This window comes from Pelmatolapia mariae, linkage group LG22, assembly GCF_036321145.2.
Source record: "Pelmatolapia mariae isolate MD_Pm_ZW linkage group LG22, Pm_UMD_F_2, whole genome shotgun sequence".
Lineage (NCBI taxonomy): Eukaryota > Metazoa > Chordata > Actinopteri > Cichliformes > Cichlidae > Pelmatolapia > Pelmatolapia mariae.
Genome location: NC_086245.2, coordinates 773,487 through 1,025,974, shown reverse-complemented (window position 1 = coordinate 1,025,974; position 252,488 = coordinate 773,487). Strand labels below are relative to the sequence as shown.

Genomic DNA, 252,488 nt, shown 5'->3' with positions numbered 1-252,488 from the left:
CGAGCTAGGAGAAAAAAACATTTCCAGTCTCACATAAATCAACAGTCCTCTCTTTCACTGCTGTTTGGCGCCCTCTAGTGAGACCATTTGCAACCAGCTCAAGTCAAACCTTCCTGATAAAAATTAATTTGTTATTTATTTATACTACTTTTTAGCTTTTATCTTTACTTTCTGGTCACATGACCAAAGTGTGTGAAACCAAATGTTTGAAATGTTAAAAAGCTAAAGCAAATGGGTTCATTAGTTCAACAAAATGATGAAGAATCAAAATGTTTCAATTAACTTGAATTCAAAGTTACTTCTTTACCGGAAAAAAGGTCGGCTCAAGCCAACAGGACATCTGAGTAAACCTCACCGCACAGACAGATTCTGAGATGTGGTTTAAAGCACAGAACCTTAAGGGCTCTGCTGGAAACATCTGTTTTTGATTGACAAGTTTTTACATCTTTTTTCTTTTAAATTTAAAGCAAACAAACTGAATAGACTGCACAAGCACAGTTGCAAGTTGTGGCATGAGTAACTAAATAAATATAACACAGCTTATAGCGGTTTTTTATATTCCGAGCTTTCAAACTGCTACTACAAGCTTATAAAGGCTTCTTATAAAGTGCTTTACGCTACTTTTTTTTCTAAATATCACACACACACACACACACACACACACACACACACACACACACACACACACACACACACACACACACACACACACACACACACACACACGTATAATCTGATGGACCATTGGGGACAATTCGGGGCTCATTATTTTGCCAAAAAAGCTTCAACTTGCAGACTGGAGAAGCCATCCAGCCCTAATTATAAACGGAAGACATGATAAAGCATCCACTGTAGAAAGATATGGACAATATGACAGCTCCTCAGAAAGAAAACCAGCATCTTGCAGAAATATCATCTTACTTTGGATTTAGCATTTGCAGTGAGAGTGGCAGACAGCTTCGATATGTCTAAGGTTAGAACAGTTAAACACGGTAAAAGTAGTTCAGGGTAATTTAAAGACACAAATTCCAACCTGTTGTTAGGAGCTGTTTTTCTCTGATGCTTATACTCACCAGTCACTTTGTTAGGTACATCTGTTCAACTGCTCATTAACACAAATATCTAACTGGGGAAAAAAGGTAACTTGTGTGACTCTGAATGTTGCAGCAACCATGAAACATTCAGAGTTGACTGGCTGCTCTGAGCATTTCACAAACTGCTGATCTACACAGATTTTCCCTCGCAACCATCTTGTTATGGAGAATTGTTGGAAAAAGAGAAAATATACAGTGAATGTTTGTGTGAAAATGTTTTCACACAGGTTCACCTGAACAATAACTGAAAGCTCAAACACTTCAGGCACGTGATGGTGGGGGCGATGTTTTCATGGCACACTTTGGATCCCTTAGTAGCAGCTCAGCATTGCTTAAACACCAGAGACTACCAGAGTATTGTTTTCTGTATGTGTCCGTCCTTTATGGCCGCAGTATACACTGCTGGAAGCAGCCATCTATTGATGGCTGCTTCCAGCAGCACACAGTTTCTTTGCAAAGCAGAATGAAAATCTGGCATTTCATGTACAAAAAGGCACCTGTTACTTTGGTTACTGCCAGATTAGCTAATTTTTGTGTAATAGTTTGAGTTTGTTAAACTTGCATTGAGTGAAACTGTAGATTTTATCTTGACTTTTATGACATTTACCCACTCTTGTCTCTGGTTTTGACAGAGACAAGAGTCTCTGTCAAAACCAGAGACAAGATAAAATCACCTTTTAATAACTTTTATACATGATTTCACTTAACTTTTGTTTTTTTTACTTGCATTTGTTTCACAAACACTCGGTTATTTATACACTCATCAGTGCTACTTGATGAATGTGGGATGAATATAAAAGATTATCTTTCTTTTAACTCTACTTTGGGTCTTCACCAATTCCTGAAGGAAATATCCAGCCCTGCAGCTTCTAAATATTCCACCAGGTTTACCAGATATAATCTCTAAATTTGCCTGTCAGTTATTTTGTCCTTAGCACGTCATGCTTGGAGGGTTTTCTGTACCAGTTTCCACAGAACATTGCTATGAGAATCTGTAAGCAGAAAAAGAAAAAAAAAACAGTTAAGAGAAAAACAACATAAATCACTATAAACCTGCACAGAACCGCAGGACCGGCTCATCAGTAACAGTTTCACATGTCCTGTGATTCACAGTTTATATAAAAATATTGATTGATATTGAAAAAATGAGACTTAAACAGCAATCTTTTAAGTTTCTGGAGCAAATCTAAATAATTTTTCATGCCTAGTAATCAGCACAGCCTTTTGCTTAGAAGAAAGGAAACATTCTTTTTTAGGTATCAGCTGAGGACTCTACAGGAGAAACAAACATGCACACACAAAGAGAAAGTGAAATAACAGCTGACTTGCAGATCATAAGCACAAGCTTGGAGCAGTGCGTGATTAGCTCATTAAGCGTGTGACAGACAGTTTTGCAAACCGCCACTTTAACCCACCTTTTCTCCACACGATGGATTAGACCATCCATCTTCATCGAGCTGCAGCCTCTGCTTCGGCCAGACCGGCTAAAATCTAAGAGCTCTGCTGGCAGACGATGAGCGCGTCGTCCTTGTGTTGTCCTCTTTTACAGGAAGGGGCCTCTAATCAGCTCTGCGGAGAGGATGCTTGGATAACTGGCAGGAAACCAGGTGAGAGGAGAGGTAAATGAGATGGGATGGATGCTGCTGGCAAAGGCTGGTGTGGGCTGTGTGGGATTTTTCATTCATAATTCATTAGCCCAGTTTATTAGCTTACACTCCAAAAACTAAATTTGAAGCAGTGAGACAACAAATGTGCCTTTGTTTTGGAATGATGACAAAAAAGAGACAAAGTGTAGGTTAAAACAATACTGGCTTGTGACTGGTACAGCAGATAATTGGTGCTTGTTTTAAATTGTTATAAAACCAAAAATGATCTAAAGACACAATCTCTGTGACTTTCTATTCCCCCCAAAATCTGTTAGTGTAATGCCACTTTGCACTACAAGAAGGTGGAGAGGGTAAAACCTTTAATTAATCAGGTAAGTCATTAGGAAAAGGAAAAATGATGACCTTGTTTGTGGGACAATCTTCCAATATCTACATCAATATAGGGAGTCCTTCCTCTTCCTCATCATCGCTAAGCACTTGCTCATGGGGCATATTCAGATCACTGGGATGTCTCTCTGTTATTACCCAAGCAGCAATCTTTGGGGCTAAAAAATACATGAAGCCAGTTTGAAAGTTTAATAACGAGAGATGATTTGGAAGAATTGAACTAGATTTATTGAGACAGAGAAATTGATTTAACTCAGATGATCCACCATGACAGAAAGGAATCCCAGCAGTGATAGGACTGAGGACAGGACCCCCTGAGTCTGGAGACTGGTGATGAAGACGAAGAATGAGGTTTGGATGGAGCTCTGAGTGACTTGGGTGAGGTGGACATGGCGGAGGACGATGGAGAGCACAGATTTTAGCCATGCAGAGCGGAGGCTGATTGGCCCAAAGACAAGAAGTCAAGAAGATGATTGGACTAGATGTCAGGACTGAGACAGTGTGGGAAAGTGTTAGTGATGTAAACTAAGCACCTAGGAAAGCAGGAAGATGAGTGATTACAGATCATCCTTATTGAGCAACGCTCAAACTTCATTAACAGAAGTTCCTCAGTTGGCCACTAGAGGCTCTGTTCAAAAGGGAGTCAAGCCCCACTCACTCTCATGTTAAAATGACCAACTTTCCAGCAGAAATAAACATCTCAGCAGCCTCCTACAAAAACAGTACTGGTGTCTGTGGACAGCTTCGCCCTTCATAACAGCTTTATAGGGTTATTTATATTTTTTTCACTCTCATCCACCTTGATACTGGTGTCAGGGGTGGAGATGCATTAGCTGAAAAGTGTGCCAGCACAGGCAGTTGTGGCTGAAGACTGTGTGCTATCGGCCTCACCCCTCCTAACAGGAGGCACTAACCTGGACTTGGCCACATGTTGTGGTTTATCAGGCATATATTATGGCTTTCTGTGTGCCGCAAATGGGAGAAAGAAAGCTAATTTATTTAGCCAGATGGTGAACAACATGTGTTTCGAGCAGATAGTTAAATTTTCTGAGCCGTTTTCTGCCTCTGACGCCTGAGTGTTGAGCAAAGTGAGGAGGAGTAGAGCTGATAATTTAATATCTGCAGCTTTTATTTCAGAGTCACAGTGTCAGTCAGATGAGAGAACAGCAGGGGAGCGCTGCTCTCTGAGCTTTGCGCCACTCAGCTGCTAACAGTGTTGCAGCTACTAACAGTGATTTAGCTAAACCCAAAGAAAGAGGAAGCAATCTGAGGTATTACAGATACTGTATATACCCCAATTCATTGCTGTGCCAGAAGTACAATGACTTTGACTACAAAAAAACACCTCCTGGAGTTACTTCTTCCCTACATTTGCCTAAAACTTGTCTTTTCTAGACAGTGGTGACTATAGGAGAGTAGTAAGATACAAGATACAAGAAAGGAAATAAGCATCAAAAGCCTGAAACCTTCAAAATTCTCATTAAATACAAAATATCACTGAAAATATCTTAAATGTAATTCAGAGTATGGCACATAAAAACATGAAAAAGAATAGGTTACATAGTGAAGGCTTCAGGTGTGCTTGACTAATGGGACCTTATCCAGATGAAACCCTTGTCAGACACGGAAACAGCCGGGAATGGAGGATTCTACTTTTTTCTCCTCAGCTGGATGCTTTCGCACTTTCTTTTACATCACTTTGGTTCCCCGCTCAGCACAGAGCCGGTGAACTCGACCCTCGGGAGCCGTTTTGTTTTGGTTTCTGAAGCCTGACGAGCAGCCCAAACGCTGCTTCGGAGGCCTTTTGGCGGCAGCGGGGAGCCGAGCAGCGGGGACGACACTGTGAGCTGAAAACAAAGAGTATCGATTCTGCCGGACTCAAGTGTGGGATCAATCGTTGTGGCATTTACTGTGAGCTCTGTGAAGCCTATAACCTGCTGCTGGGCCTTGTGTGTGTGTGTGTGTGTGTGTGTGTGTGTGTGTGTGTGTGTGTGTGTGTGTGTGTTAGTATGTGACTGTGTAATCGTCATTCATATCACAGAGAATGATGCTGAGGTGTCAAGGTTGAATTAAAGCAGCAACCTTTATGGTAACTTTATAGGATGTGCAAATGCTAAAGCTACTACAGAAGCTATAATTATCTTTGTTATGAGAGGAAAAACAATAAACGGCACTGGAAATGAGCTGAAGCACCATGCTAATGTTTAAAGACTAGATCATAAATCCTGCAGCATTTAGCAGCTGGAGATCCAGAAACAGTACTCAGGACTCGAAATGAAGCTAAACTAGAGTGAATGCTGCTCATATTACCAGGACAAGTGAAAATAAAAATACTTGATAACTTAGAAACTGAGATTCTGGGTTCATCCAATTCTCCAGGACGGTGCCAGCAGGCAGAATTTGATGGTAAACATGAAATGTTTGGATTTTACTTGAACATCCTGCATTTGTGTCCCCTTCTTTGATTTGTAACTCTTTTATGATCATTTACTTGACTGTTTTAGGTGATATTTGTAAAAATAAATAAACAGAGCAAACTCATTTTGCTCTTATGAAGGGTGTGCTCTATATTTACTGCACTGCAACAGGTTTGTAAAGCCACATATTCAGCTGATGAGCCCCTCCCGCCCCGCAGAGAAAACCCCGTGTGTTCAAGCTCTGTAAGCAGTCAGGGTGAGTATTTAAGGAGTAAGTCCTCCTCTCCAGCTGCCAAGGACAGGATTACCCAGCAGACAGCCACACTGCTGCCTTCATCTAAACACATCTTCTGAAGACGAGCCGCCCCGACCTTTCCCTCGAAAACCTCTAACCTGAAGCTAATTCCCAAGCTAACCTTAGCAACTGCAAACACCAGCCAGAGGCGACTGCATGAATTCTGATCATAATAAGGCAGCCTGATGTTCTGCAAAAAACATTAATACCAAAAAGAAGGAAAAAAACCAACAGACAGAAATCTGGTTGGAGCTGAGCTACTTTTAGATAGAAAAAAAAATTACTTTTGTTACTCATATCTATTCTTTTCTTTATTTCTTCTTCCATCCAAAAGAAGTGGCTGTATTTTTATTATTATTATTATCTGTTTAGTTTTAGGTAAAAGGGAAAAAGTGCATCAATCTAATCTGAATATGTATTCATTTATTTACTTGTCTTGACTTGAATTGGTTCTGAGACTTTCATGAAGTGGGAACAAATCAAATCACATTTTTGATCAGACCTTGAACTCTTGCATATGTATATATTTGTGGTGTTTGATTAATGATCCTCATTTTGTTATTTGATTTTTACAGGTAGGATGCCGTGGAGCTGGTAGCCAGAAATAGACAGTTTGGTCTTTTGATGAAATTTGCTAAAATGGATATTTTCTCTCTGTGAGTTCTCAGTCATCCAGGTAATTTTAGTGGTTGAGTTAAAGCCAGCTGGACTTTTCCCCCCTCACTTCACATCTTTGCTCGTATGATCCCAAAGACTCACATGATGACGGGGTGGGCCATTGACCAGCTCCACGGTGACCACCTTTAAGGTGTCATGCTGCGCTCCAGGCACCTTAAAAGTCAGAATTTGCATAGTAAAGTAAGAAGCAAGGAAAAAACTGTTTTGCTTCTTAACAAGGTGGAGTAATTATCACACCACTAGCAATACAGCACAATCGTTTTTTGTGCTTAAAAAACACTGTTGCAGTACATTCATGCATATACCTGATCAGGTATATGCATGAATGTGCTTATGTTGGTTGTTGGCCTCTCAGTTGACCAAGATGCCTTTACTGGCTTTCCGGGTGAACCAGTCATAAGTTGATTTAAAGGGGGAGGAGCTACAATAGCTTGTTCTGGGCAGAGAAAACACGTGTGACATAAATGATGAGTCAGCCAATCAGAAGAGCGTTGGGTTAAAGCACGGGTCCTCAAACTGTGTCCACTTCAGAATCCCAAAACAGTTTATCCACCAACTTTTAAACAAGCAGTTGAAAATCCCCTCACCCCTAACCAGTCATGGAGGATGGTGGCCCCTCCCTGAGCCTGATTCTACTGGAGGTTTCTTCTTGTTAAAAGGGAGTTCTTCCTTCCCACTGTCGACAAATGCTTGCTCACAGGGGATCATCTGATTGTTGGGGATTTCCTATTTTAGGGTAAAGGCAGGGTGGCTGTATAAGCTCTGAAAGCTCAGTTTGATTTGAATGTTTTTTTGTACTCTTGGCATAGACAGGATATCCATATATACAGTTATTTGAGCCACACAGCACTGGCTGTGACCACAGAAGCTCCACCCACCTCCATTTGTTCATGCAAGGCAGCCAATCAGAAGAAGGCTGGCTTAAAGGGGGTGGAGCACAAACAACTCGTTTCAGACAGAGGATCAACTGAAGGGCTCCACCACAACTGAATATTTAAGTTCTGTTTATAAGGGTCAGTGACTCAGAAGAAAGTAGGGTTGAAGCACATGATCACAAAATTTGCCCCAAATTTTATTTATGACAACAAAAGGCAACAAAAGACAGAGAGTAAGAGCATTAGGTAACATGTATAATGTCCCTGGATTAAAGAGCACAGGGGAGGAGGTGCTCAGACTCAAAAAAAAGACCTGGTTTACACTCCAAATACTAATTTTTTTCTACTCCTGGCACTGCGTGATGTCACAGAGAAAAGACATTCCTAATAAGGTTATCAGATCCTGTGTTTGTTAAGGGCAGCTAATCAGAATAAAGCTGACTTAAAAGGCTAGGAGCCAATAACGGTTTGTTTCAGACATAAGACAAACTGAGCAGCAGCATAAGATGAGGACTATTTGAAAGTGCTGGAAATGAGCAGGACATTTTTATTGCTGTGAGGACATCTGGCCTGCAGGACTGGAAAAAACAGCGAAAACAAAAAACAAAAGAGCGAAAAAACAACCGGACAGCGCTTCAACACATTTCGGTCATGTGGTTTTCTTCCATTTGTTTTGGTGCTAAAAAGCAATTTAACAACTATTGTCCCCTGAAAAGCCTTTCATCACTTTCTTTTGTGCTCATACGTTCCTCACTCTCTCCCCCCCCCTCTCTCTCTCTCTCACACACACACACACACACAACCAGCTGTACAATTAAGCATCATGCAGACTCGGTAACACACTCCCAGCTATAAATAGCTAGCACTGTTTGTCTTTATGTAGACACATAACATTTCTCCTTCTTGTCAGTTCCCATTAATTTTCTGCTCCTTTTGCACCGTCACCTCACCCGTCTCTCATTTCTCCTCCTCTACCTCCTTCTTGTCTTCCCTTCTCCTCTCTCAGCCAGAATACTAATAACCCGTTTTCCTCCGTCTCTTACTTTTTTTTACCCATCTGAAGTTTTTTTTTCTATTCCTACAGAAGCTCATATTCCCCATAAATTTTCTCTGCTTGAATTCTTTCTCCTCATCTCTCAGCATGACTCAGACTTCACCCTCCTCCTCTCTTTCATCCCTCCATCACGTCACTCTCTCAGGCGAGTTTTTATTTGGAAAGCATCCACGGTTGCTTGGGTTTCACCTCCCTTTTTTGCTCTTTCTATGTTGCTTCCCTTCCATCTAATTCCCATTCATCTCTTCATTTCTACCCATGACTGTTAATAATTCTTAACAGAAAACCTCCCATATGCTCTGCATCTCTCCCCCAAAGACAACTTTCAATTTGCTGATATGAGTCAACATTTCTCCTCTGATCAGAGTAAACGGCAGCATTTACAAATATCATCAGACCACGAGTCTCCTCACCACAGTACGTGCAGCACCCAGCTGCCCGAAACCACGTTTTTACATGCAATGCTGAACTTTGGACTTGATATTTTTTATTCTTTTTAATTTTAGGGCACATCTGGCAAAGCTCAGGGCACAGACATCACTTTCCACCAGTGTCCCATTCATTTTATTTTCAGCTATAAAAACTGAAGGTAAAAGCAGAATGATTCATTCTGTGTTTGACAGTTTCAGAGTATTGTTTGACTCTGATTAGCTCCCTGTGAGTATGAGTGCTTTCAGGACCTTATACAGTACTGTGCAAAAGTCTTGAGCCACCCCTCGTTTCTTTATATTTTATTATGAAAAATGGGAAACAAGTGCAGGAATTTGTTGAAATGTGAAACATACCTGAAAACTACAGTATATGAGGTACGAGCAGAGTTCTGTACAATTCTAACAAGTTTTAAAGTGCATATTAAGTGTGAGCACCTTTAATCTTCAACAAAGTCTGAACTTCTGAGACAGGCTTTCTTTAAGTAGGGTTCTGGAATAGTTCTCCAGCTTTTTTTTAAGGAAATTCAAAGCTTTTCTTTGGATTCTCACTGGTATTTGTTCTGTTCTATGTTCAGATGATCCCTCACTGCTTCAGTAATGTTGAGTTTCGGACTCCATGACTGATCGCCAGTCTCCAATTAACCTCACCCCACTAACTGCATGTCTGTGGGAGGAAGAGAACCCACGCAAACACAGGGAGAAGATGTGAACTCCACCTGGCCAGGTGGTGGGATCAAACTCAGGACGTTTTTGCTATGAGGCAACAGTGCTAATCACCGCGCCACCATGCTGCCACTTTGTATCGCATCGTGGATCACAATCCGACTGTGTTTTTGTACTTGTCTAGTTTCCTAATGTTTTTAAAGACACTCTGCACACCATGCTAAAATATTTTTGCCTGTCAAAGTGTGTTATTGTTGGCATTTTTCACAAACTCAACTATAGAAATGGGAACAAATTATGCGTATTTTTAAGATGGGCCGTTAATAAAAAAAAAATGCCTAAAGATACAATTTAAAATTGGTTCTTTGTCTCTTCTGTGTAGACACAACACTGGTTCATCCCTTGAGCGAGGGCCCTTTTTATGCTTGAGTTATTTATTGGCCACTGACTTTAGCACTGGGTCTAAAACACATTCCTCTGAAAATGAACAAGGACAAGAACTGACATGGCATTAAAATAGGTCCAAAAGCAGCCGATGTCCAAAGAAGAACTTTGACAAATCTTCAGAAAAACCTTGAGAACTCTTTCTGAAGACCACTTTAAACATTTTTAAAGAATGTCTAGATCCTTGGAAGCAAAATACAAGGCAATGATGTACAGTACTGAATATCAGCTTTTATACTCTGCTGTCATGTTTTTGTTCAAAAGAGGATCCATCTGCAGAGAAACTAAATGAAGAAATGAAGTCAATCTTTACTCTGGCAAAGGTGATCTGTTTATAAAAGTGGTAGAAAAAACAAAAATCAAGCCTAACAGAAACCAGGATCTGACAAACACAGTCAGAGAGAGAGACGATATACAAAATGAGCTGAATGGGATACAGACATAGGTGGAAAGAATTAGGGAATTAAAGAAGACAAGAGACAGAAGACAGAGACAGGAAGTAGAGCTACTTAAGATGCAGAAAATTAAAACAGGAAGTGACTGTAAGTGAGACAGAAGAAGACATAAGGGAACGATAGAAACAAGGATAAGGAACATGAGGAATTAAAGTAGATAAATACACAGGAACCAAAACTCAAACACAACAACGTGAGAATTTAAGGACTGTCACTGTCAGTGGTTGTTGATCAATGGTCATGAGATTTTGCATAATTATGATTAAGGAACTGACCTCACAGCCCATCGTTCCTTCAGTGGGCTGGTTTCAGTCATTGTGCAAATGTACTGTTTATAAGATTGGGGAAACCTGCAGTCAGCTGAGACTGAAGAAGTCACTTGGGTGAGTGACGAAACGTTTCTCCCACAAAACGCTACGTCCAGATGAACAGAATCAACTTTTGGAGATTTACTTACCAGGATGATTGAGCATGCATCAAGACGACTGTCACTAATCACGATAACTTCACCTGTCGTTTCTTCAGGTGGTTTTAATGCTTTCATCCAGTTACATCAAGCAAAAAGACACAGGACTAATCAAAGAACAGGTCCACTCAACACAGAGGTGAAAGGCTACGAATGATGGCACAAAGCTGCAATAAAGATAAATTATCCTATAAAGCTTAAATATTTTCTTCTGATGTCTGATGATATGCATCAGTCTTAAGAGAAATGACAGAAGTGCTTGCTCAGTAGCTTCAAAATGTGAGTTTATTGTCACTGTGTAACATATTTTGAACTCTATTTTTCCAATCCTCCAGCTCGGTCAGATATCTATTGAGCGTCGAGTTCAGAGAGTCGTGTTCTGTTATCCGTCTGAAATGGAGATCTGTATTAATAGAGTCCAGAGCGCCCCGTCCTTCCTCGCCTGCTGCACTGCTTAGCTGAATCACCGCGTGTTTTCATATTCATATTGTGTGAGAGGCAGCAAGGGAGGCAGGGCAGGGATGTTTGGAGGAGGGGAACAGCTGTACTGAGTGAGACAGATGAGGGAGTGAGAGGAAAGCCCAGCCGCAGACCGAAACAGGCTGCAGCGTGATGCATGTTATATGCATGAGATGCCGCTCGTATCAACACTTGTTCACCTTTAGCCAAGTGGAATGAAAACTTCCAGACCTACCAGCAACGATGATGATGAATATTAAAGAAATGTGCATCAGATGGTTCATGGGCGGGCGTCTGGGTGCAAACGATGAGTAAGGATGTCGCTGTCAGAGCTGAGCTGACAGGTTTAATATGAATGGATTAGTAGCTGAAGGGTGCAGATGAAGCCATGAAAAGACGTACAGCTCATGGGCTGTGAGTGCAGCAAAATATGAACAGTTTTGGTGTCAGGTTCTCAAAGTTAAACACAGAGTTTTGCACTTAAGTGATCCACTCATGGAAAAAATCAGAAAAATATGTCATGTGCGTTTTCCTGACAACAGACGTGTTCAGTTGCAACAGGGAAAAATGCAACCATTGCTCTGGTCAATGGAATCATAGTTTTGTGGAGCCTGAAATGACCACATTTGCATGAGAAAGTTACATGCTTGGTTATCGAGCTGCATCCATAACCTGTACAGGTGCAATGCACATGCACACATTGCTTCTTACCACTAATTATCAGCTAACTAATTAAATACTCAAGTTTCACTCAACAGGACTGAACCACAAACTTCCTGGATGTCTGTACCACACAGCAAGATGTAATATCAGGCAGATAATTGAATCAAAAATGCTTCACGGGCACTAACAGCAAAAACACAGACGAGAGGTCCAATTCAGTGGTTCCATGTGGAAAAAGTAAGTAAGTAAAATTTATTTATAAAGCACTTTTTAAGACAGGAATTTTTTACATTGTGCTTTACAGGGAATATAAAAACAAATCAGACAAAAGAACATATTACACAAGAACATTACCCAAATGCCTCTCTAAATAGATGTGTTTTCCGCTGTTTTTTAAAAGAAGTCCAAAGGTGCGTAGAGGGGGAGGTAAACTATTCCACAGTATTGAAGCCAGGGTTTGGAAAGCACGATCCCCCTTTGTTTTCAAACGGGTCCATGGAATAGTCAGAAGATTGCTATCAGTGGATCTAAGGATCCGGTTTGGAGAGTAAGGGTGGAGAAGCTCAATGATATAAGTGGGGGCCTCTCCTTGTAAAGACATAAAAGTAAGAGTGAGGATTTTAAACCGATATCTGTATCCAATTAAAACAGGAAGTGACTGGTGAAGCCTAGCATGCTGGCAGTGATCAGTCAAAGTGGTCACCCCCTAAGTTAAGGCTCTGGAAAATAAAAGAGCTATAAAAATTACACCCACCATACAGTTGTTAAGAAGAGGGAATGTTTTAGCAGAGATCAAATGTGTGTTTCAATGCTATAAACATGTTTACTTCAACAAGGCAGTTTATCGAGATCGACTAACGTTTGAAGCCAGACTCAAGTGGCCGTTACAGGAACTGCAGTTTTTGAGCTCCGGACTGCCACAGAGGTTGATGTCAGTTTTAGTGGAATATTTTTATTTTTAATTACAGTAGAAAAATCTATCTGTGCTTTGCTGCAGGCAGACGAGACATTTCCCAGCTCACACCAACCTAGAGAGTTAAAGTCTAGTTTGTCATGTCATCAACATAAACAACAACTAAGACTGCCTGCTGCTGTAATCAGAAATAACACCATCAATTCTCTAAAACTGCTGATTATGGAGTGTAAGACATGTGAGGATATTGCAGTACAACCCCATGCTTATCATTTTACTGATCAGGTCACGTTAAAACTCTTAGCTGAATATGTTTAAACATCTTTTATTTGTCATCTTTTTCAGGTAAAGACAAACTGCTTTTTTACACCAATGCAGAAGCTCTGACAGCTAACTGAGAACTCATAGAGATTCTTAGTTTACCCGACTCCCCTAAATGTAAAACACTCATCTTTAATGTCATTAAATACTTTATGGCATTTTTTCCTTGACAGTTAAAATGTTTGCTGTGAAGAAATGTCAAAATTATTGGAGTCACAGCTTATTTACTCATCATTTTTATTTATGGATCATGTCATTTTATAGACAATGGCTTAATGACTCCACTGATAAACATTACAATATAATTATGTTTTTCACAACATACTTCAAAGCACCAAATGATTCTCACACTGAAAGGTTGTGTGGACAAAGTGAAACAGTAAAGTTTGCCAAACTTAGCACCACAGCGGCCGACAGCAAAGACTCTCGAGCCTATTCTGGGATACTTTCATTATGCAAATGTTGTTTTGGTCAGATTTGGTTCCAATGTTATGACACACTGGACATCTGGCCCTTCTAAGTTGTATCTGTAGCTGAAACTCGTCTGTGTCAACACTGTTGTGAAGAAAAACTGCACATGTGGGAATCATTTGAGCTAAATATTAATTTCTGTCTGGTGGATGGCTTTTAGATTTAAAGAAGCATATTTGCCAAAGCGAGCAGCTATTGTTCTGCTGCTGTATCAGTGCAATAAATGAAGTAACGTGTTTTTTGTGCAAGGTGACAGTAAGAGAGCCTACTTAGTTATCGTTAAAGCTCTCTGTTAAAATGACGACATTTAGACTTGTTTTTCTATTTTATGTTGAAGACTCAGGAAACCATATCCAGTGAGCTGGGCGTGTTATAATGGAAATTTGTGTTGTGGCAAAGAAAGTCCACAATGACACATTTACATTTGCAGTTTGGCTGTATTTGGACTTGCAAATAGTGAACTTGTCAAAATGGAAACTGCTGAAGGTCGGGTCAGTTTTAAAAGGGAAGCTGATGTTTGCTCTCTGTACAAATTTAATGGGCTATAGTTGAACTCACAAGTACACATGGTCATAATGGACTTCCATGGAGAGATCTAAAAATAGCAAACACACTGAAAGCAGTCTGGAGATGCAACAGGAAATGGCCTTGAAGGGGAAAAACTGTCAAATTTTAATCAGGTCTGACTTCTTTGATTTGGTAATGACTAGAATTGTTTTTAATTTCACCCTTTCTTTTGTTCCTCAGTCTGCCATTTAAAATTGGCCATAAATGTTTGTTTTTTTCAGGACATTAAGATGTCACAGTACCCCCCACAAAAAAATGGACAAACAGACAAAACACTGGGCATGGCTTCATTTGATCCTGTTAGGTATTTGTGGGAGATTTTGTCATAATTTTGTCATAATTCTTGAGTTATGGCCAAAAACATATACTGACCTTGACATTCGACCCCTAAAACTTTTCATTACACCCTGAAGCAAAAGTGAAAATTTTGGCCAAATTAAAGAAATAAAGAAAACCAATAACACCATTGCAGAGATATTTTGTTGATGAAAATCACTGAAGTAGAAGGTGCAGTTCTTTGGTTGAGTTTGGGTCTCAACATATCCAAAATATTCCGATCAGATCAGATCTGCGTCCTACTTTTAAGCTATGAGGGTGTCCCTCGTGAGTCATGCTCTGGGGTCTTTCCCGGAATGGGAGTGTTGGGAGTGTAAAATCTGGATGAAAGTTCTTTGTAACCTTTACGGAAATAAGAGCAACGAAGAAACTCCTGCTGCCCGTCCTTTACGCGTGTGCACATCCATGTTTCTGCATGACTGTGTTTGTCTTTCCATGTAAGACAATGTGTTCGCGTCCGCGTTAGTGTGTGCGTGCCAGCGACAAAGCGAGGGAGAGCGATAGAGCAACATCAGCAGTGACTGGGGGAAACCGGAGTGTGTGACGACGGTACGGCGGAGAGAGGGAGAGAGAGAGAGAGAGAGGGAGAGGAGAGATTCGGATGACACGCACATACACACCCTCTCTGCTTCTCACATACGGAGGAGAGGAGGACAGTGAAGAAGACAGAGAGGAGAACGGAGGAGAGGGGGAACGCGCAGAGAAAGAGACCCGGGGAGAAATGCCTGCTGGACGGATGGATTTTATTTTCCCCGAGCTGAACGAGCCTCTGTAAGACAACATGGGCTGCATAGGATCCCGGACAATCAGTAAGGACACGCTTCTTTATATCCCGCCATGTGGAGGGATGGATAGATGCATGCATGTGGAGAATTTTAAAGAAGAGAAATGAGATGAAACAGACACACATGTGTGATTTTCCAGGTTTACTTATCGCTAATTATCCTGCAGGAAGTTGCAGCGCTTCGGTGGTCTTCTGCTCTTTTCGTGCCCATAAAGGTGTCTGTTTTCAGGGTGTAGTGTCTGCACAGTTTACTGTAGGGATTACTATCGCATCTCAGTGTGTGTGTGTGTGTGTGTGTGTGTGTGTGTGTGTGTGTGTGTGTGTGTGTGTGTGTGTGTGTGTGTGTGTTTGAGGGGAGAGGCAGGACAGACAGGCAGCAGAGATGTGAGCGGAATAAGATGCGCTTTGACGTTTTTCGTCTCCACATGGATGACACCGGGCATGCAGACAGTGTGTGTGTGTGTGTGTGTGTGTGTGTGTGTGTGTGTGTGTGTGTGTGTGTGTGTGTGTGTGTGAGAGTGAGAGAGAGAGACCTCCGCCTTGACACAAGACTAAGGTCATTGCATGCTGGGTGTCTGACAAAAGCCCCCTCTCTTCCCTCCTCCCTTCTTCCACTTTCCCCTCTTACTCACCCCTTCTTTCCTTCCTTCCTTTCTTCCATCCCTCCCTCCCTCCATCCTCTCCTCTTGACTCTCCCTCTTCTGTGCGTCATGCTGCGACGTAATAAATTGAAGACGCAGGCAGTGGATACCGGGTTTCTCTCTCTCTCTTTCTCTCTCTCTCTCTCGCGCGCACACACACACACACACACACACACACACACACACACACACACACACACACACACACACACACACGGTGAGAGTTATGAACAGGAAGCTCTGAGATTGACTCTTGCAGGATGAGTCAGAACCGGGCTCGGCGCACTCAGGTGTGCGCCTGAGCGCTCAGCTCATGTAGGTCAATTCTGTGAAGTCAATGCTACACACACGCGCACCACACCATTGTGAGGACCCCTGTTGACCTTATGCATTGATCTTTCCCTTCCAAAGGTTTTGGTCCTAACAGCCTAAATTCACCTTTTTACATTTTTGTCCAGAAATCACAGGGGAAAAAAAGGAAAAGCATTTCTTTGCTTAGAGCGCCCCCTACACTAGTCATTCCAGAGTGCGCTACTTTTCCTTCTTGCTACTGCTAATTTTCTTGATCCAGTTTCCCACTTTTTGGACTCGTTTGTATCATTGCATCAAAATCATTTGGAATATTATCCCAGTTTCACAGTGTTGGTATCTGATGCTGTTAGCCAGGAATTGTTGCTTTGTTGTAAATTAGCGATTTTCCATTGTTCTTGAAATTAAAACAGCACAAGAGAATAACTTACCCACTTCCTTAATGGCGCTACTGTTCTTTGGGTTCAGTGGTACTTGAACCCTATAGCTGGTTATGGCCATGCGGTTAGCTACCTAGAACTTACAGCTATGCCAATGACATAACCTCCTTCTACTGGCTGAAAATGTTTTGGTGGTTTGTCTTTTTCTGCTATGTAGCCAACGCGACACTCTGGGTGAATTTTGGCTAAACCTTGAATAATCAAATTTTAAATTCAGTGTTTAAAACGTTAAAAGAAAATCCTCTTGCTCTTAAGGTCTGAAACTGGTCTACAAAGAAACAAGAGTACAAATGTGCACACTGTACATTTAAATGTTCAGTGCCAGTTGAAAACTAAATTGTAAGTCAGTCAGGAAGGAGTGCAAGGTGAAGATGTTCAGGCAGAGTGCAGCTAGATACAGGACTTTCAGCACGGCATAGACACGCAGCAGTAAATCATGAAATAGTTTTAGTCTGGTCATTTTTAGTTGTGAAAATTCCCACATGCCAGTGCCACTAAAGTCTCTCTCCACTGCAAATACCACAACCCAAGATATCCCATAAAGAAAAGTATGGTCACCTCTCTGCATGTGTATTGTCATTTCCCATTATGTGCAGCATCCAGCTGTTGTGTCCTGCCTTCACATGCTCATATCTGAGACACACACATTGTACCAGAGCCATGATCCCCTCCTTCTGTCTACACTATCACAGCCTCATCAGCTCCTTTATGAAAACAAATGGAGGGTGCTGGAGGACTTAAATAAGGGAAAATTTGACCTTTGGTTGTCATTGAGCGGAGCCGGTAAAGGATGGCGAGGGACTGGGGCAGGGATTGTAGTGGGTGAGGAATGATAAGGAAGAAGAGCAGAAGCTTGTGGTGTGAAGATCCAAAATAATATCCTGGAGTGTTTTTTTTTTGACTCATAAGTGGGTGTGTTCCCCTTTGTGGTTAGGTTTTTTTTTTCTTATCTCCTCTGGCTGAGTCTCTCTGCCTCCCTTCCTCTTCTTCTCTCTCTATTATTTGCTGTGTCAGAAGTAGATCAAAGCACATTATGCTAGCTATGTGCCGGCCACGTTATCTAACTCCAGTTGATATTTTCATTTTTGGAAATGTGTGCTCCAGACGCTGTGAGGAGTGAGGTCTGGAGCTGACTGTCTGCACACAGGGGAGACAAAGCAATAAAAAGTGGAACTGTTCGCAGAGGATAAAGGAGCCCAAAAATATCTTAGTAAAGTATCAGAGCTAAACCTACACCGACAATAACAGAGTTTTTAGAAATTTTTGCTTTCACAGTATCTCCACTTTAATGGGATTTAATTTTGTTTCCAACTATGCAGGTATTAGGTGTCTGTCTCTTAACAGGAACTAGGTTTGTGAAGTTAGCCTAAAACAAAGAGTTAAACTAGGAAAACTACAATGAGACAGACACAAAACAACTTCTGTGGATGAATATTGTGTGACCTTGATCAGGGACACAGTGGCAGCATTGTTGGGACCAGCACGCTGAAGAACTGAAGGAAAAGGTGGAGGCTCACAGCTGCTGAGTACATCAAAAAGAGAAAGAAAAGCTGCTTTTTTGCAGAATAAAAAACACTGTTATTGTTATTGCACTTCTGTGTCCTTGTCATTGTTTACCAGTGCAGAACAAGCAATAGCTCAGACTCTGACATTTTAATTTCTGCTGCTTCTTAGGTTTGGTCTTACCACCACAATACTCATGCACATGTTGCTAGATGTAAAGTTCTACTGGGGCACAATTGGCCATGACTCAGAATGCACAGTTTGCTGCACAGTTACCTAGATATTCAATTCAATTATTTTTTAATCTAGTGCCAAATCACAGCAAGCGTTGCCTCAAGGTGCTTAAAGACCCATCAACACAGAGAAAACCCCAACAATCAACAACCCTTTACAAGAAAGCACTTGGTGACAGTAGGAAGGAAAAAAGCCCTTTTAACAGGAAGAAACCAGGGAGCCAACGAAGAGAAGCTAATAAAGGAGAAATATGGTTCTTCCTGGTTCCTGTCAGTATTTTTGTTGCATCATTGCCTGATAACAGTGAATTTAAAATAGTCCAGCCAGGAAGTAATAAATGCATTATCCTACTTTTTTTTAGCATTACACTAAGAGAGGATGCATCTTATTGTAGAGATCTTGTGCAAATCCAGTAAGGCTGTTTACATATTTGTTTAAAATGCACATTGAAGAATATACCCTGGTCAAAATCGACTACAAGATTCCTCACAGTGTTACTGAAGACCAGGGTAGGTATCTGGTTAGATACTTGTATCTGATTTTTTTTTAAGGCTAAGCACAATAACCTCAGTTTTGTCTGAATTTAGAAGAAGGGAATTAGAAATCATCCAGGCCTTTATGTCTTTGAGAAATTCCAACAATTTAACTAACTAGTGTGTGACATCTGGCTTCCTACATACATAAAGCTGGATATCATCTGCACACTCCCCGAGAAAAGCATGTATACTGTAAACAGAACTGGTCCCAGCACAGAACCCTGTGGAACTCCATAATTAACCTTAGTGTGTGAAGAGTACTCCCCAAATGGAGTCTTTTAGATAAATATGATTCAAAACACTGCAGAACAGTACCTTTAATAACTATGGGATTTGCTAATCTCTCTAATAAGATATTGTGGTGAACAATATCGAATGCTGCACTGCGGTCCAGCAGAACATGTACAGAAATAAGTCCACTGTCAGAAGCCTTAAAAAATTGCGATATACAATGAACTCCCCTTCCTTTGCTCACTGTTACTATTCCATTCCATTTATATTCTGAGATCTGGATACAGTACTTTTGAATTAATTATTCAGTTGTACTTTGTCACTCAGTCAGAGTAGGGTACAGTTTTTCCCCACTCAGACAGATGGCTGAAAAATGTTACACAGGCACCAGTTCATCATCAAACTAGTCATTTTTCTAAGTGCATCACATATTTCAATAGCTTGCACAATTACTTATAGCAGCAATGGCTTGAGGTGATTGTTTTTTGTTTGACTTTCAGTCTCTTAGAACGTAGTCCACTCTTCTTTACAGCGATGCTTCGGTTTATTGAGGTGTGTAGATATTCGTTTATGAGCTCTTAAGGTCCTGCTACGGCATTTCAATGAGGTTGCAGTCTGGACTTTGACTGGGTCAGCACAACACCTTGATTCTTTACTTTTTCAGCCATTCTGTTGCATATTTTCTGCTTTGCTTGGGATCATTGTACTGTTGTATGATTTAGTTTCAGCCAAGTTTTAGCCGTCACACAGATGGCCTCACTAGAATACTCTGGTACACACAGCAGTTAATGGTTGACTCAATCACTGTGAGTTGCCCAGGTCCTGTGGCTGCAAAATAAGCACAACTGCTGACAACCTGACATGAGGTGTTTGTGCTGAATTGTGTGTTTTGTTTTTCTCCAGTTGTGGTGCTTTACATTATGACCAAACATCAGCACTTTGGTTCAGTCTCCATCTGTCCAAAGAGCTTTGTCCCAGAAATCTTGTGCTCTGTTCGGTTGAAACTTTGCAATCCTTAATTGAGTAGCATTGTTGTTTTTAGAGATAAGAGGCTTTCCCCTGACAGCCCTTTGAAACAAGCCACATTTTTTCAGTCTTTTTCTAATTCTATGGTCATGAATTTAACTAACTTTAGCCTGTGGAGTGTGAAATGTAGTTCTTGGGTTTTCTACAGTTTCTCTGAGCATTGCATGGTCTGACCTTGGATTGAATTTGCTGGGACTTTCACGTCTGAGAAGATTGTGGCATTGTGTTATCACACACCTAAATGCTTTTATAGAGGTGGTCACACTCACTGATGATCAGTTAATTTAGTGCATTTAATTAGCAGCACCAGGCTGTATAAAGTGCTCTAATGAGTTACTTTCTGAGTAGTTAATGCTATAATGTAGCTGATTAGTTTTTAATGGCAGGAATCTTGCAATGCAACAAGTTAACTTTAAAAAATAAGGTTGCCCAACAGTGCTTACCATCTAATATGTATTACAGTGTATAATTATAGTAGAATAGAATAATCCTTTAATTGTCCCACAAGGGGAAATTTGGGTGTAACAGCAGCAAGAAAGACACAAATACAAACAAACAGTAATAATAATGATGCAGCCCACAGAGGACAGCAAAAAAACAACAACAACAACAACAAAACAACAAGAACAACAAAAAACAAACGATGCATCAAAGCAGGCAAAAACAGTCTTCTAAGAGCCCCATTATGAACACCATCAGGCAGTTTTACTGTCGTATCACATTATTTATTTTCTTTAAAGGATCAGAATGCTTCTAAAAATCAGACTGGAGGGTTGAATGAAAAGTGATGGGACCTAGAAGAGACACGCTGCATGACAGAGCTTGTTAAATCGGTCAGGGTGATTGGACAGCCCTCCCCTCCCTCCAAATTATTGCCTGCAGAATATTTCCTGCTGCGTTACTTGTGAGGAACATCTATTCTTATATTAGGCCTGAGTGAGAGCGGCAGCTGCTAAAAATAGATCTGGGGTAAAAGAGGGAGGTCAATCAGAGACGGAGGGAGGGAGAGGAGGGAAAATGTTACAGTAAATATGGGTCAACAGCTTGCTCTCTGTGTTTCTTTGTGTCACATTCACTTTTCACCCTTGACTCTGAGCTTCTGTCAGGTGATCTGCAGAAAAGAAAATAAGACATGAGGCCGCAGTATCATCGTGCTTAAGCCTTTCATCACTCAGCTGTGTGTTTCCTGCAGAGTGCCATTTAACCAAAGCATCACCGCCTGTCATTACACTCAATTATCCTCCAGCGACACGAGAGCTGATGTTTAACAGTCATCACTCAGACAGCAGGACAGTCACACAGAAAGGCTCTCAGGCATACAGCAGGATCTCTATATCCACACTTTCCAATCAGGCCCAGAAAGACGTTCTGCAGAAACTCGCGCTAATAAAATCGATCTCGGATCAGAGGATCGAGGCGTCGTCTGGCTGATGCACTTCACATCCATAAATTGTCACTACAGTAGATTTAAGACCACTTTACATGGAAAACTAAATCAAAAGCAGCAAACTGGGTTAGTAGTGTAAGGCTAAATACACTGGTTTAAGGAAATGTTTTACTAAATTCTTTAATTTAAGCCTTGAAGAGAAACTTTCAGACCAAGCTTTTGCATGGCAGATGCTGGTGAAGGTGAATCAAGGCTGTGGAAAAAATCTTTAAAAGGAATAAAAATCACTTTTGTGCCGCGCCCTTATTTTCAGGGATTTTTCAAATGACAAACAAAGTTAGCTAAAAAATTAAATCAACCTCTTTAAGCATTAGACTCTAGTTTAGACCCTAAAATAGTAGTTTGGGGAAAACAGGAACAATTTTAACACAATACCTCTCCGTCTTAGATGGAAGAAAACCAATGTAAAGGAAATACGATGTTATCTTTTGTTGGGGCTCCAAAATGCTGAGCCTACTTCACATCACTGGTGCCCTCCTCAATAAAAAAATCCACTATATGCAGAGAAGGCTGCTATGAAACACAATCCAAAAGAGAAATTCAAAATAATTAGTATTTCTAACATGTTGGAGTACATTAATGCCACTACATGCAGCTAAAATCTCAGCATCAATATCATGACCTTCTTCAGCCCATGTGTCATATTTTGGACATCCACTCTAGGTTAGGTGCATCTAACAACTCTTAAGCTATTTGTTAATGCAAAGTTAATCGCATGACTGAGTGCATTTAGACACATATACATGGTCAAAATGACCTCCAGGAGTTTAAATTTAGCATCAGGATGGAGAAGACAGGTGATTTCATGTGTGACATGATTGTTGTTGTCAGGTGGGCTGATCTGAGTTTTTCAGAAACTACTGATGTACTGGAATTTTCCCACACAGCCATCTAGGTTTACAGACACTAGTCTAAAAAAGAGAAATTCAGAGGTCAGAGGAAAATGGCCAGTGCTGATAGGAAGTTGAAGCGGTTGCTATAGCAGCAGAAGAGCATATCAGATGCCTCTCCTGTTAACTAAGAACAGGAAACAGAGACTAGAGTTTGAAAAATGTTGCCTGATCTGATTAATCTCAATTTCTGCTGTGATGTTTGAATTTGGCAAGAAAAATGGGTCCATTCTGTCTTATATCAGCGGTGCAGTCTGGTGGTGGTGGTGTAATGGTTTAGAAATACTCTTAAAATAGGTAACAATGGAAGGATTAAAATGTGGTTTCTTTGAAGAGGAGGCGCTTTAAGGTATCCTTTAAAGTGCAGTTAAAAGACTTTGTCAATCAGGACATTTGTTCGAGGTAAGAGTTTGATAAACCACTTTCATCACCGCAGCATAACGCTGAATAAATGTTTACTCATACGTCTGATTTCCAGCTACAAAGAGCAGCAACTGAGTCGTGGACCCATTTTGGCGGGCAAATGCCAGTTTTTGAAGTTGCAAATGGGACTGAGTGTTGGCTGATGCTTTGACTTGTAGTTTGGGATGCATTTACAGCAAATGTGTGGATGATGTGAAAGCTGCCTCTGAGCAGCGTCAAATTACTGATATGCCTTGAAATTCAAAGTGAAACAGGCAAAAGCAGACATGTTACGTTCACCTTCTACCTTCAGAAGAGATCAAACATGTTGGTTATTTTTCGCCTTTCATTTCGTCCACCATCTGCCATCATGAGAAATTCAGAAAGCCTAAGCCTTTTTGATGGGAGGAACAGCTCGGAGCAGTTTCTTTCTTGATCCAGCAGCTCTCCACCCAAATCCAGACCAGAGGCTGACAAAAGGCAGAGCAGAACAGAGACTGTTTAAGGCTGGATGCATTTCACTGTTACTGCTTTCTTGTTTACAATGATTGCACTGATAGTGAAGTGCACTTGGAGCTGGATGCAGGAAACTGAATATCACAGGTGCTGGTCGCCATCACATTGAGGCAGATCAGGCATCTTTTGGCACTTGTTGTTTTGAGCATTGCAAAAATTTCTGATTTTATATTGGTGCTTTTCTGTCACAGTATGTATTTACAGATAAACACTTTGATGTGGGGTGTCAAAGTATCATGTCTAAAAACTCTTTAACTTTTAAAGCCGTTCTTCTTTTCACCCGTCCTGCTTTTATCTCACTGCAATAATTTTTGCTCTTACAAGCAAAAAATGGAAGCATCTGTTTTCTGCTGGAAGCTTTCCTAAACCCACTGAACAATACCTGCAAAGACAAAGCAACACTAATTTAGCATTACATTAGTCCCACTGAAAACGCTATGTCAAAATGAACAGCTTTTGGAGATTTACTTACCTGGATGATTGAGAATGCATCAAGACATCACCTGTTTTACTTTGTAGCGAATAATCAAACCACAGATATAAGACAATTTTTTTTGTTTAATAGCTCAACATTCTGGCTTCAGGAAACATCCAAAAAATGTAATTATATCAAGTAGAGGGACATGTACTGAATCACCTTGTAATATGCAAACAAGTACCAGGACAAAGCTAAATATCCAAAAAGGTCTGCAGATAAAAGAAAGTGTTTGCAGGCCTCAATGAGTGGCAGCACCTGGCTGATTGAAGGAAAGCATGGCCCCAACAAGAGGGCTGCCAGCTGAAACAATTCAAAGGATTATACAAATCTTTCAGGTAGGAAATCCATGGAAAGATTTCAGTTGTTTCTCGTAAGCTTTGTCTAAAATTTTCAACGCATGAAAACAAAGTGAGAAGGTTATAAAAGCAAAACACATGGGCAAAGAGTCTGGACATAAAATCTGAATAAATATGACCTGAAAATAGAAAATACACAGCAAAAGAAAAGGGCAGAAACAGGAATCAGAGTTTGTGACAGAACTGTAACAAACTAGCTGAAATTCAGATTCACATTCAGAAAAGCCAAATTAAAACTAACACTAATAGTTAAACAAAAAATCAAGGTTACAATGAGCTAAAGAGAACCAAGACAAGCTTGTGTACTGTGTTTGGATGAAAGTGATCTTTAATGATGAATCACAAATTAGCAAGGGGAGATGGAAATAGGAAAAAAAAAGTCCATTAATTAAACAGAATTTAGTTTGTTTGATGTTTATGAAGCCAGGATAACTATTAAAGAAAAAAAATATCCATTTTTTTATACAAAGAAAACAAGTGAGGTGATTCCACAATTTTGTGAAGGTTTTCAGAAAGCCACATAAGATTCAATCACCTGTGGCATGAAAAATAACAAAACTAAATTTGACTTAAATCTTTCACTAATCCCTTCAAGGTTTTCCCCTTGAGAAGCTCCAGACCACTCCCAGTGCTCCTGTTATTTTTCAATCTGCTAATTTGATTCATGCTGGATCTCCTCCCCCGTCACAACAGTGGCCCTTAAACTTGAACTTAATGGTACGGAGGAGGACAAAGTTCGGTTGTGAGTCATCATTGTTTTCGAACGGTGATGAAAAACATCCTGATGCACTGTCTCTTTGTGTCAGATGTCCCCTCCTCAGGTCTCAGAACAGTTTAGAAATGCTCTGAACTTTTCAAACACATCTCGTGAGTTCGAGGAGGTTGTTAAAAACTGGCCAAAGGCAGCGTGAAACCTGGGTATACTAAAGAGAGAGAGAGACAGAGCCTTAGAAAGTTTTAGATTTGCATGTTTTCCAATTAACATTTTGATGCAGCAGGATTTAAAAAAAAGTTAATGGGCAGAACTGGAAATATGTGAAAGGTGTCCTCTGTCAGTGCTGAAATGAAGTGCAGATGCATGCCAGATGATGCACTTCGAGGAGATCTATATAATCCATGGATCTGTGGTTTTCCATTATGGAGTGGCTTTGCAGTTCCCTCATACTTACTGTGAGTGTGAGCTGGTGCATGAAAGTGCCAGAGTTGGCAGCCGTAGTTTGAGGCTGAGACTGAGCTGAGACTCCACACACGGCAACACTCTTCTATCAGCATGCAGTGCCAGCTGGCTTACAGCTCGTGTGTGTGCAGTTAGTACATTTACTGTTTGTACTTCTGTTACTTGGAAGTTAGAAAAAAGGGGGAAAAATGATCATAGTCCAATATTTAAAACCCAGCTCAAGTGCAATATCTAATTTCTTTTGTTGATGTTTTTGAGCTGCATTGCTCTGAAACTGCTTTGCCTGCTTTGGTCATTCAGTCAGACTTAACAAAGGGAACAAGATCCCGAATCAGTTAAATTAGGTTCGATTTGGGAACCCATTAACTATTCCACTATCTGGAGCCAATAGCCTCCATCCGGGCCAAGATTTCTTTATCACTGTCATTGTTTCCAAAAGTGGATCGTTTTCAAAATGCTAATTATAAAAGCTAAACTGTAGCTAAAGGTTATCAGATGTTTTTTCTTTGTTGGCAGCTTGTTTTTACATTATGAGGCTAATAAAAAAAAGAGACTCGTGTTAGTGGCCCGTAAAACAGTAGGAAGAAGGCCCTGGTTGTGCAGGGCTGGACAGCACAGGATTTCATTCACATTTATGACTAAAAGCGGATGCATGCACACTATAAAATGTGGAGGTGGTACCATGACATCGAACACAGTCAAAGAAGATGTTTTTAAGAGTCAGCAACAGAAGCACAAGTTACTGTGAAAGCTTTGTCAGTAAAAAGCCAATAAGAGTCCTTTATGACACAACCACATCAGCAAGCACAAAGGTAAAGAAGAGTCTTCTTAGCTGTTGCTGTGCATTGCCGGTTTGCTCAGATTAAAGCGTGTTTTTAATGTGTCACTATCTTTAAGTTTCATAGATTTCTTGGAGACTTTGATGCACCTGTCCTCTCTCTCTTTTTCTCTCTAGCAGTGATACCTGCAGCATGCAGGGGTGAGCCTAAAGGAGGGCACAAGGTGGCTGCACTACATTTATTTCAAAGCTTTAGTTGTTTTTTAATTTGCATATTTAGATTATTGGTATAAAATTTAAATCTAATTATATTAATTATAATTATATTTTATAATTGTAAACCAGGCCTGCAGTGGTTTTTCAAATTCTTCATTCTATAAAATTCCATAGGAAAGTTTTTTTAAAGACTGTTAAGTTGGCAACGTACGCTGAATGTGAAATAAACACAAAAGTTGCATTCAGAGGGGGATGACAAATACCAAAAGAACTGGGAACTTTATAATAAATGTTTTTTTATAAACATATAGATGCTAATAATCGGTGCATGTGTAACGATGTCTGTGCAAAGTTTAGTTCAGTTTGAGGAGATAAAGGTTGACGTATATACAAACATTCTCTCATTGTAGCAAGATGAAGCCACCAATCAGTGGATAAGTTAATTAAAACTAGCTTTTATAAGGCCAAACTTGGAATCTCTCTCTCTTTTTCTTTACACGTGGACTTTTTATCTGCATGCTACCAAAGCCTGTCAAATGTGATTGGTCAACAGAACTCAGGAGTAGATAACAAAGGGTACGCTGGCTTTCATATTCATATCCACAATTAGTTCACAGAGATCAGCATTATTGGTAAAGAGTTCAATTCATTAGAAAGACTCCACTTTGCACACTTTTAATGAGCAGAGCTGTGGAAACAAAAATGTGGAGATTTCAGAGACCGAGTCACCTCTGAGTGAGCATCATGAATATTTTGCTCACGTTTCCACTGTGAAGCCCTTAATTAACAGATTTTACTGCTTCAGCATGGTCACGATGGAGCATCGGTCGGCTCAGTGAGCAGTAACATTGCAGTGTTACTGAGGTTTGCTGCGGAATTAGAAACATTTAATGGCATGTCGGTCTGGAAATTTGATAACTACCGTGGCAATCAGGGACCGCACCTCTCTGTCTTATTTTGCAGTTGTAAAGAAAGGATCCTTCGACTCTGAAGTTCAAAGGGTTCTTCTGTTATCTGTGGACCTCTTCTCCGCAAAGTTTCATGAAGTGTAGCTTGATGATTTGTGTGCAGTGATCATATAACAGATTTACCGTCACATTTCCATTGTGTATATCAATATTACAGGGACATTAATCCTGGAATCTATACATTTACAGTCTTCTGTTTGTCCACGCTGGTGCAACCTGAGATCCGTTGCTCTGCTTTCGTTTCTTTGTTTCATCTGGCAGCAAACAACGGCAGAGGAAGACGCTCTGACCGAGAGTAGAGAGCAGACTCGGTGTTTGGCAGACAGCAGCTCGATTTCCACATAAATACACCCAGGTTGGATAATGCAAGTGACATCTGATGTGACACTTGGCCTGTGCGGTCATCTGTGAATGCAGTGGGATCACAGTGAAGTCCTGCTGGTTTTATTTTTAGCTAGATCGATTCAGGCCACTAATGGAAAACGAAGGTGATGCCTCCTTCGGGCTCGTCTTTTTCTGACTCGCCCGTTTCTCAGTTTTCTCAACTAAATCTGCATCACAGTGGCTACATTCCTGCTCCAGGTCCTCAACACAGAAGCCCGAAGCTGCCATGCCAGATGAATTTTAGATGTGACGAGCAGCTTGGAAAGGAACTAAAAGCAGCACTGGGCAGTTTCACAACTTATAAATGGCATCCAGAGACAACAGCTTGAATTTCAATACCTAAAAAGGTGACGTCAGAAGACTGCGCACCACTCACGTTCACGGTCCCCCTTGTCGCTGCAGTTTTATGCACATTAAAGCAGTCAGTTTGACCTGCATTGAGAAAATATTTAATTTTATTGCAGTAGAAACATGTGATTAAAGCTCAAATGATGTAATTTAAACATAATTTATACATATCACAGAGATCCCAGCACACATGTAAAAGAGAGATCAGATTTAGCTCTGCTGCAGACTTCAGCAGCCAAAAGCGTCCTCAGACATTTCTTAATTAATTGTATCAACCCACTTACCCCTCGCCAAGGTCACAGGTTTAGGCTGGAGTCTGTCCCAGCACACATTGTCCTTTTATGCAAAAAACACCATCAAGACAAGCACTAAAGCTTATCTGTTGGCTCTCCACATACTTTGATAGCACGGAGTGGCTCCCTTGGTCATATTGTCTGGCCTGTTTATCACTTATTACCTCTGACAGGGAGGTTCAGAAGGTTTTTGTCAGCTGTGTGCTGTTAGCAGGCATCAGCCATAGACTGTATATAAATGATGGAGGTCATTCATTACTTTTGGAGCTTAAATGCCATTTAATGAAATTATCTGACAAATGATATGCTTGCTGTGTGGTACAGACAATCCAAAGATGCTTGTGCACTGATAAAGTAATCAGTCAAGTATTAGCATAGTATTCTTATGCAGATCTTGCTTATATACTTTTTGCAAAGTCAACTTATTTTAACACTACTCTCATCTGTTTTTGTAATTATTAGAGCTTCCTGATTTTTTTTTTTATACAGTGGAACCCCGACTTACGAAATTAATTCGTTCCCGAGGGTCTTTTGTAAGTCGAAAATCTTCGTAAGTCGAAGCACCCATCGCGCCTTTTGAGTGAAGGATAGGCTATAGGCTAATTGCTAACTGCAACAACAATACCTCGTTCAAGTGGAACAGCGAAGCGCAAGTACGAAAGTCAAGGGGGTTGTCACATGATTCGGAAGGCATTGTGGGCATTGTAGGCATTCTGGGCTCAGCCAATCAGAGCCAGTGGATTTCGTTACGCGGACATTTTGTCATAACACGGGCAGAAATATTGCCCTTAAGTGCCTTCATAACCTGAATTTTTCATTAAATGGGGTATTCGTAAGTCGGGGTTCCACTGCATTCCATTATTTTCTCTAAGCTAACTGTTCAGCTGTTGGCTGAAGAAGTGAAGCTGCAGTAGATTTCCTTTGTTTTTCATGACTGTCCCCTCATCAAGAAAATCCTTAGTTTTTACCATAGTTGGCTGACTCCAAACTTATATACAGTAGTTCACCTTAGGCCACGATGATAGAAAACTAGCAATATTTAGAGGAACTACAAACTATTAGAAGGTTTCTGTAGGTCTGTCATGTCTGCTGTGTGCGGCTGGTAGAAAGGACCCGAAACGCAGACTCGCAGAGGCAAAGATGAACTTAAAAAGCTCAGCTTTACTGCTGGTAGTTAGGAACACAAAATAAACTGGAACCCAGGTACCCTAACAAGGTCTGCTAATTGTATTGGCTGCCCTGTTTCCAGATCGTCAAATGACTGTCATTCCTCTTTTTGGTGTGTTTTCTGTCTGCCTCCGCTCTTCTTTATTACACTGCAACTTCCACAATCACCTGTTTTTATTTTTTTTCTTTGAATTATTCTCAAAGTTCAATGAAGTCCCCTATAAAAAGGATATTTTTAAGTTCTGTAAATATGCAGCGCTTGTTGAGTTGGTGAGTAAATGTCTTTAATTAGTCAGACTCGAGTATTAATCAAAATAAACCCAGAACTGTGTGGAAATCAGATTCTGGCTCAAACGTGAATGGTTGACCTCTGGGATTTGTTGGCAGCTAACCCGTCACAGCAGAGTGGGCTTTTTGGAAGTGGGGCGCTAAAGTGACAAGGGGTGAAGAGAGGTGATGCGCAAAGGCAAACGTGATGTGTTTTGTGGACATTAAACCTACCATTGGACCCTGAAAATAAAATTATGAACCTGTGAATGAACACAAAGAGGTCTTTAAACTGTTAAACACTCCCTTGTGTTTGTTCTTCTGTCAGGTGTGTTTGAGGTATCACCTTACACAGGAAAGCCCTCATCCCTCCCCTACACTAAAAATATTGGCTTTTTGATACCACTGTTGACAGACGGACTGACAAATGCTCTGTGCGCTAAGCAGTGTGTGTGTGTGTGTGTGTGTGTGTGTGTGTGTGCATAGAAAAACACAAATGCACACATTTGATGGATTGTATGATCTTGCTGCCGAGTCAAAGGGTGACAGATACATGGAATGAGGTGACCAGTCAATAATGTGATTGACGGATTTCCCAGGATCATCTGAGCTGTAAGGCAGAGAGAGAAAGAGAAATACATCCTGAAATTCGGACCACTTTTAGATCACATTATCTAGAAGTGATCTAAGTTATAGTGTGAATAGATCTGCTGGTATAACCGTTTCAGCCTTCCTACTGAGGTAATTTCTCAGGAAAAGAGAAAAAAATTAAAGTTTTCCAATAAAGGATAAACAAAGAACACATTTCAACACTCATTCAACACTCCGAGTAGGCACAGATGCTTAGATTGCAAGCAGGGCCTATTCACAGTGAGGTAGGTGATCAGACACAGGTGTAGCACAAAAACAATGGGTTTCAGGGTGAACATTATATTACTTCTGTAGGGTGATAGCCCCACATTTTAAGTTTCAGCTCATCCAAGCCGTTTGGACAGTTGTAGAGCGTGCCAGTTCAGTTTAAACGGTGGGGAAGCCATTTCTTTACAAACCTGGCTTTGCAGACATAGAAGTTGAAATAGGAAAGAACTTTCCAGGGTTTTTTCTTCACAGAGAAATTTCATGGAGAGTCAGGGTGAAATGTCCATATATTGTGAAGTAACAACCACATCTCCAGTTCAGGTCTGCAGGAGGGTGTTGAACCTACTCCAACTGACATAGGGTGAAAGGGGGTGTACGTCACAGGGCCAAACATTCACATCTACGACCAAGGAGTACTCTGGGTGAACTCACACAGGCACAGGAAGAACAGCTACATCCATAAAGGTTTTTGATTATGGGGATATTATTTGCATGCATGCCTCTTACACACTTTGTTGTCTAGACTCTGTCTGCCGCAGCTCTTTACATCACTGTGTACTGTGTAATCTGGTTTCTTGACCTTCATTAAGTCTAAGGAGATACCAGGACGGGTATATTTTAATGCACAAAGTCATACTGAGCAAGCTCCCTACATCTCTGTTAACAATTATAGACAACTGGCATGATTTGCAGTCTTCTTGATGATTCTGTTTTTGGGTATGCAGGATTTTTTCTGAACTTTGTAGAACAGAATTCTCATGAAATAACATTCAGAGAAGAGCACATGAGGCGCTCATGTGTAATCGGTGCATTGTAATGCAAACTCTGCACGGATGAGTCGGCACATTCACAAAAAACTAGCAGGCATGCAGAAATCTGCACAGATCCTCGAGCTCACTGTCTGATGACACGATTTTTGTCACTCTGACCTGAGTGTACCCTAGTGGCCTATTGTGTTACGTACGGTTAAATAAAGGTTAAATAAAATAAAACCTTGCTGAGAGCCACCACAGCACAAACCCTAGCTGTGAATTATTTAGTCAGACACTGTTCATTAGATGGTGAGTATGAAGTTACTCTTATCATCTTGCTGATGTGTGTAGCCATCTGCCAAAAAGAAATTCCCAATTTAGGAAAAAAAATCCTGCTTTCCTTGAAATGGCACCATTAAAGCTGGGAACACAAACAACCAACACAACTAAAACAAGTTCCCTGAGTTCTCTTCGTTACAGTTAACACCAGAAAGCACGTCTTTGTTTCATAAAACCTCCCAAACTGCTCAGCCACCAGCCTGGACCTTGAGTTGCCTTAAACTGCTTTCTTTGAAAAATTTGAGATGCTAGTTTTAAGAGTTTAAGAAAAAAAAAATCACAGTTTGCCTCGAGGAACAGTGGGCTCAACTTATGAAGACAAATTTACTCTAAGTTCATTTTCTCTCTTGTGTGTGAAATTGTCTTTAGTGGCTAAGAAGATTGTAAAAGATAAAATCGGATTGCGCTCTTGTAACTGGATGCACACTAGTGTGCTACTCACTGTGACTACATCACTGAGCATCTCACAGAGAATAATTTAAAAGCTCCAAGAGGACAGAGACCTACAATGACCTGAAATTATCACACAAGCCTTTAAAATGAGTCTCTGGCTGTAAAAACAAGGCTGCTGTCAAACACAATAACCGAACAGCTGCAGATTTATGCAGTCTACGTTTCAAGCGAGCACTGCTTACAGCAGCTGGGACACTGTTGAAATCTCATGAGGATAAAGCAATCGAAATCAAGCAAAAACATCTCAGAAGTAATAAAAGAAGAAATAAATATTTTACAATCATGAATGAAAGTCTACAAGTGCAGAATCCACAACCCTTAAAAGACACTGGAGAGCTCAGTTTAAAGCATACTCCTCACACCAAGGTGTGTACAGTACAGGTGATGCACAGGTGGCTGTGCAGGTTCTCAGTCATCGAGGTCATTGTAGTCTTAAGAACTTGAAATGGAGGCACATAAACCAAGGTGTGAATTAAGTCATGGATCATTTCTGTCACAGAGGTGGTGCCTACAACACTATCTATCATATATGGTCTTCCCAAGTGATTCATAATCTGCGTTTTCTCTAATGACCAGCAGGGGCTGACTCCACCGGACCCAGTCAGTGTTCAGAGGGATTATAAACCTGGCTATGCTTTACCTTGACTGACATGTTGGTAGCCTATGAACATGCAATGTCTCTCAGTTTCTTTCTATTGTTGTAGGCCCAAGACACTCTCTTCTTAATCTCAATAGTTTTACACTCTGGAAGAAAATGAACAAGAAATAAACAAAAACTAACCAAATCTTTAGATTTTTAGGACTCATTTTGGCAACATAGATACAGTAGCACTGTTATTAATGTGATTTATTGTCTGTTCATGCAGTAAAAACGATGGACGTAGTTTCCAGGTCAGAAAAGGAAGCCAATGTGGAAATACCTTAAACCTAAATTCTTTTAAAGCCCAGCAGGGGGCGACTCCTGTGACCGCCACTTCCACTCCTGTAGAAGTCTACGGGGAAAACATAGACTTTCCTGATGAGCGCACTTATTTAGGTTGATAGTGAATGACATTAGGTACATTTTGTAGATTTTATTTATCCATGATACACTCTCGGCTAAGAACATGTGATTGGAAAGTTATTAATAAGCATGTATCCCACGTGTTACTCGTCACATCTAGTTTAATAAAAAAAAAGAGAAGGTAATGGTGAGAATCATCAAGGCTTCATAACTTCACTAACCAATGGGTGACATCACAGTGACTATGTCTGTCCTGTATACCATCTGTGGATAACACACCTGCATCTGTCACCTGTATGCCCTTGTATCATGGATGACCTTCTAGGTTATTATGTTTTATCACCAGCTTTAAATAGAGATGAGATGTTTATGTATTTTTTCCAAGCGCTTGCATGGAGAAAATGTAAATAGAAAAAAAAGACCACAAAAAATATTTATGTCAAATGTTTTTTTAAGTCAGATATAGATGAAGCAATTTTAGTACTAAATGAAATGGAATGGTTTTTTACATGAAACAAGTACAACTAATGTGTTTTAAATGTACAGAAAATAACCACTCTGGCTGTTTTTAATACACTACGTTATATTTACTACATGTAAGGTGAGGTTTGTGAGGTTTGTCCTTATGAGAGGCATCACGTACCAAATGGAAACCTCCAGGTCCTCTGGGGAATTTGGGGTGGCCCAGACGTCTAATAAAATACTAAACATGCACGCACGCACACACGCAGTCAGACAGAAGAATGAACGGATGGATGGATGAAGGTATTACCCCGACCGACGAGCTGTAGTGAGCAGGACTCCCTCAGTGTTTGGTGTCGGCTCAGAGCGTCCGCCACTGAAGCGGAGGTGAGTCAGACTCCAGACTTCACTTCGGATCATTGTCACAGTCCGTGTGTCACCTCACACACACACACACACACACACACACACACACACATAGAGAAACACACACCCAATACCCAGAGCGATAGCAGGAGACAGGCGATGGTCTGCCAGAGAGAGCTGTCAGGACCTATTGTTGCCCGGTCTCACAATACCTACCTTCCTTAGACAGATTGTGTGTGTGTGCTAGAGTGTGTGTGTATTTGTGTTCAAGTGTAGCGTCCTCTTTTCTGCCCGGTTGGTCACCTTCACATTACTCTTACCTTTTTGTTCCCTTTCTGCCTTCTTTCCCACCCCTGACTTCCTGGTGACACTTAAGCCTGACCTTCCCTTGTTCTTCCTCCTTTTCTTTCTATTTTCCATAAATTACAGTGATTCCTTCTCTTTACTCTCTCTCATTCCACTTTAGGGATATTAGACCGATAGCTTCTGTGATTACATCAAGATTCAATGTTGCCTTTATTGTTCCAAGAGCACTTTTCAAATTTCACACGACCCAAGCCTTGCTTCCCTCCTTTCTTGCTTTCCATACTTAGATATGTAAAAACTCAATTCTATATTGGCTATTTGGGTACTTACTAGCACCATGGGCTAACTCTCATGTCAAGCGGTATGCTGTCACAGTGATTTTAATCGTCTTGTGCTTGTTTGTTTTCACTGGGCCTGAAGCACTGCTGCTGTACAGATTGAGAAGAATGCTGAACTGCTTTTAGTCTTAAAAGTCAGTATGTTGGCATTCCTACAGTCAATGTTAACCTAAGATGACATTAGATACAAGACAATATATTGTTCCCATCTCCCATGGGTATCAGTCAGAGTGGAGGCAATGTCAGACTGAGGAAGGAAACTCTGTGTATGAGTTGACAACTTTGCCTAATATCAGGCTCAAGGGGCATCCTCAGGAGGAGACTAACAGACTAGAGAACGTCAGTGTAGGCAAAAAACATCATGAAGTGAATGGATACCAAATTAAATTTATCTGAACTTTGTGACAAGTTATTAGAGAGACGGCTAGTGGGCATGAAGAAAATCCTTGACATAACACAGAGATAAATACATCAGAGAGTTCATCCACACAACCAAATGTCCTCTAATGGCCAGTTGGAAGCTACAAGGTTAAACCTGTTAAGTGACCTGTTTTATGTGTGGGTGATGCCGTGTGTGCATCCAAGTTCAAAAACATTTCTATGTGCAGGTAAGGAACACACACAGTCCTTGATGTAAAACCCTGTGCATAGTAAAGCTGCTGTGCTTTCATCATTACAGCACCTGTTAAGTGACAAGCTTGTGTAAGCTGAGGTGAAAGGCTTATAAAATGCACCCTCCATGGTTTGTTGGTCTAATTAAAGAGTCATTTATATCATAAATGTTTGCAAAGTGTTGGCCTTTTAGAGACTATTGAGAAAATCCTCCATTAAGTGATCTTTGTGTTTATTGTAACGTCTCTCGGGCTGTGCCGTGAAGTCCTACATCAGCCCTCCCCTGCTCCCACACTTTCCTCTCCCACCTGTGTCCCTGTGGTGCAATTTAGCTTCATTAGTCCTCATGGAGCAGTTAAACCACTTTGTAGCATAAATCCACCCCTTCACTCTCTTCATCCCCTCCTCCCTTGGTGGTTTTTCACCATCTCAATTTTTTTCTTCTTTTAAATGGTGACGTTAAAGCTGCACTCATTGATTTTATACACAAAGACAACCCTAAAGGACAGCAAGAACAGTATACAGTGTTTTTTCTCTAACTGATACTGGAAAAACAGAAAACAATGCTGAGTTTAGTTTAGCTGCATATCTTTGCTTTTAGGGGCTCTTTATAGCAAAGACTGGGCAACAGAATATGTTATTTTAGATCTGATGAAGAACATTTCCTTAATTGTAATAATAAAATGAACTACATCACATTTAACATTTCAGTGAGGTGTGTCAGAAGTGGGGACTCGTCTGGGATTTGAACCCAGGACCTCTCGAACCCTATGCGAAAAACACTCCTAGACCAACAAGCCCATGTGCCCATAGGGGTTCTTGGTGTCTGTTCACGCAGTTATGTTCTATGAAGTTGCTGTTTGAGCACCGTGATGCTTCCAGAGTAGCGAAACGGTTAATGGAAAACTGTCAGTCTAAGAGTCTGTGTTGTTTCCAGCCTTGAGACTAAGTACCTTTGTGCTATCAAAAGAAAACTGAGTGATATTGAATCACTTTGTCATTTGTACTCTAGACAGGAAACATAAATCTCAGCGTTTGCAGATTAAACTACTGAGGTTGTAAGTTGTCACGTACAGTAAAGAGGTGAAATAGGTTGTGTTGCTTTAGTTTTGGTTGTCTGCTATTGTTGGTTATGTGTTGATCAATAACGATGGACATATTCTGGTTCACTGCTGAGCAGAAAACACACTGACACTCAAAAACGTGCCATCAATGTTCAAATGTGCCAACACACACAATTGTATTAGGACATGACATTGATGTATGTCGCAATCAAGCAGCATACTGTTTGAATGGTACTGAAAGTGCTTTGGAGCACAAAGAGATTGAGTGCTCAAATCATCCATAGCACAAGGTCTTCAAACTCCCTCTTTCTGACGTAACACACTGTTTTTGTTCTGACAGTAACGTTAATAAACCTGATTTCTTTCTCTGTTCTTGTGTTCACGATTGCATTGAGGGGGTATTCAGCAGCTAGATTACTGGTGCCTTTGACACAGAGAGATCGAACATCTCTTTATTTGGTTCTCCACTCTTTGTTTACACTGACCATAATCCTTTTGTGTTTCACCGTTGCACATAGCAGAAATCAGAGGTTAATGTGCAGGGCTAACATTATCTACAACTCGCACATCCATCATCACAAAAAGGTCAGAGAAGCCTTGTACCAACTAGATGTGACACCACTAAGAAATCTTTGTTCCTCAATCTATTGTTGAGCTATGTTTACAGTGAGGCAGGACTCATTATCGTGCTGAAAGAGGGCACTGGCATCATATTATTGGAACGAAAGGGTCTATGTGGGCTGCACCAATGTTTAGATAGCTGGCAGATGTCAGAGAAAGCTTGGACCCAGTGTTTTCCAGCAGACCATTACCTGTAGCGATGCCTTTCCTGGCTTGGCTTCTCTTCCAAAGGCAACTGATGCACACTCACGTGGCCTTCCATGTGATATATAAGAAAAACCTGATGGTCACGTGTGCACTGCAGATGCTTTTTGGCCATGCATTGGGGGTTAATTAGCATGTTTGCTCCCCTTTCACATAAGTGAGCCTTGAGTGGCCGTGACCACCATGAGCACCACTTTCACTTTTGTGGCTTCCTTAGTCTTGTTTTAGTGAGTACTAACCAATTCATAGTATAAATGCACTTGCTTAGTTTTCCAGTCCACAGCCAGTTACCTGCTTCCAATACTTCAACTTCAAGGACTGCCTGTTTACTTGCTACCTAATATACAATATCCTGCTTTAGACATTTAGCAGGCGTCTTTGCAATGAATCACCTGCAGGTGGTTTCATTGGCACGTGTAGTTATTTGTTGGCATGTTCTTGGCATAATAGTCTCACATGGAGATATGTTAGTTAGTTCTTAGTTCTTATAGTTTGTTTTCTGCAGAGAAATTAAAGACAATTTGAATGTTTGCATGAGAAGTTACTTATGCTCTCCGTTTGTCTAGCCAAATGTGGTCACTTCTGTCTCCAGAAACTGAGATGGCAACAGGAAACATATTTCAGACTGATGGTAGCACAGAGCAGGTATTCTACCTTCTCTTGAAAATGTTTAATCAGCAGCAAATAATTCTAATATGATAACACAGCTAGTGCACTTCATTCAGCATCTAGCTGGTGAGTTGTACCTGCAGCGAGTGGCGCTGGGGTTTCCCGATCAGCTGTCTCTCCTCTTCAGTTATTTACTGCTGATTTATTGGGTATATTTCTGGATAAAATCTGTTCTGCTGCAGCTTTGAAGACTAATTAAATAAAGTGGCCTAAATATCTCTCTGCCTCCCTCTTTCACAGAGAAATATGAGCATGTTTCATTAGTTTAAAAGTTAAAAAAAAGAACAGAAATGTGCTGCCAAGACTGCAGCAGATTGACTGAAGTAAAAACTGTTCTTGGCTAAATGAAGCGTGCAGCTGCAGTAGAGCTTTTGGCAGACGGCACTTCTCTGTCATCCACTGACGTCTCCGATTCATTTCCTTGAGACCTGCTTTGTTGCCAAACAGATTAGGCACAGCAGCATCAACATCTACACCGATGCCTTTGTAATCTTCAGACTACAGAAGAATAGCCTGAGGAACATGCAGCAGGAGCTTTGTAAGGGCATCAAGATTCAGTATAAATCAACGAACAACAAACAAAAAGAGCTGCTTTGCAGGGCAGGAAATATAAGCTGTAAATGGATTGTTTTTATTCATCTGTGAATAGTTTGTTTAAAAATAACAATCTTTTAAAAGTTCAGTTTAATTGTTTTCTTCTCATCTACACGCTTATTTATTCCCCTTCTATTTGTGTTACTTGTAACAAATGCAAACGAATGAATTATATTGTTTTCCAATCCTAATTATCCACTGCTGATTATTTCCTAATTAAAACAAAACTGATTATCACAGTTAACAAAAACATGGCCTTTTCTAGATAGGAAGAACAGCAGCTATGGGGGTTCATCAATGGTGGTAGCTGCTGTAACACAAACCCATGAACGACACCGAAGGTCATGAAGAAGAAGGCGGCTCGTTTTGTATCTGATGGTCATTTGCTTTTGTTCGACTCCGCTGCAGAGTTTGGGTACGTGCACAAACAGAAACAACCTTTTCCTCAAAGGTCAGTAGCCTCACACATACTGTACCAAACCTCAGAGGCGCCGGGCTGCATGTTTCACAGGCTAACAAGCAAACATCACGCTGCAGCTCCACACAACGCTGTGTAATTCATAATCAGACTCGGAGTCAGGTTAATTACCAAGTACAATGCTCGGGAAAGATTTAGCATGCATTGCCTCGCTGTTTTAGTAAAACCAGTTACATAATTACACAAATGGATTCAACGCCTGTTTGTTGGGTGGATCTACTGCAGCACAGCGGTTAAGATTTCGAGTTTGAGCAGAATAAATTAGAATTTGGGAGCCTGATTATACGTCAGAGAGTCAACAGAAAATGAATCTGCAGTTTGATCATTCTGATGACCGGTAACAGTTTTGTAAACACTGCTTAAATTCAGCATTTCAACTCTGTGTTGCGTTTGTAAACTGAAAGTTCAGCGGGCATGCTTCACTTGTGTCTGACATTTTAATAGATCAGCTGAGTAATAGAGAAAATAAACAGCAGATTAACCAACGGCAGAAATAATCATTAGCCGCGTCCCAATAAGTTTTACATAAATGATGACAATGGGCACATGTATCAACGTCAGAGGTGCTGTTTGTTGAAACATTTTTAAAATCCATGACATCAGGAAGTGCCAGTGAGAATAATCTAATATACAGAAGAAACCTGGTAGCAGCTATCTATAAATATTAAAAAACTGCAACAAATACAGCTTAACATGCAGAATATACAGCATGACATACGAATACCAGCTTTTCAGTAAAAATAACATGCCGGCTTCGTCATTTTCTTTCAGTCGATACAACCGTGCTGAAGTCTGGATCGTTCTGCAGAGTGTCTAAGCCACGTAGCTGGTAATTCTGTAGCTTAGACAGAGAAGGGTCTATAGATTCAAATATGCCAGCGCTTTTTCTCGCAAGTGATGGCAAACCCACCAAATCCTTTGTAATGACATGTGGAGATGCTTCAAATGAATGTTACAGCTTTACACTGTTGTTATGGTGAAGAAAACAGGGTCCTGAGATAAATGACTCTTTAGTTTGCCTCTTAGTCACCAAGTAGATGATGGAAATGGGCTGGAGCAGGAAAACAATGAGCTAAAGTGGCTTTTTGTTGTCTGAGTTTCATCTAGCGTTAATATCAGTCCGGTCTCATTCAAATGTTGTGCGTTCTTGGTGGGATTTCACATCAGCATCTGCATTTATACAAGTAGTGGTCATATTTAGAGTTGGTTAAAGTCAACTTTGATGGAGAGAGACTGGAGAGTGAAGGCAAAGTCATTTCTTTTGCTTTAGTTATCCTATAGATTCAGATACATGAGGTGTTTCACAGAAAGGAGAGCCAGTGTTTGTAATGATGATACTTCACTTGACAGTTTGTTTGCGATCTAAACAAAACGGCTACCGCAGCTCCAACTCATACTTTCTCTGATTTGCCGCACTGCCTTGTTCTCTCTGTTTGATTAGAAATCGATTTCTCAGAGCCCGCTAACATCAGACCCAGAATAGCTGAGCGAGTGAGCAGCGCTGCGTGCTGCTGAAAGTTTTCTCCCCTTTTATTCACCATTTACTCTTCTAACAGTAATTTCACCACCACCATGATTCACCAGCTAGATGCTGAATGAAGTGCACTAGCTGTGTTATCATATTAGAATTATTTGCTGCTGATTAAACATTTTCAAGAGAAGATAGAATACCTGCTCTGTGCTACCATCAGTCTGAAATATGTTTCCTGTTGCCATCTCAGTTTCTGGAGACAGAAGTGACCACATTTGACTAGACAAACGGAGAGCATAAGTAACTTATCAATCACAAGGTAGCCACTGCTGGTTATTCCCTGCTTTTTCTTTTATTTTTCTCTGAATGGGTCCACAATTTATTAAAGAAACATCATGTTGTAATAAATCCAACTTGAAACCAGTGACTGGGACCACAAACATGAGACAAACATTTGTTGACAGAATAAATCAAGTGAAAACAGGCTGTTCACCCCCCCCCCATAGACTTCTATACAACGTGTCTTCTTTTTAGAGTCACAGGTGTTGCCCCCTGCTGGCCGTTAAAGGAACCTGCAGGTTTAAGCCACTTTCACTTTCCAGACTAAGAGGCTATGTTCACTCTTTTAAAACAGCACGTGCTTGTAAGGACACAGACCTTATTTCTTAAAAATGATTCAGCACTACAGATGCTAAAAAAGAAGTTGAAGTGTTAATGGTCATTAAGTCGTCTGACACTGACTGACACTAATGACTGCGATGTACGCTGCAGTCCCTCCTGGTATTGCAGGGAACTCTGGGTAAATGTCCATCAAATGGCACCAGAGTGATCACTGATACCGCCAGCTGTTCCGACTTACACATATTAGTCCAAGCAGCTGTGATTATTTCACAGTATGCCAGTGTGGGCCTTGCATTATAGTGACGGCTTTGATTTATTCCACAGATTATCTCGCAGTCTCACTTTTGTGAGTGCAGTTTTCTTTCTCACTGAAAATATAAATGTGTGCATTATTTCAATGATTGTATGTTACAGGGGATCTTTAATTTTGGTTATTCGGTATTAGACAAATAACTGTTTAGGATGAAAACTGCAGGTTCTCAGGTTTGTAAAGATGTGATGGTGTCAGTTACATTAACCTCCTCTTTCAAATAAGCCATATTGCTCAAAGGGGCACAAGTGTTGTTTCTCATTTTGTTTTTGTACTCAGGAAAAATGCTGCTGTGTTCAGACACCAAATAAAGAGTTTTGCACATCATTACTCAATTGTGACTTTATAGTGTTCTGTCGACAGTATAAAGCCCAAATAGCAAAGAGAAATTAAAAATGCATGCCATGAAGGAGTTTGGTCTTAGGAGGTTAAATACATTAAAAACAGAGATCTCTTTGTGTTTTGCCTCACAACAACCACCTGCTGACATGAAGTTTTCCCTGCTCTTCTTTCTTCCTTTCATTCCCATATTTTCCTCTGGCTCTTCTTCTGTTTACCTTTTGTCCATCTTCCCAGCAGTCCTGCTGCTGTCTCCCTACAGCCAAGTGGTAAAACATTAAATGGTTACAGCAGTCTAGTAGTTTATGTCCCTGGACACAACTAGGCACGTTTTTTCCCCCACACAACAGAAGCAACTGCCTGAACCTAACCTAAACTATTTTGAATGATAATGAATAATCAAATGTATTTATAGTGTAAATATCTTGTCCCCTCAGGGACTGTGGTCTCTGAATGAGTGGACTGATTAATGTCACAGCCTCCAACTGTTTACTGTGGATTTTTTCTGGCCTTAAAGAGAGAAAAAACTTTACTTTGTAACCACAGACATGACCAATAACTAAGTATGAGACTGGACTATTTAAAATTCCTGTCCAGAAACACAACTTAATAGATTAAATGTCATGAATATTTCAAGATCCGCAATGAGTCTGTGTTATTACCCAACATACCTAAATACCTAATCCCCTGATGTCCTGAGCTTCAAGCTTCAATCTCTCAATGTTTCCTCCTGTCAGACTTTCTGAGTCTTCAGCTTCCCTTTGTGCCTTTCTCCTCACTCTCTCCTTCCTCCACCATTTCTCCAGCAGGGAGCTCCATCAGCTCCTGAGGTCTCTGCTGTGTGTGTGTGTGAATTTGTATGTGCCTGTGTGTGTGTGGTTGTGTTGTGTGGAGTAAATGGCCTCCAGGATCCCCTGGGCTGCATCTCAAATGTACTCACAGAGAAGCAGAGTCATGACTAAGACTGCATGCCTTTCATTAACAGAGGGAGAGAGAGAGCGAACGTGTCTAACAAAGTTGAAAAAGTCAACTTATTCCTCTGGTGGAAATGTGTCTAAGACTAAGAAATGTTTTTAAGGAACAAGTTTGCATTGTGTGGGTCAGAGTACACGCGTAGGTGTGGGTCAACTTGCTGTAAAGTCAGTGTTATTTTGTTTACATAAGAAAGACGTTTTAATAAAATCTGATCACATTAATTCTGTAAACAACACAGGACTTGGTGAACTGATGTTTGATCAGCTACATTACAATGTATTGTACCTACAAAGTATTTAGATAACTTACATTTTTTACAATATTACATTTTCATCCTCTTCCAAGTTGAAACTGTGTGTGGAGCCCGTTTCTCTGTCTGCTCCTTACTGATTTCCCGCTAGTCTTGAGAGGTGATTATCTGGAATCCTACAGGGAATGAATGTGCGCACCCCATTTAGCTCTGTTTACTGGTTTAGTGGATGTGCACCACATTTCAGTGAGCTTTGATGTTTACACAACCACAGAGAATGAAACACAGTGTGTGAAGGCCTGCTGCATTAACAGCTTGATGTGTTTAAATCGGTGGTTCTAAGCTCGGGGTTGGGCATCAGTAGTTGTGCATGGAGCCACTGCAGGTGAGGTGAAGTAATACTGAATCAACATGACTTTTCTTTGTTTAAGACACAAACCTTTAGTCTTCATCTTGTTTTATCGGTAATAATTTAGAACATTATCACATTTTTATCAGTAATTATTAGTAATGCTGTTGAATGGTGAATTAGAGAGCCTGGATTCTCACCCTATGGGACTGACTCTAGCTCCAAACTTTATTAAAGAGACATTTCTAAACAAATACAGTGGTCCCTCGTTTATCGCAGGAGTTACGTTCTAAAAATAACCCGTGATAGGTGAAATTGCGAAGTAGACAACTTTATTTTTTACAATTATTATAGATGTTTTAAGGCTGTAAAACCCCTCACTACACACTTTAGACACTTTTCTCAGACAGGCATGAGCATTTTCACACTTTTCTCTCTTGTTTAAACATCCTCAAAGTTCAAACCTTCGTAGAAAAATAAGTCCAGTATTATAGAATGAAACCCTGTTTTCAGGTCAAGAACATGGGAATAGAGCAGCTGTGAGAGAATTCAACATTAATGAATCAATGGTACGGAAGTAGAGGACGCAAGAATAATGAGTTGAGTAAAGTTTGACTTATCTGACAGTTTTGTTCGCTTAATGTTCGCGCCTTATGGTCAGACAAAAAACGTAACTTCTACTTTCCTTTAGCATGTCCAGAAGTCCAACTTTTTGTGCGATGGTTAACATCTTCCTCTGCCTTTTGGGCGCTACCACAGGTGCCTTTGACGGTGCAAAACGTTTCGTCGACATTGTTGTGTTTGTTGGGGAGAAAACTTACAAACATACTGTACAGCACTTCAGAGTCACAGTGCTAGCAATCGAAGATTTATGTAAATGCTGAACGCATTCTGTACAGGAGACACGGCAAGGAGGAGATTGATTGACAATGGTCTACAGCCAATCAGGATGCAGAACACAATACGCTGTAAAAAAAAAAACCAAACTGCACACAGCGAGGCCGTGAAAGGTGAACCGCGTTATAGCGAGGGACCACTGAAAGAGATGCAGTTAGTAGGGAAGGGTTAATGGGAAACACTAAATGGCCTGCAGGTGTTAATGTGAGTGTGAATGGTTGTCTGTGTCTACGTGTTAGCCCTGCGACAGACTGGTGACCTGTCCCCCCCGCCGCCTCCAACCCTGAAAAGGATAAGTGGAAGAGAATGGATGGATAGTTTCTATGTGAGGGACAGATTGTTGTTCGCAGAGCAAACAACTTGCCAGTTACGTGTGTTAAACCATATTCTGCTTTAACATCCTTCTGGGACTGATGGAGACCACAATTCACAAAATAAACATCGTGTTTGATTCAGTAAGACATGAAACTAGAAACTGAGATCATAAAGTCATCAGGAAAGTGTTTACTAAGATCCCAATAGAAAACAGAAACAGCAACAGAAACAGCGATCATTTTCCTATGGATGTCTGCGCAACTGGAAATCTTTCTGTAACCACAGGAGTCGCCCCCTGCTGTCCGGGACAATTAATGCAGTTTTAAGGCACATCTCCACTTCCATGAAACATCTGTGTTTTGGAATAAAAATAATTAAAAACACCTTTTTCCTCCAAGTGGAGCTTGGTGAGCACTAGGGTCTTTTGTAACTGAATCAATTGCTTTTAGCACCTTCTTGTCCTTTGACATAAAGTATAACATCTGTATTGTCCACCCCTGAACAAGAGCAAAAAGCTACACCCTCCCTACACCTTTGGCCTTTGTTGGTACTCCTTGGAGAGACAACTTTGGTCTCCATTGAAGTTATGAAGGCTGAGGTATTTTTAGACACTGTCGTGCTTGGGACCAGTGAGGCGGGACCAGGGAGAGAGTTTAAAATCAATGCAGACAGCATCGGTGTGCATGTTGGGCCATATGTTTGAGCAGCGTAGCCTGATAAGTGAGTCCAATCTGCCTTATTGATTACAGTTGTTAAATCCACTTCAACCAGCCTTTCGCAAGGAGACGAGAGAGAGGTGATGTGCTAAAGGAGGATTTTGAAGGTTTAGGCAATGAACTGTTCTAATGATGAGTGTACAACGCCCAGGATTACTCCTCAGATTGATATTCAACAACTTAGGCAATTTTCTTCATAAGCACTCTCATCCTGACTTCTGCTAGCTGAAGTTGGACTAATTTCATAGCACTTGACTTGAAGTATTTTAGTCCTCCTGCAGCCCTTTGGATCAAACAGGAGTGATTTTATCTCAGTTCTTTCTACCAAAAGATATTACAGATGTAGGTTATAATCTGTGTTAACAAGGGGGAGCCCCCTCCTTTCAGTGCCACTTAATTCTAATATCCTTCAATATCCCAGGCATCACTGACTCATACAGGTCATGCCCTCCTGTGCCAAGGCACGGCGTGGATAATTAATCTAATTTTAGCGCTGGCACTCAGTGATATACTGGACAGAGATTTGCTTCTCAATCATCTTAATGCTGCAATAAAAGATGGTGCTTCCAAGAAGGAAGAAAAGAAGACTTTTCCATGCACTTCAGTTCCCTGCTTATGACTCATATCCTGTTTTTGTTTATATATTTAGGATGTGATGCTTGCTACGTGAAACATACTGCGACAAACTGACTCAGCGACTGCCACAGTGTTCACACAAGGTCATTTATTAAGGTTTAGCATAGCGCATGTATGCACATCCCTTTCACAAAATATATGATTATTTTATTTTTTATTAGCATTTTGGTTGCTGATTATATAATTAAATGTATGCACTTTTGTGCTTAAATATAAAATAAATAAATAAATGAGCTAAAAGCTTGATGCCAGCTGGTGCTGAGACAGAGAATGAGCTTAGAGACAAGCTTTTACGGTCTTCAGGGCACAGGATGACCAGGTGAACCACATTAGCTGACAGCCCTCCCAAGGCTCCTGAATCATAACAGGAGCATCAAGGACAGCTTACTGGAAAGAGCTATTCATATTCCTGTTAACATGATTTAGAGCTCAAGAAGTCTCTGTTCAGCCCTCTGTCTCTGTATCCTGGTTTTCACCGTCTGTATCACTCTTTTTTGTATCAATACAATCTGCTGAGAATAATTTGGTTTATTATATTGACCTGAAATACTGAACAGCTTTATGTTGTATTCAGGATCTAACTATTTAATTTTACTATCCAGTAACACTGGTCAACAAGCACCTGGGATTCTTTCACCTGCACCTGGAACAAATTTTACTGACTCCAAATCTGAAAACCATTTTCATCTAGAACATCCTGTTTTGTTATTTATGAAGTATTGGACAGCTATTATAGCCTGACGGAAACGTGATGTGCTTCAGCATTTAAGAAATACATTTAATTAATCAAAAATTAAGGAAGGTGTCTTTATTGGTCCTGAAATCTATGACCTGATGCTTGACAATGAACTCAAAAGGAAACTGAAGCCTACTGAACCAGCAGCTTGGAAGCATTCGTGCAGGTTGTCTGGAATTTCCTTGGCAATTATAGAATAGAGAACTGCGCCGTGTTTGTGGATAACATGCTGAGAGTACATCAGCTAATGAGCACCAGAATGCCACTGAAGATGCACTTATTCCATTCTTGTTTGACTTTTTTCCACCAAAATTTGGGCGATGTCAGCAATGCGAAAAGGTTTCATCAACATATAAAGGTGATGGAAAACCGATATCAGGGAAAATGCAATCAAGCACGATGGCTGATGAGATGGATAAGCAGTACAAGCGCAACAGGAAGTGCCTCATTTTTTACCTGGTTTTCAGTAACATGCTTTAACATTTCTCTGGCATCGTCAATATACAGTGCAACGCATTAATAAACATATTAATAAATTTGGTGGGAAAAGTCTAATTCAAGAACCAAATATGAATAAAGTCATGCAGTTTAATGTAGCAAACACTCCTCAACTTACAGAAAAATAATTCATTACTGCAGAATGTTGACACTTGGTATAATTCTGCCATTGGATGCAAATTACTGTGGCATTTTCTACTGCCTGTTTACTGTGATCTCTGAGCTGGCACACTACATGTACAACTTCAGGCACCTGCAGTACTGTGCAGAAGTCTTGAGCCACCTCTCCTTTCTTCATATTTCTTTCTTCATATTTTGCTTCCAGTTAGTCTTTGAAGCCTCAGTCCAGTCCTCGGACTTGACCATTTTCAGAGAAATGCTTTCGTTTTTTTGTTAGGCCACTTGACACTGACCTATGAGTCATTTAAGCACACAAAAAGGAATCTATCTCAAGGCATACATCAGTGTTATGTCTACAGACTTCACAAAGGAGCAAAGAAGCAATTTAAAGTTTTAGCTTTTGGCATTTTGTTATGGCAGCCTGTTAAAACAGCACAATTTCTTCCCATTTCTTTAGTTAAATATATAAAAAAAATGCCAACGATAATACAGTTTGACAAGCATAAAATAGTACGTTTGCACCAACAAGTTCATTCTCAGACAGCTGAAAACTTGGCATATCCTGGCATGGTGTGCAGTGTGTCATTAAAACTATGTGGGTAAACTGGACAACTGGAGGAGGAATTGGCAGGTCTAAAAGAAAAAAACAATCCATAGCAGGTGAAAGGTATCTGAAAGTCATGTCCTTCAAAAAAAAAAAAAAAAAAAAGAAATAGGAGAAAAATACTTAGCACAGGATCTGAAAGAGGCACTTAGCTCTTCTACTGTTCACAGAAGCATGATCAGAAATGGTCTCAATGGAAAGGTTACTGTCAAGACGTCATTCTTAAGGCTGGAGACCAGAGAGAAAAGGCCGAGGTAAACTACACAAGAACTGGGTGGAAAATCAGTGGCAGCAGGTTTTATAGAGTGATTGATCCAAATGTAAACATTCTGATTCAATTTATTGTCATTGTGAATGAAAAAAAGTGCTATCAGATTTCTTTTCTCAGATTTCCACCATTACAATCTGGAAAGCATCTGATTGGCAACAGCTTTATTTTTCAGCATGACGATGACCCCAAACACACTGCCAGTGCATTAAAAAGCAGCCAACATCCAAAACACAGCTTTGGATGTCCTTCAAGAAGCCTGGAAAATGATTCCTGAAATGACAAGAAATCATATCTAAAAGATCTTGTCTTGATGCATGCTCAATCATCCAGGTAAGGAAATCCCAGAAAGTCGATTCTGTTCATCTGGACGTTACGTTTTCAGTGGAAGAAAACGTTGAGTCCAGATGAAGAGTTCAGACTATTAATTTTCAAGCTCATAAAAACTGTCCTTTTGCCTTATGCACTGTATTCCTGTGTATGTTTGCACCTATTTCCCATTTTTACAGCAAAATTTAAGAATCAAGGGGTGGCTCAAGACATTTGCACAGTACTCCAGGGTATTAATGCTGCTCTGGTGCACAGTACATCCAGTAATGTAGCAAAAATAATGCAGGACAGCCTGTTTGTGTCTCATCATTGTTTCGTTTGTTGCTAGCTCTCACACAGAGTGCTAGCATGAGCTGCTACACTGATAGATTCATTGGATAACTTAATTTAGCATTAAGGTCATGCTCAAGGTCATCAAGGAAAGCAAGAGGGGTGGTGAGTCAGCTATCATCACAGTCTCTCTACTCTGCTCCACCAGAGAACAGTGGTCCCTGTTTTCTATTTTATTAGCACTAAATTATTAACTTTACTGGCAATAATAAGTGGGAGAATGGCTTCCACTGTTATCACCCTCAGATATTTCAGAGTCATCTCTGGCCTCCATGACTCACACTCGTTGTGCCCTCTGCGTGCCAAAGCTTGGCGTGGATAATTAATCTAATTTTAGCTCGGTGTGTTTGTGCTCGAGTGTGTGTGAGAGAGAAATACTGGACGGCGTTGTCATTCCTCCACAGTGAGCAGGCCGAAGGCGGCTTCAGTGTGACATACTGTTATCTGCTTCTCCCTCTTGCTGTCAGTGTTTCTCCCTCACTGTATCTCCCTGTCTCACATTGCTCACCTTCTCCTATCACAGACAGCTTAAACCGATTCCTGTTTTCTGCATGTGGCATCATACCTGTAACTACTGAAGCAGCTGATAATTAAATCTTAAATTCATCTCATTCTCTCTCTCTCTCTTTGCCTCTCCAGCAGCGGATGCCGTGCCGGTACGGAAAGATGGGGATCAGGTAAAGTGCTATTATCTCTTAAAAAAAAAAAAAAATTAATGCCTGCACCATTTGCTGCACACCTCAATCTATTTTTCCATTTTGCTGAAAGCCTCTGTGACAGAATGCAAAAGACACTCTGGTGCTGGCGTCCTCAGCTCTCCTGTTACATCTGAGCGCTCTCCAGCGTGAGAGTGATAGCATGAGTGTTGATTTTTGGCCCCTCAAATATTATAGAGGTGAGAAAGAAGCGCTGTTACTCATCCAGAACTGTCTCCTGTTGTTACACAGTGTAGCCCTTAGAAAGGTTAAAGACCCGCCCCCAAAGATACGTGGTGCTGTGAAAAAATGTTTGCCCTCTTCCTGATTTCTTCATTTTTGGCGTATGAGTCACACTTAAATGTTTCAGATCACACAACTTCTGATATTGGACAACAATAACCTGGATAAATGAAAAATGCAGTTTTGCAAAGTTATCCAAACTTACCCCCGAAACCTAAAAACTGGTTGTGCCAACCTTGGCAGTACGAACTGGAGTGCAGTAACTGACAATGAGTCTTTCCCATCACTCAGGATGAATACTGACACACAGTTCTTTGTAGAATTGCTTTAATTCAGCCAGACTGTGGAGTTTTAAAGCCTGTTTAAGGTCACGCCAAATCAGATTTAAGACCAGACTTTGTCTAGGCCACTTGTTGGTGTGTTTTGCATCACTGTCCTGCTGTATAACACGAGTGCCATCGAGTTTCAGGGCACAAACTCATGGCCAGACATTCTCCTTCAGATATTTCTGTTAGAGAGCAAAATTAATGGTTCCATAAATTCATCCAGGTCCTGAAAGCCGTAAAGCAGCCCCAGACCATGACACTACCGCCTCCATGTTGTTATGATGTTCTTTTTATGAAATGCTGTGTTAATCCTACACCAGATGTAACAGGACTCAAACCTTCATCAGTCCACAGAAAAGTTTACCAGAACTCTTCATGTTTTCCTTTTGGTCAGCTGTGGTTTTCTCCTCTGAACTCTCCCATGGACACTATTCATGCTCAGTTTATTTGTTAATATTGAATCATGAACTCTGACCTTAAATGAGTGAGACCTGCAGTTGTTTAGATTTTGTTCTGGTTTCTTTTGTGACCCTCTTGGAGTAAATCTGCTTGGGCAGCCTGGAAAGGTTCACTGCTGTTCCAAGTTTTCTCCGTTTGTGGATAATGGTTCTTACTGTGGTTTACTGGAGTGCTAAAGCATTAAAAACGGCTTTGTAACCCATTTGAGGATGATAGATGTCAGTTACTTAGTTTCTTTCGTGGATGTAACATGATGTGCTGCTTTTTGAGATATTAAAGTTGGGATCATATTTTCTGAGTCTTCTAGGGTCTGCTTGGGTCCCAGTGGTATAAATTTCATTAGAGAGTCAGCACCAGGGTCCGGATGGATGTCTGTATGCCTGCCTGTTTTTTGTGATGATGTGAGCTCTTGCACAGAGACTTTACGTTATGATGTCTCAACTATGCCTGCAGACATCAAATAAGTCAGGAATGGCTACTCGGCCGTTGGCCATTTCCAGCTGTTTGCGTCCCCTGCAGAGTGTAATCTTTAGCCTACTTCACTTTGTGAGACAGGTTCTATTTATGTGATTTATTGATTAAACTGGCAGTAATCAGGTCGGGGTGCACCTGGTGAAATTTAAGTCTTCTTTCTGAAAAATGTGGTTAATTGTAGTTAATTCAAGATATAACAACAGGCAGCAATTACTTTCTCACATAGGACCTGGTAGATTTGGGTAGCTTTTGCCCTAATAAATGAAATCATCATTTAAAAACTGCATTACATTTTTACTCTGGTTATCATAAATTTGTTTGATGATCTGAAACATTTAAGTGTGAGAAATACACAAACAAATAAGAAATTCAGAACGGGGCAAATACTTTCTCACAGCACTGTATTTGCAAGCCAGTGTGTGTGTGTGTGTGTGTGTGTTTGCAGTGTATTTAGTTTACAGCCATAAAGTGTTCAGACAGTCTGTTTCAGTACATGGGAATTTACCTGAGTTAAAGGGAAAGTACTCCTTTTTTGGGGCATCCTCCTCCCCCGTATTATCGAAAGTGAGAAAAGAGTTTGGTGGCACCACAGGGAGCTCTGTGAAGCCTGAAAGATATCCTCAAATGTACTGAGTTGGTGCTGAAATGTGAAAATGAATCTGTAAGAAGTGAACCTACCCCAACTCTGAAGCCTTCATCGCAGCCTGAGCCCAGAGGCTCAAAGCTTGTTAGGTGATAATAATCGACCCTGTTTCCAGTCTACTAGTTTGGATGAGGCTCATCATCTCTACCTTACAGTGCTTTCTTTTTCTTTTTTTAACACAAGCACTCCAAAAACTATTGAGGTGTTGTTTTGGCCTCTCCAGCTTTTTATCTACACTACTTACGTGTCGCTCGCCTTTAAGCTAAGTTTCTAAAAACTCAACAAACATTTGGACCTGAAAATGATGCCAGACTCAGTGAGCAGATTAGGATAAAACACCCAAATCTGTGACTCCCAGTATATACCACAAGACAAAATCAGAGCACTAAAGAAAGCTGAATAAAGCACAAAACACTCTTTTGTGTCCATGATCCTGTTTTGTGTATCGTTGTAAATAAGTGAATAAACATTTTAATTAAGAGCACAAGCCTTTTAATATGTCGGTCAGTGCATCCGGACATGAATCTTTCTAACAAACATGCACGCCTGCCAAGGATTTCTTTCATGGCCAGACAGTGGGATGGTCTCATCTGGCTGAGTCAGTAATCTGCCCTCAATTCAACTGATTATTAATTTTACTGCTAAAAAACAGAGTCAAGGCAAAAACGCCCCAGCAGTGTGTCTGCTGTGTTGGTTTGGCACCATCACTGTGAGTCACAGACTTCAGACAGTCACTGAAACATTAAAAAAGGTGGAGTGACCGAGTGGCTGAGGCACACGTGATGAATCGAACATGTCATTTAAATTGCATAATTCTGGTAATTCATCTCAGTATTTTATTATTAATTGATAAGCTTTGCTGACCTATAAACAAATGGTTCTGGGTCTGAAACCTCCGCACAGCCGAGGCTTTTCTGGGTTTCATTTTCAGTCTGACTCTGCTGGTGCTCCACCTTCCTGCCTCAGACTGTAGTTCAGATTAATTAGTGCCTCTAAATTGGCAGAGGTGTGAATAGTTGTCTGTCTCCATGTGTCACTTGTGTGACGGCCTGGCAGCTTGTCCTGGATGTGCCCCGTCTCTCACTCGGTGGTAGATGGGAAAGGCTCCAGCCACGTCGGATGAAAAGCAGGCAGAGATAGTGAGTGATGGATGGATGTCTGCTTAAGTTTGGCTTAAGGGAGCTAAGAGCCATGAACAAAATCTCACCAGAAGATGAAGCTGAATGTCTCCACCTTACTCTTACACCTGTTCTACAGCAAACAAGCAACATATACCAACACTTCTTTTACTTTTGTGAATGAAAACACACTGTAATCATTGCATACAGTGTACTGCCAAACAGCCACAGGTGTGACCAAAACTAATGGGCTTCATCACAGTGTAGTGATCCAACTCTTCACATTTCTTAGAACCAAACGAGCCGTCTGAACCTGAACCAACAACGTGCCGGGGGATTTTGACTGAGGATGTCCACTAGTCATTTAAAGACTACAGCCTTTGCTGGTCGGTGCCAGCGATAGTACTCGTTAAATGTATTACTCATATTTTATTAATGTAAAATAGCAGTTATTGGGTGTTACACAGCCGCTGACCACTACCTGAGTCTGCATCCCTGACAGATGGCTCCACCCCGGGTAGTGCCACTCACTGTCTCCATTAACGAAAGTCATAAATGAGCAGGAGGGTGGGGGTGGGGGGGGGGGGGAACACTGAAAAAAAATGGCTGTATGTCAAATATAACCAAAGCTACATGTAACCAGGTTCTGTTTCTTCTGCACCAGGATGTATGATATGGAACAAACTGCTAAAGTTGAGAAACTAATCTGACTCTCGGTGCATTGGTGACACTAAAAGCTGCACATTTCAGCGATGTTCAAAGCACGATTTGGAGAATGTGATTAACAGTTTCGTATAGCCCCTAAAATACACAAAATATTTGTTTGGACATTTTTTAACTTCATCGATTTAACATTTTTAAATGTCTTCTGAGGGTTTTTCTGTCTTTTAGACAAGCTGAGGAGTCTGTTTTCTGTTCCTTGTCTAAATGACAGGTCAATCAAACACAAGGGACACCCCAACATTTTGAGTCATCCCTAGTGTAGTCTTGAGGACTTAAAAAAGAGTAATGGGATTGCTTATGTTTTAGAAGATGTATTCTCTCATGGTAGAGGCTTCTTCAGTTCTAAAAACAAATGGTGGAGAGTCCTGGGTATTTTATTCCAAGTCGGGGTTGTCTTTGTTTAAGGTGATCCTTAATGTCAGTGACCCACTATTGATTCTGTGACTCATCACATGAGCTAAGGTGTGAAAAGAGGTGTAGGTTTAGACCATCTCCAGGGGTTAAGGGTGATGTCCACCCCATCGTGTGATGTGTTGAGGTCACCTGGGCAAAGTGTAAGTGGGTATTGAAGCGCCTTGGAAGGGATTTCAAGACTGCATTGTCAGTGGCTTATAACAGGTGTTGTAAGTCACTGCCTCTGTTCAATGATGCTCATTCACAGTGGACATAGATGACCTCCTTTAGTCCTCTTTCACACCATCTGTCTTCTCTGTCCGAAATGTGAACACTGACATCCTCAAAAGACTGTCCTTTGTCCTGTAAATGCAAGTGTTCTCCTTTTTAAGCTCTCAGGACAGAGCTGGATGAGTGAGAAGCTACACAGACGTACATCCCCAGTCTAAATGCTGTTTCAGAGACTTTGGAAAGCAGACGAAAGGAATATTAATTTCAACTCCTGCACGTGTCACAACATCATGAAAAAGGAAAAGGGATGCTCTGTTGGGAGAAAATGGTGGTGTCACTGCCTGCAGGAGCTCATATTAGTCAAACCTGTGTGTACTCCTGTGTGTACGCCGGCACTCTCGTGACTGTCTGTGTGTGACCGGGTGTGAAGGTGTGCCAGTGTTGATAGTCTCTTACCAAGGCCACAGAGCTGCTGTCCCCTGGGTTCAGGCTATTACTGAGCCATGTATCACTTCTCAGCTGTGGACCCTGGAGAGAGGGAGAGGAGCAGAAAGAGTAAGAAAGAGAGACAAAAACGGAGACGTCCGTCCTTTTTGTTGTTCCATCAGTGATTGATGCTTTATGTGTGTGCTGCTGTCACTTTGTCTTTTAAGTGCTGTTATAGTAATAGTTAGTCCAGGTAACTTTCTTAACCCTTAAAGCCTGTTCCCTGTTGCTTTCTCCCTCTTTGAAGTGATGTACACTCACAGAAGCTTTGAGCTTTTACAACGAAACATTCCCAGCATTTTCAAACTTATATAACTGAACAGTCATGGATACTATCAGCATTCTGGTATGAAACTGTCACGGGACAGTGTAGCAGGCAGGAAGTGGACCCAAATGCAGGAATCCGCAGACAAACGTGAACTCAAAGCACAGCTTCATTGGCTGGGAAATGGCAGATTTATGTAACTAGAGCATGAGGGGGGACTGCAACTAGAAAGTGAAGAAAACTAGAGGCTTAAGTACACACATGAGATAATCAGGGAGTTGGAACACACCAGGGAACACAGGTGAACTAAATCTGACTAACGGGACAGACTACTAACAAAATAAAACAGGATGTAACGCACACTGAGACTCAGACACGTGGACTTGACTGTCACAGCCGGGTTGGTCGGTGTGTTTGAGGAGCGTACCCAAAAGCAGAAACCAGAAAGACGTAGAAACAAAATGACAATGGTGAAAACTAAATTATAACCTAAACTGGGAAAGCTAAAGCTAGACATGGAAAACTCTACATACCAACATAAAACATGAACCTGAGAAAACCGAGGCTTGAGATGAGCTAAACAGATGACCTGACAATGAACAGAGCGAGACAGAGGACTTAAATACACAAAAGGATAATGAGGGATGTGGAAACACCTGGGGAAACACAGCTGACACAAATGAACATGATGCCACAAACTAAACACACTTAACATGGAACATGAGACTCTTCAAAATAAAACAGGAAACATAATGTAACATAATGAATGTGTAAACCATAAACTACTGAGCCACTATTAAAGGAAACTTACATAAGGGACATTTACGTAAAAATTCAAAGTAGTTTCCCAAATTGCTTAAAATAACTTTGCTTGTTGTTTTAAAATAAAAATCAAAAATAAAATCAAAAAAACATTATTTCCTGTTGCTGTCAACAGAACATCGAGAAGGAGCACAAAAACACTGGTTTTATGCAGGAATAGGTCAGACCACCCAACAACAACGTGATAGAAATGCATCCTGCAAGCCTGTTACATCAGCGTGTATAAATGCATGGGTTGCACCCTCCTGCCACCGTGAGAAGCACCTGGAACATTGGCATTGCAAGGCATAGTTGTTATTCGGCGGTCACGGCATCAGAAACAGAATTCAGTTTTGATCAAGTGCTGTTTGCATTGAGCTCTGATCCCGCAGCAGCCTTCGAGTTGTTTACCTCCATAAACACGACTTCTCTGTGTAATTTATTGGCCTGCACAGAGAGAGGCCAGCAGGTGGAGAGAGATGAGGAGCTCGGAGAGATGATTCAGACTCAGAAACAGCGAGCTCTTGACCAAGTGCAGTGACTGACAGAATAAATCCTATTCAACTAGATTCAAATGCAAGTAAAATAAAATAAAAAACAGAAGAATTCAGGCCGTGAAGATCGAAACATCGACAATGATCTCATGGCTTGATCTAAATAGAAATTTGGAAGTGAGCAGAACGTTCTCATTGCTTTATTTTCTGCCTCCTAGTCTCCTCTGTCCTCCTCCCTTCTGCTTCTGATCAAAAATAATCTCAGTACATCTTGAACATGTCTACATGTTCAAGGATGTCCCAATTCCTAAAATGCATCTGGAGGACAGAGGATCGAAGATACACAGGTATATTCCTTGCAGTTGTATTACCTGTAGAAGACGCATGCAAAATCTTTGGATTATCCAAACAGTGGCACTCGGAGCGATCTATGAACAGTTAGTCCTTCGCTTGATAAGATGTTTCAGTTATTTAAGGTGCATGATGAAACTTTCTGCTCTTGAACGTTTGTGTGATTAAAAAAAAAAAAATCTTTTCAGATGGCGCTGTAAATTTAATTAAAAGTGGCACTAAATATAAAAGCTGTCATGAACACTGTTACGCTCGTATGACATCAGACATCATTAAATACAAATGTAGGCTCTAACAAAGCAGAGCAGATAATGCAGCTGTGCTAAATGTCATAATTTATTGACATGGCAATAAAATGAGCTCCAAAGCAAAGCCTGTCTCCTCGGCTCCTTTCTCCTTGTAACTCCTCCCCGTCTCCTATGCCCTGCTCTGGTTGAAGGGACTAAGAGACGAGGGGAGGATGTACAAAGCGAAAAATGAGAAAAGGAACAGGCCTGCAGCAAAGCTAATGCAGAAATGTCTTCAACTTGAATTCCTTCTAGCGGTTTGCAGGGGGAGACTGCCTCTGGTTGCAATTGTATGGAAAAAATGAGCCCACATCTCATTTCACCTCACTAAACACTTCTCAGATTAATTTATGGTCTTAAACACTTCCAATTTAAAAACAAATACTTGGTACCATTTACTGTAAAACAGATGATAAAACTTGGTGTCAGTTAGAGCGTGGTGATGGACAAGTTATTAATATCGTAGCACCCTTTGATAAGCAATGACCAAAATGGCCAAAATGTTTAGTGCTTCCAAACAGTAGCCCAGAGGAGGTTTTCTGTCCATCACGTTTAATTAGTGGCACCTGAGGTAGCTGTCACTCAGGATGCTGCGGTCAGAAAAGCATTTGAAGTCCTTTTTTATAAAAGGTGCCCAACTGAACTCATAATTCTTACCCTATTAGATGAGCCAGTGGCACTGCTGATCTGATCTACTCTGTTCTTAATTATCCATCCATCATCTGCTGCTTATCTGGGTCAGGTGGCAGGGGCAGCAGAGGTGCCCACACCTCCTTCTCACCAGCCCCCTCCTTCTTCTGGGGAAATAAAGGGGTGTTTCCAAGCCAGACATTAGTGCTCACACTAAGCACTGATTCACTGTATACTGTGCTCAAACACAGTTGCCCCTCCTCTAAACTTCCCTGTACTCACACTGCTCTAACTGATCTAACTGATCTGGGCCCGAGAGTTTGTCTCAGCATCTCAGCCTCTCTCTCACACTCTCTCTTTTGAGATGTGCTCTTGCACAGTTCTCTTCACAATTGTATGCATTTTGTGACTTAATTGGGAAAGCAGTGACACACTGCCCTGTGTCACAGGTTAAAGTGATTTTCATGGAGGCAGCATTGGGGATCCATGCTGGAGTGAGTGATCACACTGTGTGATGTACCTCAGTACAACTGAGGTCCAGCTTTTCAAGCAGACCAGGGCATGATTTATTTAACTCTACCCAAGCATGGCATCTGATCACTGTAGCCAAACGAGCTGGATTTTTGGGTTCAAACATGTGCAGGCACGGCTATTACGGCACGGCTCTCCTCCCAGTTGGACATGTCTGAAATGGCAAATGGACTGGTTCTTATATAGCATATTTCTATTCTATCTTAGCACTCAAGGCTTTACGCAACTTGCCTCATTCCTTTGACCACAGGAGGAGGTTTAATGAGAATGCAATAAATCTAAGATAAAATAAATCTAAATAAAGCTCTACTCTAAGCTTCTCACCCAATCTCCGAGTGAAAGCTCAGACAGTCACTCATTTCCAGTGCATGTATCAGTGAAACCCGCAGCTTGTGGCTATAGGTGAGGTTAGGATCATAGATAAACTAAAACTTTACAGCACAAACCAGTGAACATGAAAATCAAAGGAATGAGCTCATCATGCTGGACTCACATTGCACATTAAACACAAAATTGCAGAAAACATCCCTGCAGCATTAGGCTCAGTGAAAGGCGCATTAGTTGAAACATCAGCCTGTCTGATCAATACCGAGTGCTGCGACCAGATCTCCTCCGAGGATATAAGCCTTCCAGAATCTGAGTCAGAGGATGGAAAACACAAACAGATCAGACGGAGTTTCAGCTGCAGTCACAGGACCTATTTTGTCTTCATTAGTTTGTGATTTAAAACAAGTTTCTTGAAAACTGCTGGAAGATCTGTACCGACTGTAATGTTTCCCATTGGAATTTAAAATAGAAAAAAAGCTTCTGAAACTGCATTTTCACATCATTTGAAACCAGAATTAAAGAAGATTAGCCCCTCTTTTAGAAAGATCATCCCACGGCTCTGATTTTGAAATGACACGTAGTACGAGCCCAATCTCCGGATTTAATTATGCACCATTAGGTTCTGTTTGTGACTCACTGTTTTGCACCCACTGAGCTGCTTTAACCCCTTTAACCCAAATGCCATCCAAAGTTTTAATTACATCCTCAACTGTATTATTTAAAATATTTTTTCTGTCCCTCCCAAGTAAATGCATCATAGTGAGTCATGGATCAAGTTGAATAACAAAAGGCAAATCGTTAATAGCTGAGAAGTTCAAAGGGCAGTAAAAAAAAAGAAAGAAAGAAGGACAAATGTTTTTTTTTTACTTTTGCTCCCTACATTTGACCACAAATATCAAAATATTTCTACTTTCTCTTCAAAACAGGTTCATTACTTTAGGTTTAACCCATCTGAGGGGAGTTATTAATTATGTCAAACCAGTTGGAAAGAATGATATTATACTCCGTTATCAATGCTACTGATGTAAAATGAAAGAGGCCACAAACATATCATTTATGCATCATTTATTGCACTACACTCAGGCCACTATACGCAGGCCAAGGTGTAGATGTCAATCAGTTTTGGTTGCGGTGCTTCGGCAAGTGTAAATGGTGTAACATTTTCTAAGTGGCAGGTAATTTAAAAGGCAACTTTTCAGCAAATATCAGCAAACACACAAACTGTTCCTGTGCAGTTTCTGTATTTCCCAGGGAGACAAATGAAAGGTCAGTGCGTGATAAGTTCACTCTCAGAGATGGAGAAAGATGTATTATTATATTTATACAACATGAGGTTCAGTTAGCCTCGCACACAAATAGCTGGTAGAAGTGACCTCCAAAGAACTGCCTTTTACTTTTGTACTTTGAGTATATGTCTGAACTTTTTTACTTTAATGTGAGTCAGTACTTCAGCTTTTACCAGAGTATTTTCTAACACATGTATCTGTACTTCTGCTTAAGTGATGGATGTGTGTACATCTGATTATATTTCAAGAAAGAAGAAAATAACCCCAATTTTCAAGTACCCATATCTTTGTCTGATGCAGCTCATGCCAGAATAGACTTGGACTAACTGTGACCCTGGAGGATGAATAGATGTAGAAAATTGACAGCTGGATAGGAGGTAGTTATTATTGAATAAACTGTGTCCTTCAGGGAAAAAGCCATGAGGCAGGGCTGCAGCGTAAAGCGCTGATTTACTCAACAGTTGGATGTTGAGCTGAGAATGTCAGTTTATTGAGAGACGTTCACCGTTATCGTGTTTGAAGGGATTTTAGTTTCAGCTCACACATTGCTCCAGTGTCTCCCTCCGATTCAGGGAAATGCGCTACTGAGCTAGAGCTCAGCAGAGATACAAATACAGAGTCCATTTGAATACAAAATACACACATACACACGTACTGATGTGTGATTAGACCTGACCTTTTTTGCCTTTGGTTGAACCTCCACCTTCACACACTGAGGCGTTCTTTATGACTCCAAACTCTGAAATGTCCAATAACAGAGAGACTCTGACTATTATAAATTTATAGCTCAAACTTATACTCACAGTTATTAATTAGATTTTCTGACCTTGAACCTTGAATAATTCAGAGGCTAATACTAAGAGCGCAGCTTTAAGATTTCAAGGCTCCTGCTTTCTTCAGTTACATGTGAGACATTCAGACTGAAAGTGGACCCGTTGTTGCATAGATTTAAACATCAGTCGTATTCAAATTTGAGTGAAATGTCTTAACAACAACTGGATAGATTGTTATAAAACAAAGTTAAATGCCCTCCTCAAGATGAAAACTCATCTAGCACCATCAAACATTGTGTTTAGTGTTAATTAGCAAATGTCAGCACGTCATCACACTAAATGCAGATGGTCATGGTGTGACAATTGCAACTATGCCAAGTCAGCATGTAAGTTAAGCTATGCTAACATTAGCAGTCAGTGCACAGGACTGCTCTGCCTACAAGTACAACATGCCTTTAGATCAGAAAACTACATCCTTAACACCACCTGACTGTGATTGTACAGGTGAGGCTGCGGCCTCCAGGACTGTTCTGTGCTTTCTGATGTCGAGACACCAGAATTAGATCCAGAGGATCCTCCTGTTTTGGGAATGTACGGAGAAGAGGCCTTACATGCAGATGCCTGAAGTAAAAAGTCAACAAAGTCCAAAACTTTCAGTCAAAATGACAAGGCAAAAAGAGTCAGGCAATCAGGAAGATGGAAATCGTGAGGTTAAAAAAGAAAAACAGGTTTATAAGTAATTAAAGGTTGACAGCTGGGAAACACACAATGCAGCAGAGAACAAAGGGAAATTGGGGAGAATATAGGCCGAGGTGCAGATAAGAAACTGGCTGATTAAGAAAAACTCTGAAAGAACACGAGTACAAGTAACTAAAGTGCAAGATAAAGACTTTACAAACAAGGTTCCAAACTCCCTAACCACGATAAGGTCATGTTCTCTGAGCCATTTCTGAGCTGTTTTTCCTGCTTTGGCAATCGGCTGGAATTGGAGAGGAAGGGCTGGACTGTCAAAGTAACCTACACAGTATTTCCAGGACCTAAATTTGCAGGCAGAACAACAAGATAAACAGTGTGGTCACATCACCACTCAGTACTTTGTTGGTGTTGCTCATTGGTGTAGATGCCTAGAATTGTTTGGCAAATACTGAAGATCTGTGATTTCTAACTAATAACCTTATTATTAAAGCAGTAACTTATTCAAAGGCCCAGAATTTGAGAATAAGACTTGTTGTATTTCTTTCTGTCCTGTCTGACCTCTTGAAAAGAGCTTCATTTATTTTTTATTAACACGCTACACTGCAGATCTGATGGGTAATTTTGGGTTTCTCACTTTTTGAAAAGCCATATCTACCTTATCCACGACTAAGGCTACACCCCAAACCAATAAAAGATGAGCGTAAACATTTTCTTAGCAGATATTTGTCAGCTGGTCCTACGGTCAGTAGGTCTCACTGAGTGTAAAGAACCAGTTATACCTCATATGTGTGTGTACTGATGTAGAGGTTTTGTCTGCGTGGTGACAACTAGTATTCGGTTCAATACTCAGCGAGTACTCGTGCCCTCACAGCTGGTATAAACGGTACAGAGCTGTTTGCACTGGGTATAATTGTCCCATAAGAACCCAGATGTAGTCTACAGGAAGCAGAAGCAGGATGAAGAGGGAAATAATAATTTTACAAATGAACTGTGATTCAGGAAGAATAACTAAGTGTGTTTAGCGCTGCGGGGAGGCAGATTTGGAGCAGGATGCTCAAAGATTAACCAGCAGTTTAGGCTAAAGATAAGCCTGGCTCTCATTTTTAGGAGTTACGAGTACCAGCAAATGCCATATTAAAGGATAAAGAAAGTTATAAAAGCCTAAATCCTGAAAGCATCTATGAATCGCTGATTGGCTTTAAGCTTAGAGGACAGATAATGGTGAATTATCAACGTGGGTGCAAAATCTTAAATATAGCTTGAGTTTGCATTATTGTACTAATATGGGCATGTGCTTCAGTTAAAGAGGAGATGGCTTTTTTCACAGTTGCATGATTTCCTGCAGGACACAAACAGAAGCTGACAGAGGTCATAAATGACTCAATGGGCCTTTAACACTGAATACATTAGCCGCTAACAAAACCTTTCGTAAAACAGAAGTGGTTCATGCTGCTGTTGAACGTATTCTCTCATGAGTGTTAGTCATATATTTATTAAGATTACAATTAGACGTTACCTTCTTCATTGCCTTGAATTTGTAAGCTTCTTGTTGCTGAGTGTGTTTATTACTGTTTGAGATTAAATAAAGACTTGTTCATTATGTCCACTAACATTATTTTGGGGGCTAAACTGGGTCAGCCAGTCACTAGTACTGTTTGTGTCGAGATATGGTTAAAAAGTGAAAGATAAAAAAAGACTAAAAATACTGATAAGATACTGAAAAGACTAAAATAATGATACTTATACTCAAAGTGATCATTTAGTTGGAATCCATGTAAAAACTACACAGGTGTAAAATACCAGATGATGGGTTATTTTATTTATTTCTATTTAGTGTATGACATTTAGTTGAGTTGTGAGTCCAGCAGGTGTTCAGCTGTCTTTGACTATAAACTGATTATGAGGCCCATCTATTCAGTCCACTTCCTGCTACATTTTATTTTACAAGGTTATGAAATAATAATAATATTTTCAGTCTCAGAGAGTGAAAGTGATGTCAGGTTAGTATTCACCATGGAGAGGTAGAGTTGGATCAGTGCATCCCATCACTTTATCAACTATTAACCGAATATTTCCTAAACAGAAACCACAGATATTTTGCTGTTTTCGTGTATATTCTCATTTGGCTAATACTCTAATACACTAACACAGTGATTACAGCGATATGATACCTTCTTTGTTGCCTCGGCTCTGTGAGCGACTCACTGCCGAGCGCGTTCATTAGCATTTGAGATTAAACGGAGCATTATTCAATTAGATCTGTGTAATCTGTCAGCTGTGTTGGTTTTACGCAAAGTTTTAGTGATTAACACGCCAAACTAACATGTTTGTCCAGGAAAATGAGTTTCTAATCAACAGGAAGGTTAACAAATGTAACTTATTAGCATATTTATTGCTCAGATCTAACACTGAACAAGGTGTGCTTGCATCTGAATGAGTCACCCACTAACACGACCGTCTTTGTTAAATCCCTCTGCCGTCTCAGAAGCTGCTTTGTTAGAAAGGGATTATTCTTATTCCTCATTCTCCTGTCATGAAAATAAACATCTGATGTGAATATAGATCTGCTGAGGAAGTGAAAGGAGCCAGTAGTAAGACAGAGTTAATTCTGTTTCTGCTCGCCCGTGGTTTCAATTTGCTAACCGTCGTCCGTATTTGACACCAGATGAAAAATGTTAATCAGAGCAGTAAGGGCTTAAAACCAAGTGAGAGTCACATTCACACTCATTCATGGAGATGTAGAGCTAAAGAGTTTCTGTGCGCAGCAGCTGCTGATTAAAGCATGAATAAAGTAGAGGCCGGGCGCTTTAATATTTTATTACTGCTGGTGCACTGCTTTCCATTTTTATTCCTTTTTATTGCCATCTTCAAATATGAGTGTCCACCAGCCATATTACTGACACTGGCAGGATGGCGGGTATCGTTTTCACCTTGTGAGTCTGTCTGTGTCTCGCTGTGGCAGAATACAATCCTGTTGACAACTACTGCAGCGAGAACTACTGCAGATGGTGTCTATGTTAATTTCTGTTGACAGATATTGTCAAGACAACAACGTCATAACTATCAAAGATACAGTCAGGAAGCTTAACAGGTGTGTAGTTAACCTCTTAACAGGTCATTAGTGACTTATCCAGGTTAATGACCATCCTCTTTTTTGTCATCAATGACTTGGCTGATTTTAAGATGTTAAGTTCCATGATGAGTGTAGTGTATCCTTGAATTGGTATGGAGCACTAATTCCACTGAAATTAGAGGAGAGGCACCACAATTTATTCATGGACGGGATCCAAGAAGACGTAGTAAGATGGTATTTAATAGGACTTTCAAATGATGCAAAATATCCTAAAAAATGTGTTGTTATTACATTATTACACGAGTACTGAGCAGTCAAATGTATTCATGAGTCAAAATATGTTTTATGGTATTCTTCCTTAAGAATTAAAAATAAGATTTCCAATTGTAAGAGTACCTGGACGATCTAGATGATGAGGATACATATTTACATTTCAAATATCTATATTTTTAAACTCTGTGAACATCTACGTGTATAATTTCTGTGCTGTGTGAAAATAGTACAAGCATCAGTGTGCAGCATAACCAGCTACTCTTTACATGAATCATATAAATTCTAGTTTATGTTTAATGTAAATGTTTAAAAAAAACCTGTCCGATGTGTTGATGCAGCGGCGGCTGCAGTGTGTGGAGCAGAAGATAAAGTTTGGCATTTACTTTGACATAAAGTTTAGGGCATTTTCCGTTTCACCTCTCATGCGGTCTGATATGTGGCTTTGAACGGTACAACTACGATAACAAGCTCGGAGTGCCAGTGGAGAAACTCTTCAGGGCACCGTGACAAAGAGTCTGACGTAAAAACAAATAAAAAAAAGGAAAAGAAAAAAAATCCTTTTGACAGCTGTCGACTTGAATCCTCTGGAGCAACCACAGTTTCAACGTGTTCCTCTTTCACTCTTTGTGTCTGCTGTACAGTGTGATGAATGTGCATGATTGCATCCGTGTGTGTGCATATGAGGACATGGCACTTTGGTCTGGCCACCCATCAGATTTGCTGTTGCCCCCAGCAACAGTGTCACTCCTCGGTGGGTTCCATTGGTTACCTAAACATTCAATGCAGCGTGTATAAGCGAAGAGGGCGAGTGCAGCTGATCGCATTGACAGCGCCACACTCACACGCGATTGCAGTTTCTCCTCCCGCTCGTCTACTTGTTCCTCTCTAAAGTCTGACTCAGCTGATTAAAATAAAGCCTTTTACGTCTTGTGAGATTAGACTGTTGTAGTAATGTTCACACATACACTGTATGACTCACATAAAGAGCCATGTAGTTCAGTTTGTTGGTTCCAGCGTATGTTTCACAAACACAGTCCGGACCGAGCACACTGGTTTAAGGAAAATATTCATCTGCAACAGTTCATCGTGGATTTGAGGTTAACATGAATCTGATCTTGAAAGCAAATTCAGATATTAAAGTTAAACTTTGTCAATATCTATTGTATCCAATAAGATACAGTTATCTCACTTCAGCTATTTATTTATCTTTTTGCTGCAAAATGAGACTGTCGAGCAACACTATCACTAAAATCCGCTACAAATGAGATGAAGATGAAGATCAGCCGACATTTTAATAGAGTCAAGTTGGCAATTGCATCCAATCTGTTTGTGTAATACAGCAATAAACTGTGATAAATCATAGAAAATCACCTATGTGTTACTGTCTATGTAGACAAAAATTCCCATTTAACACAAATTCACATTTAAAGATTACATTTGCACTCAGCAACCTTCCAGTTCTCTAGAAATATAGCCAGAGTACAACCATATATGGTCCTGACATCCAGAAAATAAATAACTAAAATAACCTTTTGAGCTTTAGAGCAACAAACATATATAATTTGGTGCATTTAAAATAAAATATGAAAGCCTCACATCCAAAATGTAAATGTTCAAATTCAGAATTAATAGCACTTTTTATATCTGACATCCTCCTCTTTTAATCTGCCTTTCTCCTCTTCCCTCCTTTGCTACACCTTCTTGTACTTTTCTCCCCCCTCTGTCCTCGTCTTTCCTCCGCCCTTCTCTCCCTCCTTCCCCAGCATGGCCGTGCCGAGTTTTCCTGGGAAGGAATCAATGTAAGTCTCCTTGTTTAAATCTCCTTTCTCTCCTCAAATCTCCTCTACCTGTCATTTCCCTTTCCATCACTTAACCGACTACCTGAGCTTTGACTTGGAGTACATAAGTTGACATCCCACTCGTTTATCCTTCCACCTTTTCCTGCCACTCTTTCTTACTTTCTTATCTCTCACTCCCACTGCCTCTCTCTTATGCCCCAGTTTTTATTTCCCTCCCAGTAAACTCCCCCATCCGTCTCCACTCTTAGCTCTCTGCTAATCTACTGTACTGTAAGCTTCATATACTGTATATATATATACGGAGTCACAGATAACAGGCTGTAATAAGCTTATCTTATGCACAGCTGAAGCCTTTGCACAAGTCATTTTTTCTTTTTTTAACTGAAAGCAATGGATGATAAGGTGGATCAACTGTTTATGTACCTTCAGCAGAATTTGTTTGCACCATGTGCATTTGTTCATCTTGGAGCTGACTGGAGGAAAATAATCTTGCATAGACATATTTTGGGTTTTATGCAACAACAGTCCAGAGACATTTCTGATGTAAAGTAAGCACCGACTGGTTTTAAGATGGAAGTAAGAATCCTGGATGAATCGGCAGCACAGCCGACAAAGGAGGTTTATGTTTACTGTTATTTAAAGTGATAAACTGGTGTGGTACTCTAGTATAGTGATGTAGGGAATAATAAAAGCAGCTTTTTGTAACAGCAGCAGTTATTTGAAAGTTACTTGTTAAAAGTTTGGAGTCACTAAGAAATGCCTGTGTTTTTTTTTTTTTAAACTTCCTCCATGTAAGTGTTAATTGATCTTAAATGTTGCAAATGTTAATAGCAATCATTTAGACTTTTTCATATATGTAGATATATAGCAAACAAATACATAAATCATTATTGGCTAATGAAATTTCATCGCTGTCCTCGCTGCAACATTTATGGCTGTTTCAGACCGATAAAAAACTGAAGGCTGCATACAAATGTGTAAACCCTTTGTAGAACAGTGACTTAGCTCCAACTAAATGGAAAGAGTAGTGGGAGTCCCTGCTGCATGAGAGGAGTACAAGCAATGATTAATGGGATCATTAATTAGGAATCACATGATTTTGCAAGTAATTTATATATATGTAGGCATACATATTTTCAGTACCCAACATCCTGAGTCCCAGTGGCACATTGTGTTACTTCACTTGAGTTTATTGGGAGAATGCTAACGGATCATACTTGCATACATGAAGACAACTTTGCAGAGCGAAAAGCAATTAATCTACTTAGCTGAGAGAAAAGGAGCTTTATACTGAAACTCGACTATATTTCTTTTAAGAACTGGGTGACTGGAGTGTACTACTCCCTTTAAAGAAGAACACAAACTAAATACAGTGGGAAAACACCAGTGCCAGACTGATGATGAGGAAAAATGCATCATAATCTCAGGTCTAAGGAACACATCCGTCACACATTCTCATCTGTCAGCTTCACCAATAAGGATGAAGGGAGTAATACACACCTTTGCATGAAAGCTTCAATGTTAAGCTATTTGGGAAATTGGGAATCATTATTCAGCTACTTTAGAGTACATTTTGTTTTAAGTACATTTTAAAACTCTCCAAAAAGACTAAAGTTTGTGTTTATTTTGCTATTCTGGTAACACAATGTCCAATAACAACTCTGTTCTGGTTCATGGCATATTAATAGGAAACCACATTCTGAATGTTAGTGTAGAGTGATTTTAAGATCATATAAAGGCATATTAAGAGCTCATGAAACAGGCTAATGAGGCTAGGGTCTTTTGCATATTACTGCTTTAGAAAGTTGTTTCTGCTGTTGGCAAAAAAACGTCAGTTCATACATCTTAAAGTTCGGGATCCTTTAAGCGCCTATCCTGGCTCCATACACTCTTCAATATTCCATCAGCTCCCATCTGTTGTTTGGCAGTACAGAGTGGAGTGATTGCAGTGGTTTAATCAAAGCTGTAGAGAGCAGCTGAGGTTGCCTGCTGTGAGCCTGAACAATGCAGTGAATGAAAAACTATAAGCGAAAGGAGGCGGCAAAGTTATGTAGCATATGAATATGAATATGTGACCCTTTTAACCTTACATATAAAACCAAATGCTGATTAATGCACATTAAAACACTTCTCTGCCATATTGGTTTAGCTATGGCTGTGCTTTGTTGGAAGGACTGGAGGAGGATTTTAATGGAGAACAATGGTTTTAGTTGCAAAATAGGCGTCCACCTGTGGTTTATTATATTTGAGGAGAAACAGAGTCGAGCAGATACACGACTAATGGAAGAAGATTGCTGTAATAGTTTCATCTGTATGCCTGTTAACTTTCTGGCTGCCCAACAACAACACCATATAATGTTACTGGTGCATGCAGGCAGTTTAAAGTAGGTCGAGGAGCGTGTGGATGATGCTCCACTTGCACACCACAGAGGGACCAGATCATATCAGTTTGCCTTTTTATTGTGAGTCATGCACCTTGACTCAAAATATTACATCATATCTCTCACAAAATCCTCCCGTGTAACAGAGTCCATGTGCTTCCCTATTATTTCTTACTGTAATTAGCCGCTGGGAGGGCCTCATTAAGAGCCAGGCTCAGTCTCTGAGTTCATTAATTTTTGGCTTTGTTTGCCAGGAGCACTGCTGCCGGGAAGTAACACAAGTTTACTGTACACATGAGTGTTTTTATGGAATAACTATAGCTTTGAAAACTGTTCAACATTCAGCTATTTAATTGTACAGGAGAGGAACAGCATCTAGGTTCTCATTATTAGTATGTTGTTGTTGACTTATGTTTGAAATTTCACTTTAAATTATTCTCCTTTGGGGACCTTCTGGTTGATTCATAAAAGATAAAATCATCTCACTTTAATGGACCGTTTACTCTGAAACCAAATATGCATCTTTTGTTTGTGTTGGTAGTTATCCATATCAATTGTTCTGGTCTTGATACCTGTAATTTAGCAATCCACCCTTGGCTAAGCTGAGCATTCTGCACGTCTTTTGATTGGCAGTTCAGCAGAAAGTTCCTATAACAGTGGCAGTGGTGACAAGGCTGGGGATGTTTTTCAAGTAAGTTTTGGATGTTAACAATACTACAGCTGATTTCTCTGTGAAGTTTGGATGTTCTCCGTTCTTGTGGGGATTTTTTCGAGGAGCTCTGATTCTCCCAAAATCAAAAAATAAGCCCGTTTAACTCGGCCTATCACGGCTCAGGATTCCTAATCTAAATAACTTCACTTCCTGATTAAATAAACTTGTAGTTTACATACCTGAGACAAATCTCAAATCAGCGTAAAAATATAGCGCCAACAATGTGATTTCCTCTTATATCAGAACACAAAGATATGTGAGGGTTGAGTCAAGAACACCCACAGATGAAAAGGTTACTGCAGGGGCCTCGGTTTGAGTCTGCTCTTCCCTGTTCACTCTCTCTTTGCTTCCCTGCGTGCTCTACTCTCCTGTCAATAAATGTCAAAAGAAACACTGAATGATCGTAGCTTGAAATCAACATATTATTATTTCTACACATTAGTTTATGAACTAAATACTGGAGAAATCTTAAGATGCGGCTTGTATGTGTGAATGTGGGCTATACGGCACAAAGGAGGAAAAACAAATCCTGTCCTGTGGGGCAGAATAATGAGCTGAATGAACTATTGTGTAAAAGATCAGCTCTATAAATTCTCTATAGGCTCCTCTTGTTCAGGGTGTATCTGTTTATTTCATCATTTCTATTCGTGTTATTTCTATTATATTTACATTAAATTTGGTATACAGTATGACAATGTTTAAGGGAGGACAGGCAAGAGAAAAAAATGTGTGTGTGTGAGAGGGTGAAAGAGAGAAACTGTGTGTCTCTGTGATGAAATGCACTTAAAAATGAGGGTGGGAAGTCGTAATAACAGCCCCTAAGGAGTCAGAGAAAGAGAGATGCATCCGGGAGAACCGGGCCATCGGCAGCCACCAAGAATACTGAAGACCCAAGGCCACACATCCCGGTGAAATCTGCACGCCCATCCCAGCAGGAGAAGGAGTGAGGCCTTAAGTGGGGCGCCCACGGCCAAGGTGTGGGACTCCCAAAGGACCAGAGGCAAAGGGCAGTCGAAGCCGCGAGAGGCTGGTGCAAACAGAGATCAGGGTCCCAGGGCTCCAGGCCCCCAAGAACCACCCAGTGCCTGGCTGAATCTTACCACACCTTTAACCAACGATTTGAGAGTGTGCCATTGTAGCAGCTGAGCTAGACGCCATCTTTAACATGTAGTCTTTGCTGGGTGAAAAAAAAAAACAAGCACTGTTGAGAAAACCAAAGGTTTAGTAAGGATCGGGTCTGGTTACACCTGGAAAGCGAAGACATAAAGTATATGAAAACAAAACAAATGCAAAATGCAAAGCTCCCAAAAAACACAAACCACCATTCCTCTGCTTACAAAACGTGCAACTCACTCCCTCACAGATTTTTAAACCTTAGGGAAAAAACAGTTACCGCTCAGTATTCAGGATTTCTGTAGATACAATACGACATATACGGCATCTGATATCCGACAGAGTGGTGTTTGACACTAATTGTATGACCTGATTTTGTAAATTGAGGAGCGGTTGTTGGTGTCAGTCTCACGACTTCATGTATTCACAACAAGCCTCCAATGTTTTCCTTGTAAAATGCAGAAACAGCTGAGCATATTTGGGTTGGTAACATTCACGGTGATAGACGAGACAGTGAGTAATATCCAACAATGGACTCACAGCAAAATGCGCTACAGGTAATCTTTGTAATGCGACAACACTCTGCCTTCAATATCTGTTCAATATCACATTTTTCAGGATGATTTTATGTCAAATAATAGCTGCTGAGCTCACAATAGACTGCTACCCTTTTAATTTGGTTATAAATCAACACTTTATCATTATTTTTTCCTTTGAGACAGAATATCAATAATTCTCTTCTCTTCAACGATCCCTGTAAGCCATTTACAAAGTGCTCAAATAATTAACCCTTCTATCTTATCTCCTCTGCTACAACCTCTCTTCTCTTTCTCACTCCATCAGACTGTTTTCTGAGTCTTGTATCGTCTGCCCTCTTCACCTCAATTTCTTTTATTCCCTTTTTTTTCTTTCTTGCATTTATCTCTCTCATCTGTTCTGGTTCTATTATCTCTCCTCCTCCTTCTGTCCACCCCCTGTGCTGCGCCAATACCACATTTACCTCTCCTCTCTCTTTAGTTGTCCATGGAGGACACTACTTCCATTCTGCCTCGTCTCAAGAGGAAGTCCACCAACACCTATGGGATCGGTGCCCTGGCTAAGTCCTCTCTGTCAGGTGTGTCAGGTGTGTGTCTGTGCTGCTAGATGGTAAAACAGCCCCCATGTTGCCTCCACATGCTCCACGGTGGATCAAGAGTGAAGTTGTTGTTGAGCTCTGGCAGGGGCTGCATCTCCTTTCCCTGCTGTGCAAAAGATAATTTTTGGTTTCTTCTTGCGTGTTATTCAGATGATTGGTTGGTGACACATTAGTGCAGCAGCCAAATGATCAGTGTGTGGTTTGGTTTAATGGGAATCACCAGTATAAATGAGGCTAAATGGACTGTGTAATCTCTTGTCATTTTTCTCTTCTAATTGGTAATTACTTTGGCTTAACTTTAAATCTTTGTGTTGCCCTTTATTTAAGGCAACCAAACCATTCATTCCTCTTTGCAGAGTGGGGTTTTTTTTTCCTTCTGCAAACTTTTCTCAGAGGGTGATAAAGCGGTGGCAGTCACACTGGTTTAGACAGAAGGTGCAGGGTGACCTTTCAGTTATAATAAACTACAAAATAGAAAGCGTAGTCTGGAAATCAAATCTGGAACAGCTCTGCCCATGCAATTCAACAACAAATGCAAAAATGCAAAGACCATATGTTGAAAATTGTAAAGTGAAAAGAGTCGTTTGACCGATCAAAGAACTTCTAAACAGTAAATAATTTCTTACGTCCTAATACAGTGTAGACAACCCCTCCTGAACCATCAGTGGTAGTTAGCACATGCCCCCATCAACCTGTGATTATTAAAGCTTTTTGTAAACAACACCAACACCAAAGAAGAACAGTTAGCTTACTATCCAAAATCCAAATAACTGTACTATAATATTTTTATGTGGATTTAGATTTGGTCAGTCTTCGCTTTAAGGACGTCTCCCTGTGAACATGTCAACGGCACAGCTTAATTTTGGGATTGCTTGATGGAAGTCACGCTCTGACCGTCTGCATGTGTGCATCTACAGTTTTACCACAGACCTCAAACACACAGACCAAACATCAACCCAACTTCCATGATAAGGGTCCAAACATCAAATATCAGTAGATGAGCTCATGATGTCCAAGCTCCTCAAAAATCGTCCATCAAGTTAGAAAAAACAGAAGCGTGCTCATCAACCGGGATCAGAGTTATCCTGAAAAGTTCTAAGACGATTAGTATCAAACAACCAAAACTGTGGTACATCCCATTTCCTGCCCATTCATGGTTCAGAAAGGAGTTTTTTCAGTACATTGATGTAATGAAAACCTGCCCCACTTGTCTGATTTGTTTCCACCTTAACCAAAATTCAGTTCAATTTACTTTCATTTTTTATATATAGCAACAATAGTCGTGTAAAGTGCTTTATATTGTAAAATAAATATCCTCCGATGTTATAGAAAGGACCCCAAGGGAAGAACCACTTGTGAGGGTGGTCAGAGCAAGACTTTCAAGGAGAGATCTAAAAATTATTAGCAGTGCTGGCAGCAGTCCATAGATGCACCCGGAGAAGACCTTGAAAGGGATATGGGCCAAATTGAAATCCGGTAGTTTTTAACCTTTAATGGGAAGAGGGAACATTTTTCATGGCACCTCAATAGCCTGTGAACAGAGGAGTTTAGGAGGACTTGAGGGTTAAGAAGTTGAGCTTTCATTAGACCGAATACGAAAAACACAAGAGCCTCACAAACTGAAACCACAGAACTTACAGTTACACATCTTACATGTCAAATGCTCTTTGTTAAGTTGAACCTTGGTTTAACATAACAAATGGACACATTTTTACCTCCAGAGCAGCCTCTGAGATCTGTTTGCTTGATAAAATCTCCACTCTGCTTCTTCTATCACTTGGTTTCTGCACTGCTTGCAGGCCAAAGAATCATCTGACACCCTCGAAGAAAACATGTTTAATTATCTTTTCAAATTGCCATAAACGGCAATGGATTTTGTAAATGAAACTCTGACTTAACAAACAACTTCACTCTAGAGCAGGCGAAGGAGGAGGAGGAGCTTGGAACCAACATGGCCGCCCCTGTGGGTGCCCCTTCCTATATCACTCCCTACTTTCCTCTCTCTTCCACTGATATCAACAGCAGACGTCAATGACGGGACACATTTCAGAGTCATTGATGGAAATTCAATCAGATCTTTGATTTCAAAGAAACTAAAGTAAGTAAGAATACTTACTTTAATTACTTACTGAAGCATCTCCACAGGTGTGTTGGGAAATGTAGTGTATTTGTACCGTGGCAGTGCTGCTGCTGGTGGTGGTGTTGGTGGTGTGGCCCGATATTTGTGACTCTTTTGTGCAGTGTCGTGACTACAAGTGGCCGGTGCCTCTTTCGTGCTCTCTCGTGTTCTGTGCTTCAAACTGTAGTGCTCTTTGTTGTCCGAGTGCAGCACCTCAGAGTGTTTATGTAAAAAATGTATTTTCTGTTGTGTCTGGTGCACTTTAAATACATCTGCAGCTATCTTTTAACAGTGTATAGTGTTATATTTTTGAGCCTTTGAATAGCCAAGACCCCAACACCCTCCCTCATCCTTCATTCCCATTCTTTCCACTCCTATTTCCATCCCCAATTAGGCTCTGCAGGGACTGTTTGATTTTCAAATGAGATTGGCTCGCTTTGTCTAAGAGGAAAAGTGTTTCTATTTTTAGCCCAGCCTGTAACTTGCCCCATGGACCGGGGGAGCAATTTCCAAAGTTCGCTCTTTGTTTATTCATGCCTGCTTGATTTTAATTTAATTTTTTAATCGATCAGTGTCTCCGTACCCATTTGAGTCAGTGAATATGTCCCCAGTTTGGATCCTATATTTGCATCTTAATTGGGCAGAGATTTGCCGGTGGACACTTCTCCCTGTTCTGTTTACACCGAGGGACTATTTCTTCTGCCTCTCTTCGGCTCCGTAACACATTTTTAATCACGTAAATTCTAATGAACCTCATTCATTCTGTTTACAAGAAGATGAGCAATTCCTGTAATTATTAATATGGGTTCGTCAGCATTTCACTCGACATCCTTTGTTCTTTGTTAAAATCAGCAAACTTTAACAAGCACATGGGCAACCACGATGACCTCTGACCTCATCATTCCTGCCAATCACCTGACCAAAGATTAAGCATGGTTTGCTGTGCATACAAAAGAAGATTCAGCAGTGAATAAAGATGATAGAGAATTATATGATACAAAAATGTATATTTGTTTTTATGCTAGAGTGCCAATAAACCATCTTGCAATTATTAATTTTAAAATATTTTCAATTTGTGTCACATTGATAAGCTGGCTTCTCCCATATTATCAGTCAAGTTACAACGTATTTGTGGAGTTATGGCTTTTGAGAGCCATGTTTCAGTTTTACAAAAGAGAAATAAAAAAATGGAAAAAAAATATTAGTCACTTATTTTAAAAAATAAAAGCCTGGATGTCATTTTGGTATAGTGTTTGAATGTAAATAAAAGACACGAATAATGACAATGAATAACATATCATAAGTTCAGCATCAGAAATAGCCTTTACTGACTCGTTCAACTTTTATGAAATGTGCCAGCTTGTGTGGAGAATTCAAAACACCTCATGAAGTGGACGGTGAAAACCTCCAAATATTAAATGATCTTTGATTGTTTTAGGATCTGTGAGGGCACACAGCTCTGGTTCAAATCTTCTGCTTAGATCCTGGTTGCACTGGCCTGTAGACTGGTCAGTGATTGCTTGGTAACCTCCTTCTTCTTTTGGCTGATCCCTTCACCATGGCAACCACAGGTTGAAAAATGTGTATAACCTGAACGGTTGGTGAGTTTCTCTACCACACTGAGTGTCCACACTCAATTTTTTGACCACTATGAGTACACATCTGGGTCTCCGTGGGGAGTACTCACATGCCAAACAAAGAAAGTCTCATACTAAATCAAACATCTTGTACTATCGCAGCACTTATCATTATTATCTTAAACAATTTGTCTCACGGTAGAAGCCGAGGAGTGACTGTCACGCTCGTTGTGATGATTAGTACTGGGGTAATAACCGAGGTGACACATTTAAAACGAGTTGACTGCTGACAGCTGATATCCTCAGGTCCACACACAGAAAATCAAAGGCAGCAGTGGTTTAAAGGTCAGAGTTTAATGTGGTCCACAGAGAGATAAATATTAGCATGTTCCGCTTGAGGAAGGCTAATTATAATAACAAAAAGACCCGTGCAGACTAAATGCTTCTGATGCTTCTGAAACATGGCCGCTGTGACTAGAAGCTGTCCAAAGGACTGAATATTACTGCAGTCAGCAGAGCTTCTTTGGAAATAATGAAACACCAGTTCACCCACAAATACATCCATGCTCATTCTGATGATCCTAGCATACTACTGAATGCGTTTTTATAGATTAATGAAATTAAATAGGTGCCATGTTGTTGTCATAAAATCCCATTCAATCACAAAACGACCTGAATTCATCCATACCAGTACGTTTATTACTGAGCTAACATTTCCTATCATCATCTCAGGTGTTAAACAGACCCTCACATTTCTCATTATCATTCTACTCCTACCCCCACCCCCACCCCCACATGAGCCTCAGATGGAGGTGTAGTCAACTGCAGGGGCCAGAAGTAGTTTTGACAGAGTTTTTGTGTGTGTGTGTGGTGTGTGTTGTACGTGTGTGTTGCTGGTCTGCCCCTCCTGCCGCCCTCATACCTCCTGTAGGTGTGACTCGCTCCATGAAGGACAAGGTGACCAAGCCCACCGCCATGGCCCAGGGTCGAGTGGCCCACATGATAGAGTGGCAGAGCTGGGGCAAACCATCTGCAGGGCCGCTAGGGGGAGCGGGCCATACCAACCTTCAGAGGGAAAAGGAGAGGAGGATGGAGAACGACGCTTACAGTGACCTTAGCGATGGCGAGAAGGAGGCTCGCTTTGCTGCAGGTGAGGACACAACTGAGTGCTGAATTTGCAAATATGCTACACTAATGCTTCAGTCGCATTGAGGAAACTGTGTGCAATGATTTTGCAATCTTGTCACCTTTGAAATGGTTGATTCACAGACGGACAGCGGGTCTGTGATTACTCGCAATCAGTATGTTATCAGTTTGTGATTAAATGGAGTCAAGCTCGCAATCTATTTATGATAATATTGAAAATGATTCATTAGTCCATCCATCCATTCTCTTCCATTTATCCTGTTCAGGGTCGTGGGGGGCTGGAGACTATCCCAGGTGACTTAGGGCGAGAGGCAGGATACACCCTGGACAGGTTGCCAGGCTGTCGCAGGGCTAACACATAGAGACAGACAACCATTCACACTCACATTCACACCTGTGAACATGCAAACTCCACACAGAAAAACCCCAGCCTGATGGTGGAAATGAACTCAGGACCTTCTTGCTGTGAGGCAAGGAGGAGCTTAGAAATCTTGATTTTATATAGAAATATACCCAGAATACAACCACGAGGACATTCAGCTGAGTTGAGTCCTATATTGCAAAAAGCTGCATCGTAGATGAGTTTTGCTCAGTGCAGACTGAGTTGCTGAAGTGTCTGCGTTTGCAAATCATCACTAATCTTTCTGAAAGAAACTGCAGTGAGTCCAAGTCGGACCACCGTTGTCTGGTGACAGGTTGCCTCCCGCCATGCAACCTCTGCAATTACCTTGCACTTGTGACGCGCAACCAGAGGTTGAAAGTGTTGCACACTCAACAACTGGATGACTTCTTGGCTGTCTGTTGCATGAGCAGGTTGTCATTATGTATATAAGATTAAAGGTAGACTTTTTAGTAAACATAAATAACAAATGGCAAATTGTTTTTAAAAAAAAAGTCAGTAAACAGGATATAAAGAGTCTGGAAAGTGAAGCCAACTTGCATCCTTTCCAATTTTTCCTAATTCTTTCAGAGACCACAACTGTGCGTCCATATTTTATTCACAATCAATCTATCCTACAAATTTGTTCATCTCATGCTGATTAATGGCTAGAATTACATCAATACAAAAGATTTATTAAACTTATAACAAATACTTGGCAGTCACTTTCAGAACATTGCAGCTATTTATTAAAACAAAACGAAGTCTGAAATGTTATTAGACGACCTTGTGTTGTATCAGAAAATGAAACATTGATCAGATTTTTAGGTAATATTTAGCAGAGCTGTCGCTGGTAATTGATGACTGCAGCACTTTCAGAGAAAAAACAGGGTGATGCACTTTCTTTGAAAATTAGTCTAATAACTGTGGTGTTGTTTACACACATTCAACAACACTTCAAATAAAGCCTCAGTATTCTCCTCCAATCCAACACAAACCTGCTGTTTTTTGTTTTTTTTTGTTGTTTTTTTTGTTTGACAAACCTGCTGTTTATCCATATTAATGACTGTTGTTATCGCATTTGTTTGTATCATTAATTAACATGTGTATGTGGTACCAGAGCAGGGACTGGGACTTGCTTCACGTTCATGATGTTTTAGCGAGTCGGGGGATCTTTTCATTCTTGCTACATGCATTGTTTATCTCCATCTTCAGGCATCATGCAACAGTTTGCAATTTCTGAGGCAACTCTGTTTGGTTGGAACTCGATGGACGGGGAGAGCATGGGAGCCGGCTCCAACCAGGGCAGCGTCGCCCACCTGAGTGAGGTCAACCAGGAGAGCATCACCAGCAGAGGTCAGTGGATCACCAGCCGGCCCATTTGGTGACTCGGTTTAGCTTGTATTTTGTCCCACTGTTCGGTCAGAGCAGAGTGACCAGACTGACCAGTTGCTGCTGCATCTTTCCAGAGAGGATCATATTCTGCTATTGGACAGATTACAACTCCAGTTCAACTAGAACCTACAGCAGGTCTAGAACTGGCACATGGATGTTACACCGAAAACACTAAAGCCGCAGTGTAAAACAAGGACTACTGTTGCTGTGGTCCAAGATGAAGTTTTAGTTCCTCTGCAGAAGGAGAAACTCATCGGAGAGGCAGCTATAGTCTTTATTTATTTGTAGCTGCTCGATAAATAAAAATATTTGCAGTTTTTTTTTACATTATTACACCTTTCAAATATGCACCTCGGGGTCTTATTTCAGGATTGCAGGTTCTGTATTCTACACTTATAAAGTGTTAAATTGCTGATCTGACAAGGTTCGGCACACAAAATAAGGATCTAGAGGCGCTGGAAGGTGGATCGAAATCCAACCTGGATAAAACCTGTTTTCTAAGGCAGACAAAGGATACATAGACACGCTTTAATACAGGAAGTGCAAACAGCAGTTCAAGTGAAGTTGATATTAAAAACATTAGGATTCATTTATGTCTAATGTTATCAAGATCAAGCAACAGTCCAAAGACATGTTTCAGGTTATGTGGCTAAAATGTATGGCACAGCCATTCAAACTTATAATGACTGTGAAATGAGCTGCACGTTTAGTAAAATGCAAGGTTCTGAGGGCAGATATAAAAACAGCCTTGGAGACAAGAGAAAAGAGAGCCATCAAAACTAGACACAAAGCTGAAAATGCATCAGAGGAGTAGTTGGAGGAGAATAACAAAACACAATCTGATGCTTAAACACGATAATCTGACTTATAGTTAAGTCTTAGATTTCAAGCCCGGACCTTGTAAATTCCACCCTTGCTACAATTAGAATGTAAATCTGTCGTAAACACTGGAGGTATAACAACCTTCAACCTTTAAGACTTGTGTTAGGTGCTATGGTGCTACATTTGGTGCCATCAACACAATAGAGATTAATTATGCTGATGACACAATATGTGGAACTACTGAGAGGATCTAAGAGTTAAATGTGAGACAGAAATTTGTGATAATTTAACTCACTGTGTCTAAAACCTGAACACTGTTAAAGTAAAACACAGACTCACTTTGTGCAAGAGATTCAAACAGGTCTCAAACTCACGTCTTTGGACCACACAGTGAACTCCGGGTTTTACTCGAATGTGAGTCGTAAAAAATAAAAAAGAGTCCTGTCAGTTTGTCTCCAAAGCAGTGGTAAAGGACTTTTGGAGGGCAGGCACACAGCTGCACATGTCTGCCTTTCACTCCGACCGGGCACTTACTCAATAACTTCCAAATGACAAATTCAGATGACAGCCTGCCAGTGCTGAAATACCAGAGCACATTCTGATAGGGCTTCATGTCTGTAGCCCAAAAGAGCTGCATGCATCAAAGATGGACACAGACTGGATGAAAGTTGAGAGGATTTAAATTTTGCACAAGGTTTTATTAAAGAAAAAATGTTGACAAACTCATATCCTGATTTGAGCCTCAGGTGATAAGATATTTGTTTCAAACACATTCTGGCCTCACAGGAATGGCCGTGTATCCTCATAAAAATCAAAACAAAACAAGAAATACTCCCATATTTTTCTTCCCATTCTAAGATAAAGTAAAAATAATGTGTACGCTTTAACATTTACCTGCATACAGAGTAACACTGTAAACTCTCTGTGCAGGTAAATGTTTGTTCTCGCTGGTGTTTAGTAAAACAGAGCACTGTCCAAGCCCTGAGGGAGCCTGTAGGTTAGCACAAGGACTTAGCCCCGCTCTCATTAACACCACCATATGGGCTCTGCTCAGTGCTTTATCTAGCATGCAACATCAACATACACACACGTGCAAGGGATACACACACAACAACGGTTACACAGCTACTTCATATCCACATTAGGACTGAGGGGATGTTTCTCCTCCACAGCGCTGCATCCCTCCATGGCTCTGCTCTGTAGATAAGCTAATCATACTGCTATTAAAGTTATTACCATATGTTTCTTTTGGCTGAGGTCAGGTTTAACCCTGTTTTATATCAGCCTAGATAAACACTAATGGCTGAGGTGTAATATTAGATTGCTGCACATTTCTTCTGATTTAGATTTAGTTCATTAAAAAGGATATAGTTCCCATATGAGATTACAAGGTTTTTTCGTGCTTTGTTCGTCACAAAGTGAAGAGAAACAGTCATCTGTTGATTTCCATTATATGTTTAAGAAGAACATTTCATTGTTTACCTTTACAGTACAGTTTGGGTGAATTTTGACCTTGGCCAAATGTATCTGCAACGAATTCTGAACTACAGATATTTTTATCCTGTCTGACTTTAATAAATGGATGATTAATCATTAATAAATGTTTCAGAGTGCAGGGAGAGTAATTATTAGGTTTTAAAATAATACCAGGCCCAGTATATCTAAGACATGAAAACATAACAGCCAAAATTATAATATGATTAATAATTATAATGATTATATTTTATTGAAAGTGAAAGTAGCAAGAACATTCTGGAACTGTTAGATTTATTATATAACCACTTATAACCATAACAGCTTTTAAACACATCCACACAAAAAAATCCTCATAACTACCGTTTGTAATCATGGATAATAATTAAGCAGTAATTAGCACTCAGAGCACGCAGCTTGCTTATTGCAACTTTCTCTGTGCATTCAAAGCTGTGGTAGAAACACCAGCTCAGGTGCTTTAATCTCAGTTAGTTAAATGTCAGTTAGCTCAGAAAAATGAAAGATCTGAATTTGTTTGTTTTTTATTCTAAAATAATGTAATTTAGGGTATTTTTAATTTTTGTGGCTTTCAAATCTCAGAATAGGTAACATTTTATCCAAAAAGTATGTGACAGTTAATAGTTTGGTAAAACCTCTGAATCTAAACTGATTGAAGTTTCCATATTAATCCAACTCCTAAACTTTTGCAAACTAAAAAGACAAATTACAGAATGTTCCAGCTCCGCTCCTCCAGCTACCTCTTGATTTTTCTCTGCCCATGACTTGGTTTACCCCTGCCTCTCGACACTAGCAGCGTCTTCTCTGTCTGTGTTTTCCTCTACAACGCCTACCATCTGTCTGTGCTTCCCTGTACAGACCAGGTGCTCCATCACTCCTCTGCGGATGTCTGGCCTCACACCTACGTCTCGCAGGGCCTGTACTGCCTGTCGTCTTCTGACGCCTGGGACCCAATCACCAGCCAGCCCTCGGGTGTGGCCTCGCCTGCTGCAGGCTCCTACATCATGGCTGCCGGTGATGATTTATCATCCTCTCTTACAGGCTTTAAGCACCAGACTGTGTCACTGAGCACTTCACATTGAGTGTCTCGTGGTTGTTGCAGGTGGCAGCAATGGAGCAGGAGGCACACCTGGTGAGGGGTACGAGGGGACAGTAGGAAGTTACATTCAGCAGCACCAGGTTCAACTCGCCCTGCAGCAGCAGAGTCAACTCCAACAGCTCCAACAGCTTCATCACTACCAGCAGCAACAGTTTCTGCAGTACCAACAACAGCAGCAGGTCTTTGAAAGTGATTTTTATAAAGCCTTGCACTGTTTTTCATGTAAACACAGCAGCAGATGCATCAGACATGTTGGCACCAGGGAAAAAATTTCTATTAAAAGAATGGATGTATCCACTGTTTATTCACCAACTGGTTTCTGCAGTCCTGATTGAAGCCTGAAGCTTAGTGCAATGATCATCACCAGCTTGGGTTTCCGAAAATAGATTTAACAAAGAAGGTGTGTGACAGACAAAAACAACAAACAGAGGATATTTAATGCTCATACGGTAATAACTCGTAAATCACAAGTTAGCCACGTCTTTGCTTATACCCTAGTTTATAACATAGCAAAAATAATTACATGTTATATTAAATAAGATTTAAAAGTAGTAATTCATAACATAAACCCATCCAAAAAACATCTACTGAGGTCATAAATGAAGCGACAAGTACAGACATTTTCCCAACGACTTATTTACAGACAGACTTCCAGAGAGGTCGCCCCCTGGTGGCCATTAGAAAGAATGTAGGTTCTAATTATATGATTATTCTAATCAGACCTAGAGGCTGAATTTGTCCTTTGTGTATACTTTGGCGCAGGGATGTCAAACTCTTTTTACATCATGGGGCACGTACACCCCTCTTTCATCTTAAGTGGGCCGAACCAAATCATTCTTTTCTGTCTGTTAAGGATCTTTAACTACACATTTAATCCATTTGATATAAGAAAGAGAAGTGAAAGAAGTGAATTATAGTCAGGACAAATAAATGTGTAAAATTGCAGAAAGGGTTATGGCCTTTAGTCAGACTCTCCTACAGTCACAATTAAATTAGTAATTCATAATTAATGAATCAAAATAAAAAATATAATAATTATTATAATTATTATAATTTCTATAATATAGAAATTTCTGTGTTATATTTTACTTGTTACTTTGGTGTAGTAGAAAAGGCCATGGGGGAGGTCTTTATCAGAAGGTGAAGCTGTAAAACTGATAAAAATACAGCCCTCCTTATTATAATACCCTCCTTTACATTTTCCAAAGCTGTCCAGTGGGCTGGATTTAAGTCTGGTTCTGGTCCCCGGGCCTTATGTTGGACACCCCTGCTTTAGGGAAAAAAGTCCATGATGGCTGAACTTTAACTTTCTCAACATGAAGGAAAGGTTTCCACCTTGTTTCGTGAGATTTTGCAGTGTTGATGGCAGCAGTTTCTTAAAATGGAAAACACAAATACCACTCAGCAGATTCAAAGCACCTTCACAGATAACTGTTACACTAACACAATCCAGTATAAATCATGCATGCACACAGCCTTAGGTCTGCTGTCCTATTAAATCTATACACCACATGTTTCTGCTCCCACAACATGTGCGCTTGCTGACCTTGTTTAAGTTTCTTATGGGTTCATTTTGTGCAGACAGTTTGAATATTGTTGAAATCAGCTGCTGACTTTCAGCTCTCAGTCTGCTGGAAGGTTTTCTGCAAACGAAGTGAGTCACGGTGAACTGTGACACCCCGAGACTTTGTTGGCTGCTCTTGCATTGGTGCATTCTCAGAGCTCATTAAATAACTGCGAGTTATGAAATACATACTTGAAAAGGTCAGGGACTGTGTCTTAGAAAAGGTGTACTGATCCGAGACCACAATGGAAATGAGCTTGTTAGCTTTACCGTGTGTATTATATGCCTTCCCCGGAGAAGGAGACTATTGAACGTGTTACATTTAGAATAAAATCTTCCAGTCAAGACATTTCCGCACCGTTCCCTGCAGCAACCTCCCCGACTCATAATTTAGAGAGATTTTAAAAGTAGAAGCCAAACTAGAAGAGAGTGGAAAAAATACTAGAATATGTGTCCTCCACCTCCTGCAAAAGCCCTTGGGATAAATGTTGGAAGAAAAAAGCGGCCTTGTCTTTTGTTTGGCGATATGCGCGCGTTACAGCACTACGTCGTCCATTATTCAAATGTCAGGAGCAGTTGGTTGTGGGTGTTTTTAGATTCCTAGTGGGAGGCAATTTTATTGTTCCAGAGAAAAACAAAAGTTTAAAAAATAAGCGGCCACATATTAACAGCCAAATCCTGAATATTCTGTTTTTATTCTTGCTTCCCTTTACAGTCTATGGAGCACAGGCTACACAGTGCCTCCCATTCACTCCAAGCCACGCCCAATAGCACCATCCACAGCCTCGGTCCACCCACTCACCCTCGGCTAGCTGACCTGTGGGGAGCAGCACAGGTTGAGGCACATCAGGTAGGCGCTCGCCTGCTGAATCCAAATGCTCAGATTACAGAGCTTGCAGACTCGATGGTGGTTTAATATGTTCTGACAGAGCGGCTATGACAGTTTGCAAGGACACAAGGGTGCGTGACTATATATGCAGTTGCAAGGATAGGACTCTGTCTCCTGTCACTATTACAGAGTGACTGAGACAATGCAGTCATCATAGCCGTGACAGCAAGTCTAGTTTCTGCTGGAAGCTACGGTTTATGATGTTTGGTCTCGATTAAAGGTAAAGGTTGAATGCTGATATATTTTTGTGTTTTCTCTGCTAATTCTTTGTCTTATGAATCTGGCTTTGTTTATATCAGCAGGCCTATTTAGCACACATCTGTAGAGCAGTGAAAGATGAACTGCCAGGAAAGTCTGCAAGGTAGGAGACAGGCTGGAGGTCTGCATGGAGCACTCAGCATGACTGCCTGAAGTGGATTTGATGAGTTTTGAAAGAGATCTGTAAATCAGCCTGGTCGTCAGAGTGGCATGCCACAAGGTCCGCAAGTTTCAGCGTTTGGAATCAGCATCTGTATCTGTTGCACCCAGCTAAAGTGTATGTTCTTTCGCTTTGACCCCCTGCAGATGAAAACCATGCTGGGTTGGGTCATCTTCTGTTCGTCTTCTGTTTTATTTGTCTTTTTATTTTACCTGTTATCAGGGACTTCTGGAGCCCAAGTGAAGGACGGATGTCAGTTTAAATTACGTGTGAAAATGCCACTAACCTATTGAATCCCTTTCCAGTTTAAATTCGTTCAACAAGCGCTTCAGTCAATTTTAACTGGTTGCAGGTGGAGATCGTTGGACACCTGAATGCACAGATGGCTGATATGGTCGGAGGAGTGGTGGAGACGGTCGGAGAAGAGCCAGAGCCCGAGTCCGAAGACTTCCCTGAACAGCATGAAGAGGAAGAGGAGGAGCTAACAAAGGTGAGTTAGAAACAATACACTGTACTAAAAACGTTGAAGAATCAGGAAAACTTTATTATTAAAAACTGCCACTTGAAGTTGGGTGTAAAAGTAAGTCAATCCCAACAGAATCCCATTTTAAAACCATAATATTGTACATAAAAGAGCCGCCCATACCTTTTTTTAATATTTGTGGTCATGGTGGAGTACTAGGTTATCAACTAATTAACAAGCTGCAGTCTTAAACTGTGTGTTGCATCACACAGACAGACCTACCAGCCGCCTGGACACCCGAGAATCAAAGCAGCCAAGCTTTGACAATCTCCAAGAAACAATTTATTAAAAAAAAAGATAACCCAGCTGTTTCAAACAGGAAACTATCCATGGAGACCAAAACTGTGTTTTGCATTTGCTAAAAAGCTGAATATTTAATATGGAAACCTATGGGGATTGAGTCAAGTGGCCATGTGATGAACTGCAGTTTTGTCAAATTTTCATAGACTCCTATGCACAATAAAAAAACATAAATAGTTTTGGTCTCCATAACCAATTTCATCTTTCATAACTATTATTATTATTTCAGATTATCCGAGTCACCGAACTGAACTTCTTGACCATGTTTTTTGTGTTTTTTTATTAATGAAATTATATGACAAATTTTATTGCTTGCACAGTTCAGCATGATAAGTGAGTTTTAGAAATCTGTGCTGTAGTTTTGGTGAATGAAATTAAAATCTTCTGTTTATAAATATTTATAACTAAGCACTTGTCTAATTATAACCGCTCATGGTTCCAAAACTTCACGATGGCCAATATGCCTAAATGAAGCCTGCGTAATGCCACTTGACAAACCCTTGGGTGATGGGATGGTGGCATCTTAACCGGGCAAGCTCTATTGGTTCTACTGCCCAAAATCAGACACATGACTAAGATTTTAGAGAGAATAATTATTTCAAAAATTGGCTCTTAGCTGTAAGAACAACATGTAAGCACTTTTAAAGAAGGAATAACAGAGCTTCACTCACCTGCGATACAGAACAAATGGTCCTTAAAACTCTCTACTTCCTGCCTTCACAGGTAGAAGAGGTAACATTAACTTTGGAGCCAGAGCCGTGCTCTTTGACACCCTCCCCGCTGAGGGAAGATGCCCCTTCGACCAGAGGTTCAAGCCCAGGACTACCAGCACAGACCACCGAACCTGTCGCAGAGAGGATACCCTTTGACGTCACGCCCTGCATCGTGCAGTCATTGGAAGAGAAAGATGAAGAGGCAGACGAGGGCTCCATTGTTGTTGTTGCAACCAACTGAGTCATTTGGACAAAACACTGTCAAAAACTGGAAATGAATACTTCAATAATCAGTCAAGCTATTATCCCAACCCCTCCCTCTCCCAAATATTTACCTACTTTGAGGCCGAGGAAATGCGACTTTTTTTTTCGATGGGAATGTGGGATGTAATGTACGCTATCGCCAAGGAGACACCCCTACCACCAGTCTAGTATGGGAAATCTGGAATATCACATATGAGACTAATTAAATTAAATTTAAGGCAGAACAGAGACTTGAATTCAGTGACTGCTGGAACGAGCTGTTTGAGAATAAAGATGGATTCAATAAACAGTTTGGACTGACTGGAACAAAGGACCAGGACTGAAAGCCAAACTGGCAACATAGGGATGGGGGAAAATTAAAAGAAGGTGGAATAAGAAGAAAAAAAGTTAAGGGCCTATTTATAAATTCAGCGCAATACAACAAACATGGGCACAATCAGGGTTTGCAAATAATTCAGAGTGGTTGTTTCAAGATGCTTTCAGCATCAGAAGTAGGCTTTTGTATGCAAAAATAAAAAACCCTTCAAGGCCAGAAATACCTGGTCAGAGAGCAGTTTGATTGGCTAATTAATGTGTTTAGGTTTGACTGACGGCTTGCCTGACACGGAGCTGAGATGTCTTGATGAGGTAAAGACGGCGTAATCTAGAACTCATGGCAACCTGAGGCATGCACTTGGAGTTATTTGCAAACACTTGCTCTGGACACAACCAAAAGAACGTGCATGCTTTTTAACAGTGAACTAGCCCTAACAGTATAACACAGTAATACAAAGTAATAATATATCAAATTGCTTTTTATAATAAAAGAGAAAAAATCTAATAAACCGATATGTATTTGTATGAATGTAACACTGTATGTATGTTTGTATGAATGTAGCTTTGTTTGTGTGTAAAATATATATTCTGGGAAACAAATTCCTCTCTGTGCTGTTCTGTGCCAAAAAACGTCTTTTTTTTTTTCTCCTGTGATGCCTTCATTAAGATAATGTGTTACCTCTTTGCCTTAATGAGCAACTTTCTAAACAGGGGAGAGCTGTCAAGGTTTATGCAGGACACGAAGGCAGACATGATGGAAAAGTGAGCCATTTATCGGCTGCTTACCCAACGCATGAAAGACAATTAACCACAAAATGAGACATGAGGAAGATCAAACATGAGAACACCAAGGGAACCAAACACACAACCATCCAACTCAAACTAGGAGCTGACGCTTAACACAGATGAAGAATTCAAAACTAACACTAGAGCAGCAACCATCTAATCAGGAATCCAAAACCATAGCCACGAAAACAGACTTCAAATAAAAAAAAAGGTAAAAATAAAGCTCAACACACTGGAGTAACAATGAAAGCATGAACCCAAACTAGAAGAGAACATTACTAGAAAGCCCTGAAGTAAAAACAGACTCCGGAATATCACAAGGAATCAAACTCACTGTCAAATAAATAATCACTAACTGAAATACAAGTTCTCAGAATCTCCTTTGAGAGTCTGTCGTTTGACTGTGGGCGCTGCACTCTAGAGCTAAACCCCCCAAAACATTGTTGAAACATTTTAATTATGTCTTAGTTTTTGTTTCATTTTTATGGCTTTTATTGTAGAAAAACACCTTCCTATAACTGTTCCTTTAACTGCCATTTATTGTATCTACCAGTAATGCAGTTACATTTGATTACCACAACCACAGTTACACTTGTAAAGTTATCATGTGGAACGTGTTGCCATCAAAAACACGGTATACTGATTCAATAGGGACTCCTTTATTTTTGCCGTGTGCAGAAATTTATATTTGGCCAGAGTTACTAGGCGGGACAAATAAAGGTGATGTCTCAGTGATCATAAGGGGTGTTTGCAGGTGATCCATTAGGAAGTGATAGTGAACGAGCACAAGCTTTATGCATGTGTTTCTCTCCAGAAGCAGCAAATGAAGTAATGTGGGAGCAGGAGGGGAAGATGAATTGATATGTTCTAGTATAAGGGCTGTCTTTGGACTGTGTATAAATCTGTGTATAACAGCCGGGCTATAGGATGTGTAGAGGAATAACACAGTGCAGAAATTACCCCACGATCCCGACTAATCCAGGAATTAATAAATTACTCCTTTTGTTCCATGTGCGTTAAATACAGACATTTTTTTCCCTGCATGCCGTGTGATGTTGCAGCTATTCAAAGTCAGAGAAAAGAATCTGACTCAGCTACCTGAGGGCAATAAACAAACCTCTTTTTACAAAATCCCCATTAAATTCAGTGATGGCTACACAACATATGCCAAGACTCAACTCAACAAATTAACTCTGAGTCACATTATTAGCCGTATTTTGCCAGACTTCTTCATAAGTTATGTAATAGATCTAATACTAGAGAGGCATACAGAGCAAAATGCATAAATGTGATTTGTGCTGAATAAAGATGCACAAAAGCTTTTGTGCTTTCTGCGGTTTTCTTTATTTGCAGTTCACAAGAAATTAAAACTTGAAACACTGCAAACTGCTTTGCTCACTTTAAAAATTAACTCGTCTACAGCCCTGCTTTAGGCGATCCCAAAAAACGTGTTTCCAACATCTGCCACTATCACTCCAACTGAACTCTTAGCAGCACCTATCACACCCACATCTGGCACAAAATAAGAAAATAAGTGCCTTTTTGCCATTAAATAATATTCCAAAAATCAAATGTATCTAACTTCATTGAATTCTCGCCTCTGAAATATTTGTGCTCTTATAAATACATATGCAATAAGGTCAGCTGCAAAAATCTGTGTCTATGCCTTTTAGTCTCAAACTTGGCACTGCATCCTCTTTATACCTGTAACAAACATGTAATTACAGGTGTTTAACAGCAGCTTTTAAAGAGAGTTTCACATTGATGCAAAGCATTTGATTTTTTGGCCCTACTGGGGAGATATAGCAGCAAGATCACCAGTACGAAAAAGAATAGGCATCAGGTTGGGTTAGGAATGTGTTACAAAGTAAGGTAGTTTAAATAGGCTGTCTTAAATGAGCTTTTATATGAGCCCATTATATATTAAGCAAGTCAGAGAAAGCAAAGGCCTGAATACTTGAATATCTTGCTGTGTTTCAAGCAGCAGTGTGAGGTTTCTTCACTGACCTGTGGTAGCGTTTTTGTAGCCAGCTTTCCATAAAAACACTTCAGCTGCTATGATCACAATCAACAGCCAATCAACAGCCTCCTTCATGTCACTCCATTATCTTTGGGAGGTAGAAGAGTGTCCTTCTATGTTCAAGTTCTTTTATCATTTCAAGCTTTCTGAAGGGTTTCTGAGGGTTTAATTTCACAACAGATGAATCATCAGCTCATGATACATCTTAAATGTTACTTGAGAAACCTAGCAAACTGAATGAACAATGGGCTGTGATGTCAGTTGGCCTGACCTCACAGCCCATTGTTCATTCAGTTTGCTAGGTTTCAGTTTTTGTACAAATGTTCTGTTTATAAGATTGGGGAAACCTGCAGTCAGCTGAGACTGAAGAAGTTAGTTGGATGAGTGAGGAAACGTTTCTCCCACTGAAAATGCTACGTCCACATGAACAGAATCAATGTTTTGGGATTTACTTACCTGGATGATTGAGCATGCATCAAGATTTTACCTGAGAAACATTGGTCAGCACGGTGGTTAGCACAGTTGCCTCACAGCATGAAGGTCCAGAATTTGATTCCCCCACAGCTGGGGTGTTTGTGTGTGGGGTTTGCATGTTCCCTCTGGCTTCCTCACACAGTCCAAAGACATTTAGTTAGTGGCGATTAGGTTAAATTATTCATTTCAATTGCCTATAGGTGTGAATGTGATGTGAGTGCGAATGGTTGTTGGGGCGGGTCAGCATGAAAGTTAAAAAAAAAAAGAGACAAAATGTATTTTATAAATGATGCTGAGATTTGGGAAGGATTGATTTCAATCCTTTTTTCCCTCTTGCATTGACCTCATCTTTATTTCAAAACCCCCCGAAGAGGAACAACCTCCACTGCCTCCATGGACCAGCTGCCACTGATAAAATCAATGCAAATCAATGTAATTATGCATTATTTTTTCACATCGTCTCTTCGAAGACAGAGCTACTGAGAACGATTCAGTCTTACCCTCCTGTGATTAAGACCCTGACGCCCCTAATTGCTCTGATAATCATCTGTCCTCTGTTTGTCCTCTTTGAGATCTCATCCTGTAAATCGTTCTAGCGCCCAAAACGCCCAAATGATAGCACGCTCGAAAGGGTGTCACCTGACTGACAAAGAAATGAGGGACACAAGGTTATTAAAGCTATGAAACCTAATATAGAGTTTTTGTCAGATTTAACTGCACGAGGTGTCCGTCGTGCTGAATAATTACTCGGTCTTTCAAAATAATTTCTGCACAGTCCACGCCACCCAGAAAAGGTTTCTTCTAAAATGAGTCAGGCATCTTCCAAAGAAGACTAATTGAAAGCCTAAAAATTTCTTTCAAAGTTACATATCAAAGTGACACTTACTCTTTGCAAATAACACGAGATAAAAAGCAATTAAAGTAGAAAAAATAAAATCCTGTCATCTTGTCAGAATAAAGTTTAATAATTTAGCTGCAATCAGCGATGGTGCCGGGCAGAGGTCGCATTCGACTTTCTCGTCTGTCATGGTGACAGACAAGGTCGTAAAAATCCTGTCGTAGTGTAATTTTACCTGTCATTTCAACTTTTTAATGATAATAAGACACTTAAAAACAACTCTATCACAAAAAGTAATTCACAGAAAGGATTTCATTTTATGCAGACATTGAAATAAAACAATGATGAAACAGACTGCAGTCACTTCACTACACTGGATCCTGTAATTACTAGCACCATAGCCTGTCTGTCAATCTATCTATGCTTTAGATAAGCTACAACTGTTAGCTGGCCACTTTATTAAGTACACCTTGCTAGAACCAAGGTGGCCCCACTTTTGCCTTCAGACCTTTCTTAGCAACATGTCGGGTTTGTTGCCTTTACAACAAGCCTGACCTGGATAAATAAACCAAATTCAAACACAGTAAAGCATTCAAATAAAACTTTATTTAACTAAGTTGTTCACAGTTTATAAAGTTGAAGATAGTGACTAAAACAGAAATAAATAAATACTACATTAACCACAACCAGAAATAAACACTGAGACCTGCACCGATGTCCCTCCACATCCGCCAAGAAACAGACATAAAGAAATGTTTTGTCAAATCTGAAGTTTTAAAGACTTTTAAGGCAACACCTGAGAAACTGATACCAGGAGTTAATAAGAGGACAGTATAAGAGAGAGATGAAGAAGAAATGGAGAAACGGTGCATGGATGCAATGGCTGAGGTTCCCACCCTTTATTTATGATGGGGAGAAAATCTGGTCATTTGGAGACCATTTATTTTACATGTTTGGTTATGAACTCCCATTATGTGTTGTGTTTGACATTATCAAATAATCTCAACAAACAGATAAACATATCTGCAGATGAATCTGTAGGTAACAGACGCATGTAGTCGAGTGCTTCTTGCAATCACGTTCGAGTTAGATTTGTTTGGTTTTTTTAGCTTTTTAGTCATTTGTTTAAAAATAAACTATACTAAAGTAATGTATTCATAAAATCTTAGCTTGGATATCCCCTGCTATATACCTGAGGGTCCAAAAAACATTTCCACTTAGGCTTAGTCAACAGACAATAGTGCCGTCAAAACAATAACCAAAGATCATGTTCAAAAACTCCACACAAAGCCAAACCATTTGACTATCACGTCACACCTCTTACCCCATCAAACATCCCCACCCCCTCTTGACCTGAAGCATCGAGATGTTTTACCAACTGTAAAAATAAGACAGATATAACCACCACACGAGTGTTGTGATCTAACTCTTTTCCTCTTCACTCTAAGTCATCCCCTTTTCTTCTTCTTGCAGCAGCAGCAGCAGAGTGTCTGCAGTCTGAGTGTGAGAGGTGAACATGACTGTGACACACAGTATGTGGTACTGCGGGAGGATAGTGCTGTGTTATCCCTCCAGCAGACCTGGTGGAAGCCCACCGTTACATACTGCCTGACTCTTCTTTATTTTTTAATACACTGATGCTGACAGACCATGGACACTGAGATTGTGATTTTCACCCAACTCCAAACTTCTACACAGCTCAAAGCCTCTTTTTGCAAAGCGTTTGGTTTTTGTTCCTGCTATTGTGCTCCTTATTGATTTGATCTACTGATGTTTTTTTAAACAGGAGAAAAACCACAAAAGATGCTGTTTGTATTAAGCAACCCTGAAGGTTAATATGAGGAATAATTCTGATAAATAGTAAAAAAGAAGAAGCCAGGCCTGTTTTCAGTTGTATGTGATTAACTGAAGCTTATATATGATTATGATAAAAGACACCTGAACCATCTACAGAGGCAGCTGCCTAGAAGGCAAAAGCTCAGGAAGACATTAAGGTTAAATAGTCATTAAATTTCTTGACTTTTATTCTTTAAAAATGTTACATGAGCAGCTTTGCTTCTTATAATAACCATCACAACAGTTCTGTTTTAACAGCTTTAAAAAAAGATGCTATTTTTAGCATCTTTAACAGCATTAACTGGGAAACGTTTCTCTGGCAACACATCTGTATATGTCATCTCTCCTTCACTGTCAGAGAACCTTGGCTATCATCACCCATGTTAGAATGAACAGCTTCAGTAGATTTTTCTGATAATCCCATTTAGAATTATTAAAGTGATTAGGGTTAAATCTGCAAGGCTTCCTTTTTGAGGAAAAAAGGAGAAAAGGAATCTTGAGGATCTGCACGGCGAGGTTTTGCTGTCGTCAGCCGCCTCGAGCCGCACCATCTATCAACTTAACTGTGATGAGATGAGCTCCGAGGCTGCATCCACAAGGTCGCCGCACAATTTGGAGGTCGTTGTGGGGCTTTGGCCAATCTTCCACAGTGGACTGAGCAGCTCCATTAGTTTTCTGCTACCCACACGGTTCGTTGCCAGTTAAAATAAATCAATACCCTCTGCTCTCATCTGATAAAATCCTCCCTTTTTTAAGACTTAAGCGATTGGGTAACACAGGACAACTGTGTGGCAGTTCACCGGGTTCACCTCTTATTTGGGAAGCAAAGCTTTTGATTGATTATTCTGATTCAGCTGAGCAGAGAGCGTTACAGTAAAAAAAAACCACAGAACATACAGTAAAGTGTGTGGTAGAGGATACAGCTGTGACAGAGGCACAGTTAATCAGTCGCAGTCTGAATTCAGACAGTAGAAATGGTAGCAGTGTTTTATCAATCTACTCCTCAGTAATGTCCATCCATCCATTTTATTAACCGCTTCTCCAGTTTAGGTTAGTGGAAGGGCTGGAGCCTATGGACAGTTACCAGTTCATCACAGGGCCATTCAATATGTCTAGCAGCTGAACAGGTGGGTTATTTGACCTTAACCAGTGATATTACTGGATCTCAGAAATAAGTTTAAGAGTGCTAAAACCGCCATTATCAAATATTCAAAAAGAGCATATCACAGTTAGATACCTGACTTTGTGGATTTGGCAGCATCTACTGTTTAACCCATGAAAGTGTGAAACAACAAGAGAAGGAAAATGAGCAGAAAGTAAAACAAAACGAGCAAACATTACAAACATACAGAGCTTCAGAGCTTACGCGTGGCAATCAGAGCGCTCAACGAATCCGCCCACAAAAAGAAAACAACATACGCGACTTTAATTTGGTTGATTTCAGCTTCAATGTCGCCTCACTTTATATCTCTGGACACACATCCACTGTTTGCTTGTTTTTAGATCGCCATGTGGAGCTCCTGTTTTATTACAGCAAAAATTATAATCACGGTCATTTTGGTCAATGTTATATTCTCCATTATTAACCAGAGTTATTCTTTAAAATAATAAGCATCTTACTTAACTTTTTTCACTTGGATTTTGAAAATAATTTAACAGAGGTCTGTGTATGTGCATGTGTGTGAGTGAGCGTGTATTCATATCTTTGTGGGAACCAAAAATTGCAAGTTTACAATACTTGTGGGAACCAAAATCCAGGTCCCCACAAGAATAACTAGGGGGTGTCTGTGACCATAAAGCTCGTCTCACAAGGGAAGCAAACTATCCCCACAGGCCTGCTTTAACTGGATGTTACTGCAGGATGCTGGTGCAGACTGGGACAAAGAGAAGCCTCACCCATGCTTTACTGGTAAAGGGAGCATTTGATTTAAACTGAAGAAAAAATAGACCTCTGTATAAAAATTAACTGGTTGTTATCACCAATGATGATCCTTATATTAAAGTCAGGTCATTGTGACAGAGAAGGGGATGAGCCCTCTTCACATGCATTTTGAAATTACAAATGTGTATGTGCAATCAGTCGTACCACAGCTTCCAGGGGGCTTTCCAGACGGAGCACAGGCCCACTGGAGGTTCAGAAGTGCACAGTGACCTGATCTTGAAGGAAAGATCAGCCATATTTAAGTCAGTGTTTGTTTTTTTCTCTTGTGGGCGGAGACCATGAACTTTCTAATCGCACCTGATACAAAGGAACTAGATGAATATTGTAGTTTAAGGTGTTTTTTGCACCAAAGAGGTGATGGTCTGTGAAACGAGTGTGTGGAAGCTGTACCAGTAACATAAAAAGAGGTAAATGGAAGTACAAAGACCGGAGAAATGTATTAAGAACAGAAGAAAAAAACTCAAACTATTATAAAAGTTTTCCATTATAAAAAAAAGCATCACTCTTGTGTAAGCTAAACCATAGGCTCATCATCACTGTCTTCCTCTTCCTCAAAGAGTCTCTGTAGGGTGGAGAGGCGGATGGAGGAGAGAGGAGGAGAGGGAGGAGGAGTGGAGGAAGAAGGGACAGGGGGAGGAGTAGAAGAAGGAGGGAGGGTGAGGTTGCTGTTGCAGCTGCAGCTCCTGCTGGCCGAGCTGCAGGCCACCATGCTGCTGCCGCTCCCCGAAACGCTACTGGTGCTCTCCTCCACCTCCCTCGGCACTCCCTCGATCAACACCTCTGTTTCATTCTCATGGATGTGATGGTGGTGGTGTTGAGAGGGGGTGGGGGGAGAGGGGGGAGGAGCCTGAGCAACAATTTCAGGTGAGGGAGGAGAGGAGGAGGGCGGAGAGGAAGGGGCGTTGGGAGATGAAGGTGGAGGTTTAGAGACCGAGTTGTGGTTGCTGATATCACGAAAACTGGCCAGAGGAGGGCGGAGCCGGACACCAGAGCGTGTGGAGCCCTCGATGGCCTTTTGGAGCTGGAGGAGGAAAAAGAAGAAGAGGAAGAGAAAGAGAAAGAGAAAGAAGAAGAAGAGTAAGAAGGGGAGGCAGGGTTTGAAGAGTGAGGTGAAGAATTAAAAACAAGAAGAAATGAGCAGAATTCATACATGAACGGTGAAAATGTAAAGAAGAAATGATGGAAAGCAAGCAGGGATTAGACAGAGTCAGTGGTGAGCAATTACACAGATGGAGGAAAGAAAAGTTAAAGAAAATGAGGCAACACAGGAGCATGAGTCAGAGACCATTATGGATAAAGACAGGAGACCAAAACTTACAGAGAGCTTATTGATTATGCTCACAAAGTACTCATACATAATTCAAAAAGCTTTACGAGACTCCAAGGAAATTAGGAGCAAAAACAAATTGGATTTTTTCCTCCAAATTAAAGACAAACAAGAGAAGACTTCCAAAAGTTGAGTGTATTAAAAAAGGAGCTTTTTTTGGACTTGGATGAGGAAAGTTAATTTCATTTAATGCTTAGGTTTCAGTTCTGGGAGACCTTCAGACAGTTTCAGAGTTTTTCCATTAGCTGGTCGTGGTCTGGCTGCTTTGGCCATGCTGTGGCGAGCTGTGCTGCTGAGATCCAGACCAGCAGTGCCCAACCTCTTTTATTTGCCTTCAGCAATGCCTCATACATGTACAAATGTGTTCATTTGCACTCATTTTAAAGGGAATACAATTTAATCCCTGATTATGTAAAAGGAGATGTTAATTTTAATCCAGTTCAACGCTTACTCTTTATGCCCGTTTGGTCTGAGCTATTTATTCATTAGATGAAGCTCTATCTCACGCTTCTTTATAAACAATAAACCAACCTTTCTAGCATTTAATAAAAGGCACGATTAAGTTAATTTTTAAAGGTCTCTATTGCTACTTGACGTGACTACAACAGAGCGCACAAACACTCTTACTCTGTGATTAACTACAACACTTACTGCTTATAGGGTGACCAGATGTTCCTTCTTATCTGGGACTGCACAGCACATTTACCTTGCGTCCGACATGATGATGTCCCAAATTTTAAATTGGCTCTGTAGGATGCAGACCTTTTCTAAAGTCTGGCTTTTAGCCAGTGCATTTGAAGAAAGGCTTTTACGTTTTTATAGCTTGATTATCGTCGAGAGCAGGTTAACCTGTCTTTTACTCCCAATGCAATAGTCTGCAGAGAGCTACCACAAACAAAATGAAGTAACAACATAAAAAATATTTGGTGAAAAAGAAAAAATGTGCTTTAGTTGATATGCTAAAAATTCTCAGGTATGGATCAAAAGCGGTGTGCTTATTGGAGGCTGATTACTTGTAGCTTTTACAAGAACATCTGCAGTTTACAGTTTAGCTTCAATCCTGAGTTCATGTATTGTTATTAAAATGATTGATTATTGGTTGCTGTGGGTAGTTTGGGCCAAGCTTTAGCTGTTGGGCAGCTGGCCTCATGTCTGACTCTGGATTACTTTGGTGTACAGTTCATGGTCGACTCAGTGACTGCAGTGCCCTGGGTCCTGGGTCCTGTGTCTGCAAAACAAGCCCGAATCATCACTCCTGCACCGCAGCGCTACAGCCTGATCTGAGTCATTTATGATGAAGTTTCGCTCTCTCCAAACACGACTCTGTGCATTATGGCCAAATGTCTCCACTTTGGTTTTGTCTGTCCAAAGGACATTATTCCAGAAGTCACTGTTGTTGTTGAAATGCGACTTTGAAACCTACGCTGTGCTGCCATGTTCTTTGTAGAGAGAAGAGGCTTTTGTTTCTGGAAACTCTTTGTTGTGCTGTCATGAACTTTAACATTTAACATGCTAACGGAGGCCTGTAGCGTTTCAGATGTAGCTCTTGGGGTTTTTTGCAACTTCTCTGAGCATTGCCATTAATAAAGAGCATTTAATTAGCAGCATCTGACTGCTACTTACACTCTTAAATCCTATGAAAGCATTAAAGGTGTGCTTAGTATTTGACCTGTGAAGGCCTTTTTTTCTCCAGACTGTAAAAGACAGATTGTCAGTGTCTTTCTCAAAGAAGAATATTGCTTTTTTAAAAGAAATACTGGATCAGTACTTAGTTTCTTCAAATATACAAAGACAAATGGAAAAAAAAGTTATCTGTGCATCCTTACATTAATGTAGAGACTTCAAAACGGGGTAATATGCTCTCACCTTCTTTTCCTAGCAAGTAGTCTGGCTGCTGATTTATATAAAGCCAGCTTGATATAAAAAGTGCATTAGTTTCTCTGTCTGTTAGACAAATTACCTAAAAATACTGCTGTTCAGAGCACACACAGGAATGTAAATGTCCATTTCTGGAAGAAAAACGAAATGCAAGGTGAAATAAAATAAAGTTTCTTACCTCTTTTAGTGCCACCACCCCCACCAGTTTGCCAGTACTGGTCACATAAGCATGACTTAAGCCAAGCAGTGAGAATAAGGTGTGGGTCTGTGGAGACAGGGGGAAAAGGTCACTTGTGAAATTACACAAACTTTTTGCTTTCTGCTCCAAACACAAAGTCACGCAGACAGAATGTCTCAAGGCTCCAGGTGAACCACAGGAAGAGAAAGTCCTTGAGCGTGTTTGTAAGCACAAACTATTGTGTTCACGATCCAGCCAAGGTCACACTTTGGGATGAGCTCTTTGTATGCATCGGCACACCTCGATCACAAGGCCCCCTTTTGCACATGAATAAGCAGAATATTACAAATATTACCATGACAATGAAACCAACGGGAATGGTACAAGGTGTTTACACGCTTCAGTATGCTGCAAACATCTGAAAATCATAATAAGGACGTGAGCAGGTCACAGAGATTGTACAAGGCAGGAAATGATTAGAAATACATAGATTTACAAGAGATTTTATTTAAATCCCCGACTCGGGCAGCTCGGACACGCTCGGGCTGCATTCATACTGCACGGGGACATTTTAAGTGCAACAAGACAAATAAAAAAAACATCACTGTTCAAAACGAAAATACAGCAAAAGCTGCAGGAAATTACTGTATGAAAAGCCATCAAAGCAAATAAGATAAACGGGAATATCCAGAGTTCATATTAAACTTATATTAAACTGCTGTAACTCATTATGGAGTGCATATTGATTGGGCAGTGTAAGAGCTTTTAGAGCTGTGGTTTCAGGGTTGGCTGGCTGATATCTTCTCATTTGACTAAATTCTTGCCAAACCTAAAACAGACTGGCAATTTCCAGATTGGCACAGCGACAAAATTAAAAATGACTGACTTAATAGCATTACACAGCATGTTTACAGCTTGGTACACAACAGGCTTTTGGTCTCTATGAATAGATTTCTCCCTCTGCGACAGCTCCATGGTGGATCGCTTTATTTTTTTTAAATCATTTTCACTTCACTGCCTGGAGCTTCCTAAACAACAGGTATCAAAACTTCGCTTCACAGACTCACAGTTATAATGGGAATAGAAGAAGTCAGAACAGGAGACAAAGCAAAGTCACACTTGCTGTGTGTGCTGTATGCAAAGACGATAATACTGAGCATAAACTAACAGTGCTGTGTAAAAAGTCCCGAGACAGCCCTTATTTTCTCTCGAATCATTCAAGCAAAAACAAAAAAAGATTTCCAACTCAAGGGATGAAGCAGTGTTGTGACCACACATAATAGGCAACTTAGATCTTTAATGTAAAACATTATTTCTTCTTATTTCTTTAGTTGAATCTATGAAAAAACTATCTGCAGCATATAATCAGTACATTTGAGTCATGTCCTTATGAAAGAGGGAAAAAAAATCCAACAAAGACCTGATGCGGGGTCGGAGGGATGCATCTGACCGCTCAGTTGATCCTGTTCAGTGAAGGCACATCACTGTTCTCAGAGAAAGGTTACTGTCAAGAAGCCATTCTTAAGGAAGTGAAACAGGGAGGAAAGGCTGAGGTTTGCCAGATTACACAAGAACTGCACTGAAAATCACTGGAAACAGGTCTCATATTCTGCAGTTCCATTTATGTGTGCGTGTTTCACAAAATTTTGTATTTTCTTGGCAAAAAAATGAGGAATGGCTCAAGACTCTTGCACACTACTTCACTAACTCCATCTATCTTCTTCCACTTATCTGGAGCCGGGTCGCGGGGTCAGCAGCCCAAGCAGAGAAGCCCAGACCTCCCTCTCCCCAGCCACCTCCTCCAGCTTGTCTGGGGGAACACCAAGGCGTTCCCAGGCCAGCCGAGAGATATAATCTCTCCAGCGTGTCCTGGGTCTGCCCCGGGGCCTCCTCCCGGTGGGACACGCCTGGAACACCTCAACCAGGAGGTGCCCAGGAGGCATCCTTTTCAGATGCCTGAACCTCCTCAACTGGCTCCTTTCGATGTGAAGGAGCAGCAGCTCTACTCTGAGCCCCTCCCAGCTGAACTTCTCACCCTATCTCTAAAGGGAGAGGCCAGCCACCCTTCGGAGGAAGCCCATTTCTGCCGCTTGTATCCGCAATCTCGCTCTTCCGGTCACAACCCACAGCTCGTGACCATAAGTGAGAGTAGGGATGCAGATCGAACGGTACCTTACTAACTCAGTATTATATAAATAAGAATTCATTTAAACATATTAATAATACCAAGATCCTGCCAACGATTGGCTGCCACCAACAAACAGAAGGTTCCAATAGCATTTGGGTGGGGCTTTTATGGCTGAGATAACCACATTAGGGATACCCCCTCACTGCGACATTACACAAGAGACAAGAGTAGAAGAGAAAATTATTTAGAGCAGTCTGACAAGATGAGCTTTCGGCTCACATGGGTTACTCATTGATGCACTGACCTCATTATTTATATGACAAAAAATAAGAAAAGGCAGAACAGGTGAACTTAAAACTTCTTATCAATAAGTACTGCTGATTATTCGTCTGTTTGCAATATGTTTTTATGAGGATTTAAATCAGTAACAAAACCCAAAACAACAGAAAATGGATCATCATGACACAATAAGCTTGGATGAAAACACGACCTAGCTCGAACAATCTCCCCTCCCAACTCCCACCTATCACCGAGTTGTCCTTCAACGAGGCACGTTTCAGTGTTTGCACCAATCTACAGGAACCACACTTTCTAGCTCCCACATATAAATGTTGGGTTTATATAACAGCACCTCAGGAAACAAGATTCTGTTCTCGGTCAAAAATGAAAAACTGTCGTGTCCATCTCTATTTATTCAGACGACATTGTGTGAATAAAAAACAGTCCTCACTAAGTGTTTTTCATGTGCCATTACCCCCCTGTCAAGGTTATCCACATCTTTAGCTGAATGAGATGTAACAGAAGTAAACAACTTAGCAGCTGAGAGTGGGAACACCAACAAAAGACTGCGACTGCCCGTGGGGCTGAATTACATTTATATGGTTATTTGCTTGCATAATGCATGTGATAAAATACATAAACTCTTCTTCAAGGCAACTGTACATTTTGGAATAAATGCAATTTCCTTCAGACTGTGTGACAATGATTAATAAAATGAAAATAAAGCAACTTTGTCTCTGTTTCTAAGAAAAAAAAAGATTTTTCTTGTTAGTTTTCTGTAATTTCTACAGTTCAGTGCCACAAAACTCACAGTAAACCAACAATAAATCAGCTACTGTATGACTGTAGATTATATTTACTGTTAACAGGTTACAGTTAGTACTGCAGTAATTTGCCATCTGATGTCTAACAGCAAGATTTCTGGAGGACCCTGACATACTGGGTAACAGCTTTTCCCCAGTATTTCAATGAAACGGATGTTTTAGGAAACAAGCTTTGGAGACAGTACCTCCTATAAAGAAAAATGTGCATTCATTGACCCCATTTGAGACAAAATGCAGTAAATGGTGTATGAAATTATGTTTCTGAATGTGTAAGAATGATCTCAGCGTTTTATAGAGGTGCCATACAACTGGAAAACAGAGGAGGTTGATAACATGGTCATTTGAGTTCCTATTTCTTATAATACTGGGAACATCAAAGACACTGAAAAAGAAAACTGCTGCTGAGAGTGCAGCAGACGAGTCCTTGATAATAGAAAAACATCATAATCACAATTATGTTGGTCAATGTTGTTATTTTAATTTAATTTTAATTTAATAAAGAGATATCAATATGTATGGAAAGTATATGGAAGTTGATATTACAGTGAAGTGTTTTTAAAACCACCTTGAAGTAAAAAGTAACTCCAGGGTTTGAATTAATTACTGTTTTAATACCATGTGTTGCTTCAGCATTGCTTTCATGTGGTCATTCTTTGGCGTTTATGACCACTGATGGTGATTTCAAGCAATGTTTTTGAAAACAAGGCTTTTGTTGTTGCATTCAATGACTCTGTTCATTTTGTTGAACACCACTTCAAACTCCTTTCCTTATACATCTCTGAGCTACTTCAAACTTTTTTTAGAGAGCACACATCAAAAATCAACAATGAGTCACCGCTGGCCATGCAAGCTCTGTCTCTGGCTACAAAGAGTTTGGAGTGTCCAAGCACAGAGTTTGACAATCAAGTCAGTAACACAGTTGCTGTTTTGAAATGTCATGGGTTGTGCGCTATCACGTAAACGTCCAGGTGAAAACAAAAAGTGCAAACTGCCTGAACTATTACCCACTGAGCATTCACTCACGGTGCAATGAAAAGGGAATCTGCTGAGTCTTTGCTCATATTTGGCTCCTGCTACTTTGTTCTCTTCCTTAAAGTGAAATTCCAGGATGGATCGCAGACGCACATTGAGGTAAGAAAAGGATTTATACTGAACAATCACAGAATACCAGGAGCATTAGAAGTGATGCTCAGGTAGACATAGAGATGACTTAAACAGTAGATTGATTTGAATACACCAAAAGTTTACTTTTTAGCAGTTTTTTAAAACACGTCTTTCTCCAAACGTTAATAACATTTTTAATGTACAACATCCACCACCTTGTCGAAAACAAGGTGGTCTCAAAAAGACTATCAAACTGTGATTTACACAGACATGTTGTCCACCAACCTTGTGTAACGATGTTCTCTCCACCAGCTGAAAAGGGGAAGGGTCCACTCGTATCTCATCGATTTCCATCGGCTTGTCCATCTCTTCCTCTTCCCACGCTTTAATCTGCAGCCACAAATAAAACCAAGGTCACGGAGGTGAATCTGCTGTGGTTAGTTCACATTCCCTCTGCTGACGGGAAAAATGCACCTATTCAAACATACGAGTTCAACTAGAGGGGAAACAGTCGGATTTGTTTTCACCATGAGTCATGCACATGTGTTTAAATATATCTGGCAACAATAAGAACTGTTACATAAATCATGAGCTGTATCTCTGGGTAAAACTCTAGGTGTGTGTTTGCACAGTCTGTGTGTGGCTGCAGGATGGAGCGATTAATTAGCTACCACCGAGGAGACGTTTGAGCAGTAAAAAACCTTGAAAGTCTGCGTTGCGTCCTTGCATGTCACCGGTAACCCCTCTGAGATTTAGGATGTCTGACACCTTTTAGCCTCTCTATGGATTTTACCTACGAGCCTCAGCCTGCCGTGACAGCAGCAGTCTTGTAGAATATACAGGCCCGTGTTATGGGGCAGTTTGGGAAAGTGCCAGGAAGAGTAAAAGCGGAGCGGCAGACAGAACAGGACTGGAGGGCACAATGCTGTTTTGATGTCTCATTTAAAATTCAGCCTGTGCTCACACTACAGTTTAAAAGTGTCCCAGCTCAGTGTCTTCCCCTCAAACGTGACACAGATCTGTAACACCGCTGACCTACATTTGAGATGGATTCGAAAGCTAATAGAGATTTGCCTGCATCAGTCATATGGTAATAAGTCTAAAGCAACTTGATATATGCTGGCAGAGACACAGTAAGTCAGAACTAATGAACTCAGACCCACATTTTACATTTTAATCTCGTGTCAGTTCACGTCAAAGTGAGGCACTTCATTTTTGATTTTCACTTCTCTCCTTGCACATTTTCAACCAGTTTTTCTTGCTCGTTGGTGACATTTCCACACATGAAGGTACATTCAGTTTTTCACTTCCACTGAATTTTGACTGTAGGAGGTTTCTGCAGTGTTTTTAATACATGAATGAATAAAATATGAGACAAAACAATTTAAAGTCATATGTTAGCTTTATGCTTTCATGAACAAGCAATAACTACATGTTCAGTATACAACATTTGAAAAGTTCAGCTATCCCTTCAAAAGGTTATTTGATGCTTTTCTTGGACACACATGGTTGTAAAGTGAGTATCTCTGGATTTTAAACTGCTGGTCAGGTAAAATAAGTCATTTGCTCTATAGTTCTTATTTATGTAGAGCTTCTGCCAGCGTATTACCGTCTTGGAGACCAATGGACCTAAAATGACCCTCAGCAACCGGGAATTGGTATTTTTAAGATTTAGACATAAGCTGCAGTCTTAGCTGATGTTCTTCATAGACATAATTTGATTTATGAGGCTTAATATTTTTATGGCTACTTGTTCTTTTATGTTTAGTCGCACTGCTGTTATTTGGCATTTGGATGAGGTCTACTGGGGCTTATAAAGATTGATTTTATTTACTTCTGGGAGACCACAGGGGTCTGTTGTTAAAAATATGTAATGATCTCTGTAATCCAATTACAGCTGTATGATCCATGTAGCTGTCCTGATTGAATGACCCCACAGTGGTACTGTGATTTAAAGACGTAAAACAGTATAATCTATACAGAACAGGATGGATTCCCATATCACCGTCATCAATAAAGCAAGATGGTGAAATAATCAGACTGTGGAGCCTCCTGTTGAATTTAAATGGACTTTTCTTTGGAGGAAGTCTCCAGTGGGTTATAGAGCTCTTAATATATATCACAAAACATAAACATCATCAGATTCCTATTAGCTGTCAGATTTGAAGAAAATTCGATGCTCTGTTGAAGCCCAAATTACAAACATCTATTGAAATTAAGCAAAACTACAGTAATTAACCTGTAAATATAAAAAAGAATCAAACATGTTTGGTTGTACTCTTTGATCGCTATAATTCCCGTTATTCTGATGAGTTTATATATACTTTATGTTTAATGAATTCAGAAATGTTTTGGTGCACAGACAGAAAGAAAGGCTGTTTTATCATCTTTAAAGCTGCTTTTAGACAGGTTGGATTCTTTATTTGTGTTACTATCTGGCTCTGTTTTGCTGTTATTGGAGTCTTGTAAGCCTACTGGGCTTTATAAAATCAAATCAATGTGCAAAACATAATATACTTGTTTGTCCCTGCAGACTCCCTGCCAGCAAACACTGAAGCTTAATGAGTGTTTAAGGTGCTCGAGTGGCAGGAGGAGGAAAGTGGAGCAGTTTGTGTGTGTTTTGGAGACTTTGAGACTTTTTTGTGGACCTGAATGCTATGGAGAGACAACAATCAAAAGTTTTCCTCTGAAATAGTTTTGTGTTTTACATTTTTTAATATCAAAAAGTGATTTTTTTTTTTTATTTATGGAGGAGTTAGACCCCATTGTGTTAACCTGTACTGAAGACAGAAACACAGATAAAGTAACAGTAAAACAACAACAACCTAAAAAAAAACCCCTGATTTTAAGATTAATCTTACTGGCCAATTGCTACTGTACTGTAGTTTGGAAGGAAATAAGACTTTTTAAAAACTTTTTAATATTTGAGCTTTTAATGACCCCCAGGAAGCCTGTGTGGTTCTTGCATCACTTGCAAATACAAAAACCTGCTGTCAAAGATTATTGCTCCCACTTTGTGGGATAATGTCTTGTGACTCAGCACTTGCTCTATGAGTAAGCATTCAAATAGCATGCTTAAAATTATTCAGCAGACTATTCAGTAAAATTATGCAAATCCTTCATTACTGTACCTCTTCTGGTGTCATTGTGTCTGACAGCGGAGGAGGACAAGGCTCCTGGAGACGAAAAAACAGGGAAAAGGAGAGAAATGATTTGGAGTGATTTTATAAAAGCACCCTGTCCTCTGAAACAGGTCGTGGTGATACTTCTAACTCTAGAAGCTCTCATCTGAATCTTACATTAGGGGAGGAAACTACCAGCAACTCAAAGAAAACCTGTTTCATAGCATGAATATTAGGCAAACACACATTTCAAACTACTCATAAGCTCTTAAAATGAATGTACTGAACTCTATACAATCTCACATTAGATTTCTGTCTGTCTCTTTGTTTTCAGGCTTCTGTCATCCAGTTTCCTGTGTTCGTGTTTCACTCCCATAGCACATCAGCAGCTTTATGAGTTAAATGAATGCAGCAGGTGAAATTCAGGCCAACACCTGCTGCGACCTGTTTTGTGAAACTGAATTTATTACCAGCTGCGATCGCAGAGCTAATATTGCTTTCACCTTGTGGAAACAATATGATTCTGTGGGTGTGTTATTGTGGCAAAATGTGATCCTGGAGACACACTCTGCGACAGGAACTATCAAAACAACCAGTTTTGGGTACTTCAACGTACGTTTGCATGTCTGTGGATGGATTTTGTACTGAAGGAGGACTCTAATCGCGCTCCGTTGCCTTGTGTGACTTCAGAGGGAGCAGAAAGGTACTGGCAGGACAAGTGGAGAGCAGCTCTGGCAGTGGCTGACACAATAACTTGGATGTGGTAGCAGTGTGGTAAAACCATGGAAAAAAACTTTTGATTAGCCTCAAAGTTATTCTGGTAAACATCAGATGTCTCAGGAGGGGGGAGTGGTGCTCTACTCAAACTGCATACAGTGTTACTGGGACCTCAACTGAAGATATAGTCAAGTGGTAGAAGGAACACTTTGAGGATTTCCTTAATCCCACTGACACATCTTGTGTAGAGGAAACGGGGTCTGGGGGATAGGGGAACAACTCGCCTATCACTGGGGACGAGGTCACCGAGGCAGTTAAACAACTCCTTGGTGGCAGGGCCCCTGGGGTAGATAAGAGTTTCCCTGCGTTCCTGAAGGCTTTGGAGGTTGTAGAGCTATCTTGGTTGACACGCCTACGCAAAATTGCATGGAGGTCACCCTGGAGTGGTTTGCAGCTAAGTGTGAAGCGATAGGAAAGACAAATCTGAGGCCATGGTCCTTAGCTGGAAGAGGCAGAGTGCCCACTCCAGGTCAGGAACGAGTTACTACTTCGGGGTCTTGTTCACGAGTGAGGGGAGAGTGGAGCATGAGATTGACTTGAGCATAAAAGTGGAGCTTTCGATTTAGCATTCAGTCTACCTTCCTGCCCTCACCATAGTCACGAGCTCTGGGAAGTCATTTGGTGTCTGTTTAATTCTCACTTCACTACAACTGTATGATTGATGAATTTTGTTTAAATGTCACTGACTTATTAGCAGCAGGACTGCTTTGACTGAAGGGCTGGAGCTGCATCAGCTGCTGGGTTTGACCTGCACTAAACAACAACTCCCCACCTTGTTTGTGGAGTTGGTGCTTTATCATTGCCATCATCTGACAAATAAAAAAAACCTGCTTTTAATACTCTTAACAGTCCACACCAATTTTGAAGAGACGTTTTTTAACCCTAACAGCCAGAACGAAAAGATGGACTTCATAGTAAGTTGAACTTATGAAGTCCTATGATTTTGCCCACTTTTCGCTAAGCTAACTCCATATTTTGTCTGTCTATATAAAAGCAAAGTTGCACCAAAAACCTCCAGCTGTGGCTTGTCAGCGATATCAGGAGAATCACAGCTTTGGTTGTCTTATGGTGCATAGACACAAAACACCAAGTGATGTTTTTGTGCTATGTAATTAAATATAAAATCTATGCAATTCTTTGCATTACAGTAAATAAGCATGTCTCCCAGTCAGAAATGGGAGGCCTGCTCACTGATACAAATTCAGGGCGGCTGGAGCTAAACTTCTCTTCTACATAAAGGAGACAGCACGGAGAAAAGTGAGGAAAATCATACACAAGTCCCGAGCTTAATGGCGTTCACTAGTTACCTAGCAACCCTCTCCAACCATGAAACAAAGATGGCAACAGCCCTGAAGCCAAAGCTGAGGCTTCAGAATGCTATTCGCCGCACTGTGGCTACATCCATCTTTTAGATACAGTCTATAGTTTATCACTGAAACTATAACTATTGTTCTTATTCAAGGATTAGCAGCATGCTAATATTATTACACCTGCCAGATGTTGTCCTAAAGGTCATTGTTTGGTTACCTGCACTCAGCAGTTGGTAAAATAAACAATACCTGGGTCACAGAGAAAATCCAGCCTCAGCTTGGCTTGATTGCTGGTAGCAACATCCCACTGTGTGCCTATTTGATATTCATGGTTGTAGAACTGTGGCTGATGTAAAAACAATCCCCACTGAGGAACAGGATTGAATCCAAAAACATAATAGAGAATCAGACTGGTAATTCACCAGCCACAGCAGTGGGCACAACACAAATCAAATTCTAATCTTGCCAGTTCACAAGCATATGCTTATTTCCAGTGTGGTTTTCATTCTTGCATGTACTGCCTTCCTTGCGAGCCAAGATCACCACCAAGCTGAATATAATGACTCTGCCACCAGCATCTGCATTTCCATGAGAGCGAGCGAGAGTAGGTGGAGAGAAAGATGCTCGACTTCAGTGAGTTTTCCTGTGGATGAGACGTGAATTCATGTGCTTCTGTCAATCAGATAAGCATGCATCTGCCTGAATAGAAAGCAGACTCCATCTTCCATTCGCCTGGAAGATGTGGTTTCAGGAATTTTTCTTTTAGAGAATGGGTTGAATATGCATTTTAATGGTTCGCGACACATGGGAAAATTACACTCCAGACACAGCTTGATAATTAGCTGGCTGGAGGAAAGAGCGCAGAGGCTTACAAAGGCATTAAATACACAGACATGTAGAAACATACAAAGATGCTGGGATTTAATTCATTTTGGCTTTATTTATGTGACAATCAGGCAATACCCTACATCAGGTAAAAAAAGAAGTCAGCACAAGTCTGTAAAAGACCTCTGGCAGAACCAGGCTCAGGGATGGGACGCCATATAATACAAGAGATTTCAGGGTTAGGGGAAAGAGAGCAGAGAAAGGAGATTCTCCCCTCACGTCTACATACAGGTCCTTCTCAAAAAATTAGCATATTGTGATAAAGTTCATTATTTCCTGTAATGTACTGATAAACATTAGACTTTCATATATTTTAGATTCATTACACACAACTGAAGTAGTTCAAGCCTTTCATTGTTTTAATATTGATGATTCTGGCATACATAACTCATGAAAACCCAAAATTCCTGTCTCAAAAAATTAGCATATCATGAAAAGGTTCTCTAAACGAGCTATTAACCTAACCATCTGAATCAACGAATTAACTCTAAACACCTGCAAAAGATTCCTGAGGCTTTTAAAAACTCCCAGCCTGGTTCATTACTCAAAACCGCAATCATGGGTAAGACTGCCGACCTGACTGCTTTCCAGAAGGCCATCATTGACACCCTCAAGCAAGAGGGTAAGACACAGAAAGAAATTTCTGAACGAATAGGCTGTTCCCAGAGTGCTGTATCAAGGCACCTCAGTGGGAAGTCTGTGGGAAGGAAAAAGTGTGGCAGAAAACGCTGCACAAAGAGAAGAGGTGACCGGACCCTGAGGAAGATTGTGGAGAAGGACCGATTCCAGACCTTGGGGGACCTGCGGAAGAAGTGGACTGAGTCTGGAGTAGAAACATCCAGAGCCACCGTGTACAGGCGTGTGCAGGAAATGGGCTACAGGTGCCGCATTCCCCAGGTCAAGCCACTTTTGAACCAGAAACAGCAGCAGAAGCGCCTGACCTGGGCTACAGAGAAGCAGCACTGGACTGTTGCTCAGTGGTCCAAAGTACTTTTTCGGATGAAAGCAACTTTTGCATGTCATTCAGAAATCAAGGTGCCAGAGTCTGGAGGAAGACTGGGGAGAGGGAAATGCCAAAATGCCTGAAGTCCAGTGTCAAGTACCCACAGTCAGTGATGGTCTGGGGTGCCATGTCAGCTGCTGGTGTTGGTCCACTGTGTTTTATCAAGGGCAGGGTCAATGCAGCTAGCTATCAGGAGATTTTGGAGCACTTCATGCTTCCATCTGCTGAAAAGCTTTATGGAGATGAAGATTTCATTTTTCAGCACGACCTGGCACCTGCTCACAGTGCCAAAACCACTGGTAAATGGTTTACTGACCATGGTATTACTGTGCTCAATTGGCCTGCCAACTCTCCTGACCTGAACCCCATAGAGAATCTGTGGGATATTGTGAAGAGAAAGTTGAGAGACGCAAGACCCAACACTCTGGATGAGCTTAAGGCCGCTATCGAAGCATCCTGGGCCTCCATAACACCTCAGCAGTGCCACAGGCTGATTGCCTCCATGCCACGCCGCATTGAAGCAGTCATTTCTGCAAAAGGATTCCCGACCAAGTATTGAGTGCATAACTGAACATAATTATTTGAAGGTTGACTTTTTTTGTATTAAAAACACTTTTCTTTTATTGGTCGGATGAAATATGCTAATTTTTTGAGACAGGAATTTTGGGTTTTCATGAGTTATGTATGCCAAAATCATCAATATTAAAACAATGAAAGGCTTGAACTACTTCAGTTGTGTGTAATGAATCTAAAATATATCAAAGTCTAATGTTTATCAGTACATTACAGGAAATAATGAACTTTATCACAATATGCTAATTTTTTGAGAAGGACCTGTATACAGTTCAGTGAAAAATAAAGACACCCTAACTGCTTCCATAGGAACTAAGAGGGTAAGTAACAGTGAGGTGCTGCTAATCTAATGAACTAGATTTACTAAACATCAGCACTGTTGGGTGTAATGTGCTCAAAAGTAACATGTTACTGTAATCAGTAATGCAGTTATATAATGCATTATTGTACTAAACAATGATCACATCAACTTCAGTAGGTAACAAAGGCAGTGATGAGCAGTCACGCTTGCAGCATTATAGCCTCCATTTTTTTACTGTGCATGTTTGTACAGTAGAATCACTGTGGCAGTAGCTTTAAGTCTCTTTGGATGGTTTTCAACTTTGCATTTGAAAAAGCTATTTTAAAAAAGGGATTTTTGTCAGTGTGTGGAACTGTAGCCTCAGGTTTATATCGTTAACTGGTAACTTTGTGAAAATGCGATTCATGTCATGTTACGGAATGTAATGGGTCACTTTTTCCGGTGTGTAATTAAGTAACGTACTGCATTACTTTAAAAAAATTAATGAGTAATATATAATATATTACTATTGTTGAGTTGTGACTCCAACATAAATCATCATCTAATGTAAACAAGTTTTGACTGTTTGCACGTCTAGGAGCATTCAGGTGTGCTTTAACACAAAGCCACAATCCTCCCAGGAGCCGACATCTGAGCAAACATCCCAGACTCTACAGGCCTCAGTTAGCATGTTGAATGTTACAGTGCATGACAGCACAAAAGCCTGAACAAGCATGGCCTGTTTGGAAAGGTTGCCAGGAAATTGGGTCACGCAACAGGACAATGAGCCGACACTGACCGGCAAATCTACAATGGAAGGACTACAAAAAAGAAAAGAATTGAGGTGCTGCAACAGCCCAGTCAAAGTCCAGACCACAACCCAACTGACATGCAGTGGAGAGACCTTAAGTGAGCTGTTCATGGCCTCATTGAACTGGCACCATGTTCTAAAGAATAATGGGCAAAAACTCCTCCACAACAATGTGAGAGGCTGATAAAGTCATGCAGAAAAAATTATTACTGGTAAAGCTGGTTTTACAAACTGCTGAACTGTGCAATAAGAAGTGCAGACACACCTGAACCTGTCTGCCTGCTCTCAGAGGTTCACATGACTGTTCTTGCCTTTGCAGTAAAAAGAAAAATAGCCACTCACATTTCTCTTAAGTTGTTTCCATGTGACAACAGAGATGATACTGCATTGAATTAAGGTGTCATGCCTTGTCTAATAGCCCTGCGTGAAAGAGGGGCATACTGCATATTTAAACAGAATTTAATCTTTTCTCCTTTGTTTGATTGCATCTATCATGTCTTTTAAGCAGAAAGGACAAAACATGAGACCGAGAGCAATGCACGAATTAATTATTGTAAAAAAGAAAATCCCGCCCTACAAAGACGTGACATACAGAGTGGAGATGTGAAGCATATTTAATGCAGCTGATGCGTGAGAGCACACGCACTAGACATGCAATGAGACGTGCAGACACACCTGAGACTGGCCCTCTGTCTGCCTGCTCTTAGAGGTGAAGATATTCCTGAGTGTTTTCCTCACAGACTGCAGAGAACCTTTTTCTGAGGGAGGAGTGAGGAAGGAGACTCAGTGGGTAAAAGGTCAATAAATTATACAAATGCAGCTTTGGAGAAAATAACTCAAGAGTAAATGGAGACTTTTAGAGACTGCAGGGAAAAAAACCCCTCGTTGTTGCCTGGAAACCATTTCACTGGGACATTGTCTGTCTCTTGTTATGTTTGATGGGCTACTGAGCAGTTTGCTGTGCCACAATAGGCACAGACACCATCTGGATACTTGGAGTGAACAAGCTGCCAAACCTTCGCTCACTGCTGTTAGGGTTGCAAAGTTATTAATTCCAAACATTTGACATCTGTTGAGGGCAGCAATGAACATGTTGAAGTCAATTTGGTAACGTAACAAAAAGAGTAGACAGGTTTAACTTTAACCTTTAAAAAGCTAGAAGAACATATTTATTGCTGATTGACTTTAGTGGGGAGTCTTCTGGTTTATCACCATCGGGAGTCTCACCAACATGTGATGGAGAAAATAAATATGTTACAGGTAAAGCTAGGCTTGCCTTGAGTTATTTAATGATCAAACACAGCTATCTTTCTGTAAACAAGCCTTTCTTGTGAACTTAACAAATGTGCATTCAGGGTTTTGCAAGCTGCAAAAAATATATTTAACATATTTTTAAGTTGCATTTCAATGCATAAAGTATATTTTTATGTATCAAATTACTGGAAACAACAGAAATAATGCACAGACTTCTGTTCACTAAGCAAACACAGACTCTTTGCAAAGATTATACTGTTGTGCTGAAGTGCAGTCACCTCCTAAAGGACAACTTCGAGTCTGTGCATTTCTTCTCACGTGAGTCATCTGCAAAATGGTTTAGAATATATATGCATTGCATTTTGCTTATCTTGAATTCATCTTCTTTACCGCTTCTCTTCTCTCAGCCACTAAAAATAAGAAAGTCAATCGTGTTAGATTTAGCTCCCTCACAAAGAGCTGATTTAATCAACCATCTGAACGACAAAATTAAACGAAACTGACTGCTGTTAAATGAGCGAAACTTTGCATTATTTGTTCACTTACACACTCAGCTCTTAAAGTGGACTTTTTATGCTTTTTTTGTAATTGTTTGCAATATATACATACACACAGTTAAAATTATGGATGCTTATATTAAACATGGTCAGTTCAAACAATGAGGTCATTATTTGTAAGTAATCCATATGACCTGAAAGCTTCAGACTGTGTTAAACACTGTTTTTCCTCCTTTTGACTCGATCATGTCAGTGAGAGACTGTGTGGCAGACTGGAGGAGAGATCAAAGCCACCCTGTTTTCTCACTGGGACTGTGCTTGATGGCATCCTTAACGACATCCATTACTCTGCATGTGTCCTCTCTGGGTACTCCAGCTTCCTCCCACAGTCCAAAGACATAAGTGGGGCTAGGTGGTTATTAGATTGTAAATTAACCGTAGGTGTGAATAATTGTGTGTCTCTCTGTGATAGCTGTATCCCACTTCTCACCCTGGACAGGTGGGACAGGAAAAAACCCGCTGTGACACTAAACTGGATAACCAGAAGAAAAAATATGGATCTGTTTTATGTCCAATAGGGATATCTCTAATATATCCCACCTGTGTGCTGAATGAAGTGGGGGAACTGAGGGGATGCAAACATCCCAGCAGAAAATTATTATTTTAAACTGTAAAACATACAAAACACCTTTATTTTAGTTTACAAATAAAAATGGGAAGCTGAGCATAACAGCTCCAGTTTAAAGATAGATAAAAGGCTCAAAAAGCACCATTAAAAGCTGAAATCTGTTTAACAAATGGATGTAAACTCTTTTTTTAAACCAACAAATCTAAAAGCAACACATATTTTGGCTTCATGTATTAACAGTTGTGTTAAACTACTCACTCTGTCAGCAGTTCCACTACTAAAAGCTGCACAGCCTTGTTATTTCTTTCATTTTTATTGATTTCAATTTGAAGTAAATATTATTTATAACAATTCCTCCAGTCATCTATTATTATTATAGATGTTTTTCATTTCATTTTACATTTAGCTCGACTGTTTGTTGCTGTGCGTTCACCTCTTTGTTTTCTGAGGACTCCTGAATAAATCCTCCCAAGTGGGATAATTAAACTTTTATTGGACTGTGCCTGTGAGATGCAGAAATGGAGCTACCATTTTGAACTGTGTGTTAAACTGAAGTTCTTACTTCAGTTATTTCCCAAAATTGCAGCTTTTGTACTGTCTATGATCAGTGCAAAGACCAGCTTCTGTCCTAATTCAGGCTAGAAAGAGTATCACAGTCATATTTAACTTCTTTATCATGCGCTTTCTACACCCTCCCAAATAAATATGACATGAACAATTCAAAGTGTGACCATCTTTGTGAGTGTTATAAGAGTAAGAAGCTCAGTCTCTGCGTGATGTCTTTAAATTGTTTAAACTGCTTTATTGCTAAAAACTGTGTGGGCTCAGAGGGTCGTTCCTCCTGACCTCTGTGTGTTTGGATTAGCATTAATGCTGCCACTGCTGTTTACACGTTGTGTAACATCACATTGTGCCTTATGATTTGATTAATTCTGATGGGTCCCCCTTTTCATACTTCACGAGCACCAATAAGACATGTTTGTGTCCTCTGGGCAGTAATCTGCTTAGCAGATATGAGAACCTGGTGAGCCTCATACACCATCTGGGATGTGACTAAATGCTTAGTCATATCAGATGAGATATTTTTTTTTTCAAGGAGAAGAAGGGGAGACATAGCGAAGAATAAATCCCATTACATCATCCTAGTAAGCAAAACTTGTCTGAAAGAATCAATATTACTGTGACAGGAGCCATAAGGCTTTCATTCCCCGCCCTCGCCTCCATGTCGCACAACTCCACGGGTGTAACCGAGCTAAGGAAGAGAGATCAGAAATTGTAATTGTCCTCAGCAATCTGATTTCTGTCTACATAAAATTGACCTTTAACCCTGTGCTGAATTTGAACAGAAACTTGGGCAACAGCGAAAGCACTACCCTCCGAATACACGATGTGTTAAAATGTTTGGACGTGTGCTGCTTTGCTTTACCCAGACCACCATTACAAATAAGAATAACATTATTACAATAATAACAGAAAAAAAAGGTAAAGAAATTATCCATCCTTTTTTAATATTTGGCGTACGGTAATATATTCCTCCTCTGAAGCAGCTGAAAGGGCGAGAAATTTATACACAGTCATGTTTAGAGATAATGTATGACTACTACACCTCTGCCAATATTAAATATTTATGTTTTCTCATAAATATGTAATCCTCTCAACTCACCAGGAGCAGGAGCAGTGTGGTTTGAGGAAGGCTCCTGGGGCTTCTGAGGAGGCAGGGGACCGTTCCTCTCCTCCTGGACTGGACTACCCTGCAGACGACGGCCACGTGTTATTAAGGAAATTAGCATTAATAAAGAACCTGCAGACCAAGTGGTAAAGGTTAAACTAGGATTTAATGCAAGGGACAAGCAGCAATATTTTAAAGGTACTTTTTGTAAGTGCAAAATGTAATTAATAATAACTTCGTTAAAATCCTCACCACCAGGGGGCAGCGTTTTACCTCTGGATGCTCTGAAATATTTTTAACTTTTAACTCCTTATATTCTTTTAGACCTAAACAAATGACCTCAAAAGGTCGTGCATCTTCCCCAAAAGCCATTGTACATAATGGTGTTTTTAATCACTTGCCTGATTAAAATAAAAGTTACATTTACTCTCTGCACCATCTTGTGGAACTAAATTCCCATTCAGTTGATATTTCTTCAGCACAGTGCACAGATGTTTGGGACATTAAGTCAAAGTCGTTGCTTTTTCACATTCTGCTGATAGCTTAAGTTAAATTTGGAAGGAAAACTGTAACACAGAGGAATTTGCAATAAATATATTTGGCATAAATCTATGACTGGGGTCAATCGTTCACTTAAACGTTAAACAAATTAAAACTGAGGAAAGCAGCTATAGAGAGAAAACCCATACACAATGAATGAATAATCCCTATGAATATATTAAATGAAACGCCCACCTTCTCTCCGTCCTCCTCCTCATCCTCCTCATCCTCCTCCTCCTCTTCTTCTTCATCTACGAAGGCGAAGGACTCCCAGCTGTGCTTCTGAGACTGGTTCTGCTCCTGTAGGCTGCGACCCTGAACTCACATCCAGACAAACACATTAAAACAGAGCGGTGCTTTACCTGGGCCAAACTAAATCTAATCTAACTGCTTAACACTGATGTTGTTTTAGCACCTGCTCTTTATTTTAAGTCCTGTTACCTCACCCGTTTGAATGGGTTAGCAAATCCAAGAGATGGAGTTCTCCTTTTGGGTTTTAAGGTGAATCATTACTGTACAGAAGGTCTTCCACTCACTACAAAATCAATATCTTTTACACAGTCAAAGTTGATTCTCCATTTCCTTTCCTTTCCAGCATCTGACTGAGTTTATTTAATTCCTGTTTTAAGATATTTATCAACATCAGAAATAATTTTAGGACTACATAATAATGTCACACTAGTAAGCATTATTAAGGTATCTTATGTTTATAATTATGATTGTTAAAAGCAGTGATGTGGTAGCACTGCAGTGATAGCTTTACATAGTGTAACAGTAACAGAGGATAAACATGTCTGCATGAATGAAACACTTAATAATGCTGAATAGTGTAATAATAATACATTAATAATAGTGTGATAATATAAAACATCATTATAAAGTTCTTCAGTGTGAATCACTCTTGGCTTAGATTGGTAGACCATAGATTGGTACTATTGGTGATTTCATGGGAAAAATCTTCTCCAAAAATGTTCATTTTTATATCAAGAAAAAAGAGCAGAGAGATTTTTAACACCATCACATAATGTAAAAAACACAGCGATTACTAGAATGTTTCATAATTTCCATAATGTTTTCCAATTTTAGATTTCACTCTGCTCAGTAACAGCTGACTTTTCAGTGCTCCAAATCAATAACAACTGTAAACACTTGTTATTTTAATGTCTGGCTTCAGGCTCTGCCTCTGCATGAATGCACATGAAAAAAGAGCTTCAGCTGAACTCGAGAGGCGCTCGAGCAGCTAATTCACTGACATGGTCATGCTGTAAACTCAACATTATGTAATTTCGGTAAAACGTTAATGGAATTATTGCATTAACAACCATGTTTGTACACTAGTTATACATTATACATCTGCTTTAGGGAGCAAAGTGCTTCAAAAAGAAACCCAGTAAACCCACAGGATGTTAGCTCCTGTGTTTATACATGAAATCGTGCTTGTACACAGCAGCGCTCCACAAGGTATTTATAACAATCATTTACATGTTCTGCATCATTTAAATGCATCATTGTTATTCAGCTTGAAGAAAAAATGAGAAAACTTCACTGGTGTTTCTCTTCAAAACTGTGGAAAGTAGCAAAAACCCACCCAATGGGCAGTTTTTACCAGGTCTGTAAAGCTTGTTTGAAATTCTTCATCCTGGGTTTAGTGGTAAGGTGAACAGTTTATGTCACAGATACAAATTTTGGTGGTTGTTAAGTTACAAATGTGCAACATATGTTGAATGTGAGACGCGAGACAAATGCAAAGAGATAACGTAACCCTAACGTGGGAAAATCCAAAGACTCATTTATAATAAAGCATCCTCGAAAGTGAGTTTTCGAGGCTGGGTTTCACTATGGGTTCACCCGAAACCTTGGCTGATTTTGACCCACACCTGTTTTCACACCTTGGCTCATGTATTTAGGTAGAGGATCAATAGGGGGTCCACGACCCTCCTAGGCCCCCATTGGGCTTAAAATCTGGGACCAGTTTGTCTTAGAACTGAAGAAGCTTCTTGGATGAAATGTCTTCAAGGAAACTTAAAGTCCAGATGCTTTTTTTCCCCGAGCTCCTTAGACTACGATGAGCTGGATGACTGAGAACCTTCATAGAAATAATAAAGTAATCTATAAAAGCACAGAAGTTAACATCTGCTGTATGTGTGATGATGGTCGTGCGAAGTTTTGTTTTGATTGGCCCACCCATTAAGAAAACAGGATACATACATAAATATGCTACCATCATTACAGTGAGATGGTGAAATGATTGAAAAATCATTGATTTTATGAAGTATGAAGTTATACCGGCAGAATTTAAAGATAGGACAAAACTTTTTGTGATGGGGATGACATGTCAGTAACCATGGTAATAACTCATAGTATTGGTGTGTAAAGAAAAATAATTCTATTTTGAAAGTGAGCCCAAAACACAGACTTCTGTCTGAAGATGAACATTTTTGTTGCAGCAAACTTGCAGTTTTAAACAAATAACAACAAATGGATACAAATATAAACTTCATCTTTTATCCAATATGACCTGAAACTCATGACTGAGCCTGTAAAATAATCAGGATTGTGTTTGCTGAGTTCACACAACTACAGGGCCATAAACTTATATACAAGCAAATATTGTCGCAGTCAGAGTCGTTGCCTCCTGCTGGCCATGAGAAAGAATTCAGGTTTAAAGCACTTCTACGTTAGCTTCACTTTTCAGACGCAGCAACTACGTCCACCTTCATACAACTTATGGACCAAACCCTACTGTCAAGTTATTATTATATTAAAATTTCACAGAAATCCAGTGGGGTTTGGTTTGGTTTTTTAAGTTCAATAAATCCACTATGTTACATTAATGGGGTTAGGTTAACATGGAATTCTAAACTAGCCACAGGTGTGAATGTGAGTTTTAATGGTTTTCTCTCTGTGTTAGCTCTCTGACAAACTGGGGACCTGTCCAGGCTGTATCCTACCTCTCATTTTCAGCTAATGGATGGATGGAAATCTATCACGTTGCCAAATTTAATGAGTAATCAGGATCTTAGAATTGACCAAAACAATGGTGATTAGGATTTCCGTCATGATTAAGAAGCTCTATCGCTTGCCCTGTGACTGTCCTCACCTGCATCAGGAGCCTTCTTTCTGGTGACAACCACCAATCACAGAGAGCCAGAAGCTCCACTCTGTCAATGCTGCCCAATAAGATCATAGAATCTGGAAGCAGAGAAACAGATGTTAATTTTATTAATATCATGATGCCTTATGATTCCTATAAAATCCATTAAAAATGCTAAGTACTCTTATTTAAATACCTATATTTGATGCTGTTATATTTAATGTGATAGCAGCAACTCTTTGTGTTCTTTCAATTACCAAACAAATTTCTGTGAGACACTTTGATGGCTAATCCACTCATCCAATTCAATTCTATTTTATCTACATCAGGGGTCGGCAACGCGTGGCCAGAGCCGCATGCGCCTCTTTCAACATTATACTGCGGCTCCGTGTGGCTTGGGAAAATAAATTATAACTACTTAACAGAAGTGTGTTTTACTTGTGTTAGTTCTTTTTTTCAACTTGCAGTTCTAAACTGGAAAATTATTGCAATCTTGAAATATTAAAATAAAATTATATTTTATTATTTTTTGTTGCACAAAATAAGCGTCACACTCGCGGAAGCTGGTATACCCTCCAAAATGCCGTGCATTTATCGAGACTTTCAACCCCAGGTAGGCCAAGTATGGAGAAATGTAAGAAAAGAAAAATATCTGAAGAAAATAGAACATTTAAAGATGCCTGGGCAGATTCATTTGCATTTACTTCTGACAAGAGTGAGAAGCCTACCAGCATGCCTAATTTGTGGATTGTTGATCTTCCGATCCACATACGTATGTGCGCAGCTATTCTCCACCATGAGCTATGTTAAAAACAAACATCGCTCACGCCTCACAGACGACAATCCTGCGTAAAGCTGAAAGTGACTTCGTACAGCCCCGATTTGCAGACGCTGTGCTCAAAGGTTCAGGAGCAGAAGTCCCATTGTAAACATACTATGGCAGACCCAACGATGTTTGCATGAACATGCTTTTCAGCATCTCTTTATTGACCACTTTTCACACACAGTTGCTGTACACATGCAGCTGGCTTTAGCTTTCCAGCTCACAGCCTGACACGTACCAACAACAACAACACAACAGCAGAGAGAGCACGAGGCATGATTTCGGATCCGCCTCCTTGCAGCGGCACCGCAGACCACGCTCCGCTACACACATTAACCAAGTAAAATAAATATTTATGCAAATATTTTGCAAATATTTATTTTTCATTGTTTAGTAGCATAGGGCTTTTTTCCAGTTTATTTTTTAAATTCAGGTCAAGGTTCTGCTACAGTCTCCGAAAGCCCAAAGGCGACATAAGGATGACGGCTCACAACATTTTTTATTTGGTAAATGGATAATTTAAGTTTAGCTTTTTATTCATTTAAAAGAGACCTTCAACTCGGCGTGTTTCTTTTTTGTTATAATTTTTTTAAGAGTTTAAAATGTTTGTGTCCATTACATAAATAAAATTTTATTTTCTCTGTAGCACTTTATGGATTTCATACGCAATACACTATAGTTGTTTATACAAAGCATAAAGGTAAAAACAAACAAACAATATATACAGTGTTATTTTCATTTTAGATGGCAAAAAGTATTTGCAGCTCCCAGTGTTTTCTTTTCTGTGGAAACTGGGTCCAAATGGCTCTTTGGGTGTTAAAGGTTGCTGACCCCTGATCTCTATAATCCCCAATCGAAATAGCAAGGAAGGCGCTTCATCAGTCTGTTTACCTTTTGAGTCGACCAGGGGGATCGATTTGAGCGAAGTGGAGTCCAGCAAGAGTTTGACTTCTCGGTATGTGGACTGAGACGACATAAACTTCACCGTCGTCACCATGATGTCCTCTACAAAGATGTTGTATTGACTGTGAAACAGATACACAAAGATGGGACTGCTACACAATTTTAGAAAGCACTGTACAAGAAAATTACCCTTCATCGTTACCAAGAGGCACTGATTACATGTTTCAGCTGCATGGCATCTCTGCATGCTGAAGGTCCTTTATAATTGTAAGGTTTCCTCATCTGAAGGGGTAAACTGGAAACCTCTTTTTGTCACTTTCTTTTATTTTCTTGCAAACATTTATCAATTATGCAGAAATGTAATTCTTAATGTTTTTTATCCACCAACAATTACACCATTTATTTCCCTGCCAGCTGGAGTTATGGAGGGCATCATATTAAATTTGTTGACATCGTTCCCACAACTGGCTTGTAAAAAGAAAACAGACCTCATGTGTCCGAAGCCAAGCTCCGGCAGGTATGGGAGCTTCTTGACTTGGATGATGGAGTCGTAGAGGGAGGGCTGCAGGCCCTGGGCCACCATGTTGGCCAGGATTACTGCCACCATCATGGGCAGGATGTGGGAGATCTGACCTGTCAGCTCGAAGCAGATAACCGCCGTGGACACTGTGTGAGTCACAGCCCCAGTCAACGCTGCTGCTCCTGCCAGAGAAACGGGATGGGATGATGAGGGTGGGGGAAGGGAGACGTGCCAAAGGAAAGACAGTACAAGATACAGTAGGAAGAGATGGATCACAGAGTAACAGGAAGGAGGAAGGGTAAAAGTATACTGATGGAAAGTAGAAAATGAGATACGCAGAAGTTAAAAGACAAGGAAGACTGGAAAAGCAGAGCAGAATAGGATGGGAGCAGACAGGAACAGACTCAAAAGAAATAAAATTAAGAGAAAAAAGAAAATCAAGAATGAGGCTGATAATGTTTAAAAAAGAGCAAAGAGAATGAGGGAGAAAAGGAAAATCGGTGGAAGGAAGAGGAAACCATGCTGCACAAGAGTAGATTAATGAGAAGCAATGTAATGAGAGACAGGAAACACACGCGACAAATGAATGATACTGGGAGGCTACCGAGAGAAGGATAAAAGAGAAGAAGAGGTTAAAAAGGTAGAAAGGGAGGAGAGAAATTAAGTACGGGCTTTTGTAGGCCAACAGGAGCGGGGATTGAAGAAAAGGCCACATTTCTGGGTCAGCTGTTGAGGTGAGGACAGCAGAGCAAACCCAGGGTGACATTTAACTGTCAGAGCACAGCGACCACATGCTCTGATGGAAAGGAGGAAGAGGGGTTGGGATGGAGGGAGAAGATGACAAGAATGGGGGTGGGGTAGCGGATTAGGTGGGGAGGACAAGTTGACAATGAGTGACGACTGGAGGACCAGAGAGGCTGACAGAAGGAGAAGCTGAAGGAGAAAGAAGACGAGGGAAGTGACAGTACAGAAAGAGGAAGAGGGCTGAACACGCCCGACAAGCTGAGGGCACAGGAAGCTGACAGTTAAGGGGAAAAAGATGAGGACAGTTTGACAGGAGGACTTATATGTGAAGTTAAAAAATAGGCTAGTTGCTAAGGTGGATCATAGTTAGCCGTGATTAAAGAGTAAACATGTGGAGAAAAGCTATGAGGAGAAACAAGAAACTAACCGATGACTGCGTACCCTCCAGGGATGATGCGGTAAAGGATGCCATCAAACACGATCCCATGAGGAAACAGAGTGGCCATGATCTCCCCTACCAGCCTGCCAAATGCAGCTCCTATAGGACGAAAGTGGGGCTAAAAGTAAATATAGTTTAAAAATAAAATACAATAATTATCATCACGTCACTGACGAAGCGTGTATATCATTAAAGTTTAGATAAAGGTTTCTGAACTGCACTGTTTACAGAGTCAGTATTTATAATGACAACCAAAGAGGATGAAGACTTAAACCAACGCAAAGCTTCAAAACGCTCACCTAGGATGAAGACCGGCATGAAAGCTCCGGATGGGATGGGCATGGTGGTGGCCACAGCAGACATCCAGAACTGCAGGAGAGACGACATGAAACCCTTTTTAGTCAAAAACTCAGAGCTGATGATTGCAACCAATAGAAACCAGATGAGACTTAACTTTCTTACAGTTCAGCCTCTTATCGGTGTCTCCACCTCCACCTGTGGAGAAATACTGGCTTGTGAACCACGTTTAAGTCATGTTAGGGTACTCTGCTTTCACACTGGAAACTCACATATCTGCCTACAACAATATACTGGATTCATGAAATGAGTGTGTGCCTGACATTTGGACAATAAAGCCTCCAAGGACATAATAACTTAGTGATAAAAATCCAAACTGTGGTATTGGGCTGAAGTTTGATTTGGAGCAGAAAACAACACTGGGAATGAATAGCTATTTAATTTTTAGCACATATGATGCATGTGTGTGTCTATTTTTAACTTTCTTTGGTTCATTAGTTTTGTTTTCCTTTGTAGGAATAATTGCATGTGAAATACTGCACATTATGTGCATGTGCTAAAATCGTTCTTTCCTAAAAGCTGGTTACTGAAGACATTTGGTGACATTCTTTTGAGAACATGTGGTCTGAATTTTGGGCAGGTTGTATTAACACAACTTAATAATGTGCCTTAACCCAAATGACACCAACACAAAGTGCCAAAAACTAAAATTCCTCCACCCAGCCACTCGATGCTAGATTCAGGATCGCGTCGATCTAGAATACACTTTCATGTTAAAATAAGATAAGATAAAGTTCTATCTTATCTTATCTTATTAATCCCTCGGGTGGGTTCCTCTGGGAAATTCGGTACCTAAAATTACAAACTTTACAGAGAAATAAATATGTTTACAGCCACAGTTGTGACCTCTATAGCTAAACTCGTTTATAACTACTGTACGGGGGCATATCGTGTAGGTGTGAAGGGTAGACAGGAAGGAGGGGAGAGAGAGCAGGGGAGGTCACGCAGGAGGGGCTACGGGTGAGACTTGAACTGCTGCATTTCAGCCTTATAAGATAAGATAAGATAAGATAAGATAACCTTTATTAGTCCCACACGTGGGAAATTTGTTTTGTCACAGCAGGAAGTGGACAGTGCAAAAGTTATGAAGCAAAAATTAGAATAAAATAAAATAAGAATAAATACAGTACACAACTGTACAGAATAGAATAAAATAAAATACTATATACAGTAGAATAAAATAGAATAAAATATACAATAAGATAAAAAGATGGCCACCTGCTCGACCAGTGAGGTAAACTGGTTCCTGGTAGGGGGTGGGGCTGATTTTTTTCTTTTCTTTCTATAACACCTGTTTAATTTTTATTAAGATTTAAAGTTTGCATTATTACAGGTTTGGCTGTTTTAATTGAAAACTTTCAGTCAGGGCAGCTGTGGCTCAGGAGTTAGAATAGATCGTATACCTATTTGAAGGTCAGTGATTTGATCCCCGGCTCCTCTAGTCTGCATGTCATATCCATGAAGTGTGGATATGACACGCTTAACCCCAAGTTTCTCCCAGTGTATCCATCAGGGTACGAATGTGTGAATGTTAGGTTAAAAATGCTTAGCCATTGCCATTAGCCTCACCTGTACTCATTAAAGTCAATGAACTGTGGTTTTGGATCATGTTTGTGCTGTTGGTATAATAATATGGCTTATTGTGCATTTAAATTTACCATTTAAGAAGTATGTACCTCAGTTTCAGTGAAGGCAGTTTCGGTATTTTATCTGTTAGCGCTAATTAGCAGGTAGGCTATGTGTTTTTCTGATGCATGTGTACAGTATATAAATGCAGCTTGCTAACCAAGTTTGATTACGTTAGCTATTAGCATGAGAAGCACTATTCAGAGTTTGAAAAGCTGAACAAGACAATCAGACAAAACACACAATTCAATTCTAAACCTTCAATTTCAAAAGAAAACACATGAGCTCTTTTTTTGTTTTTGTTTTCATTTTCAGTACATCTCCTTTGTCAGTGCAGCACATCCATCTAATACTAATTAGATTGCTACCAACATGTTGGGTGCATAGCAACAGGAGAACGTCTTTGCACCTTTTTAGCTCTCGTTGTCTCAAATATCCAATTTGGCATTCGCTTGGTGTGTTACAGAAGTGGCCAATCTTGAAAGCGTGTATACATGTATGCTGTGAGGAAGGGGACCCAATCACCTTTGGGTGTCCTTGAGCAAGGCACTTAATCAACAGCTGCTCCAGTGAAGCTGCAGTGGATGGTGATGTAGCTGCACTGGGTGGCTGCCAACTCGACGTGTGAGTGAAAAGATCACGGTCCTCTGCAGGGTGAACTAAAGCTAAACTCACCCTTCAAATGTCATTTGCACAGTTCGCGTCCAAATAATTTCTGTATCCATCAGAAAGTAACTCCAAAATAGCTTTCCTAATAATATGCTTTGTACTTGGGTGCTGAGAGCTCATCAGTGATAATGAATACCTTCAGACAAGCTCTGGATTTTTGGTGTGCGGGGGTGAAAGTCTGTCTGTTCCAGGCACCAGATGCTAAGCTTTGTCTTTTTCATTCAAATGGATTGGTGGGAAACACTACATTACCATTTTAACCATCCAGATTACCAATTCTACACATAATTTGTCATCATCGTTTGATAACTTAATTACTGTGGAACAAGATAAAAACTCATTAGCACGTCTTTCACAGGGTGGCTGCTATCCTGATGACAGAGGAGACTGCGCTCGGTCTCTGCTCTCTTTTAATCCTGACAGTCAAACACAATCAATCAGAAACTCACACAAAGAGAGTCTCACACATACAAACACAGTGTCACCCAGCACTCGCTCCTTCATCAGTGTCACAAATCCCGAGATGAATGGGAGTTGAAACACTCTGTTTGCTTCAGTGTTTCAGAGAGGTCAATACAGAGTGGAGTGGAGAAAAGGAAAAGAAGTACAGAGCAATGTAAAGAGATTTAAGTAAAAAACTTCATACAGAGACAGGTGCTACCATAGACTGTATATAAAAGATGCCCATTTTCCAGATAAAGTGTGAAGCGTTTTACACCTGCATTCTTTCTAAAAGCCAGCAGGGGGTGACTTCTGTTGTTGCAAGAAGTTAAAATTGTTGTAATTAAGATTCTCAGTTGAGTCAGGAAGGAGGATAAAGCAGGATATGTGAGTCGATGCATGTGCAGTGTCCCTCAGTCTCAATGATTTCATTATGCTAAGATGGTGAAAGAAAAATCAGGACTTCATTAACCAATGGGTTATGTCACCAGTGGGCTTCATCAGTTTTTTTTATATACACTATATTGCTAAAAGTATTTGCTCGTCTGCCTTCACACGCATATGAACTCGAGTGATATCACATTTCTATGCATAGTTTTTAATCGCATGGTTTTATGTAGCCTACCACTTTCTGGCTGAATTTCTGAGACTCCCAATCCTTTCACTTTGTCATAATACCACTAACAGATCACTGTGGAATATTTAGAAATGAGGAAATTTCATGACTGGACTTGTTGCACAGCTGGCATCCTATCACGGTACCATTCTAGAATTCAGTGAGCTCTTTGAAAGCAACAGATGTTTGTAGATGCAGTCTGGATGCCTAGGTGCTTAATTTTATACACCTGTGTCCATGGAAGTGACTGGAACACCGGAATTCAGTGATTTGGATGGGTGAGTTTCCGGTAGGTGTTGGACTCTTCTAGGGCTGCCCTTTGTCACGATTCTGTTCATAACTTCTTTGGACAGAATTTCTAGGTGTAGACAAGTGGCGGAAGGCTTCCACTTGTTTGGTCTCAGAATCTCATCTCTGTTTTTCACAAATGATGTGGTTCTGTTGGCTTCATCAGGTGACAGCCTCCAGCTCGCACTGGACTGGTTCACAGCCCAGTTTGAGGCAGCGGGAATGAGAATCAGCACCGCCAAATCTGAAGCCATGGTCTTCAGCCGAAAAAGGGTGGTTCACGAGTGTGGGGAGAAGGGAGCAGGCGATCGACAGATGGATTAGTGCTGCGGCTGCCCGATGCGGACGCTGTACCGGTCCATCATGGAGAAGAGAGAGCTGAGTGTAGAAGTGAAGCTCTCGATTTACCAGCCGATCTGCGTCCCTACCCTTACCTTTGGTCACGAGCTGTGGGTAGTGACTGAAAGAACGAGACTGTGGATACAAGTGCCGGAAATGGGGTTTCTTTGAAGGGTGGCTGGGCTCTCCCTTAGAGATAGGGTGAGGAGTTCGGCCATCTGGGATGGGCTCAGAGTAGAGCCACTGCTCCTCCAAATCCAAAGGAGCCAGTTGAGGTGGTTCGGGGATCTGACTAGGATGCCTCCGGGCACCACCTAGATGAGGTGTTCCAGGCATGTCCCACGGGGAGGAGGCCCTGGGGCAGACCCTGGACATGCTGGAGAGATTACATCTCTAGGCTGGGAATGCACTGGTGTTTCCCTGGATACGTAGGAGGAAGTTGCCGGGAAGAGGGAGGTCTGGGCTTCTCTGCTTAGGATGCTGCCACCGTGACCCACCCACTAAGCTAGGTTATCGTTATGATGGTTATGTTTAATTGTCGAACAATCTCTTCGAAAACGAGAGAATTTCTTGCTCTTTTCTGGATATTTATTACAACCTGGAGTGTTTCTCTAACCAGAACTTGGAGAACCTGCTTCATTTAGCATAAGCAGCTGAACTCTGAGCTGGTGGAGAACAACTATGCAGGATGAGGGACTCACTGAAGATACAGCTGATTACGCTCATTTATTTATTGTCACAAGTAACTTTTGCAACGCTCACATGTGCATTTAAATTTAACATTCATGGAGCTTTTTATATAGACAACGACGGAAAGTCAAATCAGGTAAAGGACAAAAGAGGAAGGCAGATTTTGAGTGTGTAGTGGAGAAAAGCTGACAACAGCAGGAAAAAAAACCCTGTGTGTGTGTTGGGAGTTTCACCAGGCAGCTGCTCTCAGTTTTGGCTGAATTAAGTTTGTGCTGCAGGGGGCCGCGCTGCTCCAATGAGAAATACCATGACTGAACCAATGCAGTGAATGATGCTGAGTGACAGCCTCTAATATCCTGTTGATACGATTATCTGTACAACATTACTGCCTAATTTGACTTTAGACAGAAAAACAGATTGAGGCTTTTCGAAGAGAAATGGGTGAGAATACCTTTTCTTCGGAGTCATTTTGGAAATTTAACCTAATTTCCTGAATAAAACCTAATCTAATTTAAAAGGTGAAATGTATAGAGCTACAAAACATTCTGTATACTATTTTTTGGATTGATTTTTAAGCATCAGTGACAGCAAGTGTTGATGTTTAAGATGCAGGCTTTATAATCGTTTGCCTCCAGCTGGACTCACATGAAAAAGCTTCGTAATTTTGAAGAAAAATAAGCAAACAGGAACATATTTGTGGTTTTAAGTGGACAGAAACATATAGCATAATAACACATCACCAAGACAAACATGAACTGACTTCCATGTAGCAGTTTGTATTTGGTATTTAGTGAAATGGTAATGTGCTTTCACACTGCTGTGTGCCTGAGCTGCTGAGAAGTCACAGATTTTCACCAAACAGGAGGCATCGACAGCTTGGCACCATTTTCTGCACCAGCCAACAGACTGTAGGCTGGTCATGACTCAAGAGTATTTAGAGACCAGACTTTGTCTGTCTGGGCTTTTTTTTATTTTATAAAAAAACAAGCATTACGTGACTTTGGAAGCTCTGGTCAAAGCATTTCAAAAGGAAGAACAGCATTGCAGGTTAGTTTTTATCGTAAAAATAGCTTTGATTTTTTAAAAAGATTTGTTTGAACATGCCCAGAGTTAAATAGAAATTTGTGTGCTCTGATATCTGCGTAGATTCTCAGTCATCCAGGTCATGGTAGTCGTGAGAGCTTGAAAAGAGAGCAACTGAACTTCTTGAAAGACTGAAGACGTTTCACCTCTCATCCAAGAGGCTTCTGAAACCAAGAGGGAGTCCCAGGGATTTAAACCCTACGGGGGTTGTGCTTTAGGAGGTGGCCGTTCACCCACTATTAATAACCTATACCTTTTTCACACAGGTGTGAAAAAGGTATAGAGTGTCCTCTAAAGATTACATTGTAATTTCAGTTCCATTTTATTTCATGAGAGTTTTTTGAAATGTATAAATAACATGTAAGTTTCAAGCCCTTGTACATCCATGCACCAGCTGTCTTGGTTCTGGGTCATTGACTCAGCATGTGGAGTTTATGAACTTTACAGGGTTTTTTTAACGTCTTCTGATAATTCTCAGTTTGTCGTGTCATTTGCTTAATGTCTCCCTCTCCTTAGTTCCTGGTTATAGTTTTGTTTATATTGTTAGTTTTGTATTTTTGTATCAGCTCCCTTCTATTAAGTTTATTCGTGTCGCTGGTTTCACCATTTAGTTGTTACATTTTATTTCACTGATAGTTATTTGTTCACATGCCTTGTGTTGAGTTTTGCTTGCCCTCATCTCATTTTCCCAGACTGTTTGCACTCATGTGTTTTCCTCAGCTGTTTCCAACTCTCATTACCCTCAGTGTGTACATACAGTAAGCCCAGTCAGCCCTTTTATCCTTTGCCAGCGCTTTAGTTTTCCTGTCTCGTGATGTTTCTGGTTAGTTTGCTTTTTTGCTTTTGTGTTTTCCCAGACTTTTTGATTAAGTTACCTTTTGGACTTGAATTGTCTTCAGTTTGAGTTACAGTCTGCCTGTTCATGTGTTACATCTGCATTTGGGGTCCACACTCCACCTTAACACCAGTAAGTATATATTGATTGCGAACAAACTTTTCAGTCCAGAAAGAACAACTCTGGAAAATGCTTCGACTTTATTCTCCCAAACATCATTTGTGAAGACGATAACGACACCAGAGTCAGTTCAGATTTCAGATCACGTATAATTTTCACAATTATTCTCAACCCTGTTCGGACCCTGTCTGGTTGTTGTCAAAATTCCTTCTGACTGCTGTCCTCTACTCTGACATTGTCTGGATGTTAATGACTTCGCCCATTAATTTGTATGGGTGAGAGCAGTTTCTGCACTTGGGAGCAATCTTAAAAAATGGCCTTGGACATTAAACGATCATTTCAAAGTCTGCATAAGATCTTTAACCAGACATCCATCTGTATTCAAGGCCAGTAGACGGCTGTCAGGTTCTTCATCTTTTTATCCTTTGTTCACTGGTTTTTGCACCAGTCATTGTCCCCAAGCTTTATAGACAAAGGATTTCTTTGTATCGGTTAATTGTCTGAATTTCATGATTTTATATGACCTATCACTCTGCTTGGCTCCTTTGAACTGTTAGACGTCTGATGTTATTTTGAAAGGACTTTACCTTGGCCTATATCGCAGGTTTCTTCTTTATTAGGATTTATTTGGGTTGTTTGTCATGTTCTAGTGCATTTGCCCACCTTTGTGCAAACTGGGATTCTTTTACAGCATTTCTTCAACTTTTTTGCTGATTCATTGTCATCCCAGCACCTAGTCCGGATTTACACACACATCTATGCTCATAAAATATTTAAGCAAACAGCTAAGAAGACAGTGGGAATTCTGAAGCTCTGGGGTTTGAGAGTGTGTGTGTGTGTGTGTGTGTGTGTGTGTGTGTGTGTGTGTGTGTGTGTGTGTGTGTGTGTGTGTGTAGCTGCGCTAAAGAAAACCTAAGAAAGCTAGAAGTGTTGGCAGCCTGCCAGCTCTGTTGACCTTGAACAGGAAGAAAAGGAAGAAGACAAACACAGATGTCCCCTTCACCAACACACAACATGAGTGACCTGCAACAAATGTCCCTAATGAAGAGGAGGATGATGACGAAAATGCTGACGTCAGTCGGAGCCTGCCTTCCAACACAAACACACACACGGTGTTGCAAACAATCTCACATAAACATGTAGATGCATAACGCAACTTTGCACAAATACACAGAAAGGATGACAAAACAAAATTTCCTAGCAGTCACAAACCTTCATGAGGAAGAAGAGCACCAGAATGACAAAGACGCTGACATCAGGGTGCAGCCAGGCAGCAGAGCGGCCCAGACCGACCGGTGGAGGAGACCCTGAAATCTTTGTCCATGTGAAGTTGTCAAACAGAGAGTTGATGCACTCTCTGGGCATCAGCTGGAAAGAAAGAGGACAGAGGGGGAAATGAGGTGAGGAGAGGCAGAAGGGACAAAATCTGAGACAGATGGGCAGAGAAGGGAAACTGGTGGAGGAGGAGAAAAGCAGAATATCTACAAATGTACGTGATTTAAATTTAAGATCTTTTTAAAGCCACTTTAAATAAAATGTAAAGCCAAACCTGCATCAAGGTGAAAATGTGAACACTTCGATATCTGTTCAAAATTAACCATAACATAAAAATTAGATGAGTTTAGGAAAATGATTTAAATGAGTTTATTATTGTGAAAATAAAATAAAAAGATAACCTTTGACACACCCTGAAGTTGATTCATAATCATTTCCAGGCAGTGGTTTCAACCGACAGCAGAAACGGTTATACTTTAAACATTTTTTGCCAAACTTAAAATTTGGCTTGAAAAACAGCAGGTTTGGCTAACAAAGCTTTCTTCTTTTTATCAGGGATTTTTGCATTTTTAAGTTCAAAGCTGTTAAATCAGCTGATAATCAGACCTCCTGTTAATCATTTTTACCAAGTAACAACCTTCATTTTTTAGACAACCTCCAATTGTCTAACAAATATGATGACTTTTCGTGTGGCACACACTGCAAACTGTATTCTGTATAAACTTCAAGTATTTTATTTGATGGTTACTTGTGCGTTATATGTGCGTTTGTCCTTTGCACCCATGCAGTTCATGAGTGCAGCTTGCTAACCAAAATTGCAAGTGTTAGATGATAAATTAGCACTCTGCCTGCTCATTTTACAATTTCATTACACAGTCTGTAGTTTTTTTTATATACAGGAGTCAGTCAAACTTAACAATGCATTCACAAATCTGTGAAATAAAAAGTACACTCACACTTTTCATTTTCAAAGTGTGACTTACAAAACTGGGTTTTTTCAAAGAAATAGAGGATTAGAACACAGGGAAGATATGGAAGAGGTCGTCTACACAAAACAAGGGGAGAAGGTAAAGCAAAAAAAGAACAGGATGAGAAAATATAAAAAAGTCAAAAAGGAGAGGGATATAGGGGGAAGTTATAGCAATAAAAGGTGAAAATAAAAATAAAAACAAGGAGGAAACGGTGAAGGGAGAGAGGAAAGGAGAGCAAGGGAAGGAGGAAAAATGGTTAAAGGCGGAGTGAAATTTAAAAGGAGGATGAGGGATAAGAAGGAAATGGACACGAAAGAAGAGGAAGAAGTTTAAGAGAGAAAAAGGGAGCAAAAAAGTGAAGTGAGGAAGAAAGTCAAGTGAGATAAACAGGCAGGAAGTCATCCAGAAGGCTGGAAGCAGACGGGTATGGGTGGCCGTGTCCAATGAGTCATTCACTTCTGATGACTCATGAATGACTAATTCACTTCAACCGTTTTGCTCCACATTTGCATAGATGCCTCTGAAATTGCTCACAGGAACAAAACGCAGCGCCTCCCGCATCTGCATAATGCCACTGCGGGGGGAGAAACAGCACCAACGTCATTTTGATTTCTCTGCTTTTCCATTTCCTGCTCGAGTTCGGCTCAAATTGTGGTCCCTGAAATCCACCGTTTGGAGTGTGAGTGGAACTGTTGAGGTTCTGTGAAAGGGTGCTGTGGGCCTCTGCAGAGCTCTGATGTAATAGGCTTTCCTGCTGCTTTTTGAAGTTGCGGGTTCATGTCTGGTTCACAACCCTTGTAGCATTTAATCTCCTCTCAGTGAGTTGCTTCTTCTGTCACTTTGCACCGAGCTACCACATTGGATTGGAAGGATTTCATTCCCCAAAGGGTGTGGATAAAGTCTTTGAGGGAAAGAAGAGGTGTCTGTCAAACATGGACCTGTTCACCAATTTATTTTGTTTTCCTGAGGAGAAATGATTTAAATTTAGGCATCGCCTGTGTTAAAACCCACAGTGTGTCTTCATTAAAAAGGTGTGACGCATTTCTACAATGAGTGTGTGAATCATGTTGGGGTGTTACTGACTGACATATGCATTAAAACACATACCTGGTTCACACTAAGTGGTTTATTCTGAGCGCCTGTGAAACACATGATTAGCTTTTAGCTCTGGGTGGGTGAGCTGTTGATCTTTTCTCTTACCTTGAAAATCCATTTGCACACAGCAGGGCCACAGATGTGCATTAATATGGCGAAGATGTTCAGAATATTGCACATAGGGATATGTGCAATATTCTGATGTATAAGGAAAACGAGTTTTTAAGGCTAAAATGGTAAAACAGAATACACAGTGTTGTGCAAGAGTCTTGAACTACTTCTTAGTTCATATTTTCCCATGAAAATGGAAACAGGTGCAGACATACATTAATCCACAGTGGTGGTCAACAAACTGCCAAGCAGGCAGGAAATGAGAGAAAGGAGATCAGCAGAAGGAGAACATGGGTAGAGTCAGGAGGCTTAAGTACGAGAAGGAAATAGACATGAAAGAAAAGGACCGAGGATAACAGAAAAACATGAATTTTACCTCACAAAACACAGGAGTTGGTCTATTATTGAGTAGGTTGAGTTAGTTTGGTGCATTCTCAGTAAGTCTTTGGGTATCAGAAAAACTTGATTTCTTTCTGTGTTATTTCTATAAATCAACCAATTTTGTCAACTGTTGCCACACCTAAGTGTAGCATTAACGTCTATGTTAAAATATTTATTGTTTGACGGCCACGGTGTCTCCTTTCATGCCGGGGAACTTTGAAAGCCTGGGCTCCAAGACTTTAATGAGTGAAGAGCCGTAAACACTGACACAGCTTTCCAAAAGAAACACAACATAATACTAGAATTATTCACATTATATTACTGGATCATACATTTTGCCCAGTCCTGTGTGGCTCGTGCTTCAAAGTTAACCTTACAACAGGGCTAAAAACTGATATGCCAAATGTTTATATCAATTATTAAAAACATTAGGGAGGGGATGGGTCGCATGTTCTGCCTCAGTGAGTCATGCCGATTTAGGCTACATCCACACGTACAGGGCTATTTTTAAAAACTGAGATTTTCTGTTTTCGTTTAAAAAAAAAAATCCTGTCCACACGTACAGTTTTGAAAACATATCTCTGTCCACATGTAAACGCAAAAAATGAAGTCAAAGGATGTCAAGAACATGCCAAATCCTAACCGTGAAGAAATGTTGGCCAATCAGAAGACTAGAAGCCTGTGAGGGAAAGAGTAAACAGGCCCTCACAAAACCTTAAGTACTTCTGATAAGTAGTAGTTTTTCTGGAAAGGCAGCTAATTTTGTGTTACTTTTCAAGTGCTTTCATCATTTAAAGTGTTAATAACTAAAGACAGTATTTTGGATTTTGTCTCACTGGGTCTCTTGGCCGGAGTTTATTCAATAAAGGAACAAACTGAAAATTTCACGTCAGTCTGAGTGATTCATAATCATAGGTCACAGCACTGTGAAATATGGCTGGTGTAGACTCACAACTTAGGAATGAACAAAATGCATACAGCATGCATACATTCAATTTTTAAAAAATTACATTTATTCAAAACCGACGCCGGCGTCGGGATTTGGGTTTTAAGAGCGTCTGTGTTTAATGTAGAAGTTCACTCTGATGCCTCTGTCTTTCTAAATGGACGGACAGTAACTGCGTGTTTATATGTAAGAATGTAAAAACTGCAGATAGTCAGATTAACAGCAACAGTATTTTGTCTCTGTCCGCCATTGCAGAAATTCATCTCATGTAAACAATAACGTGGTTTTTAAAAATCTCAGTTTTCAGTGACCCGAAACGCCATTTACGTGTGGACGAAAGGTCCAAACGCACAGAAAAAGATGCCCGTGTATGTGTGGATGTAGCCTTAGATAAAGTAAGCAAAGAGCTAATTGATACACAGAGAGCAGAAATACACCAAACTCCATGAATCCAAGTGGAAAAATATGCAATAAGATGGGAATCAACTTTTAATTTCTTTTCATATTTGCCATCACAGGAAACACACTCGTTTTCACACCCGTGCCCTATGTTGAAATCAAATTAGAAAGTAGTATAGACTCACTACAGTCATCCTCCTTAATATTCAGTAACACGAACGGGTTGTGGGTTTGTTTACTTTTCCTTTTAGGTCATCGGGGGTCGGATTGAGTTGTTCCGCAGGCCAGTTCAAGCCCTCGGGCTCTATTTTGCTTATGTGTGCATTCGGGTGTCTCATTATTTTCCAGCCTTCTGCCTGACTTTGCTAAACAGTGAGAGAAATTTGGCTTCAGGCAACCAGTGAATAAACTTCTTCTATATATCTGAAAACTTTTCAGCCTTTTACAAACTTAACTGAATTCATCTTTGCAGTCTAATTACACTGCATGATTAAAGTTTGCTGGTTTGTCTCTCATTAGTGCTCAAACTAAGTGTTCATGTTAGCGGCACCCTGCGGCACTCAGAGGTCACGGTTTGTAAATACTGAACTTCAAATCCCAAAACTTGTGTGATGTAACATCAGTGGAGGGGACACAGCAGGCTCACATTTATCATGGCTACTGGTCTGTGATGATGCTTTGCACCAAAGGAAACCGAAGATCTAAGAGACCACTGGTGTCTGCTTTCTGTGGACTTCAGGCCAAAGAAGCTCAGATTATGCTTTCAGGTTACGATACGTATACGACTACATGAGGATGGTTACTGGACACCAAAACTTCGTGTTCTTGATGTAAAAACAATTGATTACTAAAATAAATAAATTAGCATGTAAATCAATTATTCAATATTCTCTAGTGCTTACATAATAAACAGGACAACAAGCTATAAACTCTGACCTCTCCTGCCATGAATTGTCCAAATCCAGGTGGAAAGGTCAAGGTGGCGATTATCAGCGTTACCACAGCGGGAAAAAGCAGTCGGCTGGGAGGGAAAACAAAAGGAAAGTCAAACCTCTGTGAACGAAACAAGCACCAGTAATTATCCTGATTATACCTGTGCATTAAAGTAATCAAAGTACCTACAGTAAGGCACAGGCAGCATGGGCTAAAGTAAATTAAAAGCTGCCACAGCAAACAGAGGCTCACTGTTTAGTCAGGAAGCGGGTCATGGCATTGGGTCTTCTCATAAACAGCACCACCTGTCTGTTGAGGTAGACGAAGAACGCGCCGAGGAACCCGCAGAAGATCCTGTACCAACGAGAAAGTCGGACACTCATTAATTACAGCCTTAAGTCATTTATATTATATACATGTTGCTGTCATACATATCAGCATAGTCTTAAGACATTTCTGGTCCAGTGTCTGATGTTACATTGGGCACTACTAGTAGTTTTATTGGCCAGTGTGGGGAAAAAGGTGATTTTGCTTACTTTATAATGTAGTTTCTATCATGTAGAACAGAGGCGTCCAACTCCAGTCCTCGAGAGCTACTGTCCTGCAGCTTTTTGACAATTAGTAGGTCATTAGCAAGACTATAAAACTTGACTGCATGCTGAGGTGGCAACTCAGCCATTTGATTCATGTTACAGCAGCTCGTGAGTGAATGAACAAGGTGCAATAAAAGTACTGTTAGAAGTACATTTTTCCAAACAGTTACATTTACTTAAATTTACTTGAGTTAGGGGTTGCCACCTCAGCATGCAGTCAAGTTCTATCGAGTCTTGCTAATGCCTACTAATTTTATTCAGGTATGTTGTAACAGGGACACATGGAAAAGATTCAGGACACCGGTCCTTGAGGACTAGAGCTGGACACCACTGGTGTAGAACAACACTGCACTTACAATTTAAAAAGTAATAAAAGCTTTAAACTAAATGTCATGGAAAAATGACGTTTCTGTTTCATGTTTAGGCTTTCTGAGCAGATGGTTTGCTGTGGTTTTTTATACTGGATGCTTTTGATTGTAATAACTGTAAAGAGCGCTGGCGTTCCCATCTATGAAAGAAACTTCACCTGGTTCAAAGTTGTGGTGCTGCGTCTTTACTGCTCAGCACACGAAGCAGAGTAGCCTCAAACAAAATCAATCAGCAGCCCCTCAGCAAGTAACTGGTTATGACTGAGTAACTAGCAATCACCTTCATTTTCTCATGTCAATCTAACTGTAGCAAACTCTGTGTAAATACTCATCAAGTAGAGGAAATCATAAAATAACAGCTGCAAATACATTTTTATTATTCGACTGATTTACTCCATTTTCAGTCTGGTCCCTGAGGACATGTTTGGACATACAGAGTGAAAATGGTCAAACATATATACTCTCATCCCAAAAGGTTGACTCTGTTCATCTGGAACTGAAAACGCTACATCCAGATGAACAGAATCAACCTTTTAGGATTTACTTACCTGGATGATTGAGCATGCATCAAGACATGCATACTCTACTCACTACTTCATTAGTTGCATCTTGCTAGTACCAGGTTGGGCCACCTTTTCCCTTCAGAACTGCCTTAGTTCTTCATGGCATAGATTCAATAACATGTTGGAAACGTTTCTCGAGAGATTTTGGTCCACATTGACATGATGTCACAGAGTTACTGCAGATCTGTCAGCTGCACGTCCATGATGTCCACCACAATCCAAAGGTGTCCCTATTAGATTGAAATCTGGTGGCTGAACTCATTGTCATCTTTTAGAAACCTGTTTGAGATTACTCGAGCTTTGAAATAGGGCTGGGCCATATCATGCCATATCATACCGTTCACGGTAATACCGGTGTAATGTTGGGCAACGATAAGAAAATGAAATATCGCGATAGAATATGGGTAAAACGCGCATGCGCAGTGCCTTTGTTTTCATACGCACATGGCGGAAAAAGCATGGCGGCAACGGAGAATGAGAAGGGCGAAAGCGGATCGTTGAATGAAACGGATGAACCAGAGTTGGTTTGTAAAAATGCTGCAACTTCAGCGGTTCACTGGTTTAGCTTTCGTCCGTCAGATACACAACAAAGCACTATTTTTGGTAGAGCATGCTAACGGACCATCGTTATTACCGTGTTTTTTGGAAAATACGGCACGCTTAAAATCAATCCTTTGATTTTTCTGAAAATCGACAGTGCCCCATATAATCTTGTGTGCCTTATGTATGAATTCTGGTTGTGTTTACTGACCTCGAAAGGATTTTATGTGGTACACGGCGCTCGAAAATCTGTCACATGTTTTAGTACGACTTTGCTAAGCTACGAACCCGCACTTGATGGATTGTCGGAGCATTACGGCTATCGTAGGCAGGAGCCTCGCGGAGTGATACGTACTGTGCTTCAACATAATATTACCGTATTGTGTGTGTATAACCTCTTTTTAAGTTTTGCGGATATTATACATGGTTATGCTGAGGATATGTCGGCCAATTTCCACTGGAAATGCCTTTTGGTTAAACTGTCAGCAAGGAATTTGCATTTGCACTGTTAAATTTTTATATAACTTTAATGCACATAAAAAACAGCTGCTTGTTTAAGTGAAAATACATTGATGTTTTTTGGGGTTTTTTGCACTAATAAAGTTGTGGAGTTGTAAAGTATTTTGTCTAGTGTCAATTATATCGTCAGCTATATCGTTATCGCAAATTTTCAAATGTATATCGTGATAAACATTTTTGGTCATATCGCCCTGCTCTACTTTGAAACACGACATATTATTCTGCTAGGAGCAGCCATCAGAAGATGGACACTATGTGATCATAAAGAGACAGACATGGGCCCCAAAGTGTGCCGAGAAAATATCCCCCACAGTATTACACCACCACCAGCCAATGATACAAAACAGGATGGATCCATGTTTTTTATGCCAAATTATGATCCTGACATCTGAATGTTGCAGCAGAAATCGAGACAAATCAGGCCAGGCAACTTTTTTCCAGTCTTGATGAGCCTGTGTGAGTTTTAGCCTCAGTTTCCTCTTATTGGCTGACATAAGTTGCACGTAGTCTGGTCTTCGACTGAAATGTTTCAAACATTGTCAGGGTGAGCTCTTCTGCATGTAACGAGTGGTTGTTTAATTTACTGCTGCCTGTCAGGTTGAAGCAGAGTGACCATTCTCCTCTGACCTATACATATTTCCTCTTTTTTGGACATTTCTCAGTAACCCCTGCAGATGGCTATGAGGGGAAAATCCCAGTAGATCAGCAGTTTATGAAATATTCAGACCAGCAATTATGCCACAATCAGAGTCACTTAAATCACCCTTTTCCTTATTCTGATGCACTTTCTGAATTACGTTATGTTGATCATGTCCAAATACTGGTGAGTTGGACATATGCCTTCACAAAGAACAGGTGTACCTAACGAGGTTGCCGGGGAGTGTGTGTGTTTGCTTTCTCTTTGCTCACCCAATGATGGCAAATGCTGGCAGCTCCTGCAGATCAAAAGGGAAATCCATACGAAAGTTTGTCCTGAACAGAGCCGTGATGGTTACTGGAAGAAAAAGAAAAAGTGCCCAAATTTATACGCTCGACTTTCATTTCAAATTATTTAAATAATGAACTGGAGCTTGTGGTTATTTTAGTACTTAGACTAATAGCAGATAACACATTTATTGTAACATACAAACACAAAACTAATATGTGGTGTACTGCAAAGTCACAGGAATGTGTTTGTACAGCAAAATGATTGGTTAAACATCCACAGAGACCCGAGTGGGGCACTGAAACACTCTGCTGCTACATGAAGGAGGAGATCGCCATCTAGTGGAGGGAGAGTGCTGTAGCTACAGTACACACATATTGTCAGTGTCAATATAAAAACATGACACTTTGCTTCGTGGAGAGAGGGCTCCCTCTAGCTCATGTCTTGGAAAATAGTATATATATATTTGCACACATACCTGCATCTTTATTAAACACGGATAACACTCTGAATATGAAGGCACTAAATGTAGCAGCAAAGTATCCTCTCCAGTAGTTTCTTACAGCAAAGTATGTAGATGTTACCTCTATGCTGAAGAGCACACCTGGTGGAGGAAGAAAAAAAGAGCAGAGAATTAGTCATGTATCAGATGTGTACTTCAATCATCACACTAATCTACATTTAAAACCTCTGCAATATGGAAAACTGACTGTAGATGAACATAAGAATTCTGATATTTTCCGTTTTTGACTCTGAATTTCGGTTTCCTGTGTGCACCAGACTGTGATGAAAATACCCAAAGCAGAGGCCTGACTGTCTTACATGCACTCCTGAGGGATATGAGTCAGACAAAGAGAGCAGAGGAGCACAGGGAAAAGGATGTGTACCTCCAAGCGGAGTACCGAAGCAGCAGCCCACCCCGACAGCACAACCGACCGTCAGGATGTCTGTGTAACAGTATGGATTCTACTGATCCAGAGAGGAGGAGGAGGAGGCATTGAAACAACATATAAATAAGGAATATTCAATCAGAGGGAAATTCAAGTGTTTCCTGACATCAGCTTACCTGATAAACTCCTGAAAAAAAGGACATGAATCTGCTGAGAACTGCTGCACAGATGCTGGCAATGTGAACAAACGGGCCCTGAGTGAAGGAATGGGGCATAAAAAGAAAAAGGTTATTAAAATAAAAAAATGCAATGGTTCCATTAAATGAAACAGCCCACGAGAAGCTTTTTAATTTATCTGGGTTGACCCACCTCTTTGCCTACAGGCATGCCGCTGCCCAGAGCAGCCGTCAGACCAATGACTTTGGCAATGAACGCCTTCAGAGTCAAATACTCCTTTAGTACCACACCTCTCAGGATGGTCTTCAACTCTGGTATACCAGAACCTAGAACAGAAGGGTTATATAACAAAGAAATAATAATAATAATAACTGTTATGAACCTTTTATGACTCGACACACTTTCCTAATCTTACACTTGTCTCAGATGGCTTTGGTGCTGCTGTTTTCTGAATAATTTGTTGCAAATTATCAATTAATTTTCATTCAAGGGCATCAAACATTTCTGCAAGTGGCATTTTATGTCAAATGCTGCTTGCAGAAATAATTACAAGTTTTCCTTTGCAGTTAGTTAGTGACGCTTGAGGGAAAAAGCTACAAAAAAATTCCACATTTGCAGGTTGGAGAAAGCGTCAAAAGTTTGCCAGCCAGGAGGCTGTGGTTCATTTATGTTGTGTGTTTGTTGTGCTTTGTTTCACTTGGTGGATTCTTTCTTTTTTTTTCCCCCTTCATTGTGCTTGCTGTTTAGGTTTAGACATCAAATCAAATCCACAGTATTAACCATATGAAGCACAATATTGATTGCACACAAATGTGAGAGGTCTTTTACAAACGTCCATATGTCCAAAGGCACCAAACCAAAGGAAAACCTTGTGTCTATCTGTGAGACAACAAAACAGCAGTACTGTGTGACACCGCGAGAACGAAAACAGACAGAAAACAATAGCAATGCAAAAACTTTCCTCTGTACAGCTACTGTTGGTAAACAAGCATCATAAAGGGCTGAAAGTGTGAATAATTACAGAATCTCTTCTCACTGATTAGCTTAGATGAATGAAAAACTATTTTGTTGATCGGTTGGTTAATGGCTGCAGAGAAAATGAGTTGGAGATGTTCTCCCTCAGCTTCAGTTCCCTATTTTTTTCTTAATTTCATAACCAATAAGAACCTAAATATTTGATCCTGTCCCAGTTAAGAGTGCAGACTAAATTTGAAATGCACTTTTAAATCTATGGATTACACGTTAAGGTAGACAAACACACAGAAGCATGAGAAAGACAGGGGTACAGACCAATAGCTTGAGGGGAAACCAGGTGACAGAAGAGGGAGGAGAAGAGGATAAACATCAGGGGATAGGATACCCAGGCCAGGTACTGCAGGGGGATGTTCCCCCTCAGCTCCCCGTGAATCCACTTATAGGCTGATGCAGGAGGAAATTTAAGGAGGAAAAGAAAACGAGTGTAGAGGCAGAAAAAAGCAAAAACAAAGTAAATTAAAAGAAGAAGTAAAAGAACCAAATTCAATGGATAGAAGGAGAGAGAGGAAGGGAAAAGGTTAGATATTAGAAGAGGACAGAAAACGCAGAAAAGAAAGGGTTTGTTGCACAAACACCTGACTTGTGTTTTTGCTTCAGTCCTACCTTGTAGACTCTTTGCACTGGCGTAGTCCATTGTCCAGCTGACCAGTGCCATTGTGATGCCCAGGAGAACCAGAAAGATCCAGTCCTCTCCCAACCTGGTCACAAGGAATCGCTGCACTCGTGCTATGCAGTCTGCAGAAACCAACACATCACAGAAGCTCTAAACGTGGCACTCACACGACATCATTTTCTGTCTTCACTTTTACCTCATCTCACCTCTACACTTGGAGTAGGAGCGCTTCTTCTTCACAGAGGACGCGAGGTCGGGCTCAGCTGTTTGCTCCTCAGCAGCGTCAGTCTCCATATTGGACTGACGCCTGTTCCGTTGCCTGCTGTAGTAGCTGTGTTGATGGCGGCTGTGGTATCCGTTTTGGCCACGGCGCCCATGTCCGTGTCCGTGCCGTGTCCTGGCGTGGCTGCGGTGGTGGGTCCCATGTTTCTTGATCTGCCTCTCAGTCAGCAGGCGTGTGGCCTCCCGTCTGCCGGAGCCTCCTTGGTTTTCTTGGTACTCCCCATAGAGCTGCCAAACGATCAGTAAACCGATCAGCTAACAATTTTTGTCTTTTCATGACTCATCCATCAGACATGAACATGCACAGGTAGTTCCTGAGACAGTGAGAATGAGGAGTGTTTTCCTTTTGGCACCCTGGCAAAGAAGGGTTCACTTTAAAATTAGACAGGACCACGTGATTGAGCCAAACGGCCCTAATGGAAACAGAAACATGGACTCTGCCTCTAGATTTATCACCGCTGGACAGACTCCATGAAAACTGTCCGGGACATCTGGGGAAGAGATTAATTCTCATCTGTTGCATTTACAAGTCTCTGGGTTTCACTTCAATAAAGACCCGAGGGGACACAAAGTGGTGGCAAATATAATGCAATGCCTGATCTGTGGACAAAAACTCAGATTTAATTAATGTCATTAATGTCTAAAAATATTTGTGATCATTTTCTTCATTTCAGGTTATTAAATGTGTACACAGTTTACCATTGTCATGCCATCAGCTCCACACAGATTCATTAATGCACGATGCACTTAAATGCTGGGGGAAACTAGGACACCTGGGCTTTTGTGAGATTGATGAGTTAAATCAAAGTGCGAGGAACGTTCTTCTAACTACTCAATCTGGCTTGTCACTCCTATACCAGCCTATACATTTGGTTCATAAGTCTGGATAAATATACTGCCTGTGATTGGCCAAGTACATCCTGTGCGGGGTTGTACACAGATACTGACAGAGATTCTGCACTTCTGCTGGCAAATTACACAATAATTGCAGACAAAAGAAGATCAATGGGGGAGAGACTAGCAGCTCATCATTTGATTAAGCATAAAAAAAATAACCCACTAGAAGTAAAATGTGTTTATATTCAAATATTTTGATGTGCACATGTGTGAAATTCTTACATGTGTTCAAAGTCCGTCCTGTCTCACATGCTATCAACAAATATTATATCTGTATCTAAACTGCATTTTCAATGTACACGGGGTGAGTTTGAACGCTGCAAAGGCTGCTATCATAATTCTCAATTTATTCTTTCTCACATAGCCAAACTGTTTAGGACTAGTTTGGAGTTCTGTACTGAGAATTCAGTCTCTGTTTTCAATCGCTAACTATTGTAAAGTGTCATCTGCTGCAAAACCAAACAGAGGGAAAGTGCATTCGCTCTCTCTGTGGGAATCTCATTTCAATGAAAGGACAGACAAAATAAAGAAAAGATTTTTTGTAGTTAAAACACAGAAGCAGTGCTGCTGAAAGGAATATAAACTCAACTACACGTAGTGTAGCCATCTTAGTGTAACTGCATACTGACAAAAAATGCTTTGGTGCACAGTCAATACGCTCATCATATTCATTCTCTGATCTCATGTATTTACATCATACAGCTGCAAATAAAGAGTATTTTTAATAGTATTTTTATATAGTATTAAATCACAATCTAACAATTTACTAAAACTAGTATTTGAATGTAAAGTTTGACTTCACTTAATGTAATCTGAGTGTGAAACCTTTACCATGGTTTCACTGTTGTGCAAACGTGATGCAAATGTGTAAAAACCTCCCTGACAGGTGGATCAGGCCTAGTCGTCACCACAGTCATAGAGGTTGTGTATTCTTTAAATTTCATTGTCACTCCATAGATACAAAAGGCAGAGTCGATACAGAGATTCCAGCTCATTTACCCATTTACACTTGAACCATAAGAAACTTCAGCACTGCCCCACAAATACAGGACCGAGCCTCATATGTGCTTTGGTACATGAACAGCAGACAATAGCAACCCAGGAATATAAGCGACAAGCTGGTAAGTTGTCGCTTATATCACGTCCACGCGTGATCCTTTCAACACCTTCTGATTTAGCAGGTTCACGGACAGGCCGACTGACGGATGGATGGATTTAGATACACAGACACACGTGCACATAAGGCGCTGGACATGCTGCGTGTCTGTGTGTGTGTGTTTGTGTGCATAGATGGCAGTCAATGCACGGTGAAACCTGAGCAGCATAACACACAAAGTACTATAACTGAATGCCTGCACACAGCACAGGCTCAAACAACAGAGCACAGGCTTAAACAACAGAGCAAGGCACGGACGTCTTGACTCAGAGCTCATGTGTTAAAAGTTAAAAGGATCACATGGTGTAGCACTCTTTTAATCTAAGCAGCAATTAAATTGGGTGAAACAAGCTTTTAAAATACAAAAGCACATTACAAAAAGATGCTTTGTGCATTCTACATAAGGAGTTTCTCATAATTTCCATAACATGCAAACAGACGGCACAAAGGAATCCTGAATGAAAATCTTTGAATCAATACTATAACAGAAAAAATGTGGACAAATTGGTTATTAGGATGACAAACAATAAAAAAATTCTGAATTTAAGAGATTCAAATTGCACACATACTAATGATGTGCAAAGTTTTTGAGTCACACTTCATTTCTTGTATTTTGCTAGGAAAATGGATAATAGGCAAATAAATTTGGAAAAAGAGTATACACGGCAAAAACAGAGGTTGTAGAATTCCAACGAGCATGAAAGCCAATAGTTGGTATGACTGCCTTCTTCAACACAGCCTGAACTCTCTCAGGCAAAAAAGTGTCATATCTGAGTATTAGTGATACAGTGATGTCACGCATTGACAATCCTGAGTGCAACAACAAGACAAACCCAGTCACTGAGGATGAGAGCAGCATGTCGGCCTTCAATTACAATTTAGCACCCAGGAAGTGAGTTGCTTCAACAACCTCCAGTGAAGAACAAAATATGTAAAATATGCAATAAAAGAACTCAAGTTAAACACGGAAACAACAAACAGGCTAAGAGGTGCATGCGAATATGAGGGTGAGAACTGGTGATATGCAACCAAAAGTAAACAAATGACTCAGTCGAGGACTGGCTAGCTGCATGCCATGTGACAGGAAGAGCAAACGATAGATGGACTCGTGCTCTACTGATGCAATTACGTGCAGAAAATGAAAGCTTTCAGCAACTGGTTAAAAAAATGTTATCCAAGGAAGAAGTTATGTTAGTTATTGTTTTTAAAAAACAGTGTTAAGCAGTTACTTTTACATCCAATTTTCAGGGAAAATTCTACTTGGGCCAGATTTGACTTCTGCTGTGTCATTGCTGCTACAGTGTTGCTGCTGCTGACACCTTGTGGCAGTAGATTCACACTTGGCAGTATCCAATCAATAGAAATGAAGGCCTTAAAATGTTCTTTATTTATAACTTGGCATGCTTAGCCTTTTCCTCTTACTTTGCTTCCTTAAAAAATTGCTTCTTGAGAGCCTGAGATGATTTATGATGAGGCTTTGGCTCAACTGACCAACTAAAATTGTTTCTTTGCTAAGTTGTCTGTTATGTGTTGACACAACATTCATTCATCCCTTAAGTGCTTAAATGATTCATAGGTCAGTGTTAAGCGATTAACTGGAGTAAGAAAAGTAAAAGGACTAATAAAAAAGCAGCCAACGTCCAAAGACAAAGTTTGAAAGACCTTGAGAAATCCCGGAGAATTACTGCTCGAGACTACTTTTAAAAATTCCAAGAACGTCTGGCTGCATGGAAGCAAGAATCAAAGACATGAGGTGTGGTTCAAGACTTGTGCGCAGTACTGTATGTTGTCAGAAATCTGACACTGTCCCCTTTACCTCTTTCCTGTTTTCCTCTTGACCACTGAAACTCTACTCTGCACTAATCACTTGTGCCCCCTTCCTTCACTGCACCCTACTCTTATTCCTTTCTTCACCACTCTCTCTCTCTTTGCTGCTGAAACACTACTCTGGGCTAAATTTAGGACCAGTGTGATCCAATATTCCTCATTACACTTCCCACACCTCTCTCCTACCATCAGCGTACCTTTCAATGCCTCATCGTATTCCACGGTTTTTCCTATGTCTCACATTCATTTACTCTGTGTTCTTCTAACTGGGTCCTGTTCGCTTTGGGAATACATCAAAAGGAAGTATGAAGGGATTAAAACTGCTCCAAAACGCTCAGTATATCAAAGACAGACGTACCTCTGGGTCTAAAAAGTGGGACAATTGCCAAAAAAATTCAATATTTCAAACAGACAACAGGGAGCAACTCTTATTAAGAAAAGACGTCCATTTTCATAACAATCAATAGAGAAATAACACTACTTCTGCACTGATTTATTACCTCAGTAAACACTTTCTTAATGAGCTTATGGGCTCAGTGGTTAGTTTTGAGGCTCATTTAAGAAATTATATATTTTTTTCAAATTATATAACATTTATAGAGAATGCCATGCCAAACCTTGGCTGATTAAAAGTGTGGTTACTTTGTGATTGACAGGTCATCACCATATATGCACACAGTGTCCAGGTTTTTTAGTCAGACTGACCTCTTAAATTGGCAAATATTTTAAATGGGACAAATGCCTTTTTGATCTGTTGTTACTGCTTGTTGGCATGAAGTACCTACAGCTGGACAGTGGCAACTTAACCTCTTCTAATAAGGAGTTGGTAGGGCCAGCCAGGACAGACTGGAACTGGGGCACCTATCATATTCAGGATGGTGGACGGGCTGTCACATGGCGAGAGGCGTGGTACACCCTGGGCAGGTTATCAGCCTGCCGTAGGGCAAACACAGAGATAGACAACCATTCACTGTGGGAGGAAGCCGGAGAACCCAGAGAGAACCCACGCAAACACGGAGAGAACATGCAGACTACACACAGGAAAACCCGGCCAGATGGAGGAACAGGATCTTCTTCCTGTGACACAACAGTGCTAACCACTGATTATCTATACAAATATTGCAAAAGAAACTCAATGAAATGTTCATATTTTCTGTGCATTTCATAAACAGAATAGAAAAAAGAAAATCAGGTAACCATAAATCTGATACATTTTCTGTCTCTAACCACACTGTTCTGGAAGATAATTAGAGTTTTTTTGTTCTTTTTGGATTATTTAGAAATATTTTTTCCCAACTGAATTATGTCACATCATGAGCAGGTATCGCTCTGTACAGAGAGGGATTTATATAACTGAATGTGAGTTAAGCCACTATATGTCGTCATCTGCAGTCAAAGCCAACGCATATGAAGCGCTTCTAAAATAGAGGCCGGTTTAACTCCACGCATTCTCTGCATGACTGCCAACTCTCCGGCCACGTGTCCTGTTTGTAAGAAATCGCTGTCAGAGTTTTTTTATTATCAAATTTAAAAAAGGACAAATAAGAAACGGGTAATGGGGAAGATGTTACCACAGCCTGCATAGTATCCAAAAGCACAAACACACACACTGACAGATTAGATAACTTTGCACTCTCTCAGATACTCATAGGCGTACAATTTCAACAGCCATTAAATTCTATAGGTCACTCTGATCACCAGCCTTCACATTCCAGCCTTTCAGCACCACTGAGGCAGTGCTGCTGTATGGCTTAGTCTGTCAGAGTGATTTTTTTAATATATATTTTTTATTTCCTTTTAACTAACCATGATTTAAGCAGGAAAATGACTCAGGAGATTAAAAAGACAGCACTGCAATCAAAGGCAGCTTCGTGGACGAGTATCTTACAAGTACACAAAGTAAAAATACAGAAAGTAAATAAAACAGACCTTCAGAAAGGTCTGAGACTGTGGGGATTTCAATCCTAATTTGATAGGCTTTAAATATTCAGCAGTGTAAAGTAAAAAAAACAAGCTACCTCTAAAACTTGTGATGTCACTTAAAGGAGTCATTATTTATGAAAGCAAAGAATGTTTATTTCCATCTAATATAGCATGAAATTGAATTAACAGATTCATTATAACAATTTTCAGTGGAGTATACGGATAAGTGTACAAAGGCATATTCTCAGCAACCATCACTCTTATGTTCCACTGTTTGTTACCTAATGAACATTTATGATGTTTAAAGACTGTTAAAACTGTTATCCTGGCAACTAAAGCCAAAAAAGTTTAACATTTCTCTTCTTAATACACTGAAACACACTCATGTGTACCACTCCCTTCACAAACCAGTATAATGTGGCATGTATCTGTCAGTAACAGCATGAGAGATTTCTGTTTCCCAGTTGTGTACCAGGGTTTCTAACTGTTCTTATCATTATATTATTCCATTTCATTAAAAATCAGAAATCATATAGAATAAATGATTCAATTAAACCATAACTATCTTTTACAGTAGCGGTCCATGGTCCGGGGCCATGCACGGGCCTTGAGGCTCGGGCGTGAAATTTATGGTTTTCAGGATTTTTATCGGTTTTTATCATTATCTGTTATCATTTTTATCGTTAACTCGGTTTCCCTGGGTCTTTTCCTATGTGTTATGAATAAATCTTTTTCTTTTTTTTGTAGCGGTACTGGTTTTGTTTTGTTGTATTTATCTGCGATACCTTAAAGGCCGGTCCGTGAAAATATTGTCGGACATAAACCGGTCCATGGTGCAAAAAAGGTTGGGGGCCGCTGTTTTACAGCCTGTTCGTTACATCAGAAGAAAACCCATGCACTTTTCCCCGCCATGCTTTTCCTTATTTTCTGCCATATTTTCTGTTAAAGGTCCAGATGCTTACATTACACAAATTTGAACTAAAAAGATCAGTGTATGCACAAGGGACCAGCTTTGCACGAGGAAGCTATTCATAAGAAAGTTGGCCTACAAAGAGAGGGAAGGGAGCTCGAACAGCTTGGTTCAGACAGAGGATGAACTGATGAGCTACAGCAAGGCCAAGACCTATGACATCAATCAATGAATCAGCTATGAATCAATGACAGCCACTCTACTAAAGTCACAGAATAAAAATATAGAGTTTTACTGATCCACCTCAAAAAGTGAACCTTTTGCTTATTATCGTAGATGTAAAAAAACATTTATTCAATAGAAATCACAAGCTAACAGTGAAAAATCAGATATTAAGAAAAGAAAAACAACAACAAACAAAAATGTTTCCAGGTCTCTGGTCTCCTAATCCACAATCCTAAACAACTCAACAACAAGAAAAAGAAGATTCAGAGTTGTGTAACAGAACCTCTGAAAGCTGTAATGAAAACCTGCCAGATGTTGAGAGACGCTCTTCACACTGCTTTGTCCCAAAAGAGACGAGCAGCTACATGAATGCTGCAAATGCATGGTCAGGTTTCCCCTCTTTGGAAACATATGGAAAACCACCTGTGACACACACATGTACACGCACAAACACCCCCTAATACAGTGAAACTGTTGACATGCAGAGTCATACACATGTCACAGAAGCCTTTCCCACATGTGCAAAGACCAAGCAGGGCTTAAGAAGCGAGGCACAGAGAGGGTAGCAAACAGGTGGTCAGCAGAGACGGTAGGAAACAAGTAGCGAGACAGCGTCACAGTGCGTAAGTGCATGCCACGGTCAGGGGCGAAGGAGCTGCACAGCATCTGAGCACCTGTTTGCACGCCCGTGTGTTTGATACTGTTGTTACACATCACCTTGTCACAGGCTGTTCATTCACAAGGACGCAGATTAGTGTGGACAATACAGGTGCGTTATGCAGGACTCCCGCAACAAAACTGCAGACACATGCTAGATATGAAACATCAAGGCTGGTGTAGACATGGCACAAGGACAGAGACCGACAGAGAGCGAAAGAGAAATTAAAGAGAAGGGACACTGACCAGGGTTTGCTTGTATCTAAGAGCTTTCCTTTCCGACGCATCTGCAGCCATTGACACACTGTCACTGACCCAAAAATAAACCCACCCGCTCACCGTCTGTCTCAGCAATACCAGTACTGCTGTGGACGCACAGCCAGGACCCGCTTACACACAAACACACACATACACACATGCACTGAAAGGCATGGATTCACACCGCACACACAAACACAAATAGTTCCAGCTGGGGTTACCCCTGCAGTACTCCAAGCTATCTGTAAAATGAACTCAGATTTAATGAGACAGACTAAATACCAAGTGAATAATATAATAACTGAACTATATAGTTGTTGCTCGACATTTAAAGAGCTGCAGGCCAACCAGGTCATGAAAAGGGAGAAGCTATATGCTTCTCAGTGTTTCTTTGGAGGGGATTCCTGGTCATTCAACCTTGAGTTAAGATGTTACTAATCCATCCAACAGTATTAAGAGATCTGCTTTTTGTAAATAAGATGCAGTTTTTAAAACATGCCAGTAATTAGCTAGCTGCTAATTTTGACTGCCTAGGTAGTTTAAGTCTGATTATCAGTGTTAGAGGTCAGTGCTTTGTGTTTTCAGTGCTAAAGAACAGGTGGTGAATGCAAAATAGTTTAATTTTCAGCATGGGGTCATGTTTTGTTGTTATGCAAATTCTGTGAAAACATGCACAATAACAACAGTGTCTTTTCAAAACGCAGACAAAAGAAAAGCAAAACTCTGCGATCTGTTAGCACCTTACATGTAGACTGTTTAAGCACAGAAATTCAAAATGAATCCTTTCAGCAGCAAGAGACCAAAAGAGAACTTCTCAAAGAATCTGGAAAGATAAATTGTCTCATGTGTTAATCAGCAGTAACCACAGTCCAGCATGGTTTATGGCTGATCCCTGTAGAGCCTTATAATGGCTGAACTGGTTTGCTCTGTTCTGCAGTCACAAGGGAAACTGGGTTATTCAAACTGGAATGAGGAAATAAACACTGGGAAATTTGTTTCTTTACAAATGAAACACTTTAAAAGAAAGAAAAACCGGCTCAAAATCTAGACCTGAAGTGTTATAACGAAAATGAGGAACACGTGAGTATGTTAGGCATGCCTGTATACCTGATTGTCAATGCAAATATCTAAACTGTGAGTTTCATGGCAGCAACTCGGTGCATTCAGGCAGTGACATAAAGATGACCAGCTCTGGGTGAAAAATACCCTGCTCATGTCAGAAAACATACCCAGACTGGTTCAAGTTGACAGGACAGCAACAGGAGCTCAAATAACCATTTGTTACAACCAAAGTATGCAGGTATTTAACCAGGGAGCACAGCTACAGCAGCAGACCACACGGTACCAACCCTGTCAGCTAAGAACAGGAAACTCATACAATTCATATAGGCTCACCAAAACTGGACAATAGAAGATTGGAAAACACATTGGAGATTCACATGATCTATGCTGTGGAAAACTGATGCAGTTCTGAAGGTAAATGGGGGTCTAATGCAGTACTAGCAAGGTGCACCTAAAAGTTCGGATGAGTGTATGTCTACATTTTTAAAAATATTAGCCATTGCTGCTATAATTTCTCTCTGCAGGATCCCTGTGACGCACTGCCAACCTGTCCAGCTCTATGACAACAGGGACAGACTCCAGGCCTCCTGGGACCCTAACTTGGATAAGCAATTAAGAAAATGGATGCAGGGGCATTACCCTTGTAATAATCAGGTGTACATAATAATATGCTTACCATAGCATTCTGTTTTGTGTACATGTAGCTGCTTTTCTTGGAGCGTGTATGTCAGGCTACAGCAGAGGTTACAGCATGTGGGGTGTAATATTTAATGCTGTGTTACAAATCAAGCTTCAGACAGTGAAGTAATCTGCTTTCAAACACACATTTGCAGAATTCAAATGCAATGGAAAACAAAGAAATAGTCACTGAAGCAACAGATGGGCTGCCTAACAGAACAATAATCATGATTAAGCAAAACCTCAGATATGTAAACAATATCAAAAGTTCTTTCTCAGAACAGAAACAGCTGAAAGAAACACTCAGAACAACACAATCAAAAACCTTTAAACAACTCAAACAAAACATAAAATCTTTGCTTTTTGTCTTAAACATAAAAAAGCCTAAACAACAACAACATACGCTGAGGTGTGGCACAGAATATGTAGTGCTGGTTACCTCTGTGTTGCCCTGATGAACTTGTGCAGGTTGAAACCAGAAACAGCAGTGCAGTGAGAGTACCAGGAGAGATTTCCATGATGGCTGAAACCAAAACAGCCACGGCAGTTTCACCATGCTCCTAAAGGGAAATAAAAGTGGAAAATCAAGAAGGATTAAACCTGTGGCCTTCAATAGCAAGGCCACTACAATGACACTTCACACAGGCTTTCACACAAAAGCTACAAATATTCGAGTGTGCCTTGGATATGTTTGTTCCTACTGAGACTTCAGGCCTCTTTAAAATGGATCTGCATGTGGTTTACTTTGCTCAACTTTTTGTTTCATCTGAAGTGTAGGCCTAAAGAAAAACAAAAAGGAACACAGCAAATGTCACAAATTAATACCAGATTAGTTTTTCAGTTGATTTAAGTCCACCTATTCCCTCTAATTACAGCTGCTAAACCAGGATTAGTGTTCGAAGGGTTAAATTAACTCCCCAGTGTGCATCTTGCCCTTTGTCCAGCAGAAGCACTGGTGAGAAAGCTCTGTTGTGTTTTGTGCTTGGACCACACAGTATGGATCATATGGGACAGACACAGCTGCTTTAACAAGTGCAAACTAACCACACCTGATCACACCTTTTCAAACAGAGTGGAAAGGTGTGATCAAGTTGAGAGTTGCCTGTTTAATATGTAAATAAATCTCAGTACTGCAGTATAGTTGAAGAATCATTATTTATTCAGCTACGATAGTTGGACAGGTGCACTGTTTGAGCTTTCACTGTCTGTATATATTCAACAACTACTACATTTAACTGCAGGCCAAGTCTGCAATTAAACAGACTGTTTGCTATGCAGTCCAATTTCCAGCTAACACACATACACAAACACAGAAGAGAGAGAGAAAACAAGAGCAGTGACACACAAAAACAAACACAACACTGACTGCAGGCTATGTGCAGGTGATAAAGGTGAGAAAGAAAAAGTGCCGGTGGCGGGTGTGGCTAACCTGAGACAGAGAGACAGAGAGAGAAAGACTGGAGAAAAGTCACAAGTGAGAGAACTGAAACAGAGATCCTACCTTCACTGATGTCTTCAATGGAAATGTGTCTGCGTGTGGATTTCTCTCCATACTTCAGGAAACCATGAAAACGGAGGATTTGTATTTGTTTCGTAGCTTATATGGGACTAAGGACAAAACTACATGCTTTGGATACAAGAAGCATCCAGAATCTGATACGTACACAGCACCAGAGAGTCAACCAGCAGGTATGATTTAAATATATATATATATATATATATGTATATATGTTAGACTAACATATTAAATAAAATTAAATGATATTAAACAGTGGTCAGATTTTTAATTTGAGGCGTGATTTCTCTTTCCTTTTAAATTGAAGACTGAACAAGAAGTTTCACATCACTGTAAATTTAGTACACCGGCTACGTGTTCTGATGCCTTAATTTTGTGCACTAGCATTTGCACATATGTGTGTGTGTCTTAAAATTTTCCTGTTTGTTCTCAGTGTGCATGTGTGTATAGAGAGATGGCAGAGCCTTTTGTTGTGCGTGCAGGCGTGTTTTGGTTTTGGTGCGTGTGACTATGACAGAACAATGTAGACAAACTGGTTTAGTGACACTGACACAAGTTAGAGATTAAAACAGAGCGACTGTGCGTGCACGCATATGTGTGCATGCATGTTCTGCCTTTTAAAAATGCTTACCACATACCAGTGTGTCTCTGTAAGGGTGTGTGCGTGCATGTGTCACAGCGGGAGTCAGTCAGTAATAAGCTCTGATGGATGAGGATGACATTGCATTTACAGAACCTGAACAAGCACACGTACCTTTAGATTAGTCGCAGTTGATGGTTTTGATCCCATTGCTTCACCACGGCAGGCTGTGGTGGTGAAACTGCTGTTTGAATGACTGAAAAGAAAAAGGTAGGCACGCGTGTTATTTTTAACAAACATTATTTGACTTAGAAGACTTTAAAGGAAACTTCTCAAACAATCCTCTCCATTCAGAAATACATTCAATATGGTGACATGAAGTACTGGTTAATATTAACAAGTCATACTGTACAACTCATTTAAAGTGATTTATCAGAGGTTTTAATAACTTCATACATATCACAATTCAGAGCCATACTATGACGTAAACATCATATCATCATATCATAACATCACTTAGTGTTTGTAATATCTCTGCTCACAGGATCGTTTATCCTTTTTTCATATTTATATTTTTAGCATTTTTGTGCTTCTTCAAAAGAAAACAAAGTAACTATCAGATGATTTGTATGGCGCAGTCTTCTCTGACAGCTTCAGACTCACGAGCAAAGCTTTCCCGGTTACCAAGTGATGCCACTGGCCCCCCAACCACACATTGGGAACCCTGGATCTAATAGTTTGCAGATAGAAACCAAACCAGAAACAAGCTTTAAGTAGCTTTAAGTTAAGGTCAATCTAAAAACAGCCTCAGCAGTGCTGAAAAATCTGTTTTTTGGCACTACTGAGAAAACCATGAGACTAATTTCATAAATTTATATAACAACAACCATAATTACAGACAACTGTTGAAATGTTAAGCAATTTAACATAAGCTGATTTTTGTTCGTCTGCTACAAACAGGATTAATCAAACTCGTTGAACGAGGTTGTGTTTTTGGAATCACCTGCTTTAAGCATCTCTCTGCAGAAAAAAGTTTTTGTTTCCAATATCGTGACCTGAGTGACTTTAATCCCCAAGTCATGTGATAAGGTTTTATTTGCTTAATGACTTTATCGTGCTCTCATCTGTGAGTAAATAATGCTACTCTTCTTGTGATCACCTGAACATCAGGCGCCAAGTGTGAAACACTCATGTCTATATTTGCTAAACAAATTAAACAAACAGGAGAGGGTGCTTCCCCGAGAAGAAAAAGGTTGTAGAAGTGTGTGTATGAATCCCACATGGTCCATTTATGACCCAATAGTACTGTAATCGTACTGGGAATGAACAGCCATCACACGCAGTCAAACGTGCTTGGCAGACATTTGCAGAGACATATACTGCAAATGTTTTCATTCAGTTCTCTTTCCCATTTCCTCTTTAGTGTTGTGCTTTACATCAGTATTTGTTTTCCCATTTTTGTCCTTCACTGTCAACTTTTAAAACACGTTTTAAAACACATTTTTATTCTTTGGCTTTTGGCCTCAGCGGGACACGGTTTCTTGTAATTAAATGAATTATTAACTAATTAGTTATTTTACTTTTTTCCTTTATTTAGTTTTTATTTGTACCTTATCTAATTTTATTATTTAGTTCCAATGTACAGCACTTCGCATCAGTTGTGGTTTCTTTTAAGGTGCTTTATAAATAAAGACGACGATGATGATTTTTCTTGTACAGAGCCATCTTCAGATGAATAATATTTGAAAAACTCTGGTTTTAATAAAATGTTCAAATTAAAGACGTTTTTTATATCACCTGTGTGATTAAAGAAGTTGAACCGGCTGCTGTATGTCACGAGGCTTTTATGGGTTTCGGGTCACTGCTAGTTGATGGTTATAATGACATCTGCTCTCTCCATTATCCTTGTAACCAATAGCTGGTCAACACCACACGTTTCACCAAGCACACCCTGGTATATTTGCTCTGTTAGTCCAGATTAAAAGGTCACTGCTAATATTTGTTATGTGAATTTAGATGGAAAAAAAAGCCAAAGTCAATATTGAATTGATTTGCTAACGTTGATCACTAACAGTCTGTATGTCTGTGGGTGTGTGTCCTGCTGGACTGAACTTCACTATTCATACAGTCACTAGCTGAGTGACTCTGTAAGCTGTGAGGATTTCAGGTTGCTGCTGAGCACAGATATCTAGCTCATAGTAACGTTGATCTGTGTTCTGCTTTTCCTCTCCAGCATGTCATCCAGCTCTACAAACGTTACTGTGTGTGCATCGAACGACACCCTGTGCAGTAAGTGCTCAAATGCTACTTATCGCTTTCCTTTGCTTCCTCCTTGAACAATCTCTCCCACCTGGACCTTTCAGTTCTTCTCTTGGGCTATCACATAGACGCTTCTATTAAGCTTATGTGACCTTACAAACTATTCTACTCCAGACATCTTGTTTATTATGAATTTTGACTTTAATGACACCAACTTAACAGCTTATCTTGTACTTGATTGAGTTGAAACCTGAAACTCAATATCTAAGAAACCCGAAGCTTAATGTGCATCTAAATAGTTTTTTCATATGTTTGATCACATTTTCTGCTCCTTTTCAGCCCAGTCACAAATTTTTGAACATCTACTCTATCTATCCACTGGCCACTTTATTAGGTATGCCTTGTTAGTCTTTGCTTTTCCTTTAGAACAGCCTCAGTTCTTCGAGGCAAAGATTCAACAAAGTGCTCTTCAGAGATTTTGCTCCATATTGACATGACAGCATCAGGCAGCTGCTGCAGATTTACTGGCTGCATGTCCATGATCCCAGTAGTGCTCTATTGTCTGGTGGCTGTGGAGAGCATTTGAATACACAGAACTCATTGAGATGTTGAAGAAACTAATTTGAGATTATCTGAGTTTTGTCACATGGTGCATTATACTGCTTGAAGCAGCCGTCAGAAGAAGAGTGCACTGTTTTTAAATGGATGGAGATGGTCAGCAGCAATACTCTGGCAGGCTGTAGAATTTAAGTGATGCTCAGCTGGTACTAAGGGCCTGATCAGTTTGGCAAGAAAATATCCCCACACCATGACACTACCATCAGAGGCCTGAACCGTTGATACACGGCAGGCTAGATGCATGTTTTCATGCTCTTTATGCCAAATTCTGACCGTACCATCTGAATGTTGCTGCAGAAATCAAGACTGATCAGACCAGGCAACATCTTTCCAATTTTCTATTACCAAGTTTTGGTAAGCCCAGGTTAACTGTAGTTAACAGTTTTCTGTTCTTAGCTGCAGTCTTCTGCATATCAGTAGTTCCTGACATATTCAGACCAGCCTGTCTGGCATCAATGACCACATCATGTTCACTCGCCCATCCCGATGCTCAGTTTGAACATCACAACACCTGAGTGCACACACTTGCTGCAACATGATTAGCTGATTGGATATCTGTGTTAACAAGCAGTTGAACATGTGTATCTAAAAAAGTGGCTGCTGAATATACTTTTCATCACATGGTAACTGGGTCAACATTAGATGTAGTGGCAAATGATTGCAATCTATTCTGTTTACACTGGAACATTTCACACAGCGTTCCAACTTACTGGAAACAGGTTTGAAGAGTGATTTTGGTCATTTGGTCGTGTGATGTGTGGTGACAAAAAGAAGTTATTTATGGGCGGTGACTCATCGATACCGCTGGAAATTTTGTGCGATCTCACAGTTCATTACTGGACAAGAATATATTATTTTTTTTACCACAGATTATATATTTTTTTGCTCACTGTTTTTTAGAGCCTACCATAATGTTCTGTGTTTCCTTAACTTTCTATGGTCAAGCCCTGTGGTTTTATCTCCAACTACTAAAACAGAAGAAATAAAATGCAGTCCTTTCTTGTAGATTCAGTTCAATTCAATTCAGGTTCATTTATACAACAATAAATCACAACAACAGGGACTTAAAGCCACTTTATACTACAAGGTAAAGACACTAGAGCGTTCTGGAGGAAGCCCTGACAATAAAATGCCCCCCCCCCCACACACACACACACACACAAAAGCAAGCACTTTGTGATGGTTGGAAGGAAAAACTCCCTTTTATCAGGAAGCAACCCCAGCATAACCAGGCTCAGGCAGGGCAGCCACCTGGCTGTTCAGATAAATAAAATAAGATGCAAAAAACCCTCTGACAAAACCTCAGAGACTTTCCATATGAGCTCAGTCTTTGTTTGACTCTCAATAGAACAGAATGAGAATGGGGCGATGTGATGGGTTGGTAAACATGGAAATGGTAAAAGTCTTTGTGGAGAAATACTGTTGAAAGCTCAAGCTAATACAAACCCTTTAATGAAAATGACAGGAAATGATTTATGGTATTCTGTAAGGCTCTCACCACACCTAAGAATGTAATAGAGACTACATGTACCAGTAGTTTTACATTCCAATTTGCTCTTTCTAACAACGTGGGTTAAAGGTTAAAGCAGGTGGAAAAAGCAGGTAGAGCTTTAACAGTGAAAACATCAGTGGAAGGCTGAGCCCCCAAATCTAATACATGAATGCCAAACAACAAAAAAAAAAAGGGCAGGGCTTTTGAAAGCTCTGCAGATCTATTGTAGTAAGAGAAAAAACAAACAAGGCTTAAGCTCAAGATTTCAACATCAACTGTGATGGATTAATGATTACTACAGTTAACGATCACTGTATTGATGTTATATGTGAGTTAAAAAGGAAGAGAGTGGAGCCAGAGCTAAAATTAAAGATCTGACACAATCAACTAGCTCAATAACGAGTTGAATTTCTCACAGCTATCAAAATAAATTAGTTCCTTAGCTCTCATTAAAATGCATGTACTCAAAGAATGCATGCTCTTTGACCTTTCCGGATGCCACAGAGTGACTCATTCCAGTTAGTCGAAACCAGTTTTACTATCTAACCACAGCCCGACTTGCCTTTTACACTTCACTTGCCGTCTATGGTGTATCAATACCAATATAGCAGGATGATGTCATCGAGGTGGACAATCCCCACACTCTGATTGTGAAAAGTTTATTACTTTAGTTCAGCTAACCCTGGCTCTTCCACTGTTAGGTTTTCATATCTGCTAGCTCAGTGACAATTAGTCCTGGTTGTGCTCTGGAGGTCTGCTGAACAACAACTTAAAGCAGGTGGAGAACTGATTCACAAGCTTCTACACCGGACTCACCGAGGCTGCAGACTAGAACCTTGACTGCTGCTGCCAGCAGCAAATTCATAAAAAGGTTTATTTTTATCATACTGGGAATGAACAGGTATTGTGGGAAAGGTCCTGCTTGACCCCACTAAAGAATCCAGATCTGTGGGAAACGCTGTTGGTTATAAGCCAGTTAGGCCAGCAATAGAAAGCAAAGCCAAAACACAACAATCACATTACTCTGTGCCTACATGCCCTGAAATAATGTAACCTCATTATCATATCAGAGATAAATGAAGTGCTCAAGCTTTGTTTTCCACTTCCCAAGCTTCTATCTTTAAAATAGACAGATCGATGGTGATAGCCGCTTCGTCAAATTACAGTCATTTCACGTAGGCGTAAAAGGAAAATGATGCACTGTCTAGATAGACTTTTCTATCAGCAGGAGGTGCAACAGCCAACATACTTAACCTGTTAACATACCCTGAGCATAACCTCGAAAATAAACCTGCACACCCTCTTATACAGTGCAACGAGGTAACTGCAAGTCTAATAAACAAGTGCATATCTGACCTGAAATTTACACATGAACTCCTGTGTTTCCCTCTAAGCGATAAAGGAACATCAGGTGGAAGTGATTATCGTCCCCGCGCTGCTGCTCTTCGGCACCCTGGTCACCTTAGTGCCCCTGTTTATACTGAGGTATTGCTGTGATCGTAATCGGGCACGGGTCAGAACGGCCCAGCACTACCACAGCTCATCACACAGACAGACAGAGAGGCATCACCACCAACAACATAGCACCAACCACCACCACAGTCATCGCACCAAGCACCAAAATCACAGATCTCATCTGCAGGGCATTGATGGTAAGCCAGCATGCAGAAGTCTCTTTGTGCACATTTAATCAATATTTTAACTTTTTTCATGTTTACATGCACATCTGTTTAAAGTCCACTGTTTTTTCCTTAAACAGCGCCCCCTGGCATCAACCCACTGGAACATGAAGAGCTGCCAATGTCTGTTACACAAGCGCGGCAGAATGTCAGGCCAACGATGGCTGCAGCACCACAGAGGTCCACAGAAAGGCATCATGAAGCCTTCAGCCAGGTTGCTGCACTGCCGCAGACTTTTTCCATCCACCCTAATGACACAGTCAACTTCTACAGAGCACGCATGGACAACAAGAACGTCGTGCTGAGGGTGCTGAAAGGTAAACTGAGCTGCTTGAAGGTCTGTTTATGGAAGACAAGTTTTGGTTTTGTAAAGGATACCTGCAAACTGGCTTACAAACAAGGGTTTTTCATTTTTTGTGTCCAAAATGCTTTTCAAAGTCAAAAATGATAAATTATTGACAGTAACTGGAAATGTTGAGTCTAACTGTGTTATCAAATATTTATTTTTCCCAGAAACAGCCACCAGCAGTGAGAAACAGAAGTTTTTGGCGTTTGCTTCCTTTGTGTCTGGATTGGGGCCGCATCCCTTCATACCTGCGCTGCTCGGCGTTATGTCAGCGCAGTCGCCTTTAGTCATGGTGGTGGAAGAGCTACAGCAGAGAGACCTGCTGGGCTTCCTGTGGAGATGCAGACAGGTAGAGCAACCTATTAGTTATTCATCATGCTGAGCATACTCTGGGAGTAAAGTTTACAGTGTAGTAACAAGAATTGCAACAGTGCATGCAAAGTACAAGGATCAATAACACAATTAAATATAAAACAATAACATAGTATTTAGTTCCAAATTATAATGTAATGGTTTCTCAAGTTTAAAATTGCTAATTGAGCAACAAAACAAGAAAAATAAATTAAACTGCTAAATTGGAAGTCACAGTTTAATGGTAAAATACATCATTCAACCCAAGAGTTTGGCTGAAAAACTTTTTGAGGTTAAACATAAAAAACACTATATACCCACTAAACATAGTAAACGGGATAAATACAATATTAATCACATATTATATAGAAGGATAATGTTTAGCTTATGAACTCTAAACTTAATTGTGACTGAAGTAATTACAGCCATCTGCCTGTGAGGGGCAGTATAGTGCAACGTAAGCTGTTTCTGAAAAGACTGGAGTAACCTGACAGTTACAGTCTGTCCTCGTCTGTTGGTGTATGGTTTAGGATAGTAGCTAATTATAAACATCCATAAAGAGAGAGGAAAGATCTCAGAGCTTTTTGTCAAAGTGAATACTCACTGAGACTGATTGTTTATAATAACATGTCTACTTTCTGAATGTAACGAGTCTGACACATTTACACCTTTCTCCCACTGAAGGATAACTCAGGTTTACAGCCTTCTTGTGACATGACAGAGAAGAGGATCTTCACCATGGCAGCACAAGTGGCCTCTGCTCTGGTTGGTCAAACAGCTGTCTGCCCTTCCAACAGTCTGCTTCACGATCTTTGAGCGAACTACTTCCCAAGAAAACTTTATTTGTAAAGCACTTTAAAAACAGCAACCAGTGATCAAATTGTTGAATGCAGGAATAAAAAGCACATTGAGCAAAATTTAAAAAAAAAAAAAAGTTATTTGCAAACAAATCTCCCTGCTTATGTGGACGTTGTTCTAAAAACACATTTCTTATTGTTTGCTGGTTGAGTTGAGCCAAAACAACTGTGGATTCAGTGAAAGCATAAATACAGTATAAATTATTACACACAGTGCAAAACAAATATATCTGAGATGCATTCATAAAAACAAGAAAACACATATTTTAGAAATGTGCCAAAAACTTGTTCAAAACTAAAAAATTACATAGAAATCAAATTTTTACACCCAAATTTGAGCCGGCACACTGGACTTCACTGAGAAATCAGAAGTTAACCAAGCAAACATTCAGCCCCTAAGCGCTGGATGTTAATGTTGTGAAGTCTGGCTTATGGTTTTATTTCTTTTATTTATGTATTTGTAGTAGTGGACATCTCCTAAAGGCCCTCGTGCTCACTAACTCTGAAATTGTCTGAACATCTTCTAGGACTACCTGCACAGTCAGAACTGTATCCATGGCAACGTGGGAGCTCGCAGCGTTCTGGTTGGTGGAGACATGACAGCTAAGCTGTGGGGGTTCGGCCCGGCCTACCGCAGGAGAACCCAGGGCAGTTCAACGGGAGAAGATACAGTGATTAAGAAATGGCAGGCGCCTGAAGTGTTGGCCATGAGACCCATCACTAAGAGCAGCGATGTGTGAGTGTCCTCTGTGAGAATAAAAGATGTCGCTAAGATCCCCGTCAATGGACAGAGTTGTCAAAGACTCATTCATGTCCCAGTCCATCTCTGGATGCTAGAAGTCCAAACTATTGCACTAACAGCACATTTCGCTGTGTTTACACTCAGTAAGGTAAAAGTAAGAGCAAGAAAACTGACATGCCATTCTTCAACTTTTCTAACAGATGGTCCTTTGGCATCCTCATCTATGAAATGGTCACATTAGGTGAGTATCCTTCTTTCTTTTTAAAAGAAAAAAGAAAATTAAAAGGTGATGAAATTCCCCATTAGTTCTGTGACATGTAAGGATTTTATAGTCTCTCTCCTTTTACTGGAGTTTTTGGGTGGACAGAAATTTTCTAAATCTGATATACAAGTGTGTTTCTCATAATTCAGTACTGGTGTTGTGCTACAAAAGTGATTGCCCATATTTAGACTTCTATAAATGACTTTCTGGCCTATAATGTATGAAAAATATGTCAGTGTATCCCCCATGAATGATATCAAGTCACCTTAAAACACAGACAACATTCCTGTAGGGGCCAAAAAGGACTGGAAAACAGTCCTTTTTGCAAAAACAGTTATTTTAAGCATAGATAAATGTATTAAATTAAATTAAATTAATTTATAAATCCTGTTCACTAAAGTCTTTTGATCAATACACACATTAAAAACCCAAAGAATGGAAATCACTTTTTTGGCACAACACTGGCTGACATGGTCAGTGAGTGTGCTCTGTGACAAGATTTTATACTCTAACGCTTTCAGGTGACCCACCATTTGCTCAGGTTACGTCGTCTGAACTTCTGCAGCATCTCCAAAGAGGGAGTCACCTCAAACGACCGGACACCTGCTCCAACTCACTGTAAGAGCAACAGCAGACCAGCAGTTTGCATCGCTCACTAATCATCAACTTATACAAAGATGTCTAACCTTTAGCCCGTGACTGTTTAGGAGACGTTTCTGAGCTTTGTTTTTATTTGTTTGTTTTTATTTATTTTTTATTAAAACTACTTTCAGTGCATCTTCTTATACAGTCTCACACGTCTGAACAGTCAGCGTTAGGGTCTGCTTGGTAAACTTTGGCTTTATACTAATAATCAGAAGCGGAACCTGAATTTTTTAGCCATATATCATTCATACATTTACTACAATATTTGCATATTTTGCATCATTGTAGCCTTTTAACTGTGGTTTTTAACGTTTCAATCAATTTTCTATGGTCATTGAATCTATTTCCATTTAGTTTAAACATTTCAGTTAATCTTCAGGGATAATTTATCCCTACAGGCACGATGCTTTTACCTGCTTCTTCCAGTTTTACTAGCTTGTGGTCACACTTCTTTCCTTTTTTGTTACCTATTTTCCGACGTCTCAGTGGAAATATTATGTTTAGCTATCAGTTTTTCATACCAGTATTCGTATGCATACGGTTTCACAGTTGTTGTTTTTTTCTGTTTTCACGCTGGTGTGTAGGTACTCCATTATCAGGTCATGCTGCCACTTCAACGCCAAGAGCCGGCTCTCAACGTCGGAGCTGATTAGAATGCTGAAAGCCGGGGAGAGCTCAGCCAATGGGAGGACAGCTCTCAGAGTGACTGAGCCATTCAAATTCGAGAAATACTTGAGAGAGGCGGGGTTTGCAGAGGCGTACAACTATGCTGTGCTCTGATTGGCTGGTTGTCATCAGAGGTGGTGGCAGGCTGATTTTCATGAAGGACCGAGGACTGGTGCAACATTAAGAACTCTCGCAGAAATGTGCACATTATAATTGTTGTTTAAAACGTTTTTGTATTTGGTAGTATTGTAGGGAAACGTACATGGCACAATCACTTTATATTTTAAAGAATAATATATTCAATGTAAAAAATATTATAAAGTATAAAATTATTGTCAAGAGATATAAAAATAAATTTTTTAAAAAAATGTAATGCATGCTTTAATTTTATCGATGAGGCCAGCTCCTACTTGATCTCTAGATTGCATCACTACAGGTCAGGGGTTTAAAGGATGCAAAAAGACTAGCACAAAACTGCCACTGATATAGGAGGCATGTGTGACCAGCACAAGAAAGAGAAAAAAAAGAAAGAGGTGTACATAGAGTTATTGTTTCTTTATTTAAGTCATCCACCTGGAAAGTAGAGCTGGGTGCATGTGTTCCTGATTGAGAGGTGTGCTAAAACAGGCAACTGTGGCCAGTTTGTGTTTCTTAGACCTCACCTCTGCTAACTGGAGTCAGTGCCGTGGACCTCACAGCTGTTTTTGTTGTGTGCCCACAACCTTTATTTATTTTTTAAACTGAATTATCTGAAGAATAACGTATTTTCAACTGCTATTGAGAAAGAGCACCTTATAGATTCAAACCAATTCTATTTCAGGTGTTCTATATAATAAAATAAAATATCAAAACCTAAAAATATGTGTTTTTGCACATAAGCCTGTTAGGTTAGGATCATGAGCTATAAGGTTTATCAACACAACTTGTTAAATCCAAACTACCGTATGGTCCCAACATGGTCTCTACCAACTCCAAAACAGCAACACAGCTGAGGCCAAAACTAACCACGGAGCCTTTAAAATGGATGTAGCTACTGCGATTGTATGACATCATGACTACATTCATTTTTCATTTACAGTCTATAGTTTTATCACATCTGGGACAACAAACCTGAAGGGCTTTTCTTTAAAACAGCACAACACCTCAGCCTGAACTCGAGCCGGGGGAGAGGAGTTAAAAACAAAAACATTAAAGTTTCAGTGATGCAAACTGTCCACTGATGATCTGCACTTGTTACACTTGGAAACCAACAGTGCAAACCGAAACCATTACTCAGGCTAACAAACAACAAAAACAAGCATCACAGCTTTAAAACAGTTTGATTATTTATTTGCATGATAGTATTAATTACCTCTTCTTGTGAAAACCAGCCCCTCTAGATTTTGCAGATTTTGGAAATTATTGCAAGCAAGACATTTGATTCCAAGTGGCTTCCTTATTTGTATGTATACAGATTTATATATAAAAGAACATTTTTGCTGAATTCACTGTTTTTCTGTGAGAAAAGTGCTACTTTTTGGGAGGTTGAAGACTAAACGAACAACGCTGCAATGGTCTGATTTTGGACAAATGTTGTACAGGTAATCACGGCTGCATTTGTGGCTCACCTCACTTGAAATGAGGCGAAATTCATTTTTTTTGGCGTTTACAATATGCAGATTTAAAGACTCCAAAATCCTGGGGAAAGTGAAATATAAGCACACATCATCAAGATTATTACCCTTTAAAAAAAAAAAAAGGAAAAACAAAAAGTACTGTAATAGCCACAGTCACTAACAATAAAGCCAAAGATAGCTAGCTAGCTAGAAAGGTAAATACTGTTGGTAGTTACACGCTATGTGACAAAGCTATGAGGAAGACAGCAAGTTGATCCATGATCAAAGTAGCTACTATTCAGTCACGCTTTTTGGGAAAGGCAACGCATTTCATTGCTTAATCGAGAGTTGTAAAAAAGTAAGCGCCGATATAAAACAAGGAATGATATGAAAGCAGTAAAAACCGACAATCCTCATCTAAACCTATCGTTGTAGAGACTAGTGAGAAAGGCCACGAGGTTCACAGAGAGAGAACATGAGAAAAGTCCTACAGTAAAAAGCTTCAAACAAGGCAGTCCAGCAAACAAATGTGCATTTAAATACAAAGGCAAACTTTACACTTATTACAGTATAGCTTCAAGGTTCACTCATTCACACTGTCATTCATTCATTCAGGCATGATGTCTTATTTCTCCCACATCCATCGTAGGTCCACGTGTGGCCAGCAACTTCTCTTGTTCACGAATGCAACTTAAAGACACTTTAAAATGAACATCTTATTGTCAGAACTCCTCTCTGACAGCATCTCTCCACAAAACCAAACCGGTGTACTTGCCTTGTAAGTGCACTCATGCAGACCAGGAGCAGCTGGTGGTACCATTTGAGTAATCTCACAAACTGCTGACAGGTGAATAATCACAGAGTTGACGTGAACTTCTCTGGTAAAAAGCTTAAAAACAGTGAAAAGCATTCAGCAGTAGAGCTGATGTTCTCTGGATATAAAAAAAATACGGTAAAGATGTGAGAAAAAGTTATGCAACGTCCGTATTTTTACTTGAAGTATGAAATGCTCTTTGAACCTTGAGGGATTAGGGTTTCATTTGGACTCTGGTGTTTCTGCACCCAGTACCCTGTACTCTCACAGTACCCTGTAGCGCAAAGAATAGGCTGCCTTCAAAATAAAAGTGCCATTGTATTCTCTTCTCAGATAATTAGAATGCTGGAAGTACGCAATGAAATTCATGTCTTTGAAGGAATACTAAACTAGATAAGAAAAAGATTTGTGACTTCACTTTACAAAGGAAGTGCTATAGAAGTGCTTCCAAAGGTCTTCCTTCCAAATTCCTGTGCAAAACAAAGCACAGCTGTTTTCTTCTGTGTGTATCTTCAGTCTTTTAAAGGAAGTTTAACAAAACGAAAATAAATCACAGCCTCGGTCTACGGTCAGAAAACATAACGAGCAAGTACTTTAGGTTCAACAAGTCTCGTTTGCAATTAAAATACATTCAAAACCTTCATTTACATTGATTTTGAGCAGAATTTGGTGGAACGTGTACCTTCATCGAAATAAAATCGCACATTTGAAGGATTTTTACAACTTGTGCGAGAATCTGATGTGAAACGGGATGAGATTCCACTTCTGCAGTCCCAGAGTCTTTGCCGTGTTTGGGAAATAAACTGTACTTCAAACATTCACCTGCAGGACTCTCGAGCTCCATATCTGACCCGCGGGCTGGTGGTGGATGCCCGGGGGGGGGGGGCTTCACTTTTAAACTTTGCGGATTTGTGGAAAAAACACCGGTCAGTCTCTTAGGCTGTTGATGTGAGCGCAGATCTTGAGGGCAGGGCCAAGCTTGATGTTCATGGTGGACATGAGATGCTCCTCCTTCAGCAGCAGCAGCGCCTGTCCATCAATTTCCTGCGACAGGAACTGGGAGGCGAGATCCTCGCACCCTGAGAGGACGACGGATAAAAGCACAGGTGGACAAAAATGCACAGGTTGAAAATTATGGTACATTAACATTAATGCACACAGTCGTTCATGCATTAGCTCCAAATACAGACATTTACATAACAAATAAAAGCATCAAGTTTGAGATGGAAACAGCTGAACTCCAGATTAATGTGTCACATTAATATGAAACTGGTCTATTTGTTATTTTAACTCTACAGTATTAACAATGTTGATAAGCATGAAACATCAAATAAAAAGGACTGACCAAAACATCAATTATTGCACTTGAATATAAAAGCAGAGCAACACAAGATAAACATCAGCAGTAGCCAGAAACCAGCTGATTCAGGAGCACTGCCATTCATTTTTCCTCTTTACCCCCATTTCATTCATCTATCAGTTCAGGAGTTCACAGATTCACAGATTCCACAGAGGGAGAGACGCTGGAAGGGCTTTAAAAATACTGGTGGCCACCATGCTACCCCTCTGCCTCCTAGCACACACCCCTATGGTGCCAATTTCAACATCCTGCATCACCTTGCCCTCGAGTTAACTCATTCAGAAGATAACTCGACCTCTGACCTTGACCGTGAAGTCGAACCTTTTATCTTTATGTGAATCAGTGCTGCATGATAAGATCAAAAATCAGATCTCCTAACCTTGCAGTGAGGAAATAAACTGTGACACTTCCTCCACGCTCCACTGGGAGGGGCTAGCAGGCAGGCAGGTGGGCGGTGGTGAGCTCTCTGCTGGGAGCGGAGGAGGCGGCTGGTGGCAGGATGCTGAGGAGGCCGGCGAGAGAGACATGGGGTCATCTTCATCCTCCTCTACGCTGGACTCCTCATCTGAATGGCTCGACTCGGATCGGCACTACAAGCGGAGGAAGAAAAAAAAAGCAGCAGCGTTCACTAGTGTCCCAGTCTGCTTACAAAAACATGAACATAGGCTACAAGGACAAAACCCCGTCTGCATATTTAAAGATTAGAGCTGCACAGACGAGGATTGTTACAGTTTATAAAAAAGGAGCACAGACCTCGAGATACCTGAGCACCGTCACAGAGATGCAAATAGTGGTATAACTTTCCATCTAGTGGCTCCACAGCAGCCACTAGATGGAAAAAGGCTCATCACGCATACAAGTGAAAAATGCAAATTCAGATCGATTCAGGTCTATTTTTGCTGTTACATGAAGTTTGTGTTGAGGAGTCTCATACATTTGGTTTGGGGCCCGTTTGTAACAATGGAGGAGAAATTTAAAGGGGCTCTTTTATGCTTATTAACTCTGCATTTCTATTCTTTATTCGGCACAGTTTATTCGTGCTAATCTGGGCTTCTGAGCTCACAGCCAGAGTGGTGTGAAATGACCACACTGGGGATATCTCCTCTGGAACAGAGCTTCAGCAGTCTGAAGCCTGAGCTTTGACTAATGGATTATTTGTATGTACACTGACATCATTATTAGAAAGAGATCGCCCTCCTCGCACAATTATATTTGTGTGCTCTTCCATCCGTGTTGTTGTCCCTGAGCACAAAGACAGCTCTATAGAGAAGTTTAATGTGGTTACAAGTGAAGTTATTTTACAAAAAAAACACTCCCCAGGAAGCTGAAAGCTGCGGTAGAAGCAGATCATTTTGAACGTGATCGCAATTATTGACAAATGGGTGTAAAGTTCTAGCATCCAAATATGTTTAAAACTGCTTAAAGTTGCATTTCTGCCAATGGGATGATAGAAAAGCAATAAATTGACTGATAAAGATGTAAAAATTTTTTATGTGTTTTGCAGAGTTAAACATACAAACGTTAAAAATATTTGGAGCCAAATATTTTGCACATATCAACACTTACAGGCTTTATTAAGAGGCCACTAAAGTTTAAAAACCCCTTTGCTAAAGTTTGAAACCCATCAGACAAATCTCTGAGCCCACCATCTCGTCTGCTGGTTCGTCTTCTTTCGGCTTCTCCCAGATCATCAGCCTCTTTCTTACCAGCTTCTGTCACACCAACGCTCTGCATGTCCTCCTTCACTACATCCATGAATCTTCTCTGTGGTCTCCTGCTTTTCCTCCTGCCTGGCAGCTCTATATTCAACACCCTCTGCCCAAAATATCCACTAACCCTCCTCTGCACACGTCCAAACCACATCAGCCTTGGCTCTCCAACTGCATCTCCAAACTGCTCAACCTGAGCCGTCCCTCTGATGCACTCGCTTCTAAACAAATGCAATGCCTCTTTTGCTCTCCACACAGACCGCTTACCTGCATGTGAGCAAAGGCTATTTAAATGTGATCAAAGCAGGAAAGGCTCCAGTACAACTACACAGATCAGTTATCAGCTGGGATCTGACTTCTAATTTTTGACAACACCTGCACCAATAATTTTTCCTTGTAGGGACTGGATAATCCTGCCTCACCTTGGCAGGTACGGGCCTCCCTGCTATCTTGGCACTGGCTATTTCTGAGCTGGTCCTGCGGGGAACCCTCCTCCTGGCGATTCCTCCCTCGTCGTCCGAGTTGGAGAGGTGTCCGCGCCTCTGATCCCGATCCGGAGAGTGATCTTGAGCTTGACGCTGGCTGTGACCCTGCCGCACGCTGAAGTGCTGCCTGAAGCTGACGTTGTACCTGGGGAACCAATACATACTGTATCGTAGACAAAGAGTGACATATACGGTACTGAAGCCAAGACGAGCAACACATAGTTTTTGTCTCTTTGCACCGTACGCGGTATATAAGCTATACACGTGTAGTGGGCAAAGGGACAAATACAAAGCAGAAGCAGAAAATGTAAAATCATAAGCTGACAACATACTGTAACAAACAATGCAGACAAGGCATTGTTTTCTACTGAAACATATCACATAATAAATACAGTGTACATTTTAATACGAAGCACATTCAGAGGAGAAACAAAGCGTCCTCCACTGCACTGCGAGGTTACATGCTGCATGTGAAAGTGGATGAAGTGAGGCTATCACAATATGTAAACACAGAGAAAAAACCATGAGAACAGAAAAACACACAAGCTGTGAAATTTACAGCTGGAGCCACCTGAGAATTCACACTGAAGTCCCGTTTTAGATAACATTTAGTGGGTCACATCTTTAGTAACACTGGCTTTTAATGACTTGAATTCTGATATGATTCATTATATATCAGTGTCCCCCCCCCCCCCCCCACACACACACACACACACACACACACTTTTCTTTGGCAGCTCTGGGATTTAAAGTCATTTTGTGTCCTTTTTTTAAAAAATGGCTTTTAGCCATTGGCTGGCATGTTCTCCCCAAGCTTGCATGGGTTCCCTCTGAGTACTTTGGCTTCCTCCCACAGTCCAAAGACACGTACGTTATGTTGTTGTTGTGACTCTAAAATGATCCCTAGGTGTCTCTCTGTTAGCCCTACAACAGCCTGGTGACCAGTCCACGGTGTATGCAGCCGTTTGTCTCATGACAGCTGGGATAGGCCATAGTTGACACCATCTTTCATCCAAGAGAACAGAAAACTGACAAGAGTACAGTCTCCTCACTCTTACTTTGAAAGCTCACTTGATGCTAAACAGCTGGCATAGCCCATCCTGTTTCAGATGAGTAACCCTTCTGTTTCTGCAATACCACTACTGTTATCTTGGGTGCATGCCTTGTATTCCAAATAGGAACCCCAAAATCCCAGATTACACAGATATATGTAAATATTAGTGCTGTCAGCGTTAATCTCGTTAAAATGACATTAACGCCATAACGGCATTAACCCAGCAAATCAGCTTGGGACTCGACAGCGTCAACGCGTTAGCGCGGTTAGCTCGTTAACGCGTTAGCCCCAGGCACGGGGCGATCCGCTATAACTCGCTAATAGAGATTATATGCACAGGAAAATCTACTAAAGCAGTCAGCCTACAGCTGCAGTTCTAGATGCTACAGTTTGTAGATGGGAAAGCAGACGTTATTATATAAAGCATTCATTTTCCATTTATTTACCAAGGCACGCACATGCACGGCATGGCACAATTACAGTCTAGTTATGTGGGAAACACTGTATATAACTAAGAACTAAAAGCCTCAAAGAGGATTGAGGTTTTGAGCTTTATGCAGTTTTGTTTGACTTCAAGATATCCAAATCTTACTGCACAGCATCTATGACAAACTGCACTGCAACTAGAAACAGACGTTCATCACTCGCACTGTGAAATAAGCTGAAGTGGCTGCAGCTGTTTGCAGTACAGTGATTTATTCTGTATATGTTTCATGCATTTGAAGTACCTCTTGGCACAAGACATGGAGCAGAACCTTTTGGTGCCTCGGAACTGGCTGGCAGGAGCAAAGTTTTTACAGTATTCACACTTCAGCACTGAGGAGAGAGTTTAGAGACAGAACAAAGCAGATGGTGAATAATACACAAACGCAAACATGTGGTATTATATACTCCAATGGGTTATGAGTCCCGGTCCACACACAGAAAATCAGACTGCGATGATATTTTCTTGTGATATCGCGCTGCCTGCGGTTTAGACTCAGAGGTGGGAAATTCCCAGCTTGAAAGTTATAATTAAAGTCTTTATGCTTTCCTGCAGCCCAGTTCAAACAAACAGGGCAAACAAGGGTCATCTTGTTACACAACATTAAATCCCATAAGCCATGTCCATGTTATAATTAAATCTGGTGATGTTAAAGGGACAGATCACCAAAAAAATCAAAACAAAAAAACAATTCATATTGTTCATATTTTCCCTCCAATTCTCTACATTCATAATGCTCAAAATATTTTTATGTGTTTCAGTTTTGAAGATATCAGCTCTACCAAGGTCTGCCTTTAATATACATTACTGTAATATACTGTACAGTATGGCAGTCACCGTGTACTGTATAAAGAAACAATTGTGCAGCAAATCATGACTGTGTGACTTAAAAGAAGAAAATGAGAATCTAGCTAGAAAACTGGGCACACCAAGTAAATAACTAAAACTCTAGAGGATAATAAAACACTAACGGCCAAAGAACAACAACAATAAAACATGTACTATGGCTAATGCACAGAGACTTCAGCAGCGCAGAAATCACATTTTGATTTTCAAGATTTTAAGAGCTGTTTCTCATGCAGAGGCAACTTCACCTCAGAAAGCTTACAGTAGATATTTATGATTCTGATTTCAGCCCTTAAACGTGTCTTTAAAGCAGCAGTGCTTTCGAAGCAGTCTGGCTGTTACCTGTTGCTGTGGTAACAGTCTCCGACGGGTTCGTGTCTGGACTGTCATTAGTTATATCTTCACCAGCCGAGTCCTTGACTGGACCGCAGACCTGTCAAACACAAATTCAGTTTAAGAATCAGCGACTGACAAAAAGAAGAAAAAAACAAAACAAAAACAAACTACAAATCCCATGTACTCACAGGGAAAGGCTCCGCCCCTTCCTGGATCACAAAGCCCTCTATGAGGTGTGTAAGAACCTGTGGTTTAACCACAGCTTGAGGTGGAGGAGCTCTCTCACCCTGACCACAAGTCCCACGGGACACCAGCAGCACTGGAGAAGGAGAGGATGCAGGAGGAGGAGGTGGAGGAGGAGGAGGAGCAGCAGCAGAGCCTGGAGAGGTGAGAGGAAGATAAATACTGTTTTTCACCGTGTGTGTTTGTTGACAGTATTTTACAGAGATGTATTTCTATGTTATTACCTGCATCGACGGGATTGGGTGGGATGGCCGAGGCATGATCTCTGACTGGCTGGAGCCGTGGAGGGGAGGGGCCATGTTCGTCGTTGGCTGAATTCGAGTCCGATTTTCTTTTCAGAGAGCCAGTCGTCTGTTTACTCTAAACAAAAAGTGCCAACAGATACAGACAGACACTGAGAGTGATTGTAGGATGTAATATTTACACAAGGAAGGAGCAGTTATGGCCGAGTAGTGTGTTTGTTTTAGTGCTAGAACCCAAAATCACCATCTGTGACATGTAGAAATGTGTGTGGGTTAGAAAAACATCAAGTCTGATTCATGAGAATCACTTAAATCCTGCTTCAGCTGACCTGTGGTGTCTGACCTCCTGATGAGTCTCCATTGGTGGTTACACCAGCTGATGCTGCTCTCTGCTCTTCGGTCACCAGGTGGAGAGAGAGGGAGGAGCGAGACAGCGAGGGGGGAGGAGATGAAACGGTGGAGGGCTGGGAAGAGGCGGGGCTTGAAGCCAGCTGTCCGTTCTGACTCTGTCCAGAGCTCTGATTGGCTTGTGGACGCACCTGAGACACCTGAGCCAAGGGGGGAGCCTCCTGGGGTGACTGAAGCGTCTTCAGCCCCACCCCTCGGCCGACGACTCCACCCTCCCTGGAAGCAATGGAAGCCACCATGGTGAGCAGACTAGAGGAGCTGCTGAGGACGGCAGCACCATCCTGGCTGCAGCTGCCACGGGCCAGAGCGAGAGCCTGGGCGTTTCCAAGTGTGCTCTGCCTGGCTCCCACTATCTGCACTGGGATGTGAGGCGTGTGGGGAGGCTGGCCGGAGCTGCTGGCAGGTGGCGGAGCGGGCAGGATGGGAGGGGGGTTCCTTGAAGGAAGCTGGAGGGGCAGGCGGAGCCCCTGTAAAGTTTTAGGTTGGATGGGGATGGGTCCATTTCCGTGGCCTGATTTCTCAGCACCGAGTGAGGTTTTTTGCAGAGGCTGCACGACCAGAGTCTGAGCGTTGACCGCTGGTTTGATGGTTGCCGTGCCCACCGGGTACCCGTGGGGCTGAGATGTGGCGTTGGATGTCAGGACCAGAGTATGTGCTGCTGTGGGAGCTGTGGTTCCTGTGGTGAGGGTTCGAGTACCGTGGAGTAAGAGCTGGGAGAGAGGGATGGAAGATGACGAGGACGACGAGGCACCGGAAGAAGAGGCGGGGTGAGCTTTGAGATTAGTAGGCTGGGGGTAGGTAGGGATTTTGATGTGGGGTGGCTGGGGCTGAGGCTGGCTTGGTTTGGTGGGGGACTGAGGGGTAGACTGGTGAGAGGGCTGGACCAGCGAGTAGGCAGCTGGGAAAAATAAAAATGAAAAAAATATTTAGTGACTCATCACATTGAAAAATGGCAGTTCACCCCAAAATTAAACACAGCTTTTCCTCTGACGTGACCTTATCGACCTTCCCCCCAACTAGCATCACAGCTCAGCTGATGAAAAACACCCATAAGCTTTGTCTTAATCACAAGCTTCCCATCACAGGTAGATGCATGTTTTATTCTGCACAGTGATCCAGATGGTAGTGTAGCTTATAGAAACAAAACTATTCTTACAGATTTTCCACAGAAGCACCAGATAGTCACTGTTTCTAAATAAAAACAGGAGCTTTTTGTTGGGGTTTTCTCTGTATTTTTGTAAAGCTTAACAATATAATTTTATGATGTAAAGCATCTAAAAAGATGTTTTGATTTGGCACAATTTAAAAAAAACTTCAGCCAGGAACACTTTACAGGATTGTTCGTGGATCTGAAGTCATTTACATTTGGCATCATCCTTTAAACTCAGAAAGCAGGAGGTATCAAGGACAACAGACGAGACGTTAAGACAGAAACGCCTTAAAAAGAACAGGGTGGGTTGCATAACAGCTTGCACAAGAGCAGCAACTAAAGACAGATGAATATAGCTTTTGAAACTTCAGTTATTGTGAGCAATCTGCCATTACGATCAGTTAATATACGGTTATGGGATTCCACTAATGTAAGCTATATTTTTAGATTATAGAATCAATTGTGGAGGAGAAGTACAGTGCAGGGTTATGGACGTTACATATAAAAGCATTTAAACCTGAATCACTTATGAATTTGCATCAATATTATTATAACTAAAATGAGAAAGTCCAAATTAAGTGTACGCTTCTGAAATTTTTGCCAAATCCACCACAGGCTCCATCATCATACACAACCTTCAGAGCATTACAAAGCTAATTTATATATTTAATTCCTCTTCTTTCTTTCCTACCTGAGTCACTTCTCTCTGGGGTTTCAGTCTTAACACCCACACCTTTAGGACCCGACACACCTCGCATGGCTAGATTCTGTACCTGGTGATGGAGGCACAGAGCAAATGTTTGGGTAAAAACACCTATCTGTCACTTTGTTGCTGAAGAAAGAAAGAATGTGTCTGCAAGCCATGAAAACATTTTTATGTTAGCCACACACCTGGTCGTTATCAGATTGGCTGCTGGATGAGGAAGTCGGAGGCACTTCCTGCTGCTGTTGCTGAGCCTGTGGCTGCTGGGCAACAGTTGCCACAGTAGTAGTTGCAGTGCTGCCGGGCATGAAAATGAGCTGGGAGGGGATAGGCGTCCTAAGGGAGCGGTTCACCTGCAGGACAAAAAGAATTAAAGCCATTAAAATGCACAAAACTGAGCTGCCGCACATAAACCATCTGATCAAACTCACTCTCAGGTACATCTGCCCCTGCCCTCCGGCTGTCCCGCTAAGCAGCACTGATTGGCTGATTGTGGATGTTGCTGAGGCACCCATTGGACGGCTGCTGGTTGTAGACCCTGATCCAGATGTTACATTGACCTGAAGAACAGGAACGTGCATCTTTAAGATTCTTTGTGGCTCGAAGGAAAAAAACAGCAGTACTGATTTTGTGGCATAAAGAGCTATCGTTTTTGTATGATTACATACTGTGGTTGTGCTGGTAGTCTGAGAAGAGCTACTGCTGGAGGGGCTTGACTGACGACTAGCAGCCAGAGTGGCCTTAAAAAAAAAAACAAAGAAAGTAAAACAAAGAAGAAAGGGAAGAGACAGAGGAAAAAAAGCAGCTTAAGGTTTCAATAAACTCCAAACAAAATGAAAACTGAGATGTTTACAGAGGCTGTTGTGTGGTTGATGCAAAATATGCTCAGCTTTGTTTCTGGCCACAAAGCCTCCATGTTCTACAACCCACAGCTGTCCAGCATCGACTGTACACGTGGCCTCCCCATCTTTTTCTTGTGGTTTTCATGGGAGTTAATTATTGCATGCAAGTAGGTGGCACAGACGCAATCAATCTGTCTTATGCAAGGCTCTTATAGTGTCATCAAGCATCATTTTATTTCTTACAATAGTTTTTCTTTGTGCTTTGCAAACAACACGTGCAGGATGTTTATAACTTCCTTTACTTGAAAGAAACAAATTGAAATTTGGAATTTGCACACACCTTTACCTGTTGCACAGCTGCCAGGTTCTGCAGCTGTGCTGCGTTGTTGATCTGCTGCTGCAGCATCAGCTGCTGGAAGTACTGAGCGGCATTGGGCTGCCTCTGTAACGCCTGCAGGGCCTGGAGGGAGGAGCAGACGGGCAAAAATGAAAACTGAAGGAGGGACAGCATTTGGAGAAGGAGAAGAAAGAAAAAAAGGGGGAGGGAGGAACGGAGCATGAAGGAAGTAAAGTGCTGTGAAAAGATGGGGATGGAAAACATGACAGCAAAGAGTCAGAAGAAGACATGAAAGAGTGAGGGATGGGAGAAATTTAGGATGGAAAAGGAAGTGCAGAGAAAATTGAGGGGACAGAGCAGACTGAGAGAAACGAGTGCAGAAGGAGCAGAGAGAGAGCGAAGCTGCAGAAACCTCCTGCCAGCTGCCTGATGTATGAGGGGAGGCTCGTACAGTAATAAGTCGGGGGATGAAAGCGAGCGCGGCGGGCTGGATTAGTGTGTGCCGGGTGACAAAGACAGATGGCCGTGCAGGGTGACAAAAGCCTGAGAAAATAACACCCAGCCTCCATCACACCCAGCACAACTCGGTCTCTTTTCTTTACCCCCCCGATTCAGTCAGTCTTCATCAGTTTCTGTCCATCGGCTAACACATAAATCAGAAATTATAAAGACAAATGAGCCACACACTTTCTGTCCATGTTTACGCCGCAGCCAAAAAACACAATTTGGACACGAAAACGCAAAGCGATATCATCATTTTCTATTAATTTTTATTACAATTTTGTTTACTGGCAGGATTATAAATGCTCCGCCTACATCACAGTGAAGGTTTTGCCACAGGGATCTATTTTACGTGTTTCACAGCGCATCTGAAATGAGTTTTAAACTATGCAAAGAACCAAACGCTCCCACGAGTCCCTTTTTTAAAGTCTAGACCTGAATCTAGACCTGTATATGTGCAATCTAATCCCCAGGCATGCAACCTACTTTTAGCCCAACAATAACAACTCGAAAGCAGAACAATGCACCATGCTGCTGGGCTATCACCCTCAAGGTATGGTTCAAGTTTGAGAACAGCGAGATATTAAAGATGGTAGGGGTCATTAAAAGCTACCCCATGAAGATTATGACCACTTCCTACTTGGGGAGGGGGGGAATAGTTTTTGAGAATGAGCACTGGTTTCTAATCAGAGATGTCTCCCTTTTTTCACATTTACAAACAAGGAAACGCATTTCCCGTCGAACAAAACTTACATTTTTAAGCATTTTAAATATTTTTAACGCAATGCCTTTCCCCCCCCTTTGTGTACACAACAATCCTGGCACACTTGGAATATTACTGAGGCCCACAACTGTGGAAATCCAGTTAACTAACATATGTGTTAGTTTTTAACTGACTAAACTGATCTTAACCTGAATTCTAAAGGCAGCTGTGAACCGAGCCTTTAAAAGGTTTTTCCATGAAGTGAGGACTCATTGTCAGCGTCTGAAAATCAATGTGGTCTGGTCCTGTAGCCACACAGGTATAAACACTCACACCTACCTGGACCGCCTGCCTTTCATACAGAGACATGGAATTCATGGGAGAGGGGCGGGAGCTCGTCCCAGACGGAGCGCTTCCATTGGTCGAGGCCCCCTTTTGGTTCTGCTCTCCGTCTGTCTCCATGGCTGCTGAGGAGACAGATGAGGCGTCCGTCAGTCAAACACAGGATGAAACAAACACCACTTTCTCTCTCTGCGAGAGTCTGATGGATAGAGGAGGAAAAAAAACCCCACACCTGTCACTGTTCCTGACAAACAGCAGACCTCACAGAGTCAAGATGCTGTGAAACACTTTTTACAGCGTGGATGACTGATGTAGTTCTGCTGCTGGTTATTTTTAACACTTTCAACATTTTAAAATGTTTTCATTTTTTATGGCAGTAAATCACAACGACTGAGTGTCTCGCTGACAGCTGTTTTTTCCTATCGCCACCATGGAGACGGACACAATGCTCCACAGACCAGTTTACACCTTTAAAGGGCTTCCATCAAGCTTTTCCTTTTTTCTATCACACACACACACACACAATAACGGATGGATTTAATATGGATGTTCATATGAAAGATTACATATACTGCCCTCATTACTTGAAACTTTGGTAAAGTATATGCAGTTTTTTCCTACTTGGATCTGTAGGATGTCCAAATAAGGGGACATCTCAGGTATACAGAAGCTCCACCAACCTCCTGTTCAAACCTTCTGCTTATGAGGGGTAGCCAATCAGCAGAAAGTTGACCTTAGGGGCAGTCGATGAACTGAGTAGCTTCACCAAAGCCCAATATAAGACCGACCCACCACATTCTTGTTTTACATGCTGTGGACAGGCTGCAGATTCAATTTTAACCCCCTCACACTAACCACACGCAACATGCATCCTGCAGACAGGAAGACTATGAAAGTACCTCTAAACTGCACAACTAAAATGATTAATGAAATCAGGTTGCGTTTACAGATTTGCCAAATTAATGTAAGTCGGGCTGTCACAAGGATTGTGGTAAAAAAACAAAATCATAATATTCTTTACATATATGCAGAAAATGAGGGGAAAATTTGCAAAAAAAAAAAAAAAAAAAGATATCTGTCAAATCTATTCTTACTTAGTGTTGGGGTCATTTTGCAAATGCTTTAAACTCAAAATGCGAGAGCGTGGAGGTGGAAAGGATTCTGCAACCATGCACAAAATTCAGTCATCTGTGATATTAAAGACCTGGATTTTTGACACAATATTGCCGTCATCACCTTTATCATCAATGCATGGTTACTGTTACACACTAATCTGTGTGTAAGAAAAAGCAAATATTTGCTGTAACACATGAACCTCAGAGTGAAGTGATAAAAGACAGAAGTCTGTGCATTTTCTTCTTATTTTTGACCATTTGATAAACAAAGGTGTATTTTATGCTTGTGTAAATTAAAGCTCTACATTAGATTTTTTTCTTGTTCCGTTTTGCACGTCTGGACATGCAGGAAAAGGCCTGAAATGTGTGCGGGGATGAAGATGGCAGCTGTAAAGATATAATTAACTGTAACATGCAATTTAAAAATGCACATTCATTTCCTCTTTGCAACAGTTTATCATTTTAATCAGGTTATCTGGTTTAGGTAGGAAGTCATTATAAAGCATTCATTTTCGGGGGGCGGTTCACAGGAATAAAACGGGGAAACGTGCTTTAGTACAAAGGCTCCTGCATGAGAAACATTTCCAAAAGCATCGCTCACACAGCCTTTCTGCATCTACTTCACCACCTTACAGGACTTGTTCAGACCAGGTGTTCACAATCATTTATTTATTTATTTTTTGCAGTTTTCTTTATCACTGCTCCTCCTCCTCCTCCAACCATCCTGTCCCAGCACCTACAGTCTGCCTCCGTCTCCAGCCTCCACCAGCTCAAAAACAGCCACCTGAGCAGCTCACACAGCGCTAACGTTAGCTAGCCATCCTCCATGTTTCAGACCAGTTAACACTGGATCCACCGGAGGCTACTCCTCCTAGCCTCCCGCTAGCCCCCCCGCCTCCACCGCTGCTGTCTGGCTCGTTAACGCGGCTCTCGCTCCGACCTTACCGTCACCGCTCCGGGTTCGTCCGGCTCCTCCTGCACCGGCTGCCCGCTGCAGAGCGACACCGAGCGATGCAACGATCCGCCGGGCTTCTTGTCTGCGTTGTGCCCGGTGCTGCTGCTCTTTTCGCCCGTCTTCTTCTTCTTCTCTGTGCAGGACGCTCGAAGCGGCAGCAGCAGCAGCAGCAGCACTGATTTTACTGTTCTGCATAAATTTGCAGCTGATGTGTGGAAACGCCTCCTTCTTTTTTCTGCTCGGCCCTTTCCGGCGCTGCACGATGACGGAGCAGGACGGGGACAGGGGCTCACTTTACCCCCAAAGGCTTCGGGATCAACATGCTTAGCATGATCTCAAACTCTTCATGTTTTACTGGACACCAGAGTAGTTTTGCATTTTTCACAACTTGACATGATACTTGTTCATCCTGCACCTATATTCATCTGACACAAGGTGGTTCAGCTTCCTTCCCCTCCCTTCCTTCTGATTGGCTGACACTTAACAACAGAAGGTTTGAACGGCAGGTGGGTGGAGCTTCTTTTCCTGAGATGCCCATTTTAGGGATAGCCCATCTTTATAACGTCATACTGATAAAAAAAAAAGGTATACCTGTCTGAAGTCAAGTGTTTAGAGCAATGTAAAGGAATTACTTGTGGACACACTGATCTCATTATTTTTAACTTTGGCCATGTTTAATATGAATGTCCACCAATGGAACAGGAGATATAAGGTATAATATATAAATATATATAAGGAAAAACTGAAAAAAGATTCACCTGGGTACCTGCAGTCATTCTATACCAACGTATTCTAGAGTCAAATGTGAGACCATTTGCCCAACAGCCACAGCCTGAGCGACACTGTGTCATGCAACAGGCCAATGATCCCAAGCACAGCAGCAAATCTGCAGCAGAATGACTGAAAAAGACAAGAATCATGTGTTGCAATGGTCCAGTCAATGGCCAGACTGCAATCTAACTTGAGCTGAAATGCTGTGTCAGGACCTGTGAATAAATAAATGTCCACACACCTCAATGAACTGAAGCAGCGTTGTAAAGAAGGCTTTGCTGAAATTCCTCCTCAGCCATGACTGATAAAGTCACACAGAAAACCATGACCTTAAGTTATTGCTGATAAAAGTGGCTCTCCGAGTTATTGAATCGTGGGATGTACTTACTTTTTCAAACACCACTTCTGCATTTTGGCTCAGTTTTTATTGAATAACTCAGAATAAATCAGTGTTTAGATTATGAGGGAGGAAAATGTAATATCCTTTTCAAGTCTGAACCATGAAATAATTGCCAGAAAATTCTAAAAAGTCTTTTTTGAACATGGAACATTTATTGAGCCTCCTGACAAATAAAAAAAATATTAATTTGCATAGATTAGTTTTAATTTGTATCATATTTGCTGCACCCCCTTTTTTTTCTTTTTTGCTTAATAATGTATTGTGCAATCTCAAAAACTCATAAAAACTGTATGTATCAAATATGATACACTACGTGTTAAGAGGATATTATAAACAAAATTTCATGAGTGCTGAAAGAAAGATGGTCACACTGTGTGTAGTTACATGATGAATATTTTATTTAACAACATTATAACTGGTTTGTACAGTACAAACAAAAAAGGCTGGGGTGCATCACTGTTGTTGCACAGAAAAATGTAAAAAAAAAAAAAAAACAAAAACCTAAATCACCAGCTTGGTCTATTTCCATCAAAACATATGATAAATATCACTTGGCTTAGTTTTTGGCTGCCACTCAAAGACAATGCATAAAGATACTGGCTTTTTAAAACGTGTCTAAAATAACACCCAGTCACTGCACTGCATACACAGTACAGATGTAACATTAACTAACCACGGCACGGCCTTCAAGTTTCAGATGAACCTCGTTTATTATTACTGAGTAAACCAGCGAGTTCTTTCTAACATACTGGAAGCAACGGGAAGCTTTCTCACAAAGACACACATTTAATAACAGTGAGAGAGGCACAAACAGAATTACAGTACATGACACTCAAACATCTATTTACACATCAACAACACACAAGTTAGGACCAAACCGACGCCGGAAACACAAACAGAACAAAGATCACAGCAGCCAAAGTGAACTGTTGAGACCTGTTCCTTGGTGATAGATTCATATCTGTGACATTGCATGAATATTACCAGAGCTGCTGGTTTAAAACACAAAAGCTTTGACAGTTTATTGTGAAATTTTTAAGTGTAACAATATGGCTAAAAGTCCTAACCAAACCGAGCAGTGCTAAACACCTCTGAGTGTAATGTGACCAGGCACGTACAGCTGGTGCACAGTAAAGAGCAGGGACAGCAGTGTTAGTCAGGGTTTGACTCTTACTCACAGGCAGATTGTGTACAATGTGCAAGGGTACTATTTAACCAGTTAACATCCACCAGGTCTCAGGCGATCTGTAAATGATTAGGGCTGGGTTAATATCCACCACATTTCAGGGAGCTTTTGCTTACACCCAAAAAGGAAGCAGAAGAATAGACGAACTACAATGTAACACGGCCACCAGTGATCTGCTGGATGTTAAGAGCCAAAGAAGCAGACTGAGAGATACAGTAATGACAATGTGCACCCCGAACTAAAAAAGGAACCAAACACATAAACGATGGCCAAAGTCAACATATAAATAGAACTCTATTAAAAAATACATATTTACAAATGAGCAATTATACTATCTTTGTACAGTAAGTGGAAGGTTTTGAGGGTTTTGGGTGTGCATAAAGTAGCTGTTGGGAGCAGTGTGAGCCTGGGTCCATATATCTGTTTTAAATCCTTTCAAATACATTTGGGATGCACTGCAGTCAAACCACGGGTTGAATCAGGGTTGAGTTACCCCAAATCATTCAAGTTTTAAAGCCCTGTTGAAGAAGTTTTGCCAGCTTTAACAAACAACATTCACTTTTCCACCACCGTTAGAATCAGAGGAAACACGTTCTAAGTATACAAAACAGCTGTGAAAATACAGGTAATTTTGAATATTAGATACTGCACAGTGCTGTTATAATTTTACGGCAGGAAACTGTTGTTGTAGATTATAGTAGGAACACTGTAAAATAACAGATTCATGCTTGCAAATATTAACTGGAATATTGTTACAGTGTTGTCTTGAAGGTTGCAAAAATCCAATCTTTCCACATCAAAAGCAAGCTGTACGTTTTTTTAAACTCCATTTTAAACATTTTGCTCCACTTGTTTCTCAACTCCAGCCCCGTGACCTCAATGCTGAGAGCAGTGAACTCAAATCTTGGAGGTATCCTGTATCACAAAAGGGAAAGCCAACAGGGCAGGCTGTGTAATAGAAAGAACTTTAAATATCAGACTCAGTGTTAGTGCCATTGAAGCTGCGTGTGACTAAACAGGGTCGAGAGACTAAACACGACACTGAACACCACCGGCGAGGAGGAGCGTACCGCACCCCTCCCTCAATGCAAGCACAGTACATCACCCACAAATACAGCAATACACAACAAAGTCATGACTGCACAAACAATCCCCTCAATGCAAGAAATATTCATCTCAATAAATCTCTCAAGTTCAACAGGTCTGCAAAGTTATATATTCCCACCATTTAAATGAGGCAGGTAGCATTGAAAGAAGTCTTGTCCAGACAAATATTCTTCCAGTGTACAATAATTACAATAAATTCATAAATAAATACATAAATCAATAAATATATCCTCGCTGTGCAGCATGAGTGAAAATAGCTTTTTTCAAGAAACTACAGGAATTCACGCAGTCACGACAGAATGTATAAAATATACTTTGTGTCACACATGTGTACACCACACACACTGTACACTGTTTGGAATACATAAATCTGTAATGGCTGATGGTGCTACTCTTCAGACAAAGCATCACAATGTTGGCAGGATCTGGACCCAAGCACGTAAAGCCAGACACACACCACACAGATGTGGTCTCATTTCTACAAATCGTGGTTGTTAATGTTCATTTTATTATTTGGGAATCACTATTAATGTATGAAATACACAGGACTGATTGTTGCTTATTTAGTCATTTAGCATTACAGCTTTTGTAAGAATAAACCATTTTATATTCTTACAGTATTGCGTCAAAGGTTCGTTTTAGTGCATTTGGGCCATTCGAAGGATTTTTAAAGCATTTGAAGACATTCTTCATGTCACGTTAACAAATCTGATGCACGTATGGGAAAAATTAGCAGACATGAGGGAAGATGAAGTTCATTTTGACCTGAAGGATGAAATAATTTAATGCACTTTCTCAGAGCGAGCTGAGATGCGCTGGAGGTTACGTAACCTCGGTTCTCTGAGTGTTCCCGTAATCAAACAACAGAAAAACTCCAGGATTCGGAGCACATATGTAATAAAGTCTGCTGGGAAAAAAAAGGTTTTGCCCTCCAATCACTGGGTCCTGCATCCAGACCAGCTGCTTCCAGATGTTTTTTTTGTTTTGTTTTTTTTTGTAGAATTAAAGCCCCAGTCAGTCCTTTGCAATTTCTGTATATAAATAAAAACAAAATCACATACAATTTCATTTCAGAATGAAAAGACAATACAAAAAAATGTCCACTATGTCATTTTGAAAGACAAAAAAAGTCAAAACTAATTTTTCCCTTTGTGAAAAAAAGTATAATTTAAAATAAAAGCCCATGAACCATCACAGACAGCTGTGTCACCCGTTATCTATACAGTATTAGCACTTCCCCCTTTAATTGTCTCTGCCCATTCTCAGCTCACATAGAGTTTAGGATTAAGATTGTACAATAAATGCACATTTGATGCCACTTTTATCTATTCTAACATCAGCTCTGACAGATATAAGTGTTCTGCAGGTAAATATAGTTTAGATTATTCTGTAGGTTAGACATAAAGCGCTATTGTGCTCAATGACTTCTACGTTGCTGATTTTGGCTCTATTGCTTGCGTTGCCGCTTCTCTGGTTAACAAGGTGCATTAATGCATCTAAATCTCTGAGCTACATTTTAGGTGATGGAGGCAGAGCTTATTGCAAACTCTGTGTCACCCCTTGGGGCAAATCTGGAAAGCACTACAGCTCTTTGTTTGTTTTCTAACTATATACTCTATACAAAAATCAGTTTCTAAGGTTATAAATACTATGATAATTTTCCCTTTAACAAAACAATATACATTGCACGCTACCCCACCGTAATCTACGTGTGTAAAATAATTGAAAGGGTTTTTGTTTGCAGGGCACAGTCCTAAAAATAATAATTCTTTCTATATATTCAGTGTCTATATAAACATTATATAGAATAATTATAACTTTAAATTCTCTGGTGAAGGGGACATTTTTTGGAGTAAATTTGGGATTCATCACCAACTACATCAACTCTAAGATCAAAGATGAAGCAGAACACCTCTGCAATTGCCAGTTATTACCGAGGGTGGCGCCAAACTCCAACTAAGCAAAGGCATACTAGATTACAGCTTTGACCATCTTATTAGCTTTCAGAATTTCTACAGTTAGCGTGACCTGTGCGGCTGTTAAATCCCCACCGTGAAGAGCCGATTTCAGGTTGTGTGTTCACCATTTCTTTGGCTTTGCTCTTCAAAGCTCTCTGTGAGCACTTAATCAAATGCTGAAAGCAGAAACTGCAATTATCCTTTCAGACCTGTGATTTGAGAACGCTTCCATATACAAAATTGCAACAAATAACATACGAACTACAGCTAAAATATACACTGCACTATACTGCCCACTACAACACATGTCTAATATTTTAAACAGAAGTGTGTCAGTTTAAAAAAATGTGGGTCATTGTTATTCTAACACCACTCAGGCCTGAACTCAAACATTATGTTTAAGGAGACACCTATACACGTTCATAAAAGCGTCATCCTTTCACCTTGACTGTTACCCCGCGCCTGCTTCAATTTTGTTTTACAGTGTGTCATCCTGAGACACACTGCCGTGTTGAAAAAGAGTCACACTGTCAATGAGTGCAGTTGAATTCCTAGGAATGTATCTGTTTCTTTTCAAAGGAAGAGAGGATTTAAAAGAAGGAAGTGTGAGAACGTTCAGAAAAACAAGAAGTCCAAAGTGCGATGATGAGAGCAGAAAGTAGGACCTTTCAAACGTCCAAACCCATGAACTCGTAACGCTATTGTTATCTAAGCCTGCTATAAAATAAGCTAACTTCTTTAGTTCCAATTTAGAGTATGTCTAAAATTGCTGTGGCTCTTCCTTCGTTTATAACCTCTCTTATCCATTAAAACCTCATCTACACCTGCTGTACTTGCTCTCCTGTGCTGCCCTGTTTAGCTTCAAGAGGTGTAGTCTCAGCCACCGGAGATGGAGCTGCTGCTGGTGCCTCCACCAGTGGGACCTTCTCCTTCACAGGAGAGGCAGGAAGCGTCACAGCAGTGCTGGCACTGGCAGGAGGATCCTCGGTGGAAGAGGAAGGAGGAGGTGCAGCACTGCTGAAGCCACGAGCAATCTCGTCGAAGGTCTTGCCTTTGGTCTCGGGGACTTTGATGAATGTGAAGATGAAAAAGACGATCAGTAAGCCGGTGAAGATGAGGAACACCCACGGGCCCAACCACCCCTGAGGAGAGGAGAGAGCAGAGTCAGAATTATCTGTAGCAAAATAAATAAGAATCACAAATTCAGTCAATCAATAATCTACAGCAAAATAAACCACAAAAAAAAAGATCACCTCTCCCTTACCTGAAGTGTGGGGAAGCTCATTCCAACCAGGAAGTTAGCCGTCCAATTACAGCAGCCGGCCAAAGCCATGGCTGCCGGGCGGGGCCCCTGGGAGAACAGCTCGGCCACAATGAACCATGGGATTGGACCGGGGCCCAGCTCAAACATAGCCACAAAAAGCATGACAGCCAAGATGGCCACGTAGCTCATACCAGGGATTTTATCCTGCACAGACAGAAAGAGAATGAACTACTACTGCACGCTTACTGACTGACAGGAACAGAAAGATTAGCTTATCTAACAGTTAGTGAGAGCATGCAATGGTGAATTATTTGCTTTTCAGTGAAACTAAGTATATTTATTTGCTCCTTAATTATTTATTATTTTGTTTTTAAAATTTTTTCTACGTTTCCACATCTTTATACAAACCACTGACTGAAAATGGCAAGGGACAAAAATACAGAAAAAAGTAATAATATTAAATAGAATAATTAACCAATTAATTGCTTTTAAATATATAAATGCTATCTGAAATAACTGATGGAAATACTGCATCGGCCATTCAATATAGCAACAAAACTAAACAGCTGATGTCGCATTTACTTTTGTTTTGGCTGTGGAGAGAATCAATCACATCTTTGTTCTTACTCCGTCTCCGTATTGCTCTCTGACGTCACTGAACTCACCAGCAGGAGGGACACAGTCATAAGCAGACCGCTAACCGCCATCCCACCCAGTCCCAGGAGGTGCAGAGTCCTGCGCCCTGCTTTCTCCACTAGGAACAACTGTAGGACAGGGACATTGTGAGTGACGTGCTTCCCAGCGCACACAAACGCATACCAAGATGAAAAAGACACACGGCGGCGTCACTCACAGAAACAATGGTGAAGACGGTGTTGACGACGCCGGCTCCGATGGTGGCGTAAATCGGCTTCTGCACACCGGCTGAGGAAAAGATCCCAGTGGAGTAATAAAACACCTGAGGGAGGTAGAGAGGATGGAAGTGAGAATATGAGGGATGTAATATTACCTCATTTATAACAGTATCAAAATAAATAATGCATATTTTATTTTCCCGCTGACCTCCATCTTTTATAAACCAATTTTTCTATAGGATCCTTCTGGGAGCTGCCAACAGTGAGAATATAACAGCCCAACCTACCCAACATCCAGGAATAATAGCTACACCCAGTTTTATAGCATGACGTTGCTTATAAGACATTTTTTAGTCAAATAACAACCTTTAGAGGCCTTTTATCCAATATTTTTTTTCTCAAATTAACTAAAAGATCCAGACATGTAATAACAAATGCTCAGAGCGCTAAACTGCCCTCCATCTCTGACTCTGACCAGTGGTTTGAGGGATACCTTCTAGCACTGCTGTTATTTTTATTTTTATTACTTATATTTATCAGTTTTATTATATAGATTTTTTTTAAATGAAGGGCACAGGAAGAGCTAAAAATAAACATTAAACTTCCATCCATCCATCCAAGTCAGGGCCACCAGGGAGGCTGGAACCCATCCCAGCACCCCGGCTCTCATGGGGCAAGAGGCAGGGTGCACCCTGGACAGGTTGTCAGTCTGTCGCAGGTTGCACAGAGGCAGGCAATCACTCTTGTTTACATTCACACAACAGCCAAATTCACCAATTAGTTTAATGCCATGGATGTCTATGGAAGGAAGTCAGAGTATCCGAAGAAATCCCACACAGGGATAGGGAGAACAAGCTTCTTTCTGTGAGCTGACAGCACTAACCACCGCAAAGCTGCACCAAAAACAGACAATAAAACCCATTAAACTTACAGCGTTAATTCCTGACAGCTGCTGGGAGAGCTGCAGCATGATGGCGATGAAGAGGGGCTGTCGGTACGCTGCCGTGCGGAACAGTTCAGCGATGGTTACTTTCTTCTCCTTGGCCATCTTGGCGCTCTCCTCCTTCATCTCCTGCAGATCTTTGCTCACATCCTCAGAGCCACGCAGACGCACAAGCACTGCGGACAGAACAGAGACAAGTTATGTTCACCTTTACACATGCAAAAGACAAAAAAACAAAACAGCAACAACAAGAAGATGTAGACATTCAAGAGTAACATGCTGGAACGACAACTTACAGCTATCGGACAGAATTCACCACAGTTCATATGCAGATTAATTTTCATGGATGTTTATCACACATCAAACTCAGGACAGGCTCCTGCAATCCATGAACTGCATTTTAAAATGAGCTATAATCTTATAATGGCCACCAGCGGGCGCTGCACAGCAGGATTCACACAGGCTGAGTTCAAAGTCTTTTCCGACATAATGTCAGAGTTTGTTTATTTAAAAAAGACAATCTGCATATTTATTCCGTCACAAAAGATTGTGAGTTATAGCAGCTTTGTTTATCGTAACCTTTATTCATAACATCAGGACACATTGCTAAATTTTGCTTTCTGTAGAGAATCTGCAGTCACTAAACGGTCACAGTAACTGTGTTTGTTTATCTTATGGAGGCATGAAGGAGAAGTGGGTCAGGGCCTCAGAGTCAAACCAAACAGGCCACATGTTGAACAGATGCCAAAACCTTCTGTCTGTTCAAGGACTCCTCTGATCAGGCTCGACCTTCCTCCTGACTCCGCTGATCCCACCTCTGTGTATCTGTAACGAATCTCTCTCCTTCTCACTGCTTCTGTCGCTGTAATGCTGCAATGCTGTAGTAACTGCTGAGTCGTTCCATGAAGACACTGTGTTAGTCAATGGGACCATCTCAAGGTGGTCTTTAGCAGTAATGCTGGTGCTAATAGAATACATATTATAGTGTTATAGGTGCCGTGGGGATAGAGACAATAAACCTAACAACAGTGAGTGCAGTAGCTCTTTGACAGCAGTGGTGATATAACAACAGCTCCACGAGTGACTGAAGTTACATTTCTATTGGTGGTAGTTTAATTTAGTTTATTGAAATCCCTATTATCCCCATTAGTAGCAGTTATACAGTAATAGTGGCATTTACATCCAAAGACTATACTTGGTATGTGTTGTACTTCATATATTTTAAGGTAAAGCGATTAATTTATTAGTAGACAGTTCCTTTGCTCTTATTTTGAAAGGTCAGTCACTGCTAATGAGGTAGCTCTTGCTAGCTCAGCGTGTTGTAATGGTTTTGAATATAAGTTTGCTAACTCCAGTCTCTTTTCTTCTACTGCAGCTTCCATTCTGCTCTGGGCTTCTACTGTGAGGTGGTGCGCCATTCTAATCAGAAGCTAAAAAAAGGTGGTGCTACTGTGACCTCACTGAGACTTCAGAGGAGAGAGAGAAACACCACCACCAGGTGCAATCCAAGATGTTGGAGTCCATCCATGCACAGCAGCGGGAAAAGCAGTAATGTTGGGTGTCATTGCAGTAGATTTATAGACGTATTATTGTGTACCGTTGCGTGCCTCCTCTTCCTGTTTGAGGTTGATGAGCAGGAAGCGGGGGCTCTCAGGACAGAAAGGCAGCAGGATGCATTGCAGGACAGCGGGGGCCACAGTCAGGGCCAGCAGCAGAGGCCACAGGTTGTCTGAACCCAGCAGAGCTTCCAGACCAAAGATCTAGACATCAGGGGACACAGAAAAAGGGTAAAACTGATAAAAACAATAAAACTCAATCAGTTTTAATGCTCACTGTGTATCCTATCCTCCTCTTGTAGATACTACCCAGCCAATTTTGTAGTAAGACAAGACTAAAGAATATCTTGTTTTAAATTCATGCATAACTTTCATATTTCACGGCCTCACAGTTCCTCCACCCCCAACTGGTCACGGCAGGTGGCCACCCCTTCCTGACCCTGGTTCTCCTGAAGGTTTCTCCCTGTTAAAAGGGAGTTTTTCCTTCCCGCTGTCACCAAGGGGCTTCCTCATAGTGGGCCATCTAATTGTTGGGGTTTTCGCTGATTTATTGTAGGCTCTTTACCTTACAATATAAAGCACCTTGAGGTAACTGTTGTTGTAAATTTGGCGTAATATAAATAAAATTGAACTGAAGTAGAATCACAGTAGTGATCACTTTGGGCTGCTTTTGATCTTTGCTTTGTCACGTCGGCTTTTTTTCATTTGTAAAAACTAAAAGAAAGATGGTTTGTCCTCATTAGGAATGACATTTGTCTTAGCGTGTGGGACTGTATCCTAAGGTTTCTGTTGTTAACTTGTAATTAAGTTAACTTTAACTTTTTGGAAAAGTGTAATGCATTGTAATGCATTTCTTTTCTTGAGTAACAACCACAGCGATGATAATTATCCATATTAATTAAAAATGAATTAACTCCTATAACTCAAAGACTTCTTGATACAAGGTTTAGCTCAGATGCCCGAAATGAACCTAATATACATGTCTTCTGAGCTTTGACTTAATAAACTTTCAATTCAATTACATTTGATTTACATAGCACCAATTTACAAGGTCACCTCAAGGCACTTAATGTTGTAAAGTAAAACCCCTGCAGCATTAAACAATCAGATCCGTGTAAAGCTTACTCCAGCAAATTACATTAATTTCCTAAAGCAGTCAAGCCGATTTAGTCACACATCTCTAGTATGAAGTTTTTAGTAGGGCTGCTGACCTGAGCGATCAGGATGCCCACAACAACGCCGAGCTGGTGCAGAGTGCCGAAAGCTCCGCGGAGCGGCGTTGGTGACACCTCGCCAACATACATGGGAGTCAGGCCAGTAAAAAGGCCACAGAAAAGGCCGATGACCAGACGCCCAGCGATCACCATCTCGTAGGAGGAACACATGGTGGAGAAGCCCATAAGGAGGCCGCCGATCACTGCCAGAGAGTTCACCAGGATCATGGAGCGACGCCTGAGGATGAGGAGGTTGAGGAAAGAATATGAATGTTAATGATTAAAAACTAATTAAAAACAAAAAAATGTACAAAAAAACCTCCACAACTTGATGCTAAAACTTTTGACAGAGAAAAACTAACATTTTCAACCAAACTCCAGGGAGGAAAATTAAAGCTAATGTAGAAGTCCCAAAGACTGAAACTCCTGGAATGACGTCTCAAGGCTGGTTCCAAAAGTATCCATAGATTTCCATGTTAAAAGGCTTAACTTTAGACGAAAAGAGGCTTTAAATAAAAACAAAAAACAGTTTAAATACAGTTTAGGTTATATGGACACCATCTTTTCATTTTGTTAGCCAACACTAGCATTAGCTGTGTGTTAACTTCCCAGTAACTTCACATGGTGACCGGCAGCAGACTCACCACAAATAAACAATTTAGAAGGAAATGGAGAAATAAAGAAATAAAACAACTCTGGGGAACGTTAGAGCAGAGCAGTGAACTCAGGACACACACGCTTCATGAGATCCATTAACAGTAATGGGCTGTGACGGTTCAGCTGTACCAAACAGGAAATGCACAGAGCCAATGTAGTGAAAAACACTGCTGTGACTTAATGTCCACAAAACTGCTCTAAAAGTAAAAACATGAGTTCTTATAGAGAGGCTGTAACTAAAAGTTTTTTTGGCTAAAGATGGTGAAAGAAAATAAATCTTGCATGTTACCTATAATATTACACAACAGGATGAAGAAGGTTTCGTACCTGCCAAACCGGTTAGCTATGACACCAACACTAAAGGAGCCCACCATGCCGCCCACACTGAAGACGGAAACAGCAACGCTCCAGACAATGGTGCAAACACCAGGGTCGATGTCCTCATTATATCGCTTATACCAGGTTACGTTGAAGAAAGATTTGAGTTTCTGTAGGCAGAGATGGATGCACAGACAGAGGATGAGAAAACAGTTAGATCAATTCACAGAACTGGCCAGACAGAAGAATAGACAGAACATTATGGTATTTGGTATTTTATGTGTTCAATAAACAAAAAATAACTATATTTAAAACAAAGATAAAGTTAGAAAGGGAGAAAAGTGGGTAAATGGAGAGATCTGTTTCAACCAAAACAACTTTTTCAAAGAGGTTATTTTTGTTGTATATTCTTTCACATTAATAAAGCACTGACTTTTATCTCTTAGTTAAGTAAAATAAAAATCCCCCCCAAATTAACACAAACATTTTATAATTTAAGCCTTAATATAATTCTGATGTAAATTTGCTTCTCTGAAAACAAGCAAAATTAACCCTTTAAAGCCAAGCGTATCATATTTGATACATGTGTTTTTGTGAGTTTTTGAGACTTCTACATATTCAGTGTGACATTTTTTCACCCTCAAAAATGATATAAATTGCATGACACATTTTAATGACTAAATTGCAAATATATGTCTAATGTAGCAAATGTGATACAAATTAAAACTCATATATGCAAATTAAGATTTGATATATTTTTATATATTTTGTCTAAAGGTTCAACAAACACTCCATTATCAAGTTTTCTGGCAGTTATTTCATGGTTCAGGTTTTAAAGGGTTAAGAACCCCGATCTTAAAATGCAGTGATGTGAGCACCACAGTTCCTCTGTTATCTTGTGGTTTATGTTCAACCCACCTCGGCTGTAATGCTTGAGAAATCAGATATTTGTATTTGCAATCTTTACAATAACTTATATCTCCTATAGTATGAAGCCTACATCACATTAGATTGCTAATATTCACCAACCATCTCTGGAGCATTGATGACTCCTGTGTTGTAACCAAACTGCAGAGAGCCGATGACGGCGGTGGCGAGGGAGAACAGGAGATAACCTGTGACCTGCTTGTCCTGGAGGGAGAAAGAAGGGGAATGAAAGGAGGAAGAGGAGAAGGGAGAAGAAGAGGTATGACAAAGATATTGAATATGAAATTTGATATCATAATGGGATTTTAAATTATTGCAGGAGGCAGAGAGATGCAATAAAACGTAGAAGCTGACGCCAGACAGGTCAGAGATGCAGCGTCACACGAGCAGTGATAGCAGGAATCAAACGGTGAAGTCACTCGGGCTGCACGTAGAAGCACTCACATGTAGGGACACACACTTACTCATCATCTTTGTACTCTAATAAACATACCTGATACTACCACATATCACTGCTATTTATTCTTCAGAGCGAGTTCTTCAGGTTAAAGGCAAATAGAAAAATCATGAAAAGATATACTCAAAACAATAATACACAAAAAACTCAAGTGCCTCCTGGGTAGAGCCACGGCTCTGTGATCAGATGTTTTCCTGCTTGTGTTTGTCCTTCCTGAAGATAATCAACTGAATGCAGATGAAATTCAATCCTGAAGCCGTCCATCTGCTCCTGCAACAGAACCGGGCCTCATAACACAATCTATTCATCTATTTAATGAAATTAGGGTGTGCGATAAAGGAGCCATCACTGTTGTTATTGCGATCAGATGTTCGTAAGCTGCAGTAACGCTGATAAGAAATGATGACGAAGCTTATCAGGGTGGGTTTGCTCTTTAAGTATCATGCTTCTGTTATTGCTTTTATTGCTTTTATTTCTAAACTGAAATAATGGTTTAATTAAGATTCACTTTTGCCACATTACCCTTATCTCAAAGATATATAGCATTCTTTCTTTTGCATTATTTGATTAGTTGTGTTCCATAAACCCAGACTTCAAAGGTCTGAAGCTAGTCCGCTACTCCTGGTTCTTTTTCCAAGCCTAGAAGGGCATCCAGCGTAAAACCTAATCAAATATGTCGATCCCTCTGCTGTGGTGACCCACTCAGCAGCTGAATGTATTTTTTGAGTGATGATTCTACACGTGCAACTTTTGTCCCCATTATCATCAAAATTTAAGTTATAGCTTGCTCACTATTCATTTAGGTAAGCACTTAAAAATAACTGCCTGGAGGCATTTTCAGGTTGACTGACAAGAGTTGCTTCTGGAAGGACTTTGGTACAACCAGGTGCAGGATATTTGTTCTGGTTGAAATGTTAGATTCAATATTTGTGAGTCTGCTATATTTAGAGTGCAGATTGCCCTTCACTTTTCTTCATTGCCTTCTGTACAGTGCAATGACATTAAAATCATAATTGAAATACATTTAATATAATAAGCTTGCTATGGATTATGCTAAATCAACAGCACAATAAAGTGTGCAGGAAATAAAATCCCTGTAGCTTTTTCTCTCTCCCTCTGATTGGTCGTGTTTAACCAACACCCCTGAGACAAAAACAATCCTGAGAAGTGCAGTGTATGCTAATATTATGTGACCTCGCCGTGATATTGTTGTACCAAGGGCAGTGTATCACCTGAGGCCCATCGACATCTCTATGCGGCCTCAGAAACAGCAGCCAGTTCCGCCCCGTCAGCAGTGGGTCTCCTTATTACCGGCTGCATGCTGAATTACTAACATCAGCAGAAACAAAGACACAGTGGCCCAATTTCTGCTGCTGTGACCCAGTTTGACCTGAATCTCATGACTAGGATCAATTCCTCAAACATAAGTATAGAGTTCTTTGATAAAGTCGACCTTCATTGACCCTTGATTGTTAACAGGAGGTATTAAAACAACAGTGCCATCATGAAAACTGTATTTTGAGATCCATGATAAGTAACTGTGATCTGTATATGAGTCTACTGGGAGTGTAATGTAAAGAATATAAAGTGAGAGTGATGTGAGCTCACTTGCTGGAATGTGTTAATAATCTGGCAGCAGCATTTTGTGTTGTCTGGAGATGTGAAAAGATAATTGATCTAAGTCAAGAAACAAGCTATTACAATAATCTAATCACAAAGGCACAAATGCAGGAACTCCAGTTCCACCAAAGAGACCACATGTTGCAATTTAGAAATGTTCCTCAAATGGGAAAAAAAGGAATGAAACACTGATTTTACATGCAAGTCAAAACCAAGAGAGGCATCAAATATAACACCAAGATTTCAGACACTGTGACTGAACAATAGGATGTAAGAGTTTGACTGATATTAGAATATAAACCAGGAGGGGCTATGACCATGGCCTCAGTTTTGTTGGTGTGTAAGACAAGGTGATTGTTAGACTGTCAATCACTGATATGGGTTAAACATTGTAGTAAGCTTATATATATATAGCCTTTGCAGGTGTTGACACTTGGACCTTTGAATGTCATCAGCATATAATTGGAACAAAAAAGAAAATTCAGAAAAAGATTTAATGATGACAGCTAAGGGAAGGAAGTAGAAAAATGTAATGGGCCTAGGACTGAACCTTGTGGAACCCCACAGGTTAGAGAAGCAGTGTTAGAGTAGAACTAAGAGAGGTAGAACATAAGAGAAAACTCCCATCCAATACATAAGAAAAAAACTGTTAAATGAGCCTAATTACTATTTCTATTGTTACAACGCCGTTACCGTTACTAACAAGAAAATGCAATGCGGTCGCGTTACTATTTTTCAACAAACAGACGGTTGAAGCTGTGTTCAGCTTACCGCATCTTATATGGTGTTTTTTCCTGAATAGTTTGGTCACGTTTACTGTCTAAGGACAGCGATAGCAAGCACTCTCTGCTTATGAGCAAAAAACCCCCAAAAAACAATAAAAAACCAAAACAAAAATCAGCCCTTTCGTGTTGGTGGAAAAATGCACCATGTCGACCAATCAAAAAATGATATGGCAACATGACATTTGTTTGTTTAGGAAGAGGGGGAGTTTTAGGAGTGACGGTGAGAGAGAGAGAGAGAGAGAGAGAGAAAGAAATACTGCAGAAAAAGAGAGAGAGCGAGTTTTGAGATGTGAAATATTTGTGACGTTTAGCGTGTTTGGAGTGTGTAGTTAATGTGTTGTCTTGTGTAGTTAGTATGTAGTGTTGTGGATAGTTTTGTGTTGTGTGTCAGAACAATGAGGCGACTGCTGTCTCCAGGTAGAAACAGGAGTGATACACCTGCTGCTGTCAGACCTGCAGGTATCAGGCTGTGATGTTCTCCTTTATAGTGGACAGAAATTATTTTTTTGGAGTGGTACAAATAATTTGTGTGGCATCTTATTGAATGCAGAACAGCTGATTGTTCTGTAAATAGTTTGAAATGGTTATTAAAAAAAGGAGTAAAAGGTAAATGGCTGCAAATAACTTTGTTGTTTGCAAAACTTGTGCATATGATTTTAAAATTGACAATTTGTATTTGCATTTAAAGTTATGAAATATGATTCAGTAAACATGTTTGTGGTTGTTACAGTAAAAAATATAACTTTTTCTACTGGGATTTTATGTTTTTTGTCTGATTTTAGATCAATTGTGTTAATACAGTATGTCAAAATGAAAACATAGCTGTAAATTCAGACACTTGAGGTTGTGCTGAAAAGAATGACACCAAACAAGGCAAATAAACAGTTTTTTGAAATGTAGAGGTACAATCAAAAGTAGTAAAACATGGCCAATTATGCCCTGGACCCCAGAGGGTTAAACAGTTTATTTTTAAAGTAACACAATAGTTACTTTTCAAGTAATTAATTACTTTTAGAATATTGTAACTCAGTTACTAACTCAGTTACTTTTTTGAAGAAGTAACTATAATTAATTACTTTTTCAAAGTAACTTACCCAACACTGGTCAAGAGTATCAAAGACTGCACTTTGATCAAGTAAAACAATTAAAAAAGAATTGCCTGAATCAGAATAGATTATTAAAAAGACGAGTCTCAGTGGAGTGCTGCTTTTAAAAACCAGACTGAAAAGGGTCAAAGATATGTATATTGCATGACAGGGATGTGAATGTACAGGATGGGCCATTTATATGGATACACCGTAATAAAATGGGAATGGTTGGTGATATTAAAGTCCTGTTTGTGGCACATTAGTATATGTGAGGGGGCAAACTCCTCAAGATGGGTGGTGACCATGGTGGCCATTTAGAAGTCGTTGAAACCAAGCACACCATTGTTTTTCTTGTGACATTACCAATAAGTTTGATGTGTCACATGACCCTCTTCCTATTGAAAAAACAAAAGTTGTATCCACTTCTAAATGGCCACCATGGTCACCACCCATCTTGAGGAGTTTGCCCCCTCACATATACTAATGTGCCACAAACAGGACTTTAATATCACCAACCATTCCCATGTTATTACGGTGTATCCATATAAATGGCCCACCCTGTACTTAAAACAACTGGTACCCTCATTTTTATTTCTTGAGATTAAATAAATCATAAAGTGCACTCTTTGGATATAAGGACTATTTTGCTTCTCCCGTCCTTAAGGATTTGTGTAAAATATAAAAATAATCAATAATCCTCTGAGACACCACAGACTAAAAGCCTCAACATCTCTCTGGGTGTGTCTGCTAATGGACATAAGAGAATTTGTCTGTATTTAATGGATGTTATGACATAAACAATCACCAAAAAAGATTATCTTTAAACTGCAATTAAAATTTTGAAAACTAGAAAATATCTGCAAACATGTGGCTGCCAAACAGTGGTGCTGCATGTTAAACCTGTGGAGTAAGGACCTTCAAGTGTTCATTTATTATTATTAGGCTCATATGACCTCAAAATCAACATAGAGGTTGTATGACTCAACTGACTGATGAAGAAGAAGAAGAGAAGAAGAAATCAGTGGCTTGCACCAACTACAAGGGCAGAGGGGTCAACCTAAACACTGTAACTGCTGTAAGGTGAGAAGATGGAGCTGTTTTACACAATTGTTACATAGTTACTGAAGGCTGTAATAAGTTTCTGTAAAAAAAAGAGTCAGAATTTGTGAATGCAACCCTTCTCACGTGTCTGAAATCATCAGCATCAGTTCAGCTGAAAGTTAATTAACCGAGACACAGAAAAAAGGCCTCCAGCATGACGTAGGAACAAAATGAAATTCAGAGTGTCTTAGCTGCTCTCCCATATCCTATGACACACACACACACACACACACACTCATTTCTTTCTACATTTGACCTCAGTTTCACCTTTGTCTTCCTCTCCGTCATCCTTTTCATCCTTTTTTTTTGTCAAGTCACAGTGACTCAGTAGAATTCATCAGTCACCTGACAGCACCCAAAATATCTCAAATAGCGATCAATAAGAAGGTTAAATGTCTGTACAGCTACATTTCAGCTACACTTTGACATCTGTGATCCAGAGGATTGTAAACTGTCCATCTACTGAATCTGGGGGACAAATTCTTTCTTCTAACTGCCGAAGCTCTTCTTGATTTTATGAATGAAACACTTTATGATTATATTTTGAATTATGAAGGTATATCCAACTGGATTTCAAGCATTTTATTCACATTACTGCAAACATTTGAAGGACTTAATGTTCCTTTTAAGAGAACCTGTTTCATGCAAGGGCATGTCCAGGAAAAGGAGAGGGTGGTGCCAGCAGATTGGACCTTAATGTTGTTCCAATCCCACTGGACTGGACTATTCCATCTGCAACATTTAAGTGATGTAATCATTACTTAATCAATAATTATGGTCCACTAATATGCCACTTTGTCTGTGATTATTTGTGATGAGTACTTTTACTTAATTACTTCAAGTACATTTTGATGCGAAAAACACTCTTAGAAAAGCACTCTTAGACTACTCAGGTAGAAGTTAGATTTTTACTTAAGTAAACAACCTAAATCTTCTTTTACTACTTTGCAAATGACTCAATCAATATAAAACAATTAGCTTAATAATAGGACTCCTGCAGAGTTCCATATTTCATTTAATACCATTTGATTTAGTGCACATGTCTGTGCCTAAGCCTGGAAATTAAGATTTTCTAAACCAGTTTTCTACACTGTATAGTTCTGATAATATACTCTTCCAAGTCATTATTCTTGGTCTCCCACGTCTTAAAAAACCCCCTGGAAACACCTCTGGTTTCATGCAGACAAATGTAATAATCAACCTCCTAAAAACACTCTAAACAGGAGAAGGACAAACTTGGTAGTAGCCTGTTGCACCAAACACATTTGCTGAACAGATGCTGTGTTACTATGGCAACCTGCCTCATGATAACAGCATCAGATCACACTGTTCTAGTGTGCATAAATCCTCCCTGATACACCAGAACACAGATTTAACAAACAGATATTTCTGTGTCTACATATTGAAACATTTATACAACCTACATGTCATTCTAGGACAACAACTGTGTGTATCAGATGATCACATGACGCATACATTAGACCTCTGTGCTCATACTGCATCTTTTTTCTTTTAACACAAAGTGTGTGCATTTAAACCTCCACCCCTTATTCCACCCTTCTGTCCATCCATCCAAGAACGCCCACAGCTCCCCCTCCTCCCACCTCCTCTTTCCTTCATCTCCATGGCAACAACCTGGAGGTGACACGTTTATTGACAGAGGCTGAAAGTAACCACTGTGCAGCAAACATGCGGCAGCGTCTCATTCACTAAAGTATCACTAATCCACAGCAGCGCTGCATGGAGGTGTGCGTGCATGCGTGCACACACACACACACAGATACGATGAGTGCATCTGACCTACATCTGCACTCAGCCAACCAGCTCATAGTCTTTGAAGACTGAATTGTTGAAGGTAACCAGGAAGCAGGGTTAATGTATTGATCTGTTCATTATGAAAGACTCAGGCTCTTCTGTGAGGGGAGGGTCTCACAGGTGTCAGGTGGTGTACTGACAAGCAGATTCATAATTTGCAAGAACAGAGGAGGGTGGGGCAGAAGGAGGCCATCTGAGCAAGGCTATAATTGCTTCAGTGTGTAAGGTGAGTCATAAATATCTGAGTCACTAAACATTTACAGACAAACAAATCCTGTGAAATTGGACGTTGTACTGGTGACAGTATTCACCACCAAATATCTGATGTCTTTTGTATCACCTACAGAAACAATTAAAAGTTTTTTTTTCACTGTATATTTTTAGGAAACAATTCCCCCTTTTGTTTTAAGACATTTCCTTGTTAAATTACAATAACCTACAACCATATCAGCCATTATTAAATCAGCACTATTATTAAATTGCTGTAACTGTAATCTTTGAGAGAAGTTTCTTAATAAAAAAGATTTTTAATATTCCTAGCGTAATCTGCACAGTTTATAACTGTAAACATGTAATTGCATGTACCTTAATACTGTACAAAATTACTTTTAATTAATTGCTGGAAATTAATCTTTCCTCATTTTTTTTTCATGTGAAGATTTCAGATTACATTTAGAACAAAAAGTAGTTTTTTGAGTCAAATAAAGATGGAAACACGAGCTAAACTACTGGGAACCTGATGTTCTTCATATGTCACATACTTTCCACCATAGCATTGATTTTTGGGATGAAATAGAAATTGCTTTCTTATTTTTGTGTCAAATGTAATGCCGTGCTTTGTAACTAGAAAGCAAATCTTAAAGCTTCATTTATACTGCAAAAGGTTTCAACAAAATTTATTTAGCTTCAAACTGACGTCTACTATGAAGGTTGTGTATCTCTGACAACCTGTTAGACTGTGACAACCAGAAAATATGTAAAAGTATCTGAATTTGAGGCAATTTATAGTTATGTTAACCTTTGGAAGCATATTTTCTTGTCCTCTCACCTTACATTTCTAATCTCTCTCTCATTAACCTAAAACAAGCATACAGTAATAAAACTGAAAGTATAAAGTAGAATGAAATATGCACAAAATCAGACACTGCTACTGAAATTACAGATAATACCAGAATGCACAAACATACACATGGTATTCCTCTGGTGCACATTTGACACCCATCTGCAGAGCTCTTGCATGACTCAGAGAGCTCTCATGGCGCACATACTGGCTTATACCACCCACACAGCTTCGCTTACACTCTAACTTTATATAGAAAAAAAAAATAAAGTATTAAAAATAAATCCTTTAGTTGCAGTGACTATTCATCTGTTTTTCATCCAGTTCATTAAATGCAAACTGGAGCAGTAGGCCTGTTTCGTCTCTCTCTCTCTGAATGTGGGTCACACAGAATAAAGAATATTAAAATCTCTTGCCTGACTCTCCATCTTTTCAAGTTTTTCTGGGCGATCACCGGGCAAATTTTAGGATTTCCAAACTGCAGGATGGAGTCTGGAGCTGGGAGCTTCAGGCGGTGTTTAAAAGGCTTCGCAGGACCCGCCCGTCGGTGCTGAAAACTGCAGGAAAAGGAGGAAAACCTCATTAGGCGCTGTCCGTGGTACCAAACCGACTCCATCAGGGAGGACACGACTACTCTCCCCTCATTTCCCATCAGAAACCGATCTCAAGTTATCAGTACCATGCTGCTATAATGCAGGTTTAAATGGAAAGAAAAAGTACTTGAAATAATAAAGTTAACCTCTTTGTACTAGCATGGCCTAATGCCGGTCAAAGTGGAGGTGCAGTAGATTATTCTCACCCCCCAAAGACCCTTAACCCGTACACAAAGCGGACAAATAAAGGGTTCTCACCTGTCGTGACTGCCAGTCCGGACACAGGAGCTGCAGCGGTCGCTTTTTGCGGCAGTGCCTCCCTTCTTTTCTCATATAGGCTATGCATACGGGAGCTGCGAGGGGAACCGCACGTAACCGCACGTAACCGCACGTAGTTGTAGTTTGTTTGAGGCCAGCCTATGAGAAATGAGGACGCAGGGAAGCCGTGAATGTGGCCGCGCCCCCTCAGAGTTTGACGTGCAGGATCTCATGACTCCTGCGCATCATCACCGCATCCCGTGAGGCGAGGCGGCGTCTATGTCCTATTATGGTTACAGCCTTATTTCGGTTAGTTGGTCAGCTCAGTTAACGAAAAGACTAGGCGCATGCGCGAGTGTGGTGGGGGATGATAATGGTGAACCCTTCTAGACGGCTTCCCATGATGCCTCTCGCTGGCGACCTTGACAGAAGCCACTGGACGACTGATGCTGCAGATGCTGATGCGAGGCGGGCAGTTGCCAGGGCAACAGGTCATGCAGTGCGGCACACAGGATATTTCAGCTGCAGAAACAACGCTGTCACTTTTGCACACTCACGAACATCCTCTCAGAATTTGTGAAGCACGAGCAGAGAAAAGCCATCAGTATGAGCTGGTGCTGAAATCACGCACGCACTGCAGTTCTTTCACGCTCACGATTCGCGCGTGACAAAGATACAAACAAAAATCAGCTGACTCCTTGGAGGAGGTTTGTGTGGAACTATTATGCAATGAACGTAACACTTCTCTGTTCTGCTTCAGTGAATTTGTTTAAAAAATAAATAAATAAAAATCTGCAGTCACAATCTGACATATTCAACATTCAACTTGTTCCCCTCTGAAGTCAGAATAGAGGTTAAATATCATGTTTGAATGTCAACATGGATGATAAGACCTCAATGATATAAACATCGGTGACATCTACTCTTCACTTGCTGATGAAGATCATGCAATATGATGTAAAGCACCATTAAAGGGACCTTGTGGTGAGGTGGTTTTCTCAGCAGCATTTTTATGATTTGGTTCTTTTGTGCAGTTTCATCCCATCATTTTCACACATACACTAATGCTACAATAACTGTCTACCTTTCCCAGAAGAGAATCCTCTCTAATTTACTCGACCTCTACTTTTCTCTAGTGTTTCTTTTACAGACGCACAAAAGGCTAAAAGATATATGTTGCTAAACCCGTTGTACGGCTGTATAAATGAAATAGGGTTACATTTCACTTCATGCCGTTTTCTTCCATCACCTGTTTTGTACTTTTAACTTGCTTCATTTGAGATTAAAATACAAAATAACCTTCTTTGCCTTTCGTCGTTTGACCTTAGCACATATGTTTCCTGGCATGTTTTGTCTTAGCAGCCACAACCACTAGGAGCAGTGTTAACCGCTTAATAATTAAAGAGAATGCATTAAAAATGATCATTTAAAATCTGAACATACAGACACGCCTTGGAGATAGAGGCCTTGTAAGTGGTGTGGTGTCTAGACTTTTTTTGACAGTAAATTCATAGCATAAAATCAACGTTTATAGTTTATGCTGAAAGTTAGTTTTAAACGGTACATTTCAGAAAAATGACTACGTTTCCATTTTTCAGTTCAATCATTTTGAGCTGCATCTCTAGAACAGCTTTTAGCTCTCATTTTTTGTTAAAAATCTTGAATAAAGTTAAAGTTTAAAAGCAAATCATGGCACAATAAGTAATTTATATAATGATGCGCACCACTTGACATTTATACTGATTGTTTACATGAACTGTCTGATGATGCAACACTTTTGCATCGTGGGTCAGCATTATCTCCTTTCTTACCATAAAGGATGGTCAAGTGTCTCCTCTCCTAAAGGAGGTAATAAAGGAAGCATTGAAGCACCTTTCCGTAGTATTTAGAGAATTTAAACAGCTGTTATAATGGCTGCCACACAGACACAGCTAAAAGCTTGAGTAAACTGTAAATTACAACTGTCAATTAGCAAAAGTCAGACATGACTCATAGTAATATTTTATTATGACATTTTTGTACAGAAATATTGGAGTGTTACACTTTTATATCTTAAGATGGGACAACTGGATGGAGATCAACATTTCCTTAAATCTTCCCAGGGAAGCTTCCTGCCTCTATCTGATCGTCCCATTTCTGAACCTGCAGGAAAGAAAAAACACAGGAGAAAATCAAAAAGTGGAGTAATAAATCCACATCTAGAGTGGAAACTAACCTGAAACACAGCTGTGATTTTTACAACTTTAAACGTAGGTGATGAGTGAAAAAGAAAACTGATGACTAAATCAGTCAAAACCAAAATTAAAACCAAGAATTTTGGATCAGAAGCAAATGAAGGTGCAGCCGAGTGAGATAGTGAGATTTGTTTCACGTGTAACTTACCCAGCTGATTGGGCAGAGACTCTTGTAGACTCTGCGGTACCAGTCACAGGGAGCCGTGTCCTGGTCTTTGGCTGACAGAACTTTGTTACATCTGTGGAAGTCTGTAACAAAACAAAGAGGGAGAAGAGCTGTCAAACCAGAGATGGACACTAAACAGCCAGCAAAGCCAGTCGGTGTCCTCGAGTCCTTTATCTGACTCAAGGGCTCGAGTCAGATAAATGAGCCTGATTCTGTTTATCTGCAATCTGCAGTTTTCCTCCAACACCATACTATTGTCACTCTAGGACCATCAGAGTCACCGACCACAATGCCACACTAACGCATGGCTTGTGGAAGAAGTGTAGACCTACAGAAATCAACCATAGACCATTTATATTTATTTGAAACTTCAACAAAAGCATTTAGCTGTCGCCCTGTTAGTTTTTGGAAGCCAGAAGAGACCGTATATGGACGAGAGGGTATAATGCTACGTTGCTAGCAAGCTGTATGTTCGTACTTGCACAGGTGCAATACACCTGCTAATAGGTGCTAAGTAACAGGCCAATAAAACACTTGAATTTCACTCACTAAAACGGAAACACAGACTTCTTGAATGATCTTTATTTGACAGCAAGACATTTTTCATGTGATTTTAATAAAAATGCTCCAAAAACCAAAGACAGCACAAAAATAGTAAGGAGGCCCATACAGTCATCTGCTACACTTCACTGTCAGCTCACCTGCCATTAAAAGAGACCAGACATCTAACTCGAATGACCAAATCAGACTTAAAAAAAACCCAAACAAACAAAAAACCCCAAATCATCCTCTCTGGAGTTAAGTAGGAAACTACCCATTATATATGCTGACGCTGCTGTGACACGATAGTTCCAAAGTCCATTGTCTTCATTTATCTTACATGGAACTGTTGTTAGAAACCCAAACATCATTTATTTTTATTTTTTATGAGCCAAATGTCAACACGGTTTTATTATGTGACCATAAACAACCACGGTTCAGTCACTATTAACTTTTATAATTAAGAACCACAAATCATAAAATGCTGATACACCCCTGACATTTATTCTCGCTCAAAAAACAAAAACAAAAAACAACAACAACCAACCAACCAAACACACAAACAAAAAAAAACCCACTACCACAATCTGTTTCTATCCGTCAGTGTGATGCGTTTGGGCTGTCACGTCACAGGACAGGAAATTTAAAGAAACTTGTAACACAAATAAAACTGTATTTTAACATTGCGTTAATATACAATTTAGAAAATATAATTCAGATACATCATGAGTTTGGTTTGAGCTCTTGAGTTTCAGACTGAGTGACTTACCTATTAGTAAGAAAAATAATTAAATAATAAACTAGTCAATAAAAAAAACACTGAAGTGATTATAACTGGAAAAGAAGTTCATAATGAATTGCTCTAGTAATTTATTAGGCTGACAATCTATTCTCTAGCATTTTTTTTTAAACAGCACACTTTCCTGTCAGGCTTCTCGTAAATTCAGTTCTTAATTTTATTTTATTTTTTTTAAATAAAATTAAATACGTGTGCCATATAGTTGTTTTAAAATGAAATTACCACACATTTGTCAAAGACATTAAGTGAATGCAAGTGTGTGAAAAAAAACAAAAAAATTGTTTTAACATCAGATTGAATGTTGAGATAAAGTTATTTTGGAACTTTTGAGAAATTATGTTTTATCCTTAAAATATTTGATAATTTTATTATTCTTGATTAAAAATAAAGATTTATCTGATCAAAGTTGAAATAAGTACTTGACATATTTTTGAATACAATAACTAACACTGACATGTATAAAATAACCACAAATATGTTGAAATAAGAAACACAGCTGGGTATTGCATTGGGGGAGATGCAGTTATCACTCCTCTTAAAACTGGTGTAATTTTCAGCTGCTATACATTAAGTCAAACAAATGTAAGTATTCATGGTAAAATAAATAAGTGGTAATTTATACAAAAACAAAACAAGGAAAAATAACGTCCTATGTGTCAACCACTCATAGCAAATTCTTTTTTCCCCTCCTTTTTAAAATCGGGCTGTCAACATGCTTATTTTAGATATTTCAATCAAAGTGCATTCATCCATCCTTTTCCTCCACAGCTTAAAAATGAAGCCAGTGCAAACGCACCAAGGTTTTCTAATGGGCACTCAAGCCTGACTGCAGAAATGATTCCCAACATCCAACTTCACAGCAGAAGTAAACGTGTTTACAGCATGCTACACAAATGGTTTTGGTCTTTGCAGAGAGTTCTCCCTTCATAACAGCCTCAGGGAGACGTTCAACAGTGAGCTGAAGTAAACGTCTGTCTGCCAGGCCTAACGTCTGATAAATAGTCACTGAACTGGACCTCCCAACCATCTCTGTGATGTTTGGGCATTTGGAGCATTTTTAATAGATGATCTGTAGCACACAGCATGTGTGCTACAGATCATCCAGGAAGAGTGTGCTTTAGTTTTAGTGAGTCAAGTTTTTGTATTTTGTTACTCCGTTACTTACCATTTATCAATTTGTCATTTTGTTAGATGACAAATTGTTAAATAGATATCAGTGTGTTGCACCTGAACAGTTTATGAATGCTGCTTGCTAACCAAGCATTACCGATTGCGTTGTACCCCATCGTCCATATAAGGTAACTTCTGGCTTCAAACCCTGCTATAAACAGGAGTTTCATTAGCCTGACTGTTTATGTCTGAGAAAAGATCATAGGTGTCTTTCACCTATGCCTTTCTGGCAGGAATCAAACTTCCCCCATGTGCAGATTTTTTACCCTGAAGTGCAAAACTAAAGTGTCACAGCATTGTTATTGGTCAATTCAAGTAATGGTCCTGTAACAGTTATTCAGTATCAGATTACCAAAATGATTTAGGTTACAGTCACTTCAGATTTAAACTGAGTCTCTGTGTCTGGGTGGCATTTAGTTTTTACTGCACTTCCACAAAGACTGATGCAAACTTTTACTCTGAAAAATCAGCAGAGAAGCAGCATTAATCAAAACATTCATTACGTATGCAGACGGATCAATACGTCTAACGTGAAGCTGAAACACAGCAGCGATTAAAGAGATAATTAGAGAGTGCATTTAGTCTGCAGCAAATCCACCATCACACTGGGCTTTAGCATAGAAGGAGATGTGTTTAATTCTTTGGGTTTTCATTTGAAATAGAAACTAGCAGCAAAGCAACTTTGATTGATTTAAATATTGAAATTCAGACATCAAGCATGGGTTGTGTCAACTGTCAAAACTCCTTGTCTCACATTTCTTTACAAATTAAGAAACACAGAAATAAAATTGACCAGAAGAAGTTTGGAAATGAGAACTGCTGCAGTTTAAACCCTCAATTAGTCTCAAATGAAAACAACAAATTCTGCAGCCAAGTATTGGAAATACTCAGCAAACATGCCAAAGGCATGCCAAAAGCAGCTTTTATGTGAATAGATGATGAAATCAAAATGAGGGAAAAAAAAGCAAGCAAATAAGTGAGAAGTCAGCTGAAGGCCCCGAAAGACTCGCAATGCTCAGCAGATTTGCAGGTCTCCTGTTCTTCACACATTTATGAGAAGCCAAACATTATGACAGTCTGCGGAGGAGTGAAGACCCAGGCAAAGCTGAAGAGCAAAGGTGCAAATAACCTGTGGCCATTTTTACCTGTCTGAATTCAAAGTTCATGTTGTACTCAGTGTAAGAGGAAACAACGAACTGGACCTGCGTTGGTCTGATGGAAGAAAACACTGAATTATGACAAAGGTTGACATCACTTTGCGTCGACACTGTGTGCAGCAGACGTCTCATTTACCCAGGTAGTTCTGGAAACAGTTGCGTGTCTGGTTGGTGTTGGGGAAGCGGGCATCAAACGGAGCCGTCCTGTAGTTCTTGATCTTCTCCTGGACAGCGTCTGACATTTTTCAGCTGCTGGAGGTCTGCACAGGATCAACAGCATGTGAGCAACCCTTAAACGAGATCATGCTGCACACACGGACTACAAGAAAGCATTTATATCCACAAAGTATCCTAATAATAGTCAGTGAGCGCTACTTAAATAATATATCTTTAAGCTGCCCTCTTTAACTGCAAACATTTATGCTGTGTGCCGATTTAAACACGTGACTACACCGACATGTGAAACGTGATCCACTGTGGTCTTAAATATGTGTTAAATAATATCAAACAAAAGAGTAAAAACACAGCTTGTTCAAATGGAGTTCGGCATAAGCAAAACTAACTTCTAATTTGATATGAAGCCCATTTTCCCTGCCAGTAACTGGAAAATAAAACGAGAGTCCTGATGAATCCCGTTCGTTAACGACGTTATCGATAAAAATAGAAAGTTAATATTAATCCTGCTCAGCTGTTTGCTAATCACACTCTTTTTTTTAACATTTTCACCACAGAACAAAAAGAAAAAAAGCACAAAAACAACTCACAGAGGCTCTAAACTGCTCACACACTTAAAATAAATTATTATCGACTCGCTATTCACGTAGAAACCTTAAAAAAACCGGCTTACCGTCGACAAATCAATTCCGTTATAATCCGTGCTCCCGGCGTCCTCTAGCTTTGAAAGACGGTGCGCTGGCAAAGCATGCTGGGAAAAAACAGCCAAAAAAAACCACACACAAAAATGGCGCCTCCACCAATGTTTGGAGAGGCAGCACTGCCACTTGCTGGACATGCAGAGGAGGCACAGGCACAGATTTGTTTTAACATAAAGGACTAAAAGAAAGAAGCCATGCTTAAAGTTTAGTTCTTTGCATCAGCACGTCTGTTCTGCTTGATTCTGTATTGTTGACTTTTTAATTTTATGGTCTTTTCCAACTGTTTTTTTTAAGCATACCATGATTTTGGTCTTTAATTGCTTGTAAGGTGCCTTTGAGCGTCTTGGAATACACATATGAATAAAATCTAAACCATCTCAGTAACCTTGTGTCCAAACCGCTTGACCTGAGCTGGACCTCTGATGTATTCATTTCTAATCCATGCTGGTCACTCCCAATATATATCTCAGCATCTCCAGCTTGGCCTCCTGTCCTTTTGTTATTGTCACCACACTCAAATCATACATCGTGCCTCTTGTAAACCTTCCCTTTAACACTCCCTGCTGTTTTTCTGTTACAAATCACCCCTGACACTCACCTCCACCCGCTCTACCCTGTTGCTTTTGTTGGTTGACCTCAAGTGTTTAAATTCACCCACCTCCGCTTGCTCCTTGCAGCTGGACTATTACAACTGTCTTCCTCCTTCACACACATGTATCCTGTCCTGTTCTACTGACTTTCATTCCTCTTCACACAACAAACGTGATAAAATTATGCATATATTAAAATTTGCATTGCTATAAAATTTAAAGATCAAATTGATGGATCAAGGCAGAAAATTCCTGAAGCTCCAAATTAGCAGTAAATAATAATAATAAGCTATAAAATTACCAGGATAAACCTTAGCCTCCTGTGCATAAATTGGGAAGATCTCATATCAGGTTTTATTTAAATTAGTTGGAGTTTGACCCCCCCCCCCCCAAAATAAATAAATAAATAATTGTAGATAGATAGTGGATATAAAAATGAAGCTGAAAAACACAATGAAAGCACAGAAAAACATGGGGGATTTTCTTGAGTAAAATGTTTATTTGCTATAAAGATATTTTGGTGTCAGGTCAGAGAAGCTTGCCTCCTCTCACAGATCGTCCTCAGCTTGTTGGAGCATCTGAAAGTGAACCAGCTCCTGCTGTACACGACTCTCGGGGTGAGTCGACCACACAGATCCTCCCTGCTTTCACCTGCATTATCCGGGTCGCGTGCCCAAAACCTGCAACACACACTTTATTCTGTTACCGTGGCAACCGATACTCTGACATATGATAATGTTCATAATAAAACTCCCACAGTGTTTTAATCCCCTCACAGTAAATCCACAGTGGGAAGACACCGTGGTTAGGTTGCTTAGGAGTGAAATTCTCAGCTGCTTTGCAAACCTCACTTATACATAATCCACAATTACTGATGGGTGATTACCTTTTGTAATCTCACTACAATGTTGTGTTTTACTGAATTCAAGACCAAGACCTCCAGATTCCAGAGTTCTGATCGGGCATGCTCAGTATGTGCCACACAAAGAAAGCCTCGGAGGATCTTAGCTTATCCCTCAGTGTGGGGAACCACAACACAAAGATATTGTAATAATATTAATCAGGTAGTTTTAATATTGTGGCTGATCAGTTTAAATAGTATATACAAACAGGAAGGGAAAAAAATGTGATAATATTTTATTCCAATAAATATTTTACTGCTACTTAAATCGTATGCTTCTTATAATTAACTACTAAATGTTATTTGATTGTGTTGTCATCTTTAAAATTAAGATCAAACTCATATTCCATTCCATTATTGTTTATTATCTGCTATTTAATTTGAGCATTTTACTTAAATTATGTTCATCATTGTTGATTCACAATTGTTTAAATGCACCTGTTATGTTATTATTAATAGTACTATTAATATTATTATTATATATGTATTAATACTACTATTCTTACAATTGCTATTAATATTACTAACATTGCTATTACTAATATTATTATTATTTCAACTGCTTCTGAAAAATAACAGACAAATTACTGGATAAAGTAGTTATCATCTTCTTAAATCCCAAATGGGAGATAGGCAGAATGAAATGGTGAAAACTGCACAAATGAAACCAGCTCAAAACAAGCACAGCAAATGACAGATGACATTAAAGTGGCTCGGTGTAATTAATGTGAATGTATTTTTATATTTAGACCATGAGGAATGTTTGACTATGAACAGGGACACATACATTTTTAATATCTAGTCCTCTCATAGTTTTGTGTCCTGACAGCTGATCTGGCAAAATGTCCTCAGCCTGAGACAAACTTAAGGAGGAGAGATCAGCACATACTTGCTCTTCACCTTATGAGCCCTGTTTGTCCTGCACCACCTCCTCCTCTTCCTCATGCCTGTCATCATACTCACTGTGGTCCCTTCTCCAGCAGCGAGCCATCGCTCCACTGCCAGCCCCCGTCAGCGCCGCTGCTCCTCAGGCCTACCCAGTATGAGTCCCCCTGACTCAGACTCTGGGCCTTCTCCCACAGAAACTCCTGAGAAACATGTCAAACGTTACCATTTTGCAGAGAGAAGCCTTAATTTCTCTACCTTTGCTTTAGAATTAGTACATTCTCTTTACTGTTGATCAATCAAGAACACAAACTGTCTCACATGTACAGTAAAAGAGCGAAACACAAAACCTCATTTGACCTCAAGCACTGGCCGCTCCTGCAGACGTCTCTATATTTCATAGAGGTCTTAAATCTATTCTTAACTTCTCTTCCTGGTGGTATGAATCTGTATGTCAAATAGTGTGTCCAAAAGGTAGGACATATCAGGAAGAGCATGTCAAATATTTACAACTGGACAGAGGCTGAATATGTCATTAATGCAGGGAAGAAGATTTGTGAGAGGAGAAGGGTTCCAGCAAAGCTAATTTAATATTTATTATGTGCTTGATGAATAAATTTAAACTGGAAATGACAGGACAGAGCAGGTGGACAGAGTAGTGTGTGTGTGTGCATTCACCTGCTCCTCTTCTGTCCTTATTATAGCCATGACGCCCCCCAGTGCCATGCAGTGGTACTGACTACTGATCCAGTCAGCTCTGTCCTGGCTGAAGAGGAAACATTTCTGTCCCTGAGGCGTCCAGCCAGGTAAGCATAGGCTGCACTCTCTTTCTGAGTGAACAATAATAATAATAATAAAAAAGAATAGGTAAAAGATGTGGCTCAGATTACTCACCCCTCAAAGTTTGTTTTAATCTACTTTAAGCTTCAAAAGACCTTAAATGTCAAGCCAGGGTCAAGTTTCAGCAGTGATTTGAAATTTTCCAGCATTGCTCTCCTGTACATCTCAGTACAGTATTACCGTTCTCAGTATGAAATAATCCTACAACAGCACTGAAATCATGACATATTTTTTTTAACAAACTGCATTTTGAATGTGTAAATGATTAAATAACAATACAGTGCTCCACAAGCAAGACTTAAATTTGGATTGTGTATTAGCTACAACCATTTAAAATTTACTACAGCCCGACAGTCTGAAGGTGTTAATGTCAGGTTTCATTCTGAAAAACCTGTAATAGTTTTATAATAGTGTGTTTTTATGTTGTGTCATATTAAGTAGTATAAATATGTTTTCTACTTTATTTATATCACTGATTATAGACTGAAAACAAACAGACTAATATTACACATCCAGCTTCACTGGTTTAAATCAGTTTATCTAATATATTGGAAACTCGTCATATGTAATATGATACAAAAGCTCAACGTGGATCTGTTATCTGAATCTGAAATGCGCAATCACGCTCGAGTTGTTTGTCTTTTTCACAGCACAATGGAAATCAGAGCTTCTTTGTCAAATGGGTTTTTTGTAAACAGTTGTCTATATTTAATCTGCTGCTTGTTTGGCAGCATGACTGGGACATTACCGAATTTCCCAGAGGAACCCACCCGAGGGATTAATAAAGTTCTATCTTATCCTTATTATGTGGTAGAAAGAAAATGACCAAACTGAAACTGATTGTGAGAGAGAAGCCGTAAATGTCTTTTACACCACAAACTCTTTCAAACTCATCTGTGGTTAAATACTTGACCTTTATATAATGGATTCATTAGCTTCTTTACTAATCTGTTACAGCCTTATTATTAGAGCCAAGCCTCAGGTAAACCTTCACCCAAAGACAACCTTTACACTAAAACCACCCAGTTATCCACTGATGTGTCAGTTTTGAAGTCTGGCCATAGAAATGCCTGAAAACCGACACAGTGTGTACGAGGAACTGTCACAGGAACATCTTCAAAAAGTTGTGATTTTTGTGGGTGTAAAAAATGTTTTTTTCTCTAGATTTTCTCTTAACACTTGTAGCTCTGAATAAAAAAGCACCCAGACTCACCACCAGTGGTAGCGTTGCTGATTGGGCAGTACTGGTTTAGAGCAGGGTACTGGGAGAACAGGAGCTGATATGACTGGTTGAGCTTCTCCAGCCCGATTCTCAAACCTCTCAGTTTGTTTTCCTGCAGGGCCGACTGGGACTGAGACACCAGTGTGAGCTGAACCACTGTGGTATCAAACACACACAACACACGCAGCACAGTGTCAGAAAATTGCATACACAATGTCCCATCACTCGTTACCATGGATACGGGATAATAAAGCAGTGTCAGACAGAAAGCAAAGCAGACTGACAAAGGTGAAAAAAGGGATGATTCAAAAAGAACAGAATTAATCCTCTCTGCAAGCCATCGCGTAAAAGAATTTATTCTAAAATAAGACGCAGAGACCGACGGATTTATTTCTCGACAAAATGACAGAAGACCCGTCCTGCTTTTTGCTGAAAATTTTCCTGCATTATACCGCTGTATACTAATGCAGTGCTCTCCAAAGACAGGTTAGCAGTAGAAGAAAATTGATTTATTTATTTTTGTCCCTTTAGGCATTTAAAGTTGACAAAAATACGCCAATGACATAAAATTTGAGACTCCTGGTAACATTTGATAATAAAACCTCAAACTTGTGGTGTTTTTGATATTTAGTATCATTCTGTCTGTAAAAACAATTACTCAAAAAGTTTAGATTTTAAATGTCATGCCACATTTGACCTCTGACCTCTCCTTCAGACATTTAACAAAACAGAAAATATTTAAAAAAGATTGTTTAGTAAAGTTTTAGTAAAAAAACTCTATGACTGCTAAGAGGTCTACGTCTTACAATCCAGCCTGTGTCATTCTGCGCACTGAATCTTGTGTGAATTGTGACATTTTCACACCTGCAATCTCTTGAGTGGTGACTGTTGTTTTGAGGCTCCTCTTCACTGCATTTTCTCTGAACAGCTGCAGTTATTTTCTGGTCCTGTGTTCATTTTGAAGCCAACCAGTGGTTCAAAGCTTTTCACGCTGCCGTAAGTAATATATGCGTCTTTGTTTTCGTTTAGATGAGCCGTTTTTGTGTGGTAGCCAGAACACCTCGACATCTGTGTATCAGCAGATGGAAAGAGTGAATGAAAGAAGGCTAGTTACACACAACTCCTTTGTGTGAGTGCAATCAATGCAAAAGGAAACACCTGGGCAACAAATTACATTTGCCAGTGTGAAAGCGGGTCCACTCTACATAACAACACAGCTATATTTCACTATGCTGTTAGCATTCGCTTGGAGAACTTTAAAAATCATATTATTCTGAGCTCCACTATTAGCGAGGATCTATTACACTCACTTTCAAACAAGGCCCTACATTTTTATCCAACATGATGTGTGTTACTTCACTAATGAAATCCACTCTTTCTGTTTTTATTTTCTTTAAACCTTTGAGTATAGGATTTGGCCGGTGAGGATAGGCAGTATCTCATTCACCACTGAGCATGTAGGTTCAACATAGACTAAAGTGGTTAAATGCCATGTACAGGCAGGTGCAGTGTAGAGATAAACTCAACTTTGTAAATTATTTGAAAATATTCAAAATATCAGTTTAAGGTCTTATATGTATATCAGCACATTATCTCCTTCTCCTTTTTTCAGTAACCCGTTCCCATTGGTCAGTGAGTTTTATAGATGCAAAGAGGCACTCACAGCAGAGAGTCTGGAGCAGAATGATGATGGTCAGTAGAAAGCAGAGCAGACAGAAGTAATGAGCCAGCTGTCTGTAGTGACCTGAGAGAGCCGACACAACAACAAAGGGAAAAAAGAAAAACACTTAAACATTTATAGACCTTTTATACTTTTCAGCAGGAGGAGACTTTGGCAAGCCTGGGAATTTCATAAAAGACTATTTCACCCAAATAAGTCCAACAGGCCAGCAGAATATTCCTGTTGAAATACAGCATCTCTTTTTGTGTTGTGTTGTTGCATTGGACTGCTTTATTTGGATGATAGCTTTAAGACATAGCAGACTTGTTGCCCTGCATGGTTGATGCGTATGGGTTGCATCAGACACAGGCAGATCAATGAATTGATAGATTTAGCTCTAATTTGGAGAAATCTGCCACCAAGACTTCAAACATCTCTCTGATCCCAAGTCTGTAGATTGTTTCTGAAAAGAAATATTGTTGATGTTGCATTTTCAAAATTCATATTACAAACCCAGAAAATAAAATTCACTCTAATGTAAAGGATGAGGCAACTATAAAGCTAAAAAATAAAAATCAAGCAGACACCACCGTGGATGAGTGGGAACATTTTTATTATGTTGCAGTCACTATTGTTGTCATCTCTGCTTCTTCAAAGCAGAATGAGCTCATTAATTAAATCATTAGCTAACATGATAATGAGTACACCTCAACAGTGTTCTTCTTAAACCCACTCGACACAACCCATGCATGCAATTGAATTTGGTGTTAAACAGGCTAAGAAATGACTAATACTAAATAAATAAAACCAATTGAAATACTTTATAAAAAGGAAAGCTAATTACTTCTTTCTGTGGATGCTTCCAGCTTTTTTTCTTCTTCAAGCCGAGTCGATCCATTATTCACTCCCATGGTCTCATCCAGCAGAGAATCAGCATAGGATTTTTCTTGAGTTATTACAGCATGGATGCATAACTTTTCAGTCACCAACAATCCTTTGTTTTCCAGCAGCAGGTACAAAAGAACAGCCCAGCGTTCCTCTGTTGAGGGATTGGTATGGAATGATGTCCAGTATCTCATATGAATATTAAAATACTGACTCCCCTGCATGGTATGCAAAGCAGAGCTGGGTCTGATAACCAAGCAAGTCTGTTAGAGGAAGAGTCAAAGTCATTCTTTATTTCTCCATTAGTGTGTGTTAAAATCAACATTCAGTTAGTTTACCTACCAAATAACTGCACATATCACCCTATTAGGGACACCCATGGAAAATGTTTCCTGCCAGACCAGATTCATCCCTTCAAAGTTACAATCTAGCCTTCTTTATACCTGAAAATGGCATTAACCTCTAAAAAAGGGGAAAAATAGATACATACACATTTCAATGTATGCATGGGTGACATATTAAAGGAAAAGAAATCAACTAAAGTGTGTTGTTAAGATATTAGGCCACTGCTTACTGCTAGAATAGCTTCTGTACTCTTTGGCATTTGTTTTTCAGTTTTATGGATGAGGGTTAAATGCTATTCCTTCACAATATAAACATATAAGCTGTTAAACATGTCTACCCAACATTTTGCACTGCTTATTTAGATCTTGTGGCTGCAGAGGCCATATGCTTTACATAACTGTCATCCTGGTGAAAACATTCATTGAACGCGTGTTTATAATGGATGGAGGAATCTCCAAAGAGAGCATTCCCATCAGGGTAAAAACATTTAGAATTAAGGTGATCAGTCAGAACAACTGTGTGTGATCTGCAGTGGCACTTTCTTCTAAAAGAGACATTTTCTTAGCAGCTTATCCAGTTCCCAGGGGCTGGAGCCTTTGCCTTCTGTCACAAGGTGAGAGGCTGGGTACATCCAGATACATCCTTTCCTGTCTAACACACACACAGGCAATCCTTCATGCTCACATTTATACCTATTATGAATCATTAACAATAATGACCCTTTTAGAAAGATTTTCTTGTTCATTTTTCTTAAATTCTGATTAGTTTCTCTACATATTTCCCCCTGGTTGGTTGGTAACACTTCCTTGCACTGACTTTAAGCCCCACCAGGGGGCCCACTATATAGTTTGAGAACCACTACTGCATTGAAACCTGTACAAACAAACAATTAAAGCTGCCTCCCACAGAGCAACAGGGGTTCAGATTTTCCCTTAAATTTGTCACCTGCCTGCATTTATGTCTGTCTGCATAATTATCTAACACGCACAAGCAGCAATCATGACCAGCGTGTGATTGTATGTGCAGTGTGTGTGTCAGAACTGACAGGGGATTTCTTTAAATCACCCTGCCATAAGTGATTGTCTTCTTCCGTCATCCACACAAAAAAGTGTGTGAGATGAAGTGATCTGTGCAGAGATATAAGACTGTTCCCACTAATGAGCGATTTAAGTCCCATAAAATACTGTATGCATACAGTAGAAGTAATAATAATATAATAATACTACCCAATAGTAATAATAGTTTTATTCAAAATACTGAAATATTTACAAATATTTGACAGCGTTTATAGAGCATTTCTCTTCTTTTTCAAGTTTTACATTTCAGTTTATACTGTAGTTTTTGGCTTACACATGTGGGGAGGGGTAGTGGATTGAATACAATATTATACTCAGCATATTTACAGCAAAAGACAAAAAAAAAAAACAAATTTAAAGAAAAAATAAAGAAACCAAAAAACTATTAAAATGTGCACTGAAGGTGAGGATAAGCAAGTATTTATGTTAATAATGCATTTTAAAGTTTAGCTTACAAACTACACATTTTTGTATTGGAAGAAGGAGGTATAAATGTGAAGTATAGGAGCACAGACAAAAGAAGCACATCATATATATATATATATATGTCACATCATATATAGATGTGTGTAGAAACATATGAACATGTGGAGAAAATTTGGAGAATTTTTTTTTGGTTTGGATTAAGATAATTTGAAAATATCTACTTTACCTATATATAAAGGTCTTTGAGGCGACTGATTCTACTGAATTAAATTCACTGGAGGATACGTGAGTTTAATTCAGAAGGGCTCTAATTAGCAAATATATAACAGTTTATTTCAAAAGATGAGCTTTACAAATAAACACAGGGTTAAGTAAGAGTTGTTTACAACCTGAGAACAATCATAATAAATACTTTCATATTTGATTTACGTGTACAAAAAATCCAAACTCTTGTTATAAAACAATGAAAGTGCAGCTACAAATGATTAACACGAGATCAACAATGTCTTTTTACACGTTTAGCTTCTGTGTGTCTGACTCTGCCATGCGGTTTGAGCTTGTCGGAAATAGGCAGGATCAGATCAGTTGTTCACAGGTAAATCCCACTGTAAGCCAGTGGTTGCCCAAGGAGACATCAGCATTAGCGCGGTGACACGTTGTTAACCTGAATTGATGCAGTCAGGTGGCTCGTGGCTGTAATGTGTCGTGTCTGACATTGAGCTGTTTTGCTCTTATGTAACAAACCTTTCACAATGATTCATTTACAGACAGAAGAAAAACCAAAGGTTAAAACATTTTCAGTCCTGCATTGACAAAATGCACGATTTACTGTTATGAACATGTACTCACATTGTAAAGCCACACAAAAGCATGTTATAGTTAATTCTACAAAACCCCCCACATATTTTTAGAGTTTTCAATATGAAATACTAATACAAAAAGAATAGTCTGCCAAAATCTCAATGTGCAAAACAACCATCAGTATGCAGTGCTTTGCCCTGCTGTGTACTGCAACCTTACTATCGGTTCTTTAGCAGCACGCACAAGTCCTCACTCAGGTTTCTATGTGGCTTCGTTTAGCATCTCTTTCACCTTCTGTAATGTCTATGTTGCTCATAAACCGCACAGAACAAGCTAGCGCAGGCCAGTTAATGGTAAACCAGCAACCTTTGGGCCTGTTCCGATTGAAAGAAATCCTATTATGTGTGTTGGATCTCTTAGAGGTGCTGCAGTCATGAGCGTGCAGCCAGTAAATCCAAAGCCCTGCACTCTTTGGAGCCTTCAAAGGTGTCCTGCTGGGAGCGTTCGAGCGAGGAAGTGAGGGTGTAGGTGGAGAAGGCAGAAGGATCCGGCAGGAATGGAAAAATACAAAAAAAACCCCAAAACAACCAAAGTCCTCACACTGCTCGTGGCCCACAGCTGAGCTTGTGCTATTAAAGTTCTGCAGCCAACATGATGGAAGAAGAAATGAAAGAAAGGATTGCTTTATGGTTGACCAATGATCAAATAATGTATTTCCACTTGTCAGCCATTTTTGACACAACCATGTTATCAATTACTAGAAAAGGATAATCCTACAGCCCTGGGGTCAGCGTCCATCTTTAGTGGCAGGGATCAAAAGAAAGCTCAGTGAGGCCTCCGTGGAGCTCCACCGACTCCTCCGACCATGACATGACATCACCAACAAGGTGGCCGCCGCAGGTTGCTTGGCTGTAAATCTCACTGGATGTCAACACCCTGGACCAGAACTGGAGATCTGACAGCTCTCCCACAAAAGACTGAGTGACGTCAAAGCGGCCTCCCGTTGTGTCCTGTGGAGGGAGAAGCAAATGTGTCAAAATGTAGAGTTGATATTTAAAACGTTACTAGCTTCTAGGGATTAGAAAGTTGTTCTTTAAGATATGAAATTGGTAAAAATGACATTTTTAGTTTGACACAAATTTGATTTGTTTCATCAGTAAAGCCAAGGCCCTAAAAATGAAGCCAATACTAGAGTGTCTTAACCCTGCTTTCTTTCTAATGACCAACATCATTTAGACAATAGACAATAAAGATTCAGTGCATATGTTTATATCTACTGAAAGGCACCATACAAAGTCAGCTAAATCAAAAAAATTAAAAAATGGCCAATCTGACAACGTTTGGCCTTACAAGCTAGGCTCTCCACACTACAGACAGACTATCAGTCACAGTAAAGAGACCCTCTTACAAGTCCAAGGTTTAACATATCCAGATGTCATAAAAATAATCTGGTCCTTAGCCAGTCTTAAATGAGATAGATATAACAGATGAACTACCAAACATGACATATTAGATCATATCATTATTTAACAAAAATTAAATCACAATGCAGCAGCAGTATTGATACGAATTAAAAAGGAAAGTAGGAGCCAGGTGCTGGTAATCTATAGAAGCAGAAGTTTTAGCATTTTTCAGGTCAGGAAGTGTAACACAATGCCAAGAACAAAACATATGAGCAATGATCTTAAAGAAACACTTGTTCCTGCCCATCAGTCTGGAAAGGATTATAAGGCCATTTCTGAAACAAGTTCAAGTCCATCATTCTACTGTTAGACAGATTATTCACAAGTGGAAAGCAGCTGCCAATCTTCACAGGAATGGAGGCCATGAAGTGCTCAGAGAAAATGCACAAAAAACAAAAACCTCATACTGGAGACTGTAGAGGCCTCACTTAGCATGTTAAATGTTAAAGTTCATGACAGTATGATTAGGAAAAGACTGAACAAGTAGCACTTTTTTAAGGGGCTTAAAGAAGAAAGCCTTTTCTCTCTAAAAAGAACATGGCAGCACAGCTTAGGCTTGCAAGTAAGTTACAAAACAAACCACAAGACAACTGCAACAATGTCCTTTAGACAGATGAAACCAAAGTGGAAATGTCTATATGCAGAAACCAAACACTGCTTATCAACACATACGCCTAATACACTGTCAGGCACGGTGGTGGAGGGGTGAGGATTTGGACTTGTGTTGCAGCCACAGGACACAGGCACTTTGGAGTCATTGAATTAACCTTGAACTTCTCTACAAAGTGTCTAATATGAGGCCATCTTTTCAACAGCTAAAGCTTGGCTGACACCTGCTCATGCAACATGACAATGATTCAGAGAATGAAAGCAAATCTGCAACAGTATGGCTGAAAAAGACAAGAATGCATTGAATGCATTGAATGCAATACAATGCAGAATTACAAAAGCCCAGTTAAAATCCAGACCTCAGTTTCATTAAAATGCTGTGGTGGTTAAAGCAGCTGTGCATAAATGAATTCCTCTAAGAGTCAAACAGACAAGATTACTTGAAGTTACTGCCCCTATGCTGGTTCTACAAGATACTTTGGTTTAGTTTTTATTAAATAAATAATGACCCACACATTTGACTTTGTATTTACTCAATTTAAAACCTCTTATAGCAAACATTGGGGTATAAAATGAATTGAGATACCTATATCTGCTGATATAGTCTGTATGTGACATTATTATCCCACAGTCAGAAGGCATGTTGTGTGTCATACCTGCTCCTGACCAAGGATGAAAATCCCTCCTGGTTTGATTGGGTGCCAGGCTGACAGGTTCTGCCCTGTGCCTTTCTTCGCTCCATCCTGGTAGGCCTCCCAGACACCATCACGTGTGGACCACGTCACGCATACGTGATGCCACTTTTCATCTGTCATAGTTATGGGCAAAGTCGCCGCCTAAACAAACAGGTGGAGAGACAAAAAAAAGAGATTTTATTTATTTATTTACTTATTTTTTAATTTTTATTTGGAAAAAAAAATCTCATAAGCTTCAAGTAAAAGATTATCCAAGGGTCATGATGGCACGGTTTAGACCTGATCAAGCCTTACATGACGTGAGATTTTATCATGTTGATGGAGTAAAAAGAAAAAAAGACTCCTTCATTGTCATCTCTGATAGCCTGCCATTAATTTTGCATGAGTATTTACACAGTAGCAAGCTTTATGTGCAACTGTTATCGATTGTCGGGAAAGTGGATTAATACAACGTGTGAATCTTCTCTCATTTCATCCTCATAAAACAGTGTAGAAAAGTAATTAAACTCTTAGATTAATCTTCATTCTGAGATCATTTAACTGTGTCAATGATCAGTTTGATAACTGCCAAGTGTGTGACTTACAGACAACAAACACGTCAGTTTATCCCTCCTGGTATTGTCTGTGCTACAGACAATTAGGCCAATCAATTACAATAATCAGATTATTGTGTTGTTCGTTTGTTTGTTGAGCTCACTGCACGAAGTACTGGGGCACAGAAGGGAAATAGACAAACATCTGTCTTCCGTTTAGGGGAAAAGGAGAATTAAAGATTAGGAAGCTAATTGACTAATTGAATTATTTGTTTGTCAGCAGTCTGACTGGGTTACTGTCTGATTACTGTCATTTGAACTGAGACATCTGCAATCTTTTTCTAGGAGAAACAACCGAAAGACAATTGCAGGGGCTCGTTATATATGTCTTTATTAAGACGCAAGCTGTAAAATTCCAGGATCTGGTGAAGTTTAAAACAGTGCAAATAATATATAAGGCAAGGAAAGTGATGCTCCCAATCGAAATAAGTAAATGGTTCTTAGAAAGAGAAGGGAGGTATAATTTTAGAGGGAAGTGGAATTTAAAATTACAAAGAGTAAGAACAACATTGAAAAGGATGTCTATTTCAATAGCGGGAGTTAAATTCTGGAATGAGTTAAAAGAAGAAATAAAGGTCAGTAGTGATATAAACCAGTTTAAAATAAAACTCAAAAAAGAAATTTTAAATAAGTATAAGAATGAAGAAAATGCAATTAACCCAAGACAGCAGTCAAACTGATGTTTATTTTCTTCTGCAAATTAGCAAATCTAAATATAGTTTTAGTTGAACATGAGAAAATATTTTTTGTGATGTTATGTTCTAAGTTGAAGGCATTGTATACGTTTTTGTTGTTCAAATTTAGATGATGAGGATGTAAACCTGAGGGGGTAGGGCTAAATAAGTATATACTTCTGCCTACTCCTTTTCAAACAACTGCATGGAATGATTTTATGAAATGTTGGTGAATGTATATGTTTGAAATAAAAATGAACTGAACTGAACTGAAGTATACAGAAAAGTACCAAAATGTGAATAATTTGTTACAAGTGAAAACAACCAAAATAAAGTCAAAATCAATGTATATTATGCCAATGAAGTTTGAGGATATTATACATTTTAAGAAGACTGTTTTAGTAAAACAAATCAACATTATTTTGTTTGCTAAATAATACATACATAAATTACAGCAGATATTCAAAATGCTAATAACTGTTAAAAGGAACAACCAGTAAATGAGCTCTATAGTTTTTGTATATGAATTTGAGTATGTGATTGTGACATGAGATGACAATATTATATATATCATTTACATCGTTCTAGAGTCTTTACTAGAGAAGTTTTTTGTTGAGAAAAATACTCACACCAGAATAAATCTGGCAGATTATCGTCTTGCTCTGACTCTTATTTCTCGGTGGTATGGTACTACTAGCTGTCAGTGACACTGGTCGGTGTTGGTGAAAGTATATTCTTTTCTCTACTTTGGTACAGCCAAACTAGTGTGGAGTAATGCTGAACTTATACCTTGTTACTCTTTGATGCAGTGAAACGTGAGCCAGTTCTAAATCATCATCACACATTAGCCGATAAAGTCCTTCTTTTGCTCACCACAAGCAGTTTATTCAACCCGAGCCTGCTAGACTTTGATTAATCAGGATAACCTGGATTGTATGTGGTCTACAAACAGGAAACCAGATAGCTTCTGGGACCAAACATCTTCTGACTTGCCTAGAGATTCTTCACATTGATGTGCAAGTGTTTTCTTACAGTGATAAATTATTCAGTGACTGGTAAAAAGATCCCATAAACCTTTGCACTATAGGCTTCAGAACTAGCTTTTGTGTCCAGATTCATCAACATTTAGATCATAAATCACTGTGACATGACATGGTGACAGGCTTTACCTTGTCGTTAATTAGCAGCTCCATGGGATTGCTGCCCCATTCAATTAGTACCAGCTCATTAGCTTGCCCGGGCACCGCGTAGGAGAAGGGAGTGCCAAGACCAGGACCTGCACCTGCCTTCAGCCACAGGCAGATGGTCAAGGCAAAGATCTCCGTCACCACTGACCGCTTCATCCTGGCATACATGTAGTTAGTCCTCATGGGGAAGTCTAACAGGAAGGCAGTGGGACTCTTTAGCTTCTTTTGGTTCCCTGGTGAGATGGAGGATAAATTTAGAGTCATGTTATTCATTTGTGATGAACAAATACTGCTGTCAAAGACTTTTGTTAGACTATTTTCTATATGCATTAGAAACAGACAAGTTATTTTTTCTTTTTCTTGAATTGTTCCTTTTTCTGACCCAATTATTATGGAGATATTCTCTATCTACATGATATCAATATAATTTTTAAAGGCAAAACAATGCCCCGTGCTTGCTTTCATCATTCATCATATAAATTAGGTAATTATGTGTCATAATAATCTACTAGCACCAACCACAGCAACCTAACTAATGGAGTTTTTTTTTTTTTAATAGGGCAACCTCCAATAAAAGCCGGATAATAGTAGGTACAAAGATATTCTGTAATTATTTAATAATAAATGAGAATTCAAATTCATCCCTAAAATAAATCATGAGTGTGTGTAGCTATGTCTGTGCGTGCATGTATGTTTACCATGGTCAGTGCTGCTGTGATGCAGTTGGCTTAGTACTGTTTCCAGCTTGCTGTGTCCAGTGCCCCTCAGACTCGTTTCTTTACTGGTGTAAGGAAGCCGTCGCGGGGGATGATCATTGTCATGGTGGTGGTCATCGTGGTGGTCATTGCCATGATGGGTGTCATGATGATCATCGTGGTTGTCATGATGATCATCATGGTGGTTGTCATGGTATCCAGGTCGATGGTGGTGATCATGATCTCTGTGATGACTGTCATCATGATGACCATAGTGATCATCGTGATGATCGTCATGATGGTCATTATGGTGGCTGCTGAAATGATTATAATGCCGACCACGGTGCCCATCATAGTGGTGGTCATAATGGTGATCACGATGGCGATTATGGTGTCCAGTGTGGCGGTTGTACCCATGGCTATTGTGGTGGTTGCTGTGATGGGTATTGTGGTGGTCCTCATGGTGGTCTTCATGATGGTCATCATGGTGGTCATCATGATGGTCATCATGGTGGTCATCATGATGGTCATCGTGGTGGTCATCGTGGTGGTCATCGTGGTGGTCATCATGATGGCTATTGCCATGGTGGCCATCATGATGGCTATCATAGTGGCTGTTGCCATGATGGTCATCATGATGATCTCCATGGTGGTCATTATGGTGACCATAGTCATGGTGATCTCTGTAGTACCTGTGTAGCTGTTCCTCCAAAGCATTGATCTTCCTCTGCAGAAGTTCTCTCAGGGAGCTGGAATAGGAGCTGGAGGAGTTCCTGGCCTGTAGACAAAGAAAATAGTGCTTAATATACCTACCTATAAACGATCTATTACCTCCACAGAGTGAAAACATCAGTCCAATCTGGTTCCGCTATACTTTGTGTACTTAAAACTGATAATCCCCATCAATGTAGTAACAATTTCTTCTGCTTAAACCACAGCAATAGCAACAGAGTTCAACAGGTCCTGCTGACATTGTGGGAGATCTTCATAGAGCGTCTCAGCGATTTGTGCAGGGCAAAAATGATGTCAGCATTGACCTGGCTCACTTGAATAAAGAGAATGGGATTTTGGATTATTGCTGAAAAAAGGTCTCAAAAATAGAAATTTAGAATATGTAGGTGTTTTGATAACTAGTATAATCATCAAAAATCTAAGGACCCTTTAGGATTTTTAAAAGATTAAGTAAGATAGTAAAATGAACTAGAACATGGTAGTATGACTTTAATGTTCCCACCACAAAGCTCCTATGTGTGGCATCATGACATTTAATGTCTCTGAAGAACTTGGGTTTCCTGAAGCAGGTATTTGGGTATTCAGTTTCATATTTTAAAACAAAATGTGAAAACATGTGTAGGACTTGCGTTAACCACAGACCTCATTTGAAACATTCCAAAAATCAATTTAAATAAGGCACTGATTTCAAGACGAGGCTATTACAAACTCATTACTGGAGAAAGCTATTGACTTTAACTGCATGATTGTGACTCCTTGTCAGTTTTGTCTACTAGCAAAACTATAAAAAAGATTTTACAGAAAAAGACTGTAGGGGGAGAAAGGTGAGTAGTGGTAATAAGAGTTTTACTTCAACAGCTTTGCATTTTAGTGCTTTAAACAAGAACCAAAGGTTATATCAATACAATAGTACAAGAGGAACTTCAGTATGACATTTAAAAGTGTAGGGGGAAAAGTTTTCTTGTCCTCTTTTTTCCTCTCCCTCCTTCATCCTCGTCTTCCTCACCAGCAAATCCGACTTTGTTCCCTGCCAGCACACGCCACGATTAATAGCCTTGTCAGGAAGGATGAAGCTAATTGAAAGTGAGGTTGGCTAGCGCCCTTCGGTGCATGGCCAGAGGCTGGTGGTGTAGACATCCTGTTAGAGGGAGAGGCTGAGGGTAAATCCTGGCGCCAGTTCTGTTTTGTCTCACACCTTCAAGTGAGATCGAAAGGGATTTTTGGCAACACTTTCCCTCAGCATGACCTGAGACCACCTACACTAATAATGAAGCTTTTACAGGCCAGTTGGCAGCCAGGTTTAAGACTCACATTGTGACATCAGAATAATGAAAATGCTATAACCAAAGTGAGACAGCAAAACCACTTAAATAGTTGGGAATCTGGAAGGATTATAACAACTGTAAAAAACATCATTAAGATGTTTATTGCTTTGTAAGTTTACGTTAACGAATTTAACATTATTTTCTTTTTAAACAACACAAACTCTTGATATGAACCAGAGTTATGTTTTCATTTTAAGAGACCTCTAGCACTTGTCTTAGTAAGTGCCTGTATCATTTTTCTTGGTGTTGTTCTAAAATGTGTTTAATGTTGTAGGGGGTCTCATTATAAATTTGTTTTTGGTGTTTGAACCCAGTGAGGGGGTTGATATGTTAATAATATGGAAGAACTTAAACATAAAGTAGTACTGGTCTATATGAAATTTTCCCCATTCACGACAGCTATATGGGGAGTGAATTTTAATATGCTTTACATGCTGTAATGTTAACAAATCTGATAGTTGGTGCCTTTTTGTCTTGTTCAGCTTTTGATTGTACTTAGGGTATTTTGTTCTATGCCTGTTTTTTACCAGCCAAAGTTGTCATAGTAAATTATAGACACCATGTCTTGATGCATTCTCAATCATCCAGGAAAGTAAATCTCCAAAAGTTGAATCTGTTCATCTGGACGTAGCGTTTTTGTGGGAGAAACCTTTCGTCACTCATCCAAGTGACTTCTTCAGTCTCAGCTGACTGCAGGTTTCCCCAATCTTATAAACAGTACATTTGCATAATGACTGAAACCAGCCCACTGAAGGAACAATGGGCTGGGAGGTCAGTTCCTTAATCATAATTGTGCAAATTCCCATGACCACTGATCAACAATCACTGACCAAAACCCACTGATCAAAGACCACCGATCAATGGTCATGAGTACCATTCACAGAGAGTTGGGGAATGGCAGCAATCACAGCATTGTAAGATGGCGAAAGCCATTCCCCAACTCTCTGTGAATGGTACTCATGGCCATTGATCAGTGTTCTTTGATCAGTGGGTTTTGGTCAGTGATTGTTGATCAGTGGTCATGGGAATTTGCATAATTATGATTAAGGAACTGACCTCCCAGCCCATTGTTCCTTCAGTGGGCTGGTTTCAGTCATTATGCAAATGTACTGTTTATAAGATTTGGGGAAACCTGCAGTCAGCTGAGACTGAAGAAGTCACTTGGATGAGTGACGAAACGTTTCTCCCACAAAAACGCTACGTCCAGATGAACAGATTCAACTTTTGGAGATATAGACACCATGGTGACTGTAGTAGGTTTGGGGAGATCAACACCCAGTCTGACATGTGTCAGACTGGGTGTCTAGGGTGTACCCCACCCAGAGAGGTGGGGTACACCCTAGACTTTCTTGCTGTGAGCCAATGGTGTGCTTTGGAAAGTCTTAGAAATAACTGACTTTCTATGTCAATAACTGATGCTGTTTGAGGGGAGCTGGAGCCGAATGATTCAGTTTCTTTTTTTATAGTGACAGAAGAAATAAAGATGGCTTGGAGAACAGTGAAGGAAATTGCAGGACTTCATGGAAAGTTTTGAAAATATGATCCTGTAACCTTATTCCAGCTTTCATTTGCACTTCTCCACATCCTGCTGGCTGTTAGGGTTAAACAATCGTGGGTTTCCAGCATGACTGTACTTTTGTGAGAACCACAAGACAAAACTTTGATTTGCATTTGGTATGAATTCATTATAACAATGATTAGTGATTAGCTGTGTAGGGTAAACATTCATTTTAAATATATAGTTATATTATAAATATATATTTATTTTAGAGAATGTTTTTAGAGAGAAAGTGATATGTTTGTGTGTGTGTGTTTGTGTGTGTGTGTAGTGATTTTCTTTAAGGCAAGAGATTACACACAAGTTCAAACACAAAAAAGCTAAACCAGTATACAAGAATTACTGGGGAAAAAAGATTTTTCTTTAATCTAAACTCATTGTCATTCTGCCGGTGTTTAAATACTGTAGACTGCTTGTTTTCCACCAGGGGAGCTTAACTCATCCTACTCCTGCTGGCACACAGAGGTTAAGATCAGGGGTGAGAGCTAATCAACTTAGAGCTTCTTCCTGTTTTGAGCTCGACCTTGGCCACTGATATCCAGGAGAAAGACAGAGAACGATGCAGAGAGACATTAACTTTTATGGTTTTGAGACAATAGTCAAGCAGCTTTCATATTAGCTTTGTGGGTGGTACGTGTTTCATAGTGACTGGTGGGTGGTTTGAGATAAGTGTGTGAGACAGATTGCCCACAACTTCTGAATGCTAATTTTTTTTTAATTTCCCCCAAATTATTGCAAAAACATAAATTAAAAAGTAATGATTTAGTCCTGAGAATATGCATTAACTATGAAGCAGTAAAATGTACAACATCCATAGAATAACCTTCAGGTTACTATGTCCTAATGAAACATATCCCTCGTTTTGGCAGCAGATAACAAAGGCAGCTGATTCGGTGACTGAGCATGTGACTCTCAGTGATGTAAGATGTGACCCCAATTAAGTCAAACCTTTAATAGACTTCTGTTTGTCTGCAGCTTTTCTTTGCAGACACATTATAGACAATTTGAATTTTTTGTGTGCAAAAAGTGTAGTAGGTAAGGTTTATGAAGTACACATACACACTCACAAAGTGCCAAAATAATTACAATTAAAAACAAATAAATGAATAAATAATTAAAACAGAAATAATAAAACAGATACATAAATAACATGAGAGCATTAAAAAAGCACAACTCCACCCAAATGGCGCGGACCACAATTACCACGATTAAAGCAGCTCGAGCTCTTATTGGTATCTACCATCACACAAAATTGTGATATTTTAAAACATGGGGACCCTAGACTGTTAACAAACAGATACTAAGCTCACCAATGACAGCACTCAAACTCCATTGATACAAGAAGGCCTTCAATGAACAACAACAATGAACAATGCTGTGGATTGTTCATTGCTGTGCATTGTTTCTGCCCTCAGAAAGCTTGGAATTGGGAACACTGCTATGCAGGATCTGTGTTATGGACGGTCCTCAGAGGTCCAGGCAGACACGGTAAAGTCACCGTTTGGTAAGCTAAGACTTTAACAGCCATTTCCCTCATAATTTATTGCAGTGCAATCTCAGTTTAATTACTCGGTTCACACTTTTTAGTATTTCTCCTGCATGACTGAGGAAGATATTCAGTGGATGTTCCCATGCAGCTCAGACTTTGGGAAGTAGCTCTCATGTATCTTTGAAATTAAAAAAAAGGTCATTGTGCAGCAATTTTTAAAGCATGGCACTTTTAAAAATTACAAAACAAATCAAACTGAAGATACTGCATGGTCCCAGTCACCTGTCCTAATGCGTAGTGAGTTCATTTATCCAGTTGTTTTTTTTTTTTATTAAGTGCTGTGAGTACACTACAAAAATGATCAAACTATAATCTTTCATGCTTACCTGCAAGTTCTCCAGCCTCTCCTTTAGTGTCTGCAGGGTTTTTCCAGTCTGTTCTGGAGAGAAGGAACTGTGTTTGCTATATGACGAGCCCTTCCTGTAGTGGTCCAGTCTGTGGCTGCCGTGGGAATAATGGTGGTCATTGCTGTGATATCCTGAAGGCCCATGGTGCAGTGACAATGATGCATGATGGCTGCCGTGATGTCCATGATGGTCGTCATGGTGGGTACCGTGATGGTTGTTATGATTGTTATCATGATGGTTATCATGATGGTTTTCATGATGGTTTTCATGATGGCTATCGTGATGATTGTCGTGGTGGTTGTCGTGATGACTGTCATGGTGACCAGTGCTGTGGTGACCCCCAAAGCCCTCACATAAGGTGAGCTTAGCAGTCAGCTCCCTGATTGTCTCTCGCTGGTCCAGGATGGTTTCCTTCTGCCTCACAAGGCTCTCACGCAAGTGCAGAATAGTGGCTTTGGCCTCGTCGGACATCATGCCTCGCCTGCTCCCACCATTGTGGTCACTGCTATGGCTGTTACTGCTTGGTCCATGGGGCACATTGGGTGGCGAGTAGCAGCTGGGATCTGCTTCTGGGGGAATGGGAGTACAAACAAATTTGGGGCTAATTCCATAATCATATTCTATGCCAGGTAAACTACCTGCTGCTGCTGCACATGAAAGGAAATAATAGAAAATAAGAGATCGTAGGGGGATGAAAGGGAGGACAAGCCCCAGAGTAGCTCCCACCCGTTGCATGTGCTTTGTAGACAAAGGCATTTGGCTCAGAGCATGGACGTCTCTGGCCATATCTGGTCAGAGTCCAAATTATTCCTTGAAAATTGACAGTCTTCAAAGGCTTTAGTTTTGTGGGGACAAACACCATCAATGGAAATCATTTGCTTCTGCTTGAGAGGTGTTGGTGCTAATCATGTCAACAAAATAAATTCCCTTTAGAGGATAAGTGACAGAAACTCCAAGGAAGGGTTCTAAAACTGGGGACTGTCAAACTCCAGCTGCTTGTCTTCAAGAACACCTTTTAGAATCACACAAGCTTTCTTGGCTCCATGGTAAGTTAACAGGTTGAGAAAGTTCAGCTGATAGATTCATCCACTTTGTTTGAGATGAGGTGCTGGGGCACCGCCAGACAGGTGATTTCTTCTGGCTTCAAAGACCTTCTGTGTTCGACGGCCAGGAATAATCCTTTTAACTTTGGCTTCTAACCATCCATCACATTGCCCTTACCTACTGGGAGACAGAGGAAACAAGATATCAACAAAACAAGTCAAGAAGAAGAGAGACATAATGGAAACAAACAGCTAGCTCAAGCTTTGATCATCTCCACTCATGGTTTTAAGTATTATTTACAGTGCAATTAATATATGATTCAGCCAACTGGAACAACAACAACAACAACAACAAACCCAAAAAGCTACAGGTTGTGGAAAAAGTAAGACTGTCAAGAGGCAAAGTGAGACAAAGCAGAGAGGTCAGAACAGGTTTAAAGGACAGGAATTGGGTCATGGCTGAATTAAGAGGTAACTGGAGACCATCTTAATTACTAAGTGAGTTTCCGGATCACACTCATTTTTGAACTTGACCGCAATATCGATGTAAACAAAACCATAAAGAGTTTCATGACTCAATCATGGTTTTGATGCACTCATATTGAGAAGGAACACTAGATAAACACCTTTTTCAAAATTATCTTAAAAATCTGCTTTTGTTATAGTTCTTGCTGCAGGAAGGTACCAGAAAAGTTGCAATTATGAGAGCTGTTCAGCATCATAAGCAGTTGATCTCCACATATTAAAATGCTCATCCATGTGGTCAGCATGTTTTATTTTAACCAGCAGACTGCAGTTTAAGTTCAATGACTCACACACAGACAGACAGCACAGAGGGGAGGGCTGATTGGTGGTGGTGGTTGGGGGTCTTCAGGGCTGCAGCAGGCCACAGTATAATCAGATTATGGTCAATTAATCTTCCGTCAAAGCCACAGGGCAACCATTCACATAATGAAAGCTGGTTTTCTGCTGAGACAAGGGCATGCCTGTTGAGCCCAGTCACTCACATGAGTCTCATGAATCAGTGTCAGAACTTGTCCGCCCTCAGCCTGCCATGCTGACTGACTATTTAAAAGCAGCACGGCAAGGAGAGACAGAGTCATACTCGAAGAAGAGGGATGTCCACATTATTATTGCACAGAAGAAAAGCATTCAACCACATCTACTGTACAATAGGTGTTCCTTATTGATGATGGACAACTAATAATAATGTATTAATAATTTATTTTTTTGGTTTATACTTGTTCTGCTAGACCTGTACAGCAGAACAAGAAACATACATCTACCGCATGCTCGTTGGTCTTGCCAGAGAGCGCGATGCAAAGCCAAGAAGAACAAGTTTCAGAGCACACAGGAAAAGATAAGGAGCTTGTTCTTTCTAAGCTCCTTATCTTTATAGCCCGTCACCAGTTCAAACACCCAACAACACACATTACATTAAGTACAAACATCCGATTTTCTGGCACCGCCCTTTCTGTGTCACTGTCCTTCTGAGAAAAACGACAATGACAATACTTTTGTTTTTTGAGATTTTCAGCCTTTTTTTTTATTTTTTTTTATTACATATTAGCTTAGAATTTCTGGGAAATATACCAGTTGTCTTTCTTGCCAAGGGGCAAATAAGAACAGCGCGTGTGTACAGTAAATATGAAACTACAGCCAACAGCCACATAGCTTTCCATGAAGACCAAAAACAGAAAGCCTGGCTTTGTCTAAAGGTGACAACATCCACCTTTCGTTAAGTCTAAAGCTCACTAATTGATGAGCTCTAACTTGTTAGTCTAATTTGTACAAAACCTGATATGTTAATGTGATAAGCTATGAATTCTCAGGAGATTTTGTTTACAGGATACAGTGACTCTCTGATTCTGACTTACTTCTGCTAAATTTGACAGAAGTTTCTCTTTTCTATCAGAAGAAATGACCGATTTAGCATTGAGGCATTAATTCTATAAACATAACACAAGTGCTTACTGTCAAAAGGATAAACAGAACCATACAACTTACCACTTTAGTAGTGTAATGATTTGGATGAAATTTAAATTTTAGAGAATTCTGGCTGATACTTTGATATAACATCTGAGATCATGCCATTATTTAGATCATTAATAGATTAATGGTGTCACATATTTCATCATTAGAAACACCGCAGGATTCATCAGCCATTTCTTAAAAACAAACATGTTTTGTCGAGAGGCATTTAACGATGTGCACGCAGCCACTACGTGAGAGCCATAATCCAACAGTGTGCCCCGCTGTCTGATACTTAAGGACACCATTAGTGGAGATTTACACAACATGATACCTCACTGAGACACGTGGCATCACATGCTAGTCCAAACAGCATTGCTTTATGTACAACATTATAATGATTGCTAGTGTTTATAACCTTCCTTTGTCAAAGATAGAAAGGGTAGGAGAACCTTGGACCTGCATACATTTTTTCTTTGCCTTGTGGGCAAATGATCAGGTTTCCATTGAGCCAACTTTTAATTTGGCTCTACATAACCTGGGCTGAGTGAGATCTAACTGTGCTCTTGTCATGTGAAAGTAGTACAACAACTTTAAATTTGCATATTTGCACAGACTGGTAAAGATAACTGGTTGCTGTATTTCCAATTTTATATAGGTTTCCATGCTAGCATGCATGCAAAGACACAAATCAACACACCATTTGTGTCACTTTGTTGTGCCTTCATGTTCGTGATGTGTCTTGAGGTTTGCAGAACGCTGTTAAAATTTAGCTACCAATATAAGTGAGACTCATGTTTATGGAGGCTGCACAGACACCATAATGGGTGACATTATTATACAGCAAAGCTTATATTCTTTACAAAATGTAGGCTGCTGTAACTGCTCCTGATGATTATAGTGGAGACATTTAAAACATATTGTTGTTATTTTATGATTCATTATGTTTTTGTAAATAGGATAAACAATGAACTCGGCTATAATTTGGTGTCATATCAGTACTATACTCTGCCTTTGCCCACCATGATCAAGATAGATGGCTGGATGGATTAATAAACAACAAAAGTTTATATTTAATTAATCCAGTTAGCCTACATTAAAAAAAGACATATTAAAATGTGTCACTGACTTATAAAATATGTTGTATGCTGTGTATAAAACTCATTTAAAAATCCATAAAGCAGGTTTTTAATGCCATAAAGCTGTTCTCCAGTACAATATAGAAAGGATGTTTTATTTTCATATTTAAAAAATATATTCTTAAAATTCAGAATATAATCGCAGACAAAGCAGAAACCTTTTTCTAACTTCTATCAAATTTCCCAAATGTCATCGTTATTTTTCCTTCCTTTTCGAATGGAATTGTTCACATTAGGTTTCCTTAAAGAAATGATTATCTTTTGTCACTTTCACTCCTTCAGTAGTTAAAAGCACAAAGTGACAGGGCTCCTTTGAAGATTCACTACATCAAGCTGATCTCGTCATCTGATCAGCTCGTGTCTCCCCCGTACGGATCACATCCGTGTCCTCAGAGCTCCTGCTTCTTTTTTCAAGGGTGACGGTCAAATAGGATTGGTTGGATGTAATGCTGTTTAATGAGGGATTGGCTGCAGGGTCCTGGTTCTGCCAGATGATCTCCCTCCAACCCACAAGTTGCTGTTGCCACACGTGTCACTGCAGAAGAAGCGCATGTGCTTGACACGCAGCCAGTAGCTTGTGTATTAATGTAATTTGCATTAATACACATTTTGCAGCTTTTCCTAACAGCTGTCTTATTTAAATTGCTTATACAATGGACTATTTCAGTGGCTTTTCCAGCATTTATAATAGATTTGAAAAGCTTTGTGTGTTGACAGAGCTCAAGTTCATTTTGTACTTGTGTCAGGTGACACAAAAAAGCCAGTTTTTATACTACACTTGTATTTTGCTTTGATTAAGATGTGCACTTTGAAGGCCCTTGCTTGGGTCAGTTATCCACGTTCAGTTTCCAACTGAGTGGCCTTGCCCTGTCTGCAGCTTAAAGGCCCCTCCCTCACCTCCCTACCTATCACTGCACGAGATCACCTCAGTTGTCAGGTGCTCTGGCTGGACCCTAAGCTCTGTGCTGAGGTGAGTCATGTCCGTCTGAACGTGACTGGCCACAACACTGAACAGCCAAGTGGCACTTTGACGACTGATGATGCATAGATGTTGTGATATGTGTCAGAGTAATATATCAGTGCACAGACTCCTAACATTAAGCAAAAGGCTGCAGGACAATTTCACTTGAAGTAATTGAAACTTGGACCAACCATACTGTGTGTTTAGATTCACTGTAGAGTAACTGACACAATGCCACACATGTAACTTGATACTGAATGGCCTTCACTGATTTAATAACCTCCAGGGCCGTGCTTCCGAAGAGGATTCATTTGACAAAATATAAATGTTCACTAGGAAAAGTCTGACGTGCTGCAGTAGTGTTTAAGTGTGTAAAATCTCACTGTCAGATGTTAGATTGCTATGGTGACCACTGTAGGATGAAACCATTTTAAACGATTAAGAGATTAAAAACATTTAGCCTGTACCTGTGGCTAGCCAACCCGATTTTACTACTCTTTATGTATTAAAACATTCGTGTACACCCCATATTATTAAAATACTACAGGAAAAAAACCCCTAAAAATATTTTGCTGTATTTTACAATTTTATACACAAGTCATGTCTTTGAAGTGGATGTAGCATTGTTGGACTTGAACGCTTGTGTTTCATGTGGTGTGAGAATGTAATCAAACTGTTTATTGGTGAAAAAATGTGATTTTCAGGATATTCTAACTTTAACTGACATCATGTTAGCTCGTAACCAGCTGCTGTTGTTGTTTAGCTGGCTCATCAGCTGTCCAGAGATGGGATGGACTCATGTCTAATCTGCTGACTATCAGGACTACATGAGTATATTTATTTAACTTTTCATGTGTTACAGCCCTGACTTTAATGCAGGAAGTGAGACTCAAGGTGAGGAGAAGGTGGGTGAGGTTGAAATGAGGGAGGAAGGATCGGCTGTCGAAGAGGTGCATAAAGATAAGCAGATAGAGTTGGTGAAAACGTACATATATAAATGTTAAAGGGTTACAAAGGAACTTATTAGGCATACTGCGTATGTGGTTGGTCTCTAGTCACATACGTAAAACATGATTAGGCGGAACGGCAAAGTCCATCCAAGTCACTCTATTTAAGACAGTGAGACAAGATGGCAGCTTCCACAAACTTGTGTCTGCTCCTACTGTATGTATTTTTAATGGATTCAATCTAAGTACATGAGAATGCATCAATTTGTTGGAAGACATAATTACACAAGTACAATGTTCTCTTTTTTGCTAAATAAACTTCATGACATCTGACATATTTAAAGCCAATAGATGATTAGTCCCCAAAGAACTGTTGTATAAAAAAATTAGTATAGAGAGTTTAAAAATGTATGCCTCGAGACACAGTCATTTTTCAGAAACTGCTGCATAAATGGAAAATAAATCAGTTTAAAAGCAATGCCATGTTTGTGCCTGACAGCATCTATCAAATGCCTCCATATATAAGATTACACACAAAAGAGATTTGGCAATCACATCCTGAGCAGCTTGTGCAGTATGTACTTTGTATTAGCATAAAACTATGAGTGAAAGTAGAGTTTTTACTTATTTTATATGTTCTTATGTGAGGATACTCTTCATTATTAAAACTTTGGTTAGGTATGTTATGCAAAAGAAACGCCTCACAGTGCGTTAATGAGCGAGTCTAAAAGTCCTAAAAGCAAATAAAAAAAACTCTTTCTTTAAAAAAAAAAAAAAGTTTTTTAGTTGTGAGATGAAAAAGCTATTGAATGCTCAGGTGGCATTTTTAACACCGTAACTGGTTGGCTTGTTTTTAAATTAAGTTGCATATTAAAATAATTCAAAAGGTCTGAATTTCAGTCAATATTTTTTAAGCTAGTGTTTCAACATTTAATGAAATAATAAACGAGTTAGTCTGTCATTTTAGATTTCATTATGAAATGCAATAGAATGACAGTTATTTAAAGAAAACATTATCTTATGTATCTGCTGTATCATATGTAGTTCACACGCTTCGTTATTTTAATACAAGATTCAAACTAAACATTAGCTCTTCATACTGTAGCTTTAATAAATAATAAATAAAAAAGTATTTTAGTAGCAATATCATTGCTCCCTATTAATATAATCACCAGTGGAAGAGCCTATGAGTTTGTATACCACTGTTTTTTTTTATATTGGGGACATAGGATATGGGGTGGCTGAAGCTCAGGTGGCAGAGCAGGTCAGCCACTAATCAGAAGGTCGGTGGTTCGATCCCAGGCTGCTCCAGGCTGCATGCCAAATATCCTTGGGCAAGATACTAACCCCATGTTTGCCTACTGGTAGTGGTCAGAGGGCCCGGTGGCGCCAGTGTCCGGCAGCCTCGCCTCTGTCAGTGCGCTCCAGGGCAGCTGTGGCTACAATGTAGCTTGCCATTGCCAGTGTGTGAATGTGTGTGTGAATGGGTGAATGACTGAATGTAGTGTAAAGCGCTTTGGGGTCCTTAGGGACTGAGTAAAGCGCTATACAAATGCAGGCCATTTACCATAGGATATAACATCATCTATTCCCAGGCAAAAATTCATTTAAATGTCTTATTCACAATGACACAATATTTAAAAGTCCTTATGTGCCTTTTTTGTTGTTCAGATTTGTATTTTGTTGTTAAAGCTCCCGTTTTACATTTGTCAACATGAAAAAATGCCGAAAAATTCCTGACATCGCTCAGTAAAAACAAAGCTGCATGCTTGAAGTCACTAGTAAAATAGGATAACGTTTAACATGACCGCTGCACCAAATTACAGAGACATATTATTAAGCATTATAAAATATACCTGCTTAGCTGACTGACTGTTTTATTTCCACAGACATACAAATCGTTCCAAATTACAACTGGAATGACTCCTCAGCCCTGGAAATATACAGCAGCCATATTGTTACAGTGAACCAGCTGACAGACAGCAAAATGTGATCAAGCATGATAACAAGCACTGTGCCGATATGTCGACTCATACACTAAAGCTCTCTGCCTTCCTGTCAGTACAAAGCAGGCAACATTTTAACAACTGGAAAAAGGATAAAGAAGAGTTACAGGTGTCCCTTTTGAACCTAATCATGCCTCACATTCACACAGCAACATGAAATTACAGTTTAGAGCTGGTTGGGTCAACAGCCCTCTACTGTGAAGCCGCTAAGTGCGCTGGTTGCTGAGAGGCTTTGTCGCACCCTTGTACTTTTTAATTTAGTGCATTTTGATGTCAGTAAATTAGCCAACTGTCATTTTCACAAAAGTGAAGCCTTTTACTAAAACCTGAGCATCATTTCCAACACTCGTTTCTGTGAACTTTGTCCTCAGTCACTACCCACAGCACATGCTCATAGGCGACAAAAGGCTTGTAAATCTTGTATATCAACAGTTTTACCTTCAGTGTAAAAGACCAGTACGCCGTCAAAATCACTACACATCTCACTCTAATCGGCCTGTCAAGATCCTGCTCAACTTGTCTCAAAACTTTACATAAAGTCCACATTTTATAAGAAAACATGGTTTAAAATTGTGGGGAAAAAAGCCAAAACATGTTGTAATAATAACTCTACTTTCCACCAGCGCATAATGTAAATGCTCATTACATGAACTCAGTCATTCCCTTTGTGTTGGTGTCAAGAATTAACAAGTTAACACATTACCTGACTTTACTATGGTACAACTTCAGAGACCACCCTCAGTGGGGTCACCATAATCAGGATGACTGGGAATAGTTGTGGCAGTGTGGAAAGCTCTTAGGCTCAAGTGTTGAGAGTGACAACATTAATCAACTAATGTGACAATACACTGGCTTAGCATAACAGTTCATATGGATGGCGCCATGCAGGAAGCTCAGGTTTCTTAACAAAGGTCCAGACAGTGCAGTGTAACAGGCGGATCTTTGACTAGAAGGCATTTTAATTCTAACGGGTAGTAAATTATCTTTTTTCTTTATTTTCAGCACTAAAAGCATTCCCTGTGTCTCTGAGAACAAATCTTTGCTATCTTCTGGATTTTTTTTTTTTTTTTTTAATTTTTAATTTTTTTTTTTTTTTTTATCTGTGTCAGTTTTCTTTGGTGCCTTGATTTCCTAAAGAGGAACTTCAGGTAGGCCTATTAGTATTTCCCATAATTGTAATGTCCAGTATCGATTCTGTAAAGTTTGATTTTCTTCTCATCATTTTAAGGGTTAAAGTTGCAGTTTTCACAATAGCTTGGTTGCTTATCAGTGCTCTTTGGTGAGAACAGGTGTCACATTTCTAAAGACGTGGACTTCTGATCTGAACTGTGATGGATCACCTTCACATTTTGTTTGACCTCTTTAAGCTGCCTCTGCCCTCGCTGTAGCTAATGAAGAGGCGTGAAGCCAAAGGCTCAGTGCCGCACGTGGCCTCAATCGATCTCCACTGAACAGATTTGACCAAAACTCGTTGGGATACACAGGAAGGGAACGTTATCACAGGTATGCTATGGCTATACTGCACAAATGTTCACTGAAACAAGAATCAATGAACAAAATAAGTGTAAAAAATCACTGAGATACAACTGTGGATATAAGAAGGTACCACCAACAGAGCTACTACAGAAAATCTGAGAAGAATCTTCACTTTTAAAATGTTGCACCCATGAAAGAATGGTTGAGTTCAATAAAATGCCAAATACGTTAAAATCTTAGCTTCACATGAGCCAAAGCTCATCAAAAATACACTGAATATAACACAGACGGCTGAAGGCATATGCAGAGATGAGGACAAATCAAATATTATAAAACCTCTTATGTGTTATACTAGTAACAGAATATTAGCATGCAGAAAAAAATACTATAAGTAGTAAACAAAAGACTGAAAACTCTTAAAAGTAACCATAATTATGCTGAATATTACTTCACTGGTGATTCGTCCAGGGTGGTACCGCTGCCTCTCACCCTGTGACGGGTGGAACAGCATTCAGCCTCATTCCTCCAGTTTACTTTATTTGAATTTCAAGCAGTTTTAAAGCAATTACTTCTAACGTGTCAATAAGCTCTTGAGAAAGACATCTGTTGAAGACTGTCTAGAACAAAGGGACTTGAATCACCTACAGTACCAGGCATTCATTTTAACACATTTTCACAAAATATCTTAACTCATCTGACCTCAGATGATTCAGCTCAGTTTACTTTGTGTCTTATGGTTAAATAAGATGCAGATAATAAAGTATCACACCTACAGTTTATTAGAGATTCACAGAAGTAAAAGTGTAAAAAGTAGATTTTTTTGATGAGGATTTGACTGGATAGTTACATTTGTAGCACAAAAAGTCAGAACTGTGGCCAGTAAATCTACTGATTTACTAATATGTAAAATCCCATTTATTTATATTTATTTGAGGTAGGTACATATAGCAGCTAAGCTACAGCTTATGGTAACTGGTTGACAGAGGCCTCGTGAGAAAATCCTTAAATATGCATTGCATAACTAAATGAATCACACTTTATAGAAGCTACTTCCAGTTGCTCTGTTATTCATCAGAGGTGGCCACAGCGGGGAGTTTTTTTTAAAACGCCGGATGCCCTTCCTGACACTACCCAAAGGGATTTGTGTCTCGTCACAGGATCAAACAGGGGCTCTTTCGCATGTTAGGCGAATGTGTAAACCAGTACACACTAAATAAATCACATATTATATTAACAAATCAGAAACACGGCTCTCTCTAAAGAACCACAAACTATTTAAACTTAATTTACTCATTTCATTCAGTCTGTGGAAGCATTACATCATCCATGGGGCCGTGAATTTCACTTTACTTTGTTTATCAACAATAGTTGATTTACTTGCTCACAAGAGAGATCGTTTAGGAATCTTCCCAAAGGTCGATATTTTAGAAAACAGTGCATCATTTCGTTAAAAAGAAACAAAGCTTTTCTTACCTGTTGCAAGTCTGGAGTCGCCAAGGTGGTTAGTCCATTCAACACACTGATCAGCTTGAGGAGGATTGGCTTTAGGTGGATAATTTTAACTCTCTCTCTCTCTCTTACCCTTTCTCTCTCTCATCACTCACTCTTCTGCGCACACACCTGACTACTTTTTTTTTTTTTAATTGTACTTCAATAACAAAATGTTTAACTCTAAATGTTCAGGTAAAAACTTTTAAAACCTCAGCAATGCAAGAAAAACCAACAAAAGCAATCATGAGACCTTTGGACTAATTTTTGGACTAATAGGCAATCGTGCACACTAAAGTGATCACCTGATTTAGGAAATGTGAGCGTGTCTTCCTTTGCTTGTACTTTGAATAAACTGCAGACTCTTTCAGGTGTCTTAGATAAGATAGAGGCAAGTTGGATCACTCCTGTCGCTTTGGCATCATGAAGTAGATTTAATTGAAGATTTGGTTGTTGAGCCAATAGCTTTTACTCAGCTCACACAAATCGCAACCACGCCCAACCGTGTACAATATTTAGTGCTACACAAGATCAGTGACGATTCAGACAGATAAAGTCCTACACGCCTTGACTGGCTGGTTCTCAGGACTCCTATTGGTGTCATTAGTGTACTCAACAACAACAAACTAAGTCACGTTATTGAGCAGTTTTGCAGATGTTTTCAAAAAAAAAATCCATGTGTCCAGGACACAGTTACCTCACCTCTAATACAGGGGGCCTGTCATTGCCCATTTACCCTCTCTCTTAAAGGTAACACAAGTGCTCCAAACTATCCTTAGAAAACTGTAGCTGCACTGCATACAAAACAATGGAGGATCAAAGCAGAAGGATACAGTAGGAGCTGTTGTTGTCATCATGGCCGCAGGCAGTCTGAGGGCTGTACGATGAAGAAATATTAATAAGCGAGGAATGCTGAGCCCAAAGGCAGTGTTTTGAAGGTGGCTCTGTTTTTACCTTTTTGCCTGGCTGGATCACCACGATGAGCTAAGTTGAACACATAACCTGGAGCACGTTATGTTTGGAGGACAGAGGTTAAAATTTGCTGGAACTGCCACATCTCGAGTGATTCATGTCAGGAGGACATGTTCTACGTGTGAAGGGATTTGTACTTGCACAGCTTGTTGCCTGTGTAAAATACAGCCGAGTGAAGCTGTACAGTGAAGGTACAGCAGCACAGTTTGTGTGTACTTTTATTTCATAGTCAGAGGAATTTGCAGTCTTTCAGATTCAAATGTATAAATATGATTTATGCTTTATAATGTTATGAGTATCATATAGTGAGGAAACACTGAATAACCTATAATGATCAAATGTATAAAGTTGAAAGTTCAGTCGCTTTAAGGTCCAGCTGCCTTGTTAGAAATATACTAATATAAATTCACAAGAGCTGGAGAAATATCTTTGGGAATGAACTGGTGAACGCATGAACTGGTGAATCTGGAGACTACTCGTTGTAATCGAGTGGAGAGTTGAGGATATTCAGGAGGGGCTCAGAATAGAGCTGCTGCTCCTTCTCAGGATGAGTTTCTGGGGCAGACCTGGGACATGCTATGAATGCCTTGGTGTCTACCCAGAAGAGTTGGTGGAGGTGGTGGGGATGGTGGAGGTCAGTGCTGTGGAAAAAGTGTGGATGAATGGAATTCACATGATTAATGGTTTTCTACCACCACTGCTCTCTTACCCTGTTTGCAGCACCTGTGTTGGCTTTAATCATTATATATTTACAGCGTGTTCTTCATATGGCTTTTTCACCTGTTTGTCTGACAATGGCTCTGACTAAAGTTGTCACCTTGGAGAGGTCATTTTGCACTGAGGAAGCCAAATGACATGTCAAAGCCACCATTTATGTGAGCATGCACAGAATCTGAAGCGTAGAGCCTGGACCAGACAAGGAAGGTTGGCCATTTCTACTGTGATTCTATTATCTCTCACTGGGGTTTTAGGATTTAGGTTTAAGCTAATTCAAAGAAAGCCTAGCTGTGCTGAACTTGCTTTCTAGCGTGATGATGGCACTGGAGCACAGATTAATAATCAAAACAAACACAAAGTTCCTTTAAAAGCATAGGAAGACTGAATAAAGCTGTGCTGAAAAGCAGAAAATTAAAGACAGACCAACTGTAGAAAATGCAGTGTAGCTTTCAAAACTATCTGATGTGAATTAACCATGACTTATAACACTGTTTGGGGAATAACCCATAGAAATAGAGTGTAGTTACAGGCTCTGACAAAAGAATAAAGTATTAATATGTTAATGTTAGATCATATTGACGACCTGTAGTGAGAGCTCACTGTGTACTTGCAGATGTAGGTGGAGAGTGGTAGTGGTAGTAAGAACAAAAGTGTGAAAGTTAAGTGAGTCTAGGAAAAAAAAGTGAGGACAAACTGTAACAGTTCTTGTGTCTGCATTGTATTCTGGTCTATTTTCTGAACCTGCATGTGGGTGTAGAGAAGCTTTCTGTGCTTCTTTGGTGGATTTCTCCGGGTATGATTTTGAACGATGCTGCTTAATGTTAGCTCAAAAGGCAGATCTTTCTTTCTGTTGCATTCTCAGAGGCTGCTTTTAACCCAGTGATGAACACTCTTTAATAAGCATCATCACTAATATTGTAACCAGCTCAGTTTTGCATCAGGCGATCTCTATGCACTGATATCGGCATATGAACATACATAATAATGTAGGCAAGGGACAAAGCTGTTGATGCCAGAGGCCAGGTGCTTTTAAGTGTGACTTTTATAGAGTCAAAGAAGAAATCCCATGGCCAAAATATAATTCTAAAAACAGGTCACAGTCTGAACACCATTAAAATTCCAGTTGTTTCTTTAAATTTATTTATCTGCATTGTTAAACTGCTGCACAGAAGAAAAATCTTGGCCTGTATAGCGAGCGGCTGCGCCAGAATTATGAAAACACTGACCTTTGTCTCCGTCAGAAGATAGATGATGGGTTCCAAGGCTGTAAAACAGCTGAGGCTATAATAAAGATGGTTTTTCTCTTCCTAAGCTCAATATAAAAGCCACAGCAAAGTATTTGATCCCACCGTTTCTGATCCCTAATACCTGACACACTGTATTAAGGGGCTAAATCTTTTTATATAAATGTTTTAAATGTTAGAATTTTATCTGTTTATCAAATGTTCAACAATTACATTATAGATGTTTACATAAATAAGTGTATAATGTAATCCAACCTGAAAAGACCACCCAAAATCAGTGAGAATAAGCTCTGTGGGGGGAAAAATATTTATTTATTTATTTATTTTTAGCAAGCTTACACATTATCAGCACAATTAAAATGCTAATGTTAGGCCAAGCTTCTGTGTTATGATCCCCTCCTGAATTTGTAAGTTTGCTACTTACAAAGAAATTAACAGTCTCTAATTTTTATGGTAGTTTCATTTGAATGGGGGGAGACAGAATATCAAGCAAAAATTGAGAAACAAACAGAAACACAGTACATAAAAGTTGGAAATCGATTTGCATGTAATCGAGCGAAACAAGTATTTTATCCAAAAGTAAAGCATCCCTCTGGCCATCACCAGTAGGGGGTAGGTGAAGTGTCTTGCCCAAGGACACAACGACCAAGACAGACAGAGCTGGGGATCAAACCAGCAACCTTCTGGTTACAAGATGAGCTTCCCAACCCTCTGAACCACAACACTGGCAAAATATTAGCCAGTACAGCAGTAAGGTGTTTCTTGTAGTTGGTCATCAGGTTTGGACACATCTTGGGAGGGACTTTGACCCGCTCCTTTTGATAGAAACTCTCTAAATCCTTTACGTTTCTTGGCTGTCACTTAAAAAACTTGAAGCTTCAGCTCCCACCACAAATTTTCTGTTGGACTGAGTTCTGGAGACTGAATATACCAGTCTATGATGTCATGTAGTCACTTGTCTGTAAATGTACTCTGTAGGACAAAATCAAACATTAAACATGAAAAAAGCTTAAGGACACATTTTTTTTTTGGGGGGGGGGGGGGGGGGGGAACAGAGATAAAAGAATCATTCCATTAAACAAAACAAAATCATTTATGTAAAATCCAATAATTGATTTTTATTTTTAGACAAAATATTTCCCTCTAGTTTCTCATGTTTTCTGCTTTTCCTAGTTTCAGATTTGTGGACGAGCCGTGAGTCCATTTTTAGAAATAATATAACCTAATGTTTTAAAAATCAGCTCATAACATAGAACTCATTACCTAACTTTGTCACCCTAAGTGTACTTTGGTGAGCAGCTTCTTTATCCCAGAATTCCTGTGAAAATGTTGGAGAAATTAACATATAATTCTTTTTTATGTTGATTCATGTTTACAGCTCTGTTTAAAACTGTGATGTTGTCCACGAGTCACGCTGAGATCACACCAGTAAATTTGACAGCTTACCTGCAGGTCTGGACTGTTCCTCAGCCTATAAGCATGTTTCATAAGCCTGTTTCAAGCTGACCCGCTCGCAGTCAGGCAATCTAAATCCAGGTCTTTTTCCCTGCCCTGACCCCTGTTATTCTGGTTATGGCATCACAGACACAGAGACAGCCAACAACTGCTTAAATGTTATTATTGTAACCTTCAGATTAGGTCACATATGATTTGTTCCAACTATAGAAACAAGCAAACAAATACACAAAAAACAACAAGTGCCAAAATGTCAAAAGTGGGCACCCATTTCTCAAAATAAATAAATAAATAATAACCCAAATAAATAATTAAAATTGTCATTGTTATAAAACATTAAAAAATTTTGCTCTAATAATGAATGACACTGACTTGAATCAGTCAAGTTCTAGGCTTTTCATGAAGATGGATACTTAAATATATTATATATAAGTATCTGTTAAATCTTATTTATTTATTTGTTTCCTTTATTTGTGTAAGTTGATATATTATTCAGATGCAACATAATAATCACAACAATGACAAAAACAGAAACAAAACTGTTAAAAGATGCCTAAACATGTCATGTTTGAAAGTGTAAGTAATTGTCTAAGTTTATAATACCCAAATGTTATTAACTTCAACCACAAAAAACTGACTCTTAATTACCATCTTAACAGGCTTTAAATGGTGCAAATCATTTAAGTCAGGGTCTAGAAAGCCTCTTTCAATGCACTTACTGAAAAGGCAAAACTGCACCTTGGCACATTTCCTCACTGCTGCAGGTTTAAATCCTGTGATTCAACCTAAAGATTTTCAATTACATTTCAATTTTTAATCTTAATGGTTCCATCTTTTACCATTTTTCAGTAAATTGCAATATTGTAGAATCACTTGTTTTTGTCTTTCATATCTGACATCAAGTCTAAATCATCCCCAACTTCTGCTTCTTTTTTTTTTCTTGTTCTGAGGTAAAAGAGGAGATCCCAGTGACAGAAACTGAAGACAAAACTGGTCATTACTTTCTCACACAGGGCCAGGCTTGGATAGCCCTCCTCCATCAGTAAATCAGAATCAGAATACTTAATTAATCCCTAAGGAAATGATGTGGGTTACAGTTGCTCCAAGACAGTAACAGTAACAGACTAAACAATTTAAACAATACAATATGTTACAGAGTTTACAAATTTAAGAAATAGCACTAATATATACAAATCACTCAATTAGAAATATCAAGGATTAACAGAGGTGATTATAAATAAATATCAAGAATAAATGACATGTTTATAAATTGCTTTTAGTACTTACTTGAGTTATCTTTGTATATTAAAAATTATTCAATCATCTAAAACCTGTAAATGTGAAATATATGCAACAAAAAAAAGGAAGTGAACTAATACTTTAAAATAAACTTATGATAAAAGATATGCAAGACGGACACAGTTAGAACCGGTAAGGAGACAGTTGCTTCTCCTGTTGAGACACAGTATTTACATCAGACCCATAAATATCCCAATGAGTAGTGCAGCTGCACACATAAAATATCGACTTGACACCACAAACAATTAGGGTGGGTCAACTCCAGTTTGGAACCAGGTTGCTGTTAAAGGAACTGCAGTTTTTGGCACACTTAGAACTCCTGACTACAACCACAACCACCACTGAGGAGCTTTAAAGGGGAATCCACAGACGATTGCTTTGTTGCTGATAGTTAGTTGCTAGTGAATGTTGTATGTTCTGGTTGTCTAGGAAACCCTTTAGTTTATTTAGTGGCCATTATAAATCAGTAAACAGTATCCTGCACAATCACTGATAGTTCAATCACTCTTCTGGAGGTTGATAAAAGTTTAACTTAGGAGCTCCCCATCAGCACGTTTTCTGCCTGCTGAGGCAGTCGCCAGTTTTCATCGACTTTCTATATAGATGCCCCTTAATGGAGCAGATAGTGTTAATATTATTATTAATATTATTGATACTGCAATTACTGTACATGAATTGCCACAATTACAGTCCATATACAACATAAGTTTGAGGTCCATTGATTAATTTCGCTCTCTTTCTCTTGATATTGTAATCTGCATCCACTGACAAATACCACTACATACATTCACTAGTTTTAACTAAGATAGCTTCTCTTTTCTGTAATCACATGCAAATCACCCTTGGAGATGATAAATTCTCTGAGTAGGACTGTGTAGGATCACAAATAATTAAACTAGCTGAGTGCCTATCTTGAAAAATTACACTATTTTTTCATGCCAACTGTCTTTTCTCGCTCTCTTTCTAGTGCTGCTGAGTGACGGACGTCAGAATATTATTTTACTCCCAAATGCATTCATGCCAGAATGAAACAAAGCTCTTCATGTGGTAAAAGCATTCCAGTCAGTGTAGGACTGACAGATACATAATAGTTTTCAGAATGAGATAAGTACGTATTAAACGCAACCACACAGGAATGAAACTATGAATAAATTTGAATATTTCTGTGCAAAGTGTGGATTAGAAAACTTTGCAATCTGATAAAACATTTGATTGACAGTTCGAGAGCTTGCAGTGCCATTTCCGAACAAATGGCCTAACGTAACCCCTAAAACATCAGCTTTTAGATAGGTGAGAGGAAGATATGTGAGGGAATAAATCTGTATTAAGCTATGAGATAGCAGACTTTATTTAACCAAAAATGACCATATTGGTTAGAAAGCTGAATCACAGACAGCGAGAGGTCAAGTTCAAACTTTTTTTTTTGCTCGGCCCCCCTTTGTTTTACAAGAAAATCTTGGGGGAGGGAAGGGAAGATATGCTTCACCATATTTTCTAGTCTTTGGCTTGGAAGGAAGTTGGTTTGGAAGCATATTTGTCGATGCTTCATCTCCTGCTTTGCGTTTGTGTGGGAGCCCCGTCAAAGACCTGTCCATTATGCTAGCAGTGTCCAAGCATTCTTTTTGTTTTTATTCATACCCTGGCCCCCACAATGGCTCTGCGCCCCCTCTAGGGGACGTGCCCCCCACTTTGAAAACCACTGGATCAGGTGGAGCTGAGGCTTAGCAGGCAGCTACTGGCTATAGTTCCACATAGCCAGAGTCTAACTTTAAGTCTTATTGCATAAGCGAAATTGTGACTAAGTGTATTAAGGCAGTGCATAAATGTAAACTGATTTGAATTTCATTATTTTATTTTATTTGAAATGACTTAATTATATTAAATATACATACAATTTAAGGTAGGTGCACTACAATAAAATCAAGTTTACAGGACCAAATAAATAATTACAGTTAAATATAATTATACTTTACTTTTCTGGTAATTTAGCTGAAAAAACAAAACAAAACAATATTTAGCTGTACTTTTGAGGTGTGAGCCATATTATGGAGTATGTAGTGGTTTAATTTAGGGGTAGGGGTAGGGGTAGGGGTAGGGGTGGCTGCTCAGGAAGTAGAGCAGGCCACCTACTGATCGGAAAGTTGGTGGTTTGATCCCTGGCTCCTCCAGGCTGCATGTCAAGTATCCTTGGGCAAAATACTAACCCCAAGTTGCTCTCCGATGCATCCATCGGAGTATGAATGTGTGTAAATGTAGTTAGACAGCACTAAGGATAGAGAAAGTGGGTGTGAATGTGGCATGTTGTATGGAGTGTTTTGAGTACTCCTGGAGAGTAGAAAAGTGTTATATAAGAATCAGTCCATTTACCATTAATTTCTAAATATTTAACAGGAATACAGCAACATTATGTAAATGAGTGAGCAATTTAAAGTATTTCAGGAAGTAACTTAGTTTTCCAGCCTGAACTTCTGCTTTGGCAGGATACAATGTCCTGCTGCAGGAAACGGCTTCCTTAAGCGAGTGCCATTTCTACTGTGGAGCGTTTGCTTAGTCGTTTGGTTTCGGTGTGCTGTATGTGTCAAATTAACATCCACATGAATTCGCTGTAAGTGAGATCATCACTTAAGTTCTCACTACTTTTAATAATGTGGCTGACTGGTGTGTGCTTATGTTTAAGTGACAAAAACATTTAGCAGCTGTAGGAATTGTGACAAGATAAAAAAGAAGCTGTCAGATGACATTTGCAGTACCATCAAGTTGAGAAGGCTGAGAGACAGTAAACTGTTTCCCTTAAGTAAGGATCACTCAGTAGAGTGGACCAAATGTGTATTGTGGCAATCATGGGGTCCTTAATAATAATAGTAACAATAATAGTAATAATAACTCAGATTTATAGCACTTTTCAAGGAATCCAGGGTTGCTGTGCACCAAGGCCTCAGTGCATAGATGACATTTCATGTGCTCTTTGAAAATGCTCAGATGTGATGTTGGAGATTAGAGGGGAGTCTGTCCCAGACAATAGGCTCAGCAACACTAAGGGCTCTGTCTCTACTGGACCACATTCTGGTGTAGGGGGTTGAAAAGTAGGTACTTGTGGGAAAGGGAGCATCCAGGACATAGGGAAGGAAAAGCTCCAATAAGAATTACTGGCCAAATCCTTTTTTTCCAAGGCTTTGAAATGCTCGTATGCAGCATAAAGAGATGAAACAAAGAACGCGGTAAGAATGTGCGACATCTTTAAAACTCTGCTCAGCGTATCTTTAGAAAGAAGGTCCGTGTCTGAATGTCATGACCAATGAAAGAGCTTCCTTTTGTTTGAGTATAGTTCTGCCATAAGAACTGGAAAACATCATCAAGTAAGTGGAAGAGTGCGTTAAAATCATGATTTGCACTGTGACATGCAGGTCACCAATGACGCACATGGATGATTATGTCTAATTGTCATTTGGACAATAACAACTGAAAATGAAAGAGAGCCGATGATGGAGACAGTGCACAGATAAACCACAAGGTCACAGAGAGACTGAAGAACAAAGAAAGGGCTGTGTATAGTACTTAGTTTTGCCTGCCTTGATTTGCATTTGGGCTATGAGACTTAAAAGGAGAGGGAGATTATGGAGAAGGTTGGTCTTGATTAGATCCATCATGTTCATTTGTTTCTTCAAAATAAGAATTTTCAGCTTTTCAAACTTCATATCTTTGCCCATTTCTTTGTTGAGGCAGTGGCTGTTAAAAGAACACAGAAACACAGAATCCAGATTCAGTAGAGCAGCCATCAGACACAACACTTCCTTCACTGTGGAAATATACAGATTGGCTACATATACAGGAATCCTGTTCAAACCAATGCCAGTGAGATATTTTGGCCAAGAACTATTTTAGTACTGCGTTCCTGGAGCCAGCGTTGTAGATACAGTTGAGCAGATTCCAAACTCTCTCATTACTTTAAATGTAACTGTCTATATCAGTTACATTGCCCTAAACAAACGTAGAGGACAATGACTAACGCCAGTACCAAATGTTTCTTCCCTGTCTTAAAAAGATATGTCACTGTGGTTCACATAAAGACTCATGTGAAGAACGGCAAGAAAGCTCGATTGGCGAACAAAAAATATTTTTAGTGACGTTACAAGTGAAAGAACAGCAACTAAAAGCACAGCGGGGAAGATCCAGGATGCGTCCAACAAAAAGGCAAACAGAAGAAGAAACTAACAAGAGTCAAAACCTACACTCAAACTTTTCAGAGTCACAAAGGGGTAAGCAAGGAGAAGTTAACAAACCAACTGACAAAGGAGACACAAGACTAAATATAAACACATGGGGATCTCATCGGGAGGAACTGACAATCACAGGGGCGTGAGACAAAATAAAGTCAGCAAAGCAACTAGATGCAAAAAGAAAGTGATTACCAAAATAAAAGTGACTACAACACACACAGAAACAAACAATGAGAGACACAGAGAGATTCTCCCAGGAGACAAAAGAAAATTAAAATAACAGCAGAGACACAAAGAAGGAAGAGAACTAAGGATATATTAGGCTTTTAAGTGTCTGTGGCTGCAGTTCAGTTTCCAATTAAATAACATGCTTATGATCATTTAAAACCTTTTTTAACCACTGCAGTCCTGTGGAAAACTTAAGTGAACCCCAAGATTTATAGTTTGTAGAACCACCTTCAGAAGCAAATAACTTGAAGGGATTATTATTATTTTTTTTAATCAAGGGCAACACTGTGGTTAGCACTGTTGCTTCAGAGCAAGAAAGTCTCCCATCTGGCCTTTCTGTGTGGAGTTTGTATGGGTTCTCTCCAGGTATTCCAGATTCCTCCCACAGTTCAAACACATACACTTGGTGGGGTAAGGTTAATTTGTTATTCTAAACTGCCCATGTGTGTGAATGCAAGTATAAATGACTTTTCTGCCCCTTCTGTGCTAGCTCTGCAACAGAATGGCTACCTGTCCTAGTCGTACCACACCTCTTGCCCTGTGCAGCTGAGATAGGCTCATGCCCCCGGTGACCCTAAATCGAATGGATGGATAAATTGACTTTTTGCATGTTTGTGGACGTATTTATGCTCATTATTTTTTACATTGTTGCTTCAGTAATAATAATAATAATAATGGATTGCATTTATGTAGTGCTTTTCAAGACCCTCAAAGCGCTTTACAATTCCACTATTCATTCACTCTCACACACTGGTGGAGGCAAGCTACAGTTGTAGCCACAGCTGCCCTGGGGCAGACTGACAGAAGCGAGGCTGCCATTTCGCGCCATCGGCCCCTCTGGCCATCACCAGTAGGCGGTAGGTGAAGTGTCTTGCCCAAGGACACAACAACCGAAACTGTCCGAGCCGGGGCTCGTACCAGCAACCTTCCAATTATAAAACAAACTGCCAACTCTTGAGCCACGATCGCCCCATTCAGTACATTGAGGTTTTCCAGCATTTGTTAATGCACAGCTCTCCCCAAACTTTGCACTTCAATAACACTGAAGTCTAGACTTCGACTGGGCCATTGCAACACCTTAATTCTTTTTTTTCAGCCATTTTGTTGTAGATTTTTTGCCCTGCTTGAGATCATTTTCCTGCTGCATGATTGAAAGTTGGTTGAGCTTTAGCTGTTTGACTGACAGCCTCAAGTTTGACTAGAATATGTTGATAATTGACTGTAAGGTGTGCCGGTCCTGTGACTGCAAAACAAGCCCAAATCATCTGTCACAGTCTGGCAGAGAAGCTGACTGTGTGGGAGTGAGAAGGTGGACCCAAGTGCAGGGAAGGTGAAGAGACAAAACTTGGTGTAACAAAAACCAAGCCATTTATTAAGGCTGGCAAAAATAATACAAACAAAGGGCAAGGGCGAAAACTCAACCAAAACTGGGTAAACTAAGGCTAAACATAAAAACCATGGAACATGAACATAGAAATCTGACATGAAGACTTGGCATGAATTAAAAACCCTGGAAACAATGCAAGGATAGGAACAAGGCAAGATAACAGAAGATCAGCCAACAAATGACTGAAAAAACACAGGAGGTGATCAGGGGAAGTGGAAACACAGCTGATTAGAATGAACATAATGACGCCACAGGGGAAGTGAAACTAAACACAATGAACATGGGACACCAGACCTCTTCAAAATAAAACAGGAAACATAAGACAGGCAGACGTGAAACATATGAAGGGCGAGGGAGACTTAAACACAGGGGTTGAAGACACAAGCAGAATCTAATAAACAATTAACT

General features: G+C 40.1%; 8 protein-coding genes across 17 annotated transcripts; 2 read left to right on the top strand and 6 right to left on the bottom strand.

Moving 5' to 3' along the window:
• The first annotated feature begins 15,166 nt into the window (after nt 1-15,166).
• LOC134619806 (involucrin-like) lies at nt 15,167-87,201 on the top strand. 5 transcript variants are annotated; one of them, XM_063465631.1, is made up of 11 exons: nt 15,167-15,405; nt 49,511-49,548; nt 66,213-66,248; nt 71,472-71,568; nt 76,217-76,435; nt 78,026-78,166; nt 81,377-81,532; nt 81,621-81,796; nt 83,897-84,031; nt 84,841-84,978; nt 86,035-87,201. In XM_063465631.1, the coding sequence occupies exons 1-11, from the start codon at nt 15,378-15,380 to the stop codon at nt 86,263-86,265; spliced, it is 1,395 nt and encodes a 464-aa protein (XP_063321701.1). In that variant the 5' UTR covers nt 15,167-15,377; the 3' UTR covers nt 86,266-87,201. The 5 variants fall into 5 exon arrangements, with proteins under 5 accessions (XP_063321701.1, XP_063321700.1, XP_063321703.1 ...); XM_063465630.1 differs by having other exon boundaries at nt 71,472-71,577; XM_063465633.1 differs by lacking the exon at nt 66,213-66,248.
• Nucleotides 87,202-95,013: 7,812 nt separating this feature from the next.
• On the bottom strand, nt 95,014-149,676 carry LOC134619929 (chloride channel protein 1-like). Its single transcript, XM_063465694.1, has 24 exons — nt 149,611-149,676; nt 141,694-141,997; nt 141,478-141,609; nt 141,130-141,258; nt 140,032-140,165; nt 139,839-139,916; nt 139,660-139,738; nt 139,251-139,376; nt 138,757-138,841; nt 135,517-135,618; nt 135,268-135,352; nt 130,366-130,521; nt 122,389-122,458; nt 122,078-122,188; nt 120,875-121,088; nt 120,375-120,508; nt 118,667-118,758; nt 115,787-115,881; nt 115,021-115,106; nt 111,654-111,736; nt 105,349-105,393; nt 102,503-102,607; nt 97,883-97,969; nt 95,014-95,520 (listed from the first exon to the last, which is right to left on the bottom strand). The coding sequence occupies exons 1-24, from the start codon at nt 149,659-149,661 to the stop codon at nt 95,014-95,016; spliced, it is 3,090 nt and encodes a 1,029-aa protein (XP_063321764.1). The 5' UTR covers nt 149,662-149,676.
• Nucleotides 149,677-155,692: 6,016 nt separating this feature from the next.
• LOC134619824 (tyrosine-protein kinase STYK1-like) lies at nt 155,693-163,489 on the top strand. Its single transcript, XM_063465654.1, has 9 exons — nt 155,693-155,747; nt 159,222-159,479; nt 159,587-159,823; nt 160,020-160,201; nt 160,888-160,968; nt 161,588-161,796; nt 162,003-162,043; nt 162,586-162,682; nt 163,294-163,489. The coding sequence occupies exons 1-9, from the start codon at nt 155,693-155,695 to the stop codon at nt 163,487-163,489; spliced, it is 1,356 nt and encodes a 451-aa protein (XP_063321724.1).
• Nucleotides 163,490-164,261: 772 nt separating this feature from the next.
• LOC134619819 (polyhomeotic-like protein 1) lies at nt 164,262-179,876 on the bottom strand. Of its 5 annotated transcripts, none has more exons than XM_063465650.1 (15): nt 179,590-179,876; nt 177,527-177,654; nt 175,987-176,106; nt 175,473-175,544; nt 175,236-175,364; nt 174,993-175,157; nt 174,793-174,874; nt 172,873-173,849; nt 172,526-172,661; nt 172,247-172,437; nt 172,065-172,155; nt 171,121-171,208; nt 169,276-169,483; nt 167,524-167,734; nt 164,262-166,863 (listed from the first exon to the last, which is right to left on the bottom strand). In XM_063465650.1, exons 1-15 carry the CDS (start codon nt 179,792-179,794, stop codon nt 166,712-166,714), a joined length of 2,955 nt encoding a protein of 984 aa, XP_063321720.1. In that variant the 5' UTR covers nt 179,795-179,876; the 3' UTR covers nt 164,262-166,711. The 5 variants fall into 5 exon arrangements, with proteins under 5 accessions (XP_063321720.1, XP_063321717.1, XP_063321719.1 ...); XM_063465647.1 differs by having other exon boundaries at nt 169,276-169,501; nt 179,590-179,870; XM_063465649.1 differs by having other exon boundaries at nt 169,276-169,501; nt 175,993-176,106; nt 179,590-179,870.
• A 1,292-nt stretch (nt 179,877-181,168) lies between these two features.
• On the bottom strand, nt 181,169-202,116 carry LOC134619820 (solute carrier family 2, facilitated glucose transporter member 1-like). The gene is made up of 11 exons (XM_063465652.1): nt 201,532-202,116; nt 201,097-201,237; nt 192,857-192,958; nt 191,837-191,997; nt 190,850-191,090; nt 189,680-189,842; nt 188,071-188,258; nt 187,139-187,243; nt 186,951-187,049; nt 186,286-186,489; nt 181,169-186,163 (listed from the first exon to the last, which is right to left on the bottom strand). The coding sequence occupies exons 2-11, from the start codon at nt 201,106-201,108 to the stop codon at nt 185,840-185,842; spliced, it is 1,599 nt and encodes a 532-aa protein (XP_063321722.1). The 5' UTR covers nt 201,109-201,237; nt 201,532-202,116; the 3' UTR covers nt 181,169-185,839.
• Nucleotides 202,117-203,516: 1,400 nt separating this feature from the next.
• Nucleotides 203,517-208,559, bottom strand: LOC134619816 (cytochrome c oxidase subunit 6B1-like). The gene is made up of 4 exons (XM_063465644.1): nt 208,445-208,559; nt 207,734-207,857; nt 203,914-204,014; nt 203,517-203,673 (listed from the first exon to the last, which is right to left on the bottom strand). The coding sequence occupies exons 2-4, from the start codon at nt 207,837-207,839 to the stop codon at nt 203,620-203,622; spliced, it is 261 nt and encodes an 86-aa protein (XP_063321714.1). The 5' UTR covers nt 207,840-207,857; nt 208,445-208,559; the 3' UTR covers nt 203,517-203,619.
• Nucleotides 208,560-209,585: 1,026 nt separating this feature from the next.
• LOC134619839 (C-type lectin domain family 6 member A-like) lies at nt 209,586-216,940 on the bottom strand. The gene is made up of 5 exons (XM_063465665.1): nt 215,415-216,940; nt 212,902-213,066; nt 211,527-211,678; nt 210,927-211,051; nt 209,586-209,742 (listed from the first exon to the last, which is right to left on the bottom strand). The coding sequence occupies exons 1-5, from the start codon at nt 215,677-215,679 to the stop codon at nt 209,586-209,588; spliced, it is 864 nt and encodes a 287-aa protein (XP_063321735.1). The 5' UTR covers nt 215,680-216,940.
• Nucleotides 216,941-217,030: 90 nt separating this feature from the next.
• LOC134619733 (sarcoplasmic reticulum histidine-rich calcium-binding protein-like) lies at nt 217,031-240,767 on the bottom strand. Of its 2 annotated transcripts, none has more exons than XM_063465562.1 (6): nt 240,547-240,767; nt 229,510-230,754; nt 224,023-224,797; nt 223,307-223,557; nt 220,832-221,011; nt 217,031-219,113 (listed from the first exon to the last, which is right to left on the bottom strand). In XM_063465562.1, exons 2-6 carry the CDS (start codon nt 230,314-230,316, stop codon nt 218,904-218,906), a joined length of 2,223 nt encoding a protein of 740 aa, XP_063321632.1. In that variant the 5' UTR covers nt 230,317-230,754; nt 240,547-240,767; the 3' UTR covers nt 217,031-218,903. The 2 variants fall into 2 exon arrangements, with proteins under 2 accessions (XP_063321632.1, XP_063321633.1); XM_063465563.1 differs by having other exon boundaries at nt 229,510-230,751.
• Between the last annotated feature and the right edge of the window lie 11,721 nt (nt 240,768-252,488).

Bases quoted from the DNA above. Each gene is read 5' to 3' on its own strand.
- LOC134619820 (XM_063465652.1), bottom strand. The intron at 191,091-191,836 runs GTACGAAACCTT...CCTCATCCTCAG, and splicing joins ATAGCTAACCGGTTTGGCAG to GCGTCGCTCCATGATCCTGG. The intron at 189,843-190,849 runs GTCAGCAGCCCT...CCTGATGTCTAG, and splicing joins TGGGCATCCTGATCGCTCAG to ATCTTTGGTCTGGAAGCTCT.
- LOC134619824 (XM_063465654.1), top strand. From the start codon at position 155,693: ATGTCATCCAGCTCTACAAACGTTACTGTGTGTGCATCGAACGACACC. The intron at 159,824-160,019 runs GTAAACTGAGCT...TATTTTTCCCAG, and splicing joins CGTGCTGAGGGTGCTGAAAG to AAACAGCCACCAGCAGTGAG. The intron at 161,797-162,002 runs GTGAGTGTCCTC...CTTTTCTAACAG, and splicing joins ATCACTAAGAGCAGCGATGT to ATGGTCCTTTGGCATCCTCA.
- LOC134619839 (XM_063465665.1), bottom strand. From the start codon at position 215,679: ATGCAGGGGAGTCAGTATTTTAATATTCATATGAGATACTGGACATCA. The intron at 211,679-212,901 runs GTGAGTCTGGGT...TTGTTCACTCAG, and splicing joins CAGCAACGCTACCACTGGTG to AAAGAGAGTGCAGCCTATGC. The intron at 211,052-211,526 runs GTGAATGCACAC...CATGTTTCTCAG, and splicing joins TAAGGACAGAAGAGGAGCAG to GAGTTTCTGTGGGAGAAGGC.
- LOC134619733 (XM_063465562.1), bottom strand. From the start codon at position 230,316: ATGGCCAGAGACGTCCATGCTCTGAGCCAAATGCCTTTGTCTACAAAG. The intron at 223,558-224,022 runs GTAAACATACAT...CCATCTCACCAG, and splicing joins TCACAGCAGCACTGACCATG to GGAACCAAAAGAAGCTAAAG. The intron at 219,114-220,831 runs GTATGACACACA...CTCCCTCCACAG, and splicing joins TCATCCTTGGTCAGGAGCAG to GACACAACGGGAGGCCGCTT.
- LOC134619816 (XM_063465644.1), bottom strand. From the start codon at position 207,839: ATGTCAGACGCTGTCCAGGAGAAGATCAAGAACTACAGGACGGCTCCG. The intron at 204,015-207,733 runs GTAAATGAGACG...GTTTTGTTACAG, and splicing joins CTGTTTCCAGAACTACCTGG to ACTTCCACAGATGTAACAAA. The intron at 203,674-203,913 runs GTAAGTTACACG...TCTTTCCTGCAG, and splicing joins GTCTCTGCCCAATCAGCTGG to GTTCAGAAATGGGACGATCA.
- LOC134619819 (XM_063465647.1), bottom strand. From the start codon at position 179,794: ATGCAGAACAGTAAAATCAGTGCTGCTGCTGCTGCTGCTGCCGCTTCG. The intron at 175,545-175,986 runs GTGTGTGCAAAT...TTTTTTTTTAAG, and splicing joins CAGCTGTGCAACAGGTAAAG to GCCACTCTGGCTGCTAGTCG. The intron at 175,365-175,472 runs GTATGTAATCAT...CCTGTTCTTCAG, and splicing joins AGACTACCAGCACAACCACA to GTCAATGTAACATCTGGATC.
- LOC134619806 (XM_063465630.1), top strand. From the start codon at position 15,378: ATGGGCTGCATAGGATCCCGGACAATCA. The intron at 71,578-76,216 runs GTGTGTGTCTGT...TACCTCCTGTAG, and splicing joins CTCTCTGTCAGGTGTGTCAG to GTGTGACTCGCTCCATGAAG. The intron at 84,032-84,840 runs GTAGGCGCTCGC...AACTGGTTGCAG, and splicing joins CACAGGTTGAGGCACATCAG to GTGGAGATCGTTGGACACCT.
- LOC134619929 (XM_063465694.1), bottom strand. From the start codon at position 149,661: ATGGCTGCAGATGCGTCGGAAAGGAAAGCTCTTAGATACAAGCAAACC. The intron at 139,917-140,031 runs GTGGGTCAACCC...TCCTTCACTCAG, and splicing joins GCATGCCTGTAGGCAAAGAG to GGCCCGTTTGTTCACATTGC. The intron at 105,394-111,653 runs GTGTGTCTGCAC...TTTCGTCTCCAG, and splicing joins AGACAGAGGGCCAGTCTCAG to GAGCCTTGTCCTCCTCCGCT.